We start from the raw sequence: 288358 nt of genomic DNA, 5'->3' as shown, positions 1-288358 counted from the left end.
TATTTTGTCAATTTGGGTGTGCCGAATTCAAATCTGCGATATGCCGAGCTCTATCTGACCTCTGTTGACCTCTAGAGGTCATTGAACTTTGGGCCTGTAAACGTCTCAGCTGAACCCAGTTTCTCAGCTTTCTAAGGAATGAAATGTACTAAAATGATTAATGAAGTTAGCAAATGGCCTTGTTTGTTAAATGTTTGGGTGCTGAATTCATTTTCATTTGTAAAACGACATATGACCTCTGATAACCTCAAGGTCATTAAACTTGGCCTATAGGCCTATGCATTTAACGGCATTTTTAAACTGACTTTACTCCCCCAAAAAGAATATGAACAGACAAAAAACAAATAGAAAGGAACAAATACAACATTAAATGCCAGTCCATGTACATGTGACTTACTTTTCACAATGAGAATGCCTAGGCGATCACCTTACATAACATTGCATTACATTTAGCGGTTATTGTTTATACAAAGCTACTGAAAAAAGGACAGATTCAGCAGCATACAAAATGTGGGGGCATACAGGGTATACAGGTTAATCAGGGTTAGTATATATGAGAGTTTTTTTCTTTGTTGTTTGTTTTTTGTTTTGTTTTGTTTTAAACGGAGTAAAGCCTTTACAAAAAACAAACAACAAAGAAAAAAACTCTCATATATACTAACCCTGATTAACCTGTATACCCTGTATGCCCCCACATTTCTTACGAACGTAAGATAAAATCGTTAATTCTACAGTTGCTCACAATTAATATAAATTCTTCTCAGTTAACTGTGTGATTATCATCATTTCTGTGAGGAACTGAAACAGTTAGTGACATATTTCAAAAAAATGATTCTCATTCACTCTTTATGGTTGCAAGTTCACTCTCGTAATAAGGAAGCACGATCTCAGACAGCTGACCACTTTGTTACGAACGTGAGATAAAATCATAAATTCCATTATTTCTCACAAATCACATCAACTTTTCTCAGCTCTGTCCGTTATTATTATCGCTTCTGAAAGGAAATGAAACAGTCGGCCACCTTATTGTAATAAAATAATTCTTGTTCCCATTTTATGGTTTCAAAGCTCACTATCATAATAAACGATTACATGTGGCCGTTTCCGTATTATGAAAGTGTGAAAAATTTTAAATTCTCTAATTCCTCATAAATAATATCAATTCTTCACAGCTAGGCCCGATGGTCATCAAATATTAATGTCAAATAAAGTTATTCAATATGAAATGCCTAGAACTAAGCTGATAACGTGGCCCATTATGAACAAATGTTCAAATCCATCATCGTGGCAAACTGACTGGCCGTAGATTCTATCAAAAGTTCGATCTAAATTGACCATGGTTGCAAAATATTGGCCAAAAATACGCAAACACTACGAAATATGAAAGTAAGATGACAAAGAAACATTCTATTGCCTTATACTGCAAGACTAAAACAAAATAAAACTGTCAAAACTCACCTTTTCAGCGATAACGTCCGAACAGATCACCCACGTAACAGAAAGACCGCAAATGGAAGCACGATCAACTTCTAACTGCTGAAGGGGAAAATTCCATTCTACATATGTAGATTGTTAATGTGTGTCCTTCCCCGCACACAAATAACACGCTACGGTAAAAAATAATCCACAACTCATTTTATAGCTCAGAAATTCATACAAGACCAGCTACCATCGTAACATATTCTGTAAGAAACATATTCTATACCTAACTTTCAGCTTTCGTTTTAAAAAACAAAATCGCAGATTTATAACTAAATTTTTATATGGCGTAGAGATTTTAAGTTACTACTTTTGGTGAGGTCGTGACCTCGACCCTGAGGCTTTCCGTTTAGATCAAAACACACGATCGTATTGGTTTTGGGTTTGCGGAAAATGGAGTTACAACAGTGATCAAATTTTGCGTGATGTTTTATTACGGTTATGATTATTCTGTGAGCGCACCAATCCTTAGGTGTATAAAGTTACAACTTAAAATACAATTAGTGATAACTGTAGACTTTTCAGTGGACTACAACCTTTTTAAGGGAATGTGATGTAGTCCACCATTTATCATGTCCCAGATCAAGCCGCCATTTTTCCACAAATTTACAGAATTTTTGCCAAATTCTGAACAGAGTATTCACATCAAAGATTTAGTTTTATCTGTATTATTTCTTTCATCATTTTATTTAAAATTAAAACCAACATCACTGTAGCAGTTCGTAGGAGGGGGAGGAGCACAGAAAGACGGCAGGCCAGAATAAAGTTCAATAACTGTTTTATTTTGCTCTTTTCAGATGCAAAATTACTCTCTTCCATGCACACACACACACACACACACACAAGTTGTCTGGTTCAGGAGAGAGATCTCTTCCTCTGCTCTCTCTCTCCTTATATAGGGCGCGGTCACTGGGAAGACACACAAACACAGGTTAATTGACCTCAGGTGTAGTGACTCCGCCCTCCGGTCACAGACCGGCGCTTGACCACGCCCCTGCTACCGCAATCACCATTCAAAACCATATAGTTTATTGACTGGGAGTATATTTAGTGAGGGACCCCCACAGTACCCAGTTTCTGAGACAGACCCTTATCTCTATTCTGGATTGTGATTGGTCAGAAGTTATTTATTAAATTTTCTATAACAGCTCTGATCACAGGTTTATATTAATGCACTCATCTAATGCGTTATCTTTTCACACAACATCACTCAGTGTTTGACTGTAACACACACACACACACACACACACACAGTCTTTAATTCTACCTCATGTAATTAGAAGCTTTTTTACTTCACTAACTAGTGATTTTCTAATTAAAGAGTGTCTGTTCAGGACTATGGCTCTTTCCTTTGATGAGAATGATGAATTTGATGGAAATGTTTGAAATAACATCATAGTTCATAACCAGAGTGTTCATAATTCTATATGTAATATCACTAAATTAAGATTATTCTGGAAAAACTACAATATTTCAGAATGTTAACCAAAATTATTGAGTGCAATTTTTACTTGAAAGTTAAATTTTTCTTTTGTTGTATTTAAGCTGTAAGAAAACTTTGTTTCTTCTTTGTCATTTCCTGATATACTTTAGAAAGTGACCTTAAATTTAAGACATTATTATTATTATTATTATTATTATAATACGGGTGGCATGGTGATGTAAGTCAAGTCAAGTCGTTTGTTTGTATAGCGCTTTTAACAATAAGCATTGTCGCAAAGCAGCTTTACAGAAATTGAATTACTTAAAACATGAGCTAGTTTTATCCCTAATCTATCCCCAATGAGCAAGCCTGTAACATTAACAGTTTTAACAAGAAGTCAGTTTCGTTGATGTTATAAACTCTTCATTAATGGAAACTTGAGTGCAAAACTGTTCATGATAACTGCAGTCCTAAAGTTAGCAAGTCAACTGTAGTCCTCAAAAGCATCACTGTAAGTGTCCAGAGCGTCCTCCAGGTGTGACTTTCAGCTGTCCACATGGGTCCATCCTCCACAGGAGGATGTAAGTGGTTAGCACTGTCGCCTCACAGCAAGAAGGTTCTGGGTTCGAACCCAGCAGCCGGTGAGGGCCTTTCTGTGTGGAGTTTGCATGTTCTCCCCGTGTCTGCGTGGGTTTCCTCCGGCTGCTCCAGTTTCCCCCAAAGACATGCAGTTGGATTAATATGGGACGGCCTTGGGCTGAGATGCCCTTGAGTGAGGCACCGAACTCCCAACTTCTCCCCGGGCACTGTTAGCGTGGCTGCCCACTGCTCTGGGTGTGTGTGTGCTCATTGCTCACGTGTGTGTGCATGTGTGTGTTCACTGCTTCAGATGGGTTAAATGCAGAGAGGAAATTTCACAAGTGTGTGATGAATAAAGTTGTGCTTTCTTTCTTTCTTTCTTTCTTTCTTTCTTTCTTTCTTTATATTATTATTATTATTATTATTATTATTATGAGCTTACTTTGGAAAGATGCCATCTTCAGAGACGGAGTGAAAACAGTGACTGGAAAAATACAGAAAGAAAAAGAAAGGCAGAATGAGTTCATGCTAAATATAAGGAATGTGAATATGATTTTTTTTAAAGTATAATGATTACACGATAATTACATTTGCATGTTGTTTCATGACATGCTTACAGTGTTGTCATTTTTATCAATAACCTGAAAAATTTCAATCTTTTTTTTTTTTATTTAGGATTTTTTTCTTTTGTTTGTATTGTTGATAAACATTAAAACACCATGATAAGAGTATTTTTCAAACTGAATAACAGAGAGAGAGAGAGAGAGAGAGAGAGAGAGTTACTAAAAGCACAATGGGTGAAATTGCAAATTGCAGTTGATGAATAAAGAATTCTGTCTGAAAACCTAATGACATTTAAAACATTTTGTTGTTTGTTTGTTTGTTTGTTGTTTTTTCCTTACCTGTCTGGGTATTCCTTCCTTACCACTTTTTTCCTGACCTGTGCATTTACCTGTTTAAGTTCAAATGCACCGTCTCGTACATGGCTTCAATTTATATCTTCTTTATAGCTGCATTATTTTCAGTTTCACATTGATTCTCTGTTTTTTGGCAGAGCTTTCTAACTTATAAATATAAAGATTAAAAATTAAACCCCATAATCATAGCAGCTAAAAGGGGGCGGGGCAGAGAGAGCTGCTTATGGGCGGAGTTGTGCCCATTTATGGCGTGTTGTTTGTGCACGTGTGTGTCATAGTCAGCTGGAAAGCATGTTTTTGTTTTGTTTCTTGTTGTAAATGAGCCCTGAAGGAGAATCTGAACCCGCCTGCCTGCCCGTTCAGCGTCCACCCGAGTCAGGGATCTGTTACAAAGATATTTAAATATCTGATCATTTCAAATCTATTTTATTCTGATTATTAGTGCGACATAAAAGTCGAAATGTGTCAATCCTCAGCTGTTTTCTTTCCTGTGGCTGCTTCAACTCATTGTTAGTGTGGCTGAGGGTCATGAGGAGGGGCCTCCGGTTTTTGTTGTGCTTTGTTTTTTTGTTTTTTTAATATCGACTAAACTTTTACTTTCACTTCATGCTATCCACATGATTTCAGGGAAACTGGGAAGCATTTTCACATCCTCACCCCTGGAAACACACAGTGCACTGAACACATCTCAGTCCATAAACGGCGCTGGAGCTTTACACCATTTCTTGTGATATTAATCAAATTTACTAAACACTCTCCATCTGCTGTAGAAGTGTGGAACAGACTTTATCATAAGGGTTCCAATTTTCTCAATGTAGTAAATATGTGATAAATGTGAGGCTCAGACAAAAATACAACATACACACCTTCTGGGAAGAGTGTGTGTATATAAAAAGTAGGTATGTATGACACGGTTTAAATTTTCATTAATAAACAAAGTCCTCTCGCTGTTAATATTTTATTCAAGAGAGATTCAGATAGACTTCCTTTTCAGTACAGTCCACGCAGCAGAGGAGTTGCTGAGATTATAAGGTACACTTTGCCCACAGATAAATATCTCGGTGAGGTATTTTGTGGACTGACTCAACAACTCATCACCAACGTTATGAACATCACACAGCTGGAATGAAATTACTGTTGTGAATGCAGTAAACATGCTACAGTCTGTTAGTCTGGTTCTCAGGTTGATTATTCCTCGCTCGGTTCTCAAAACAGGGACCATGAATCAGAGCCACCGGTCTATAAACTTTAATAATTCTAATTCAAAGAAACACTGGACAAAGTGCCATTTTCAGTGATGAATATTTCATGTGCTCATTACAAGAATATATTCTTCACATAATCCTAAAGAAAAGAAATAACCTCAGCTCAGAGGAAGCTACTTTTACAACCAACAGCTCAATTATTATTGTATTTGGTTCATATCACCTAAAAATTAAAATGGAAACGGCCCATATTTCACCTATCCATATCTAATTTTACTTATTTATTCATTTTACCTGAGAACATTAGACGCATTGTCATGGTGCAGGCACTTATGGATGTATGTGCAGAAGAGGAATGAGGAGCAAACAGTGTCAGAGCCAAAATGTGCATGTTCTCCCACCATTATTTGTTCCTAATCATCTGATAAATGCGTTAGCTGCCCGGGTGTCCCGTGGCGGGCGATACATAAGCCCACGTGATGAGTCAACCTCAAGTCAAGATGCTTAGGCACATACCGTATAGTAGACCAGATGGGAGATTGTCAGGAAGTTGAGGTTGAGAGTTCCTGATTTCTTTATCCAGGTCCCAAGTGATGGACTGTAGAAAGCACTGAGATGGGAGGATGGGATGAGTAATGGAATCTTGGTGAGTAGGGGCAAAGATTCGCAATAGGGCCTCAGCCTTAGTATTCTTGGAGCCAGGGTGGAATGAAATGGTGAAATTAAACCGTGTAAAGAAAATCTCATCTGGCCTGGTGAGGGTTTAACTGCTTGGTGTTCCTGAGATATTCGAGGTTTTTGTGGTCTGTGAAGATGACAAATGGGTGAATGGCTCCTTCAAGCCACTGTCGCCATTCTTCAAGGGCCAGAATTATGGCGAGTAGCTCCTGGTTTCCCACGTCATAATTTCTTTCAATGGATGAGAGTATTTTAGAAAAGAAGGCTACTGGATGGAGTTTCTATTTCTCCCTGAAATGTGATGGAACTGCCCCTACTCCCATGTCAGATGCAGTGACCTCCAGAGTGAAAGGCTTGGAAGGATCCAGATGCTGTAAGATGGGAGCAGAGGTGAAGGCTTGTTTGAGATGACAAAATGCTTCTTCTGCCATGGGGTTCCACTGAAGGCACTTTGGTCCCTTCTAGAGTAGTGCTGTCAAAGGAGTGGCAATCAAGCTGAACCCTCAAATAAAATGGTGGTAGCAGTTTGCAAAACCTAGGAACCATTGAAGGTCCTTAATGGACATGGACATGGGCCAAGATGTGACCGCAGAGACCTTGGATGAGTCCATACTAACTCCCTCAGCACTGATGTATCCTAGAAAGGAGATACGATTCTGATGAAACTCACATTTCTCTGCTTTGACAGAGATGATTCTGAAGCAGGTGTTTGAGGACCATTCTTACATGCTTTTGGTGACTTTCTGCATCAGGAGAGTATATCAGGATGTCATCGAAATATGCGATGACATATCTGCCTAGCATGTCCCATAACACATCATTGATGAGACATTGGAACATGTTAGGCACCGAAGAAAGGCCATACGGCATCACCCGGTACTCAAAATGGCCGGCGGTAGTGCTGAATGCAGTCTTCCACTCATCGCCCCTTTTAATCCTGATAAGATTGTATGCACTGCATAAGTTAAGCTTTGAAAAGATTGTAGTTGATCTGAGTTGTTCCAAGGCCACGAGAACAAGAGGAAGTGGATAACGGTATTTAACTGATATGGTACTGCCGGGCATATCACCACCACACGGGCGTATTTACCCTCTTTCTCAGAAGGAGCAAGCAGCTATGGAGGAGTACACTCAGGAATCCCTCAAGCAGGGCTACATTCATCCTTCTAAATCCCCAGCTTCAGTGGGCTTCTTCTTTGTGGATAAACGAGGTGGTGGTCTTCACCCATGCTTTGACTACAGGGGATTGAATCCGGTACCGTAGGTCAAACGCACAGTCGTATGGTCTGTGAGGTGGCAACCCACAGGCCTTCCCCTTACTAAAAACCTTCTTGAGGTCCAGATAACATTTGGGAATGTTGTCCATCAAGTCAGGCTGAGGGCTGCCCACCGAGGCAGAGGAGAGAGTGATTTTAGGATGAGAGCTGTAGCCTTGAAACATGTGGATGACCATTGTAGAATCTCCTTATTCTGCCAAGAGATCAAGGGCTCATGAAGCTGGAGCCAGGGATAATATCATGATATTCTGTGTTAGTTATATAGAGGGAGATGAGCTCAGAATGGAGGGCACCCACTTGGATGCGAATAGGAGCTGTATGCAAGGTGACTAAACCATCTCCTATTGGTCCTCTATCAATTGTCTGAATGCTGAGTGCAGCGGTCTCAAAAGTAGCCATTCACCAGTGGGAAATCGCCGTCTGTGGCTTGTTATACCGCCGGCTATTGTCAGTCGAGTCACAAAATTTAATATTAAATATTTCTGATGGCAAAAAAAGTTGTGAACGTAAATTACATCCACTATGTCATGTATGTCTGTTGCCGCGTCAACTTTGTTTACATCCTCAACATGAGTGCAGCCATTACTGCCCCTTGTGTCATATGTAAGCCGTACTCTGATTGGCGTGTTCCATGGACTGTGAATGGTTCATACCATCATGTGACTCACAAATGGTGACAAAGAGAGTTGCAAGCGGCTCCATGCTGGATGCGTGGCTAAAAAGGTCTAGAGGGAAAGGTAAGTATGTTTTGAACACAAATTTATTCTGTCATTGTGTTGATATAGAAAAATAAATACGTCTTAGTCCACCGTTTCTCAGCCTTGCTTAAGACATTATAATCGCAGATTGTAAAGTTGGCTCTGCATTTGACAGCTGCTCGAAAAAACAAACTGCGTGCGTAACAATGCTAATCAAGCTTAAGCTAAATGACCCGCCTCAAATACCCGTCCCAGGTAAATGTTATCCCAATTTTAGATGACCTGTTCCAAACCATCCTGCCCCATGAAAAATTCGTACTTGCATCTCTCTCTCATATATATATATATATATATATATATATATATATATATATATATTTGCACCCTGCTGTAAATTATTTGTACCCTGCTATTCTCCCAAACTTTGAAGCCCCTGTGAGTGCACTTTGAAGAGGAGTTGTCGGCAAATTGAACTTCTGAGCGACTGCGCTGCTGACAAAGTTTCCCTCTGACCCTGAGTCAATGAAAGCAGAGAGGATGGGGGTAGAAGAAGTCAGCTTTAACAATCCTGGAACCTTGAACAACTTGGAATTGAACCTTCCTATGGGACTTACATTGTGTGGAGGACCCTCTGTAGAAGACGAACAGGAAGGAGGGATTGGGCAGTGATTGAGCTGATGTTCAGAGATCCTGCAGTAGAAGCAAAGCCCCTCCCTTCTCTTCCTAGCATGTTTGGAGCGAGTTAACTGGGTCCGTGAGACGTCCATGGCAGAACTGTCTTCAGAGGTTGGAGCTGGCTTTCCACTCTCCTGCATGGAGGGTTGATGAGCCAAGAGATTGCCAAGACAAATCGCAAGGTCAATGAGAGAATCCAGCATTAGTTGTTCATCTAGGCAGGCGAGTTCACGCAATATCTCAGGGTGCAGCCCTTGGTGAAATACAGCCTTCAGAGCAGGATCATTCCATCCACCAGCAGCTGCTACGTTAGGATTGGTGGAGGTGTGGTGGAATTAGGATCCAAAAGCAGAACATAGACAGTAATCCAATAAGTGAGATGATTTAATCCAGAGAAGAAAGGGTGTGGCAAAAAGGTAAACAAACAGGACAATAAACAAATGGCAAAAATAGTCAGGGCAAAAAGAGACAAACAACTTGACAAAAACATGAGACAGGCAAAGACAAAAATGCTAGTGTAAAAAAACATGAACCAGAAAATCCCTTAGTACAAAAACCATGAACCAGAAAAACCGCTAGTGCAAAAACCATGAACAAGATAAGTAACTAGAGAAAAAAAAACATGAGATGCAAGAGCAGCACAGAACTGGCTAGAGTAGCAAACGAAACGTTCTGGCAAAAACAGAGTCTGAGAATGGCCTTTAAATAAGCAGCAGTGAAAACCAGGAAGTAAGTTCAGGGGAGAAGGAATTCCTGTCCCGGATCTGGATCGGCGCTGGCGTGAGAGAGCCGTAATCTCCAGAGTGGATGTCCAGGGCGGAGCATGACATGCTAGTGTTCTGAATTCCAGGGCATTTTCTGCCATGCTTCGGGAGCCCTGTGATATGGCGAGTAAGCTTTCACCTACTTCGATTCCCTCAGGTCCGTGGTCAAAAAACATTTTGAACTGAGTGAGAAACTGCTCATGAACTTTGTCGGCTCACCGCCCTTGTTCCAAATGGCACTGGCCCATCGAATGGCTTTACCTGTAAGAAAGGAAAGGAATTTTAGCAATTTTGTGCTCATCAGACATGCTAGGCATAGCAGCGAAGTACATGGAACATTGGAGAAGGAAACCTTTATAAGTGAGAGGGTCTCTGGTGAATTTCTCCAGAGCAGGAAGTTGCAGCGCTGGGCTTGGAGATGGCTCGGAGCACATTAGGAGGGCCTGCAACATCACAGTTGCTAATTGGGCCATCCTTGTGTTGAGGTTGGCTAGCATCTGCTGATGTTCCCCTATTACCACTCCTGGGGAGGGCAACAATGGTCTTGAATTTCTTCCATTTGTATACAATCTGTCTGACTGTGGATTGATGGTGTCCAAACTCTTTAGAGATGGTTTTGTAACCTTTTCCAGCCTGATGAGCATCGACAACGCTTTTTCTGAGGTCCTCAGAAATCTCCTTTGTTCATGCCAGGTTACACTTCCACAAACATGTGTTGTGAAGCTCAGACTTTGATAGATCCCTGTTCCTTAAATAAAACAGGGTGCCCACTCACACCTGATTGTCATCCCATTGATTGAAAACAACTGACTCTAATTTCACCTTCAAATTAACTGCTAATCCTAGAGGTTCACATACTTTTGCCACTCACAGATATGTAATATTGGATCATTTTCCTCAATAATAAATGACCAAGTATAATATTTTTGTCTCATTTGTTTAACTGGGTTCTCTTTATCTACTTTTAGGACTTGTGTGAAAATCTGATGATGTTTTAGGTCATATTTATGCAGAAATATCGAAAATTCTAAAGGGTTCACAAACTTTCAAGCATTGTCGCAAAGCAGCTTTACAGAAATTGAATGACTTAAAACATGAGCTAGTTTTATCCCTAATCTATCCCCAATGAGCAAGCCTATAACATTAACAGTTTTAACAAGAAGTCAGTTCGTTGATGTTATAAACTCTTCATTGATGGAAACTTGAGTGCAAAACTGTTCAAGACAACTGCAGTCCTAAAGTTAGCAAGTCAACTGTAGTCCTCAGCCATAAAAGCATTACTGTAAGAGTCCAGAGCATCCTCCAGGTGTGACTTTCAACTGTCCTCATGGGGCCATCCTATTAAGCTGGTGTCTCTCATCAGGTTTTGCAGAAACATACAACTGTGTGTCATCAGCATAACAGTGGAAACTAATACAATGTTTACGAATAATATCACCCAGAGGTAACATATTTAAAGAAAAAAGCAGTGGACCCAAGGCAGAACCTTGTGGAACACCAAACTTTAACTCAGTATGTCTAGAAATATCACCATTTATATCAACATACTGATAGCGATCAGTTAAATAAGAGCTGAGCCAGGAGAGGGCCGTTCCCTTAACTCCCACAACATTTTCTAGTCTATCCAGAAGAATGGAATGATCAATGGTATCAAATGCTGCACTAAGGTCAAGCAACACAAGTAGTGAGACACAGCCCTGATCAGACGCCAACAGTAGGTCATTTACTACTTTAACCAGAGCTGTCTCTGTGCTATGATGAGGTCTAAATCCTGACTGATACATTTCATGGATGTTATTCTTCTGTAAATATGAGCATAACTGCTGTGCCACAGCATTTTCAAGGATCTTGGAGATAAAGGGGAGGTTTGATATTGGCCTATAATTGGACAGCTGACAGGGATCAAGGTCAGGTTTTTTAATCAGGGGTTTGATAACTGCTAGTTTAAAGGATTTGGGTACATAGCCAATCGTGAGAGAAAAAATTATTATTCATTATACAGTGTCCCAACTGGCGGCACGGTGGTGTAGTGGTTAGCACTGTCGCCTCACAGCAAGAAGGTCCTGGGTTCGGGGGCCGGCGAGGGCCTTTCTGTGTGGAGTTTGCATGTTCTCCCTGTGTCCGCGTGGGTTTGCTCCGGTTTCCCCCACAGTCCAAAGACATGCAGGTTAGGTTAACTGGTGACTCTAAATTGACTGTGAGTGTGAATGGTTGTCTGTGTCTATGTGTCACCCCTGTGATGACCTGGCGACTTGTCCAGGGTGTACCCTGCCTTTTGCCCGTAGTCAGCTGGGATAGGCTCCAGCTTGCCTGCGACCCTGTAGAACAGGATAAAGCGGCTAGAGATGATGAGATGAGTGTCCCAACTTTTTTGGAACTGGAGTTGTACATCGTGTCACCTACAGCAGGGGTTCTCAAGCTTTTCTACTTTGAGGCCCACCTATTCAGACTTGTAATGAGTCAAGGCCCACTAAAAAAAGATCTCCAATTATTTTGGCTCATCTATTTTATTAGAATCTAATAATCTATTGTAAAGTGTATTAAAGGGATGCAACATGATCCAAAAGTAGAGTCTGATCCATTAATACCGGAGCTTATTGCCATGCTTGTGTTCAGCAAACAAGCACGTTATTAAAACCAAGAATTACTCTCAAAAGAAGTGGCTATAGAAACCACTCAATGGGATCGGATCCTTACACACTAAAAAAAGAGGATTTTTCCTACGTGTTGGAGAATTATCCATCCGTTGAGTTCCCAGACATCTCAAACTACCTGGTGCTGCAGACATCGTTCTACACGGACACACAGATGAAAACCTGGAAGAGCATGGAGGAATACAACTTTTTATATGTGGCTGGGTTAAAGATCTGGGGATCAGGACACTACAAGATAAATCCTGTATTGTTTTTGCCCGGGTAAGTAGGCATTTTTGGGTTTTTTGTGCGTGTCTTTGTGATGGTTGCTAGGATGCTACAAGTTTTAGTCTTGGGTATAAACAAACTACCGCTGCTCAATTCCCAATCCTCCCTGCTCTTCTCTTCCAGCTAAATCATTCACAAAGATCCACAGTAACCCATTTAAAGTCCTGGGGATTACACATATTAAATACGTGTTGGTCTACAATATGGTGAGCATGTTCAAACAGTAAACAAAAACACATCTGAGGACTGAAAAGTCTCCTGAACTTTAAAACACCATGAAATAATGGAAAATGGTGAGAAAACTGATTTGTGAATCCAAACAAAATAAATCAGAGGAATTTACAAACCTTTCCCGAAGGGATCACTGCAAATTTGAGTCTTCTTCAACTCGGCTCCCTTTCATCGCAGCGAAAGGTTCAAGAGCTACCTTTCTCATCATCTTTTGGGAAAATCCTTTGCTATTTCACCCTTTTTTATCACTCCATGGGGAATCCAGAAGAAACTTTTATCAGTTTCATGGTTTGTTTGATTCAAACAGCCTAAAACATAGCAAGTGTAGAGCATTTTAATGACTAGCAAGGTGCCCCAGTGATAGTAATGCTTTGTGAACAGTGAGCTCAGCTGACCACCACTTCATGTCTTGCATATCTAATGAGGTGGATGTGACGTCAGATGCAGCCCAGCAATTTTACCCGGCTAAATTAGCTTCAATTTGAAAAAAATTGCAGCCCACTAGATGGCACTTCACAGCACATTAATGGGCCACAGGCCAGCAGTTGAGAAACACTGACCTACAGTAAGCACATAAAATGTTTATATTCATGACAACACAATCAGAATAACACCAAAAAAGTACAGCTTTCATTCTCTTCAAAAAGAATACAGAAGCACAACTTAGGTTTGGAAAATTGCATTTGAACAAACCACAAAAGTTCTAGAACAATCTCCTTTGGACTGACAAGACCAAGGTGGACGTTATACACATCAGATAACTAATAGAGCAACAAATGTTCATAATCTTTACTGCTAATGCTCGTCAGTCAGCGAACACTAGTGAACTTGACAGGATTTCTGAAAGGATTGTTTAAAAGAGGACATACCATACACTTTTCATTATTTTACATTATTCCCTGAGATACTTTTGTAAAGTTTGCAAGGTTTTTGTGTGTGTTTGTGCGCACCCTGAAAATTTAGAGTAATAATTTCTCTTTCTTGCTGTATACTGAGGGTCATTTTGACTTTTACCACTTTCTGAGGAACTAAAGAGTTTTGCAACAAGAAAAAGAAAGCTGTCGTCGGTGTGCAGAATATGACCTGCTTTTAAAATTTTTCCTGGCATGATGACTCAGAGAATAAAATTAGAGCTGTTTCTGTGTGTGTGTGTGTGTTTGGGTGTGTGTGTGATTCCTTTTGCCATTTTGTGTGTATCTGGAACATCTCATTTCTATCAGTAACAAGTTTTGCCAGGCAAAACAAACCTCACCTGGTAGCACTTATGATGAATATGAAGGAAGATCTCATCTCATTATCTCTAGCCACTTTATCCTGTTCTACAGGGTCGCAGGCAAGCTGGAGCCTATCCCAGCTGACTACAGGCGAAAGGCGGGGTACACCCTGGACAAGTCGCCAGGTCATCACAGGGCTGACACATAGACACAGACAACCATTCACACTATGAATGAAGATATTGCGAAAAATCAATTTTCATATTAAAGTACTTTATCAACAGTTCTCGAGGCTCAATAATAATTTTAAAAAAGGTTTTCACATCATGTTTGTTTGTTGGTTTGTTTATTCAGTGGAAAGTCACTGAAAAGTGTGAAAAAATAAAAGAACTCACCTGTTCTGAAACCTGCTTCCCGTTCCTCTGTTTCCCAAAATCAGAGATCTGTCACACTGGTGCCGAAACCCGAATCTGAGGAACAAACACCACCATAGAATCTGAATCAGTCCAAGAACTCCTCCAAATGCTCACCAACGACCTCCAGTGCTAGCAGTATGCCCTTGTTGTGCTTTCTATCAACCTGGACTGGTGCTTCCAGGATCTGCTTAAAGCCCAGGGAGAAGATCGGCAGGTAATACAGAGCTGGGTCCAGTTTGCGAGTGCTCCAGCTAGGGTTCCTGTGGCCAGCATGCCCATCCAGCTGGTGAAGATGGGGCCACAGGACATCCCTGACACTTTCATTGAGCTGTTTGAGCATGTCGTGGAGATGAGCTCCTGGCCAACCTCACAGTGGGTGACTCAGCTACTGCCGCTCCTGTTGGGGGAGGCCCAGCTTGCTGCTTGACAGTTCCTGGCCTCCAACATCCTGGAGAACCCCCATCTGAAGTGAGCCATCTTACAGCAGGTCGGATGCGGCCCAGAAGAGCAGCGATGGTGCTTCCACACTCTGGCTTACAGCAAAGTGGGCCAGCTGTTCGCGTTCACCCAACAGCTCCGGGATGCCTGCTGACAGTGGCTTCTGGCCAGTGACATCGAAGCCATCATCGAGCAAGTGGCTCTGGAGCAGTTAATTGTTCAGCTGGCGAGCAAGACATCAGCGTGACTCTGGTGTCACCGAATGACGCCGCTGGAGGAGGCGGTCTGACTGGCTGAGGATCATCTGATGGCGTATCCAGAAGCAGGCTCTGTGACAACTCTCTCTCTCAATCACTTTTACTTTCTCCTTCCCCCTCTCCTCACCCTTCCCCTATCCCAGCCCCATGGAAATGGGGGCCAATTCCCCCGAAACCCACTCCCTGCACCTGTGTCTATCCCCAGGTTTCCATTCTCCCCTCTCCTTCTGTGTCTGTGCTGCCATTAACCCCCTCTCTCCACAGATGAACTCATCCATGCCCACCAGAACCATGAGCAAGCCCGGGCAGGTCTGTAAGCATGGAGGGAAGGAGAATCAGTGCTTACACAAGGAGGCAGGGCAACTGATTCATGTTCCCAATGCACCTCAGGCTTCCCCTGATCGAGCGGGAGCATACAGAATAGCTATAAGTGTTCAGGGGGGTACACATCAGGCTTTGGTGGATTCAGATTGTAATCAAACCTCCATACATCAAAGCCTGACTCAGTGTGGGGCACTGGGAAATGCACATTTGGTGAAGGTGAAGTGTGTGCACGGTGATATACACAAATATCCGCTGATGTCCATCACTACCTACTTCCAGGGAAAAAAGCATAGCGTAGAGACCACGGTTAGTCCGAGTCTCAGTCACCCACTGATCCTGGGGACCAATTGGCAGGGGTTTAAGACATTAATGAAACAAATAGTAGTGGGTGAGTCCTACAGTAGCACGTCATGGGGGAATCCCACTGCAATATTGGCTGGGGAGGCGGTCTCAGGCTCGCCTGTGTCAGCCCCACAGCATGATGACACAGAGAGTGGGGAGAGCCCTCATCCCTCTCTGGGGAATCCCTTAGGGGATTTCCCATAGGAGCAGGCATGTGATGAGTCTCTGAGACATGCCTTTGACCAAAAAGGCTGGGCATTTAGGGCAGGATAAAGCACTGAATCATCTCATGGCCCATTTCTATTGGCCAGGGATTTGCACCGATGTCTGCAGGTGGTGTGTGGTATGTCGCGAATGCCAGCTGGTAAGTCCACTGGCCATGCCAAAAGCACCATTGAGCCTATTGCCACTGATGGAGAGCCCCTTCGAAAGAATTGGCATGGATCCCATCAGACCATTAGATCGATCTGCATGCGGGTATCACTTTGTATTAGCCATTGTGGATTATGCAATGCAATACCCGGAAGCAGTGCCTCTCCGCAATATCTCAGCATGTAGTGTTGTGGAGGTGCTCTTCCATGTCATCTCCCAAGTCGGGATTCCAAAAGAAATCCTGACTGATCAAGGCACTATGTTTATGTCACACACACTGCATGAATTATACAAATTATTGGAGATTCAATTGATTTGTACTTGTGTTTATCATCCACAAATGGATGGGCTGGTCGAACGATTTAATCAAACACTTAAGAACATGATTCATAAGTTCATTCATGGGGATGCTAAAAATTGGGACAGGTGGCTTGACCCTCTGTTGTTTACAGTGTGTGAGGTCCCACAAGCCTCCACCGGGTTTTCCCCATTTGAATTGCTGTATGGGTGTAAGCCCAGTGGTTTCTTAGACATCATTAAAGAAAATTGGGAGGAGGGACCTTCTAAAAGTAAAAATCAAATTCAATACATTCTTGACCTGAGAGCAAAACTCCATGCACTGAGTTACATAACCCTGGAGAATTTGCTAGAGGTCCAAGAACGTCAAGCTCACCTGTACAACAGAGGGGTATGGCTAAGGGAATTTGCACTGGGAGATAAAGTTCTTATTTTACTTCCCACCTCAAGCTCAAAATTGCTCACCAAGTGGCAAGGGCCCTTTGAGGTCATATGGTGAATTGGGGAGGTTGACTATGAAGTCAAATGGCCAGATGGGGCGACACATTTCAAATTTACCACCTCAGTCTCCAGAAACCATGGAGACAGGGGGTTCCTGTGGCTCTGGTGATGGTAATTCTGGAGAGGGCAGAGCTGGGACCGGAGGTAAGTCCAAAAAGCGCAGCCCAATTCACCCTGGTCCCGTGTGGAGACCACCTCTTACCATCCCAGAGAGCACAGGTAATTAGGTTTCAGGAGGAATTCTCTGATGTGTTCTCACCCCTCCCTGGTCACACTAACCTCATAGAACACCACATTGAGACTCCCCCAGGGGTGGTTGTGCGCAGACACCCGTATCGGCTCCCCGAACACAAGAAAAATGTGGTTTGGGACGAACTCCAGGCTATGCTTAAGGTGGGAGTAATTGAGGAGTCACACAGTGACTGGAGCAGCCCAGTGGTCTTGGTTCCCAAGACTGGCAGGTCAATCCGGTTCTGTGTGGGCAATAGAAAAGTCAACATGGTGTTGAAATGTGACGCATATCTGATGCCCTGCATTGATGGACTGCTCGATCGGTTAGGCGCGGCTCACTTTTATTGGACACTGGATTTGACAAAGGGATATTGGCAGATCCCCTTGACTCCATTATCCCGCGAGAAAATGGCCTTTTCCACTCCATTTGGCTTACACCAATTTGTCACCCTTCCTTTCGGGTTGTTTGGGCTCCACCAACGTTTCAGCGTCTCATGGACCGAATTCTCCTTCCCCACAATGCATATGTGGCAGCCTACTTAGATGATATAATCATTCATAGTAATGATTGGGAGCGGCACCTACAACATCTGAGGTCAGTTCTGAGGTTGCTGAGGCATTCTGGGCTCACAGCAAACCCAATGAAGTGTGCAATTGGATGGGTTGAAGTACAATATCTGGGCTTCCATTTGGGTCATGGGCAGGTGTGTCCCCAAATTGATAAGACTGCAGCGATTGCGGCCTGCCCGCAACCTAAAACCAAAAAGGGGGTGAGGCAGTTCCTGGGGCTGGGTGGCTATTATTTGCGGCTCATGCCTAACTTTTCAGATGTCACCAGCCTGCTGACTGACCTCACTAAAAAGGGGGCACCAGATCTGGTCCAGTGAACAGAGCAGTGCGAATGGGCTTTTGCTCAGGTAAAGGTGGTTTTGTGTAGGGGCCTGCTGTTGCCTTCTCCTGATTTTTTTCTCTCTTTTGTTCTACAGACCGATGCATCAGGCAGAGGGCTAGGGCCCATTTTGTCCTAGGTGGTGGAGGGGGAGGAGCGTCCAGTGCTGTACCTCAGCCGCAAGCTCTCCACGCAAGAGTCGAAGTACAGCACCATAGAAAAGGAGTGTCTGGCCATCAAATAGCAGTCCTCAATCTCCGCTACAACCTGCTAGTATGCCCATTCACCCTCTGTTACGAACATGCCCCGCTCCAGTGGCTCCACCGTATGAAGGATGCCAATGCGTAGATCACTCGCTGGTATCTGGCCTTTCATCCCTTTAAATTCGAGGTGGTCCACAGGTTGGGGGCACAGATGGTGGTGGCAGATTACCTCTCCCAACAGGGGGTGGGAGTCAGCTGCAGGCCAGACAGCTCCCTGGCCTGAGTCGGGTGGTGGGAGTATGTGGCAGCGGGGGTGTGGTCGAGTGTTGGCTGTGAACAGTGAGGAGGCAGGTTGAACCAGCAGGTAACATGTGATGAGGTGAACCTGTGTCAAATTACTGATTGTCTATTAATGTGTGTCTGTCTATCTTTCAGACAGTCAGGAATGAGAGAGAGAGCTGTGACACCCCGTCGTGTGTGTTTGTTTGTTTATTTGGTGAAAAGTCACTGAAAAATGTACAAAAATAAATGAACTCTCCTGTTCTGAAGCCTGCTTCCCATTCCTCTGTTTCCCAAAATCAGAGATCTGTCACAAAATAAGTTAAATATCCACATTGTAACATCGTAGCAAACACTTGTGATACCCTAGCAACCACCAGCAATGGCCTAACAACCCCCAGGATACCACAGCAATGACCTAGAAACAACCTAGCAACCCCATGTAATACCAAAAGTAACAAACTAGCATGCACTTGTAATAGCAGAGAAATGGCCTCGCAACCACCTACAATTAAATAACATGACTTAGCAACTAGCTGGCAATGCCCTAGCAACCACCTGCAATACCAAAGTAACAAACTAGCAGGCACCTTTGATTCCATAGAAATGACCAAGCAACCACCTGAAATACCAAGTAAATACTCTGCAACCACCTAGCAACATCCTGGCAACCACTTACTATACCATAACATCAACCTATATAATATCTAGCAAAACACTAGCAATGTCGTGGAAGACCACAACAACCACCAAACAACACCCTACTCATTTTTTGTGAAGGTTGGCCAGCGGGAGGCCTGTAAAGGTGGAGTAAGAGAATGAGTAAAGGGGAGATTGATGAAGAGCTGATGGCTCAGGCTCAGCGCACTTCCTGAAACTTAAACAGATCATCATTAGCGTTGTAGAGGCACTCTTCACAATTACAACACACATTACTGTTCTTCCCTCAGTGGGAAGTTCTATAATCACAATAAAATAAATCATAAATAACAACAAGCTGCACCTTCTGATTATTATGTGACACAAGACTTTTTCTGTGGAATCACTGAAGAGTGATGTACTGTGAATTGTACTGAATCACTGAAACATACTGAAGAGTGATGCATGATACTGAAAGTGATGAAGAAAGTAAAAAAGAGTCCATTAAGCTTGAGTTTGAAAATAAATCTTCCCAGAAGGGGGTGCAGATTATATCTCTGTCTGAACCTCACAGCTATTACAGGTAGCATTTACTACACTGAAAAATACGTAAAAGCTTTATTGCACATGGTTTATATACAAAATTAAGATACAGAAGGTTCAGTGATATCACATTGTTAGACATGTCCAGTGTATTTTACAGCCAAATTCAATGACGAGGTTTTGCGTACCATGCACTGTGTTTACAGGTATGTCAAAACCAAAACTTGCTGATAGCTTGGGAGAAGAACTGAAAGTGGACTGTTTGCTGGATATAAAAACTCCTGATGCACCTTTTCAGGACACTCACTCAAAGTCCCACTGAGCTGAAGCCATCACAGGAGAGAAAACAGGTAAGAATCAACAGTTTTTATTCAGCACCAGTAATCCAATTCGAAAGAAATTACAGAATGTGGTGTGAGATCACCCAGGATGGTAATGTATGCCAGGACATCACAGGGCACCATGTGCACTCATTCACACACTCATTCACACCTAGCGACAAGTTACCTGAACCTATCCACCTACTGGCATGTTTTTAGGAAGTGGGATGAAAGCAGAGGAAAACTCACCCAGACATCAGAAAGACATGCAGAAACTCTGCTATGATTCTTTGTGATTAAATTTAAACAATTATTGTTAGTTTTGTGAATTCTCTTGTTGGCCCAATGACACTTGAGTTTCAGTTTTCTGCTTTGTAGGACCATCAACATGGCCAGTAAGGGCAAACAGTGGGTTCTCCTGGCAGCAGGTTCAAACGGTTGGGAAGACTATGATGTTCAGGTGTGAATATTAAATGCAGTGACTTAAATTTAGTGTTAACTTCAGATGTTGTACATAATATGTTCTAGGATACTTTTGAAAAATTGCTTTTATGCTTAAAGCTTGGTTAAATGATTTCTTTTCAAGGACCTTTTCTGTTACAGGCCAACGTGTGTCACGCTTACCAGATCATACACCAGAATGGTGTTCCAGACGAGCAGATTGTGGTGATGATGTATGATGATATCGCTTATGATCAGCAGTGAGTATGGTGCTCTGTAGGAGAAGTGGGCCGTGACAAAGTGAGAAAATAATCTGATTAGACAACATGAGAATTAAAAAATACATTTCACTGTGGAGAAGTAAAATATGTTTATGCTTTCTGCAAAAGAATAATTTACTTGAATGTTCCTCACATCAGCCCAGACCAAACGGGGCCACACCTGATCCACTGGAGCCCCACAACCCTGAGAAATAGGACTCTTGTGCACCCAAATTTAAAAGATATTAATTTCCAAACCAAAAGATCCAGATCCGGAAACATTTACAGGTGCATAGGGTTCGCCAAAATGCATCCAACGAACCCATCCTGGGCCCAATTGGACCATGTTTTGGTACTTTATTTGGCCGAAGTTCATGCATATGCTCCTCCTTCTTGCTGAGTCCTTTCCAACAAGTTCCCACTCGAGCTTCTTGCCCTCTTGTGAGCTGAGGAATAAAAGGACAAAAGGAGCATGTCCTGGTCCACCCTCTGGGGAAGCCTTATCCAACACACCGGACTTTTATTTTTAATCTTTATTATTTTAATCTGTTAAACAACAGGACAGTGGATTAGTGTGTGCATTTTTTAATTATACATCCTGTAATTTAATTCCAGAGTGGCATCACATAAACATCTCACAATGCAACACACATCAGAATCAGAATTACTTTATTAATCCCCAGACGGAAATTCAAAATTGCTACCAAGCTCCTGAATCAGAGAAGTAAACATGTCTAAAAATAGAAGATAAAATCATCTGAAAAAATAAATAAAATAAATTTAAATAAGTTCAATAACTTCACGTAAAAGCAAAATGAAGTGATTCTATATACAATGATTCCTATAGACATATATTACACCTGAGTTAAGGATACAGTATACATGGTAAAGACAGTGTACCACAGTTATACAGTGGCATTGTACAGCTTGACTGCAGCAGGTAGGAATGATTTCCTGTGTCTCTCAGTTGTGCAGCGTGGAAGAATCAGCCGTTTACTGAACACGCTCCTGTGGCTGATCAGCTCCTCATGGAGAGGGTGGGAAGGACAGTCTAAGAGTGTTTTTATTTTGGACAGTGTCCTCTTCTCCAACACCACTGTCAGAGAGTCCAGTTCCTCGCCTACAACATGGCCGGCCTTCCTGATGATCTTATTGAGTCTGTTAGCGTCCTTCACCTTCAGCCCGCTGCCCCAGCAGACGACAGCCTACAGGATGGCACTGGCCACCTCAGACTCATAGAACATCCGCAACATCCTTTGGCAGATGTTGAAGGACCTCAGCCATCTCAGAAAATAGAGACGGCTCTGGCCCTTTTTGGGTCCACGTTTTTGGATCAGTCCAGTTTATTATCCAAGTACACCCCCAGGTACTTATATTCCTCCACCATGTCCATACTGACCCCTTGGATGTTAATAGGGTTCACTGGAGCCCTGATTCTCTTCAGATCAACCACCAGTTCTTTCATCTTCGTCATGTTGAGCTGGAGGTGGTTCTTCCTGCTCCACGTGACAAAGTTGGCCTCCACCATCCTGTACTCACTCTCATCACCACCAGTAATACGTCCAACCACTGCAGAATCATCAGAAAATTTCTGGAGGTGGCAGGTCTCTGTGCAGTAGTTGAAATCAGTGGTGTAGAGAGTGAAAAGGAAAGGAGAAAGGACAGTCCCTTGTGGAGCCCCGGTGTTGCTGATCACTCTGTCTGATACACAGCACTGCAAGCGCACGTACTGTGGTCTGCCAGTCAAATAATCCACAATCCAGGACACCAGTGGGGCATCCACCTGCATCGCTGTCAACTTCTCACCCAGCAGAGCCGGCCGGATGGTGTCAAAAGCACTGGAGAAATAAAAAAACATGATCCGCACAGTGCTGGCTGGCTTGTCCAGGTGGCCATAGACTTTGTTGAGCAGGTATGATTGCGTCCTCTACTCCAAGACAGGGCTGGTCGGCAAACTGAAGGGGGTCAAGAAGTGGTTGGACCATCGGCCAGATATGCTCCAGGATGAGTCTATCTCAGGTCTTCATGACGTGTGACATCAATGCCATGGGCCTGTAGTCTTTGAGGTCACTGGGGCATGGCTTCTTTGGTACAGGGACAAGGCATGAAGTCTTCCACAGCACGGGGACCCTCTGAAGACCTAGGTTCATGTTGAAGACATACTCCACTTAGCTGGAGGGCTCAGGTCTTCAGGGCCCTGGGGCTAACACCATCCAGGCCTGCTGATTTTTCTGCATGGAGTCTCTTCAGCTGTCTTCTCACTTGCTCCTCGCTGATGATCAGTGTGGAGGTGACAGGTGGGGGAGAGATGAAGGTGTTTCTTGGGGGGGGTGCTCAGCCAGGGGGTCTGTTGAGGAGGAGAGAGCGAGGTCCTGAAATAGGGATGAGGTTGGGCAAGAAGAGGTGGGGGAGGGGAGAGAATGTGAAGTGTGTGGTTGTAGCCATCCCGCAGAAGAGTGGTGGTGGTGGGTTGGGGTCACGCCATCGAATCTGTTGAAGTAAAGATTCAGCTCATTCGCCCTTTCCACATTGCCATCCACTCCTTCACTGTTGGTTGGCTTGTAACCACTGATGGTCTTCATTCCACTCCACACCTCTATCATGTTGTTCCGTTGGAGTTTCCACTCCAACTTCCTCCTGTACTTTTCCTTGGCTTCCCTGATCATTGCTCTCAGTTCACGCTGTACTCCTCGCACCTCCTCCTTGTTGCCGGCTCTGAAAGCCCTCTTCTTCTCATTTAAGAGGGCTTTGATGTCCTTCATTACCCATGGGTTGTTGTTGGGGTAACAGCTGACAGTCCTAGCTGGGACAATGGTGTCCACACAGAAGTTGATGTATCCCGTGATGCACTCTGTGAGCCCATTAATGTCATCTCCATGGGGCTCACACAGTGTCTGCCAGTCTGTCACCTCAAAGCATCCCTGCAGTGTCTCGTTGGCCTCGTCTGTCCATCTCCTCACTATCTTTGATGTGGTGGGCAGTCTCTTCACCAGAGGCACATAGCAGGGGGAGAGGTAAATCAGGTTGTGGTCTGACCTGCCCAGTGGGGGGAGGGGGGAAGAGCTGTAAGCCTCTTTAACATTGGCATACAGCAGGTCTATTGTTCTTCCCTCTCTGGTAGGACAGTTCACAAATTGGATGAAAGCGAAAAGTGTTTTGTCCAAATTAACATGATTAAAGTCACCTGAGATAGCAATGAATGCACTCGGGTGTTGAGTCTGTAGCCGGGCTATTGCAGAGTGAATAGTGTCACAAGCAGTGTTCGGGTTTGCAGAGGGGGGAACATAAACAGCCACCATGATAACATTAGAAAACTCCCTGGGCAGATAATATGGACGAAGTCCGACAGCACACAGTTCAACATCCGGGCTACAGATGCGCTCCTTCACGGTGATGTGAGCTGGGTTACACCACCGGTTGTTCAAAAGAGCGGCAAGCCCTCCCCCTTTGTGCTTACTGCTCCTGGTGCGGTCTCTGTCTGCACACACCGTGTGGAAGCCCTTGATTGTAGCATTGTCATCAGGAACACCCTGGTGCAGCTATGTCTCCAGGAAGCACATTAAACTACACTCCTGATACTCCGTCTGACTCTGGGCCAGTGCCGTCAGCTCATCCACTTTATTCCTGAGGGACCTCATGTTCCCCATGATGTTAGAGGGGAGACACAGCTTTTAAGATTTTTCATTAAGCTTCCGTTGTCTCAAAGCCACCCTCTTCCTCCTTAGCTTCTTATTTCCTCTGCATCCTCTGTGTGTTTTCCGCCAAATTACCACAGGGATCTCATCGGGTCTCGTCACTAGAGCGGCCGGCTTCAGTTTGATCAGCTGATCTCTGGTGTAAACAATGCAGGCGGCGTGGAGTTGTTGCGTCGCTGCGCTGAAAAAAAGTTTTGTGACTGCGAGCAAAAAAAACCCAAAACTCTTGCAACCCTCATAGTGGCTTGATGACAGTGTTATGGTAACAGAGAAAAATAGCAAAAAAAAACCCAAGATAAGACAAGTAGGAAAAATAGAGAAAAAGGATCAGGAGCATTCGTCGCAGGCTGCACCCGAGCTGCCGCATGCGCACTAAATTAATACATTACAGTATTATACAAGAATGTTACAGTATTTTACTGATTTTCCAGGGCAGAGGTTTAAATAAATATAACAATCTGAGATGTGCAACAAAATGATTACAATTCATTTATCCTCAGTTCTTTATATTCATAAATACTGTAGCTTATGAATATTATAATTATATGATGAATAAATATTAATGAAAGATACTTATGTTACTTGTCTGTCATATTTTTGTGCAGAAATCCCTTTCCTGGAAACATCATCAATGTACCAAATGGCCCAAATGTTTACCCTGGGGTTCTAAAGGACTACACTGGAACAGTAATATGTTCTGTCACATGGAATAAATAAATATTCTGATTAGTTATTTTTGTTAAGATTAATTAATTGTTTTAAATAACTGTTCATTATCAGGATGTATCGGCTGAAAACTTTCTGGCTGTACTACGTGGAGATTCAGCTGCTGTCAAGAAAACAGGACCAAAAAAAATAATACAAAGGTAGAAACCATCTCTTTTAGCTTTATTCACCAAATTCCACATCTAATTCAGATGATCTTTGACAACATACTTTACTAAACTTCCTTAAAGCACTGCTGAATGAATCCTGGATTCTGGTCAGAAGGTGTTGGTTAATTTCTAGAACAGCAGCTCAGACAGTCCTTGGCAAGTTCAGTCTTGAGAGACCATTTGATTTCTGCAGGTTGAGCTGCACTTTTGCTGTTACTGTTAAGTCCTGCATGAGTATCACATACTCTTCCAGATGCATCACAAGTGTAAGGAGCTGTTGTAGCCTAATTTGTGGGCTGGTGGGTAGGCTGCAGTTGAGTGTGTCACTTTGACTGTTTTTCTTTTGCTGTCCAGGTCTGCACATTCCCAAAGGTAGCAAGATCAGCTTCACTGTTTGCTTCCAGGAGCCCCTCGAAGGGTCTATGTCTTGCTCGTAGAATGCTGATGACAGATGCATTATTGACCTTGATCTTTGTGTGTACAGTTAGCTTCCTCATATTCCAAACTCGCTCCGGTTTCCCCCACAGTCCAAAGACATGCAGGTTAGGTTAACTGGTGACTCTAAATTGACCGTAGGTGTGAATGTGAGTGTGAATGGTTGTCTGTGTCTATGTGTCAGCCCTGTGATGACCTGGCGACTTGTCCAGGGTGTACCCCGCCTTTCGCCCCTAGTCAGCTGGGATAGGCTCCAGCTTGCCTGCGACCCTGTAGAAGGATAAAGCGGCTAGAGATAATGAGATGAGATATTCCAAACTCTTTGCATGAGTCTTGACATTGTGGTCATGGCCTTACTGATGCGTTTGTTCAACTCAGAGTCGAGAGAGAGGGAGTTGGAAATGGTTGAACCCAGGTAAACAAAGTCATTGACTCCTTCTAATGTTTGATCAGAGATCGTTATGATGGATGGGTTCTCAATGTTCTGACCCATTACTTGTGTGTTCTTGAGATTGATGGTGAGACCAAAATCAGCTCAGACAGTAGCGCAGCTGCAAATCACAGGTTTATATTAATGCACTTGTTCTGCTCAAAGCAACCCACCTGGCACTAACAACCATGTCACGGTCAAACCATTCTGATGTTTGATGTTCATACTGTGGGTGGTCAAAGAGAGCAACTGGACTTGCTTGAAGATTCTTGAAGACGTTTCACCTCTCATCCGAAAGGCTTCTTCAGTTCTGTCTGACTAATAGTGAGTATCAGGTATTTATCCTGTCATGGATGAAAAGCAATCCTAAGGTGTCATTGAGTCATCCTGTTGGTGTGGGTCACTGGGGGCTGGGTGTGAACGGCCTAGAGAGTCGTTGGGGTGATCAATGGGTTGTTGGTTCTCTCTGTCCTCCTGTGAGTCACTGAAAACAGCTGGGTTTTGGTGTGCATTCAGTTGTCTGTGAAGTGTGCCAAGGACTGCATTGTAGGTGCCTGATAAATGGTGTCTTAGACCACCACCTCTGTTCAGTGATGGCCGTTCCAGGTTGATAAAAATGGCTTCTTTAACTCCTCGCTCATACCAACGATCCTCTCTGGCTAAAATGCGTACGTTGCAATCTTGAATGTCACTTTCTCAATGTTGTACAATGGCGGACTGCCCCACTTCACTCCATAGAGTTGTTATTGCACCTAGTGGTCAAAATGGGAACTGCAACAAGAGCTAATAGAGGCTCACTGATGCAGGAATCACTCTGCCCCATGCTGATAGGAGAATCAGAGGATAGGAGAGTTATTAACAGATATTTTTGATAACAAATAATCAAAATTAAATCTAAGAAAGTGCAGACAGTGTCGAAATGATGTACAGAACCTTTTCGATGATTAGATATTGTACAGATTGTGAGAGGGAAAGGGGGATTATTGAGTGACTAATATCCATACATCAGAAATAGGTGTGTGTGTGGGTGGGTGTGTACCACGGTGATCATTTCCCCACATACAGACTGAGAAAGGAAGAAAAACATGTCAACTTTTTCTAATGCCTGAAATTTAGGGCTAGTTTAAGATCTTTCATGGGGATTTTCAGATGCAGTTGGGCTGAATAGTTTTGATGAAACCTGGCAACACTTTTAACCTGGTTTACTCAAAGGTTCACTCACGCAAGTCAAGTGTGATATCCTCTCCGTTTTATTTCATTTGAGGCTGTATAGATATTAATATCATTTTGCAACACAAAAACATGAGCACAAGCTGCTGCTGTGCATCTGTTCAATTGGTTCATCTCCAGTTTTTTAATTGGGGGGGTGTGGGGGAGAATATTCTTCTTTTTGTCTGTTTTTGAATGATAAGACACTGCCATGTTCTCTGACATTAAAATGTGGAGCTCGTACACAAAACATGTGAAGGTTGGCAGGTTTGTGATTTTGTTTGCATCATTAGTTGTCATAGGAACAATGTATTTAGGAATCTATAAAATAAGCACCACATTTTGATAACATTTATGACAATATATCTTATTTTAATATTTATTCTCTTTCAGTGGTGAAAATGATACCATCTTCATCTACTTATCAGACCATGGAAATAAAGGAATTTTTCACTTTCCTAACTCCACAGTAAGTTTAGTGAATTTTCCTCCTCCTTCTAGGTCGTATTCAGATCTCTTACATAGTGCTGGTTATGCAAGCAACAGAGGGATGTAAAAGCAGAAAAAGAGTTGATTAAGAGCACACAAGCAAACAAACCCAAATCATGAAGTAGAAACAAAAAGCAGAATCAAAAGCAGGAAATGGTGAGGCGCGGCACAAACAGAAGGTCAAAGGCAGAATCAAAGGACAAAGCCCAAAGATACAAAACAAAGTCAAAACCAGAATCCAACTGTCAATTTAGAGCCAACAATTAACCTAACCTGCATGCCTTTGGACTGTGGGGGAAACCAGAGCACACCCACACAGACACGGGGAGAACATGCAAACTCCACACAGAAAGGCCCCATCGGCCACTGGACTTGAACCCAGAACCTTCTTGCTGTGAGGTTCTCCTACACCACCATGCCGCCCAAAACCAGAATCTCAATATGGAAACTAGCCAGGCTTGGTAAAGTCAAACAGGACACACTGAGCATTACATTGCAAAGACTAGGTGCAGTGAGAGTCCTTAAATAAGTGCAATAGTGATTGAGTCAAGGTGCAATTAGTAAACATGGTGATGTGCAGGAGAGGTGCTGTAGTCCATAGTGGCCATGTTTGAAGGCCGCTGTAAATGCTGGGAAGTGGAGTCTTGAACAGTCATTGGTGCAGATGTGACACATCATTATAGGGTGTTGTACAGTTGAAACATCAGCTTGAGTTGTTTTGATTTCATTGAAACTGAATATTAGTAAGAACTCATTTCCATCAGAGCATCAGATCCATCTACTACTGAGGTCATGAAACATTTAATTTTTCATAATTTCTAGCCACTTTATCCTGTTCTACAGGGTCGCAGGCAAGCTGGAGCCTATCCCAGCTAACTATGGGCAAAAGGCAGGGTACACCCTGGACAAGTCACCAGGTCATCACAGGGCTGACACAGACACAGACAACCATTCACACTCACACCTACGCTCAATTTAGAGTCACCAGTTAACTTAACCTGCATGTCTTTGGACTGTGGGGGAAACCCACGCGGACACAGGGAGAACATGCAAACTCCACACAGAAAGGCCGGCCACGGGGCTCGAACCCGGACCTTCTTGCTGTGAGGCGACAGCACTAACCACTACACCACCGTGCTGCCGTCGTGAAACATAATGATCTTTTTTCTCCTGTTACAGCTTTATGCCCATGACCTCATTCAGACAGTGAAGGCAATGTCACAGAGTCACAAATTTTCAAAGGTAAGTACTTTAACCCTTAACTTACATTTCAGAAAATCTCTGTAACCCAGGGCTCTCAGAGGCAGAGCAAGAATCCATATAGAAAAAGTTTATGAGCAGGGAAATCAAGGTCAAGAGAGTCAAGGTCCTTCACAAAACACTCTAATAGAACAACAATTTTTTTGGGGAAAAAAAAACATGTGGTCAAAAGGCAAACCAAGGTCACAAAATCAGATATCAGCGATCTCATCAAAATTAGAGCGCGAGACAAAGGCAAGGTCACAACACAAAGTCAGGGAGATACAATTGGCCGCTGATTCCAGTGTTGACGTGATAAGGACCTGTTCTGCATGCACTTTTCTGACTCATCACTCTCATTTATAAACCATGAAAAGACCCTAAAATAATAACCCTAAAACATTAAACCATTTATATTTTTGTATGTGTATTTACATTTGTTCTTGTGTGTGTGTGTGTTTACTGATCTTTTGTACAACCTGGTCAATGTTTGTAGATGGTCATTTATTTGGAAGCATGTTGTTCTGGATCAATGCTGGATCATCTGTCTGAGAGCAACGGTTAGTACCATATCTACTGATGGAAAATTCACAGTTCTGATATGTTTAGGTACATTCTGCTCATGTTTCTGAAAGACTGTTAACCTTGAATTTCAGTGTATGCAGTTTCTTCATGCAAGCCTGATGAATATACCTATGCTTGTTTCTTCAACAAGGAAAGAAATACCTTTCTTTCTGATATGTTCACCTTTAACTGGCTACAGCACATGGAGACGGTAAGAGTTTTTGGGTTATTTTGAGGAATTAATTCTTTAATAAAGTATTTTTACACATAAAACTTCTGTTTTATTTCTTGCATAATTGTAATGTAGTGGCCGACGAAGGCCTTTCTGTGCGGAGTTTGCATGTTCTCCCCGTGTCCGTGCGGGTTTCCTCCGGGTGCTCCGGTTTCCCCCACAGTCCAAAGACATGCAGGTTAGGTTAACTGGTGACTCTAAATTGGCCGTAGGTGTGAATGTGAGTGTGAATGGTTGTCTGTGTCTATGTGTCAGCCCTGTGATGACCTGGCGACTTGTCCAGGGTGTACCCCACCTTTGGCCCGTAGTCAGCTGGGATAGGCTCCAGCTTGCCTGCGACCCTGTAGAAGGATAATGAGATAATTGTAATGTATATGAATTGGACATCGTTCATTTTTTCTGTTCTTCTTCACTTCACTCTAAAGGTAAAACTTACCATGACTTCATTTGGAGAGCAGTTTTCCTACCTGGAGAAACATGTGAGTAAGGATGCGAGGAAGGCAGGAGTGACTGAGACACCATGTCACTATGGGGACAAGGTATGTATGTCATGTAATGGAGGTGAATGCAAGTGTAGGTTTAGAGTGTTTATTAAAAGGGCATACAAACAGGTTCAAATTGGGAGGCAGAAACAGGCAAAGGTCAGGTGATCTACAAACAGCTGTCACAACCTGGCTCACAAGGCCATGACAAAGATACACTGTTTTGTAGCATTAAATAAAGTAAATAATTCACATTAGCAGAATCTCACATTAGCGGTTCAGTAACTCTTGGCACCAAACGGGCATCGTATAGCTTGAGCAAGTTCACATGATACAACTGAGTGTCTTTTTGGTAGTCAGGAGTTGCAATGATATAATTTTGCTCAGAGACTTTCTTTAACCCCTTCAATGCACTTGGATGAATCACGTACGTCATGAAATCTTTTACCACTGTGCCTTATGATGTACGCTACTTGTCATCAACACCTCCTTTTATGTACCTTACAGGGCACATTATTTTAAATTCACAGTGGCACATTACTGTGAGTTGGCATAGTGGTTAGTGTGTCTGCCTTTAAATCAGGAGATTGTGAGTTCTATTCATGGTTGGGTCATATGAAAGACTGTTGTAAAAATGGTGCCCAGTTATTTTGAATACATGGACCCTTGGTGTATATTGTGTTTTCAAGTAGTAGTAATTCATGTTTATGGACAGGTTCTCATTGACAAGACCTGTTGTCTTGGGGGTTTTGAAGTTGTTTTTGATTACTAAAGTTATTTTTACTCTACAACAGTGTTTTTTTGTGATTTTTCTATACAAATATTAAAAATATAAAGTTCTGTACAAGTTAGAGAAAGATTATCAAAATATCCCAATTTTGACCTATTTTTGTCCTATATGCCCAGCACATTACAATTAATTATGGGTGGCAGCCAAGGGGTTAAAATAGAGTATGGACCCATGAATTTTGCCTGGAATAGAGAACTCGCAATAGGGAGGAGAGCCAGGACCTGATCCCCAGGGCTAAACTCATGCCTTTCTTCTCTACAATCATAACATTTTTTTCATTTTGGCCTGAGTGGTTGCCAACTTGTCTTGCGCCCACTCACCTGCTGTTTAAAACCATTGACTAAAATCATTTACATAGTCTAAAAGGTTTACAGGTGAGTTAGCTTCCTTCCAATCTGTTTGTAAAACCGCCAGTGGACCCTTCACAGTGTGGCCAAACACAAGATCATTTGGGCTAAACCCCATGCTCTCTTGTACTCCCTTTCTGGCAGACAGCAGAAGCTATGGCAAACCCTCTTCCCAGTCCCAGTCTGACTCCATACAATAAGCACACAAAAAAGATTTTAGAGTCTGATGAAATCTCTCTAATTTTGTGTGTGGTATGCAGACACACAATGATGTTTGATATGTAGTTCTTTTAAAACCTGTAAAACAAGCAAGATGTAAAGTTCAAGCCTTGATCACTCTGTATGATGGAAGGGATGCCAAAAAAAAAATGAGTCGGCGCTCTCACCACTGATTTGGTGGTTACAGTACGGAGTGGACAAGCTGCAGGATACCTTGTGCTCTGAAACATAATGGTTAACAAATACTTGCTGCCAGCCTCAGAGTAAGGTAGAGGACCCACACAATCTATTGGTCAAAGGACTTACTGACTGTCAGAATTGGTACCAGAGGAACAGGCTTATTGGACTGGTTTGGCTTTACTGTAAGTTGACAGGTATAACATGTTCTAATATAGGCAGCAACATCACGCTTTAGCCAAGGCCAAAAGATATACCACAATATGCGGTCATATGTTTTTCACACTCCAAGATGACCATCTCCAGACGCTCCGACCAAGCTCAATGAAAAGAGGGAGATCTCCCTACACTCACCCCAGAAAATAGGGAGAATTTTTTAAACCTTGAATGACGTACACAAAGCTACAGGAAGATGCTAAATTATACACATACCGGTACAAATGATTTAAAATGTACAAACAAACAAGATTTCTGTATCAAAATAACATCTATTTATTCAAATTTTGTTATCTGTCAGCTGGGTGAAGTACAATCATATTAAGGAGGAAGTAATAAAATCTTGAAAAAAATTTAATTATAAATAAAAAATTCCAAAACAAAACCATTTATCTTTTTGAAATTTAGAACTATGATAAAAATAATATCAAGAATCAAATTTATCACAACATTAGGAGATAAATAAAACAATGTGGATGGATCCCTGTAATAGTTTAATTAAGTTTAGTCATTGCAGTTACTGTCCTTTTTTCAATCACAGAGTTTCAGTCTCACAGTCTATTTATTCAGGAACTCTCTTCTCCATAAACACAGTATTATACTGGACTGTTGCCTTCTTAGCCAAAGAGATCAAGGAGGTACTTGGTTTGGTCTCATAGCTTGTGTTATCTGTGTTTATTTTGCAGCACTGTGTTTTTGTTGATCGGAATGTTTTCGAAGATAGTTTTTACCTCCATAGGCTACCGAGAAAGTCTCAAAACAGTAAAAACACTTGGCAAACGTCAGTCCTTTCTTGCTCTTTCTGACCCATGGATACTCCGTTTTCCAACTCCACTGATACTTCGAGAAGTACTTTGTTGACTTCTTAGGCAGTTGAGAGCCATCAGGTTCTGTATTTTGTCGTTTTGGCATCCTTAATGTACTCCTTTTCATTGGTCAATGCAAAAAATGCTGCCGACCGCAGAAAACTGAAAGTACACAGATTTACTTCTGGCGGAAGGTGGGAACTAGACTAGGTGAGGTGACATGGCGAAAATAGTAACCAACAATTGAGTGGTGCTGCAATCACCTTCCACAGAAAAAAACTGCATAAAAATAATTTTTGACTTTAGTCAATAGAATGTCGGGAGGATTTTTTTCACATGTCAGGAGATCGGGAGATTTTTTAGAAAAGTGCCAAATGATGGGAGCTCTCCCAATTTATTGGGAGACTTGGAGCCTCAGCATCTCTATCATGAGACAACTTCAAGACCATATCATGGAATTTGGTTAGAACTACCACATGAACAGTTGAGTCAGCCACAGAACTGTCACCACACAGCACCCATTTGCTCAACAGCAGCTCACCTTGAAGAAACTAACCCTGATCAGCACTTTTCATGTCATCCTTTGATGGACAAGGTTAAACAGCTCCAAGAAGCATGGGTCAGCACATTGCTCATCCACCAACTCACAACAGTAGACAGATAGAGGGAAACCTGACAAAGGGAACCATATCCTTTATGTGTGGTCTTTGAGTTTGTTCTGACACCAATGAAAGCAAATTTGCCTCAGCATACGTAACTCTAGGCATTCATCACAGCACACACTGGAGACACCTTTGGAGACTGAGCTGCACATTCATCCAATCTCAACAAAAGTGGTGGGACAGTGGCTACAGAAGGTGTTAATACCTCCTCAGGCCATACTTTATTACCAGCAAGGTCATTACCTAGGATTAAAGAAGCACACACAACAGGCAGTGTGGGAAGCACATCTATGGCTTCAGGAAACACACCATTTTGTAGCATTAAATCAAGTAATGTATTAAACAACTCAAATTTAACCAAAGAAACAGCATAACAAAAATATACAGTAGGCCACAGCCTTCTAGACAGTAAACAACATCAGAGAGGAAAAAGCACAAAAGCAAGGGGAGAGAGCCACCAATTTTGAGACATGCAGTTTTTATAGCTAGCCAAACAGGTGAAACCAATTCCCAGACTGAAAGTGAGGGATTAAATATGGAATGGATCTAAGGAAAAGCACTCCCTGAGAGAGAGAGAGAGAGAGAGAGAGAGAGAGAGAGAGACTATTAGTAAATAACCAAGGCATAAGATCCCCTGCCCAAAAGCTGGTAGACAAAACAGGCTGGCAGGAAGGGGCAGGGGTTATCATCCCCCCCCCCCATAAAACATCTATGGCAACTTCAGGCTTAGAGTCACTTCTGGGAGCTCAACATCTGACTGGCACTGGCTCAAGAAAGGGATCATAACTGGCTGTACCAGCTCAGTTATTCTCTTCACCCTTGCCATGAAGATGGTGTTCAAAGCAGCTGAAATGGCATGCAGAGGCCCCTGTCCAAGTCCGATATCCAGCAGCCCTCCATCAGAGCCTATGTTGATGACCTGACAGTCACCACTACATCAGTTCCTGGCAGCAGATGCATCCTTCAGACACCCTCACTCAGATGTCCCAGCCAGGGCCCGGCTTGTGTCCCAGCAGCATTGACCCACATTTTGGACCTTTTTATCTAGATCCACCTAGAGGCCCTCTCTGCAGCCTCTATGGTGGATTTGATGGCTCTCATCTTTACAGCTCCCATGATGCCGAGCAAGGTGTAGGTCTTACATAGGGAGTGGGCAGCAAAAACTCTACATCCCACTTCTATGCACTCACAGTGAGCTTTCAAGCCACTCCTCCAGCACTTCTCCACCATCTTGTGGTACTTGAGCTGCTTCTGCTCATTGTCCTCTTCCATGCAGTCCTCCCATATCCCTTTTCCACCAAATCAATTCCAGGGCTGGTTCAGGGCCAGTGCTGGTGCTGGTTCACAACTCGTTCAACTTGCAAGCCAGCTGAGAACCAGTTTGCTTTTCCATAGCTCGGGGTGCTAAGGTGAGCCATGTCATTACATCGCTGTATACATCAGTTACGTCGCTGCGTTTGCATAAACCTTGGCGCGAACATCGTAGCAACAACAACACGGAGAAGAAGCAGCAGCAACAACAACAATAATTGATGACTTCGCATTTGTACAGCTGCTGCTTCTCGTCACTTAAAAATGGCGACCTTTCGCGGTCTTGCTATTGTTGTCGGGCTTAACAACTCGGCCCCCCCGCGGACGTAAGCGGTTCTTTCCTCTGGCCCAGCAAAGAGTTGGTGCTAGCCTGGAACCATTTTTTCTGGCCCCAGAGCCAGTTCTTTGTCAGTGGAAACAGAAAACCCGGTTCCAAACTAAGCACTGGCCCCGAACCAGCCCTGGAACTGCTTTGGTGGAAAAGGGGCACCAGAGGACTGTCCACTCAACTAAGAGGACCTGCTTTGAAGAAGTCGATGTTAACATCATGTCTGGCCTCAAGGAGGTTCGTGTCACATGGTTTGGGAACTTGAGCTGCCTGCCAAGATCAACTCACAGCTCACAGTCTGATGCCAGTGAAAGCAGACTGGTTGATGGTGTATGCTGTGGTCATGGCTTACTCCAGCTCTCACAAAGGAACCTTGCTGTGAGTGCATAGAAGTAGGATATAGAGGCTTTGCTGCCCGCTCCCTATGTAAGACCTACACCCTGCTCAGCATCACAGGAGCTGTAAAGATGAGAGCCATTAAATCCACCATAGAGGCTGCAGAGAGGGCCTCAAGGTGGCTCTAGATAAAAAGGTCCAAAACATGGGTCAATACTGCTGGAACACAAGCTGGGCCCTGGCTGGGCCATCTGAGTGAGGGTGTTTGATGGTGAAAGACCTGAAACACCCAATGATCTCAGAAAACATCACTGATGATGTGTCCCAGAGCATCTATGGATGGATCTATGGTATACACTGGAATGGACCTAAAGAAAAACACTCCCAAAGAGAGAGAGCGAGAGAGAGAGACAGAGAGAGACTATTAGTAAGTAAACAAGGCATAAGGTCAACAAAGCAGGCTTGCAAAAAGGGGCAGGCATTGTCACAAAGCATAAACTAGAACAGGCAAAAAGCAAAACAAGGTTACCAAAAACAAAGTAAAAAAAACCCAGAACAACTAACATGATTAACAAAAGGCTTGGTAATGACTGGTGTGGAACACAGAGCATATACTTAAACAAGAACAAAGAGAAACACAAGGGCATCAATAGAGAGACTAATTGCAGCATAAACAGAAACAATTGGTCACACAGAGAGAGCACATAGTATGGTCTGGGGGTGGGGGGGATACATGACAGAACTTCCCTCCCTCTCCAAAGGTACTACTCCTGGAGAGTCTTCAAATACCCAAAAGGTAGTCCTGGACCTTTTTGTGAAATGTTCATCTGAGTTCATGGATTGTGAAGCAGGCATTATTCAAGGTATCTCCAACGTTCAACATTCTCTGGGAAGCTGGCCTGTAGAACAATGTTCTAAGCAGAGCAGACCTGCAGATCGATGTTCTCAAAAGAGATGAGAGACAGAGCAGCAACTTTCTTGCCAGAGTCTGATGGTAGGGTGATTGCAGTGGTGGTGCACAGGGGTGGGATAACAACATCCTCAGAGTCACTGACAGGCAGGATGACATCTTCAGCAGAGCACAGAGGCAGGATGATGCAAATTTCTGTGGGGCTGGAAGATAGAGTGACATTCTTGGCTGAACTGGCAGGTTGGACAATGTCCTCAGCTGAGAAGTGGGGCAGATTGGCAACTTCCACTGAGCAGAGAGGTGAGGTGATGACATCCTTACCAGAATCTAGTGGCAGAGCAGCAACTTCCTCACCAGAGTCTGGCTGTAGAGTGACAACATCCTTTTTGGAATCTAGTGGCACAGTGACAATGTCCTTGCTGGAGTCAGGTGGCAGAGTTTGAGAGACTAGCCCATCAGCCATTGACATGGGCATGACATTGGAAACTAACCCGTCAGCTCTGAGTATAAACTTGGTGTTGAAAACTGCCCTGTTGGCCTCTAGATTAAGTTTGTCATTGCCATTGGCCTCTGGCATGATCTTTGTATTAGAAGCCGCCTTGTTTGTCTGTGGCATGGCCATGATGCTGGAGCCTGGTCTGTTGGTCTCTGGCATGGACATGGCACTGGATACTGCCCCATCAGTTTCTGGCATGGGCATGGTGCTTGAGACTGCCCCATTAGTCTCTGGCATGGGCCTTAACATGGGGGTTGGCCTGAGCATGGACATGGGCCTGAAGCTGAAGACTACTATGTCAATCTCTGGCATGGGTGTGGACTTGGGTATAGGCATGAGCATGGACATGGGCTCAGGCGGGGGCAGGAGCAGAGACACAACACTGGAGGCTACCTCATTGGTCTCCGGAATGGACATGTGCATGGGCATCATCAAGTCAAGTCAGTTTATATGTATCACACTTTTAACAGTTGATGTTGTCTCAAAGGAGCTTTACAGAAAAAAATAGACTTTGAACATATGAACTAATTATTTCATTTCTAATAAATTTATTTGTCCCTAATAAGCAAGCCTGAGTTGACGGTGGCAAAGAACAACTCCATTAGATGGCATGAGAAAGAAACGTTGAGAAGAAACAAACTCAAAATGGAACCCATATTCATTTGGGTGAAAAGTTTCAAGCTAAAGTTTATGCATAAGAAATCAGTTAAGGCTCTCAGTCAGTGCTGGGATTTAAACTCTCAACCTTCTAATTATTATTGCAGTCTTTACACACACTCCTGTGTAAACATATTCATCTCTCCCAGCTGAAACGCTTAAAGAAATTTACCAGGAGTGGGGTTTGAACCCACGAGGACATGCATCCATTGGGTCTTAAGTCCAACGCCTTAACCACTCGGCCATCCTGGTCCCTGCTGGTGAGCTGTATTAGAGGTTGTCTCATTGACCACCAGGCGAAGCCAGGCACTTGGTTGACCTCCAGGAGGAGCATGGCACCAGAGGTAACCTTGTTGATCTCTGGTGGAAGCTCATCTCATCTCATCATCTCTAGCTGTTTTATCCTGTTCTACAGGGTCGCAGGCAAGCTGGAGTCTATCCCAGCTGACTACGGGCGAAAGGCGGGGTACACCCTGGACAAGTCGCCAGGTCATCACAGGGCTGACACATAGACACACACAACCATATCACACTCACTTTCACACCTACGGTCAATTTAGAGTCACCAGTTAACCTAACCTGCATGTCTTTGGACTGTGGGGGAAACCGGAGCACCCGGAGGAAACCCACGCAGACATGGGGAGAACATGCAAACTCCGCACAGAAAGGCCCTCGCTGGCCACGGGGCTCGAACCCGGACCTTCTTGCTGTGAGGCGACAGCGCTAACCACTACACCACCGTGCCGCCCTCTGGTGGAAGCTCTTGATTGGAAGTGGCCCTGTCTGCCTATAGAGAGAGCTCTTTGGTGGAACTCACCCCATTCGCCTCTGAAAAGGGTGCTTTGCTGGAGGTCAGCCTGTTGACTTCTGAACTGAGCTCTACAGTGGAGGCTGCCATGTTGGCCTCTAGGGGGAGCGTTTCAGTGAAGGTTGCCCAGTCAGCCTCTGGAGGGAGTTCCTCAGTGGCATGCCTACGCAGGCTGCACCAACCCCCCCCCCCCAAAATAAAAGCCCTTGCCAAGAGTTCAGAACAGTCACTTCATCATGTCACTGAACCTTGTGGAGTCTCTGAGCAATGGGTGCTTGATGGTAATGAGATAGTTGGCCCAGCAATGAGCTGACCCAGTGATTCAGTATATCATAATATTCACCCACACACCCTCTCTTGAGGCTTGGGCTCCACCAGGCTCTTGTCAATAAACCAAGTTTGGAATAGGAACCCATTAGGAGGATATTCCATTATAGGGAGCTGGGATATTGTACTATTTTATTGGAGAAACCATGTCGAGTCATATGCCAGCATGGTGCAGTCAGTATGTACTTGGCTGCCCAGGAGAAATACATGACAATGTACAATAAAAATAAATAGAATATCTTAAAGGTTTCTGCACATCATTATTATATGCCAATTTTGGAATAAAGTGAACCATTCTGTGAATAAAAAAAATCCTTAATGATTTTGTTCTCTGGCATTGGCAAGTGTTGTATTATTTATGACAATTAAACGTTAATGACATTGTTTAAATGCTTAGATTGTTTCATGTAATGTCATAATTATTCTTCTTTAACTGACATTATTTAGCGCATGCTGAAGTTAATGTTGAGTGAATTTCTTGGAGAATCCTCCAAGCTTGTCAGCGAAGCCTACACATCCCAATCGCTGAACATTCAAGTATCCGATGTGGTTGACACTGCAGAAGTTCCACTGATAATCCAAGAAAACAGGATTAACAATGAAGAGGATCCAGAAAAAAGACAAGCCCTGGAAAGACAATATGAGGATCTTAAAAGAGTGAGTAAGCCACTTCTACTGCACTGCATTATTTATACTCCTTATTTCTGAACAGCTTCAGTACTCACACTCACTGTATCCATAGCCTGACTCTTATTCATCAACATAACCCTGTATTATAGGAGTAATAAACACTGCATGTAGCTGTTATAGTAAAATACTGAGTGAAGAGGTGGAGTGATGAAGCAGAGTTACTGTTACCACGAAAAAAGTTGATTATTTTCCTCTAACAGCATGTCCCCAAGAGTTTTATTCCTCTTCGACCACAGCAATCTGCAATGACTACATTTTTTTATTTTAAAAATTGACATATACTTTTTTTTTAATCTGTTTGTAGCGCCCCCTTGCTCGCCTGGCAGTAATATGGGGTGCGCTCCCCAGGTTCTTTGACGTTAAGTCTAAAAGATTCACAATTCAACAGAAGTACAAAAATATGAACTATTTACTTATATACAAGAGTTTCAATGCAAATACAAAAGAATACATGTATAAAACAAAATACACACTTGTGAAACAATCACGTTACACTTTTCAGTTCAACGTCCGTTGACATTCAAATACTCATTTCCCCGCTCAAACAAGCTATTGGAAAAAACTGACTTATTAGCTGGCAAGTATAATGTTAACTTAAAATGTACAGTTGCACTGAAAGGTACAGAAAATAATGTACTTACCTTAAAGGAAATGAAATACAATAAATACCCGACCGTATGTTAGAGAGTTCTTAGGTGCAGGCCTGGTCGAATTTTCCCGATGGGAGCAGTGTCCGTGGGTTTGGAAGGTGATGTCTGTGCTGTGGAAGATGAGGATGAGGATGACGACAGCAATGGTGTTTTTTTTCCTCTTAGGCTCCGTTAGCAGTTCGTGCAGCAACGACAGAGCAGTAACCGTGCTGGCTACCATCTAAAGATGCTTCAGCTGGCTGACTGGCCAACAGTGTGCGTTGTAGAGTCTTAGCCAGTCTCCACAAGTCCTCAAAACTAACAATTTCTGCACTAACTCTTAAAAGTCACTTTCTCTATCTTTTAACCTTTGTTGTTACATAACCCGGCGTGCGGCCAAAGTTACACTTTCTCTTTTTAGCCTAAACCTTTTTTCTCTTGCCACTTTCTCTGCCTCGTGTCGTTCTTCTCCCCTCTCTCTCCTTCCTCCTCCCTTGACCTGTCCTTCCTTCTCCAACACCTGATTGGCTCCTCTTTTTAACTTCCGACTGAATGTAAACATTTTTAACTTAGTTTTAGCATATATATTTTAAAATATATCATTAAAACATTTTAACATATGAACAACATACATGAATTGCGTGCACATGAATAAAAATAAACAAACAAAATAAACATATGCACATAGTCAAAACAAATAAATCCCACAGGGCTACATGTTTGTAGTTACATTTCATGTTGACATGCTTTTTAAGTCGAGATTATTTTTGCACAGCAAATTTTGTAAATGAATCTGAACAGCAACCGTCTGCGTCACAGTAGAATGTAACAAACTCAGCGGTGTTTATTATTGGGGGAAACAACGGTCAGGTGTCCCACATCAGCCATTACTCCTCTGGGTCAAGTTTAAACCACACCCATTATATGATAAACCCCACCCCCACATGTGACATGTTTAGTTTTTAATTCTGTAATAAAATTAGCCATGATGTCAAAATTGTTTTCATTTTGTCATGAATTACATATCATGGAACGTGAAAATACCTTTGTATTTTAGAAACAGTTCCTCTCAATGTCTTTCTATTTGAAATGTGTATATTATGGTCTTATTTGTAGAAGAGGAAGACAGTGGATGAAGCCCTGCAGAAGATTACTGAGTGCGTAAACACTTCACAAGCTCTGACTGAAAAACGTGAGGTGACTCGCACATACGAACTCAAAGTCGTGGCTGAGCATTTTAGAAAAACGATCTTCAACTGGGAAGAGGAGCCGGTATGTATCTGTACTGTATGTGTGTGTTTTTTTTTTTGACTAACATGACTTATGATCATTTCAGACAACAGGAACTAGAAAAACCACACTAACATTAACATTCCACTGCACAGTGTTCCCCTAACATCAACATTAATACATCATTAGTAACATTAACAAGCTAATTAACATCTTTATTTTGTGATTTTTCCAAAACAATGAACTGAATAATTAAAAAATAAACTCATCCAGTATCAAACATTTATTTCATCACCAAATCAAAGAAACAGCATGAACTAACGGCTCAATTCATACATTTTGGGTGAAATTAATAAATGAGGCTAGCTCTATTAACATGCTGTAATTTAATTTATGCTAAATGAAATAAAAATATATTAATACATGTGCTTTCACCAGTGCAGTGTTTAATCTGTTTAAATGGCCCCCTGGTGTGTCTCCTGCTCAGGTCTTTAGGCAGGTGGATAATTCTGTCACCTCAATAGGGGTGTTTCTGCGTGTCTCAGATTTTGCTCATTATTTCCTCTGCCAAGTGTGTTGGAAAAGGATATGTTCTTGCCTCTGTTTGTTTGTTTGTTTGTTTGCTTGTTTGTTCCCAACATAACTCAAAAAGTGCTGAACAGATTTTGAGGAAATTTTGAGGAAAGATGAGCCATGGGCCAAGGAACATTAAAAAGCTGATTAGCTTTTAATGCAAATCCGGATTTGTATGTGGCTCAAGGATTTTTTTTTAGTCTGTTCCCAACGTAACGCAAAAAGTAGTGAATGGATTTGGATGAAATTTGGTGGACAGCTTTAGTATTATCCTAGGTTCAAGTGATTTGATTTTGATGTTGATAATATGTGGCTTGATGGAGGTATGCACTCTACTGAGTGACTTTCTAAATGTTTGTTTGTTTCTTGTGACCTCAAACCAAAGTCTTTTTGACTGAATCCTAACATCAAAATATAATATTTTCCCATTAAAAACGTCTTTCTTTATCTGGGAAACCATGGTTAGGATTTCATATCCTAAACATATTCATGGGGCAGCAATGGCCTCAAAGTTAGAGAAGCAGCCTTGGGCCCAAAGGGTTGCTGGTCTGATTCTCTGGACCAGCAAGAAAAATCCATGGTTGAAGTGCCCTTGAGCAAGGCACCTAATGCTCAACTGTTCCCCAAGAGGTGTGTGTGCGCGCACGTGCTCATTGTATGTCACTCTGGATAAGAGCATCTGCTAAATACCTGTAATGTAATATATCCTCAGAAATATTATCACCAGTCACATGAATTTGGTAAACATAAAAAACAAACTTGTTTGCTCTCTGTTTACATCCTCAGAAGGCCAGTTTTTGTTTTCTTACAAGGAACTCAGAATGGCAAAGTGTATAAATGTGAGTGATAATGGGTGGGAAGCCATGAGCTAATGGTTCAAGAAGCAGCTTTGGGGCCAAAAGGTCACTGGTTTGATTCCCTGGACCAGCAGGAATAGCTGAAGTGCTTGAGCTCTTGCATGTCGTTCTGGATAAGAGCATCTGCTCAATACCATTAATGTAACAATATTAGGGCTTACAGACCCCACTTTAATAGACACATATGCTAAAAGTCACAGTTTGTGCTTCAACTATAATATTTCATTGATTTTGAAAAAATAATGGAATTCAAGACATTGACAAAATTACAAGATGTGTTTAAAAATTTGTGCCCAGATGGTCATGAGTCACAAGATGAATCATGGAGAACTGAGTAAAACATGTTGAAAGTATCAACAGGTTCTGTTCCAAGTTGCAATGTCCTTTCATGTTGTCTTGATTTCACACTGAATGAGATCTCAGCCCATGTTTTGCCTTCCGTGGGCGTTGAATTTCCTTATAAACTACCAGTGACCATCATCAAAATTATGACGACACCACATGGCACATATCAGCAGTATTATTTCTAATTAATTTACTAATTTGACATCAGTGCTAATAAGTCAAAAGCCAATACAGACTCGTATGCAATAATGCATGTTTTTTATTTTTATTTTTTTTATTTTTAAATAACTTGTTTCAGAGATTGAACTGTGTTCTTTGTAATTTAAATAAATGAAGGTTGCTGAGATTGAACACATTAATAAGTTTTTTATTTAATTTCTGTGGCACTTTATGAAGGTAAACATTGCCGATGTCCATTTTATGTGAAGAGAAACACAGTCGAATCCGCAGTCAAAAATACACAGCTACAGCCAGCTCTGAATGAGCATAAAACCATGGGAAAGCCATGTCTTAATGGTTCGAGAAACAGCTGTGGGCCCAAATGGTTGCCCGTTCAATTCCCTGGACCAGCAGGAATGGCTGATGTGCCCTTGAGCCTACTGGGTATGTTGTACGTTGCTCTGGATAAGAGCATCTGCTAAATGTATGTAATGTAATGAGCAGCTGGGAGCACAGCAATCACACTTGAGAGAGTATTATCAGTGACAGGAACTGGTTGGCAGTCACTGCTTACACTTTAGGTTATGAATAGTTTATTGTCTGTAATGTTTGCACCTACTGCACTCATGCACTTTATGTTGTTATATGAGACGTTGTTTCAAAGAAGAAGAAACCATTTTTTGTCACACTCAAACCCAGTGAAATTCCTCCATCTGAAGCAGTGAACACACACACAGGTCCCCAGAGCAGTGGGCAGCTATACTACAGCACCCAGGGAGCAGTTGGGGGTTAGGGGCTTTGCTCAAGGGCACTTCAGCCATGATACAGAGGGAGGGGAAAGTGCTGTTCAGACATTAAACTCCCCTCACATTTTTCCTGCTGATTGATTCCGGGAATCAAACCAGCGACGCTTTGGGCCCAAGGCTGCTTCTCTAACCTTCAGGCCATGGCTGTTTCATCTTAACTGTGTACTGTACCAACTGTATATGGTTGAAACAACAATTAAAAAAGTCTTGACCTTGAGAGTCCAAGAGTCAATCCGGTGTCAGTCCACCTCTGAGTGAACGATAGTGAGAAAGTGAATCGACTCAGCTGTATTGTTCTACAGTGTAGAAAATAGTCAAAATACAGAAAAAGCTATGAATGAGTAGGGGTGTACAAACTTTTGACGAGTACTTATTAACTTAATCTCTTTCTCTCTCTCTGTGCAGTTTGTTGTCACTCATTCACACCTGCAGGTTTTAGTGAATCTGTGTGAGTGTGGTTTGGAGGTTGAGAGGTACGTGCTGTGTTCCAGTCAATCTGGAATTAAACTCATCCAGTCATTTCTAATTTCATTTCTAATTTCATTTCTAATTTCTTTGCCTCCATCAGCATCACCGAAGCCATCACTCATGTTAGCCAGGAGATAACATTCTGAAGAACTCACACACGACTTTGCGATTGTTTTCTTTTCCACATTTTCTTACTTTCAGTAATATGAGGATGTTGTTTAGATCATCTTATTAAAACCAATATTATTTTTTTTTAACTTTTCCTGCTTTTTTTCTTAATGGTGAGTCAAAAATGATCATAATGTACTTGTGATGGAAAAACTGATCAACCTATTAATTGTTTTACTCGAACTAAAGACCATAATAAAGAACTTGCTAAGAAAGAAAAGTTTATTTGTTAAATGTGTGTATTTAGACGGCATTGTGCTCCACAGACAATCTGTAGATATGCTATGACTTGATTTTAAAAAGGTTTCAAAAGGCAGCAGCTAGACATTTTAAATGTGTTATTAATTTAAAAAGATGATAGATTTAGTGTCATTAATGTGTGAGTATACTGTAATGATATAATTCTTAACAGCTTGCTCATCAGATTTATAAACTGGGTTAGTAATATCACTTCACATGTAATAATACTGACAGTAAGAGCTCGGTTTTCATTTGACTTCAGCAAACTGTTAAAATTGCACAAGTGTTTCTGCTCCACTGTCCAGTGTGCTGCAGTACCACTCCTGACCACTAGAGGTCACAATCTCCTGATTTTCGAGACAAACTTATCACGTAGACTTTAATTTCCTGTGCCAATATTTACTTCCTGATTAGTGTGGAATGTGAAAAAGCTCAAAAAAAGCAGGTTTTAATGTTTTGGAAATATTTAAAACACTCTTAAAAGTAGTGTTGCCACCTGTCCCGGTTTTTCCTGATTGTCCCGGATTTTCATGGTCTGTCCCGGAAAAAAAAATAAAAATCCGGGACACTGAATGTCCCGGTTTTTTGTACATAATGGGCAAAATGTGTATTTCAACTTGCGAGCCAGCTGAGAACCAGTTTGCTTTTCCGAGCTCGCCGTGCTAAGCGGAGCCACGTCATTACGTCGCTGTATACGTCATTACGTCGCTGTATACGTCAGTTACGTCGCTACGTTTGCATTAACCTTGGCGCGAATATCAAAGCAAAAACAACACGGAAGCAGCAGCAGCAACAACAATAATAATAATAATGGATGACTTCACGTTTGTACAGCTGCTGCTTCTCATCGCTTAAAAATGGCGATCTTTCGTGGTCTTGTTATTGTTGTTGGTCTTAACAACTCCGCCCCCCCGCTGACGTAAGCGGTTCTTTCCTCTGGCCCAGCAGAGAGTTGGTGCTAGCCTGGAACTGGTTTTTCTGGCCCCAGAGCCAGTTCTTTGTCAGTGGAAACAGACAACCCAGTTCCAAACTAAGCACTGGCCCCGAACCAGCCCTGGAACTGATTTGGTGGAAAAGGGGCAATGGAGGATGCTTGGACTGATAAAAGAAACAGACTCTCTGTTGCAATGGTGAAGGCTGAGCTTCAAGTCAGGCTAAACTTTCAGTTGTCCTGTACTGAGTTCAAGACATTCATTGAAAATCAGCCAGGACTCATAGCAGCAGCAAAGAAAAACACCAAATATAAATGGAAGATTAGGTAAGGTTTTGGTGAATTAAATTAAATAGTGTAGTGTAGTACATACTCCTGTATGTGCCCAGTTATATCAGTTACATGTCCTCCTATGTATTTGTTTAGCCAAGAGCAGCAGAGGCACAGGCAAGCACAAGCAAAGCACACACCACACTCTAAGCAATCAGGTAAGCTGTTTGACACTACACCTTACATTGTTACATTCAGGTATTCTTAGATACAATGAAAAATTAATTATTTTTATTCCACATAAGCAAACAAACAGAACTTAATTATTTATTCCCCTTTTACCTGTGCCCACTACTGCCCCCAGGTGTCCACAACCAAAAACTGTTGGAAATAAACCAAAATAATGAAGACCTGCTTTATTATGTAAAGCAATTAACTAAACAAATAACTAGCAAAAGCGTCATTTTTACTAATTAGAGCAATACAATTTCAGCATAGAAGGGCGATTTTTGTCTTGGGTTAGATGTGCGAAGGGCGCCGTTGCTTACAAGCAAAAAGGTCAATTGGATGGTCGAAATGTCCAGGATTTTTGTCAGACACAGGTGGCAACCCTACTTAAAAGTGCAGCTTGAATATCTGCAATGTTGAATTTTTTTGAAATGATAGTGAGATTCAACTCCAGTTTTTGACTGCCAGTGAAGTTGAACATCATTCATCCCATTAAGGATGAATCTGGTGATACCAGATGAGTTGACAAACATAGAGTCGTCTCTATGAGCTGTGAGCATTTATCAGTGTGTGTGTTTTAAGTGGTTTTAAAAATCCCACATTACAGGAAGCCAAACAGAGCTTTAACAGTATTTTAGAACGAGATCGTCAGTGACGGCGTAGCTCACTCCGGTCCCGTCTAGTCCAGAAGGAACAATCTAAAGTGGGCCACCTTGCGCAATAAATGTTGCAAGCTGTATATACTATATACAAGCTATATATAGAAGTGATATCCACCCTAGGAATACCGACCTATTTATCAGAAAGAATCCAGAATGGCGAGGAATTGACCAAGGAGAAGCGTTTTTTGTTGAACTGCTCATTAAGGCTTAATTTGTCCATAACTTCATTAATAATTGTAATTAAGCAAATCTGGGTAGAAGTTATATGCACCTGAGGTACTCCTACATTCCTGCCAGAAAGAATCAAAATCAGGGAAGAATTGAGGGAGAAGAAGCGATTTTCATGAAATATGGATGCCGCCGGATGGACGACGGACAACACATGATGACATAAGTTCATCACCTGTCAGCTGGATGAGCTAATAATTCCAAAATGCTAAAGTCACATGCTACAGAGTAATTTATATCAGAAAACTGTCAAAATGCTGTTTTTATATGTTTCAACAGTTCGAATTTACAAAGAGTAACATTGTAGAAGGGTATAAATTAGTAAAGGCATGTGGTGTGGTAATGGATCTTACAGCAGGTTATGGTCACTGATCTGCTGAATGTCGAGATGGTTCTCAGAAACCAATGTGGGATTTAGAGATAATTGGAGTAGTTTTGAAGGCAAGGCTGGTCTGTAAGGGCAGGACAGAACACATCCCACTCAGGAAGGTGCTGCTTTCATTTCTTGCACCATAACTCACAGCCCAAGAACCACAAATTGGTGACAAATCCAGAGCCATGGCCATGAAGCAGACAAGCAGGCTAAAGCAACTTTTTGCTTGCTGCACAGAGGGAGGTTCCACCATTTTGAGACTGTGTCTGTTCCCTCAGCTAAACAAAATTGCAGAAATATTCAGAAAGTTTGTTTTAGTAACCTAATTAACATAACACCAACATAGCAATGCATTTTTAATGGCAGCTAGAAGTAAGCTTTCTGATTAATTGGTAAAGCCAGTATCTCACTGGGCTGCGACAGCTTGCGACAAATTGCGAATGTCATTCACGAGAGAGTTTCAAAAGTGTCTTGAAACATTCGCAGGGTTTCTCAATTTCCTCACATGAGTCGCAAAGTGTTGCTCCTTCGTCGCTGAAATTTTGAGCATGTTCAAAAAATTCGTGCGCCAAAATTTCTCTCAAAATCGCCACAAATGCGTCGCTGGTGTCGCAAAGCCATTACAAACCCTTCTCAAGTCAGTTTCCGTGAGACAGGAATTGCAAGTGTATCTCACTGGGCTGCGACAGCCTGCGACTCGTTGGAGACACAACAATTGCGATAAAATATTCGAATATCAATTGAAAATTGTCACTAATTCACATATTTTATTGCAATTGTTGTGTCTCCAACTAGTCACAGGCTGTCACAGCCCAGTGAGATACTACCCTAACTCTGGATGGCATTTGTTTCATCATGTGCATCTGTTAGGGTTTTGCTGAGAATTGAACACAGGTCGCTGGTGTGGTAATCCAGCAAACCCCCAATGGGCCACAAGGGGAATGACTCAAGTGCAGAGGAGAGAGACGAAAGTAGAATTCAAAAACAGTTTATTGTCAACACTCAGAAGTTCAAAAATCCAAAGCAAAAAGTAACAAAAGTAAAATCCAAACGCTCTTTGTGGTTCTTGTGGTCCGTCCAAACCAGGAATGGATGTTGCGCTCCCTCCAGCCAGTGCCTCCACTCCTCAAGGGCCAGTTTAACCGCGAGCAGTTCTCGATCCCCCATATCATACCGGGACTCCGCAGGACTCAGACGGTGGGAGAAGTATGCGCAGGGGTGCAACCTTCCATCTGAGTGTTGAGAGAGGACCGCGCCGACGCCACTGTCCGAAGCGTCCACCTCGACGATGAAGGGTTGCGATGTGTCAGGGAGGACCAGAATGGGTGCTGTGCAGAAGTGGTGCTTGAGGTCCTTGAATGCCTTTTCTGCCTGAGGAGACCAGACATAAGATCCACCTGTCTTTTTGGTGAGGTCCGATATGGGCACTGCTACAGAACTGAAGTTCCTGACAAACTTGCGGTAGAAGTTAGCAAATCCTAAGAACCGCTGAACTTCTTTAACAGACTTGGGAGTGGGCCAGTCCCGGACGGCCAGGGTCTTGGCTGGATCCATCTGGAGTTGTCCCGTCCATACAATAAAACCCAGAAAGGAGACCTCGGGGACATGAAACTCACATTTCTGGGCCTTAGCAAACAGATTGTTCTGTAGCAGCCTCTGGAGAACCTGGCGGACATGGTGGCGGTGCTCCTGCAAGGTCTTGGAAAATATCAGAATGTCGTTGAGGTAGACAAAAATGTATTGGTTGATCCAGGTTGATCAACCTCCCTCAAGACGTCGTTGATAAGGGCCTGAAAAACTGCTGGTGCATTGGTGAGTCCGAAGGGCATCACTTGGTACTCATAGTGCCCTGACGGGGTGTTAAAGGCAGTCTTCCACTTGTCTCCCTGTCAGATACGGATGAGGTGGTATGCATTCCATAAATCCAACTTGGTGAAGACAGTAGCGCCTTGGAGCAGGTCGAATGCTGTGGCCATCAGCGGAAGGGGATAGCGGTTGCGCACAGTGATCTTGTTCAGGCCCCTGTAGTCAATACACGGTCGGAGCCCCCCATCCTTCTTGCCAACAAAGAAGAAGCCGGCACCAGCAGGTGAGGTGGAGGGTCGAATGAACCCAGAGGCCAGGGCGTCCTTGATGTATTCCTCCATGGCCTTGCATTCTGGCTGAGAGAGGGAAAACAGGCTGCCCCGAGGAGGGGTAGCCCCAGGGAGCAAGTCGATGGCACAGTTGTAGGCATGGTGCGGAGGAAGAACGGCGGCCCTATTCTTGCTGAAAACCTCCTTCAGATTCCAGTACTCTGTGGGAACTTGATATAACTCTGTGAGATCAGGGAGCTCGGCAGGAGACACAGGAGAGCTAGAGAGCAGTCAAGAGGCATGGCATGCAGGGCCCCATTCCACAACCTGGCTTGTTACCCAGTCTATGCGAGGGTTGTGGTGGGTAAGCCAAGGAAGGCCTAGAATCACTGGGAACTCTGGTGAATGAATCAGGTGCAGGGATATTTCTTCTTTGTGACCTTGAGACTGGAGAAAGACTGGAGAAGTTACTTGGGTGACTCTTCCGTCACCTAAAGCTTGGCCATCCAGGGCAGACACAGACAGCGGGACTTCAAGAGGAGCAGTAGGGACATTGATTCTTCGGGCGAAGTGGACATCCATAAAATTTCCAGCCGCCCCGGAGTCTAACAAGGCCTGGCAAGAGTGGACGGACTCACCCCAGGAGATGGAGACAGGGATGTAGACTCCTTGGCCAAGAAGTTCGGGAGAGAGGGTAGTCCCCATCACAACCCTCCCTCGGCTGGATGGGGCGGTCCTTTTCCCGAGAGCTCGGGACATGATGCTCAGAAATGGCCAGGCTTGCCACAGTAGATGCAGCACTTGTCCCTCCTGCGCTCCCTCTCAGATGTGGAGAGACGAGTACGGCCAACTTGCATGGGCTCCGGACAGTCACTGGAGGAGGTGGACGGACTCCACGTTGAGGCAGTGAGGCAGGGGAAGCTCAGGACTTGGCAACGCTCTCTAATCCTGTTATCAAGACGAATGGCATGTGAGATCAGTGTTTCGAGGTCACTTGGGCATCCGATAGAGGCCAGACCGTCTTTGATGGGGTCAGACAGACCGTGGTGGAAGGCTGAAACCAGGGCAGTCTCATTCCATCCGCTGACTGCTGCGAGCGTCCGGAACGAGATGGCGTAATCTGCAACACTTCCTCCCTGCCAGATGGACATGAGCTTCGTAGCTGCATCTTTACTGATGTCTGCCTGATCGAAGACACGAAGCATCTCCTCCATAAACATCTTGAAATCAGAACACTCGGGTCCCTGTCTCTGCCAGATGGCTGTTGCCCAAGCTCGTGCCTTATCAGCTAACAAAGTTATTACATATGCAATCTTGCGGCGGTCCATAGAATAGGTGATAGGCTGGAGCTCAAAGGTGAGTTGGCACTGGGTAAGGAACCCCCAGCACTCACCGTCATACCTCTGTGGTGCAGGAAGGATGGGTTCGTGAGGTGAAGGAGACACTGGAGTGGGAGCAGATGGTGGAGCAAGAGCAAGATCAGGAGATGGGGGCAGAGGAGTCAGCTGTGCCAGGGCTTTCCCAATTTGCTGAAGCAGTACCTCATGGCGAGCAAGGGCCTCACGTTGGCTTGCAAGTGTTCGTCCATGAGTTTCCATGGTAGCTCCAAAGCGTGTTACAGCAGCCATAATTCCCTGAAGGTTAGCCGGGTAGACAGTTGAAGAAGCCTCTGCTGAGTCAGTCATGACTGAGTCTGTTAGGGTTTTGCTGGGAATCAAACCCAGGTCGCTGGTGTGGTAATCCAGCAAACCCCCCACTGGGCCACAAGGGGAATGACTCAAGTGCAGAGGAGAGAGACGAAAGTAGAATTCAAAAACAGTTTATTGTCAACACTCAGAAGTTCAAAAATCCAAAGCAAAAAGTAACAAAAGTAAAATCCAAATGCTCAGAAGATGCAAGGGAAAAATAGATATCCAAAAGTTCAAAGTGAAAATCCAAAACCAGAAAAGAAGAGGCAAAAATCCATATGCTCAGAAGATCCAAAAAAAGCAAATAAACAGTCCAAAAAGTCCACAAGAAAGCAAAATACCCCAAAACACTAGGACATAGGCAAAGTACACGGAACAGAGGTTACTAGCCATGAACAGCACAAAGACTCGGTGACAAGAGACCCAACTGAGGAAGTATATATAACCAGGGTAATTAAGAAACTAGGCGGGGCAGAAAATGAAGAACAGGTGGGGTAAAAGGCACATGAAAACAAAGGCTGTCAAAACAAACACAAAACACAGAAACAATAGCGGCCTCTAGCTGTCAAAACAAACATAACAAGACAGAGAAATAATAGCGGCCTCTAGAGGCCAAGATAGTCCCAAGTCCTAACAGCATCAGTAAAAGACCTTGGATAATATGATGATAAAATTACAAGGATAGCCTTCTTTTATCTCAGATAAGAAATATGTCACTACATGAAACAGGAAAACTAGATCATGTCTTTGTTACCTCTCTGTTAGAATACTGTAATGCCTTACTGTCTGGATGTTCCAATGGATGTATAAAAAAATCTCCAGTTCATTTAGAATGCAGCAGTGAGAGTCCTTACTAGAACCAGAAGATACAACATCAGCTCTATCTTATCCACACTGCATTGGCTCCCAGTCAAATTTTGCATTGATTATTAAATACTACTCGCACTGCAGTACATGAACAACCTTCTGGTCCTTTACTATCCACCACACTTACTTTGATCAAAAGGTGCAGGCTCTTTGTTGGTACCTTGAATAGTGGAAGCCACACCAGGGGGTAAAGCCTTCTCTTATAAAGCTCAACTGTTATGGAACAGTCTTCCAATTAGTGTTTGGGATTCACAGTCTTACTTCTTAAGCTTAGGATGAAAACGGATTTGTTTAGTGAAGCCTTTTGATTTTTCACAGGTACGGTAAAGATGCAGATCTGGAAGTTTCATAGGCATAGAGTGTTTTGGTAAACTGGTATGTATGGATGCTGTCCCCCCACTCTCACTCGCTCACTTGGGTTTGTTGTTGGTGTAGTGGCTGCTGCTTTCTGTCCCAGGGGTCCCTCATGACTGTGTTACTTTCTGGCTCTCCCTTTTAGTTATGCTGTCGTAGTTAGTCTCTCACGAGTCCCTGCTTAAGAATAAGAATAATTTCAAATTTCTGTAGTGCCTTTCAATATCCCAAGGTTGTTTTACAGGGGGAAAAGACCAAGCAGTAAGAACAAAAGAGAAGTGTTCATGGAAGAGATAAATATTCATCCGAGATTTGAAAGTAGGGGAAAAAAAACAGTTACAGAGAGATTGAGGAAGAGAATTTGGGAGTTTGGGGGCAATGGCACTGAAGGACCTGCCCACCATGGTGGAAAGCCTGGTGCATGGGACACTAAGTAGTTTGTTGCGAGAAGACCTTAGTGAGAAGGGGTGTAGGGGGTCAGTAGTTCCCTCTTGTAGATCAGAGCAAGCTTAAGCAGAACTTTGAAAGAGACAAGCAAGATTTTAAATTTGATATGGGACAGAACTGGTTGGAGTAAATGCACACGATATGCACATGATATGACTGTAGAGTATAGCTAACAATCCATGTTCCTCTCTCCCTGTTAAAGGGCTGATGACACGAACATGACTCTATGCAATTTCTTAAATAAACTATACAACATGGCAAACATGTTAGATTTCTGTTATAATTACGTGAAAAGAAGCTGTTGTTACGCGAATATCCAACTTTTAATTGCACAGCGCAAGAAAACTGGGTCCGTGGCTCGCGGCCATGTTGTGACATCAGCAGAAGAACACGCTGTGGTTCACTGGCTGTTCTACTTTGGTTCTACTCAATGAAAATGGCGCATGAAAACACCGGTGAACTCTCTAGTGCTAGCTCTTCCTCTTCTGGGAGTCTAGAATTGTGTTGATCTCTTCCGAATAGAATCTATGATAGCCTACCCTCTTTACCCTTTGCCTCTCGTTGCTAGGCGGCAGTTACATGAAAGCCGCAAGCTTTCACAAGCAAATACATGACTGATATCACGCCGACTTTATGATTATATTTATGATTATCATGTAGAATCTATAGCTCTACGTACCTTTATCTAATGTCGTTTCACAACACATGTTCTGACAGGAGGACTGTCTTTGGATCCGGCATAGCTACTAGTAGACCCCCTCCGGAATATTGGCAGTGTTGCCAGATTGGGAGGTTTCCCGCCCAGTTGGGCGGTTTCAAGTGCATTTTGGTGGGTTTTGAACATATTTTGGGCTGTAAAACTTCAGCAGTATCTGGCAACAGATACTGCTGACGTTTTCCAGCCCAAAATATGTTCAAAATATGTTCAGCAGTATCTGTTGCCAGATACTGCTGACGTTTTCCAGCTCAAAATATGTTCAAAACCCACCAAAATGCACTTGAAACCGCACAACTGGGTGGGAAACCTCCCAATCTGGCAACACTGTGTAGGCACTGCTGATGGTAGTAACACACGTTTGTGCTGAACTGAACACCCAAGAGATTCTTTTAAGCTGGGAAGGGTGTCAAAACAATCCAAATCGAAGTGTTCAGAGCACAGGACGGATGTTGGTGAGGGCTCCCACTTGTCACGAGTGCGCCTGACTTGCTTCACCCACTTCGCATGCAGCTCGGGATCTCTGGGAAACTTGAATAAACTTACCCCATCCTTGTGGGTTTTGGAGCAAAAGCCGGCAACACAACGCGAAGGCATAATAACTAACATATATATATATATATATATATATATATATATATATATATATATATATATATATATAATGTATAATAATGTATAATAATGTATAATAATAATACTAATAATGACAAACTGAACACCTGTCGCATCAACAACAAACTGGTAAGTGAGGAGGAAGGTTCTTTCGCTGACGTCATATAGCTCCTCCTCCTCTTTCGTCTCCTGGGTGCTGCAGCCCCGTCAAATTTGCCCAAATAGCCGCGTTTTTTATCATAACTTGTAAAATAGGTGCCTTCGTGAATTAATATATGGATCATCAGGAATTACTTTTTATGTTATAAAACATCGCCAAAGATGTCAAAAACGTGTCATCAGCACTTTAAGCTACACATGCAACTCCTGAGACACTAGTGATACTGACCTACCTGATGCCCTACTTCTAGTTACATTACTTATCACCTAAAAACCACTCCCTGCAGGAAACCAGTGACAGGAAACCAAACAGGCAAACCCTCAGGAAAAGGCTTAGTCACTGGGTTCACGCAGCATGTCAGCTCAAGACTAAGCAAATAACTCTTATTCTTCTTGGTGTTTTATGGCAGTTGGTAGACAATGTTTTGGTGCATTACCACCACCAACTGGTATGGAGTGTGGATCAGGATATCTAACTATATCTTGTCTTAAATAAGTACTGTAAATAAAATTTAAAAAAATTCTCTCCATCAGTTTCACTCTTCTGAGACTTTGAAACAAAAATAAATAACATTTCTCTCCAGAGCTTTTTTTTTTTTTAAAGATCCCATGTCTCCTTGTGTTTCTCATCACACCTACTTTTCTTTGAATTCCATAAAATTATCTCCCTGTTCTCTCTTCTTCCCACTGTTCTTGCCACCTTTCTTTCAACTTTTGCTTAATTCCAGTCTTCATTTCTGTTTTACTGAAGGTTACTCTGATGCCAGTATGATTTGTTCTTATGGCTTCCTTTCACATTTTTATGCTATTTCATTTCCTTCGAGTCCTATATGTGCTGGTGTCCAAACTGGTGCCACATTCAGTCCCATCATTTGAATCCTGTGTAGTGTTTGTTGTATCTCTATTAGAACATCTGGCCTGCTGTCTGAACGACTGTGCTTCAAGCTGGTTAATGAAGCGCTGGAATCGGAGCATATTAACAGTCTCACGTCTTCCATCCACTGTAGCGCTAACAAAATTGCCAGCATTAGGTAGCTATATAAAAGGGTTATACAAATAAATTGACTTGGCTTGTGTGTTTGTTAGAAAAAAAGAAAAAAAACAGGTTTGAGGTAATGTGTCTAATAATGCTTCTCAAGCAATTATAAATTATCAGTTGGTAGGATTAATTAATACTGTATTAATACTATTGATTTACATTTTACATGTATGACATTTGGCAGACTCCTTTGTTCCAGAATGACTTTTACAGAAGTGCTTCAAAGTCTGTCAGTAAATACATCCTGATACTGGTTCACTGACTAAGAATACCGTCAGTCTAAAACTCTACTGGGGAGGTTAGTCATTGTCCCTCATCTGTTTCCTCCCTCATGAATGACAGTTGGAGATCATGGATTTAGTCATATCTCTCCACTGTTTCCTGTTGTATGCCATCCTGCCACATTTCGCCAGCGAGATCCCGCTCCAGTCCTTGATGTTGTCTGACCATCTTCTTTTCTGTCGGCCTCTTTTGCCTCTGACCTTCCATTTTTCCCTGTAGGATAACAGAAGAAAGTTTGCCGGCTCTAGTAATGTACTTGAGCTTCCTCTCCATGATGTGTTGTAGCAACTGACGTGTGGTTTGAAGTTCTTCCAGTATGAACTGGTTAATTCTCATTTCAGTCCAGCTGATTCTGAGTAATCTCGGATAGTCATAGAGCTCGAAAGCCTCTATTTTGTTTTTATCATCTTTTTTAGAGTCTAAGCTTTCTCACCCGTAGGTTGCAATAGACCACACTAGCGTTCTGAGTAATTTCAGCTTGGTGTGTATGCAGAGAGCTCTATCTTTCCATAACATCAAGAGCTCTTTTACTGTTTTATGTGCCATTCCAATTTGGGCATGAATTTCCTTACTACAGTTTATGTCATGATGGATGTTCAATCCAAGATACTTAAAATAGGCGACCTGTTCTAGTTGAGCTCCATTGCAATAGATGTCTATTGGTGCTGCATCACAGGATACCTTCATTACTTTGCTTTTAGTGGTGTTGATCTCTAATGAATGTTGGGGAGGTTAGTCGAGTATAAAAACACACAGACAACGCAAAATTATTTTTAAGAACAAAGTGCTAATTTAATTATTCCAAGTGCAAGATCTTGGTTTATTGGTGCAAAATTGTCATTAAAACATTCAAAATCGAGCATCAAAAGGCACTGAGCAAGCACAATCCAAGCTATAATTCAGAACACATGGTCAAGGCAAGGTCACTAATCCAGACAATCATATGCAATAACACATCCAGAGGGCCAGACAAAGCCAACAGTGAGGCATCTCGATACTGAAGCTCTTTGGAAATTGATCCAAACTGTGGCACATTTTGAAGGCTGTTCAAGAAAATACTGGTTTGAGTTTGTTACAGTGATTAATGACACATGGATACAATGCAGTTATGAAACCAGCAAAAAAACTAGGGTTTTCTGAAGTTCAGGAAAATGTTTAACTCATATCAACAAGTATGTTTATCTGGTTATAACAAAATTGTATTACACCATGAAAGAAAACATATAACAGGATTGCCTTTTACTTATTAACCCTTTGATGCAAAACATATGCACACCCCCTTCTAATGCACAACATGGGTCAAAAATGACCCGCATTCATTTTCCAGGTTATTTCATGCTGACTGAGTTTTTCTTTGCGCTATCTTTTGAAATCAATTTATTTTATGATTGCATATTCCAAGTATTCTTTAAATATCTTGTTTTTAATTACCACAAATCATTAATTTAATTTTTTCTTTCCTACTTTATGAACAAAAATACTTTTTATATTACTACACATGGGTCATCCAAGTGTGATTTAAAATTAAATGTCTTAATACTATAATAATAATTTGTTTCAAGTCATTACTTTAGCAGTGAATGGGGCCAGTTATTTATTTATTAACCGTATGTAGTTAGCTAAGCCAACTACAATAAAATTACCTAACTAAAGTAGAATATGTCAGCAGCTCGGTAGCTAATAGTAATTACTTGTAACTTTCTGACAAGTAATCTACTCACTCTCAAGGTAACCTAAACATCATCAATTTTTTTCTAAGGTGATGTTAGAACAATTGAAAAACATTACTTGCATGTATGAGATGGGCAAAGGGCGCCGTGCTGAGCTGTGAAATGTCTGACACAAGCACAATTCACAGTTCCCACCAAACGCTGGAGTAAATGCATGCGGGTCGGTTCTGACCCATGTGTGTAAACTTGATGTAGAATTACAAAAGCTGTGCTTGTTCATAACTTAAGAAAGGAAAAATAAAAATGATGATTTGTGCAAAACAAGATATTTACTGCATATTTGGAAAAGTAAATGACAAAATGAATTTATTTCAAAAGTATATCATAGAAACACTCAGCCGTACATGAAATAACCTGGAAAATGAATGCAGGTCGTTTTTGACCCATGTTGTGCATTAGAAGGGTAGTGATACAAAAAGGGTTTTTATTCAAAAAGTAAGAAAGGAAAAAATAAAATAAGGATGTATGATGATCAAAAACAAGTTAATTAAAGAATACCTTCAATACTGAATGATGGAATTAATTTATTGTAAAGATATAGAAGATAAAAACTCAGCCGGGTCACTTTTGACCCATGTTTTGCATCAAAGGGTTAATGAATACACAACAATACTCCTTTTTTCAGTTGCTACTAAAAAGTAAAAACATTTTCAAAGTATTGGAGTGCACAAATATGCTAGCTGGAACCCAAAACCCCACTGCAGCATCCACTAGGAACTGGTGGGGGGGGACCCCACCTTCACATAATGAACATTAATTTTTATATACATTTGGCAGGAAAGCTTTATTGTTTCAGAAAGCTACATACATCTTTCCAACACTAAGGGGTGTGGTCCTATCCAGATAATCTGTAATCAAACTGTGAGGCTTCACAGTGAAACTAAGGTCAAAGTAATTTTTTATATATACACACAAACAAACAGGAAGCTACCAAGACAAACTAAGATGATGTTTATTCAAGGGAAATTGCCTCGGCTGAATGTTACACTCTGATCTGCATCATCAAAATTTTTAAATCAGACTTCATCAAAACTGGCAAATTACTATCTGAGCAAAGAGCTGTGTGTAAAATAATCTGGCAGTGAACTGTGTAACTGAAAAGATACAAGTGCAGAACAGTTTCATAGAGAACTTCAGAGCCAAAATTCAACACAAGTCATGAAAAGTTGGTCAGTGTATGAATATAAGAATTCAAGGAAAATCAATTAACAATAAAAACTTCCTTTTACTGTTTAAATACTTTTACCATAGCTTAAATTTTAATTCATTTCCAAAGAGAGAAATTCCAGTTGTTCCGCCCAAAGACAAGCCACAGCCCAGAACTTTTACTTCTCCTCCATCTGCGCTGATGCGAGCACCCGTTTCAACCCCAAGACCAACCTTCACTCCAACTGGACCTGCTGAAACTGAGGCACTTGCAAGCTCAGCTCCAACCATGGCTCCTACTTCTCTGTCATTAGCCACAAACCTGGCTGAAGTATTTGGGCCATTAGCTTCAGCTGAAAGGTTCTCCTCCTTTACTGTGAATCGTCCAGCACTAATCTTAACGCTGCCTTCAGCTTGTCCTGCTTTTTCTTCAAAATGCGCCTCAGCAGATGGTCCATCAGCTGAGCCATTTGCAATCATGTCTCCAACCACGTCTGCTGATTCCACACTGTGAGGTATAACCTTGCCTACTTCTTTGATGGCATTCGCCACAACCAAGGCTCCTGCTATGGGGTTATCCATAGCCATGGTTACTGCTTGTACGGAATTAGCCAAAATCATGGCAGAAGCATTTGAAACATTGCTCCGCCTTGCTCTGGCTCGTCCTTTCCTGACCTTAGCTCTGCCACCAGCTCTACGTGCACACTTCTGTGGTTCAGACACACCAAGATCTGAGTTGAAAAGATAAAGTATGAAATTCCCTAAATTATTATGCCTGCTTGTAGTGTTATTTGCTTCACACAACACAGAACATTCCACAAAGTCTAAAAAGATCAACGTCATCAACAATGAGGTAAAGATTCTGTTGCATGAAGTAAAACCAAAATAGTGTTTTTTTGGCACTTTTATAAACATTTAAAAACTTGCAGTTGAATATGAATTCCTCATATTAACTCTTTTCTGCTGCTGGTTTAGGAAATGTAATGAATTGCAGTGTGAGTAATATTATTTAACACATAGTTGTTTGTGAAATGCCAGTAACGTCTCCAATTTCTCTTTGAAATGAACCCAAGAATAGAGATCAACTAAATCTACACTGGATAAATGAATTTAAGGAAATGAAACAACATGTTGTTTATCTTCACAATACAATTCAATTAGCATCTTCACTATACTGTCCATCACAGAGCACATGCACACACACAGTTTATATCATTTTATTTGCATGTTATAATATGTTACAGCTGAGAATTCATGATGTTTATTTGCTTGGCTTCAGTTTTGCAGCCATCCTGACCTTATTCATGGCTAATCAATGAAAAAAAAAAAAGCTAGCAATTGTAGCTACAGTCAACTTGTATCCAGCTTCCAGTATTATTTTTGGTGTAATGATGCTGTCAGGATGCAGGCACTTATGGATGTATGTATGTGCAGGGGAGAGTGGGGAATACAGACTGGCAAACAAATCCAAAACGCTAGATGAAATCGAAGTCGAGGGACAGGCAGGGGTCGATCGATCAGCAGACAGAGTAATAAGGGCTAGTTTAAATTCAAATGCACCGTCTCGTACATGGCTTCAATTTATATCTTCTTTATAGCTGCATTATTTTCAGTTTCACATTCTCTGTTTTTTGGCAGAGCTTTCTAACTTATAAAGATTAAAAATTAAACCCCATAATCATAGCAGATAAAAGGGGGCGGGGCCGAGAGAGAGCTGCTTATGGGCGGAGTTGTGCCCATTTATGGCGTGTTGTTTGTGCATGTGTGTGTCATAGTCAGCTGGAAAGCATGTTTTTGTTTTGTTTCTTGTTGTAAATGAGCCCTGAAGGAGAATCTGAACCCGCCTGCCTGCCCGTTCAGCGTCCACCCGAGTCAGGGATCTGTTACAAAGATATTTAAATATCTGATCATTTCAAATCTATTTTATTCTGATTATTAGTGTAACATAAAAGTCGAAATGTGTCAATCCTCAGCTGTTTTCTTTCCTGTGGCTGCTTCAACTCATTGTTAGTGTGGCTGAGGGTCATGAGGAGGGGCCTCCGGTTTTTATTTTGCTTTGTTTTTTTTTATTATTATTATCGACTAAACGTTTACTTTCACTTCATGCTATCCACATGATTTCAGGGAAACTGGGAAGCATTTTCACATCCTCACCCCTGGAAACACACAGTGCACTGAACACATCTCAGTCCATAAACGGCTCTGGAGCTTTACACCATTTCTTGTGATATTAATCAAATTTACTAAACACTCTCCATCTGCTGTAGAAGTGTGGAACAGACTTTATCATAAGGGTTCTAATTTTCTCAATGTAGTAAATATGTGATAAATGTGAGGCTCAGACAAAAATACAACATACAGTACACACCTTCTGGGAAGAGTGTGTGTATGTAAAATGTAGGTATGTATGAGACGGTTTAAATTTTCATTAATAAACAAAGTCCTCTCGCTGTTAATATTTTATTCAAGAGAGATTCAGATAGACTTCCTTTTCAGTACAGTCCACACAGCAGAGGAGTTGCTGAGATTATAAGGTACACTTTGCCCACAGATAAATATCTCGGTGAGGTATTTTGTGGACTGACGCAACAACTCATCACCAACGTTATGAACATCACACAGCTGGAATGAAATTACTGTTGTGAATGCAGTAAACATGCTACAGTCTGTTAGTCTGGTTCTCGGGCTGATTATTCCTCGCTCGGTTCTCAAAACAGGGACCATGAATCAGAGCCACCGGTCTATAAACTTTAATAATTCTAATTCAAAGAAACACTGGACAAAGTGCCATTTTCAGTGATGAATATTTCATGTGCTCATTACAAGAATATATTCTTCACACAATCCGAAAGAAAAGAAATAATCTCAGCTCAGAGGAAGCTACTTTTACAACCAATAGCTCAATTATTATTGGATTTGGTTCATATCACCTAAAAATTACAATGGAAACGGCCCACATTTCACTTATCCATATCTAATTTTACTTATTTATTCATTTTACCTGAGAACATTGGACGCATAATGTAATGATTTGTCTTTGAAGGTTTTTAAATCTGTCCTTTACACACATCATTCATGCAATTTATACAAAGAAAAGAAAAAAAATCCTCGAAAAATATTGATCTTTTAATAGTTTAAAGTATGTCTTTGATTTTTAAAAAGCAATAAAAAGACCAAATTAACACCCATTTTTTTGTTTCTCTAGAAACACTGAGCACACTGTTTAATGTGCAGATCAGATTTTTGAGGTCATTTATGTCCAAACTGACAACAATTCCATTGACGTTAATAAGTGCTGGTTATGATAATGACTGAGACTGAGGTTATTTCTGCTTCACTGATTGGTTTCTTCACTAGAACTCCCCGCTGAAAGTGTATGAGCGCTTTTCTTTGACACTGAGATGGAAACAAGAAAAAAAACACATATGGAGGATAAACACACTGATACTGAGTGGATCATTTATGAACAGAATATCATAACACTAATAAATGCATGGCACCTACACGCATTTCTTCACTCCATCTGGGGTAAGAACATGAATCACTTTCTTGCGCTCGACGGTCAATTCCTCCTGCAGAAAGAAGAACGGAGAAGAGTCAGGTTTGCACAGATAACAGAAATAATCCATCACTGCAGCACTGAAAATAAAACAATATCCTCAATTTGAAATGACTGAAAATGTCTAGAAACAGGTTTAATAATCTTATATTTGGTAAGCACTAATTTAATCAAATATATTGAAGATATTTTCTCATCCTAAGATGTTTTTTGCACTGAATCAGGATTTTTGGTTTGATACTGAACAAAAATACACTTTTGTAACCTGTGTAATAGATCAGGTTAAAAATAAACCCACCTCTTCAGCAGGCATGCTCATAGCCTGGGCATGATTATATGGTAACCACTCGGCGAGTTGACTTTCTTGTCCGAATGGCACCAGTTGTTGGTTTGAATTGTTTTGAGAACAACCGCAATTTCTGCAGGAACCGCGATTCATTGTGTCTTCTTCTGGAAAAGTCATTATAACACTTTTAGTTATAATATATCTAACAATACAGAAATACACTGCAGCTGATTAATTTCTCTAACAGCAGCTACATTTCACAGGTTTATATATTAACAAACACAGCAAATATCTTTTGAATTATTTCAACAAATGTTCAAAAAAATTCTGCTGCCGAATTTAGTCATCATCACAACACTGGTCATTATTACTTCAGATATTTTCGCCTCGTTATTGACTGATGGACACTCTGTCGTATCGATGTAGGACGGCTAATGCAGTGTATCACAGCAACTTTTATTAATTTTAATTATAAATACAGTTCTACGTTCCAGTTTATTGTTTACAAGTTTTAGTTTGATGGATTCTGAGGCCTCTAATGTTCTTACGAATTTTACCACAAATATCACAGGTGGAATTTGACGCAGGTGCTACTGCAGTTCTAGAAGAGTGACTACGTAGGTGTGCTTTCAGACCAGCGAGGGAGAGACAACGACTTTCATACAAGCTACACATGTGTTGACCATCAGTTCTGATCAATAACGGAACTGCTTTCTTTTTGTCTTCTTCATCTTCCAACCATTTGATTTAATCTTTAGTTTTTAGAATAGCCCACAAGCATAACTACATCATCACTTGTTTACCGCAATGCATTGTGGGGATAGCCGGGGTCGGTGGTTGAGTGATATGACGGATGCTGTGCTTTGTCGTGGAAGACAATGAAATTGGCGAGTTAAAGAGGTGGATAACGTGTCGAGGGTTTACAGCAGGAAAATCAGAATCCAAATCAAGCTTGGTGAGAAGGTAAGAGTCTAGCCCGAGTCTACCACACTGTACAACAACATCAAATCTCAGAATGTCTTATTTCTGAGGACGTATAGTGCACCAGCTAAACTTTATCGAGAAAACAAATCTATCTGAATATCGGAAATTGTATGTAGCCTCTCTGAAATTGGCTGTAATGTCTATAGAGTTCATGGCGACGTTACATTCATTTTCAGCCGACTGCCAGGTCCTGTGGCCAGGTATAGCAAAACTTTATAGGCCTAATCAACAAAAATGTGCGAACAACATAAATAATTTGTATGCTAAATAATTTAATTCCTAATTTTGAAATATTTTCCTACACTGAGTCAAATCTTAAGAAATAAACTTGTTTTGAAGTCTAATCTGGATTTATTTGTTGAACACGGACTGAACTTTTTGGTGTGTTTTACAGGGTGAAGGACTTTATAATAAACAGTGGATTAAGTCGATACGTATGTGACCCAGATGGAGATGCATTAATAAATGCTGCTAGTGAGTTCCACTGAACATTATCCAGACCTGAAAGAGAACCCTTGGTGATTTGGGAGTTTTATCAGTCCGACAGGCTCGTTCAGATGCCGAGTGCTTTGGTACGTTGAGAAGCAAAGGCCGAAGAATGCTTGTGTTTTACAGGCTTTGGAATATCACGAGTTTCAGACAATGAACAGTATCGATTGTTATAATCTTCTATAACCGAAGCCCATTCCATGGACCATGGAAATATTGCTGGGTCACAGTTTAAAGGAGAACTGAAGGCAAATTTTTTATGATCAAAATTCTATTTATCTCATTTTATTAAATATAGGAATGCATTTTTGATCGCTATTTTGTCGCTGCTATAGCAAGTTCTGAGTGTTTGAAATATGCTCTGTAATATATCAGTCCGTATGTCAAAGCAATGGCTGTAAACGAGATTCATTGAGACCTGTGTGAGACATCGTAGGACGGAAGTAAAACGTACAGCGGAAATCAAAGTGGCCAACATCTGCCAACGTTGTCAAAAGATGCGCTCCCTCTTTCGAATGCTGGCGTGATCAAGCTGGAAGTTTTGTTTGTTTTGAGAGCAATCAGGAAAGTTTGAAAAAAGTAGGCAGTAATCGTCATTTAAACTCGGTTTTGTGCAATATTTTGTTTGGAAAACAGTTTTCAAAATGGCGGCACTGACACCTGGCTGATACTTCACGTTTCAAAGTCTCGCAAAAGTCTCGTGAAGATCGCGCAGATAAGCGACGCCTGCCGTGGACCAAACGAACTAAATTCAACACGGCTAAAAACGGAATAGGCTGATAAGTATCATATTTAATTGCAGTTAGTTGCCAATACGAGTCACGATATAAGGTTACTAAAACCCAAAACGTAATTGAAAAACACGTTAATTAAGAAATAAAGCAAGTTTAAAAATGACTTAATTTTTAAGTATGTCTTTTTCCCACCAGAGAAATGTAAGCTACAAACACTTGCCCATTTTGATTCAGTTCGAAGGTTTTCACTGCGGATCAAATTTAACAATTTCTTTCTTCTCTTCTGCTCAACTGGCAGCTGATAAAAGCTCAAATGAGGTGTTGTCTTTGTTGTAGAGACACAGTAAAGCACACAGCAGTTCACTTTAGGCGGCACGATTAAAACCGGTTACACAGAACAATGCAGTTTAACAAAGGCGAAAATAAACAGTACAGCAGAGTTGACCCTGGGTATCACCCATAATACATTGCGGTAAACAAGCGATGATGTAGTTATGGGTTAGGGTCATTTTGAATAGGTATATATTTCACTGTTGATCTCGATTGAGCGGAAGATGCTCCCAAGTTGAATGGTCCAATTTCAGAAGGTTAAGGATATCTTTCAGCTTATAGTTATAAGGAGAATCAGTCATCCGACTCTTCTAGGAGCATTGGGGAGCTGGCTGTACAACACAATTTTTGGAATTCTATCATTTTCCATCCTTATTATGTTTTATCATTTACCCATCCATCTTATTTGGCGCTTCATCAGATGTGCTACGAGATACTAGAAATGTTACAACTTGTAAGGACTTCATGATTAGATTCTGAGTAAACAGTATCAATAACTGGCACATTTATTTTATTCAAGATTAAAGTATTATCTGCACACACATTTTGCCAGCAATAGTGAGTAATGAGAAAACACGATAGTGATCACAAAGTGATCTGTTGCTTTTCTTGAAAAATATGACAATTGAAGCATCTTTGAATTCTTGAGACCCCTGTCTCCCAACATTGCACCAAGATTTCTGTGAGTTTCTTTATAAGAAACCGTCCACCACAGGTCCACCTTGTTACAAATATTAATTATATTAGTAGATTTTATAATTTTAACAGTATGGCACAAACTACTTGACAACAATTTCAGGAAAATTGTGACTCAGTTATACACATTTACTGTAAAATAAAATGTAATGATATTTTTATCATTATATTCATTATCGAAGGAATACTTTGAGGATCTCCTCAATCCCACCATCATGTCTTCCATTGAGGAGACTGAGCATGATGACTCAGAGGTGGACTCGTCCATTACCCAAGCCAAAGTCACTGAGGTGGTTTGCAAGCTCCTCGCTCGGTGGCAAGGCACCGGGGGTGGATGAGATCCGCCCTGAGTATCTCAAGTCTCTGGATGTTGTGGGGCTGTCTTGGTTGACACGCCTCTGCAACATCGCGTGGCAGTCGGGGACAGTGCCTCTGGAGTGGCAGACTGGGGTGGTGGTCCCTCTTTTTATGAAAGGGGACTGGAGAGTGTGCTCCAATTATAGGGGAATCACACTTCTCAGCCTCCCAGGGAAGGTTTACTCCAGGGTACTGGAGAGGAGAATTTGACCGATAGTCAAACCTCGGATCCAGGAGGAACAATGCAGTTTTCGTCCTGGTCGCAGAACACTGGACCAGCTCTATACCCTTCATAGGGTGCTCGAGGGTTCATGGGAGTTTGCCCAACCAGTCCACATGTGCTTTGTGGATCTGGAGAAGGCATTCGACCATGTCCCTCATGGTATTCTGTGGGGGGTGCTTCGGGAGTATGGGGTTCGGGGCTCTTTGCTAAGGGCTGTCCGGTCCCTGTACAAATGGAGCAGGAGTCTGGTTTGCATTGCCAGCAGTAAGTCAGACCTGTTCCCAGTGCATGTTGGACTCCAGCAGGGCTGCCCTTTGTCACCGGTTCTGTTCATAATTTTTATGGACAGAATTTCTAGGTGCAGCCAGGGGCCGGAAGGAATCCTGTTTGGGAACCACAGGATTTCATCTCTGCTTTTTGCGGATGATGTTGTCCTGTTGGCTTCTTCAAACCAGGACCTTCAGCATGCACTGGGGTGGTTTGCAGTCGAGTGTGAAGCGGCTGGGATGAGAATCAGCACCTCCAAGTCCAAGGCCATGGTTCTCAACCGGAAAAGGATGGCTTGCCCTCTCCAGGTTGGTGGAGAAGTCCTGCCTCAAGTGGAGGAGTTTACGTATCTCGGGATCTTGTTCATGAGTGAGGGAAGGATGGAGTGTGAGATCGACAGGCGGATCGGTGCAGCCTCCACAGTGATGCGGTCAAGTCAAGTCAAGTGCTTTTATTTGTCACATACATTTTACATGTAGTGAAATGTTAAAGGGGTCATCAGCTCAGCATATAAATAAATAAATAAATAAATAAATAAATAAGAATAAAAACAACATATGCAAATAAGTAACCGCACTAGAAAAGTAAAAGGTGACTCCTGAAGCATGACATGTAAAAAATAAGTCTAAAATACTAATGAGTAAGTTAAAATAGCCTGGGGATAACAACAAGATAAAAATGAAATGTGCACAGTTAAAAAGAGGAAAATGAGTCCTCTAACACTGATATAAAAACTGTAGTAAAAGGGATTATTTTAGGGTCGCTTTACCGGTCCGTCGTGGTGAAGAAGGAGCTGAGCCAAAAGGCGAAGCTCTTAATTTACCGGTCGGTCATGAGCTTTGGGTAATGACGGAAAGAACAAGATTGTGGATACAAGCGGCCGAAATGAGTTTCCTTCGCAGGGTGGCTGGGCGCTCCCTTAGAGATAGGGTGAGAAGCACAGTCACTCGGGAGGAGCTCGGAGTAGAGCCGCTGCTCCTCCACATCGAGAGGAATCAGCTGAGGTGGCTCGGGCATCTTTTTCGGATGCCTCCTGGACGCCTCTCTGGGGAGGTGTTCCAGGCATGTCCCCCCAGGCGGAGGCCCCGGGGAAGACCCAGGACACGCTGGAGGGACTATGTCTCTCGGCTGGCCTGGGAACACCTTGGTGTTCTTCCCGAGGAGCTGGCCGAGGTGTCTGGGGTGAGGGACATTTGGGCTTCCATGCTCAGATTGCTGCCTCCGCGACCCGGCCCCGGATAAGCGGAAGAAGACGAGATGAGACAATATTTTTATTTTTGTTTTTCTTGCTTTTCTTTTTGCTCTTCTTTTTTTTGCCAATTAAAACAAATATTATGACAGGCTACAAACACAGATAGATTCTTACCTGACAATACCTGATGATTAGTGTTGCCACCTGTCCCGGTTTTTCCTGATTGTCCCGGATTTTCATGGTCTGTCCCGGAAAAAAAAAAAAAATCCGGGACACTGAATGTCCCGGTTTTTTGTACATAATGGGCAAAATGTGTATTTCAACTTGCGAGCCAGCTGAGAACCAGTTTGCTTTTCCGAGCTCGCCGTGCTAAGCGGAGCCACGTCATTACGTCGCTGTATACGTCACTTACGTCGCTGTATACGTCAGTTACGGCGCTACGTTTGCATAAACCTTGGCGCGAATATCAAAGCAAAAACACGGAAGAAGCAGCAGCAACAACAACAATAATGATGATGGCTGACTTCGCGTTTGTACAGCTGCTGCTTCTCGTCGCTTAAAAATGGTGATCTTTCGCGGTCTTGTTATTGTTGTTGGTCTTAACAACTCCGCCCCCCGCTGACGCAAGCGGTTCTTTCCTCTGGCCCAGCAGAGAGTTGGTGCTAGCCTGGAACCGGTTTTTCTGGCCCCAGAGCCAGTTCTTTGTCAGTGGAAACAGAAAACCCGGTTCCAAACTAAGCACTGGCCCCGAACCAGCCCTGGAACTGCTTTGGTGGAAAGGGGGCAATGGAGGATGCTTGGACTGATAAAAGAAACAGACTCTCTGTTGCAATGGTGAAGGCTGAGCTTCAAGTCAGGCTAAACTTTCAGTTGTCCTGTACTGAGTTCAAGACATTCATTGAAAATCAGCCAGGACTCATAGCAGCAGCAAAGAAAAACACCAAATATAAATGGAAGATTAGGTAAGGTTTTGGTGAATTAAATGAAATCCAAATAGTCTTATCTGCCTACTCCTGTATGTACTGTATGTGCCCAGTTATATGTCCTCCTATGTATTTGTTTAGCCAAGAGCAGCAGAGGCACAGACAAGCACTAGCAAAGCACACACCACACTCTAAGCAATCAGGTAAGCTGTTTGACACTACACCTTACATTGTTACATTCAGGTATTCTTAGATACAATGAAAAATTAGATTATTTATTTTTATTCCACATAAGCAAACAAGGCGGCACGGTGGTGTAGTGGTTAGCGCTGTCGCCTCACAGCAAGAAGGTCCTGGGTTCGAGCCCCGGGGCCGGCGAGGGCCTTTCTGTGTGGAGTTTGCATGTTCTCCCCGTGTCCGCGTGGGTTTCCTCCGGGTGCTCCGGTTTCCCCCACAGTCCAAAGACATGCAGGTTAGGTTAACTGGTGACTCTAAATTGAGCGTAGGTGTGAATGTGAGTGTGAATGGTTGTCTGTGTCTATGTGTCAGCCCTGTGATGACCTGGCGACTTGTCCAGGGTGAACCCCGCCTTTCGCCCGTAGTCAGCTGGGATAGGCTCCAGCTTGCCTGCGACCCTGTAGAAGGATAAAGCAGCTAGAGATAATGAGATGAGAATGAGATAAGCAAACAAACAGAACTTAATTATGTATTCCCCTTTTACCTGTGCCCACTACTGCCCCCAGGTGTCCACAACCAAAAACTGTTGGAAATAAACCAAAATAATGAAGACCTGCTATATTATGTAAAGCAATTAACTAAACAAATAACTAGCAAAAGCGTCATTTTTACTAATTAGAGCAATACAATTTCAGCGTAGAAGGGCAATTTTTGTCTTGGGTTAGATGTGTGAAGGGCGCCGTTGCTTACAAGCAAAAAGGTCGATTGGATGGTCGAAATGTCCAGGATTTTTGTCAGACACAGGTGGCAACCCTACTGATGATACTTGACGATATCTCTCCCTCAGACTGACAGACGATTTCCTACACAGGCTTTATACCACCAGCTGAGCATAACTTTTGCTTTTGGTTTTTTTGTTTTTTAGACACATTCCTGTGCAGATGATGGTAAATCTTTGTTACTCCAGCTGAACAGGTTCCTTGATGCATTCATCTCCGGTCTCAAAAACACATCAGCTCCAAAACACTAAAAATATTCGGAACTCAGATATACCAGGAAGTGTCAGTTAAACTACAGTAAGGCAATGCCACACTTCAGATACGTTTTAACAAATAGGTGACATTTATTTTATCTTATGTTCAAATGAAATAAAGTGTTAGAATGTCTGTCTTTTTTTATACATTTCAGCAGGAAACATCCATCATGTCCAAATAAAAGAAACCAGCGCATTGTGGTAATTACAGTCATTTTCCATAAACACAGTGTAATTAATTTAAATAAAATTATTAACATAGTAAAGGCCAAATCATTGCTATTTTAAAAGGGCCTTACAGTATCATTATGTGATATGTTAGAAATTTAATTTTTAAAAGGATGTTTTTAGAGTCTAGCATGCTGAGATTTTTAATACAGTCTTTCTCTACACCATTATTCATGAATTAATAATATCATCATGGTAACCTGTTAAAACCAGTTTAAAAATGATTAAAAATTAGTTTTATACATCAGGGGTGGATTTCCAAAAAGACTCTTAAGGTTGAGAGTGTCTTTGACCGCCTCTTAAGATCCATTGTTAAGTTAACATGGTTTTCCCAAACAATGTCGTAGCCAAAGTAGTGCTTTAGTTCAGTGTTTCTCAACAACTGGGCCATGGCCCATTGGGCCATGAAACGCCATCTAGTGGGCTGCGAATTTTTATCAAGTTTGAAGCCAAACATTAAATAGTTCGGGATGTTGTAGTGTCCTAAATCCAGTAGCTGGTTTGCTGAACATTTTTCAAGTGGAATAAATACATTTGTGGGTGAATTAAGGAGAACAAGCCTTTATTTTTGTCACATTCCTCCTTTACATTTAACCCGTGTGTGTATACACATACAGAGAGAGAGAGAGAGTGCAGTGGGCAGAATAAATAAATACGTTTGTGGGTAAATTATATGGATCTGTGATGCCTGCTGGAAGAGAAGATCAGGAGGATTGAGAATCGAGTGGCTGTGGTTTGTTTTCATCCGATACTGAAACTTGTAGCGTTCAAGCAACCATCGCAAAGATGTGGACAAAAAGCCCAGAAACTCCTCCTTACCCAGGCAAAAACAATACAAGATTTATCTTGTAGTGTCCTGATCCCCAGATCTTTAACCCAGCCACATATAAAAAGTTGTTCTCCTCCATGCTCTTCCAGGTTTTCATCTGTGTGTCCATGTAGAACGACACCTGCAGCACCAGATAGTTTGAGATGGCGGGGAACTCAATGGATGGATAATTTTCCAATTCATAATGAATGAATGAATGAATGACATTATTTAAACACGATAAATTGATCAGCAGAGCTGGTGGGGTCATGTACAGATACAAATAACTACAAATATAAAAGACTAAAAATAAACACAATCTTAAAAAGAACTTAAAATCTGTTGATTACCTGTTAATTATCTTCACATTAAGTTAATTAATAGTATGCATAACTATTGTCTTTGTATTAATAACAGCTAAAATAGGATCAAAATTTATTCTCCTAACGTTTCATTTCGCAAGTAAACTTTTCTTTCATAAGAAAAATCCTTCTTTGTTAGCGTGTAAGGATGTAATCCCATTGAGTGGTTTCTATATCCACTTCTTTTGAGTGAACTTCTTGGTTTTAATAACTTGCTAGTTTGCTGAACACAAACATGGCAATAAGTTCTTGTGTTAATGGACCAGACTTTGCTTTTGGATCATTAATCCTTTCTGACTGAGAATGACCTGCATGTAGGTTTTGGCTTCTGGCACATCCATACAGTTTTAAATATAATACCTACAATTACAAACATCTTGTTTTATTGCATTTATTTAATTCCTGGGCTCCCATCTGTGACAGGGAGTGATGTCGCATCCCATTAATACACTTTACAATAGATTATTAGATTCTAATAGAATAGATGAGCCAAAATAATTGGGGATCTTTTTTAATGGGCCTTGACTCATGACAAGTATGAATAGGTGGGCCTCGAAGCAGAAAAAGTTGAGAACCCCTGATTTAGTTCACTCTTCACTTATGATGGACCTGGATCACTCTTTCACAACAAAGAGCGTCTCTTCATAGCCGAATACACAGAATGCACGCACGCCTCCGAGGGACTCTCACAGTCAGTGGGCGGAGACTGGTGTTCAATCTGCTGCTGGTGTTAAATTACTTCTCTTGTACATTGGAAGTGCATCGAGGTACATCGAGTTAATTATTAAATAAATATACACAAAACATTTTTACTACATTTCAAGATGATATGGAATTACGCATAGATTTTGTAATGTCACATTGATATCACCACATTGTAACTCCAGGAGGCGAGTGATTATCTCATTTAGTGTCAGAAATGAGACACAGTGCTGCACCTCTAACATTGTGTGCATATATATCTATATATCTCATCTCATTATCTCTAACCGCTTTATCCTGTTCTGCAGGGTCGCAGGCGAGCTGGAGCCTATCCCAGCTGACTACGGGCGAAAGGCGGGGTTCACCCTGGACAAGTCGCCAGGTCATCACAGGGCTGACACATAGACACAGACAACCATTCACACTCACATTCACACCTACGGTCAATTTAGAGTCACCAGTTAACCTAACCTGCATGTCTTTGGACTGTGGGGGAAACCGGAGCACCCGGAGGAAACCCACGCGGACACGGGGAGAACATGCAAACTCCACACAGAAAGGCCCTCGCCGGCCCCGGGGCTCGAACCCGGACCTTCTTGCTGTGAGGCGACAGCGCTAACCACTACACCACCGTGCCGCCATATATATATATATATATATATATATATATATATATATATATATATATATATGTGTGAAGTTTGTAAGATATGAAGTTTATCTTCAAGTGGTGACTATATATTACGAGTGAGTGAAGTGAACAATGAACCGAGAGTAATAACTTCATATCGTCACAACACTGTGTAATGTTCTTTATATGATATGGACACATCCACAAAAAAATACACAAATTAATCTAAATAATTTTAATTTTGAACCGGTTTGCCATTTAGTCAGCGGGAAAACACTGGGAGTGACATTATTGGAGTGAAATATCGGGAAATATGTCACTAAGATCTTTGATGTATTTCGTCTGAAAAATGTGAGTTTTTCAACACGAGAAGATAAACTTCATATCCTCAAGCCAACGTGTGATTTTCTTTTTATTATATCGACACATTCACAAACAAAAAGTCCCCAAATTTATCAAAACAATTCATCAATTTTCTCATGAGTGACTTATGGAGATTTATGTCACGGTTTTGGTTCTCCATGTTCCGGATGGAGCTCAGATGAAAAATACCAGTGGTGTATTTCCCAGTATCACACTCATTTCTGTGTAATATATATATATATATATATATATATATATATATATATATATATAATCTCATCTCATTATCTCTAGCCGCTTTATCCTGTTCTACAGGGTCGCAGGCAAGCTGGAGCCTATCCCAGCTGACTACGGGCGAAAGGCGGGGTACACCCTGGACAAGTCATATATATATATATATATATATATATATATATATATATATATATATATATATATATATATATATATATAAAAGCAGTATCTTGTAAAATTATTCATCCCCCTTGGTGTTTGTTCTGTCACATTACAAGCTGGAATGAAAATGGATTTTGGGGGGGTTAGCACCATTTGATTTACACAACATGCCGACCACTTTAAAGCTGAACATTGTTGTCTCCTGTGATTTCCTCATCACAGGAGACTGTGATGTGTGTTAGTGTGTAACTGTGAGCTAGAGCAGCTCAGATAACATCATTAAAAAATTGAAAAAGAAAACATCGTCATCTCAGTATCCATTCTGATAGAAGGAAAAAAGATAAAAATTTGAATCATTAAAATGCATTTACTTTCTATTTGTTTATATTTATTGTCAGTTTTATTAATAAATAAAATGTACAACAACACCAGGAAAAAAGACAGAAAAACACAGCTGAGGATGTTGAAGGCTGAGATCTTATGGATGTGATCTGAGGAGGTGCTGAGGATGGAGTCAGACAATGAGTCAATGGGAATTTGATCCAGAGCTGATAGCAGCACTGACTTTTACTTTCTGTCTCAAAGCATTTACTGAAATTTACACCGTCATCATTAGTTGGCTGCTGTAGATACATCCATCCATGACACACTTATCTCCCAACTGCCAGCTACTGGTATCACTGACCCAGCCCTCCACTGGTCTCGGTCCTTCCTCACCAACAGACGACAGTTGTCAAACTGGGTCCACACAAACCCTCCATGTCCCCTGTTACTTGTGGTGTCCCCCAGGGTTCTGTTCTTGGGCCCCTCCTCTTCCTTCAATACAAAAAGTCAGGATGGAGGAAATTTAGGGCGAGTAATGAGGTAAAACAGTTAAATGATGATGTGATATGAAACAGATGGCTGTAATCATGTTTTGGTACAAAATCAGTATCCAGGAAAGGCTGAGTCTTTGAGGAGTAAAGATGGGCCAAGGATCTCCAGTTTGTCACCAAATGCATGAGAAAATGACTGAAATGTTTAAAAACAATGTTCCTCAAAGAAAGATAGGAAGGGATTATTGTGAAGTGTAGTCACTTTGACAAGCCACTTTGCTTCAAGAAAACCCAAACTGTCACCCTCAGCTAAAAGGAAATTGGTTTGGATGGTCAGGAACAACCTGGGAACCACCATGGCACAGCCCTGCCATGAACTGGAAGCTGATGGATCACTGTCTACAATTCAGATCACCATGGGCTAAGAGGCTGCTATCCAAGACATAACCTCCTGCTCCAAAATCGACACCTTCAAGCTTAACTAAAGTTTGAAGCTGACCACACGAACAAAGAAAAAGCTTTCTGGAGGAAAGCTGTATGATCAGATAAGACAAAAATTGAGTTGTTTGGCCACAATGACCACCGTGTACAGAGGAACACTGTACCAGCTGGTGGTGGTGGTAGGATCATCATGCTCTGGGGCTGTTTTGCTGCCAGTGGAACTGGTTCATTGCACAAAGTGGATGGAATAATGAAGAAGGAGGACTACCTCAGAATTCTTCAGCATAAACCATCAGAAACTTGAACACAACTTGGGACTTGGGAGTTACAACAGGACAATGAACCCAAACACGCATCAGAGCTGGTTGTGGAGGATAAAGCAGGCTAACATTAAGCTTAAAACAAGTCCTGACTTCAGCCCGATTGAAAATATATGGACCGTGCTTGTAAGTCGAGTCTATACCAAGGAAAAAAAAAATTAATTGAACTCTACCAATTCTACCATGAAGAGTCATGAAATATCCAACCATAATTGTGCCAGAAGCTTGTTCATGGTAAACAAAAATGTTTGGTCAAGGTGAATCTTGAGAAGAGACATTTTACCCAAATATTAGGTGTGCTGTATGTATATTTTTGACCCTGTATGCATAATTTTGACCCTGTGTTGATTTCAGAAAAGCCAAAGAAAATTAAAACTTGTGCACCAATTTCTAGTTTTTTTTTTTATTAAAGCTGTATGCTGTACAATCATTCTGCCACAGAAAAAGAACAGTTCAAACAAATTACTGAAAGCCCAAATATCAGACATGTGGACTCAAGTCAGACTCGAGTCACCATTTTGATGACTTGAGACTTGAAATCCCTAGATGAGGAATGACTTGCAACTTGACTCGGACTTGCACGCTGTTGACTCGAGACTTGACTTGGACTTGACAGTTTTAGCTTGCAATGACTTGGCGTATCAGGTATAAATATTCTTCCCCCCCCCCCCTCGATTTTGAATCCAAGTACACTCGTTATTATTTGAATGCGGTGTAGCTCCTTGTCCTAGGCTACGACAGCTCAATCCACTAGCACTAGGTGTCACTCAAGCACTTCAACTGGTTCAAATGAAAAACCAAACGGTGATGGGCAACGAGGACGCTGAACATTGATGACGCTGAATGATGAACGGACGGATAAAAACATGATTCCCCGCGTAACGTCTCCAATTTCTCTTTGAAATGAACCCAAGAACAGAGATCAACTAAATCTACACTGGATAAATGAATTTAAGGAAATGAAACAACATGTTGTTTATCTTCACAATACAATTCAATTAGCATCTTCACTATACTGTTCATCACAGAGCACATGCACACACACAGTTTATATCATTTTATTTGCATGTTATAATATGTTACAGCTGAGAATTCATGATGTTTATTTGCTTGGCTTCAGTTTTGCAGCCATCCTGACCTTATTCATGGCTAATCAATGAAAAAAAAAAAGCTAGCAATTGTAGCTACAGTCAACTTGTATCCAGCTTCCAGTATTATTTTTGGTGTAATGATGCTGTCAGGATGCAGGCACTTATGGATGTTTGTGCAGGGGAGAGCGGGGAATGCAGACTGGCAAACAAATCCAAAACGCTAGATGAAATCGAAGTCGAGGGACAGGCAGGGGTCGATTGATCAGCAGACAGAGTAATAAGGGCTAGTTTAAATTCAAATGCACCGTCTCGTACATGGCTTCAATTTATATCTTCTTTATAGCTGCATTATTTTCAGTTTCACATTCTCTGTTTTTTGGCAGAGCTTTCTAACTTATAAAGATTAAAAATTAAACCCCATAATCATAGCAGATAAAAGGGGGTGGGGCCGAGAGAGAGCTGCTTATGGGCGGAGTTGTGCCCATTTATGGCGTGTTGTTTGTGCATGTGTGTGTCATAGTCAGCTGGAAAGCATGTTTTTGTTTTGTTTCTTGTTGTAAATGAACCCTGAAGGAGAATCTGAACCCGCCTGCCTGCCCGTTCAGCGTCCACCCGAGTCAGGGATCTGTTACAAAGATATTTAAATATCTGATCATTTCAAATCTATTTTATTCTGATTATTAGTGCGACATAAAAGTCGAAATGTGTCAATCCTCAGCTGTTTTCTTTCCTGTGGCTGCTTCAACTCATTGTTAGTGTGGCTGAGGGTCATGAGGAGGGGCCTCCGGTTTTTGTTGTGCTTTGTTGTTTTGTTTTTTTAATATCGACTAAACTTTTACTTTCACTTCATGCTATCCACATGATTTCAGGGAAACTGGGAAGCATTTTCACATCCTCACCCCTGGAAACACACAGTGCACTGAACATGTCTCAGTCCATAAACGGCTCTGGAGCTTTACACCATTTCTTGTGATATTAATCAAATTTACTAAACACTCTCCATCTGCTGTAGAAGTGTGGAACAGACTTTATCATAAGGGTTCCAATTTTCTCAATGTAGTAAATATGTGATAAATGTGAGGCTCAGACAAAAATACAACATACACACCTTCTGGGAAGAGTGTGTGTATATAAAATGTAGGTATGTATGAGACGGTTTAAATTTTCATTAATAAACAAAGTCCTCTCGCTGTTAATATTTTATTCAAGAGAGATTCAGATAGACTTCCTTTTCAGTACAGTCCACGCAGCAGAGGAGTTGCTGAGATTATAAGGTACACTTTGCCCACAGATAAATATCTCGGTGAGGTATTTTGTGGACTGACTCAACAACTCATCACCAACGTTATGAACATCACACAGCTGGAATGAAATTACTGTTGTGAATGCAGTAAACATGCTACAGTCTGTTAGTCTGGTTCTCGAGCTGATTATTCCTCGCTCGGTTCTCAAAACAGGGACCATGAATCAGAGCCACCGGTCTATAAACTTTAATAATTCTAATTCAAAGAAACACTGGACAAAGTGCCATTTTCAGTGATGAATATTTCATGTGCTCATTACAAGAATATATTCTTCACACAATCCTAAAGAAAAGAAATAATCTCAGCTCAGAGGAAGCTACTTTTACAACCAACAGCTCAATTATTATTGGATTTGGTTCATATCACCTAAAAATTAAAATGGAAACGGCCCACATTTCACCTATCCATATCTAATTTTACTTATTTATTCATTTTACCTGAGAACACTGGACGCATAATGTAATGATTTGTCTTTGAAGGTTTTTAAATCTGTCCTTTACACACATCATTCATGCAATTTATACAAAGAAAAGAAAAAAAATCCTCGAAAAATATTGATCTTTTAATAGTTTAAAGTATGTCTTTGATTTTTAAAAAGCAATAAAAAGACCAAATTAACACCCATTTTTTGTTTCTCTAGAAACACTGAGCACACTGTTTAATGTGCAGATCAGATTATTGAGGTCATTTATGTCCAAACTGACAACAATTCCATTGACGTTAATAAGTGCTGGTTATGATAATGACTGAGACTGAGGTTATTTCTGCTTCACTGATTGGTTTCTTCACTAGAACTCCCCGCTGAAAGTGTATGAGCGCTTTTCTTTGACACTGAGATGGAAACAAGAAAAAAAACACATATGGAGGATAAACACACTGATACTGAGTGGATCATTTATGAACAGAATATCATAACACTAATAAATGCATGGCACCTACACGCATTTCTTCACTCCATCTGGGGTAAGAACATGAATCACTTTCTTGCGCTCGACGGTCAATTCCTCCTGCAGAAAGAAGAACGGAGAAGAGTCAGGTTTGCACAGATAACAGAAATAATCCATCACTGCAGCACTGAAAATAAAACAATATCCTCAATTTGAAATGACTGAAAATGTCTAGAAACAGGTTTAATAATCTTATATTTGGTAAGCACTAATTTAATCAAATATATTGAAGATATTTTCTCATCCTAAGATGTTTTTTGCACTGAATCAGGATTTTTGGTTTGATACTGAACAAAAATACACTTTTGTAACCTGTGTTATAGATCAGGTTAAAAATAAACCCACCTCTTCAGCAGGCATGCTCATAGCCTGGGCATGATTATATGGTAACCACTCGGCGAGTTGACTTTCTTGTCCGAATGGCACCAGTTGTTGGTTTGAATTGTTTTGAGAACAACCGCAATTTCTGCAGGAACCGCGATTCATTGTGTCTTCTTCTGGAAAAGTCATTATAACACTTTTAGTTATAATATATCTAACAATACAGAAATACACTGCAGCTGATTAATTTCTCTAACAGCAGCTACATTTCACAGGTTTATATATTAACATAAACACAGCAAATATCTTTTGAATTATTTCCACAAATGTTCAAAAAAATTCTGCTGCCGAATTTAAAGTCATCATCACAACACTGGTCATTATTACTTCAGATATTTTCGCCTCGTTATTGACTGATGAACACTCTGTCGTATCGATGTAGGACGGCTAATGCAGTGTATCACAGCAACTTTTATTAATTTTAATTATAAATACAGTTCTACGTTCCAGTTTATTGTTTATAAATTTTAGTTTGATGGATTCTGAGGCCTCTAATGTTCTTACGAATTTTACCACAAATATCACAGGTGGAATTTGACGCAGGTGCTACTGCAGTTCTAGAAGAGTGACTACGTAGGTGTGCTTTCAGACCAGCGAGGGAGAGACAACGACTTTCATACAAGCTACATATGTGTTGACCATCAGTTCTGATCAATAACGGAACTGCTTTCTTTTTGTCTTCTTCATCTTCCAACCATTTGATTTAATCTTTAGTTTTTATAGTCCTGAATAGCCCACAAGCATAACTACATCATCACTTGTTTACCGCAATGCATTGTGGGGATAGCCGGGGTCGGTGGTTGAGTGATATGACGGATGCTGTGCTTTGTCGTGGAAGACAATGAAATTGGTGAGTTAAAGAGGTGGATAACGTGTCGAGGGTTTACAGCAGGAAAATCAGAATCCAAATCAAGCTTGCTGAGAAGGTAAGAGTCTAGCCCGAGTCTACCACACTGTACAACATCAAATCTCAGAATGTCTTATTTCTGAGGACGTATAATGCACCAGCTAAACTTTATCGAGAAAACAAATCTATCTGAATATCGGAAATTGTATGTAGCCTCTCTGAAATTGGCTGTAATGTCTATAGAGTTCATGGCGACGTTACATTCATTTTCAGCCGACTGCCAGGTCCTGTGGCCAGGTATAGCAAAACTTTATAGGCCTAATCAACAAAAATGTGCGAACAACATAAATAATTTGTATGCTAAATAATTTAATTCCTAATTTTGAAATATTTTCCTCCATTGAGTCAAATCTTAAGAAATAAACTTGTTTTGAATTCTAATCTGGATTTATTTGTTGAACACGGATTGAACTTAATTTTTGGTGTGTTTTACAGGGTGAAGGACTTTATAATAAACAGTGGATTAAGTCGATACGTATGTGACCCAGATGGAGATGCATTAATAAATGCTGCTAGTGAGTTCCACTGAACATTATCCAGACCTGAAAGAGAACCCTTGGTGATTTGGGAGTTTTATCAGTCCGACAGGCTCGTTCAGATGCCGAGTGCTTTGGTACGTTGAGAAGCAAAGGCCGAAGAATGCTTGTGTTTTACAGGCTTTGGAATATCACTAGTTTCAGACAATGAACAGTATCGATTGTTATAATCTTCTATAACCGAAGCCAATTCCACAATTCCGCTGGGTCACAGTTTAAAGGAGAACTGAAGGCAAATTTTTTATTATCAAAATTCTATTTATCTCATTTTATTAAATATAGGAATGCATTTTTGATTGCTGTTTTGTCGCTGCTATAGCAAGTTATGAGTTTTTGAAATATGCTCTGTAATATATCAGTCCGTATGTCAAAGCGATGGCCGTAAATGAGATTCGTTGAGACCTGTGCGAGACACCGTAGAACGGAAGTAAAACGTACAGCGGAAATCAAAGTGACCAACATCTGCCAACGTTGTCAAAAGACGCGCGCCCTCTTTCGAATGCTGATGTGATCAAGCCGGAAGTTTTGTTTGTTTTGAGAGCAATCAGGAAAGTTTGAAAAAATTAGGCAGTAATCGTCATTTAAACTCGGTTTTGTGCAATATTTTGTTTGGAAAACAGTTTTCAAAATGGCGGCACTGACACCTGGCTGATACTTCATGTTTCAAAGTCTCGCACAAGTCTCATGAAGATCGCGCGGATAAGCGACGCCTGCCATGGACCAAACGAACTAAATTCAACACGGCTAAAAACTGAATAGGCCGATAAGTATCATATTTAATTGCAGTTAGTTGCCAATACGAGTCACGATATAAGGTTACTAAAACCCAAAATGTAATTGAAAAACACGTTAATTAAGAAATAAAGCAAGTTTAAAAATGACTTAATTTTTAAGTATGTCTTTTTCCCACCAGAGAAATGTAAGCTACAAACACTTGTCCATTTCGATTCAGTTCGAAGGTTTTCACTGCGGATCAAATTTAACAATTTCTTTCTTCTCTTCTGCTCAACTGGCAGCTGATAAAAGCTCAAATGAGGTGTTGTCTTTGTTGTAGAGACACAGTAAAGCACACAGCAGTTCACTTTAGGCGGCACGATTAAAACCGGTTACACAGAACAATGCAGTTTAACAAAGGCGAAAATAAACAATACAGCAGAGCTGACCCTGGGTATCACCCATAATACATTGCGGTAAACAAGCGATGATGTAGTTATGGGTTAGGGTCATTTTGAATAGGTATATATTTCACCATTGATCTCGATTGAGCAGAAGATGCTCCCAAGTTGAATGGTCCAATTTCAGAAGGTTAAGGATATCTTTCAGCTTATAGTTATAAGGGCTACGTTCACACTGCAGGCTGAAGTGACTCAAATCCGATCTTTTCGCCCATATGTGACCTGTATCCGATCTTTTATTGACAGTATGAACGACACAGATCCGATTTTTTCAAATCCGACCCAGGCCGTTTGGATATGTGGTCCTAATTCCGATTCCTATCCGATCTTTTCATATGCGACTTCAGTCTGAACCACCAGGTCGCATTCATCCGACTTACACGTCATCAACAAGCCACAAACGTCACTATTCTGCGCTGAAGTAGGCGGCGGGTCTCTCAAAAAAAGTTACAACAACATGGCGCATAATCACGGGCGCAGATAGACGGTGGGACTCGTCCCACCCAGATTTAAATTCACCTCGCTCGGTCCCCCCCACTTATAGGGAGGAAAAAATGTCTATGCTGTCTTTCTTTGCATAAGGCAAACCTCACAGAAAAATCAAAAGACTAATTACCATTTGGTTTATTGAGGTGCACAGCAGTGTATACATAGTTGCAACAACTCACATAAAACAAAACAAAGACTGATATTCGGTTGGTTGAGCTGCGCAGACTGCACAGGTTGCGAGCTCGAGCTTGGTTGCTATGGTAACCCACAACAAGTTTGACAGGCATATCGGGGTTGATTTGCTGGCAGCTTTGTCCCCCCCAGTTCAAAAAACGTATCTGTGCCCCTGCGCATGACATCAATGCGAGGGACGCTTCGGGCTGTGAAGGTTCTGAATCTTCTCAATGGAAGGACGCAGAGGTTAGGGAGCTGATTTCCATTTGGGGGGATGCAGCTATTCAAGCTAGATTGGATGGGTCATACCGCAACCGGGCGGTTTTACTTCCGTAAACACTGGCCATGCTCACTGCGTGTGACGTCGTCGTATCCTGCAATGCGCATGCGGAACACTTTTAGGTCGCTTTTCGTTCATACTGAGGATCACATACAAGTCGCATATATTTGTTAATGTGAACGACCTCACAAAACAATCGGATTTCACAAAAAAATCGGAATTGAGCATTAAGCCTTGCAGTGTGAACGTAGCGAAGGAGAATCAGTCATCCGACTCTTCTAGGAGCATTGGGGAGCTGGCTGTACAACACAATTTTTGGAATTCTATCATTTTCCATCCTTATTATGCAGAGGTGGAAAGAGTACTAAAATATTATACTCAAGTACAAGTACTGTTACTCTGATGAAATTTTACTTAAGTACAAGTAAAGTTACCAGACAAAAAAATCTACTCAAGTAAAAGTAAAAAGTAGATCATTTAAAATGTACTTTGAGTAAAAGTAAAACGTTACTTTTAACAATGGGTGTTTTCTGCCTCCATTGTGTTGTGCAAAAATGAAAAAGAAGAGGAAACAAGGATATATGTACATCTCAACCCAGATGTTTTATTTAAAGGAAGTGTATCAAATTGAATGCTTAGGATAATGCTGCATTAAAACTGAGACAAACAAAAAAGGTCAATACACACAGTCATGTCGTTTACATCGCCCTGACCACACACAAAGCATTGTACACGAAATATGAAAGTGAAATGTTGCACCGAAATCTCGTAGCTTGCCTGTGTGCACTGTGTGTTATTGAACAATTCAATTCAAACATTATTTGTTTTGCTTAGTATTCCTTTCTGGCCTGTTGGATGTAGAATGGTAGGAGGACTGATCACGTCAGGTTGGCGAGCTAACTTGCTTGCATGATTAGCCAACCGAATAACAGACTAGTTACCGTTATGTTACAGTACCAACAGGTTGCTACTTCAACATTAGCAATGCCATCCACTATTTTTGGAATATAACCAGCCTATTGTCGGTTTTACTATGGAAAGGAAACATTATGATCGGGGCGCAGATACGTTTTTTGAAATGGGGGGGACAAAAAACTGGGGGGGACAAAGCTGCCAGCAAACCAACCCCAACCCCGATATGCCTGTCAAACTTGTTGTGGGTAACCATAGCAACCAAGCTCGAGCTCGAAACCTGTGCAGTCTGCGCAGCTCAACCAACCGAATATCAGTCTTTGTTTTGTTTTATGTGAGTTGTTGCAACTATGTATACACTGCTGTGCACCTCAATAAACCGAATGGTAATTAGTCTTTTGATTTTTCTGTGAGGTTTGCCTTATGCAAAGAAAGATAGCATAGATGTTTTTTCCTCCCTATAAGTGGGGGGGACCGAACGAGGTGAATTTAAATCTGGGTGGGACGAATCCCACCCGTCCCACCCTCTATCTGCGCCCGTGATTATGATGCCAATGACAATACTTACCTCAACATGCTTGCGCAGATTAGACGTCGAATTTTTGTATGCCGCAATGGTTGTCTTCTTGGGCACACAATCTGCATTGCATAATGAAACTGTCACCCCTTTTCTCTACGAAGCTGAAGTGATCACGTATGTAGGGCCAGGGGTGCACTTCATTACTGGAAGAAATTGCGTTTTCTGCAGGGTCGTCCACCACAGGTTCCTCGGTCTCCTGCATGTCCGCAGGGGCGCTTTATCAACACCCGTGGCCCAGGGGCTAGGCCCCTCATAGGCTACCTGTCAACCCTACCCTTACCGTTGGCCAGGAAAACACTCTTATTTTATTTGCAATACGTGTCAAGCATTTACAGTGTAAGCGCGTAATTAGCCTAGAAGCCTACGATAGGTTACGTTTGGCTCAGCGTAGCTGCGCAAGGCCCACGCTCACATCGCTCAACACATCCGACCACAGAGGGAGAGAAGAACGCGCGCATTATCATTACAGAGCCGGTTCTGATTATTACCACGGACAGGACAGTGATACTGCGTAACTTTCACGCAGGGGCATGGCCAGAGATAACCACACAAGTGCGCGTGCGATAATGTAGACCTATCTGTTGTAAACATAAAACACACACACCTACAGACAAGTCCTTTTAAAAAATAAAATACATAAAAATAGCTCGGCGGCATGAAAACAAACATTCACTGCAAGACAAGGTACCCTAGAATCGCCATCAGTTTTTAAATATCTATATGGACTTTGTTGTCAGGATTGCACAGCATGAGATATCAAAACTGTACCCAGATACAGGCTTCAAGTTCAGATATTGCATTCCAAATGAGGTATCCACAAGAGAAATGCGTACGAAAGCACGAGCATCAGGAGAGGGTTGCATAACAGAGATTCTATACGCAGATGATCAGGCCATACTCGCTGGATCCATCGAGGAGCTTCAGAATATTCTTCAGTTGTATGATAAGACCTACACCCGCTTTGGTTTACAAATATCATATGTCAAAACAGAAACAATGGCTTTTAATGTCAATGAGGATATCAAATGTAAACCAAGTATCATTTCCCTTGGCGGCACTAATATTAAAAATGTCCGCACCTTTAAATATCTTGGTTATAATGTCAGCAACTGTGATGAATCCTCACACTTCCTGCATGCTAGGATAAGTGCTGCATTCATGAAATGGAATGAACTGAAACACGTTCTAACCAACCACCGAATACTACTAAAAACCCGTATAAAGTTCCTAGTGGCATGCGTTCGATCTCGTCTCCTGTACAGCACACAGGCATGGCAACTATCATCCAGTGAAATTCACAAAACTGAGGTAGTGTGGCATGGCTTCCTAAGGAAAATGATTAAAGGTGGATATAAACGAAAGAATGCCCCTGACCAAAAGAACACTACAAATGAAGATATAGACTGGAGCTACAAGATGTCCAATGCTGACCTCCGGAAACTGACAGGAACCCAGGATATAAAACTATCCTGCTACATACAACAACTAAAATATATTGCTCACATTTGCCGGATGGGCAATAACCAAGTGCAAAAGCAGCTCCTGTTTGACAAAAATGGTTACAAATGGACGAAATGGGAAAATCTGCTGGGCATAGACACCCAACAGATAAGACGTATGATGATGGACAAATCAAACTTTGAGCAACTGCTGCAACTGCTACAGCAGAAGCACCCCTAGAGAGTTTAACTTCTGACAGGGGAACATGATGATGAAGGTACTTGGCTCGGCGGCCACATGAAACGTAAACACCATGGACAACGGCCAAACTCATAACTCTACAGACCGAAATACACGAAACCAAGTCCTACTAGGGTCTATTTTACCAATCTATGTTCAAGCATCATGCAAGTCTTCCTTCTCCTTGAATAAGACCGTGCATTCAACTGCCTTTTTGACATGACTGCATCGAAATACCACTTGCAACAATATTTCACGCACTCCATCAAGAAAAAAGTTAAACATGATGAACACGGGCATACTGTTTTAAGCATACGATTTTTTAAAAAGAAACTAGCTACATCAAAGTCCTTCAATAAACCCATCCTTTAGCGCAAATGAGCTTAACCTAGTTCAAAGCATGACGCTAGCAGTAGCTGCATAAGGCAAAATCGTGTGGGCCTTTCGTCAACAACAAGCCACGGCGGGCAAACATTAATAATCAAGCGTCCTTACCTTAAAACGCGGTCTTGACCACAGAACTTCTCAAGTATTTCACTTAAATCCACACAGGTTAACAACACACCCAACACAGCTAGCGAGAAATGTGGATCTGCGCTAGCTTTGTATTGCTATTCCCCTCAGTATGCTTACTCTGTCTGCTGCCCGAACTGTGAAAATTATAGGCTACAATCTTTTCATCAATTTCTTCAGTAGATGCCATTTTAGACATTTTATTATCCCCATCGAAATATGCTATTATACTAACAGGATTATAACTCAAATCACACGACACGTATTCAAATCACAACTGATTTATTTTACTGTTGGACAGATCATAGCATATCTAGCCTAGCTGCACATAGCCTAGCTGCTGGTAGGCTGATAACTGATAAGTAGCTGATATTCTGAACAGATTGGTGATCCTTACCTTAAAAAAGTCTGTGACTTTAGGCAACGATTCTATCATTACCTGCATCTCTCTCTTTTTTTCCTTTAATGCGCCCCGCTAACATGTGAACGCTTCATCTTTCAAAGTCTCTAAATTTGTGTCTCAGTAGTCTGCAGTCTTTGGCACGCTTTCGTGCGTGACGTTACATTTTGTTACATTTTATTCTGGTCCAGTTGTGGGTGTTCGTTTCGCGAACCACATCCACCATGTCTCTTACAGCAGGCTACTGTGCGCTCATTTATTTCTAACCTTATTTCTATCCGTACATTAATGTAGGCCCACAATTCCGACAGTTTATTATTTTATTAATATTACAAGGCCCCTGATTGGCTGTGGCCCAGGGGTTTGAGCCCCCCGAAGCCCCCCCCCCCTTAAAGCGCCGGTGCATGTCCGCCATCGTCTGTGTGAGACTCTCGTGCGCGCCAACTGTCCTTCCCGTGATTCATTTCCAGAATGCATTTCCCCAGGGGCGTCAGAAGCATTTTTAATGTGGGGGGGACACACTGGCGGGGGGTCCGCCGCCAGAAAAATTTTAATTAATTTTCAACAATAAGTCCTCATTCAACTAGTCCATATATTCATCAGCCTGTTTTTAAACACACCGCTACGCCTAAGATAATGAGATGAATGTGACACAATTTATCACCAACAATGACTTTATGGGTGCATTTTACTTTTTATTTTGTGTTTTCTATTTAGTTTTAGATGTAACACAACATGCCACTGGGCCAAGCAATAGTGACACTCAACTGTATGTTTAAAAATAAGAATATTCATAATCTCACACAATGAACAGGCATGACATGGCATCATGCAAACTTCATAACACACAATCACACTGTGTCAAGCAACGGTGACACATAAAAAATAACTTCACACAATGAACAGGTGCAATTTTGTTCACCACCAACAGTGACTTTAGTGGGTGCATTTTACTTTTTTCCGATTTAGCGATACTCATAACAAAAATGGCATGGCATCATGCAGTCTTCATAACACAAAATTACACTGGGTCAAGCAACGACACATAAAAGAGAACTTCACACAATGAACAAGTGCAGTTTTGTCAACCTACATGCAATGGTGGTACTAGGGTTGCCACCTGTGTCTGACAAAAATCCTGGACATTTCGACCATCCAATCGACCTTTTTGCTTGGAAGCAACGGCGTCCTTCGCACATCTAACCCAAGACAAAAATCGCCCTTCTACGCCGAAATTGTATTGCTCTAATTAGTAAAAGTTACGCTTTTGCTAGTTATTTGTTTAATTAATTGCTTTACATAATATAGCAGGTCTTCATTATTTTGGTTTATTTCCAACAGTTTTTGGTTGGGGTGGCACGGTGGTGTAGTGGTTAGCGCTGTCGCCTCACAGCAAGAAGGTCCGGGTTCAAGCCCCGTGGCCGGCGAGGGCCTTTCTGTGCGGAGTTTGCATGTTCTCCCCGTGTCCGTGTGGGTTTCCTCCGGGTGCTCCGGTTTCCCCCACAGTCCAAAGACATGCAGGTTAGGTTAACTGGTGACTCTAAATTGAGCGTAGGTGTGAGTGTGAATGGTTGTCTGTGTCTATGTGTCAGCCCTGTGATGACCTGGCGACTTGTCCAGGGTGAACCCCGCCTTTCGCCCGTAGTCAGCTGGGATAGGCTCCAGCTCGCCTGTGACCCTGTAGAAGGATAAAGCGGCTAGAGATAATGAGATGAGATGAGTTTTTGGTTATGGACAGCTGGGGGCAGTAGTGGGCACAGGTAAACGGGGAATACATAATTAAGTTCTGTTTGTTTGCTTATATGGAATAAAAATAATCTAATTTTTCATTGTATCTAAGAATACCTGAATGTAACAATGTAAGGTGTAGTGTCAAACAGCTTACCTGATTGCTTAGAGTGTGGTGTGTGCTTTGCTTGTGTTTGCCTGTGCCTCTGCTGCTCTTGGCTAAACAAATACATAGGAGGACATGTAACTGATATAACTGGACACATACAGAACATACAGGAGTAGACAGATAAGACTATTTGGATTTCATTTAATTCACCAAAACCTTACCTAATCTTCCATTTATATTTGGTGTTTTTCTTTGCTGCTGCTATGAGTCCTGGCTGATTTTCAATGAATGTCTTGAACTCAGTACAGGACAACTGAAAGTTTAGCCTGACTTGAAGCTCAGCCTTCACCATCGCAACAGAGAGTCTGTTTCTTTTATCAGTCCAAGCATCCTCCATTGCCTTTTCCACCAAAGCAGTTCCAGGGCTGGTTCGGGGCCAGCGCTTAGTTTGGAACCGGGTTTTCTGTTTCCACTGACAAAGAACTGGTTCTGGGGCCAGAAAAACCGGTTCCAGGCTAGCACCAACTCTCTGCTGGGCCAGAGGAAAGAACCACTTACGTCAGCGGGGGGGCGGAGTTGTTAAGACCAACAACAATAACAAGACCGCGAAAGATCGCCATTTTTAAGCGACGAGAAGCAGCAGCTGTACAAACGTGAAGTCATCCATTATTATTGTTGTTGTTGTTGCTGCTGCTGCTTCTTCCGTGTTGTTTTTGCTTCGATATTCGCGCCAAGGTTTATGTAAACGTAGCGCCGTAACTGACGTCTACAGCGACGTAAGTGACGTATACAATGACGTAATGACGTATACAGCGACGTAATGACGTGGCTCCGCTTAGCACGGCGAGTTATGGAAAAGCAAACTGGTTCTCAGCTGGCTCGCAAGTTGACATACACATTTTGCCCATCATGTACAAAAAACCGGGACATTCAGTGTCCCGGATTTTTTTTTTTTTTTTCCGGGACAGACCATGAAAATCCGGGGCAATCAGGAAAAACCGGGACAGGTGGCAACACTAGTGGTACTACTACAGTAGCATTTACAGATTAGTATAACAAATAGATTTATAGATAGAACTCCTTCTTATATTGGTGCCACCACAATTTCTACCACTTCATAACTTTTATCCCCCTTTCCTTCACAATCCACCTGGAATAACATCCATCTCTCTCCATTGCTTTCTTTTCTACTATTCCTTCCCCAGACACTGATTTCCCATCTTACTTTCCAGAAAACTGCCAAAGACCAGACAAAACAAGGAATCAATAAATATCATCAGAGCAGACTTGACCTCATTCTTGGCATTACAGTAAGGTCGGCCTACTGGGTTTGAATGAAATGATAGCTAACGTTAAGCTAGCTGATACATCTCCTAACATTGACTAGCCAGCTAACTGCACTAACATTTCCATTGGGACAAAAAAACCCTGTCCTGTGGGGAAATTCTGACTGACTTTCTGCTGCTTTGTAAAGAATGTCCTTATGTCTATTGTGTCTGGAAGCAAATACTGCAAACAATTCATCATCAACCAAGAATACCCCATTAGGCTAAGCTTATTTCACTGTTTAGTTGGACATTAATTTAACATGGCCAAGGGTTAATTTTGAGGGCAGATAACAAAAGAATAAGGTTTTAGCAAAAGCTAGACATTGTGAGGTGGCAATGGGGATGACGTCACCTCCTCCACTTTCCAGCAGCTGCACCAACATTTCTGTGCTCGCGCTGAGAGTCACTTCACTCGCGTGCTGTGAGTTGTTGTAGGTAACGCCCGGAAACCCGGAGTGGATTTTCAGTGCTCTGTGTTTTCTCTTATCGATCAAGTGGAATGGATTCTTTCACGAAGCAATAGAAACGGCGCTGGGTGAACTCATATTTTATGTTAAATGTGGGGGGTCCAAACGAAGAATTATGAAATGTGAGGGGGACATGTCCCCTTCACAGTCAATGGTGGCGACGCCCATGCATTTCCCCTTCTCCGTTTTAGCCTTTTTTTATTTTTTATTTTTTTTTACTCAGTAACGGTTGTGATGTAAAATGTACCGAAGTACACTACTTAAAAGAAAACATACTTAAGTAAAAGTAAAAATACACTCTTTAAAAATTACTTGAAAAAGTATAAGTACACAAAAAAGCTACTCAAGTACAGTAACGCGAGTAATGTAATTCGTTACTTTCCACCTCTGGAAATAAACCCATTTTTCTGACTTCCTTGTGTAGAGAGATGTTTTTTTTTTTTTTTTAAACCAATCAGATCTTTCTGATGTGTGTAACCAGGAGCCACCTGAAGGTGATATTTTAAATGCTCCTTTTATAGCATCTGGACTCTGATTGGTCAGAAGGTGTTGATTAATTTTCTGTAACAGCAGCTCTGACAATAGTGCAGGTTTAGATACGTTATGGTTTCTATAGTAACAGCTCATTCACGGGGACGTGTACAGCAGACGCTTCACTGAGAACAAAAAGAGGAGAAATGTGTTGATGTAACGTGTCTGGAAGGAGTCTCCAGTGTCAGCGCTGTGTAACAGTCAGAGGTGAAGCTGGAGCTTGAAGTTTTCTGACATCTTCAGGACAGAGGAGGAGTTTACAACTGTTTTACCTCCTGTAATATAAGTGAGAACAGGAAGTTGCTTGATTTGACATATTCAGCTGAGTGACTGATGTTGCCAGAGAAGCTGTAAAAACTTCTTCCGTCGAGCTACAACAGGTAGAGTACAGATTATAAGTGAGAGTGATGCCCTTCCCTTACCCGAAGTCCTGTACAGTGGGATCTTGAGGCTTGATGAATAGAATCGCTTCAGAAGCAGGATTTTTTTGCCTTTTATTGAATCACATCTCACACCCCGACCTGTTGGTGCCAGCATGAGAAAGCTCTTCTGTCAGTCACTCTGTTTTTGACTGCAGAATTTTTCAGTATTCGGTATTTGTTTTCCAATTTTCATTTAAATGCTCGGTAGTTGAAAAAAATAATTGATAGATAAGATGAGACATCAGGCCCGATATATTGACACCGGGAAATACCGCGGATGGCAGGCTAATGTGGCCCACCGGCACGCTGTCAAGTAATCATTACCTACAGTGGTGCTTGAAAGTTTGTGAACCCTTTAGACCTTTCTATATTTCTGCATAAATATGACCTAAAACATCATCAGATTTTCACACAAGTCCTAAAAGTAGATAAAGAGAACCCAGTTAAACAAATGAGACAAAAATATTATCCTTGGCCATTTATTTATTGAGGAAAATGATCCAATATTACATATCTGTGAGTGGCAAAAGTATGTGAATCTCTAGGATTAGCAGTTAATTTGAAGGTGAAATTAGAGTCAGGTGTTTTCAATCAATGGGATGACAATCAGGTGCGAGCATCCTGTTTTATTTAAAGAACAGGGATCTATCAAAGTCTGATCTTCACAACACATGTTTGTGGAAGTGTATCATGGCACGAACAAGGGAGATTTCTGAGGACCTCAGAAAAAGCGTTGTTGATGCTCATCAGGCTGGAAAAGGTTACAAAACCATCTCTAGAGTTTGGACTCCACCAATTCACAGTCAGACAGATTGTGTACAAATGGAGGAAATTCAAGACCATTGTTACCCTCCCTAGGAGTGGTTGACAAACAAAGATCACTCCAAGAGCAAGGTGTGTAATAGTCGGTGAGGTCACAAAGGACCGCAGGGTAACTTCTAAGCAACTGAAGGCCTCTCTCACATTGGCTAATGTTAATGTTCATGAGTCCACCATCAGGAGAACACTGAACAACAATGGTGTGCATGGCAGGGTTGCAAGGAGAAAGCCACTGCTCTCCAAAAAGAACATTGCTGCTTGTCTGCAGTTTGCTAAAGATCACATGGACAAGCCAGAAGGCTATTGGAAAAATGTTTTGTGGACGGATAAGACCAAAATAGAACTTTTTGGTTTAAATGAGAAGCGTTATGTTCGGAGAAAGGAAAACACTGCATTCCAGCATAAGAACCTTATCCCATCTGTGAAACATGGTGGTGGTAGTATCATGGTTTGGGCCTGTTTTGCTGCATCTGGGCCAGGACGGCTTGCCATCATTGATGGAACAATGAATTCTGAATTATACCAGCGAATTCTAAAGGAAAATGTTAGGACATCTGTCCATGAATTGAATCTCAAGAGAAGGTGGGTCATGCAGCAAGACAATGACCCTAAGCACACAAGTCGTTCTACCAAAGAATGGTTAAAGAAGAATAAAGTTAATGGTTTGGAATGGCCAAGTCAAAGTCCTGACCTTAATCCAATGGAAATGTTGTGGAAGGACCTGAAGCGAGCAGTTCATGTGAGGAAACCCACCAACATCCCAGAGTTGAAGCTGTTCTGTACGGAGGAATGGGCTAAAATTCCTCCAAGCTGGTGTGCAGGACTGATCAACAGTTACCACAAACGTTTAGTTGCAGTTATTGCTGCACAAGGGGGTCACACCAGATACTGAAAGCAAAGCTTCACATACTTTTGCCACTCACAGATATGTAATATTGGATCATTTTCCTCAATAATTAAATGTCCAAGTATAATATTTTTGTCTCATTTGTTTAACTGGGCTCTCTTTATCTACTTTTAGGACTTGTGTGAAAATCTGATGATGTTTTAGGTCATATTTATGCAGAAATATAGAAAGGTCTAAAGGGTTCACCAACTTTCAAGCACCACTGTATATCCACTAGGGAGGGCAGTTTAATTATTCTTCAGAAGGGCTCTTATTTAGTATTATGATGAAAGTAAGAATTTATCATAATTACTAGGATAAATCATTTGGGCGTGAGTCTTGTTGAGGTCCGGGGTCACCGCGATCAGAGTCGGCCGAGTCGCTGTCCGATTCTGAGGCCGCACAGTCAAACCAGTGAGCCACATTCACCGATTGCTTCACAACGGCCAAAGGTTCATACATACATGGTTTCACCTCTCGATATTCAATTTGGAGAGTTCCTTCTTCAAAATCGCTATCGCTTTCAGACATTTTACACAACCTCTCACAACTAAAGTCCGTACACTTGTGCTCGGTTCACAAGTAAACACAGAGCTGTTCCAGGTCTGTTTGGCTTAAATGACGTCACGACGACAGCCCCCTGGCGGTGAAAGTGCGTGTAAGTGAGATGCAAACAAATCTTCAGAACTTGCGCAAAACAGTATATTTTAACCTTTTTATTCAATTTTAAGGTGCAAATTAGACACCAGGAAGATTTAATTCACTTTTTGGGTCATTCTTCAAGACAATAAGGTTGATATTCTACGTTTGACCTCTGACCGTTGCCTATGACCTAACCTCCTAAGACCCAAGCTGTTTTTTTTACATGCATTTTTTTATTTCTTTTTGCTATTTGGGCTTATTAGAACCTGATTAGAATAAAAACTAAGCATCATCTTTGATAAGATGTACTTTTTGAGAAAAAGTATGTCCACATATGTGGATTCTTGTTCTGAATTTCTAAAAAGTGCTGTCCACGTATGTGACCGCTAGGCCCTAGGAGGTTTTAAGCTCATCACCTTACTCTCCATCAGATTGATATTTCCTGTAAATGAGAAATAAACAGTGGACAATGAATATCCTTACATCGAGGAATATTTCAAACGTCACAAAAAACAGGATGTTGACTTCAAGTGAAACTGGTTTCCTAAGATGAAGCGAAAAACAGCTCTAATTATAGACATAATGACATGTAGAAGTGATGCGTATTAAATCGCTGAGCCGAGCTGAATGTACAGAATTGGTTTGAGATAAAAGTTGAGGTTAACCAGTGAAGAAAACCTGCAGTAACTTCTCAACTCTCTTTGAGGTCTTAAGAAGCTTTGATAAAAATTGTCTTCTTCTTTCTTCTTCATCTACAGTGGTGCTTGAAAGTTTGTGAACTCTTTAGAATTTTCTATATTTCTGCATAAATATGACCTAAAACATCATCAGATTTTCACACAAGCCCTAAAAGTAGATAAAGAGAACCCAGTTAAACAAATGAGACAAAAATATCATACTTGGTCATTTATTTATTGAGGAAAATGATCCAATATTAGGCAAGGCAAGTTTATTTATATAGCACATTTCATACACAGTGGCAGTTCAATGTGCTTTACAAAGTAAAAGCAAAACAGTAAACAATAGAAAATAAAATTACATAAAATAAATGGGGAAGAAAAATAATAAGAATTAAACAATAGTAGAAATAAAATAAAATGAAGTAAAAATTCAGTTAAAAAAACAGCAGAATAAAATAGAATAAAAGTTAAAGTTTAAAACATGCAGAGACTGTAAAAGTTAAGAAAGTTTAAAACGTAAAGATGATGATATTAATCAGTTAGCAGAAAGCATCTGAGAACAGCTTGGTCTTTAGTCTAGATTTGAAGCTGCCAACAGCAGGAGCATTTTTGATGTCCTCTGGGAGTTGGTTCCATAGCTGTACTGCATAGTAGCTAAAAGCTGCTTCACCACACTTTGTTTTAACAACAGGTTTTACCAGTAAATTTTGCTGCTGCGATCTGGTAGATCTGATTGGGTTAGGCTGCCGCAACATATCAGAGAGGTAATTGGGCCCTGTACCATTTAGAGATTTGTACACCAGCAGCAATGCTTTAAAGTCAATTCTGTAGCTTACTGGAAGCCAGTGAAGGGACCTTAGAATTGGAGTAATGTGCTCTGTTCTTTTTGTTCGTGTGAGAACGCTAGCTGCTGCATTTTGAACCAGCTGAAGTCGTTTGATGGTCTTTTTTGGCAGGCCTGTGAAAAGGCCATTGCAGTAATCAACCCTACTAGAGATGAAGGCATGGATAAGTTTTCCAGATCATTTTTTGACACAAGTCCTCTTAGTCTGGAAATGTTTTTTAGATGATAAAATGCCATTTTAGTGATTGCTTTCATGTGACTGTCAAAGTTTAGCTCGCTGTCCATGAAAACACCAAGATTTTTAACCATATCTTTTGTTTTAATCCCCTTTGTGTCAAGAATAGTGGTAATCCTGAGTCTTTCATCTTTTTTCCCAAATAGAATTACTTCTGTTTTATCTGTGTTCAGCTGAAGAAAATTTTGTGACATCCAGTTGTTGCTTTGGTCAATACACTGGTAGAGACATTCAAGGGGGGCATAATCATTAGGTGATAGAGCAAAATAAATTTGGGTGTCATCTGCATAGCAGTGATACAAAATTGAGTTGTTCTTGATAATTTGTCCAAGTGGGAGCATATAAAGGTTGAATAGTAATGGTCCAGGGGCGGCACGGTGGTGTAGTGGTTAGTGCTGTCGCCTCACAGCAAGAAGGTCCTGGGTTCAAGCCCCGTGGCCGGCGAGGGCCTTTCTGTGTGGAGTTTGCATGTTCTGCCCGTGTCCGCGTGGGTTTCCTCCGGGTGCTCCAGTTTCCCCCACAGTCCAAAGACATGCAGGTTAGGTTAACTGGTGACTCTAAATTGACCGTAGGTGTGAATGATTGTCTGTGTCTATGTGTCAGCCCTGTGATGACCTGGCGACTTGTCCAGGGTGTACCCTGGCTTTTGCCCGTAGTCAGCTGGGATAGGCTCCAGCTTGCCTGCGACCCTGTAGAAGGATAAAGCGGCTAGAGATAATGAGATGAGATGAGTAATGGTCCAAGAATCGACCCCTGGGGAACACCACAGGTCAAGGACATTGATGTTGAGGTACAATTTCCCATGGTAACAAAGAAGCTTCTATCTTTTAAGTATGATTTTAACCAATCAATAACTTTACCAGTCAACCCAACCCAGTGTTCAAGTCGATATAGCAGTATGTTGTGATCAACAGTATCAAAAGCTGCACTGAGGTCCAGTAACACCAGGACCGATGTTTTGCCTGCATCAGTATTAAGACGTATGTCATTTATAACTTTAATCAGCGCTGTTTCAGTGCTATGATTGGCACGAAATCCTGACTGAAAGTTATCAAAACAGCTGTTTGATATCAAGAAGGCAGTTAATTGATTGAAGACAATTTTTTCAAGGATTTTCCCGATGAATGGTAGATTTGATATTGGCTTGTAGTTGTTTAATACTGAAGCATCCAGATTATTCTTTTTAAGTAGGGGCTTTACAACGGCTTTTTTCAGGGACACAGGAACAATGCCAGTCTCTAGGGATGTATTTATGATCTGAAGCACATCTGTAATTTTGAAGAACAACTTAAAAAAGTTGGTGGGCAGAATGTCCAATTCAGATGTTGGATATCTGGGAGTGGCAAAAGTATGTGAACCTCTAGGATTAGCAGTTCATTTGAAGGTGAAATTAGAGTCAGGTGTTTTCAATCAATGGGATGACAATCAGGTGTGAGTAGGCACCCTGTTTTATTTAAAGAACAGGGATCTATCAAAGTCTGATCTTCACAACACATGTTTGTGGAAGTGTATCATGGCATGAACAAAGGAGATTTCTGAGGACCTCAGAAAAAGCATTGTTGATGCTCATCAGGCTGGAAAAGGTTACAAAACCATCTCTAAAGAGTTTGGACTCCACCAATCCACAGTCAAACAGATTGTGTACAAATGGAGGAATTTCAAGACCATTGTTACCCTCCCCAGGAGTGGTCCACCAACAAAGATCACTCCAAGAGCAAGGTGTGTAATAGTCGGCGAGGTCACAAAGGACCCCAGGGTAATTTCTAAGCAACTGAAGGCCTCTCTCACATTGGCTAATGTTAATGTTCATGAGTCCACCATCAGCTTTTGCAAAGCTTTTGCATCTTACGGTTCATCTTTGGGATGAAAGCAGCATTTGTAACAGAGTTGACACCTGAACCAGCTGAAAAGCAGAAATGATAAATACGTAACTTAAAAAAAGATGCCCTATGCTAAATCATTTAGCTGATGAACATAACAGTAAAATGTAACAGTAAAAGGTTATAGAAACATGATAATCAACATTTCTGACAAATTATTTTCTCCACACGTCTCCATGACGTTTGTGATACGGTTTATAGCTATGCATTTGATCTTTAAGCCATTGTCCTTGTTTCTGAACAAATCTCCATAATAAAATAAAAAAAACTTCCTAAAAAAGTCTAAGTTCTGTGTGAAAAAAATATTCTATAGTCATAAGAAAATCCTATCTTCGATCAAACTGATCGATTTGTCCATCAGCATCTCTTCGCTTTCTGCGAATGTGTACCCGAACAAATTCATGGTGGGACCACAAATTTTCTGAACCATCTGTGCGAGCTTAAATGGCATACTAAACCTCCATTTCTCCACCTGCTGGGATGAGTTTCTCTTGGTCGAGTAGATGCCGCTAGCCTTATCGGATGCTTGCGTGTTCCTCAAGATCCACTCCTTCACCTGGGCAGTGAACGGGATGCCAGTAAACTGGTACAGCTCAACTGCTTTAAGCATCGGAAACATGGCGATGTCCTCGTAGCGCACTAGCATGTATCGCCCATGCAACCATGGGGGCTGTTTGAGACCCACTTCGGCAGACATGCGGATATTCTCGCAGGTCTCTCTGAGCTTTCTCACTTCGTTGTCATCCTCGGGAATGTCTCCACTCATGGTCCACCTCTTCCAGTATTTATACTCTTTTGCGAAGGCCACCATGCGGGATGCTAACATGGCTCGAGGATCCCGGACCAGCTGAATAACCTTCAAATCCAGTCGTGGATCTTCTGCTAACAATTGTAGCGTCTCCAGTTGCCATACTCGTACAGACTTGATGGCATGGTGCTCCTTCCCCAGGCAGGACTGGGATGCTAATGTGAGGTTTAGTGGACCGCAGCGCTGGTTACGGCATTGGGAAGGCACATAGCCCTTCTTCACAAATGGTGTGCAGACGGGATTGTTGCATAACGACTGGCTGGACTCACGACGAAATAGTCCTGTTGTGATATGGTCCTTTGGTGGTGGCTTGATGAAGCTCTCCAGCAGGGTGAAGTCACACAAGAAGAGCTGATGGAGAACGTCACGATAAGCCTTTGTCAAAGCCGTACCATTGGTCTCTCCACCCTCCACAGGTAGCATGTGTGCCACATGCCAAAGAGGCTCAAACAAGTAGAACATGTTGGCGCCATGCTGGTTAAAAAACTCGCCCACAAACGAGGAACCTGTACGCATTGTGGCCAAGAGGAGTATGTGTTTCCCGCCTTTGCTGGGCTTGGTGATGTTCTTCAGATGCCATTTTACTTCCAGATAGGATGAGAAGTCAAGCTCAGACAGGACCAGAGCATTGGTACCATTTTGTCGGAGAGGTGACCAAGACGATCCGCTGGTCTGGAGTGGAGTCTGAGCTGTCTGCTTCAGAGAGAGCTTATCCAAGACCCTTGCAAGAAAAAAAAATCACAAGGTGGTACATCAGAGAAACTATTTTTGTCATCAACAACCTCAGCCAATTTTTAAAGAAGAGAAAACATTATTGCTTGCTTGGCCTCATTTATGATTCATTCGTAAAGTTGTGTGTAAATGTTTTCATAGGCTAACCTTAAATAGAACAGATAAAAGTTTCAGTGATTTTCTTTGTACTCAATGTGTGTATGTATGTTGATAAATGTCATAAAAATCTTCTAGTGTATTGTAGTGCTCAATCTTCCAGTAACGCAGCTCAGCCACTGCAGCAAGTCGGCTAACACAGACGCACACTAACCCTTCCTCCGTTTATAGGGTGCTTTTACTTTTGTGTGATCTTTATATAAAATCATGTAACTCATCACCATTTATACGAATTAAAGCTGACTGGTCGAAGTTCACGTTAATGAGTCTCAATATACTTACTGTAAATGTACACACATTCAGCAGTGTGGGATTTGTGTGTATCGTGCAAATGCTCCTGTGAACAATGTACAAATAAATATGTTTGTATCTGGTTTAATAAATGAGGAATATTCTCATTAGAATTTCTACAATTTTTTAGAAAAAGATCCAGAAAGCTAGGAATGGGAATAGAACTTATGAACCTGTAGCTAGATCACCAAATTAATCACAGCTTCGTTTACGACTGCATCATAGCGTAAAGTCATTTCAGCATTGTTACAGGCTTTATATGACATTTTATATTTATATTCACACTTTTGTTTTCACTGAGTGTTTTCTGTTGATGTCTGATTGTGATTGGATGCAGCCGGCAAAACATTACAATCTGCAACAGCATTTATATCATGTAAAGCAGCTTAAAACAAAATTTTATATTTAAGAGCTCCATACAGTACTTAAGTGTGACCTGATTTTTGATGGCTTGACTCTACGAAGTATCGTATGTACATCTGTCTGTGTACTACCACAGGGAACCCACTCATAAGTGCAAGGCAGTGTACCTCATAAACACCTGACCACCAGACAATGAAATTTGTCTCTATTTCCATAAGATAGATGGGTTTTTATCCAGTGCTTATTTTTAATTTGCTTTAAAAAAAAAAAGGGATTATTTACGAACACATTTTACAGAAAATATTTATGGCAGTTTCATATAAAACGAGTTAAAACAGTTTCATTAGTCCACTCACTTGTTGGACAGGTGACAGGTTGTGTTGTGTAAGGATGATAGACGGATGTAATCGCAGGAAGAGTTTTATTGAAAACACGCGAGCAAACAGATGCAAAACGAGTGGAAAACCAGGCAATGGTGGAGTGAAACACAGACAGGATATCAGAGGGATACAATACTTACAGTCCAAACACACAAACAGGGTCAAAACCAGAAAAGTGACACAAAATACAAGGCTTTCACAAAGTCTGTGTGTTACTCAGAGTCCTTATATAAATGTCTGTGCTGTGATTGAGCTCTAATCAGGAACAGGTGCATGGGGATTAGTCCTAATGATACTATGCACATGTTGCGGTCTGCGGCTGTGTGAAAAACATGACATGACACAATTAATTGGTTCATTCATGGTGCCGTAATATTCTATTCAGGGTGATTTTGTGCCCTTGGAAATATTTTGCTCATAAACTCATCAGGAGCTCCGCTTTCAGGCAGTGAATAAATAAATATCTATATTACAGCACTAGCTTCATTAATTGCTCTCTACATGTACTTTATACAGGATTTACATCTTGACCTCTTGCTGCTTGGGACAGTTTTTTTTTTCTCAAAATTTAATGAAAATTTTGTTTCCCAAAATGTAAACAAACTAGCAGCTTAAACGTAAACCACTGTGACCCTGACCAGGCACTTACTCAAGGACGGATCCAGCCCAAGAATCTGACAGATGCACGTTTGCTGTAATATTTTCATTAATTTTAACAGCTTGCCATTGATTTTCAGAGGGAAGTAGAGCACACTGAGCTTTCCGAAGAGGGCAGCTACGGCCTGCTATGAACATGACTTGGCCCGCTGTTCAACCCCAAAGCCCGGCTCACCAAAACTTTAATATGAGCCCTGGCTCCAGCCACGTGTGCATGCAGGGATTTAAAAATTCATAACTTGGCCACCAAAAGTCCAAACCCTGCAAAACTTTACAGGCACTTCCCTCTCTCTGAGACCTTTCAAAACAACCCAGGCACTGCCCACCACAACTGCAGTTCAGCCAGTTATTCGCGGTGAATTTTGACCTCTTTCTGGAGCATTTTATTGGTTTGACTTAGATCCTTTGTCTCAGGTCAGGCTATACACAGCATTGTGAGAATACAGGTAAATTAGATCAGGTAAGCATTACCGCTTACCACAGGTGGTCGGATCCTGTATCATTGGTCTGTTGATTGATCGTGGTTATAGCCCATGTAGCCAGCTAGTGGTAAAGTAAACAAACACCCCGTGACCGATGCTAAGTGGTGCACATATATTTCTGACTGATGCATGTGCAGTGGTTGCATTGCTCTGGATCCGTCCCTGACTCACTAAGAATGAAATGATGAATGTTTGAAATTCATCACACAGCTCCTCATATTCATATTATGAATTTAATCTTTGTTTGTTCTCTGAGCTGTATATCTGACTGATCTGACCATTCACTCTTCCTCATGAAAATGGAATCATCACTTATTTTTCTTTTGGGTCCCATTGTCAGAAATGGCAAGCTGAAGTGAAGTGAGGACCCAAGAGCAGACTCAAGACAGGGAGTGTACAAAAAGAAACTTCTTTAATGAAGTACAATAGGCCACAGACAAAAATCAATGGTCAAAGAACGGGCCAAGGAGGTCAAAAACACAGAAGAGCAGGCAGGCATGGTCAGGGACAAAAACAGGACAGAAAAATCTTCACAAAAACTGAAGGAAACAGGGACAAGGGAAACCCAGGCAAAGGAAGCAAAAACACAATCCAAAGGAACAGGCAGGGGCAAAAACTGGACAGAAAACTAGACAACTTCCCCCCCCAAACGATACAGGCAGGGGGAATTGAGAAGTCACAATACCAAAGGGCTGTAGCGAGGCAAGGAAAGTCTGCAAGAGACAGTCTAGCAACTGGAGTAGCTCCAAACAGCTCTTAAGAAGGCCCTGGCTGATGGGAGAGGAGTGGTAGCAGGTGTGGGAGTGCCGCTTCCGGGAAAATGGCCGACAGCAGGGCAGGACTGAATTCTTGTCCTGGATCTGGCCTGGAGCCGGTGTGGAAGTCCCACAAACTCAGGCATGGATGGACTGATCCGGACTGTGACAGTAGCCCCCCCTTCAATGGGCGCCTCCAAGTGCCTTAGGAAGTGCCTCAGGGTGTTGTTGGTGGAAGTCCGTGATGAGGATGGGATCCATAATGAACCTGGCAGGAACCCAGCTCCTCTCCTCAGGACCATACCCCTCACAATCAACCAAGTACTGGAGTCCTCTGCCTCGGCGTCGTACCTTCAGCAACCTCCTGACCGCGAAGACCTCACCACCATCTATAAACCTGGGAGGAGGAGGGGGTTTGGAGGGTGGTTATAGGGAACTGGAGACAAAGGGTTTGACTTGGGAGACATAGAAAGTTGGGTGAATACGGCATATGGTTGGGGGCAGAGACAGTCTTACAGAGCAGGGATTAATTACCTTGGAGATGGGGAAGGGCCCCTGCAGGAGAAAAGGAAGGACGAATAATTCCAGGTGCTAAGGACTCGGTGATGTACTTGTCCATGGCTTGCCTTTCAGAGGGAGAGAGAGAGTAAAGTCGCCCCTTGGGTGGTGCAGTGCCAGGGAGAAGGTCAATTCCACAGTCATAAGGCCTATGGGAAGGAAGGGAAACAGCTTGAGACTTGCTGAACACAGGTTTTAGGTCATTATACTTGGGAGGCACATTAGAGAGGTCAGGATATTCACCAATGGTGGGCTAGAGCAGCTCAGCATGAGGGAGGGCAGATCTCAGGCATGACGATAAACAGAATTGACTCCATCCTAAAATGGTGTTGTTAGTCCAGTTGACATGGGGGTTATGTAGAGTTCGCAAGGGCAGACCAAGAAATATGTTCACATGGGAATTGCTCATGACAAAAAACCGGATGGATTCAGAGTGGTTGCCCAAAATTCTTAAGGTGACCGGGGATGTTTTATGGGTGATGGTGGTCATACCAGTACCATTAAGGGTCAGGACAGTGAGGGACAGGTTAAAGAACCAGTAGTGGAATCCCCAGGCGCTAGGCGGTGGTCGAGCAGATGAGGTTTCTGACAGCCCCTGAATCAATGAGTGCCTGGAGGTCATGGGGCTGATTGCCATGGATGACCACTGGGAGTAGCAGTTGATCGGTAGGCGGCCGATTCTGGACATTGCCCACCAGGGTCCCTAAACTCACTGGTGGGCTCTTCCTTTTAAAGGGTGGGACTGGCAGAAATGCCCCAGCTGTCCACAATAAAAACATGTCCTCATATCCCGACAGCGCTGTCATTCCTCAGGTGAGATGTGGACTTGGTCTACCTGCATTGGCTCAGCGGGAGGGATGGGAGGCTGAGGGGGTGCAAGACTAGTCCGAGTTCTTTCTTTCACCCGCTGTCCGATCCGGGAGTCAATGCAGCTGGGGAGGTCCATGAGACCGGGGAGATCAGGTGGCAGTTCTCGTGAGACCAGTTCATCCTTGATGGAGTCTGACAGCCCGTTCAAAAATGAGTCAAACAAGACACTCATTCCAGCCACACAATGCCACCAAAGCATGAAACTCAATCGCATAATCAAACATGGACTGGGCACCCTGCCACAGTCCCATGATTTCTCTTGCTGCCTCACTGCCAGACAGACAGCGATCAAAGGTTCACCTCATTTCCTCTGTGAAATTCTTGAAGCTGGTGCAGCATAGTGCATTGGCGTCCCACATAGCTGTTCCCCACTCCCTAGCTTTGCCAGTGAGGAGAGTGATGGTGTAGGCCACTCAGGAACACTCTGTGGAGAAGGCCAATGGTTGGAGCTCAAGGGTTAGCGAGCATTGAGATAAGAACGATCGGCAAGTACCTGGTTCTCCGTCGTATGGCTGTGGGACGGGAAGTCTCGGCTCCCTGAAGAGGGCTGGAGCAGGAGCTGGAGGAGAGGTAGGCAGAGGGGGTTGTGTGGGAGCAGACGTTACTTGAAGCTGTTGTAGCTGAGTGGCAAGAAGATAAAGAGTGTTAGAGATGGCGACAAGGTTTTGGTTCACCTGTTGGATGTCCCATTGGTGGGTCCCAAGGAGAGCTCCCTGCTTTTGCACCACTGCTCTTAGGTGGGCAAAATCTGCTGGGTCCATGCTGGCCAGACTGTGCTGTCAGAAATGGCAAGCTGAGGTGAAGTGAGGACCCAAGAGCAAAAAGAAACTTCTTTGTACAAAAAGAAACTTCTTTAATGAAGTACAGAGCAGAGGTACAATAGGGCTCAGGAAAAATCAATGGTCAAAGAACAGGCCAAGAGGTCAAAACACAGAAGTGCAGGCAGGCATGGTCAGGGACAAAAACAGGACAGAAAAATCTTCACAAAAACTGAAGAAAACAGGGACAAGGGAAACCCAGGCAGAGGAAGCAAAAAACACAATCCAGAGGAACAGGCAGGTACAACAGGGGCAAAAACTGGACAGAAAACTAGACAAAAAAAACACGTAACGATACAGGCAGGGGGAATCGAGAAGTAACAATACCAAAGGGCTGTAGTGAGGCAAGGAAAGTCTGCAAGAGACAGTCTGGCAACTGGAGTAGCTCCAAACAGCTCTTAAGAAGGCCCTGGCTGATGGGAGAGGAGTGGTAGCAGGTGTGGGAGTGCCGCTTCTGGGAAAATGGCCGACAGCAGGGCAGGACTGAATTCCTGTCCTGGATCCAGCCTGGAACTGGCATGGAAGTTCATGGAAGTCCCACAAACTCAGGCATGGATAGACTGGACCGGACTGTGACACCCATATAATCCCATTCCTGATGAAGGCCTCTAGTCTCAACCACATGCCCTCGGAACCTTTCTGACAAACTCATCTCATCTCATCTCATTATCTCTAGCTGCTTTATCCTGTTCTACAGGGTCGCAGGCAAGCTGGAGCCTATCCCAGCTGACTACGGGCGAAAGGCGGGGTACACCCTGGACAAGTCGCCAGGTCATCACAGGGCTGACACATAGACACAGACAACCATTCACACTCACATTCACACCTACGGTCAATTTAGAGTCACCGGTTAACCTAACCTGCATGTCTTTGGACTGTGGGGGAAACCGGAGCACCTGGAGGAAACCCACACGGACACGGGGAGAACATGCAAACTCCGCATAGAAAGGCCCTCGTCGGCCATGGGGCTCGAACCCAGACCTTCTTGCTGTGAGGTGATAGCGCTAACCACTACACTACCATGCCGCCCCATTTTCTGACAAACTGTCTAAACAAACAAACAAAAAAAAACCAAAAAACCTTGTTAGGTTTATATAAGTATTATTCTTGACCAAGAAGGCAGTAATTTATTAAAATGGTGACAAAATTAAGGATTAACTTAAGGTTCAGTTAAAAATGACCTTCTGTCTTGGCTGGACATTGTTTGGGAACATTTTGTTTATTTTTTGATATGAATGTGTATTCATTCAGAGAGGTGTCTGAAAGATTCACCAAGGTCTGTTTTGGTGTCAGATCGACCCACACACACTCTGAAATGGTAGAATTAAGGTTCATGTTTATGTTAATTCATGTTTAGTTGAAACTTAGGTTTATAGCTTCTTAAAAGCTTGAAATATACTATGGTAGTGATTTGGATCCCGTAATTAATGAATGCATTCCGTGATTAATGTTAGTTTTATAGTTTTAGATTAGTTTCATAATGACATTATAATTATAGTAAAGATCTTATGATTCTAAGGGTTTTTAGTTTAAAAGCATTAACCTAATTTAGTTATGACTTTAATCCTGTTAGTTGTTTAATTGTTCTCTCTCTTTCAGACATATTCTCATTGTTCTTATGTTTAAGTTGTTCTTATTTTTATGTTTATTTTCTTATAACATTCTTTGTTTTAGCATTATTAAAGACATATTGTTATTTGTTATTTTGCTTATGTTGATGAAATCAAGATGTAATTTACTGACTTAACACACATTCATGTGGTAAGAAATTATGTTAATTATTAAGATCCTTTCTGTGCAAACTAATGTCTTTGACCTTCTCTGAATAGACTCCGTAGACTAGACATTCTGTGTTTAGACATTCCATGCTCTATGTAATGAATATTAACCATAATATTGACCATAAGCCGAGACTCTGATATCTATCTGTACCTTACTATGATCAGAAATATGTTATTATATTATGATTGATTCAAGTTCATTACACACTTCTACATAGACGCACACCCATTACACGCACACACAAATGAAGACAAAACATAAACACAGAGATACTATAAGATGTTTCCAAGAATGTTTTCATTTCGACGAAGTGACTGTGTGAATAAACTGGCATGTGAACTCTCTGGTGTTCCCCTGTCTGTTTCTATCGACCTGTTTCATTCGTCCTCGGCTCCGAGGGGGGCCCACAAAGGAATCGGGGTCTCTGACTGGGTTGAACCCCAACAACACCAGTGCACCTCCTGTTCCAATTTCTATTCTTATCTGATTAATATATTCCTATGACCTCAGATATGAGCTCTGATCTTCTCAACAAGTCAGCGCTAACATTTATTCACTAATATCTAGCATACATTAAATTTTTATTCATTTATTTTGTTTAGTTCATTTAGATACCTGGAGAAAACATGCATTTAGAGATTTTGAGATTTAGAGATGTTGGCTTACTTGGAGATGATGTTGCTCTCCTTCTCGATGATGACCACAGCCACGATGAAGACCAAGGAGATGGTGTATTTAATCTTCATTCTTGTGCGTGATTATGTCCTGATTGTGAGTTTGACCTCCAGGCTCTGGTCCTCTCAGCTCTCTCATACACACTGCTTAATTCTGAAATATAGCACACACACACACATGCACACACATGACTTTATATCAGGATTTCAGATCTGCTTTCACTCAGAATATTGGTGTGCGTGTGTCCGGGTTGGGCAAAGGATTGGTTGGGCAGAAATAAAAGGTGCATCGACTTGTTAGAAAAGTGAGAAAGACACAAACCACCTGTTCTTCCTGTTGTGATAACAGACAGCTCCTTTCATCCTGCTTACTGATCATGTGGGTGTGGGTGTACTAGTGTGATCTTGCCTAAAATATGGCTCAACCAGTTTTCTCTCGTCTCGTCTTCTTCCGCTTTATCCGGGGCCGGGTCATGGAGGCAGTAGTCTGAGCATGGAAGCCCAAACTTCCTTTTCCCCAGACACCTCGGCCAGCTCCTCGGGAAGAACACCGAGGCGTTCCCAGGCCAGCCGAGAGACATAGTCCCTCCAGCGTGTCCTGGGTCTTCCCCGGGGCCTCCTCCTGGGGGGACATGCCTGGAACACCTCCCCAAGGAGGCGTCCAGGAGGCATCTGAAAAAGATGCCCGAGCCACCTCAGCTAATTCCTCTCGATGTGGAGGAGCAGCAGCTCTACTCCGAGCTCCTCCCGAGTGACTGTGCTTCTCACCCTATCTCTAAGGGAGTGCCCAGCCACCCTGCGAAGGAAACTCATTTCGGCCGCTTGTATCCGCGATCTTGTTCTTTCGGTCATTACCCAAAGCTCATGACCATAGGTGAGAATCGGAACATAGATCGACTGGTACATTGAGAGCTTTGCCTTTTGGCTCAGCTCCTTCTTCACCGTGATGGACCAGTAAAGCGACCGCATCACTGCGGAGGCTGCACCGATCCGCCTGTCGATCTCATGCTCCATCCTCCCCTCACTCATGAACAAGATCCCGAGATACTTAAACTCCTCCACTTGAGGCAAGACTTCTCCACCAACCTGGAGAGGGCAAGCCACCCTTTTCCGGTCAAGAACCATGGCCTCGGACTTGGAGGTGCTGATTCTCATCCCAGCCGCTTCACACTTGACTGCAAACCGCCCCAGTGCATGCTGAAGGTCCTGGTTTGAAGAAGCCAACAGGACAACATCATCCGCAAAAAGCAGAGATGAAATCCTGTGGTTCCCAAACAGGATTCCTTCCGGCCCCTAGCTGCGCCTAGAAATTCTGTCCATAAAAATTATGAACAGAACCGGTGACAAAGGGCAGCCCTGCAGGAGTCCAACATGCACTGGGAACAGGTCTGACTTACTGCCGGCAATGCAAACCAGACTCCTGCTCCATTTGTACAGGGACCTGACAGCCCTTAGCAAAGAGCCCCGAACCCCATTCTCCCGAAGCACCCCCCACAGAATACCATGAGGGACACGGTCGAATGCCTTCTCCAGATCCACAAAGCACATGTGGACTGGTTGGGCAAACTCCCATGAACCCTCGAGCACCCTATGAAGGGTATAGAGCTGGTCCAGTGTTTCGCAACCAGGACAAAAACCGCATTGTTCCTCCTGGATCTGAGGTTCAACCATTGGTCAAATTCACCTCTCCAGTACCCTGGAGTAAACCTTCCCTTGGAGGCTGAGAAGTGTCATTCCCCTATAATTGGAGCACACTCTCCGGTCCCCTTTCTTAAAAAGAGGGACCACCACCCCAGTCTGCCACTCCAGAGGCACTGTCCCCGACCGCCACGTGATGTTGCAGAGGCGTGCCAACCAAGACAGCCCCACAACATCCAGAGACTTGAGATACTCAGGGCGGATCTCATCCACCCCCAGTGCCTTGCCCCTGAGGAGCTTGCAAACCACCTCAGTGACTTTGGCTTGTGTAATGGACGAGTCCACCTCTGAGTCATCAGCCTCAGTCTCCTCAATGGAAGACATGATGGTGGGATTGAGAAGATCCTCAAAGTATTCCTTTCACCACCCGACGATGTCCCCAGTCGAGGTCAACAGCTCCCCACCCGCACTGTAAACAGTGTTGGCAGAGTACTGCTTCCCCCTCCTGAGGCGCCAGACGATGTGCCAGAATTTCTTCGAGGCTGACCGATAGTCCTCCTCCATGGCCTCCCCGAACTCCTCCCAGTTCCGAGTTTTTGCCTCCGCAACTACCCGAGCTGCAGCACGCCTGGCCTGCTGATACCCGTCAGCTGCCTCAGGAGTCCCAGAGGTCAACATGGCCTGATAGGACTCCTTCTTCAGCTTGACAGCATCACTTACTTCTGGTGTCCACCACCGGGTTCGGGGATTGCCGCCACAACAGGCACCAGAGACCTTGTGGCCACAGCTCCAAACAGCTGCGTCCACAATGGAGGTAGAGAACATGGTCCACTCAGACTCAATGTCCCCCGCCTCCCTTGGAAGCTGGGAAAAGCTCTCCCGGAGGTGGGAGTTAAAGACCCCCCCAACAGAGTGCTCAGCCAGACGTTCCCAGCAGACCCTCACCATATGTTTGGGCCTGCCAGGTCTGTCCGGCTTCCTCCTCCGCCAGCAGATCCAACTCACCACCAGGTGGTGATCAGTTGACAGCTCAGCCCCTCTCTTCACCCGAGTGTCCAAGACATAGGGCCGGAGATCAGATGAAACGACAACAAAGTCTATCATCGACCTCCAACCTAAGGTGTCCTGGTGCCATGTGCACTTATGGACACCCCTATGCTCGAACATGGTGTTCATTATGGACAAACTGTGACTAGCACAGAAGTCCAATAACAAAACACCACTTGGATTCAGATCGGGGAGGCCGTTCCTCCCAACCACGCCCCTCCAGGTGTCACTGTCGTCGCCCACGTGAGCATTGAAGTCCCCCAATAGCACAATGGAGTCCCCAGTCTGAGCACCCCTCAGTACCTCTCCCAGGGACTCCAAGAAGGACGGATACTCTATACTGATATTCAGCCCATAGGCACAAACAACAGCAAGAGCCCTCTCCCCAATCCGAAGGCGCAGAGAGGTGACCCTCTCATTCACTGGGGTAAACTCCAACACATGGCGGCTGAGCTGGGGAGCTATAAGCAAGCCCACACCAGCCTGCCGCCGCTCACCATGGGCGAATCCAGAGAAGTGGAGAGTCCAGCCCCTCTCGAGGAGCTGGGTTCCAGAGCCCAAGCTGTGCGTGGAGGTGAGCCCAACTATCTCTAGCCAGTACCTCTCAACCTCCCGCACAAGCTCAGCCTCTTTCCTCCCAGCGAAGTGACATTCCATGTCCCAACAGCTAGCTGCTGTGTCCGGGGATCAGGTCGTCGAGGCCCCTGCCTTCAACTGCCGCCCAATCCACACTGCACTGGCCCCCTACTGCTACCTCTGTGGGTGGTGAACCCACAGGCGGTTCAACCAGTTTAAATAATGCAAATTATCTCATGCACACTCACATACACTACTGTCAGAGCTGCTGTTATAGAACATTAATCAACACCTTCTGACCAGTCGTTTTATCCGTCATCTTGAGTTCCTTTTTGAAATAAACACATCACATTATTGAGGCTGAGAGCGTCAGACTTCACCTCTGCCACATTAAACCAAGCTGTTAAAACCATGAGACTTCACACAGGAAGCGACCACAAATAGCACTAACTCAAGTCACTGCATGCACCGAGGATAAACGAGCACAATGAAATCCTCATTATATAACGATGCGCATTAGGAAACACAACCCAACAAGTAATAACATCATCACACAGCATCGGCAGGGAGGCGTGGCCTATTCATAATCCCTGGAACTGGTTATCAGGGTTGTGATGTTGAGGTGAGATGGATGAAGACAAATACAGGACCATACTACAAGATGTCAGACTGTGGGCGGGGCTTAAACTTCCAAAAGGACAATGGCGCTAATCATACTGCATACTTCATTCCTAATTAGGAAACATTTTGCTACATCTCGTCAAATCTTAAGAAATAAACTTGTTTTGAAGTCTAATCTGGATTTATTTGTTGAACACGGATTGAACTTAATTTTTGGTGTGTTTTACAGGGTGAAGGACTTAATAAACAGCAGATTAATATGTATGTGACCCAGATGGAGATGCATTAATAAATGCTGCTAGTGAGGTCCACTGAACATTTCCATACCTGAAAGAGAACCCTTGGTGGTTTGGGAATTTTATCGGTCCGACAGGCTCGTTCGGCTGCTGAGTGCTTTGGTACATTAAGAAGCAAAGGCCGAAGAATGCTTCTGTGTTTTACAGGCTTTGGAATATCACTAGTTTCAGACGATGAACAGTGTCGATTGTTATAATCATCTATAACCAAAGGCCATTCCGCAGACCATGGAAATATTGCTGGGTCACAGTTTAAAGGGAAACTGAAGGCATAATTTTTTATTATCAAAATTTATTTATCTCATTTTATTAAATATAGGAATGTATTTTGATAGCTCTTTTGTCACTGCTATAGCAAGTTATGAGTGTTTGAAATATGCTCTGTAATATATCAGTCCATATGTCAAAGCAATGGCCATAAACGAGATTCATTAAGACCTGTGCAAGACATTGTAGGACAGAAGTAAAACGTACTGTACAGCAGAAATCAAAGTGACCAACATCTGCCAACATTGTCAAAAGAAGCACGCACTCTTTCAAATGCTGATGTAACCAAGACGGAAGTTTTGTTTGTTTTGATAGCAATCGGGAAAGTTTGAAAAGAGTAGGCAGTAATCGTCATTTAAACTCGTTTTTGTACAATATTTTGTTTGGAAAACAGTTTTCAAAATGGTGGCACTGACACCTAGCTGACACTTCACATTTCAAAGTCTCGCACAAGTCTCTTGAAGATTGCACGGATAAGTCATGCCTGCCGTGGACCAAACAAACTAAATTCAACATGGCTAAAAACTGAATAGACCTATAAGTATAATATTTAATTGCAATTAGTTGCCAATATGAGTCACGATATTAGGGTTACTAAAACCGAAAAAGTAACTGAATAACATGTTAAGTAAGAAATATGTCAGTAAACCTGCTGAAGATCAGCAAACTACAAACATGGATCCTCCAACCTACAATTCCCAGAACACACAGTGCCCTCTGTCTCCCGCCTACTGAATCACAGCTGGCTTCCATTTCATCAATCTCCTGTCCCTCCATATACAGTGGTGCTTGAAAGTTTGTGAACCCTTTATAATTTTCTTTATTTCTGCATAAATATGATCTAAAACATCATCAGATTTTCACACAAGTGTTAACAGTAGATAAAGAGAACCCAGTTAAACAAATGAGACAAAAATATTATACTTGGTCATTTATTTATTGAGGAAAATGATCCAATATTACATATCTGTGAGTGGCAAAAGTATGTGAACCTCTAGGATTAGCAGTTCATTTGAAGGTGAAATTAGAGTCAGGTGTTTTCAATCAATGGGATGACAATCAGGTGTGAGTGGGCACCCTGTTTTATTTAAAGAACAGGGATATATCAAAGTCTGATCTTCACAACACACATTTGTGGAAGTGTATCATGGCACGAACAAAGGAGATTTCTGAGGACCTCAGAAAAAGCACTGTTGATGCTCATCAGGCTGGAAAAGGTTACAAAACCATCTCTAAAGAGTTTGGACTCCACCAATCCACAGTCAGACAGATTGTGTCCAAATGGAGGAAATTCAAGACCATTGTTACCCTCCCCAGGAGTGGGCGACCAACAAAGATCACTCCAAGAGCAAGGCATGTAATAGTCGGCGAGGTCACAAAGGACCCCAGGGTAATTTCTAAGCAACTGAAGGCCTCTCTCACATTGGTTAATGCTGATGTTCATGAGTCCACCATCAGGAGAACACTGAACAACAATGGTGTGCATTGCAGGGTTGCAAGGAGAAAGCCACTGCTCTCCAAAAAGAACATTGCTGCTCGTCTTCAGTTTGCTAAAGATCACGTGGACAAGCCAGAAGTCTATTGGAAAAAATGTTTTGTGGATGGATGAGACCAAAATAGAACATTTTGGTATCAATGAGAAGCATTATTGTGGCAGTTTGTAGGAGTGGGAGGAGCACAGAAGATGGCAGGCCAGAACTGAGTTTCATAACTCATGTTTATTTTGACACTTTTCAGTGGTCTTTTTACACTCTCTAGTGTACACACACACACACACACACACACACACACACACATCAGGCGTCTGGTTGGGGAAAGAGCTCTCCCTCTGCTCTTGCTCTCTCCTTAAATAGGGCACAGTCACTGGAGAAGACACACAAACAGACGTTAATCAACCTCAGGTGCAGTGATTCTGCCACTTACCTTCCCTGACTCCGCCCTCTGGTCACAGACCGACGCTTGACCATGCCCCCGCTGCCACATACCCCCACCGCCCGACTCAGGCCGGGCAGCTGTCAGGCCTGCAGCCGACTCCCCCTCCCCCCTTGATGGGAGAGGAAGTCTGCCACAACCATCTGCGCCCCCGGCCTGTGGATCACCTTGAAGTTAAAGGGTTGGCGTGCCAGATACCAACGGGTGATCCACGCGTTGGCATCCTTCATGCGGTGGAGCCACTGAAGGGGTGTGTGGTCTGAACAGAGGGCGAAAGGGCATCCCAGAAGGTAGTACTGGAGGGCGAGGACCGCCCACTTGATCACCAGGCACTCTTTTTCAATGGTGCTGTAGCGCCCCTCATGCACTGACAGCTTCCTACTGATGTACAGCACTGGGCGGTCCTCCCCCTCCACCTCCTGGGACAAAACAGCCCCCAGCCCTCTGTCCGATGCATCCATCTGTAACATAAAAGGGAGAGAAAAGTCAGGGGAGTGTAACAGTGGCCCCCCACACAGTGCAGCCTTCATCTCAGAGAAAGCCCGCTGGCATTGCTCCATCCACTGGACCAGATCTGGTGTCCCCTTTTTAGTGAGATCAGTCAGCGGGCTGGTGACATCCGAATAATTAGGTATAAACCTACAATAGTAGCCAGCCAGCCCCAGGAACCGTCTCACCCCCTTTTTGGTCTTGGGCTTTGGTCAGGCCGCAATTGCTGCTGTCTTGTTAATTTGGGGACGCACCTGCCCGTTGCCCAAGTGGAAGCCCAGATACCGTACTTCCACCTGTCCAATCGCACACTTCTTCAGGTTGGCTGTGAGACCCGCTCCCCTCAGTGACCTAAGGATGGCCCTCAGATGTTGTACGTGCCGCGGCCAGTCATTACTATAGATAATGATGTCATCTAAGTATGCGGCCGCGTAGGTGGCGTGGGGGCGGAGGACCCTATCCAGTCACTTTGGGACTCCTCGACGATGCCCATTTCGAGCATGGCCTCGAGTTCTTCCTGAACCACTTTTTTCTTGTGTTCGGGTAGCCTGTAAGGGTGGCTGTGCATTACCACCCCCGCGGGCATCTCAATGTGGTGCTCTATGAGGTCAGTGTGGCTGGGCAGGGGCGAGAACACGTCTGAAAACTCGGTCTGCAACTGGGCAACCTCCGCAAGTTGGGTCGGGGAGAGGTGGTCTCCACAGGGGACCGGAGAGGTACGTGATGCCAGTGTTCCCTTTTGAACATCCAGCCCCAGCTCCGCCTTCTCCGGAACCACCGACACCAACGCCATGGGGACCTCCTTGTTCCAGAGTTTGAGTAGATTGAGGTGGTAAATCTGTAGCACCCCACCCCTGTCCGTTCGCCTCACCTCATAGTCGACGTCCCCGACTCGCCATGTGACCTCAAAGGGTCCTTGCCACTTGGCGATTAATTTGGAGCTCGATGTGGGCAACAGTACGAGTACTTTATCTCCCGGTGCGAACTCTCTAAGGCACGTACCCTTGTCGTACAGGCGGGTTTGCCGTTCTTGAGCATGCCGCAAATTCTCCTGGGTTAGGTGGGTGAGTGTGTCGAGTTTTGCGCGCAGGTCAATAATGTATTGAATCTCATTTTTACTTGGCGAAGGTCCCTCCTCCCAGTTTTGTTGCAGCACGTCTAAAATGCCACGCGCCTTACGCCCATATAATAATTTGAATGGAGAGAACCCCGTGGAGGCTGGTGGGACCTCTCGCACTGCAAATAACAAGGGTTCGAGCCATTTATCCCAATTATGTGCATCCTCGCTTACGAATTTCTTAATTATATTTTTGAGGGTGTGATTGAATCGTTCGACTAAACCGTCCTTTTGTGGGTGATAAACGCTGGTGCAGGTCGGCTTAATTCCTAATAACCCATACAGTTCGTTCAGTTTTCGTGACATAAACGAGGTGCTTTGATCAGTCAGAATCTCTTTGGGGATTCCAACTTGTGAGATGACGCGGAAGAGCGCTTCCGCAATACTGCGTGCTGAGATATTGCGAAGAGGCACTGCTTCCGGGTATTGCATTGCATAGTCCAATAGAACTAATATAAAGCGATACCCTCGTGTTGACCGATCTAATGGCCCGACGAGATCCATCCCAATCCTTTCGAACGTAGTCTCGATTAATGGGAGAGGGCGCAAAGGTGCTTTTGGAATTGCCACTGGATTTACTAACTGGCATTCGCGGCATGCTGTACACCACTTACGGACATCACCGTGAATCCCTGGCCAATAGAACCGGGCCATTATTCGGGCTGGTGTTTTATCCTGCCCTAAGTGTCCGGCCATGGGATTAAAGTGAGCCGCCTGGAATACCAATTTCCGGTGGCTTTTTGGAATCAAAAGCTGTGTGATTTGTTCTTGAGTCTGAGTGTCCTGCATCACTTGGTATAATCTGTCCCCACATTGCCTCATTTTTCACCAGGCTTTGGTGGATTGAGGTCTGATTACAGCCAGAGTCCACCAACGCCTGATATGTATCCCCTTGGACACTCACCGGTATGCGATATGCTCCGGCACGATCGAGGGTGGCTCCTGGCGTGTTGGGGACCTGAACCACCATGCCCACCTCCATTGCCGAGCTCTGCTGTTGGAGGTGGCCCGGCTCCCCGCAGCGCCAGCAAATCAGCCCGGGCTTCATCTCTGCACTGGCGGTCTGGGGCTCACTCACCTGAGGGGGGGAAGAGACAGACATAGAAGGGACAGACAGGAGGGCACCGTGGGTGCGGCGGGCCGGCTGGGGTGACGCCGGCCCCCGCCTCCGCGGTGGGGGAACGGGGCGAGGACGAGACACAGGAGGGGGGAGAGAGAGAGGAGAGGGAAGAAGAGGTTGTCTGCTGTCCTGCCACTGGGACAGCCACCAAATGGTCCTCCCCCAGCTCGATGGCCTGATCCAGCGATGCCGAGCAGTGGCACTGGACCCACTTTGCGGTTCCTGCCGGTAGGCAAGCGATGAACTGCTCCAGCACCACCTGATCGATGATTCCCTCGGCATTGCGGTTGTCGGCCCTCAACCACTGCCAGCAGGCATCCCGGAGTTGCTGGCCAAACATGAACGGCCAGCCGACTTCCTCCAAGCGCAGAGCACAGAAGCGCTGTCGCTGCTGTTCAGGGGTGCGCCCCACACGCTGGAGGACAGCCCGGCGGAGGTCCGCATAGACCAGCCAGCGGTCGGCAGGGAGCTGTAGTGCGGCCAGCTGTGGCTCACCTGTTAGCAGGGGGAGGAAGCGTGCCACACGCTGTTCCACCGGCCAGCCCGAGGCCTCTGCTACCTGCTCGAAGAGCATGAGGAAGGCCTCGGGGTCGTCATTCGGGCCCATCTTCATTAGGGTGAGGGGGGAAGGGCCCGCAGCAGTGGAGGTGGTGGACCCCGCCGATGCGAGGAGGTGCCAGAACACCTGTCAATCTTCCTGCTCTGCCAACACCAGGGCCTCGAACCGTTGCTCTTGCTCCTTCTGGATGGCAACTAGTGCCTGGTGCTGGCTCTGCTGGGCCGTGGCGAGGGCGTGCACCAGGTCAGCGAAAAAGGAGGACTCCATGGGGCTGCTCTTCTTCTGCGCTCCAGTCCCGGGTATCGGCACCACTGTGGCAGTTTCTAGGAGTGGGAGGAGCACAGAAGACAGCAGGCCAGAACTGAGTTTCGTAAGTCGTGTTTATTTTGACACTTCAGTGGTCTTTTTACACTCTCTCATGTACACACACACACACACACACACACACACACGCACACACACATCAGGTGTCTGGTTGGGGAGACAGCGCTCCCTCTGCTCTCGTTCTCTCCTTAAATAGGGCGCGGTCACTGGGGAAGACACACAAACACACGTTAATCAACCTCAGGTGCAGTGATTCTGCCACTTACCTTCCCTGACTCCGCCCTCCGGTCACAGACCGACGCTTGACCATGCCCCCGCTGCCACAGTTATGTTTGGAAAAAGGAAAACACTGCATTCCAGCATAAGAACCTTATCCCATCTGTGAAACATGGTGGTGGTCTTATCATGGTTTGAGCCTGTTTTGCTGCATCTGGGCCAGGACGGCTTGCCATCATATGGAATCAATTTTGTGCCAAAAGATTCCATAGAAACCCACCAACATCCCAGAGTTGAAGCTGTTCTGTATGGAGGAATGGGCTAAAATTCCTTCAAGTTGGTGTGCAGGACTGATCAACAGTTACCGCAAACATTTAGTTGCAGTTATTGCTGCACAAGGGGGTCACACCAGATACTGAAAGTAAAGGTTCACATACTTTTGCCACACAGCGATATGTAATATTGGATCATTTTCCTCAATGCATAAATGACTGAGTATAATATTTTTCTCTCATTTGTTTAACTGGGTTCTCTTTATCTACTTTTAGGACTTGTGTGAAAATCTGATGATGTTTTAGGTCATATTTATGCAGAAATATAGAAAATTCTAAAGGGTTCACAAACTTTCAAGCACCACTGTAAGCTCCCCTCACAAACACACCTTTGCAAAGTATCATTCTGCTACCAGTTCATGCCAAGCCTTGTGTCTTTCTGACTAACTACTTCATTTCTGACCCTTGCTACTTTCTTCTCGTTTCTTGCTTTGTCTTTCCTACATTACATTGTTTGCTGATCGCCCGACCCTCGCTAGTTTACTGACACGGACTCAGTCTCTCGATTTGGCTTTGTTGACTTTCTACAATATGTCTTTCTCCACGCATACCATACATCTGTAAGTGCCTGCATTCTCACAGGATACTTCACCAACATGGATGTAGCGGAGGATTCCAAACAGACTGCTTTAAATGCACAGGGGCGTTCGCTAGGAGAACATCAGCAGATGCTTGCCGATCTCAACACCCGGATGTCACAGCTCACAACCGTGATGTCGCAGGCCCTCCAAGCATGCTCCAAGTCTCCTCCAAGTCCAGTGTTGCAACTCCAAACTCCAGAGAAGTTCTCTGGAGATGTCATTGCATGTAAAGGTTTCCTATTACAATGTTCTATGTATTTCGCCATCATCCCAAACCTATCAGATGAGCATAAGATTGCTAAATTTCTGTCTTTTCTCACTGGCAAAGCACTCCACTGGGTTACTGCAATCTGGAACAAGGGTGGTGAGCAAACCAAGTCCTACGAATGGACCATGTGCCAAGGTCCTTTTGCCATGGTCTCCATCCTAAGATCATTAATGAACTGGCTTGTAGAGATGAGAACCTTTCTCTTGACTCCCTTATAGATTTATCTATCTGTCTCAAACAATTGTTAAAGCACCGACCCTCCATTCATGATTGTGCCAGGACTGCTCCCCCGTCAGAGGACAGCGCACCCATGGAGGTCTCTCGCACTAGGTTAACACATGCTGAGCATGCTAGACGACACAAGGAGGGGTTGTGTTTCTACTGTGGGAGCGCTGAACATTACATCCGGAACTGTCCGATCGGACCAGCCCGTGAGAACCCAGCCGAGAAACCCATACAATCTACAAGTCCAGTAAGAAAGCTCTCCTCAAAGTCTTTCCAGTTACCAGTGCTACTAAAAGTTACATCCTCCATTCACACCTGATCTGCTTTCATCGATTCAGGGGCAGAGGGGAACTTTTAACAATAAAGCCATCGTGCAGAAGTTCAACCTGCCCATCACCCCACTGCACAGAACACTCAGCATTCGGACCATCAATGGAGGACCCATAGGTGACGGGCTGGTCACCTCCCACACCCAACCTGTGCAGATCCAGGTCAAGGCATTACATAAGGAGCTCATATCCCTCTACGTTACAAGAACCGTTAACCATGATATTATCCTTGGATATGCCTGGCTGCAACTCCATGACCCTCTCATTTCTTGGCAAAACAAGGAAATTCTCCAGTGGTCACCCATGTGTTTCCAAAGCTGTCTTTCTCATCCTCAGGTCCAGGTATCCTCCACCTCTGTAGAGAGTCCTCAACCTGACTCCATGGACAACGTTCCTGACTGCTATCAGGACCGCTCTGAAGTCTTCAGCAAGGGGAAGGCCTGCGGGCTACCTCTGCACAGGCCTTATGATTGCACCATAGACTAACTACCTGGTACTGTATGTCTCCACCCCATGGTCACATTTATCCCTTGTCCCAAAAGGAACATGCTGCCATGGAGGATTACATTTAGGAGGCCCTCAAACAGGGATACATTCATCCATCCAAATCTCCCGCATCAGCTGGTTTCTTTTTTGTGGAGAAATGTGGAGGCGGACTGAGGCCCTGCCTAGATTACAGAGGTCTAAACCAGGTCAGTGTCAAGTATCCTTATCCTCTTCCCTTCATTCCAGCATCTCTGGAACAACTACGGACCGCTTAAATATTCTCCAAACTAGACCTGCACAGTGCACACAATCTGATCCGGATCAAGAAGGGTGACGAGTGGAAGACTGCTTGTAGCACCACTGCTGGACACTTCGAATACTAGGTCATCCCTTATGGCCTTTCTTCAGATCCCAGCATGTTCCAATGTTTCGTCAATGACATGCTACAGGACATGCTGGGCAAATATGTCATCGCGTACATTAATGATATCCTGATATACTCCTCAAATATCCATCTTCACCAGGTACACGTCAGGGCAGTCCTCAGGCAACTACTGGAAAACAACCTCTACGTGAAGGCTGAGAAATGTGAGTTCCATCAAAGCAGGATCTCCTTCCTGGGCTACATCATCAGCGCCAGTGGAGTAAGCATGGACTCATCCAAGGACTCAGCCGTAACATCCTGGCCAACACCCAGATCGATCAAAGATCTTCAATGCTTCCTAGGCTTTGCAAACTTCTACCGCCAGTTCATCCCAAACTTCAGCACTCTGGCAGGCCTTCTAACCATGCTGCTGAAGAAAGGTCCCAAGAGCCTATGCTGGAACCCAGCTGTAGAAGAAGCCTTCAGCTGACTAAAGCAAGCCTTCGCGTCAGCTCCAATACTCCAGCATCCTGACCCTGCAAAACCATTCATCATAGAGGTTGATGTGTCTGACACTGGAGTAGGGGCCATCTTGTCCCAACATTTCAGGGAGAAACAGAAACTACACCCCGTAGCCTTCTTTTCAAATAAACTAACTTCAGCAGAGAAAAATTATGACATAGGAAATGGAGAACTGCTTGCTATTAAACTAGCTCTTGAAGAGTGGTGGCACTGGTTAGAGGTAGCCACTCACCCCTTCATCATCATCAGTGATCATAAAAATCTTGAGTACCTCAGAAAGGCCCAGAGATTGAACCCACGTCAGGCCAGGTGGGCACTATTTTTCACTTGCTTTGACTTCACTATCTCATTCTGTCCTGGTTCCAAAAATGTCAAGGCAGATGCTTTATCCAGGGCATCCGGCCCATCCCACCATGAAACCAATTTACATCCCATTGTCCCACCACAATGTTTCATAAAATCCATCACCTGCGAACTGGACAAGGAAATCAATGAATCACAGCCTCAAACTCTGCTGGTTCACCTCCCAACTGGCCTTCTCTTGGGTGGCATGGTGGTGTAAGTGGTTAGCCTGGTTGCCTCACAGCAAGAAGGTTCTGGGTTCGAACCCAGCGGCCGGCGAGGGCCTTTCTGTGTGGAGTTTGCATGTTCTGTCTGTGTGGGTTTCCTCTGGGTGCTCCAGTTTCCCCCACAGTTCAAAGACAGGCGGTTAGGTTAATATGGGATGGCCTTGGGCTGAGGTGCCCTTGAGCAAGGCACCTAACTCCCAACTGCTCCCCAGGCACTGTTAGCATGGCTGCCCACTGCTCTGGGTATGTGTGTGTGCTCATTGCTCACGTGTGTGTTCACTGCTTCAGATGGTTTAAATGCAGAGAGGAAATTTCACAAGTGTGTGATGAATAAAGTTGTGCTTTCTTTCTTTCTTTCTTTCGTTTTCTATGTGCCAAAGCATTTTCGCAGTAAACTCATCACCTGGGCACATGCATCTCCCACCACAGGACATCTGCACAGCCAGCATATGCACCAGCTGCTAAAGAACAGGTACTGGTGGGAGAACATGTCAGAAATTTACCAATTCATCGCCTCCTGCTCCGAATGCGCTCAAGAAAAGGTCCTGAGAGCCCCCCCCCCCCAGCCGCTGGCAAACTATGCCCACTACCCATTCCCCAAAGGCCATGGTCTCACCTGGCTATCAACTTTATCATGGATCTTCCTCCCTCTCAAGACAACACCACGATAATGGTAACCATAGACAGATTTTTGAAAGCCTTGAAACTCATCCCACTGCCTGGTATCCCCACAGCCTCTCAAACCACAGTGTTCTTGTTCCAGCATGTCTTCCGGTACTATGGCATCCCAGAAAACATAGTTAGCGTCCGGGGACCCCAATTCATTTCAAAGTTTTGGACAAGTTTCATGGAGAGGTTGGAGGTATCCATGAGCCTCACTTCCAGCTATCACCCTCCATCCAATGGTCAGGTAGAGAGAGCTAACCAGGAAATTGGCTGCTTTCTCAGGGTTTATTGCATGCACAACCAGGGGGACTGGGCACGTTTCCTGCCCTGGGCTGAATATGCACAAAACTCACTGAAACACTCTGCCACCCAACTGACACTGTTTCAGTGCATACTCTGCTACCAACCACCCTTGTTCCCCTGGGATGACATGATGACAAGCCATTGATGACTGACTGGTTCAAGCGCAGTCAGTCCATCTGGGAGGAGGTTCACCAACGTCTGGAATCAGTCTGTGCCAAGTACAAGATATATGCAGATAAGCATAGAGGAGAGACTCCCAACTTCCTCCCTGGTGACAGAGTATGGGTGGCCATGAAAAACCTAAGGGAGACCAACATCTGCAGGAAGCTCCAACCTCGCTACATCAGGCCATTGAAAGTCCTGTGTTGCATCAACAAAGTGTCATAGCATTTTGAACTCCCTCCCCACAGCCAAATATCACCCACTTTCCATGTCTCACACCTTAAACCTGCCATCCTGGGACCCCTTGCTGGCAACACACCAACCCAAGAACACCCCTCACTCAACCTTGAAGGAGATCCCATCTACCAGGTCAACAAGATCCTTGATTCAAGACGTAGAGGAAGCCAAGTTGAGTCCATGGTAGACTGGGAGGGGTACGGGCCAGAGGAACAAAGCTGGGTCAAATCCAAAGGCATCCTTGACCCCCTTCTGAAGCAGGAGTTCCATGCCCAACATCCTAGCAAACCAGCACCCAGAGGTAGGGGTCATCCCAGAAAGGTTGTAGCTCCCAGAGGTAGCTCCTTGGGGGGGGGGGGGAAATCTGTCAGTAAACCTGCTGAAGATCAGCAAACTACAAACATGGATCCTCCAAACTCCAATTCCCAGAACACACAGCGCCCTCTGTCTCCTGCCTACTGAATCACAGCTGGCTTCCATTTCCTCATTCTCCTGTCCCTCCATATAAGCTCCCCTCACAAACACACCTTTGTGAAGTATCGTTCTGCTACTAGTTCATACCAAGCCTTGTATCTTTCTGACTGACCACTTCATTTCTGACCCTTGCTACTTTCTTCTCGTTTCTTGCTCGTTGTCTTTCCTACGTTATATTGTTCGCTGATCGCTCGACCCTTGCTAGTTTACTGACACTGACTCAGTCTCTCGATTTGGCTTTGTTGACTTTCTGCAATCTGTTTTCCTCCGCTCATACATCTGTAAGTGCCTGCATTCTCACAAAATAAAGCAAGTTTAAAAAGGACTTCACTTCCCCTTTAAGTATGTCTTTTTCCCACCAGAGAAATGTAAGCTACAAACACTTGTCCATTTCGATTCAGTTCGAAGGTTTTCACTGTGGATCAAATTTAGCAATTTCTTTCTTCTCTTCTGCTCAACTGGGAGTTGATAAAAGCTCAAATGAAGTGTTCTCTTTGTTGTGGAGACACAGTAAAGCACACAGCAGTTCACTTTAGGCGGCACAATAAAAACTGGTTACACAGAACAATGCAGTTTAACAAAGGCGAAAATAAACAATACAGTAGAGCTGACCCCGGGTATTGCCCATAATACATTGCGGTAAACAAGCGATGATGTAGTTATGGGTTAGGGTCATTTTGAATAGGTATATATTTGACCATTGATCTTGATTGAGTGGAAGTAAACAGTATCAATAACTGACACATTTATTTTATTCAAGATTAAAGTATTATCCGCACACACATTTTACCAGCAATAGCGAGTAATGAGAAAACACGATAGTTATCACAAAGTGATCTGTTGCTTTTCTTGAAAAATATGACAATTGAAGCATCTTTGAATTCTTGAGGCCCCTGTCTCCCAACATTGCACCAAGATTTCTGTGAGTTTCTTTATAAGAAACCGTCCACCACAGGTCCACCTTGTTACAAATATTGTTTATATTAGTAGAGTTTATCATCTTAACACTATGGGACAAACTATTTGACAACGATTTCAGGAAAATTGCGACTCAGTTATACACATTTACTGTAAAATAAAATGTCATTATATTTTTATCATTATATTCATTATCAAAGGAATACTTCGAGGATCTCCTCAATCCCACCATCATGTCTTCCATTGAGGAGACTGAGCATGATGACTCAGAGGTGGACTCATCCATTACCCAAGCCGAAGTCATTGAGGTGGTTTGCAAGGTGTGTAACTCAAAATTATGACTCACTTACACACATTTACTGTAAAATAAAATGTAATGATATTTTTACTTTTGTTTTTCTTGCTTTTCTTTTTGCTCTTCTTTTTTTGCCAATTAAAACAAATATTATGACAGGCTACAAACACAGAGAGATTCTTACCTGATGATACTTGATGATATCTCTCCCTCGGACTGACAGTTGATTTCTTACACAGGCTTTATACCACCAGCTGAGCATAACTTTTGCTTTTGTTTGGGTTTTTTGCTTGGTTGTTTTGTTTTTTAGACATATTCCTCTGCAGATGATGGTAAATCTTTGTTACTCCAGCTGAACAGGTTCCTCAATACATTCCTCTCAAGTCTCAAAAACACATCAGCTCCAAAACAATAAAAATATTCAGAACTCAGATACGCAAGGCTACTGATACAATCTAATCTCAGATTTATTCTGGTCATCTCATTGTAGAGCTCTCTGAGGTGTGGGTGGAGCACAGAGGATGGCAGGACAAAGTTTCAGGTACGAATCGGCTTTTATTGCCAGACTTTCCAGTATAACAACACCGTTTTATTCTGGTAAATACACACATACACGCTGTGTTCTTGTCCCGGGAAGAGCTCTCCTCTGCTCTCCCTCTGCCTCCTTAAATAGGGCGCGGTTACTGGGAAGACACACAAACACAGGTTAATTACCGTCAGGTGTAGTGATTCTGCCATGCACCTTCCCTGGCTCCGCCCTCCTGTCACAGACCGGCGCTTGACCATGCCCCCGCTGCCACACTCATCTCATCTCATTATCTCTAGCTGCTTTATCCTGTTCTACAGGGTCGCAGACAAGCTGGAGCCTATCCCAGCTGACTACGGGTGAAAGGCGGGGTACACCCTGGACAAGTCGCCAGGTCATCACAGGGCTGACACATAGACACAGACAACCATTCACACTCACATTCACACCTACGCTCAATTTAGAGTCACCAGTTAACCTAACCTGCATGTCTTTGGACTGTGGGGGAAACCGGAGCACCCGGAGGAAACCCACGCGGTCACGGGGAGAACATGCAAACTCCACACAGAAAGGCCCTCGCCGGCCACGGGGCTCGAACCCGGACCTTCTTGCTGTGAGGCGACAGCGCTAACCACTACACCACCGTGCCGCCCTATTCTGGTCATTAAGGTCTTTTTTATTTGATTAATTGATGATATTTTATTATATTGTAACACCTTTTTCCCTAGTGTTTTAATCTACACTGAGGTCACACTCATTTCAAACAAACAGGATCCTGGGTTTCCAGCTGCTGATGAGGAATTAATGGATTTCCTGTCTACTATTAAAGTTAGCAGATTTAGTATCAACATTAGAATAGGTGAGTACTGTATGAATTTAGTAAGTAACTGGTGCAGTGCCTCCACTGAAGAAATACTTTCCCAGTGGTCCCTGGCAGAAACCATGTAAATCTTCAGAATTTATGTACAATAAAAACAGGAAATGTAACACGGGCGATTGCTCCAAGACAATGAGGGAGGCTCAGCCTCCTCTAAAAATGACGAACATCATGTAGGATGAATTGCGCTAGGCTTGTGTTATAGCCGACCTTATAACATTGCTATTTCAGATCCAGAATCATAGAAATATATGTGCTCAACCCAACTACAGTGCGAAATCATTCCCTTATAACTTTAACGTGTGCGTGAGTTTTCCCCCCCGTGACAGCGCGATGCAGCGCAGCCTCAGTGTACTTCAATGACATTTGGGAGCTATGCGCTTTTCAATCTCAAAATGCAAGACGATTATTGGACAAATACTGCGAAAACGCCCACCCACGGAGTCTCACGGACTCCCAGCCTCAGTGGACTTCAATGGCATTTGGGAGCTATGCGCTTTTCAATCTCAAAATGCAAGACGGTTATTGGACAAATACTGCGAAAATGCCCGCCTACAGACTCCCAGCCTCACATGGGAGGGACATGGCAGTTTCCGCGAGGAGACTGGTGATTGGTGAAAGCGGCCGGCTATTTTTTTTGATTGACAGCTCATTTCAACTATAGACAGGTAGCGGTGAATTTCAGTTCAGTCCCATGCGGATTCACAAGTGCTGTGGTGTATTGTAAGAGATCAGCTTACATTTCGATTTCATTCATTACATACGGTTTCTACCAGCTTTTTTAGTTTGTATATATTTTCATTGTAAATAAAGTGTAAATATAGTGTTGTCAAGTTTGCTATCTTAGTTCCAGAAATTTCATTTATTTGAGTGACTGAACTTGAACTTGAGGGGGCTAGTCAGCTAGCAAGAAAGCTGCGCACGGATGCCAAGCATTGCTGATTTAATTTTGGCGAAGCCATTTGCCAGTCTTCCTTTCGAGGAAAAAATTAAAATTAAAGAGCAGGGTAGACCAACGCCTCAAATTGACTTGGTGAAAAAGGTAGGGAATAATACTCGTTCCTTTCAGCTCTCCTGGTACGAGAAAGTGAATTGGCTAACAGCAAGTGACCCACATCAACAACAGTAAATAGGATACTTTAGTAATATGTCATGGATGGACCAAAAATATAGAATCTATTTAAAATGTTTATGCTGAGTATATTATATTGGAATATATATTTTTCTGGATATGAATTAAACACAGCTACAATTTGGAAAACATTTTTAAACAAAAACACAGCCGAGAACATTTCACACTACAGACCTGGATTAAAAGTGAAGGGTTATCAAAATTGTCAATAAAACATTTCTCAGTCAAAATAAGTAAAATATAGGGAAAGTGTGTTTGAATGAAATGTGTGGCACCCAGCTCTATGTTTGGCTCCCCAAGGTCAGTGCTTGTGCCTATTCCAGAACACTCTGCTGTTACTGCTGAGGTTCCTGACAAAGAGCTGCTTTCAATAATGATCAATTTTTAAACAACATGCCACAATTTTAAAATATAAAATGTTAAAATATACCCCCCCCCAACACCACCATCATGTATATTGGACAGTAGGCTAATGGGCCAAAAGAACCTGTTATTTCACAGTTTGTGATGCTGCCAACAATCAGCCAGATCAGAGGCAAGAGTATGGGCAAAATTGATGTTTTTTTCGTTTAAAATCTAGAAATATTGTAACCGACCAGCCTCCCCTGTTTGAAAGACTACCAGCCGCCACTGAAATGTAAAGAGTAGTTCTTATTACCAGGAAGTGTCAGTTAAACTACAGTAAGGCAATGCCACACTTCAAATACATTTTAACAAATAGGTGACATTTATTTTATCTTATGTTCAAATGAAATAAAGTGTAAGAATGTCTGTCTTTTTTTTATACATTTCAGCAGGAAACATCCATCATGTCCAAATAAAAGAAACCAGCACATTGTGGTAATTACAGTCATTTTCCATAAACATCTCATCTCTCATCTCATTATCTCTAGCCGCTTTATCCTGTTCTACAGGGTCACAGGCAAGCTGGAGCCTATCCCAGTTGACTATGGGTGAAAGGGGGGGTACACCCTGGACAAGTCGCCAGGTCATCACAGGGCTGACACATAGACACAGACAACCATTCACACTCACATTCACACCTACGCTCAATTTAGAGTCACCAGTTAACCTAACCTGCATGTCTTTGGACTGTGGGGGAAACCGGAGCACTGGGAGGAAACCCACGCGGACACGGGGAGAACATGCAAACTCCGCACAGAAAGGCCCTCGCCGGCCACGGGGCTTGAACCCGGACCTTCTTGCTGTGAGGCGACAGCGCTAACCACTACACCACCGTGCCGCCCTTCCATAAACATTAGTGTAATCTAGTTAAATAAAATTATTAACATAGTAAAGGCCAAATCATTGCTATTTTAAAAGGGCCTTACAATATCATTACGTGATATGTTAGAAATTAAATAATTTTTAAAAGGATGTTTTTAGAGTCTAGCACGCTGAGACTTTTAATACAGTCTTTCTCTACACCATTATTCATGAATTAATAATATCATCATGTTAACCTGTTAAAACCAGTTTAAAAATTATTAAAAATTTGTTTTATACATCAGGGGTGGGTTTCCAAAAAGACTCTTAAGGTTAAGAGTGTCTTTAACTGCCTCTTAAGATCCATTGTTAAGTTAACATGGTTTTCCCAAACAATGTCGTAGCCAAAGTAGTGCTTTAGTTAAGTGTTTCTCAACCACTGGGCCACGGCCCATTACTGGGCCATGAAACGCCATCTAGTGGGCTGCGAATTTTTATCAAGTTTGAAGCCAAACATTAAATAGTTCGGGATGTTGTAGTGTCCTAAATCCAGTAGCTGGTTTGCTGAACACTTTTCAAGTGGAATAAATACATTTGTGGGTGAATTAAGGAGAACAAGCCTTTATTTTTGTCACATTCCTCATTTACATTTAAGCCGTGTGCATATACACATACACAGAGAGAAAGAGAGAGAGAGAGAGAGAGAGAGAGAGAGAGTGCAGTGGGCAGAATAAATAAATATGTTTGTGGGTAAATTATATGGATCTGTGATGCCTGCTGGAAGAGAAGATCAGGAGGATTGAGGATCGAGTGGCTGTGGTTTGTTTTCATCCGATACTGAAACTTGTAGCGTTCAAACAACCATCGCAAAGACGTGGACAAAAAGCCCAGAAACTCCTCCTTACCCAGGCAAAAACAATACAAGATTTATCTTGTAGTGTCCTTATCCCCAGATCTTTAACCCAGCCACATATAAAAAGTTGTTCTCCTCCATGCTCTTCCAGGTTTTCATCTGTGTGTCCATGTAGAACGACACCTGCAGCACCAGATAGTTTGAGATGTCGGGGAACTCAATGGATGGATAATTTTCCAACTCATAATGAATGAATGAATGAATGAATGAATGACATTATTTAAACACGATAAGTTGATCAGCAGAGCTGGTGGGGTCATGTACAGATACAAATAACTATAACCCCGATTCCAAAAAAGTTGGGACAAAGTACAAATTGTAAATAAAAATGGAATGCAATAATTTACAAATCTCAAAAACTGATATTGTATTCACAATAGAACATAGACAACATATCAAATGTCGAAAGTGAGACATTTTGAAATTTCATGCCAAATATTGGCTCATTTGAAATTTCATGACAGCAACACATCTCAAAAAAGTTGGGACAGGGGCAATAAGAGGCTGGAAAAGTTAAAGGTACAAAAAAGGAACAGCTGGAGGACCAAATTGCAACTCATTAGGTCAATTGGCAATAGGTCATTAACATGACTGGGTATAAAAAGAGCATCTTGGAGTGGCAGCGGCTCTCAGAAGTAAAGATGGGAAGAGGATCACCAATCCCCCTAATTCTGCGCCGACAAATAGTGGAGCAATATCAGAAAGGAGTTCGACAGTGTAAAATTGCAAAGAGTTTGAACACATCATCATCTACAGTGCATAATATCATCAAAAGATTCAGAGAATCTGGAAGAATCTCTGTGCGTAAGGGTCAAGGCCGGAAAACCATACTGGGTGCCTGTGATCTTCGGGCCCTTAGACGGCACTGCATCACATACAGGCATGCTTCTGTATTGGAAATCACAAAATGGGCTCAGGAATATTTCCAGAGAACATTATCTGTGAACACAATTCACCGTGCCATCCGCCGTTGGCAGCTAAAACTCTATAGTTCAAAGAAGAAGCCGTATCTAAACATGATCCAGAAGCGCAGACGTCTTCTCTGGGCCAAGGCTCATTTAAAATGGACTGTAGCAAAGTGGAAAACTGTTCTGTGGTCAGACGAATCAAAATTTGAAGTTCTTTACGGAAATCAGGGACGCCGTGTCATTCGGACTAAAGAGGAGAAGGACGACCCAAGTTGTTATCAACGCTCAGTTCAGAAGCCTGCATCTCTGATGGTATGGGGTTGCATTAGTGTGTGTGGCATGGGCAGCTTACACATCTGGAAAGACACCATCAATGCTGAAAGGTATATCCAGGTTCTAGAGCAACATATGCTCCCATCCAGACGACGTCTCTTTGAGGGAAGACCTTGCATTTTCCAACATGACAATGCCAAACCACATACTGCATCAATTACAGCACCATGGCTGCGTAGAAGAAGGGTCCGGGTACTGAACTGGCCAGCCTGCAGTCCAGATCTTTCACCCATAGAAAACATTTGGCGCATCATAAAACGGAAGATACGAGAAAAAAGACCTAAGACAGTTGAGCAACTAGAATCCTACATTAGACAAGAATGGGTTAACATTCCTATCCCTAAACTTGAGCAACTTGTCTCCTCAGTCCCCAGACGTTTACAGACTGTTGTAAAGAGAAAAGGGGATGTCTCACAGTGGTAAACATGGCCTTGTCCCAACTTTTTTGAGATGTGTTGTTGTCATGAAATTTAAAATCACCTAATTTTTCTCTTTAAATGATACATTTTCTCAGTTTAAACATTTGATATGTCATCTATGTTCTATTCTGAATAAAATATGGAATTTTGAAACTTCCACATCATTGCATTCTGTTTTTATTTATAATTTGTACTTTGCCCCAACTTTTTTGGAATCGGGGTTGTACAAATACAAAAGACTAAAAATAAACACAATCTTAAAAAGAACTTAAAATCTGTTGATTACCAGTTAATTATCTTCACATTAAGTTAATTAATAGTATGCATAACTATTGTCTTTGTATTTAGTTCCAGCTACAATAGGATCAAAATTACTCTACTAATGTCACATTTAGCAAGTAAACTTTTCTTTCATAAGAAAAATCCTTCTTTGTTAGCGTGTAAGGATCTGAGCCCATTGAGTGGTTTCTGTATCCACTTCTTTTGAGTGAACTTCTTGGTTTTAATAACTTGCTAGTTTGCTGAACAAAAAACATGGCAATAAGTTCTTGTGTTAATGGACCAGACTTCACTTTTGGATCATTAATCCTTTCTGACTGAGAATGACCTGCATGTAGGTTTTGGCTTCTGGCACATCCATACAGTTTTAAATATAATACCTACAATTACAAACAGCTTGTTTTATTACATTTATTTAATTCCTGGGCTCCCATCTGTGACAGGGAGTGATGTCGCATCCCATTAATACACTTTACAATAGATTATTAGATTCTAATACAATAGATGAGCCAAAATAATTGGGGATCTTTTTTAATGGGCCTTGACTCATGACAAGTATGAATAGGTGGGCCTCGAAGCAGAAAAAGCTGAGAACCCCTGATTTAGTTCACTCTTCACTTATGATGGACCTGGATCACTCTTTCACAACAAAGAGCGTCTCTTCATAGCCGAATACACAGAATGCACGCGCGCCTCCGAGGGACTCTCACAGTCAGTGGGCGGAGACTGGTGTTCAATCTGCTGCTGGTGTTAAATTACTTCTCTTGTACATTGGAAGTGCATCGAGGTACATCAAGTTAATTACCTCCGCCAAGGAGGTTATGTTTTCGGTAGCGTTGGTTTGTTTGTCTGTTAGCAACATTACGGAAAAAGTTATGAACGGATTGCTCTGAAATTTTTTCCAGAGGTGTGACTGGGCACAAGTAACAATCCATTAAATTTTGGCAGTGATCCGGTTCACCTTCTGGATCCAGGATTTTTTTAAAGGATTCTTTATCATTGCGAGATGAGCTGCTTGGCAGAGGTCTGCGCTCTCTGAGTGCTTTTCTAGTTATTAAATAAATCTACACAAAACATTTTAAATATATTTCAAGATGATATGGAATTACGTATAGATTTCGTAATGTCACATTGATATCATCACATTCAGAGGTGGGTAGTAACGCGCTACATTTACTCCGTTACATTTACTTGAGTAACTTTTTGGATGAATTGTACTTGTAAGAGTAGTTTTAATGCAGCATACTTTTTACTTTTACTTGAGTATATTTGTGAAGAAGAAGCGGTACTTTTACTCCGTTACATTGGGCTGTATTCTGCTTGTTACTCACTACTTTATTTTTATTGATCCGTGCGATGCGTGGTCTGTTTGTTTATGTTTTGTCGAGACTTCCAGCAGAGGCTCTGTCACATGACAGCATCTCACCGATCAAATGTAGCAGCCTGAGCCATAGTGGGAGGCATACCTGTCAACTTTGAGGTTTGAAAAAAAGGGATATTTCCCAGATTTTTAACTCAAAATAAGGGAAAATTTCGGAAAGTCATACCCTTCACCAAAAGTGGGTGTGTAGTTGAATGGGAGGCAATTTTCTATCTAGTATTTGTGATTTCCTGTTCTCTGGTGCATGTTGGTGATAGCCAAGACCCAAACTCAATATGCTTATGGTTTATAGAGTGCATTTGTGAATAAACTATACATTTATTTTTATTTGCTTTCAGTGGTACCAGTTATTTCCCAAATTAAGCGCTAAAATACGTATCTTATGTTAAAATAAGAAAGGTCATTATATAACCAGTCAATAAATTCAATTCCATTGCAATTTATTATGGTTTTACCATAGTCATGGCCTCGGAATAATAGATAGATAGATAGATAGATAGATAGATAGATAGATAGATAGATAGATAGATAGATAGATAGATAGATAGATAGATAGATGTAATAAAGAGAAACTAGATGTAATAAAGAGAGAGTAATATAAGATATTAAACCAAGAGTGATTTAAAATGGGTAAGTTTCAGATAGAAAATAAAATAGACAGTGAGTGGATAAAACAGTTAATACACCAATTAGTTTACACTAGGCTATTTATGAGGTCTTAGCCAGGACATACTTAATGTAAACATGTGTAGCTTACCTTTGATTATTTGGAAGGCTTTCGTTTTCCCCATGGAAAATTTCTTTGCGATGGAAGAGTCTGGGAACATTCCAGCCATGCACTTGTTGAAATCATCAAAGAAAGAGAGGCTAATGTTTTTCTTAGCTATTAGCATCGCCATCTTCACCTCAGACCTAATCAGTGTTGCCAGATACTGCTGACGTTTTCCAAGGCAAGGCAAGTTTATTTATATAGCACATTTCATACACAATGGCAGTTCAATGTGCTTTACAGAAGCAAAAACAAAAACAGTAAACAATAGAGAAATAAAATTACATAAAATAATTTTATTTTTAATCTAAAACAATTAATTAAAAGAATTAAAAGAATTAAAAGAAAATAATAAGAATTAAACAATAGCAGAAATAAAATAATAAAATGCCAAAAAGAAAAAAGGAGAAAAAGAAAAAGAAACCAGCGGAATAAAATAGAATGAAATTAAAGTAAATTTAAAACATACAGAGAAAGTAAAGATTATAAAAAATGTAAAAAAATATTAATTATTTAACAGAAAGCATCTGAGAACAGCTTGGTCTTTAACCTAGATTTGAAGTTGCCAACAGCAGGAGAATTTTTAATGTCCTCTGGCAGTTGGTTCCATAGCTGTACTGCATAGTAGCTAAAAGCTGCTTCACCACACTTTGTTTTAACAACTGGTTTTAATAGTCAATTTTTCTGTTGCGATCTGGTAGATCTGATTGGGTTAGGCCGCTGCAACATATCAGAGAGGTAATTGGGCCCTGTACCATTTAGAGATTTATACACCAGCAGCAATACTTTAAAGTCAATTCTGTAGCTTACTGGAAGCCAGTGAAGGAACCTTAGAATTGGGGTAATGTGCTCTGTTCTTTTTGTTCATGTGAGAACCCTCGCCGCTGCATTTTGAACCAGCTGAAGTCATTTGATGGTCTTTTTTGGCAAGCCTGTGAAAAGGCCATTGCAGTAATCAACCCTACTAGAGATGAAGGCATGTATTAGTTTTTCCAGATCATTTTTTGACATAAGTCCTCTTAGTTTGGAAATGTTTTTTAGGTGATAAAATGCCGTTTTAGTGATTGCTTTCATGTGACTGTCAAAGTTTAGCTCGCTGTCAATGAAAACACCAAGATTTTTAACCATTTCTTTAGTTTTAATCCCTTTTGTGTCAAGAATAGTGGTAATCCTGAGTCTTTCATCTTTTTTTCCAAATAGAATTATTTCTGTTTTATCTGTGTTCAACTGGAGAAAATTTTGTGACATCCAGCTATTGATTTGATCGATGCACTGGTAGAGACATTCAAGGGGGGCATAGTCATTTGGTGATAGAGCAAAATAAATTTGGGTATCATCTGCATAGCAGTGATACAAAATTGAATTTTTATTGATAATTTGCCCAAGTGGGAGCATATAAAGGTTGAAAAGTAATGGTCCAAGAATCGACCCCTGGGGGACACCACAGGTCAAGGGCATTGACATTGAGGAACAATTTCCCAGGGTAACAAAGAAGCTTCTATCTTTTAAGTATGATTTTAACCAATTGATAACTTTACCAGTCAATCCAACCCAGTGTTCAAGTCGATATAGCAGTATGTTGTGATCAACAGTATCAAAAGCTGCACTGAGGTCCAGTAATACCAGGACCGATGTTCTGCCTGCATCAGTATTAAGACGTATGTCATTTATAACTTTAATCAGCGCTGTTTCAGTGCTATGATTGGCACGAAATCCTGACTGAAAATTATCAAAACGGCTGTTTGATATCAAGAAGGCAGTTAATTGATTGAAGACAATTTTTTCCAGGATTTTCCCGATGAATGGTAGATTTGATATTGGCCTGTAGTTATTTAACACTGAAGGATCCAGATTATTTTTTTTAAGAAGGGGCTTTACAACAGCTTTTTTTAGGGACACAGGAACAACGCCAGTCTCCAAGGATGTATTTATAATTTGAAGCACATCTGTAATTATAAGATGAAGAACAGACTTAAAAAAGTTGGTGGGCAGAATGTCCAGTTCAGATGTTGAAGAACTGAGATTTTGTACAGTTTTTTCAAGAGTCTCATAATCAATTAAACAAAATTCTGACATTGTGTTAAAGTTATCTATCTGTGTCATTGGTGATTGCAGTTTTTCAATTTTTTGCAACTGAGATATATTATGAGAAATATTCTGCCTTATTTTATCAATTTTACCTTTGAAAAAAGATGCAAACTCATTGCATTTATTAACTGATAGAAGTTCAGGTGCTAATTGTGGTGGGGCATTAGTTAGCTTCTCTACTGTTGAAAATAGCACACGGGCATTGTTCATATTCCTGCTGATGATGTTAGAGAAAAAAGACTGTCTTGCTTTACGAATTTCATAATTATAATTACAAAGCATCTCTTTATGGATTTGATAATGGATGTGAAGTTTAGATTTGCGCCATTTTCTTTCAGTCTTTCTACATTCTCTCTTTAGCAGTTTAACAGCTGGGTACTGCTTCCATGGTGCTTTCTGCTTATCATTGACTCTTTTTATTTTGAATGGAGCAATATTATCCATAATTTGGGTCATATTTAAATTAAAAAATTCCAGTAAATCATCTACAGAGTCTGACATTTTGGTTGAGTTCTGTGAGAGAGCTTGCTCAAAAAGAACACGTGTTGTCGTTTATGACTCTCCTACCTATAGTCGTTGAGCTATTCTGAATGTGAGGAGACATAGAAACTTCAAAGAAAACACAGAAATGATCGGATAAGGCCAGGTCAACAACAGTATAAGAAACAGTAAGACCCTTTGTGATGACGAGGTCAAGAGTATGACCACGAGAGTGGGTCGGTCCCTGTACATGTTGTACCAGGTTAAAGTTATCAATAATTGCAAATAGTTCTTTGGCATAAATGTTATCAGTATTATCTACATGCAAGTTAAAATCCCCAGATATAATAAGACAATCAAACTCTAAGCAAATGACTGATAACAGTTCACCAAACTCTTCAAGAAAGACTTTGGCTGAATGTCTCGGAGGCCTATAAATAGTTTATAATAATATGTTAGGAGGGGGCGGCACGGTGGTGTAGTGGTTAGCGCTGTCGCCTCACAGCAAGAAGGTCCTGGTTCGAGCCCCGGGGCCGGCGAGGGCCCTTCTGTGTGGAGTTTGCATGTTCTCCCCGTGTCTGCGTGGGTTTCCTCCGGGTGCTCCGGTTTCCCCCACAGTCCAAAGACATGCAGGTTAGGTTAACTGGTGACTCTAAATTGAGCGTAGGTGTGAATGTGAGTGTGAATGGTTGTCTTTGTCTATGTGTCAGCCCTGTGATGACCTGGCGACTTGTCCAGGGTGTACCCCGCCTTTCGCCCGTAGCCAGCTGGGATAGGCTCCAGCTTGCCTGCGACCCTGTAGAAGGATAAAGCGGCTAGAGATAATGAGATGAGATGAGATGAGATGTTAGGAGAGCATGTAACAAGTGCACATAAGTGTTCAAAGGACGTAAAATCACCAAGTGAGGATTGTTTACATTGAAAAGAGACTTTGAATATATTTGCGATCCCTCCACCTTTCCCTTGTCGGGTAACATCCAAAAAATTAAAATTTGGGGGAGCTGCTTCGATAAGGCTGGTAGTACTATTTGCTTGATCCAGCCAGGTTTCAGTTAGAAGCAAAAAATCAAGATTGTGTTACAAATAAGATCATTAATTAAAAATGACTTGTTTAAAAGTGATCTAATGTTCAGAAGTGCTAGCTTTACAGAAATTCTAGAAGCAATATTTGGTTGTGCACTCTGATGCTGTTTTAAAACAGGAAGGAGAATAGATTGGTTCACCCCCAGGGTTAAATGTGCTCTATGTTTTCTGTTTGTTATCAACACAGGAATAGTGTCAACATCGGGTCCCAACTTTTTTTCAACACTACATCCATTTGCAGGGACCCAGACTACATCAAACAAGACTTTCTAAATGTTCCATTTGGTTTGAGGGTGAAAGTACTGGAGATGACATGTATCTTTTGGATGGTGAAAAAGATTTGTAGCCAGCTGAAAGTCCTGGACGAACACAATTTTGATGTACTGGATACACTGCTTGTCGTGACAGATTTGGGCTGGAAAAGGAAAGTGTAGCCATTGGGAACAGTTTTTTCATGCTATTTGGGAAATCCATCCGAGGAGAAGTGGAGTCGTCTGTCCTTGAATGTTGGGAGGCCTGCAAGTCAGATGTTTGTGTGTCCTTGATGACGACTTGCAAAGATGATTGTTTAGGCTTTGTAACTATGTCAGTCTGCGACATCTTATCAACTGTTTTCCTCGGCGCTGGCTGAGAAAAGATTGCAAGTTTGTAGTGGTCTGCTAAGACTTTGGCTCCAATCCAGCTGAGTTCAGTGCTATTTGGCTTGTAAAATTCTTTGCGATTCCAAAAAAGATTAAAATTGTCTATGAAATTCATACCAAATGAAGAACAAGTTTTTCCAAGCCAGGTGTTAAGACTGAAGAGTCGAGAAAAAGCAAAACTTCCTCTCGCTGGGAGTGGGCCACTGATAAAAGATTGAATTCCAGTCTTATAGAGCTCAGAAAAAAGTTTTCTGAAATCATCTTGGACAAACAGCTGTTCTCTGAAAACGTCATTCGCTCCCACATGTACAACGATACGTTTTATAGTTTTATGCTCGGACATGAGTTTCAAAATGCTGTCTTTGGTGTCAGAGATGGATGCATTTGGAAGACAACAAATAATCATCTCATAACCTTTTAATTGTCTTACAGTGGAATCACCAAGAACAAGGGTTGTGGGATCAGGTGGTGTTACGAGCTGCTTTTTGCCTCTTCTCACAGCTCTTCGATCTTGGTGTGATCTCTTTTTACTATGTGTTTGTCCGCTTGACAAATCCTCTTCCACATCCCTGAGGCATTCAAATTTGTTCTGAAGCCTTATAGGCTGTGGATTTTCCATAGGATTTTAGATCCTATTGTAATTTGTAGAACGAGCTGGTGTTGAAGTAATTACTCTTCTGTTTTTGTTTTTTGGCTTAGCACCCATCATTTGCCAGTTTTCAGTACTTACAGGTTGAGTTATGAATTCTTCCACTTGGTCTGCAATGTCCTCAGTCTGTCGGAGCGTAATCTCTGCATTCTCAGCCACTGTTTCAGTACTCCTTTCCTGAGATATCGCTTTTAATTCGTCCGTCTTTGGCAGAGCATAAATCTTTGATTCCAGAATAGAAATCCTCTGTTCTAATTCCATGCATTTTCTGCAGGATTTTTTGCTTCCTGGCATTTAAAAAAAAAAAAAAGGTGGAAATTAAATTAAAATTAAATTAAAAGCTTATAAAGATAAAAAATAAAAAAAGAGAATAAAATAGTGGAAAGTCAATGAGAAAGTAAAGTATAGAAATAAAGATTAAGAAAGCAGGAGCAAAGCAAAGAAGCGTCCTACTCGCTTGAGTAGGAGGAGCAGTTCCAGCCCAAAATATGTTCAAAACCCGCCAAAATGCACTTGAAACCGCCCAACTTGGGCAGGAAGCCGCCCAATCTGGCAACACTGGACCTAATCACTTGTTCAGCCTCGCCTCCAGACGTAGTTATGTAATGACTGATGCCTGAGAGGGCGGGGACGTGAATTCATGGCCCGACTTCCTGCTGTAAACTCCTGTCAGAGGCGCGTCATGAATTCTGGACCTACCGACTTTTTTATATTGTGAAAATACGGGACTTTTATATAATGTGAAAATACGGGATATTTTCGGGAAAATAAAAAAATGGGAAGACAGCGGGAAATAAGTCAAAATAAGGGATTTCCCGGGAAAAACGGGAGGGTTGACAGGTATGGTGGGAGGAGCTATGGTTTAACTCCGTTTCGCCAATCAAACAGAGCCAAGCCACCGCGCGCGCTCGCACACAAAATTCCCACGGCAAGACCAGTCCAGGTGGAAAAGAGCACGGAAGCAGAAGAAAAATGGCAGAGACAGCGGCCAGCGTTTCTCATCAAGCCGAAGAGGCACACCCCTGGCCACACATACAAACCATGTTCACTCTCCAAACAACAAAAAATAATAGTTATGTTATGCGGTGTCACATATGTCTCCCCAAACCAGTGGACGTTTCAGCTTATAAAAACTCAACATCGAATTTGAGGAAACACATTGCGGTAAGTAGGCTATGTGCTTTTGGCTGTCTTCGTAGGTAGGGTTGCCACCATTCAGAAATGAAAATAAGGGACGCCCACCATGTCTCCTTGGGGCCATGACCGCCACGGGCACGACTCCCATGGGGTGGGGTGCCCGCAGCAGTGGTATGTTTTATTTTGTAGGTGTTTTTAGTAAAGGGGTGATCAAGAAAGCAATTATTCATACTTAAAGCTTGAAATGCTTTATTGCCAATGCTGTAAAAATGTATAATGTACAAGTGGGCAACAATGGACTTTTAAAATATAATCTAAATATATTGAGAACTTAATATCACTGTAAATGTAAGTGCATAACTGTTCTTGGTGTGGGGACTCTCTTTGTGAACCTTGGGGACATTTTTACTTCGAGAGGAAAAAAGAGAACAAAAAACAACAAAAATACAACAAACAGTTAAAGTAAACCACACTGATAAAATAAAATTTTAATCTAGGAAATGTATGTATGTATGTATTTATTTGTTACTATTATAATGTGAATGCTGTGTGCTAATAATAATAATAATAATAATAATAATAATAATAATAATAAAATAATAATGGGGCGGCATGGTGGTGTAGTGGTTAGCGCTGTCGCCTCACAGCAAGAAGGTCCGGGTTCGAGCCCCGGGGCCAGCGAGGGCCTTTCTGTGCGGAGTTTGCATGTTCTCCCCGTGTCCGCGTGGGTTTCCTCCGGGTGCTCCGGTTTCCCCCACAGTCCAAAGACATGCAGGTTAGGTTAACTGGTGACTCTAAATTGAGCGTAGGTGTGAATGTGAGTGTGAATGGTTGTCTGTGTCTATGTGTCAGCCCTGTGATGACCTGGCGACTTGTCCAGGGTGTACCCTGCCTTTCGCCCGTAGTCAGCTGGGATAGGCTCCAGCTTGCCTGCGACCCTGTAGAACAGGATAAAGCGGTTAGAGATAATGAGATGAGATGAGAATAATAATAATAATGTTGTGTGTTTTCTGATTGTCAGTGAATGTGTATATTACGGGCAAGTACGTGGTTGGATGAGAAAGCGAGGGGGCGGGGTGAGTGTGGAAGACAGGGATCTTGTGTGTGTGTGAGTGAGTGAGGTGCTGAGATTTAGTGAGAGCTTGATTTGTGGATCAACTCTGTCATCCTTTTTAACACGTCCAGTCGGACGGATGAATGATCATTAATTCAAACAAACAATCAATCAAACAAACGACAATCATAACATAATGTCCCATACCGTATCACTCTCAGGAGATGATTGGGGTATAAAGAACTGTGACACTGACGCTTGTGTCTTCTGTGTTCTTACACTACCGTTCAAAAGTTTGGGGTCACTTTGAAATGTCCTTATTTTTGAAAGAAAAGCACTGTTCTTTTCAATGAAGATCACTTTAAACTAATCAGAAATCCACTCTATACATTGCTAATGTGGTAAATGACTATTCTAGCTGCAAATGTGTGGTTTTTGGTGCAATATCTCCATAGGTGTATAGAGGCCCATTTCCAGCAACTCTCACTCCAGTGTTCTAATGGTACAATGTGTTTGCTCATTGCCTCAGAAGGCTAATGGATGATTAGAAAACCCTTGTACAATCATGTTAGCACAGCTGAAAACAGTTGAGCTCTTTAGAGAAGGTATAAAACTGACCTTCCTTTGAGCAGATTGAGTTTCTGGAGCATCACATTTGTGGGGTCGATTAAATGCTCAAAATGGCCAGAAAATTGTCTTGACTATATTTTCTATTCATTTTACAACTTATGGTGGGAAATAAAAGTGTGACTTTTCATGGAAAACACAAAATTGTCTGGGTGACCCCAAACTTTTGAATGGTAGTGTACATATCTGCAGTGTTGCTCTCCTGACGAATGCTGTGTAATGTCAGACAGCCCACCGTACACCACTGAACACACTCGCCGACAGACTTTACAGTTTGCTCTGTAGTTGTCTCCACTCATGCTCACGCTGTCCAGCCAAGGATGTGCCTCTTCCCACTCACGTCTGTATTTTTGTAAGCGTTTACGCTTTTGAGGACGTGGTGGAGTCCCGGGTGCAGCAGACATTTTTAAAAGGCCCGGGTTTTTTGAGCAGTGCCGGTGTGTGTTGTCTGTCTCTAGGCAACCGTGACAGTGCCACACGCAGTGACGCAGGCAGCCGGGCACAGACGCACAGAGCGGGACGCAGAGTGGAGGGGTTTGTGTCCTGGGTAGATCCTGCAACGGAGTATTTCCTGTTTTATTTTGTTCATTATTGTTAGATTTAGTGTTGATATGTGTGAGACAGACATGTGTATTGGACATTTATGAAAATACGGAACAAATCGCATCCCGTATCGGTTCAATACGGGACACAAGATTTAATTGCCAAATAAAGGACGATTCCGTATTTTACGGGACGGGTGGCAACCCTATTTGTAGGCAGATGGTAGCCCTGTTGTAACATCATAAATAACTGTAAAATACATTGTTTTGTGGAAATGTATTGACGCACTGCGGCCTCAGACGGCAAGATAACACACACACACACACACCAGAGAACCAAGAAATAAAACTACAAAAAATCTTCCTAACAATCACTTTTTATTGATGTGAAACCAAAAAATGCTCATGAAAATAAGGTTGCTTGCCTAACGTCAGCTCCTCAATAGCATTACAGTTGTACACGGCTCTGGTCAAAAACTGGGAATGGAAGACTGGTGAAAACTTACTAAATAACAGAACACGTAACATATCGTTTATGAAATCTCCATTTTTCAAGCTACTGTATTTGCTGTGGATTAGAGGGATTTGTGAAGACTTTAGGTGTTTTTTTCTGTGAGATTTGTTTTATTATTTGTCTGCAAGTGCTTGTTCACAAAAGGAAGGGCATTAGCTTGTTAGCTTGACCACTTGCTAGCAATCCCCACCACCACCCGGCCAAGCTGGGCACCGGCAGCTAGTTAGCAACCTTTTTGCTGGTTACTTCCACTTGCTAACTCCTCTGCGAGATGGAGCCAGTAAACAACTTTTTGGGAGATGAAAGGATTATTTCCAGTCTTTTTCATACGAGGAGATATTATGTGTGATGTTCAGCTGCTCTTAAAGCTGAACAGTCACTTCACGGAGTGAACATGCACGCACGCACGCACGCACACACACACACGTGTTATGGTTTATGTGCAGACTGCCTTGAGCTTCTTGTTATTGTTAATACACAGAACTACACACACACAGTTTATGTGTGAAATATATATGAAAGCTCTGCTGTTATGCCATTCTGATCAATAAACAAAGAAGTTACTCAGCAGTTACTCAGTACTTGAGTAGTTTTTTCACTTAGTACTTTTTACTCTTACTCAAGTAATTAATTGGACGACTATTTTTTACTTTTACTTGAGTAATATTATTCTAAAGTAACAACACTCTTACTTGAGTACAATTTTTGGCTACTCTACCCACCTCTGATCACATTTTAACTCCATGAGGCGAGTGATTATCTCATTTAGTGTCAGAAATGAGACACACTGCTGCACCTTTAACATTGTGTGTGTGTGTAAGTTGATAAGATATGAAGTTTATCTTCAAGTGGTGACTGTATACATCACGAGTGACTGAAGTCTCATCTCATCTCATTATCTCTAGCCGCTTTATCCTTCTACAGGGTCGCAGGCGAGCTGGATCCTATCCCAGCTGACTACGGGTGAAAGGCGGGGTACACCCTGAACAAGTCGCCAGGTCATCACAGGGCTGACACATAGACACAGACAACCATTCACACTCACACCTACAGACAATTTAGAGTCACCAGTTAACCTAACCTGCATGTCTTTGGACTGTGGGGGAAACCGGAGCACCCGGAGGAAACCCACAGGGAGAACATGCAAACTCCACACAGAAAGGCCTTCGCCGGCCCCGGGGCTCGAACCCAGGACCTTCTTGCTGTGAGGCGACAGCGCTAACCACTACACCACCGTGCCACCCATAGTGCAACAAACAAAGAAATGTGATTGGAGCAGTTATCATGGCAGCCTCTTCATTCCTTCGTTTTCTTACAACCTGAACATTGTTTGTGAATCTACTGTGTTAAACCTCATCGGATTAGACTATGTTAGAATGGTGATCAAATGTAGTCCAAAGATAAAGCTGTTCTGCTGGTCATGGTATGTGTGTGTGTGTGTATATATATATATATATATATATATATATATATATATAAGCAGTATCTTGTAAAAGTATTCATCCCCCTTGGTGTTTGTTCTGTTTTGTCACATTACAAGCTGGAATAAAAATGGATTTTGGGGGGGTTAGCACCATTTGATTTACACAACATGCCGACCACTTTAAAGCTGAACATTGTTGTCTCCTGTGATTTCCTCATCACAGGAGACTGTGATGTGTGTTAGTGTGTAACTGTGAGCTAGAGCAGCTCAGATAACATCATCTCATCTTGTTAGAGCCATTATGTAAATTAGTGAATAATAGTTTAATTTTTGTCATGTATAATGTTAATTTGAATATTTGAAAGAACTGACTGTTGCTTTTTAGTAATGTTAATTGGTAAGTTTAATATTGCTTAATTATTTTAGCGTACGTATGACATCACTCTACTGAAGCATTAAGCAGTGACAGTGACGCAGAAGGTCAGAGCGCAGCAGTCTTTGACCATGACTACACGGAAATCAGCCATCTCCTGTATTATTAGATACTTTAGCAATTTTATGCTTGTAATTTGAACCTTTTGATTTAGTAAACAGTTTAAACTTTTAAGAAGTCTCGCATCATTGACTTAAAGCTCAAGGAACTGGTCATAAAATGAAAACTGAAGAAACTCCACCTACATTAGTCAAAGAGTGGGCTCATGGACGCCTCATGGTGGAACAGAAGCTTCTGGAGGAAAAACCAAAATGGAGCCTTCATCTATCCTGCTGCATTCTAAAGGGAGGTAAACTGAACTGCATTGAAGTAGATCGTTTACTTTGGAATGTTGAAGACGACGATAAACTCGGAAAAATGCCTTTGATGTCTGAACGCTAAGATGAACATGCTACTGTGAGCTTGCTAATTCCTGCTGCTAGTGGAAAAGCACTGCTGAAAATCGTTTTAATAAGAAGCCAGCTTTATTTGAATGCTTGTTGCACTCTATGTGTGTCTTTTCACAAGAGGATTTGTGAACATTAAGAAGACAGTGAAATTGTCGAAGTTCCAGTTAATTGAGACAGTTAATGTGCACTAGCATAAAGGAGCTAAAATGGCTGATGACTCAGCAAGTGAAAACATGGATTCTACTAGCCACAAGAGGGCACCAAAGCCTACAGAAACAGCCAGAGAAGGCAAATTGAATAGACTGCGTAACAAGAAACAAGGAAAATTGTCAATGCTCACTCGCAAGATGCATCATCTCATCTCATCATCTGTAGCCGCTTTATCCTGTTCTACAGGGTCGCAGGCAAGCTGGAGCCTATCCCAGCTGACTACGGGCGAAAGGCGGGGTACACCCTGGACAAGTCGCCAGGTCATCACAGGGCTGACACATAGACACAGACAACCATTCACACTCACATTCACACCTATGGTTAATTTAGAGTCACCAGTTAACCTAACCTGCATGTCTTTGGACTGTGGGGGAAACCGGAGCACCCGGAGGAAACCCACGCAGACACAGGGAGAACATGCAAACTCTGCACAGAAAGGCCCTCGCCGGCCCCGGGGCTCGAACCCGGACCTTCTTGCTGTGAGGCGACAGCGCTAACCACTACACCACCGTGCCTCCCAAGATGCATGATATTCAGGAAATGAAAAAAGTTGAAGACAATGTTGAAATAATTGAAACTGAATTGTCACATGGCTTTCATCGCATATTTTGTGAGTTTAAAGATGCCAATGAAGAAGTGATTCAGAATTTATCTGAAACTGAAAGAGAAGATCACCAATCAAATTGGTATGATCCTAAGTTTGCTATATTTGGGAATTTTAGATTTGAAACTCAAAAATGGATCTCAGAAACATGAAAAGGGCAAATTCCTGACTCCTCACCGCCTAGTGGCCCTGAGAAGGAACTTCATAGGATAATGCAACGTCAGAATGAAGTAACAGAGCTGCTAGTCATGCAGCAAAGTCTATCCCAGCTTCCCCAAAGAGAGGTTCCAGTATTCTCTGGAGATCCACTTGCCTACAGATCATTTACGAGGGCATTTGAAAGTGCAATAGAGAAGAAGACGAACAGTGATCAGGATAGGTTGTTCTACTTAGAACAGTACACAAGTGGCGAACCAAGAGACCTTGTCCGCAGCTGTGAACACATGCGGCCAGATAAAGGGCTTAAAGAAGCCAAGAGACTGCTTCAGTACCATTATGGCAATGAACTGAAGATAGCCACAGCTTATCTTGATAAAGCACTTAAATGGCCACAGATCAAAGCTGAGGATGCCAAAGGGTTGAAGACGTATGCACTGTTTCTCATTGGATGTAGAAATACCATGACTGATATTGATTTTATGGAAGAGATGGACAATCCAAGCAACATGCGGACAGTGATTTTCAAAACTTCCATACAAAGTCAGAGAACGGTGGAGGAACACTGCATTTGACTTTCAAACATGTCACAGACGGTGAGCCAGATTTGAAGACCTGGTCGACTTCATTGATTGGTATGCACAAGTTGTGAATGATCCACTCTTCGGTGACATTCAGGATGTGACCTCTGATGCAAAGGCCAAGCCCAAGCCAGTTGCAAAAAGTGCTAAGAAGAATATGAAAGGTGCTAACTTTGCTACAGGTGTTTCCCCTATTGTGAAGGACAGCACACAGCCTGTTAAGGAAAAGGTACAGCATAATATGAACAAGACCACTGACACCACAGAAAAGACTTGTTTGTATTGTGGGAAGGCACACACACTCAGCTCATGTGAAAAGATTAAGGAACAGGAGCATTCCGAAAGAATACAGTTCCTGAAAAGCAAAGAAATTTGCTATGGATGTCTGAACAAAGGACACCTAAGTAAACATTGTAAGAAAAGACTGACGTGTGCAGAATGTGCTTTCAAACATCTGACAATACTGCATAAGACAATGGAAAATGGTAGTGCTAATGGGAATTATAATGCAAGCAGTCCTACAGAATCGAATGCTCTTCTGTCACTGGAACAAGAAACTTGTGGCTCTACTGGGACTGGTGACAGCGAGTGCATATTGTCAGTCGTACCTGTCAAGGTGAAGTCAAAGAAAAGTGACAAGACTGTGGCGACATATGCATTTTTAGACCCTGGTAGCACCACTACTTTCTGTACAGAGGATCTGATGCACAAACTTGATGTCAGAGGCAAGAAGACAGACTTCTTACTGTGTACCATGGGACAGCAAAAGAAGACACAAGGACATGTCTTAACAGATTTAGAAGTGTGTGCACTAGAAGGAACCACATACATTGATCTGCCAAGGGTGCTGACAGAGCAACATATTCCTGTGAAGGAAGGTAACATTCCTAAGCAACAAGATCTAAGTAAGTGGCCTTATCTGTCCGAAGTACATCTACCACAACTTGAAGCAGATGTTGGACTGTTGATAGGTGTGAATGCCTATAAAGCAATGGAACCATGGAAAGTGCTGAACAGCAGAGATGATGGACCATATGTGGTGCCGACAGTGCTAGGCTGGATCGTGAATGGCCCAAAACAATACAGCACAAGTTTGAATCCCGACACTCTGCAAAGCTGCATAGTGAATCGCATATCAGTGGAGACCATTGAGGACTTGCTAGTTTAGCAGTTCAATACCGACTTTCCAGAAAAAAGATATGAGGATAAGACAGAAATGTCTCAGGAAGATCACCAATTCATGTGATCAGTGACTAAGTCCTTACAGTTCAGAGATGGTCATTACCACATAGGATTGCCACTGAAAGATGAGAAGATTCAGGTGCCAGACAACAGATGCATAGCAATGCAGAGGCTGTTAGGCTTGAAAAGGAAACTCACAAGAAATCCTCAGTTTCACAGTGATTACACACAATTCATGGACAGCATGCTTGACAAGGGATATGCTGAAAGAGTACCAGAGGATGAGTTGCAGCCAGACAGAAGGGTGCGGTATATCCCTCACCACGGGGTTTACCACCCCAAGAAGAATAAGATAAGAGTGGTGTTCAACTGCAATGCATCCTACCAAGGATTTTCCCTGAATGGTCAGTTACTACAAGGGCCCAACCTCACTAACACTCTTCTTGGAGTGCTGAACAGGTTTCACAGACAGCCAGTTGCCATCATGGCTGACATTGAATCAATGTTTTATTAGGTCTGAGTTTAAGAGAAGGATACAGACCTCTTACGATTTTTGTGGTGGCCTGAAGGCAGTCTGGAAGACAAGGCAGTTGATTACCAGATGTGTGTCCACATATTTGGTGCTACCTCTTCGCCAAGCTGCTCATGCTTTGCTCTTCGAAGAATAGTGCAGGATCAACAAGATGAGAAAACAGAGAAGGCAGCTCAGACACTCCTGAATAGTTTTTATGTGGATGATTGCCTGACTTCAGTGGAAACAGAGGAAGAAGCGATCACATTGGCCAGGGATCTGAAATCTCTCTGTAACAAGGGGGAATTTAACTTGACAAAGTGGATGAGTAACTCAAGAGCCTTTCTGTCATCTGTTCCTGAGCAAGAGCGAGCCACAGAAGCCAAGACTCTGGATTTGGACAGTGAGTTACCTGTAGAATGAGCCTGAGGAGTGACTTGGTGCACTGAGACTGACACATTCTCCTTCAATGTCAATGTGCAGAACAAACCCCCTACAAGAAGAGAAATCTTGTCAGTAGTTGGCTCTGTATATGATCCCCTTGGATTCTTGGCACCGTTTGTATTGCCAGCAAAACTGCTCCTGAGAGACCTCTGTAAAGACAGGACAGGATGGGATGAGGAGATCACAGAAAACCACCTGAAACGATGGACAAGATGGACAGTTGATCTTCAGAAGCTTTCCAGCTTTAGAGTCGAGAGATGTTTCAAGCCTGCTAACTTTGGACCTGTCAAGACAGCACAGTTGCATAATTTTTCGGACACCAGTGAGGATGGTTATGGGACAGTGACCTGCCTTGTGTTGACCAATGAGCATGATCAGAAGTCCTGTTCATTTGTAATGGCCAAGTCCAGAGTGGCATCACTCAAACAAGTAACCGTACCCAGAATGGAACTTACAGCTGCAACTGTGGCAGTTAAGATGGACTGTATGCTGAAGCAGGAACTGGACATGCAGCTGGATGAGTCGTTGTTCTGGACAGACAGTACGACGGTCTTGAAATACATCGAAAATGATGCTCCTCAACACAAGACGTTCGTAGCAAACCGAGTGTCACTGATAAGAGAGGCCTCCAAGCCGTCACAGTGGAGGTTCGTGAATTCATCAGAGAATCCCGTGGACCATGTCTCAAAAGGTCTGACAGCAGTAAGCCTTATGAGATGTGAGAACTGGATTGAAGGACCTTCGTTCCTGCTGAGACCATGCGAGGAATGGCCTGTCAGGACAGACCGATCAAGTTCTTTGCCAGAAGATGATCCAGAGATCAAAGGAAATGCTGTATCTTGTGTCGTCAGAATTGAAGAAGATGAATATGCTTTGAACAAGCTCATTGCTTACTATTCTGATTGGCACCGCTTAAAGAAGGCAGTAGCTTGGCTTACCCATCTCAAAAGGATCCTGCTGGACTTGAGCCACAAAAGAGCAGAACTGCAAAAGACCAGCAGTGCATCAGATAACAAACAGAATGGGCAGCATAGCGCTATAGCTCAAGAAATGAAGAAATACAAGGAGAGCCTGAAAAACTTCATAATCAGTGTGGTGGATTTGACAAATGCTTAACATGATTTGATTCGCTACAGTCAACAGCTGAAATATGGAGAAGAGATCAGGACTCTGCTACAAGGAAAGAACCAAGTTAAAAAGAGCAGCCACATATACAAGCTGGATCTGTACCTTGATGAAGGAGTGTTGAGAGTTGGAGGAAGGTTGTGTAGGGCAGCAATGCCAGAGGAGGCTAAGCATCCGGCTATCCTGCACAAAGACCTCAAGATTTCCACACTTATTCTCAAACATACTCACCATCAGGTTGGACACTGTGGACGGAGTCATGTGTTGGCAAGGCTCAGGCAGAAGTATTGGATCCCGCATGCAAATTCTGCCATAAGAAAGATGCTATCAGATTGCCACACCTGTCGCAAGCTCTATGCAAGGACTGGCGAGCAAAAGATGGCAGATTTGCCAGTGGAAAGACTGACATCAGACAACCCACCTTTTACGTTCACTGGTGTTGACTACTTTGGGCCGTTTCAAGTAAAAAGAGGCCGAGCCATGGTGAAGAGATATGGTGTTTTGTTTACTTGTTTGACCATGAGAGCTGTTCATATAGAGGTTGCGCACTCTCTGGATGCTGATGCGTGCATCAATGCATTGCACCGCTTCATCAGTAGAAGAGGGCAGGTGTCTTATCAGATCGGGCAATGGAACAAATTTCATTGGAGCAGAAAGAGAGTTGCATGAAGCTATACAGAACATCAATGACTCAAAGGTCAAAGAAGAAATGTTAAAAGGAGGAATTGAGTGGAACTTTAATTGGCCTGGTGCCTCACACCAAGGAGGTATCTGGGAATGCCAGATTAGGACAGTAAGGAAGGTGCTAGCAGCTCTGCTGAAGCAACAAGTTTTGGATGATGATGGCTTGCATACACTGTTGTGTGAAGTAGAGTCCATAATCAACAGCAGACTGTTAACAAAGTTGTCAGAAGATCCAAATGACCTCGAACCACTCAATCCAAATCATCTACTGCTGATGAAAGCAAAGCCTGCAATACCCCCAGGGATCTTTGAGAAGAGTGATGTGTATGGGAGGAGACGCTGGAGACAAATTCAGTACCTGTCTGACCTGTTCTGGCGCAGATGGACCACAGAGTACTTACCCCTGCTGCAAGAACATCAGCGCTGGTTCAAGATGAAAACAAACTTTGCAGTGAACAACATTGTTCTGATTGTGGATCCTTCAGGTCCACAAAGCTCATGGATGATAGGCCGCATCATCAAGACAATGCCAGATTCCAGAGGCAATGTTCGGAGTGTTCAAGTGCAGACGAAGAGCAGTGTCCTGGAAAGGCCTGTAACCAAGTTATGTTTGTTGCAGGAAGCAGTTTAAATGGACATTAAGGACTGTTAGAATAATTGATGAATCACAGTTAATGTTGAGAGTTGAAAACTTAGAATATGTTTAGTATTTGACTAAGAATTTGAATGGCTCTATTTGATTGAGTAATTGATGTAGCCACCCCATGCCTACACAATTAGGGGCTGGGCGTGTTAGAGCCATTATGTAAATTAGTGAATAATAGTTTAATTTTTGTCATGTATAATGTTAATTTGAATATTTGAAAGAACTGACTGTTGCTTTTTAGTAATGATAATTGGTAAGTTTAATATTCCTTAATTATTTTAGCGTATGTATGACATCACTCTACTGAAGCATTAAGCAGTGAGAGTGACGCAGAAGGTCAGAGCGCAGCAGTCTTTGACCGTGACTACATGGAAATCAGCCATCTCCTGTATAGTTAGATACTTTAGCAATTTTATGCTTGTAATTTAAACCTTTTGATTTAGTAAACAGTTTAAACTTTTAAGAAGTTTCGCGTCATTGACTTAAAGCTCAAGGAACTGGTCATAAAACAAAAACTGAAGAAACTGCACCCACCTGTTTCCTCCGGTTGCTCCGGTTTCCCCCACAGTCCAAAGACATGCAGGTTAGGTTAACTGGTGACTCTAAATTGACCGTAGGTGTGAATGTGAGTGTGAATGGTTGTCTGTGTCTATGTGTCAGCCCTGTGATGACCTGGCGACTTGTCCAGGGTGTACCCCGCCTTTCACCCGTAGTCAGCTGGGACCCTGTAGAACAGGATAAAGCAGTTAGAGATAATGAGATGAGATGAGACAAACAATAGTTAAGATGAAAATACGGAAATCTGGAGTGTGCATAGGTATTCACCCCAAAGTCAATACTTTATAGAGCCACCTTTTGCAACAATTACAGCTGCAAGTCTCTTGGGGTATGTCTCTATTAGCTTAGTACATCTCGCCACTGGGATTTTTGCCCATTCCTCAAGGCAAAACTGCTCCAACTCCTTCAAGTGAGACAGGTTATATTGGTGTGCAGCAGTCTTCAATTTATGCCACAGATTCTTAATTAGATTGAGGTCTGGGCTTTGATTAGGCCATTCCAAGACATTTAAATGCTTCTCTTTAAACCACTCCAGTGTAGCTTTAGCAGTATGTTTAGAGTCATTGTCCTGCTGGAACGTGAACCTTCGTCCCAGTCTCAAACCTCTGGCTGACTCAAACAGGTTTTCCTCCAGAATTGCCCTGTATTTAGTGCCATCCATCTTTCCTTCAGTCCTGACCAGCTTTCCTGTCCCTGCAGATGAAAAACATCCCCACAGCATGATGCTGCCACCACCATGCTTCACTGTAGGAATGGTGTTCTCAGGGTGTTGGGTTTGTGCCACACATGTCATTTCCCATGATGGCCAAAAAGTTCAGTTTTAGTCTCATTTGACCAGAGAATCTTCTTCCATGTGTTTGGGGAGTCTGCCACATGCTGTTGGGCAAACTCCAAACGTGATTTCATAAGCAATTACTTTTTTCTGGCCACTCTTCCATAAAGCCCCACCCACTCTGTGGAGTGTACGGCTTAAAGTGGTCCTATGGACAGATACTCCCATCTTCACTGTGGATCTTTGCAGCTCCTTCAGTGTTATCTTTGGTGTCTTTGTTGCATCTCTGATTAATGCCCTCCTTTCCTGGTCTGTGAGTTTTGGTGGGCAGGGCCTTCTCTTGTCAGGTTTGTCGTGGTGTAATATTCTTTCCATTTTGCTATAATGGATTTAATGGTGCTCTGTGGGATATTCAAATTTTGGGATATTTTTTATGACCCAACCCTGATCTATACAGTACTTTTTCACAACTTTGTCTCTGACCTGTTTGAAGGCTCCTTGGTTTTCATGTTGCTTGCTTTGTAGTGTTGCAGAGTCAGGGTCCTTCCAGAACAGGTTGATTTATACAGACATCATGTGACAGATCATGTGACACTTTGATTGCACACAGGTGGATCTTAATCAATTACTTATGTGACTTACCGGTATGAAGTGAATTGGTTGGGCCAGCTCTTTTCTAGGGTGTAGAAGTCAGAGCGGGTGGGTGGAGCACAGAAGTACGGCAGGCAAGAACTGAGTTCCAAAACCTCTTTTTATTTGCACTTTACAGTCGCAAACGTACACTCTCCCAGCCACATGCATATACACACACATCAGTCATCTGGTTTGGGAGAGAGCTCACTTCCTCTGCTCTCTCTCACCTTATATAGGGCGTGGTTGCTGGGAAGACACACAAACACAGGTTAATTCACATCAGGTGTAGTGATTCTGCCACTTACCTTCCCTGATTCCGCCCTCCGGTCACAGATTGACGCTTGACCACGCCCCCTGTGGGACTCCTCGATGATGCCCATTTCGAGCATGGCCTCGAGTTCTTCCCGAACCACTTTTTTCTTGTGTTCGGGTAGCCTGTAAGGGCGGCTACGCACTACCACCCCCGGGGGCGTCTCAGTGTGGTGCTCTATGAGGTCGGTGCGGCCGGGCAGGGGCGAGAACACATGCAAAAATTCGGTCTGCAATTGGGCAACCTCCGTGAGTTGGGTCGGGGAGAGGTAGTCTCCACAGGGGACCGGAGAGGTACGTGATGCCAATGCTCCCTTTTGAACCTCCGGCCCCAGCTCTGCCTTCTCCGGAACCACTGACACCAACGCCACAGGGACCTCCTCATTGCAGAGTTTGAGCAGATTGAGGTGGTAAATCTGTAGCACCCCACCCCTGTCCATTCGCCTCACCTCGTATTCGACGTCCCCGACTCGCCGTGTGACCTCAATGGGTCCTTGCCACTTGGCTACCAATCTGGAGCTCGATGTGGGCAACAGTACGAGTACTTTATCTCCTGGTGCGAACTCCCTAAGGCACGTACCCTTGTCATACAGGCGGGTTTGCCGTTCTTGGGCCTGCCGCAAATTCTCCAGGGTTAGGTGTGTGTGTGGAGTTTTGTGTGCAGGTCAATAATGCATTGAATTTCACTTTTACTTGGTGAAGGTCCTTCCTCTCAATTTTCTCGCAGCACATCCAAAATGCCGCGCGACTTACTCCCATATAACAATTCGAACGGGAAGAACCCCGTGGAGGCTTGTGGGACCTCTCACACTGCAAACAACAAGGGTTCAAGCCATTTATCCCAATTACGTGCATCCTCGCTTACGAATTTCCTAATTATATTTTTGAGGGTGCGATTGAATCGTTCGACTAAACTGTCCATTTGTGGGTGATAAACGCTGGTGCTGCTCGGCTTAATACCTAATAACCCATAAAGTTCGTTCAGTGTTCGTGACATAAACAAGGTGCTTTGATCAGTCAGAATCTCTTTGGGGATTCCAACTTGGGAGATAACGCGGAAGAGCGCTTCTGCAATACTGCGCGCTGAGATATTGCGAAGAGGTACTGCTTCTGGGTATCGCGTTGCATAGTCCACTAGAACTAATATAAAGCGGTACCCTTGTGTTGACCGATCTAATGGCCTGACGAGATCCATCCCAATCCTTTCAAACTGGGTCTCGATTAATGGGAGAGGGCGCAAAGGCGCTTTTGGAATGGCCGCTGGATTTACTAACTGGCATTTGTGGCACGCCATACACCACCTACGGACATTGCCGCGAATCCCTGGCCAATAGAACCGGGCCATTATTCGGGCTAGTGTTTTATCCTGCCCTAGGTGTCCAGCCATGGGATTAAAGTGAGCCACCTGGAATACCAATTCCCGGCAGCTTTTTGGAATCAAGAGTTGCATGATTTGTTCTTTAGTCTGAGTGTCCTGCGTCACTCAGTATAATCTATCCTTCATAACAGAAAAATAGGGGAAGGACGGGGTGGCGTTTGGCTGGAGCATTTGACCATCGATTACTCTCACTTGGTCAAACGCATGCCGCAGAGTCTCGTCTCACGACTGCTCTAACGGAAAATCCATGAGGGATTCCCCGAGAGAGGGAGGAGGAGCCAGCGGCTCCTCACTCTGACCCGGAGATGACGTAGACAGCTCCGTGACAGCTGCTCCCGCCAATGCGACACCAGGACCTCCCCCTGCTGAACTACGGCAGGACCCACTCTTTACTAAATGACTCATTAACTCCCCAAATCCTGGCCAATCAGTCCCCAAAATTATTGAGTGTGTGAGGCGAGGATCAAGTCAAGTCAAGTCAAGTAGCTTTTATTTGTCCCAGCTTGGGCAATTGTTTTGCAGTAATAGTACACATGTACGCACAACACTCACGCTTCCACAAGACAATGTAAAGAAACACACAAAAGGTTAAAAATAATAAATAAGATTCAATGGAGGAGTGGGTGCATAGTGTAAAAATTAAAATAATAAAATAGATGCAGTGGGGAAATGAAAAGCCCGCTGTTAAGATACCTAAAAATGAGTACACAACCTGGCATATGGCTATCTGTGTTTCCTAGTAGAGTTTAGCAGCTGAACAGCAGAAGGTATAAAAGAGTGCTTGTACCTGTTGGTCCGGGCTAATGGATATTTAAAACGGGAGCCAGAAGGCAAAAGCTGAAATTCACTGTGCAGAGGATGGGAGTAATTATCCAAAATAGATTCAGCTTTCCTGATTACCTGCTCTTCATACAATGCAGTCATACTTTTCTGTTGAACACCAGTTACATTACTGCATACCTTAATGATCTTAGAAATGGCATTTTTGTTTTTCACATTGAGAAATGCATACCAACAGATAGCAGAGAAAGTAAGTATGGATTCAATGAAAGATCTATAAAACATGGTCATTAAAGACTTGTCAACATGAAACCTTGCCAGCTTCCTGAAACAGTATAATTAACCATCGCCTTTACTCTAAATTTTTCCCCTCTGAAAAAAATGTGGACCGACACTAAAGGGTAGCTGTGAACATCCCCATGCACACACAACACCTTCACCCCCTGTGCTCCCCCTAATGCCTCATCTTGCACCAGGCTTTGGTGAATTGAGGTCTGATTACAGCCAGAGTCCACCAAAGCCTGATATGTATCCCCTTGGATACTCACCAGTATGCAATACGCTCTGGCCCGATTGAGGGTGGCTCCTGGTGCGTCGGGGATCCGGACCAACGCGCCCACCTCCTTTGCTGAGCATTGATGCTGGAGGTGCCCCGGCTCCCCGCAGAACCAGCAAACCGGCCCGGGCTTTCTCTCTGCACCGGTATTCTGGGGCTCACTCACCTGGGGGGGGGGAGACAGACACGGAAGCGGGAAACGGGAGGACACCGCGAGTGCGGCGGACCGGCTCTGAGGGAGCTGGCCCCCGCCTCTGCGGTGGGGGAACGGGGCGAGGGCAAGACACAGAAGGGGAGGGGGAGAGAGAGAGGAGAGAAGCGAAGAGGGGATCTGTGATCCTGCCGTGGGAACAGCCGCCAAATGATCCTCCACCAACTCGATGGCCTGATCCAGCGACGCCGGGCGATGGCACTGGACCCACTCTGCCATTTCTTTGGGAAGTTGCATGATGAACTGCGCCAGTGCCACCAGGTCGACGACTCCCTCGGCATCACAGTTGTCAGCCCTCAGCCACCGCCTGCAGGCGTCCCAGAGTTGCTGGCCAAACTCGAACGGGTGGCCGACCTCCTCTAGGCGCAGAGCGCGGAAGCGCTGATGATGTTGTTCGGGGGTGCGCCCCACACGCTGGAGGACGGCCCGGCGCAGGTCCGTGTAGACCACCCGGCTGTTGGTGGGGAGCTGTAGCGCGGCCAGCTGTGCCTCGCCTATTAGCAGGGGGAGGAGGCGCGCCATGCGCTGTTCTACCGGCCACCCTGAGGCCTCTGCTGCTTGTTCAAATAGTGTGAGGAAGGCCTCGGGGTCATCGTGCGGGCCCATCTTCGTTAGGGTGAGGTGGAGTGGGCCCACAGTGGTGGAGATGGTGGACCCCGCCGACGCAAGGAGGTGCCAGAATGCCTGATGATCTTCCTGTTGCGCCAGCACCAGGGCCTCAAACCGTTGTTCTTGCTCCTTTCGGAGGGCGAGCAGCGCCTGGTGCTGGCTCTGTTAGGCCGTGGTGAGGGCGTGGATCAGGTCTGCGAAGGGGGAGGACTCCATGGGGCTGTTCTCCTCTGTGCTCGGCCCCCGGGTTTCGGCACCACTGTAGAAGTCAGAGCGGGTGGGTGGAGCACAGAAGTACGGCAGGCCAGAACTGAGTTCCAAAAACTCTTTTTATTTGCACTTTGCAGTTGCAAGTGTAGACTCTCCCAGCCGCACGCATATACACACACCTCAGTCATCTGGTTCAGGAGAGAGCTCCCTCTGCTCTCTCTCTCTCCTTATATAGGGCGTGGTTGCTGGGAAGACACACAAACACAGGTTAATTCACATCAGGTGTAGTGATTCTGCCACTTACCTTCCCTGACTCCGCCCTCCGGTCACAGACTGACGCTTGACCACGCCCCCACTGCCACATAGGGGTTTCATACGAAAGGGAATGAATACTTATGCACACTCCAGATTTCTGTTTTTTCATCTTAATGTGTTTTTCCGGTTTCTGGTTGAGAGTACGTCGTGCGCATTCTGGCTGCCGCTTTTCACCGGAGCTTTTTTATTTTATTTTCTCTCCTTTTTTTATTTTAATTTTTTTTCTTTTTTCTGTGTTTGATGTTTGTTTGAGTGTTTTAGTCCGCCGGTTGTGGTGTAGCTCCGGACCCAGTTTTGGGCGTCGGTTCCCTCCAGGCCTTGGTTCGCTGTGGGTGATGCCTGTGCTCCCAGCTATGGACTGCAGTGAGCTCGTTGCTCATTTTAACATTGTGGTTGTCCAGTGCTCTGTGCTTTAATGCTTGGTGTGATGTTCCGAGCGATGTTGCTCAGTGGCATCGCGGTGGCTGTACAGGCAGTTTGGGACATACCAGCACTCTGCATGGCGGTGCTTCTGTGCTCGCTTTGTGGATCCATGGCATGGTGCTCGAGCGATGTTGCTGGTGGCATCACGGCGGCTGTGCTGGAGATGTGGGACTTGTTTTCGTGAGTCTTTTGGTAGGACTGTGGCTGCTACACCACTGGAATGATATCCTGACCTCAGTTTGGTGGACTATTTTTTTCTTCTGCCTATTATTGTAAAGCGACCTTGGGTTTTGAGATAGGTGCTATATAAATTGAACATATTTATTATTTATTTAATTATTTAATTATTGTTTGTGTCACAATAAAACACCAATTTTCACCTTTAAAGTGGTAGGCACATTGTGTAAATCAAACAGTGCTAATCCCCCCAAAATCCATTTTAATTCCAGTTTATAATGCAACAAAATACTTTTACAATGTACCTTTTGTAAAACATTACTGTAGAATCAGACCAGGTGGGTGGAGCACAGTAGCATGGCAGGCCAGAACTGAGTTCTCAAAAACCTCTTTTATTGTAGCTTTTCAGCTTTTACATTCACTCTCCCGGGCGCACACACACACACACAAGTGTTCTGGTTGGGGAGAGCTCCCTTTCCCTGCTCTCTCCTTTTAAAGGGCGCGGTCACTGGGGAAGACACAGAAACACAGGTTAATTCCCATCGGGTGCAATGATTCCACCACTTACCTTCCCTGACTCTGACCTCCAGTCACAGACCAACGCTTGGCCACGCCCCTGCTGCCACATACCCCCACCACCCGACTCAGGCTGAGGAGCCATCCGGCCTGCAGCTGACTCCCCCCCCCTTGACAGGAGAGGAAATCCACCACGACCATCTGCGCCCCTGGCCTGTGGACCACCTCGAACTTAAACGGCTGGAGTGCCAGATACCAACGGGTGATCCGTGCGTTGGCATCCTTCATGCGGTGGAGCCACTGCAGGGGCGCATGGTCCGAACAGAGGGTGAAAGGGCGCCCCAGCAGGTAGTAGCGGAGGGTGAGGACTGCCCACTTGATGGCAAGGCACTCCTTTTCAATTGTGCTGTACCTGCCCTCTTGCACCGACAGCTTTCGGCTGAAGTACAGCACTGGACGGTCCTCCCCCTCCACCTCCTAGGACAGAACAGCCCCCAGCCCTCTGTCCGATGCGTCCGTCTGCAAAATAAAGGGGAGAGAAAAGTCAGGGGAGTGGAACAGTGGCCCCCCACACAGTGCAGCCTTTACCTCAGAGAAAGCCTGCTGGCATTGCTCTGTCCACTGGACTGGATCTGGTGCTCCCTTTTTAGTGAGATCAGCCAGTGGGCTGGTGACGTCCGAATAATTAGGTATAAACCTACGACAGTAGCCAGCCAGTCCCAGGAACTGTCTCAACCCCTTTTTGGTCTTGGGCCTCGGGAAGGCTGCAATCGCTGCTGTCTTATTAATTTGGGGACATACCTGCCCATTGCCCAAGTGGAAACCCAGATACCGTACTTCCACCCGCCCAATCACACACTTCTTCAGGTTGGCTGTGAGACCCGCTCGACTCAGTGACCTAAGGACGGCCATCAGGTGTTCCAAGTGCCGCGGCCAGTCATAACTGTAAATAATAATGTAGTCCAAGTAGGCGGCCGCGTAGGTGGTGTGGGGGCGGAGGACCCTATCCACGAGGTGCTGGAAAGTAGCGGGCGCCCCAAACAGCCCAAAAGGAAGTGTGACAAACTGGTGTAAGCCAAACGGTGTGGAAAAGGCCATTTTCTCTCAGGATAGCGGAGTCAAGGGGATCTGCCAATATTCCTTTGTCAAATCCAGTGTCGAATAAAACCGAGCTGTGCCTAGTCGATCGAGCAACTCATCAATACAAGGCATAGGGTACGCATCAAATTTAGACACCGCATTGACTTTTCTATAGTCCACACAGAACCAGACCGACCCATCGGCCTTGGGAACCAAGACCACCGGGCTGCTCCAGTCGCTGTGGGACTCCTCGATGATGCCCATTTCGAGCATGACCTCGAGTTCTTCCCAAACCACCTTTTTTTTGTGTTCCGGCAGACTGTAAGGGTGGCTGCGCACTACTACCCCCAGGGGAGTCTTAATGTGGTGTTCTATGAGGTGGGTGCAGCCAGGCAGCGGCGAGAACACATCAGAAAATTCTGTTTACAACTGGGCGACCTCCGTGAGCTGGTTCGGGGAGAGGTGGTCTCCACAGGGGACCGGAGTGGTGGGCAATGTTAATTTTCTTTTTTGAACCTCTGACCCCAGCTCCACCCAGCTCTGACACCAAGTTGTGTTCAAGTTTCTGATGGTTTATGCTGAAGAATTCTGAGGTAGTCCTCCTTCTTCATTATTCCATCCACTTTGTGCAATGAACCAGTTCCACTGGCAGCAAAACAGCCCCAGAGCATGATGATCCTACCACCACCACCAGCTGGTACAGTGTTCCTCTGTACATGGTGGTCATTGTGGCCAAACAACTCAATTTTTGTCTTATCTGACCATACAGCTTTTCTCCAGAAGGCTTTTTCTTTGTTCGTGTGGTCAGCTTCAAACTTTAGTTAAGCTTGAAGGTGTCGATTTTGGAGCAGGAGGTTATTTCTGGGATAGCAGCCTCTTAGCCCATGGTGATCTGAATTGTAGACAGTGATCCATCAGCTTCCAGTTCATGGCAGGGCTGTGCCATGGTGGTTCCCAGGTTGTTCCTGACCATCCAAACCAATTTCCTTTTAGCTGAGGGTGACAGTTTGGGTTTTCTTGAAGCAAAGTGGCTTGTCAAAGTGACTACACTTCACAATAATCCCTTCCTATCTTTCTTTGAGGAACATTGTTTTTAAAAATTTCAGTCATTTTCTCATGCATTTGGTGACAAACTGGAGATCCTCGGCCCATCTTTACTCCTCAAAGACTCAGCCTTTCCTGGATACTGATTTTGTACCAAATCATGATTACAGCCATCTGTTTCATATCACATCATCATTTAACTGTTTTACCTCATTACTCGCCCTAAATTTCCTCCATCCCAACTTTTTGTATTGAAGGAAGAGGAGGGGCACAAGAACAGAACCCTGGGGGACACCACAAGTAGCAGGGGACATGGAGGCTTGTGTGGACCCAGTTTGACAACTGTCGTCTGTTGGTGAGGAAGGACCGAGACCAGTGGAGGGCTGGGTCAGTGATACCAGTAGCTGGCAGTTGGGAGATAAGTGTGTCATGGATGGATGTATCTGCAGCAGCCAACTAATGATGACAGTGTAAATTTCAGTAAATGCTTTGAGACAGAAAGTAAAAGTCAGTGCTGCTATCAGCTCTGGATCAAATTCCCATTGACTCGTTGTCTGACTCCACCCTCAGCACCTCCTCAGATCACATCCATAAGATCTCAGTCTTCGACATCCTCAGCTGTGTTTTTCTGTCTTTTTTCCTGATGTTGTTGTACATTTTATTTATTAATAAAACTGACAATAAATACAAACAAATAGAAAGTAAATGCATTTTAATGATTCATATTTTTATCTTTTTTCCTTCTATCAGAATGGATACTGAGATGACGATGTTTTCTTTTTCAATTTTTTAATGATGTTATCTGAGCTGCTCTAGCTCACAGTTACACACTAACACACATCGCAGTCTCCTGTGATGAGGAAATCACAGGAGACAACAATGTTCAGCTTTAAAGTGGTCGGCATGTTGTGTAAATCAAATGGTGCTAACCCCCCCAAAATCCATTTTCATTCCAGCTTGTAATGTGACAAAACAGAACAAACACCAAGGGGGATGAATACTTTTACAAGATACTGTTTATATATATATATATATATATATATAGTGGTTAGCACTGTTGCCTCACAGCAAGAAGGTCCAGGTTCGAGCCCCGTGGCCGGCAAGGGCCTTTCTGTGTGGAGTTTGCATGTTCTCCCCGCGTCCACGTGGGTTTCCTCCGGGTGCTCCGGTTTTCCCCACAGTCCAAAGACATGCAGGTTAGGTTAACTGGTGACTCTAAATTGACCGTAGGTGTGAATGTGAGTGTGAATGGTTGTCTGTGTCTATGTGTCAGCCCTGTGATGACCTGGCGACTTGTCCAGGGTGTACCCCGCCTCTCGCCCGTAGTCAGCTGGGATAGGCTCCAGCTTGCCTGCGACCCTGTAGAACAGGATAAAGCAGCTAGACATAATGAGATGAGATGAAATTATATATATATATATATATATATATATATATATATATATATATATATATATATATACACATATATATATATATATATATATACATACAGTGGTGCTTGAAAGTTTGTGAACCCTTTAGAATTTTCTATATTTCTGCATAAATATGACCAAAAACATCATCAGATTTCCACACAAGTCCTAAAAGTAGATAAAGAGAACCCAGTTAAACAAATGAGACAAAAATATTATACTTGGTCATTTATTTATTGAGGAAAATGATCCAATATTACATATCTGTGAGCGGCAAAAGTATGTGAACCTCTAGGATTAGCAGTTCATTTGAAGGTGAAATTCGAGTCAGGTGTTTTCAATCAATGGGATGACAATCAGGTGTGAGTGGGCACCCTGTTTTATTTAAAGAACAGGGATATATCAAAGTCTGATCTTCACAACACATGTTTGTGGAAGTGTATCATGGCACGAACAAAGGAGATTTCTGAGGACCTCAGAAAAAGCGTTGTTGATGCTCATCAGGCTGGAAAAGGTTACAAAACCATCTCTAAAGAGTTTGGACTCCACCAATCCACAGTCAGGCAGATTGTGTACAAATGGAGGAAATTCAGGACCATTGTTATCCTCCCCAAGAGTGGTCGACCAACAAAGATCACTCCAAGAGCAAGGCGTGTAATAGTCGGCAAGTTCACAAAGGACCCCAGGGTAACTTCTAAGCAACTGAAGGCCTCTCTCACATTGGCTAATGTTAATGTTCATGAGTCCATCATCAGGAGAACACTGAACAACAATGGTTTGCATGGCAGGGTTGCAAGGAGAAAGCCACTGCTCTTCAAAAGAACATTGCTGCTCATCTGCAGTTTGCTAAAGATCATGTGGACAAGCCAGAAGGCTATTGGAAAAATGTCTTGTGGATGGATGAGACCAAAATAGAACTTTTTTGTTTAAATGAGAAGTGTTATGTTTGGAGAAAGGAAGACACTGCATTCCAGCATAAGAACCCTATCCCATCTGTGAAACATGGTGGTGGTAGTATCATGGTTTGGGCCTGTTTTGCTGCATCTGGGCCAGGACGGCTTGCCATCATTGATGGAACAATGAATTCTGAATTATACCAGCGAATTCTAAAGGAAAATGTCACAACATCTGTCCATGAACTGAATCTCAAGAGAAGGTGGGTCATGCAGCAAGACAACGACCCTAAGCACACAAGTTGTTCTACCAAAGAATGGTTAAAGAAGAATAAAGTTAATGTTTTGGAATGGCCAAGTCAAAGTCCTGACCTTAATCCAATCAAAATGTTGTGGAAGGACCTGAAGCGAGCAGTTCATGTGAGGAAACCCACCAACATCCCAGAGTTGAAGCTGTTCTGTACGGAGGAACGGGCTAAAATTCCTCCAAGCCGGTGTGCAGGACTGATCAACAGTTCCTGGAAATGTTTAGTTGCAGTTATTGCTGCACAAGGGGGTCACACCAGATACTGAAAGCAAAGGTTCACATACTTTTGCCACTTACAGATATGTAATATTAGATCATTTTCATTAATAAATAAATGACCAAGTATAATATGTTTGTCTCATTTGTTTAACTTGGTTCTCTTTATCGACTTTTAGGACTTGTGTGAAAATCTGATGATGTTTTAGGTCATATTTATGCCGAAATATAGAAAATTCTAAAGGGTTCACAAAGTTTCAAGCACCACTGTATATACCATGACCATATATACGTCACACACACACATACACACACACCATATGTGTGTGTGACAGGAAGAACGACACGCTGACATGACCAACAGAACAGCTTTTTCTTTGGACTACATTTGATCACCATTTCACATGTAATTGTCATCAGTCACAGATTGTGCTTTTTGTACAGAACACATGAACTTTCAACACACTGCATGAAGATGAGATGCTAATCTGATGAGGTTTAACACAATAGATTCACAAACTATGTTCAGGTTGTAAGAAGACAAAGGAATGAAGAGGCTGCCGTGATAACTGCTTCAATCACATTTCTTTGTTTCTTGCACGCACACACACACACACACACACACACACACACACACACACACACACACATACATATATATATATATATATATATATATTACACAGAAATGAGTGTGATACTGGGAAATACACCACTGGTATTTTTCATCTGAGCTCCATCCGGGACATGGAGAACCAAAACCGTGACATAAATCTCTATAAGTCACTCATGAGAAAATTGATGAATTGTTTTGATAAATTTGGGGACTTTTTGTTTGTGAATGTGTCGATATAATAAAAAGAAAATCACACGTTGGCTTGAGGATGTGAAGTTTATCTTCTCATGTTGAAAAACTCACATTTTTCCGACGAAATACATCAAAGATCTTAGTGACATATTTCCTGATATTTCACTCCAATAATGTCACTCCCAGTGTTTTCCCGCTGACTAAATGGCAAACCGGTTCAAAATTAAAATTATTTAGATTAATTTGTGTATTTTTTTGTGGATGTGTCCATATCATATAAAGAACATTACACAGTGTTGTGACGATATGAAGTTATTACTCTCGGTTCATTGTTCACTTCACTCACTCGTAATATATAGTCACCACTTGAAGATAAACTTCATATCTTACAAACTTCACATATATATATATGGCGGCACGGTGGTGTAGTGGTTAGCGCTGTCGCCTCACAGCAAGAAGGTCCGGGTTCGAGCCCCGTGGCCGGCGAGGGCCTTTCTGTGTGGAGTTTGCATGTTCTCCCCGTGTCCGCGTGGGTTTCCTCCGGGTGCTCCGGTTTCCCCCAAAGACATGCAGGTTAGGTTAACTGGTGACTCTAAATTGAGTGTAGGTGTGAATGTGAGTGTGAATGGTTGTCTGTGTCTATGTGTCAGCCCTGTGATGACCTGGTGACTTGTCCAGGGTGTACCCCGCCTTTCGCCCGTAGTCAGCTGGGATAGGCTCCAGCTTGCCTGCAACCCTGTAGAACAGGATAAAGTGGTTAGAGATAATGAGATGAGATATATAGATATATATGCACACAATGTTAGAGGTGCAGCACTGTGTCTCATTTCTGACACTAAATGAGATAATCACTCGCCTCCTGGAGTTAAAATGTGGTGATATCAATGTGACATTACAAAATCTATGCGTAATTTCATATCATCTTGAAATGTAGTCAAAATGTTTTGTGTATATTTATTTAATAATTAACTCGATGTACCTCGATGCACTTCCAATGTACAAGAGAAGTAATTTAACACCAGCAGCAGATTCAACACCAGTCTCCGCCCACTGACTGTGAGAGTCCCTCGGAGGCGCGTCTGCCTTCTGTGTATTCGGCTATGAAGAGACGCTCTTTGTTGTGAAAGAGTGATCCAGGTCCATCATAAGTGAAGAGTGAACTAAATCAGGGGTTCTCAACTTTTTCTGCTTCGAGGCCCACCTATTCATACTTGTCATGAGTCAAGGCCCATTAAAAAAGATCCCCAATTATTTTAGCTCATCTATTGTATTAGAATCTAATAATCTATTGTAAAGTGTATTAATGGGATGCGACATCACTCCCTGTCACAGATGGGAGCCCAGGAATTAATTAAATGCAATAAAACAAGATGTTTGTAATTGTAGGTATTATATTTAAAACTGTATGGATGTGCCAGAAGCCAAAACCTACATGCAGGTCATTCTCAATCAGAAAGGATTAATGATCCAAAAGCGAAGTCTCGTCCATTAACACAAGAACTTATTGCCATGTTTTTTGATCAGCAAACTAGCAAGTTATTAAAACCAAGAAGTTCACTCAAAAGAAGTGGATGTAGAAACCACTCAATGGGCTCAGATCCTTACACGCTAACAAAGAAGGATTTTTCTTATGAAAGAAAAGTTTACTTGCGAAATGTGACATTAAAAGGGCCATACGATTTTGAGTAGTCATTAGACGCAGGGAGGTTAATTCTGTTCTAATACCATCGACAGCTTTAATGGTTTCATTAACAAAGCTGGCCAAGCGATAATGTGTTAATTCTACATTCTTCCATAGATCAGCTACACCAAAATGAGGAAACATTGATGTCCAAAACCTGTGCCACCGAGTAGTAAGATGATGTTCCAGGGGTGGAAAATTATGAATAACATCTCGTTTTGGGCGATGAGCAGAGAGAGGATGGATAGCAGTGATAGCGTTTTTGAGTTGTATGGGAGCGCAAATGCCTGACCACTTAGTGGGAAACGAAACAAGGAGATTACTATTACCGCAGTACCAGTACCAGTTTAATGCCAATTTAACACCAGGATAATTATTAGGGTGTGGTGGAACGCAATTAGGATGAGCTCTACATGTATTTTTGATATATCCGATACTGTTGAGTGTACAATCAGTTAGCGGAGGTTTACATCGGCATGAATTTGGGATCCAGCGAGGACATGGAGAGGTGACGGAATTCTGATCATATATCTGCTTACATTGAGACTTAGGAATGTGTCCTAAATAAATATTACTTTTTTGAGAGTAATTCATTCTAAAACAATGAGGGAAAGTGAAATTAGAAGGCATATCTACTTTCAGAGTAGTGAGAATAGAATCTTGTAATATAATGTCGGGGGTATTTGTGCCATGTACTGAAGAAGTCTGGTTTAACTTTGCTACCACAGAAGGGTGAGGAGAGTAATTACAGAAAGGGCCCCAAAATTTAGAAGGTTGGCCTTTTGGCCCCCAAGCATAATATAAAGCTTCAGAGCATAACGGCAAAGGTGGGCGTGTAATAATAGTGGAGGATGGCATCAAATGACATACATAACAACTTTCATTTGTGTGAGCCCGTGCAGTCCAGTTAGCAAATTGCCAGAAGATGTTGTCCCGAGGTCCAGCTCCAGCGGGTAACCCTGCTCCGAGCAATAGGAAAATGATCACGAAGGCTCGGGCGGGTAACCCTGCCCCGAGCAGAGATGCAGCAGCCACGAAGGCTCGGGCGGGTAACCCTGCCCCGAGCAGAGATGAAGCGGACACGAATGCTCGGGCGGGTAACCCTGCCCCGAGCAAGGGAGTGATCCTGAAGGCTCGGGCGGGTAGCCCTGCCCCGAGTAGTGATGTCATGAGACCCGCGATGTGGACCATCATGGATTGTAGTGAGGTGGTTCGGTTCCACGGTTCCAAATCTGGACTGGGCGCAAGATCTCTTCCCCCCTTTGTTCACAACGTCTCACGGGCAGTAACGGATTCTCAGTCAGCCGGGCTGCACAACTCAGTCAGCGTTTGCACACAGGTCAATTCTATAGCACAGAGAAAGGGAGAGAGAAAGAGAGAGAGAGAGAAAGAGACTAGATAGGGACACAAAAAGCGTTAATAGCAACTGATTGTAACACAACTTTATTACGGAGCCTTCTTCAGTCGGGTGGCATGAATCCACTGTGGAAAAAGGTCAGTTAAAACAGCAGTACGAGTAATGGCGACTATTTCTGCAGGCTCACTATATCGAGGTTTTCCCAATTGTCCAAATCGTTTAAAAAATTGCACCAGCACCTTATCTCCCACTTGGAAGGGGTGTGTGTTTGCCGATGGTGGAAGTGATATTGTACTATTGACCTTATTACAAATTTCATGCAATTTATCGATAAGGGCTGCAGAATACTCATCCATATGTGTCTTCAAATCAGAGGTACCCAGAGCCGGAGTCCCTTTTCTCCAGGGGACAGGGAACGGTCGCCCAAAAATGATCTCGTAGGGGGAATAGCCGCCGAGACTAGGCTTCGATGTCATGCGAATTTCGGCCAGTGTGGCTGGCAATAGGTCTACCCAATTTCTGGAACCCGTGGTCTGCATAGCCTTAGTTAGTTTGTCTTTCAATGTTCGATTAGTACGCTCTACGATACCAGAAGATTGAGGATGGTATGGAATGTGAAAGCGCCAGTTTAGTGAAAGATACTTACACAGATCTTGTGTGACCTTTGAGGCGAAAGGGGTACCTTTGTCTGAGTCTATGGCATCTGGAACCCCATAACGAGGTATTATTTCTTTTGCCAACGTACGAGTCACTACCTTTGCATTCTCTCTAGAACACGGAAAGGCTTCTACCCATTTAGAAAATTTGTCCACAATCACCAAGAGATATTTAAACGGCCCACAGGGAGGCATGTGTGTGAAGTCAATTTGCCATTCTGAGAATGGAGATGTCGGTATGGGTAAACACTCGTGTTTCGCGACTGCTTTGGAGTGATTGTTCTGTGCGCAGATGAGGCATCTCTCGAGAATTGAATCCACCAAACTGTTTAGATTAGCTATACAGAAAAGTTTGTTCATGTCCCCCTTTACCCCCCTTCGTGCACGGTGTGTTACGCCATGAAATTCACGCACAAGGAAAGGAAGGCAATGTGATGGAAGGCAAAGACGGCCATCTTGGCTGTACCATAGGCCATCAGAGGCGACATAAGCATCTTGTAGCTGCCAAAAGGCAGAATCATTTGGAGAAGCTGAAGCCTGTAAAGAGATAAGGTCTAAATCTGGGATCAAACTACTAGCAAGACAAGATGTATTACATGATGAAGAGTCTAGACCAGGAGACATGACACCAGAAGCAGCAGCAAATTTCGCCATACGATCAGCAAGAGAGTTACCCATTCGTTCAGGGGTGTTTCCCGAGGCATGCGCTTTAGTCTTGACTATAGCGAGTGACCTAGGGAGATGACAAGAATCAATAAGATTTTGTACTAAGGTTGAGTGTGAAATGGGCTTCCCATCTGCTGCGTGGAAGCCCCGTGACTGCCAAATCTTCCCAAAATCATGAGCCACCCCAAAGGCATAACGAGAGTCTGTGTAGATAGTGACGTCCTTGCCCTGAAACAAAATACAGGCACGCATTAGTGCATACAATTCGGCTGCCTGAGCGGAAGAGAACGGGAGAGCATAGGCCTCGTGTACAATGTCAGGCAGGGAACACACAGAATAGCCACAGAGGAAAACATTATCTGAAGGTTTAGAACAAGAGCCATCAACAAAGATTACTTCCCCAGTCTCCAGAGGGCTGGAGGAAAGATCAGGCCTGATACTGGTAGTATGCAAGATTTCAGATAGACAGTCATGATCAGTGTCCTCTAAGGTGTCGTCCTGAGAGTTAAGAAGGCGTGCGAGAGCGTGACCTACAGTATTAGAGGATGCGGTTCGAATTTCGAGATTATCAGTAGAAAGGAGAATGGTTTCATATCCGGAGCGTCGCTGTGCAGTCATATGTTGAGTCTGCAAATTTTGCAATACCTGTTTAACTTGATGTGACGAGTGCAAGATCAGTGGGTGAGACAAAACCAATTTCTCTGCATCTGAAACCATCATAGCACAGGCGGCGACAGCTCTTAGACACGCAGGCAAGCCTTGAGCAACAGTGTCTAATGTTTTAGATAAGAACGCACACGGACGAATCCCCCCTCCATGCTCCTGAGCCAAAACACCAGACGCCGTACCTTGTTGTTCACAGGAGTAGAGATGAAAGGGCTTGGAGTAGTCAGGTAAACCCAGAGCTGGGGCGGAGCAGAGAGCGCTTTTGAGGGAGTGATAAGCGTTAATCATAGTGTCAGTCCAGGTCAAAGGATGTCGCTGTGGGTCTTGAGGAGAGATTGCAGCACGGAGAATCTTGTCATAGGAGGAGCAGTCAGGGATCCATTGTCTGCAGTAATTGATAAGACCCAGAAAAGACATGAGGGCATGCTTAGTGGCAGGACGTTTCGTGTCTAGAATCGCCTGCACCCGATCAGCTGACAGCTTACGACAACCTTGTGAAAGTTCAAAGCCCAGATACTTAACAGTGTCTTTGCAGAACTGGAGCTTGGTTCTGGAAACCTTGAAACCCTTTTTTGCCAGATGTTGGAGCAGGTGCAATGATGCGGCTTGGCAGATTTCTGGGGACTCAGCGGATATCAGAAGATCATCGGCGTAGGTCAGGATCACAGAGCCCTGGGGGAGGGAGAGGTCACAAAGTGCGTTACGAATTACAGCTGAAAACACAGCTGGAGAGTCAATAAAACCTTGTGGTAGGCGTGTCCAAGTATACTGCTTCCGTCTGTGCGTGAACGCAAACAAAGGCTGTGTGTTTTCTCCAACCGGAACGCTGAAAAAAGCAGAGCAGAGATCAATGACGGAGAAACAGCAATGATCAGCAGGAACTTGTGATATTACAGAGGAAACGTCAGGTACAATAGGTGCTACAGGAACAATTAGTTCATTGATCTTACGCAAGTCCTGCGTAAAACGCCAGGTACCGTCTGGCTTGGGCACGGGGTTGACAGGTGTATTATACGGGCTGATACACTCTCTCACCACGCCTTGTTCAAGGAGAGACCGTAGGATGACATCGATCCCTTTGACTTTATCCTCAGAGAGAGGATACTGGTTAACATAAACAGGGAGCAGATGTTTCAGCTTAGCTTCATAAGGAACACAATTAACCAGGCCTACCTCATCCTTCTGTTCAGCCCAAAGAGAGGAGGGAATTTCAGCCAAAGCCGTAGAAGGGTCAGCAGAGGGAATAACAGAGTTTACAGAAGTCATGCAAACAGCAGAGATATTTGGCACAGTCACATGTGAAGAAAGATAAGATAAAGCAGGAGGCAGCGAGTCAGGAGTGCAAATTGTCATCTTGGATCCCTGAAACGAAATGGATAAATGTAACAGGCTCATTAGATCCCGTCCCATTAAGTTAAAAGGACACTGTGACATCAACACAAAAGAGTGATGTTTACGAAGTGCTGGGTCAGCGGGACAGGTTACCAGTAACGGAGGAGTGCAAGGGGAAGGAAAAGGGACCCCATCAATTCCCACAGAGCGAACGGTTTTGTTAGACATCGGACCCTCATATGACTTTCCCACCGAGGACATTGTAGCACCAGTGTCAATTAAGAAAGGGAGCACCTTTCCATCCACAACTAATTCTACAACAGGCAAATCACTAGCTAGATAAGAGTCGAAAGAACAATGTAACATCATGGGGTCACAGCTCTGTAGGCAGCTCTATGCTCGATATGGGCCTACGTTTGCAGTAGGCAAAGCAGGAGAAGGAGGGGGAGGAGAAGGAAAAGACACACCACGCTGAAGATTAGAAGAAGAAGCAGAAGCAGCTCTTTGACGTGCCCTATCCTCATCTATCCGTTTCTTTCTACACTCGCGCTTCCAATGTCCTTCTTTACCGCAATAATAGCACAATCTATCACTGGGGAATCCCTTATTCCCCGCCCGTCCTTGTGGATCACCCCAATTCTGTTGTGAGTAACCACTAGCAACGGAAAGACAAGCCACCTGCTTAGTATCCAAAAGATCATCTCCCTCCAAAATTCTAATCTTCTCCCCTAGAGCTCTCACTATCATATTACTCCGGTCACTCAAATGATGTTTCAACACCTTCTGCACATCAGGACGACAATTATTCAGAAATGTCGAGATAAAGAGAGGATTGCTTTGCTGCTGGTTCAGTGGCATATTTCCCAAACAAGTCCATGTCTCGCTAAAGCGTGTCAAAAACTTGGAAGTGAGTTCAGCCTTCTCCTGTTTACAATTAGTAACCTGTGAAAGATCACGGCTAGCCTGTCTTCGTGAGAGCAGATAACGCGTCAATTGTTCCCTTAATTCTCTCATAGCTCTATCAATATCTTTCCAGTAAAACCTCATTACCTGTTTGGTCGTAGTCTGACCATCTTCTTCTTCCTTAACCTCCGTAACAGCATAGTCGTCATTCTCCGGTTTCAGACAAGGGACGGCTGCTAACAATGCATCTTCATCATATTTATCACCGAGAACAGCATGCATGAGAAGGCGATAATCTGCACCAACCATTTGTTTGTGCCTGCACATTCTTACGAGCATGTCTACGAAATTGACTGGGTTGTTTATCGAAGGCAATAGCTTGATAATGTCTTTTAATTCTGATGCTGAAGGCGGATAGATCTTAAATCCCTTTCCTCTTCGCGCCCACACACAAGCTGTGTTTATTTCATCGTCAGAATCCGTATGAGATTCGTTTGTCTCGTTTCTTCTGCTCATTACAGTTTTCCTTCTAGCGCCTGTGTTATGAGATACGCTAGGAACGTTATCAGCGGGACATGAAGCGTTCGCCGGTGTATCTACAGGAATGTTTGGAATGTTTCTTGTTTCCTCGATCAGCGGAGGAGCAGAGGCTAGGGATCTAAATAAAGCAGGTTGCACCTCTGCATTGCGCTTGGGATGTGGTATTGAATTCTTTTGTTCTTTCGTCTCTTTAATTTTCTGAAAATGATCCCAAATTGGCTTCATTCTAATCCACTCTAAATAACCTTTGGTCATGTAATCATAATCCCATTCTGGGTTGCCAAATCCTTCATATATCTGTTTGTGTGCCGAAATTAGATACTCTGGTCTAAAAGTCCCTGCACGAGGATAAATTAACCGAGACTGAAATTGTTTCGTAGACCAATCGGCTAGAAGGTCCAGCCAAGGAGCAGTATAGAATCCCAAATCACATCGATTCATCCAATCCCGTGGAGTGTCTTCAGAATCGGGTCTGAGTACCTCTTTACTACCACAACTACCCCCCATGGCCGCACGAAGGAATCAAAGATTAAAAGCGCGCTCTTCTCGTGACAGTTCTCCCCCTTGAAGTGTCTTCACGAGGCTTACCGTCCCGTAAACAAATATTACGAGGTTTACCAGCCCAATCCCGTGGCTCTACTAGCCCCGTCTCGTCCCGTAAACAAGAGTCTAAAATAAATAAAGGTCTAATCTAATCTTCAGTCTACGAGGGTCCTTACGTCCCGTGCCTCCACACGAGGTTTACCTGAATTTACTGGGTCTCTATTTTTGAAATTACTACCAACCAGGCGGTCAACCAATCAATAACCAATCAAATTATAAATTAAAATTAAATTTACTCACCTGGTTGGCAGTATCCCACTTCTGACACCAAATTGTTGGGTTCACCCAGAAAGAGACCCTGGATTCCTTCGTGAATGCCTTCCCTTCGGGCCCGAAGGAGACAAGGAGACAAGGAGACGAATCGCTCAGAAACAGACAGGAGAACACGTGTGGGTTGTTCACATGCCAGTTTATTCGCTCGCTTCGTCTAAATGAAAACATTTGTGGGAATGTCTTATAGTGTTGCTGTGTTTATGTTTTGTCTTCGTGTGTGTGTGTGTGTCTATGTGTGTGTGTCTATGTAGAAGTGTGTAATGATCTTGAATCAATCATAATAATATAATAACATATTTTTTGCTGACAATAAGGTACAGATAGATGTTATGTCTGATTCTTCGTGGAATAGTTTGGAATGTATAAACATAGATAATGTTTAATGTTTGCCTACGAAGAAGGTCAAAAAACACTAGTTTGCACAGAAAGGATCGTACTAATTCTTAATGATTAACATGAATAATTCTTAATACATGAATGTGTGGTCAGTCAGTAAATTACATCTTGATTATCTTGATTCCATCAACATAAGTAATTAACAAATAACAATCAGCTCTTAATAATGAATGTTATAAGAGAATAAACATAAAAAAAAAGAACAACTTAACCACAAGTACAATGAGAATATGTCTGAAAGAGAGAGAACAATTAAACCACTAACAGGATTAAACTTATAACTAAATTAGGTTAATTCTCTTAAACTAAAAATCCTTAGAATCATGAGATCTTAATTATAATTATAATATCATTATAAAACTAATCTAGAACTATGAAACTAACATTAATCACGGAATGTATTCATTAATTACGGGATCTATAAAACTAATATTAATCATTACCATAGTATATTTCAATATATTTCAGTGTATTTCATAGCCTTTATGAAGCCATGACCTAAGATTCAACTGAATGAATAAGCATAATCATGAACTTTAATTCTACTATTTCTGAGTGTGGTATGAGTCGATCTGACACTAAAACAGACCTTCAGACACGTCTCTGTTCAAAAATACACATTCATAAACAAAATGTTCCCAAACAATGTCCAGCCGGACCTAAGGTCATTTCAAACTAAATCTTAACACAGAATAAGCTAAGAATCACTATTTCACTAAACTTACATATACACCTACATATATCCTGATTTAACCTACTGATTCTGATTCATATTCTGATCATAATCTACATATAATAAATTTTTGACCCAACAGTAGAATAAATTTTGATCCTATTTTAGCTGTTATTAATACAAAGACAATAGTTATGCATACTATTAATTAACTTAATGTGAAGATAATTAACAGATAATCAACAGATTTTAAGTTCTTTTTAAGATTGTGTTTATTTTTAGTCTTTTATATTTGTAGTTATTTGTATCTGTACATGACCCCACCAGCTTTGCTGATCAATTTATCGTGTTTAAATAATGTCATTCATTCATTCATTCATTCATTCATTCATTATGAATTGGAAAATTATCCATCCATTGAGTTCCCCGCCATCTCAAACTATCTGGTGCTGCAGGTGTCGTTCTACATGGACACACAGATGAAAACCTGGAAGAGCATGGAGGAGAACAACTTTTTATATGTGGCTGGGTTAAAGATCTGGGGATCAGGACACTACAAGATAAATCTTGTATTGTTTTTGCCTGGGTAAGGAGGAGTTTCTGGGCTTTTTGTCCACATCTTTGCGATGGTTGCTTGAACGCTACAAGTTTCAGTATCGGATGAAAACAAACCACAGCCACTCGATTCTCAATCCTCCTGATCTTCTCTTCCAGCAGGCATCACAGATCCATATAATTTACCCACAAACGTATTTATTTATTCTGCCCACTGCACTCTCTCTCTCTCTCTCTCTGTATGTGTATACACACACGGGTTAAATGTAAAGGAGGAATGTGACAAAAATAAAGGCTTGTTCTCCTTAATTCACCCACAAATGTATTTATTCCACTTGAAAAGTGTTCGGCAAACCAGCTACTGGATTTAGGACACTACAACATCCCGAACTATTTAATGTTTGGCTTCAAACTTGATAAAAATTCGCAGCCCACTAGATGGCGTTCCATGGCCCATTGGGCCATGGCCCAGTTGTTGAGAAACACTGAACGAAAGCACTACTTTGGCTACGACATTGTTTGGGAAAACCATGTTAACTTAACAATGGATCTTAAGAGGCGGTCAAAGACACTCTCAACCTTAAGAGTCTTTTTGGAAATCCACCCCTGATGTATAAAACTAATTTTTAATAATTTTTAAACTGGTTTTAACAGGTTACCATGATGATATTATTAATTCATGAATAATGGTGTAGAGAAAGACTGTATTAAAAGTCTCAGCATGCTAGACTCTAAAAACATCCTTTTAAAAATTATTAAATTTCTCACATATCACATAATGATACTGTAAGGCCCTTTTAAAATAGCAATGATTTGGCCTTTACTATGTTAATAATTTTATTTAAATTAATTACACTGTGTTTATGGAAAATGACTGTAATTACTACAATGTGCTGGTTTCTTTTATTTGGACATGATGGATGTTTCCTGCTGAAATGTATAAAAAAAAGACAGACATTCTTACACATTATTTCATTTGAACATAAGATAAAATAAATGTCACCTATTTGTTAAAATGTATCTGAAGTGTGGCATTGCCTTACTGTAGTTTAACTGACACTTCCTGGTATATCTGAGTTCCGAATATTTTAAGTGTTTTGGAGCTGATGTGTTTTTGAGACCCGAGATGAATGCATCAAGGAACCTGTTCAGCTGGGGTAACAAAGATTTACCATCATCTGCACAGGAATGTGTCTAAAAAACAAAAAAACAAAAAAAAAACAAAAGCAAAAGTTATGCTCAGCTGGTGGTATAAAGCCTGTGTAAGAAATGGTCTGTCAGTCTGAGGGAGAGATATCATCAAGTATCATCAGGTATTGTCAGGTAAGAATCTATCTGTGTTTGTAGCCTGTCATATTTGTTTTAATTGGCAAAAAAAAGAAGAGCAAAAAGAAAAGCAAGAAAAACAAAAATAAAAATATTGTCTCGTCTCGTCTTCTTCCGCTTATCCGGGGCCGGGTCGCAGAGGCAGCAGTCTGAGCATGGAAGCCCAAATGTCCCTCACCCCAGACACCTCGGCCAGCTCCTCAGGAAGAACACCAAGGCGTTCCCAGGCCAGCCGAGAGACATAGTCCCTCCAGCGTGTCCTGGGTCTTCCCCGGGGCCTCCTCCTGGGGGGACATGCCTGGAACACCTCCCCAGAGAGGCGTCCATGAGGCATCCGAAAAAGATGCCCGAGCCACCTCAGCTGATTCCTCTCGATGTGGAGGAGCAGCGGCTCTACTCTGAGCTCCTCCCAAGTGACTGTGCTTCTCACCCTATCTCTAAGGGAGCGCCCAGCCACCCTGCGAAGGAAACTCATTTCGGCCGCTTGTATCCACAATCTTGTTCTTTCCGTCATTACCCAAAGCTCATGACCGACCGGTAAATTGAGAGCTTCGCCTTTTGGCTCAGCTCCTTCTTCACCACGACGGACCGGTAAAGTGACCCTAAAATAATCCCTTTTACTACAGTTTTTATATCAGTGTTAGAGGACTCATTTTCCTGTGCACATTTTAACTGTGCACATTTCATTTTTATCTTGTTGTTATCCCCAGGATATTTTAACTTACTCATTAGTATTTTAGACTTATTTTTTACATGTCATGCTTCAAGAGTCATCTTTTACTTTTCTAGTGCAGTTACTTATTTGCATATGTTGTTTTTATTCTTATTTATTTATTTATTTATTTATTTATATGCTGAGCTGATGACCCCTTTAACATTTCACTACATGTAAAATGTATGTGACAAATAAAAGCACTTGACTTGACTTGACCGCATCACTGTGGAGGCTGCACCGATCTGCCTGTCGATCTCACACTCCATCCTTCCCTCACTCATGAACAAGATCCCGAGATACTTAAACTCCTCCACTTGAGGCAGGACGTCTCCACCAACCTGGAGAGGGCAAGCCATCCTTTTCCGGTTGAGAACCATGTCCTTGGACTTGGAGGTGCTGATTCTCATCCCAGCCGCTTCACACTCAACTGCAAACCACCCCAGTGCATGCTGAAGGTCCTGGTTTGAAGAAGCCAACAGGACAACATCATCCGCAAAAAGCAGAGACGAAATCCTGTGGTTCCCAAACAGGATTCCTTCCGGCCCCTGGCTGCGCCTAGAAATTCTGTCCCTAAAAATTATGAACAGAACCAGTGACAAAGGGCAGCCCTGCCAGAGTCCAACATGCACTGGGAACAGGTCTGACTTACTGCCGGCAATGCGAACCAGACTCCTGCTCCGTTTGTACAGGGACCGGACAGCCCTTAGCAAAGAGCCCCGAACCCCATACTCCCGAAGCACCCCCCACAGAATACCATGAGGGACATGGTCGAATGCCTTCTCCAGATCCACAAAGCACATGTGGACTGGTTGGGCAAACTCCCTCGAGCACCCTATGAAGGGTATAGAGCTGGTCCAGTGTTCTGCGACCAGGACAAAAACCGCATTGTTCCTCCTGAATCCGAGGTTTGACTATCGGTCAAATTCTCCTCTCCAGTACCCTGGAGTAAACCTTCCCTGGGAGGCTGAGAAGTGTGATTCCCCTATAATTGGAGCACACTCTCCGGTCCCCTTTCATAAAAAGAGGGACCACCACCCCAGTCTGCCACTCCAGAGGCACTGTCCCCGACCGCCACGCGATGTTGCAGAGGCGTGTCAACCAAGACAGCCCCACAACATCCAGAGACTTGAGATACTCAGGGCGGATCTCATCCACCCCCGGTGCCTTGCCACCGAGTGAGGAGCTTGCAAACCACCTCAGTGACTTTGGCTTGTGTAATGGACGAGTCCACCTCTGAGTCATCATGCTCAGTCTCCTCAGTGGAAGACATGATGGTGGGATTGAGGAGATCCTCGAAGTATTCCTTCGATAATGAATATAATGATAAAAATATCATTACATTTTATTTTACAGTAAATGTGTATAACTGAGTCACAATTTTCCTGAAATTGTTGTCAAGTAGTTTGTGCCATACTGTTAAAATGATAAAATCTACTAATATAATTAATATTTGTAACAAGGTGGACCTGTAGTGGACGGTTTCTTATAAAGAAACTCACAGAAATCTTGGTGCAATGTTGGGAAACAGGGGTCTCAAGAATTCGAAGATGCTTCAATTGTCATATTTTTCAAGAAAAGCAACAGATCACTTTGTGATCACTATCGTGTTTTCTCATTACTCGCTATTGCTGGCAAAATATGTGCGCAGATAATACTTTAATCTTGAATAAAATAAATGTGCCAGTTATTGATACTGTTTACTCAGAATCTAATCATGAAGTCCTTACAAGTTGTAAGATTTCTAGTATCTCGTAGCACATCTGGTGAAGCGCCAAATAAGATGGATGGGTAAATGATAAAACATAATAAGGATGGAAAATGATAGAATTCCAAAAATTGTGTTGTACAGCCAGCTCCCCAATGCTCCTAGAAGAGTCGGATGACTGATTCTCCTTATAACTATAAGCTGAAAGATATCCTTAACCTTCTGAAATTGGACCATTCAACTTGGGAGCATCTTCTGCTCAATCGAGATCAACGGTGAAATATATACCTATTCAAAATGACCCTAACCCATAACTACATCATCGCTTGTTTACCGCAAAGTATTATGGGTGATACCCAGGGTCAGCTCTGCTGTATTGTTTATTTTCGCCTTTGTTAAACTGCATTGTTCTGTGTAACCGGTTTTAATCGTGCCGCCTAAAGTAAACTGCTGTGTGCTTTACTGTGTCTCTACAACAAAGAGAACACCTCATTTGAGCTTTTATCAGCTGCCAGTTGAGCAGAAGAGAAGAAAGAAATTGTTAAATTTGATCCGCAGTGAAAACCTTCGAACTGAATCAAAATGGACAAGTGTTTATAGCTTCCATTTCTCTGGTGGGAAAAAGACATACTTAAAAATTAAGTCATTTTTAAACTTGCTTTATTTCTTAATTAACGTGTTTTTCAATTACGTTTTGGGTTTTAGTAACCTTATATCGTGACTCGTATTGGCAACTAACTGCAATTAAATATGATACTTATCGGCCTATTCAGTTTTTAGCCGTGTTGAATTTAGTTCGTTTGGTCCATGGCAGGCGTCGCTTATCCGCGCGATCTTCATGAGACTTTTGCGAGACTTCAAAGCATGAAGTATCAGCCAGGTGTCAGTGCCGCCATTTTGAAAACTGTTTTCCAAACAAAATATTGCACAAAACCGAGTTTAAATGACGATTACTGCCTACTTTTTTCAAACTTTCCTGATTGCTCTCAAAACAAACAAAACTTCCAGCTTGATCACGCCAGCATTCGAAAGAGGGAGCGCATCTTTTGACAACGTTGGAAGATATTGGTCACTTTGATTTCCGCTGTACGTTTTACTTCCGTCCTTCGATGTCTCACACAGGTCTCAACGAATCTCGTTTACAGCCATTGCTTTGACATACGGACTGATATATTACAGAGCATATTTCAAACACTCATAACTTGCTATAGCAGCAACAAAACAGCGATCAAAAATGCATTCCTATATTTAATAAAATGAGATAAATAGAATTTTGATAATAAAAAATTTGCCTTCAGTTCTCCTTTAAACTGTGACCCAGCAATATTTCCATGGTCCACGGAATGGGCTTCGGTTATAGAAGATTATAACAATCGATACTGTTCATTGTCTGAAACTCGTGATATTCCAAAGCCTGTAAAACACAAGCATTCTTCGGCCTTTGCTTCTCAACGTACCAAAGCACTCGGCATCTGAACGAGCCTGTCGGACTGATAAAACGCCCAAACCACCAAGGGTTCTCTTTCAGGTCTGGATAATGTTCAGTGGAACTCACTAGCAGCATTTATTAATGCATCACCATCTGGGTCACATACGTATCGACTTAATCCACTGTTTATTATAAAGTCCTTCACCCTGTAAAACACACCAAAAATTAAGTTCAATCCGTGTTCAACAAATAAATCCAGATTAGACTTCAAAACAAGTTTATTTCTTAAGATTTGACTCAATGGAGGAAAATATTTCAAAATTAGGAATTAAATTATTTAGCATACAAATTATTTATGTTGTTCGCACATTTTTGTTGATTAGGCCTATAAAGTTTTGCTATACCTGGCCACAGGACCTGGCAGTCGGCTGAAAATGAATGTAACGTCGCCATGAACTCTATAGACATTACAGCCAATTTCAGAGAGGCTACATACAATTTCCGATATTCAGATAGATTTGTTTTCTTGATAAAGTTTAGCTGGTGCATTATACGTCCTCAGAAATAAGACATTCTGAGATTTGATGTTGTTGTTGTACAGTGTACTCGGGCTAGACTCTTACCTTCTCACCAAGCTTGATTTGGATTCTGATTTTCCTGCTGTTAACCCTCGACACGTTATCCACCTCTTTAACTCACCAATTTCATTGTCTTCCACGACAAAGCACAGCATCCGTCATATAACTCAACCACCGACCCCGGCTATCCCCACAATGCATTGCGGTAAACAAGTGATGATGTAGTTATGCTTGTGGGCTATTCAGGACTATAAAAACTAAAGATTAAATCAAATGGTTGGAAGATGAAGAAGACAAAAAGAAAGCAGTTCCGTTATTGATCAGAACTGATGGTCAACACATATGTAGCTTGTATGAAAGTCGTTGTCTCTCCCTCGCTGGTCTGAAAGCACACCTACGTAGTCACTCTTCTAGAACTGCAGTAGCACCTGCGTCAAATTCCACCTGTGATATTTGTGGTAAAATTCGTAAGAACATTAGAGGCCTCAGAATCCATCAAACTAAAACTTGTAAACAATAAACTGGAACGTAGAACTGTATTTATAATTAAAATTAATAAAAGTTGCTGTGATACACTGCATTAGCCGTCCTACATCGATACGACAGAGTGTCCATCAGTCAATAACGAGGCGAAAATATCTGAAGTAATAATGACCAGTGTTGTGATGATGACTTTAAATTCGGCAGCAGAATTTTTTTTGAACATTTGTGGAAATAATTCAAAAGATATTTGCTGTGTTTATGTTAATATATAAACCTGTGAAATGTAGCTGCTGTTAGAGAAATTAATCAGCTGCAGTGTATTTCTGTCTTGTTAGATATATTATAACTAAAAGTGTTATAATGACTTTTCCAGAAGAAGACACAATGAATCGCGGTTCCTGCAGAAATTGCGGTTGTTCTCAAAACAATTCAAACCAACAACTGGTGCCATTCGGACAAGAAAGTCAACTCGCCGAGTGGTTACCATATAATCATGCCCAGGCTATGAGCATGCCTGCTGAAGAGGTGGGTTTATTTTTAACCTGATCTATTACACAGGTTACAAAAGTGTATTTTTGTTCAGTATCAAACCAAAAATCCTGATTCAGTGCAAAAAACATCTTAGGATGAGAAAATATCTTCAATATATTTTATTAAATTAGTGCTTACCAAATATAAGATTATTAAACCTGTTTCTAGACATTTTCAGTCATTTCAAATTGAGGATATTGTTTTATTTTCAGTGCTGCAGTGATGGATTATTTCTGTTGTCTGTGCAAACCTGACTCTTCTCTGTTCTTCCTTCTGCAGGAGGAATTGACAGTCAAGCGCAAGAAAGTGATTTATGTTCTTACTCCAGATGGAGTGAAGAAATGCGTGTAGGTGCCATGCATTTATTAGTGTTATGATATTCTGTTCATAAATGATCCACTCAGTATCAGTGTGTTTATCCTCCATATGTGTTTTTTTTCTTGTTTCCATCTCAGTGTCAAAGAAAAGCGCTCATACACTTTCAGCGGGGAGTTCCAGTGAAGAAACCAATCAGTGAAGCAGAAATAACCTCAGTCTCAGTCATTATCATAACCAGCACTTATTAACGTCAATGGAATTGTTGTCAGTTTGGACATAAATGACCTCAATAATCTGATCTGCACATTAAACAGTGTGCTCAGTGTTTCTAGAGAAACAAAAAATGGGTGTTAATTTGGTCTTTTTATTGCTTTTTAAAAATCAAAGACATACTTTAAACTATTAAAAGATCAATATTTTTCGAGGATTTTTTTCTTTTCTTTGTATAAATTGCATGAATGATGTGTGTAAAGGACAGATTTAAAAACCTTCAAAAACAAATCATTACATTATGCGTCCAATGTTCTCAGGTAAAATGAATAAGTAAAATTAGATATGGATAGGTGAAATATGGGCCGTTTCCATTGTAATTTTTAGGTGATATGAACCAAATCCAATAATAATTGAGCTGTTGGTTGTAAAAGTAGTTTCCTCTGAGCTGAGCTTATTTCTTTTCTTTAGGATTGTGTGAAGAATATATTCTTGTAATGAGCACATGAAATATTCATCACTGAAAATGGCACTTTGTCCAGTGTTTCTTTGAATTAGAATTATTAAAGTTTATAGACCGCTGGCTCTGATTCATGGTCCCTGTTTTGAGAACCGAGCGAGGAATAATCAGCCCGAGAACCAGACTAACAGACTGTAGCATGTTTACTGCATTCACAACAGTAATTTCATTCCAGCTGTGTGATGTTCATAACGTTGGTGATGAGTTGTTGCGTCAGTCCACAAAATACCTCACCGAGATATTTATCTGTGGGCAAAGTGTACCTTATAATCTCAGCAACTCCTCTGCTGCGTGGACTGTACTGAAAAGGAAGTCTATCTGAATCTCTCTTGAATAAAATATTAACAGCGAGAGGACTTTGTTTATTAATGAAAATTTAAACTGTCTCATACATACCTACATTTTATATACACACACTCTTCCCAGAAGGTGTCTATGTTGTATTTTTGTCTGAGCCTCACATTTATCACATATTTACTACATTGAGAAAATTGGAACCCTTATGATAAAGTCTGTTCCACACTTCTACAGCAGATGGAGAGTGTTTAGTAAATTTGATTAATATCACAAGAAATGGTGTAAAGCTCCAGAGCCGTTTATGGACTGAGACATGTTCAGTGCACTGTGTGTTTCCAGGGGTGAGGATGTGAAAATGCTTCCCAGTTTCCCTGAAATCATGTGGATAGCATGAAGTGAAAGTAAACGTTTAGTCGATAATAATAATAAAAAAAAACAAAGCAAAATAAAAACCGGAGGCCCCTCCTCATGACCCTCAGCCACACTAACAATGAGTTGAAGCAGCCACAGGAAAGAAAACAGCTGAGGATTGACACATTTCGACTTTTATGTCGCACTAATAATCAGAATAAAATAGATTTGAAATGATCAGATATTTAAATATCTTTGTAACAGATCCCTGACTCGGGTGGACGCTGAACGGGCAGGCAGGCGGGTTCAGATTCTCCTTCAGGGCTCATTTACAACAAGAAACAAAACAAAAACATGCTTTCCAGCTGACTGACACACACATGCACAAACAACACGCCATAAATGGGCACAACTCCGCCCATAAGCAGCTCTCTCTCGGCCCCGCCCCCTTTTATCTGCTATGATTATGGGGTTTAATTTTTAATCTTTATAAGTTAGAAAGCTCTGCCAAAAAACAGAGAATGTGAAACTGAAAATAATGCAGCTATAAAGAAGATATAAATTGAAGCCATGTACGAGACGGTGCATTTGAATTTAAACTAGCCCTTATTACTCTGTCTGCTGATCGATCGACCCCTGCCTGTCCCTCGACTTCGATTTCATCTAGCGTTTTGGATTTGTTTGCCAGTCTGCATTCCCCGCTCTCCCCTGCACATCCATCCATAAGTGCCTGCATCCTGACAGCATCATTACACCAAAAATAATACTGGAAGCTGGATACAAGTTGACTGTAGCTACAATTGCTAGCTTTTTTTTTTTTCATTGATTAGCCATGAATAAGGTCAGGATGGCTGCAAAACTGAAGCCAAGCAAATAAACATCATGAATTCTCAGCTGTAACATATTATAACATGCAAATAAAATGATATAAACTGTGTGTGTGCATGTGCTCTGTGGTGAACAGTATAGTGAAGATGCTAATTGAATTGTATTGTGAAGATAAACAACATGTTGTTTCATTTCCTTAAATTCATTTGTCCAGTGTAGATTTAGTTGATCTCTATTCTTGGGTTCATTTCAAAGAGAAATTGGAGACGTTACTGGCATTTCACAAACAACTATGTGTTAAATAATATTACTCACACTGCAATTCATTACATTTCCTAAACCAGCAGCAGAAAAGAGTTAAAATGAGGAATTCATATTCAACTGCAAGTTTTTAAATGTTTATAAAAGTGCCAAAAAAAACTATTTTGGTTTTACTTCATGCAACAGAATCTTTACCTCATTGTTGATGACGTTGATCTTTTTAGACTTTGTGGCATGTTCTGTGTTGTGTGAAGCAAATAACACTACAAGCAGGCATAATAATTTAGGGAATTTCATACTTTATCTTTTCAACTCGGGCGGCACGGTGGTGTAGTGGTTAGCGCTGTCGCCTCACAGCAAGAAGGTCCTGGGTTCGAGCCCCGGGGCCGGTGAGGGCCTTTCTGTGCGGCGTTTGCATGTTCTCCCCGTGTCCGCGTGGGTTTCCTCCGGGTGCTCCGGTTTCCCCCACAGTCCAAAGACATGCAGGTTAGGTTAACTGGTGACTCTAAATTGAGCGTAGGTGTGAATGTGAGTGTGAATGGTTGTCTGTGTCTATGTGTCAGCCCTGTGATGACCTGGCGACTTGTCCAGGGTGAACCCCGCCTTTCGTCCATAGTCAGCTGGGATAGGCTCCAGCTTGCCTGCGACCCTGTAGAAGGATAAAGCGGCTAGAGATAATGAGATGAGATGAGATCTTTTCAACTCAGATCTTGGTGTGTGTGAACCACAGAAGTGTGCATGTAGAGCTGGTGGCAGAGCTAAGGTCAGGAAAGGACGAGCCAGAGCAAGGCGGAGCAATGTTTCAAATGCTTCTGCCATGATTTTGGCTAATTCTGTACAAGCAGTAACCATGGCTATGGATAAGCCCATAGCAGGAGCCTTGGTTGTGGCGAATGCCATCAAAGAAGTAGGCAAGGTTATACCTCACATTGTGGAATCAGCAGACGTGGTTGGACACATGATTGCAAATGGCTCGGCTGAGGGACCATCTGCTGAGGCGCATTTTGAAGAAAAAGCAGGACAAGCTGAAGGCAGCGTTAAGATTAGTGCTGGACGATTCACAGTAAAGGAGGAGAACCTTTCAGCTGAAGCTAATGGCCCAAATACTTCAGCCAGGTTTGTGGCTAACGACAGAGAAGTAGGAGCCATGGTTGGAGCTGAGCTTGCAAGTGCCTCAGTTTCAGCAGGTCCAGTTGGAGTGAAGGTTGGTCTTGGGGTTGAAACGGGTGCTCGCATCAGCGCAGATGGAGGAGAAGTAAAAGTTCTGGGCTGTGGCTTGTCTTTGGGCAGAACAACTGGAATTTCTCTCTTTGGAAATGAATTAAAATTTAAGCTATGGTAAAAGTATTTAAACAGTAAAAGGAAGTTTTTATTGTTAATTGATTTTCCTTGAATTCTTATATTCATACACTGACCAGCTTTTCATGACTTGTGTTGAATTTTGGCTCTGAAGTTCTCTATGAAACTGTTCTGCACTTGTATCTTTTCAGTTACACAGTTCACTGCCAGATTATTTTACACACAGCTCTTTGCTCAGATAGTAATTTGCCAGTTTTGATGAAGTCTGATTTAAAAATTTTGATGATACAGATCAGAGTGTAACATTCAGCCGAGGCAATTTCCCTTGAATAAACATCATCTTAGTTTGTCTTGGTAGCTTCCTGTTTGTTTGTATGTATATATAAAAAATTACTTTGACCTTAGTTTCACTGTGAAGCCTCACAGTTTGATTACAGATTATCTGGATAGGACCACACCCCTTAGTGTTGGAAAGATGTATGTAGCTTTCTGAAACAATAAAGCTTTCCTGCCAAATGTATATAAAAATTAATGTTCATTATGTGAAGGTGGGGTCCCCCCCCACCAGTTCCTAGTGGATGCTGCAGTGGGGTTTTGGGTTCCAGCTAGCATATTTGTGCACTCCAATACTTTGAAAATTTTTTTACTTTTTAGTAGCAACTGAAAAAAGGAGTATTGTTGTGTATTCATTAACCCTTTGATGCAAAACATGGGTCAAAAGTGACCCGGCTGAGTTTTTATCTTCTATATCTCATCTCATCTCATTATCTCTAGCCGCTTCATCCTTCTACAGGGTCGCAGGCAAGCTGGAGCCTATCCCAGCTGACTATGGGCGAAAGGTGGGGTACACCCTGGACAAGTCGCCAGGTCATCACAGGGCTGACACATAGACACAGACAACCATTCACACTCACATTCACACCTACGGTCAATTTAGAGTCACCAGTTAACCTAACCTGCATGTCTTTGGACTGTGGGGGAAACCGGAGCACCCGGAGGAAACCCACGCAGACACGGGGAGAACATGCAAACTCCGCACAGAAAGGCCCTCACCGGCCCCGGGGCTCGAACCCAGGACCTTCTTGCTGTGAGGTGACAGCGCTAACCACTACACCACCGTGCCGCCATCTTCTATATCTTTGCAATAAATTAATTCCATCATTCAGTATTGAAGGTATTCTTCAATTAACTTGTTTTTGATCATCATACATCCTTATTTTATTTTTTCCTTTCTTACTTTTTGAATAAAAACCCTTTTTGCATCACTACCCTTCTAATGCACAACATGGGTCAAAAACGACCTGCATTCATTTTCCAGGTTATTTCATGTACGGCTGAGTGTTTCTATGATATACTTTTGAAATAAATTCATTTTGTCATTTACTTTTCCAAATATGCAGTAAATATCTTGTTTTGCACAAATCATCATTTTTATTTTTCCTTTCTTAAGTTATGAACAAGCACAGCTTTTGTAATTCTACATCAAGTTTACACACATGGGTCAGAACCGACCCGCATGCATTTACTACAGCGTTTGGTGGGAACTGTGAATTGTGCTTGTGTCAGACATTTCACAGCTCAGCACAGCGCCCTTTGCCCATCTCATACATGCAAGTAATGTTTTTCAATTGTTCTAACATCACCTTAGAAAAAAATTGATGATGTTTAGGTTACCTTGAGAGTGAGTAGATTACGTGTCAGAAAGTTACAGTAATTCCTATTAGCTACCGAGCTGCTGACATATTCTACTTTAGTTATGTAATTTTATTGCAGTTGGCTTAGCTAACTACATACGGTTAATAAATAAATAACTGGCCCCATTCACTGCTAAAGTAATTACTTGAAACAAATTATGATTATAGTATTAAGACATTTAATTTTAAATCACACTTGGATGACCCATGTGTAGTAATATAAAAAGTATTTTTGTTCATAAAGTAGGAAAGAAAAAATTAAATTAATGATTTGTGGTAATTAAAAACAAGATATTTAAAGAATACTTGGAATATTCAATTATAAAATAAATTGATTTCAAAAGATAGCACAAAGAAAAACTCAGTTAGCATGAAATAACCTGGAAAATGAATGCGGGTCATTTTTGATCCATGTTGTGCATTAGAAGGGGTGTGCATATGTTTTGCATCAAAGGGTTAATAAGTAAAAGGCAATCCTGTTATATGTTTTCTTTCATGGTGTAATACAATTTTGTTATAACCAGATAAACATACTTGTTGATATGAGTTAAACATTTTCCTGAACTTCAGAAAACCCTAATTTTTTTGCTGGTTTCATAACTGCATTGTATCCATGTGTCATTAATCACTGTAACAAACTCAAACCAGTATTTTCTTGAACAGCCTTCAAAAATGTGCCACAGTTTGGATCAATTTCCAAAGAGCTTCAGTATCGAGATGCCTCACTGTTGGCTTTGTCTGGCCCTCTGGATGTGTTATTGCATATGATTGTCTGGATTAGTGACCTTGCCTTGACCATGTGTTCTGAATTATAGCTTGGATTGTGCTTGCTCAGTGCCTTTTGATGCTCGATTTTGAATGTTTTAATGACAATTTTGCACCAATAAACCAAGATCTTGCACTTGGAATAATTAAATTAGCACTTTGTTCTTAAAAATAATTTTGCGTTGTCTGTGTGTTTTTATACTCGACTAACGTCCCCAACATTCATTAGAGATCAACACCACTAAAAGCAAAGTAATGAAGGTATCCTGTGATGCAGCACCAATAGACATCTATTGCAATGGAGCTCAACTAGAACAGGTCGCCTATTTTAAGTATCTTGGATTGAACATCCATCATGACATAAACTGTAGTAAAGAAATTCACGCCCAAATTGGAATGGCGCATAAAACAGTAAAAGGGCTCTTGATGTTATGGAAAGATAGAGCTCTCTGCATACACACCAAGCTGAAATTACTCAGAACGCTAGTGTGGTCTATTGCAACCTACGGGTGAGAAAGCTTAGACTCTAAAAAAGATGATAAAAACAAAATAGAGGCTTTCGAGCTCTATGACTATCCGAGATTACTCAGAATCAGCTGGACTGAAATGAGAATGAACCAGTTCGTACTGGAAGAACTTCAAACCACACGTCAGTTGCTACAACATATCATGGAGAGGAAGCTCAAGTACATTACTAGAGCCGGCAAACTTTCTTCTGTTATCCTACAGGAAAAAATGGAAGGTCAGAGGCAAAAGAGGCCGACAGAAAAGAAGATGGTCAGACAACATCAAGGACTGGAGCGGGATCTCGCTGGCGAAATGTGGCAGGATGGCATAAAACAGGAAACAGTGGAGAGATATGACTAAATCCATGATCTCCAACTGTCATTCATGAGGGACGAAACAGATGATGAGACAATGACTAACCTCCCCAGTAGAGTTTTAGACTGACGGTATTCTTAGTCAGTGAACCAGTATCAGGATGTATTTACTGACAGACTTTGAAGCACTTCTGTAAAAGTCATTCTGGAACAAAGGAGTCTGCCAAATGCCAAACATGTAAAATGTAAATGAATAGTATTAATACAGTATTGATTAATCCTACCAACTGATAATTTATAATTGCTTGAGAAGCGTGATTAGACACATTACCTCAAACCTGGTTTTTTTTCTTTTTTTCTAACAAACACACAAGCCAAGTCAATTTATTTGTATAACCCTTTTATATAGCTGCCTAATGCTGGCAATTTTGTTAGCGCTACAGTGGATGGAAGACGTGAGACTGTTAATATGCTCCGATTCCAGCGCTTCATTAACCAGCTTGAAGCACAGTCGTTCAGACAGCAGGCCAGATGTTCTAATAGAGATACAACAAACACTACACAGGATTGAAATGATGGGACTGAATGTGGCACCAGTTTGGACACCAGCACATATAGGACTCAAAGGAAATGAAATAGCATAAAAATGTGAAAGGAAGCCATAAGAACAAATCATACTGGCATCAGAGTAACCTTCAGTAAAACAGAAATGAAGACTGGAATTAAGCAAAAGTTGAAAGAAAGGTGGCAAGAACAGTGGGAAGAAGAGAGAACAGGGAGATGATTTTATGGAATTCAAAGAAAAGTAGGTATGATGAGAAACACAAGGAGAACACGGAGAGAAGAAACGGTCATATCTAGGCTGTGTTTTGGTCATACAGGCTTAAATAGCACTTAATTTCTCATCTCATCTCATCTCATTATCTCTAGCCGCTTTATCCTGTTCTACAGGGTCGCAGGCAAGCTGGAGCCTATCCCAGCTGACTACGGGCGAAAGGCGGGGTACACCCTGGACAAGTCGCCAGGTCATCACAGGGCTGACACATAGACACAGACAACCATTCACACTCACATTCACACCTACGCTCAATTTAGAGTCACCAGTTAACCTAACCTGCATGTCTTTGGACTGTGGGGGAAACCGGAGCACCCGGAGGAAACCCACGCGGACACGGGGAGAACATGCAAACTCCACACAGAAAGGCCCTCGCCGGCCACGGGGCTCGAACCCGGACCTTCTTGCTGTGAGGCGACAGCGCTAACCACTACACCACCGTGCCGCCCGCACTTAATTTCAATAAGGAAATAATACAGGAAGCTGTGAATTTTGTGGTCAAGAAGAAACAATAGAACATGTTATGATTTCCTGTCCAAAATATGAAACAGTGAGAAGGGAACTGAAACTGAACCCTGAAGAACTTAAATTAAATTTGGATTTGTGGGATCTTTAAAAATAAAAAAGCTCTGGAGAGAAATGTTATTTATTTTTGTTTCAGTGTCTCAGAAGAGTGAAATTGATGGAGATAATTTTTTTTAAATTGTATTTATTTATTTACGACAAGATATAGTTAGATATCCTGATCCACACTCCATACCAGTTGGTGGTGGTAATGCACCAAAACATTGTCTACCAACTGCCATAAAACACCAAGAAGAAGAAGAGTTCTTTGCTTAGTCTTGAGCTGACATGCTGCGTGAACCCAGTGACTAAGCCTTTTCCTGAGGGTTTGCCTGTTTGGTTTCCTGTCACTGATCCTTGCCTCCCCATCATGGACTTTGTTTTTGCCCGCCACTTTGGATTGTATGCTGATTCTGACTGACACTGGCTATTGACCCTTTGCCTGGACTGTATTGAAAAAACAAACTGAATTATTGTCGATTTGGTGTTTGGATATCCCTATCCTTCTTATCAAGTAAAAACCCTTCATCTGAATAACCTTGTCTTTGTCTCTGCATCGGGGTCTTATGACACCACCTTGTGGCATATGGCTAGCGCTCATGCCTGTTACACTAGAAAGCCATGTTCAATCCCAGGTGATCCTGACATCTGCAGGGAGTGGTTTTTAGCTGATAAGTAATGTAACTAGAAGTAGGGCATCAGGTAGGTCAGTATCACTCAGGAGTTGCATGTGTAGCTTAAAGTGCTGATGACACGTTTTTGACATCTTTGGCGATGTTTTATAACATAAAAAGTAATTCCCGATGATCCATATATTAATTCACGAAGGCGCCTATTTTACAAGTTATGATAAAAAACGCAGCTATCTGGGCAAATTTGACGGGGCTGCAGCACCCAGGAGATGAAAGAGGAGGAGGAGCTATATGACGTCAGCGAAAGAACCTTCCTCCTCACTTACCAGTTTGTTGTTGATGCGACAGGTGTTCAGTTTGTCATTATTAGTATTATTATTATACATTATTATACATTATATATATATATATATATATATATATATATATTAGTTATTATGCCTTCGCGTTGTGTTGCCGGCTTTTGCTCCAAAACCCACAAGGATGAGGTAAGTTTATTCAAGTTTCCCAGAGATCCCGAGCTGCATGCGAAGTGGGTGAAGCAAGTCAGGCGCACTCGTGACAAGTGGGAGCCCTCACCAACATCCGTCCTGTGCTCTGAACACTTCGATTTGGATTGTTTTGACACCCTTCCCAGCTTAAAAGAATCTCTTGGGTGTTCAGTTCAGCACAAACGTGTGTTACTACCATCAGCAGTGCCTACACAGTGTTGCCAGATTGGGAGGTTTCCCGCCCAGTTGGGCAGTTTCAAGTGCATTTTGGTGGGTTTTGAACATATTTTGGGCTGGAAAACATCAGCAGTATCTGTTGCCAGATGCTGCTGAACATATTTTGAACATATTTTGGGCTGGAAAACGTCAGCAGTATCTGTTGCCAGATACTGCTGAAGTTTTACAGCCCAAAATATGTTCAAAACCCACCAAAATGCACTTGAAACCGCCCAACTGGGCGGGAAACCTCCCAATCTGGCAACACTGCCAGTATTCCGGAGGGGGTCTACTAGTAGCTATGCCGGATCCAAAGACAGTCCTCCTGTCAGAACATGTGTTGTGAAACGACATAAGATAAAGGTACGTAGAGCTGTAGATTCTACATGATAATCATAAATGTAATCATAAAGTCGGCGTGATATCAGTCATGTATTTGCTTGTGAAAGCTTGCGGCTTTCATGTAACTGCCGCCTAGCAACGAGAGGCAAAGGGTAAAGAGGGTAGGCTATCATAGATTTTATTTGGAAGAGATCAACACAATTCTAGACTCCCAGAAGAGGAAGAGCTAGCACTAGAGAGTTCACCGGCGTTTTCATGCGCCATTTCCATTGAGTAGAACCAGAGTAGAACAGCCAGTGAACCGCAGCGTGTTCTTCCGCTGACGTCACAACATGGCCGCGAGCCACGGACCCAGTTTTCTTGTGCTGTGCAATTAAAAGTTGGATATTCGTGTAACAACAGCTTCTTTTCACGTAATTATAACAGAAATCTAACATGTTTGCCATGTTGTATATTTTATTTAAGAAATTGCATAGAGTCATGTTCGTGTCATCAGCCCTTTAACAGGGAGAGAGGAACATGGATTGTTAGCTATACTCTACAGTCATATCATGTGCATATTGTGTGCATTTACTTCAACCAGTTCTGTCCCATATCAAATTTAAAATCTTGCTTGTCTCTTTCAAAGTTCTGCTTAATCTTGCTCTGATCTACATGAGGGAACTACTGACCCCTACACCCCTTCTCACTAAGGTCTTCTCGCAACAAACTACTTAGTGTCCCACGCACCAGGCTTTCCACCTTTCTTTGTTGTTTGTTTTTTGTAAAGGCTTTACCCCGTTTAAAACAAAACAAAAAACAAACAACAAAGAAAAAAACTTCATCTATACTAACCCTGATTAACCTGTATACCCTGTATGCCCCCACATTTTGTATGCTGCTGAATCTGTCCTTTTTTCAGTAGCTTTGTATAAACAATAACCGCTAAATGGAATGCAATGTTATGTAAGGTGATCGCCTAGGCATTCTCATTGTGAAAAGTAAGTCACATGTACATGGACTGGCATTTAATGTTGTATTTGTTCCTTTCTATTTGTTTTTTGTCTGTTCATATTCTTTTTGGGGGAGTAAAGTCAGTTTAAAAATGCCGTTAAATGCATAGGCCTATAGGCCAAGTTTAATGACCTTGAGGTTATCAGAGGTCATATGTCGTTTTACAAATGAAAAATGAATTCAGCACCCAAACATTTAACAAACAAGGCTATTTGCTAACTTCATTAATCATTTTAGTACATTTCATTCCTTAGAAAGCTGAGAAACTGGGTTCAGCTGAGACGTTTACAGGCCCAAAGTTCAATGACCTCTAGAGGTCAACAGAGGTCAGATAGAGCTCGGCATATTGCAGATTTGAATTCGGCACACCCAAATTGACAAAATAAGACTGTTTGCCGACTTTGTCTCAAAAATGCCTTTGGGTGTCACAATTCTGGATTTTGGTACCAGTCTATTTTGTACTAAATTATCAATTTGCATAATAGTAATACACAGACAAAAGTTTGAAACCGTCACACAATATCCCATTGATTTTTTCCAATTATTTGCTTTTTTCATCACTAACGTAACATGAAAACACATTTTTTTTTGTTTACTAGTTTCTTTTTACAGTGAAGATATCATTACTTATATCACATCTGAACAAGTTGCAGATTTACACACTGCATTAAAATGTAATAATTCTCACAACTTAAAGTTAAATTATATTTTGATTACAATTCAAATGTTTTTGTAAAATTGATTTACATATAAACTACATCATGAAGAATTAAAGCCCCTCCTTCACAGATGAGTGAAAATATTGAATAAATTTCCTCTTAGCCCTGTGATGACCTGGCGACTTGTCCAGGGTGAACCCCGCCTTTCGCCCGTAGTCAGCTGGGATAGGCTCCAGCTTGCCTGTGACCCTGTAGGACAGGATAAAGCGGCTAGAGATAATGAGATGAGATGAGATGAGATGAGATGAGATGAGATGAGATGAGGGTTAAAAATGCCAAGTTATGATGACTGAATTGATTATTCACTTAAATATGAATAATATGATACATTTTGGGTATTTGATATGGCGAAATAGGACTGTTTGCAAAATGACAGTGAAATATAAGCAGTATCAGTGATACTGTTAAAAATGACCCTTTCAATAATGCATACCGTCAAAACGATCCATTTTCTCATCCTGATCAATTACATACAAAGAACTACTGAGATATAGAATAAATATATGTGATTTTTCCTTGATATGAAATTTCAATCAATTTCGCTTATAATCTGTGCAAGAGGGGCTTTAAATACAAGGAGGCACAGACAGCCGACCACTTCCGTGTTACGAACGTAAGATAAAATCATTAATTCCACAGTTGCTCGCAATTAATATAAATTCTTCTCAGTTAACTGTGTGATTATCATCATTTCTGTGAGGAACTGAAACAGTTAGTGACATATTTCAAAAAAATGATTCTCATTCACTCTTTATGGTTGCAAGTTCACTCTCGTAATAAGGAAGCACGATCTCAGACAGCTGACCACTTTGTTACGAACATGAGATAAAATCATAAATTCCATTATTTCTCACAAATCACATCAACTTTTCTCAGCTCTGTCCGTTATTATTATCGCTTCTGAAAGGAAATGAAACAGTCGGCCACCTTATTGTAATAAAATAATTCTTGTTCCCATTTTATGGTTTCAAAGCTCACTATCATAATAAACGATTACATGTGGCCGTTTCCGTATTACGAAAGTGTGAAAAATTTAAAATTTTCTAATTCCTCATAAATAATATCAATTCTTCACAGCTAGGCCCGATGGTCATCAAATATTAATGTCAAATAAAGTTATTCAATATGAAATGCCTAGAACTAAGCTGATAACGTGGCCCATTGTGGGTGCAATCAGTTAATTATTGAAATTAAGTGATCAATCTCGTTAAATCAGTCTCATTAAATTTTGAAGGTTAATAATTAAAATGAATCAATCCCATTGAATCATTTACTTTGACTCACTTGAAGTGAATCATACCATAGAATCAGTCTCATTCAGTGAATCATTTAGTGAATCGTTCAATGAATCGTTTAGTGAATCATTTGGTGAATCGTTCAATGAATCATTTAGTGACTCATACCATTAATCCTGGTGCTTAATAATAAATTACCAAACAGCTAAATTATGGTATATTTCCAAATTATTACAATCACTTACCACATTACATAACTTTTATATGCACCCTTTTTGAATTCTTTGAGAAGATTGGGGACTTCATATCGTTCACACAAATAAACACAGTTTGTTTAATAAATGAATTTATTAAAACAAAGATAAAAAGAATAAATCAATATATACAAGCAGTGAGGTGTGTATATACATGTGTGGTGTGTGTGTATGGCCTAGCTTGTTGCTAGCTAAAACAAAAGAATGTTATCTAGATAGAACAAAGGATTAGCTCTGCAGCTAATGTGTGCTTGTGTGTGGGACTTGACCATGTGTTTAGCCTCGTGTAGCTAACTACACGTGGTGGAGGCCTAGATTAGCCTTGTGTTGCTAGTGTGTGTGTGTTTGTGAAAGGCCCTATGGCCTAGCTAAAGTGTGTTTGTCTGGTGAGGCCTACTGAGCACGTGTTGCTAAAGACAAAGGGAAGCTATCTAAAGTGTATCAGGCCTGTTGAGCACGTGTTTTCTCAGTAACAAAAGATTCCACACTCATAACGTTACCAAACTCACTGAAACCTTGATAAGGTCAAAATGTATGATAAGGAAATTAATGTTAGTCAGAGAGGAGCATGCACAACCTATTAAACAATTGAGAGAACATAGAACAAAATTAATCAACACGCTGCGTGTCTAACAGTGTAACAGATAAACCTGGGTTTAAATTCACACTATCAAATAAAAGCAAATTCCTAAGACTATCCTAATTATGCCCAAATGCCAAAATCTTACTTAATCCTGCCTTTAGCAAGATATGAAGAACTATTCGCCGGTGTAGTCTCGGGCCTCGCCGTGGGAGCCCGTGAGCCGCTCGTGATGGAGGCGTAGAAAACTTTCTGGTCCAGCGGAGCACTTGGGTGGTTCCCGTGGAAAGCAGAGGATTCTTGGTCCGAACCTCAGCGTTCGTGAGGAAAAGTCTCTGATCAGAATAAGATGCACAGCGCTTTGAGTTAAAAAGGATTCAATCGCTTCTTAACTTTTAACTGCCTGGGCTGCAGTCGTGACGTCACTTCTAATGCAAGTAAACCGGTTGTAACTCAGGTTGAGTTTAAAGATCACGCGACTGTAGAGTTTACCTTTGCCAAGGGTAAGAAAGAAAATCGCGCTGAGTGATGGATCTTGCAAGAAAGAAGCCGTCTTTCTGGGTGGAGAGCGCCTCTTTATACGTCCAGATTCATCGGAAGCCAGACGTGAGAGACAAAGATGGTGGAGCTTCCGCTTGGATTTATGCGTGCATGGCAGACTGACGTAGGTGATCCCGCCCACGCGTGACGTAGGTCACACGGAAGTAGCCTGGGAATTGTAGTTCTGACACAAGATGGCGGCATGATACCTACACCCATTATGAACAAATGTTCAAATCCATCATCATGGCAAAATGACTGGCCGTAGATTCTATCAAAAGTTCGATCTAAATTGACCATGGTTGCAAAATATTGGCCAAAAATACGCAAACACTACGAAATATGAAAGTAAGATGACAAAGAAACATTCTATTGCCTTATACTGCAAGACTAAAACAAAATAAAACTGTCAAAACTCATCTTTTCAGTGATAACGTCCGAACAGATCACCCGCGTAACAGAAAGACCGCAAATGGAAGCACGATCAACTTCTAACTGCTGAAGGGGAAAATTCCATTCTACATATGTAGATTGTTAATGTGTGTCCTTCCCCGCACACAAATAACACGCTACGGTAAAAAATAGACCACAACTCATTTTATAGCTCAGAAATTCATACAAGACCAGCTACCATCGTAACATATTCTGTAAGAAACATATTCTATACCGAACTTTCAGCTTTCGTTTTAAAAAACAAAATCGCAGATTTGTAACTAAATTTTTATACGGCGTAGTGATTTTAAGTTACTACTTTTGGTGAGGTCGTGACCTCGACCCTGAGGCTTTCCGTTTAGATCAAAACACACGATCGTATTGGTTTTGCGGAAAATGGAGTTACAACAGTGATCAAATATTTTGCATGATGTTTTATTATGGTTATGATTATTCTGTGAGCGCACCAATCCTTAGGTGTATAAAGTTACAACTTAAAATACAATTAGTGATAACTGTAGACTTTTCAGTGGACTACAACCTTTTTAAGGGAATGCGATGTAGTCCACCATTTATCATGTCCCAGATCAAGCCGCCATTTTTCCACAAATTTACAGAATTTTTGCCAAATTCTGAACAGAGTATTCACATCAAAGATTTAGTTTTATCTGTATTATTTCTTTCATCATTTTATTTAAAATTAAAACCAACAGGGCGGCACGGTGGTGTAGTGGTTAGCGCTGTCGCCTCACAGCAAGAAGGTCCTGGGTTCGAGCCCCGGGGCCGGCGAGGGCCTTTCTGTGTGGAGTTTGCATGTTCTCCCCGTGTCCGCGTGGGTTTCCTCCGGGTGCTCCGGTTTCCCCCACAGTCCAAAGACATGCAGGTTAGGTTAACTGGTGACTCTAAATTGACCGTAGGTGTGAATGTGAATGGTTGTCTGTGTCTATGTGTCAGCCCTGTGATGACCTGGCGACTTGTCCAGGGTGAACCCCGCCTTTCGCCCGTAGTCAGCTGGGATAGGCTCCAGCTTGCCTGCGACCCTGTAGAACAGGATAAAGCGGCTAGAGATAATGTGATGTGTGTGTGATGTGATTAAAACCAACATCACTGTAGCAGTTCGTAGGAGGGGGAGGAGCACAGAAAGACGGCAGGCCAGAATAAAGTTCAATAACTGTTTTATTTTGCTCTTTTCAGATGCAAAATTACTCTCTTCCATGCACGCGCACGCACACACACACACACACAAGTCGTCTGGTTCAGGAGAGAGATCTCTTCCTCTGCTCTCTCTCCTTATGTAGGGCGTGGTCACTGGGAAGACACACAAACACAGGTTAATTGACCTCAGGTGTAGTGACTCCGCCCTCCGGTCACAGACCGGCGCTTGACCACGCCCCCGCTGCCACATACCCCCGCCGCCCAACTCAGGCCGGGCAGCTGTCCGGCCTGCAGCTGACCCCCCCCCCCTTGACGGGAGAGGAAGTCCGCCACAACCATCTGCACCCCCAGCCTGTGGATCACCTTGAAGTTAAATGCTTGGAGTGCCAGATACCAACGGGTGAGCCGCGTGCTGGCATCCTTCATGCGGTGGAGCCACTGGAGGGGCGCATGGTCCAAACAGAGGGTGAAAGGGCGTCCCAGCAGGTAGTAGCGGAGGGCGAGGACCGCCCACTTGATCGCGAGGCACTCTTTTTCGATGGTGCTGTAGCGCCCCTCACGTACCAACAGCTTTCTGCTGATGTACAGCACTGGACGGTCCTCCCCTCCACCTCCTGAGACAAAACAGCCCCCAGCCCCCTGTCCGACGCATCTGTCTGTAACATAAAAGGGAGAGAAAAGTCAGGGGAGTGTAACAGTGGCCCCCCGCACAGTGCAGCCTTCACCTCCGAGAAAGCCCGCTGGCATTGCTCCGTCCACTGGACCGGATCTGGTGCCCCCTTTTTAGTGAGATCAGTCAGCGGGCTGGTAACGTCTGAATAATTAGGTATAAACCTACGATGGCGGCACGGTGGTGTAGTGGTTAGCGCTGTCGCCTCACAGCAAGAAGGTCCTGGGTTCGAGCCCCGGGGCCGGCGAGGGCCTTTCTGTGTGGAGTTTGCATGTTCTCCCCGTGTCCGCGTGGGTTTCCTCCGGGTGCTCCGGTTTCCCCCACAGTCCAAAGACATGCAGGTTAGGTTAACTGGTGACTCTAAATTGACCGTAGGTGTGAATGTGAGTGTGAATGGTTGTCTGTGTCTATGTGTCAGCCCTGTGATGACCTGGCGACTTGTCCAGGGTGTACCCCGCCTTTCGCCCATAGTCAGCTGGGATAGGCTCCAGCTTGCCTGCGACCCTGTAGAAGGATAAAGCGGCTAGAGATAATGAGATGAGATGAGATAAACCTACGATAGTAGCCAGCCAGCCCCAGGAACTGTCTCACCCCTTTTTTGGTCTTGGTCCTCACCAGGCCGCAATCGCTGCAGTCTTGTTAATTTGGGGACGCACTTGCCCGTTGCCCAAGTGGAAGCCCAGATACCGTACTTCCACCCGCCCAATCGCACACTTCTTTGGGTTGGCCGTGAGACCTGCTCGCCTCAGCGACCTAAGGACGGCCCAGCAGAGCCAGCACCAGGCACTAGTCACCCTCCGGAAGGAGCAAGAGCACCGGTTCGAGGCCCTGGTGCTGGCGCAGCAGGCCGTGGCGAGGGCGTGGACCAGGTCTGCGAAGGGGGAGCACTCCATGGGTCTGTTCTTTTCCTGTGCTTGGTTCCCGGGTTTCAGCACCACTGTAGCAGTTCGTAGGAGGGGGAGGAGCACAGAAAGATGGCAGGCCAGAATAAAGTTCAATAACTGTTTTATTTTGCTCTTTTCAGATGCAAAATTACTCTCTTCCATGCACGCGCGCACACACACACACACACACACACACACAAGTCGTCTGGTTCAGGAGAGAGATCTCTTCCTCTGCTCTCTCTCTCTCCTTATATAGGGCGCGGTCACTGGGAAGACACACAAACACAGGTTAATTGACCTCAGGTGTAGTGACTCCGCCCTCCGGTCACAGACCGGCGCTTGACCACGCCCCTGCTGCCGCAATCACCATTCAAAACCGTATAGTTTATTGACTGGGAGTATATTTAGTGGGGACCCCCACAGTACCCAGTTTCTGAGACAGACCCTTATCTCTATTCTGGATTGTGATTGGTCAGAAGTTATTTATTAAATTTTCTATAACAGCTCTGATCACAGGTTTATATTAATGCACTCATCTAATGCGTTATCTTTTCACACAACATCACTCAGTGTTTGACTGTAGCACACACACACACACACACACACACACACACACACACACACAGTGTTTAATTCTACCTCATGTAATTAGAAGCTTTTTTACTTCACTAACTAGTGATTTTCTAATTAAAGAGCGTCTGTTCAGGACTATGGCTCTTTCCTTTGATGAGAATGATGAATTTAATGGAAATGTTTGAAATAACATCATAGTTCATAACCAGAGTGTTCATAATTCTATATGTAATATCACTAAATTAAGATTATTCTGGAAAAACTACAATATTTCAGAATGTTAACCAAAATTATTGAGTGCAATTTTTACTTGAAAGTTAAATTTTTCTTTTGTTGTATTTAAGCTGTAAGAAAACTTTGTTTCTTCTTTGTCGTTTCCTGATATACTTTAGAAAGTGACCTTAAATTTAAGACATTATTATTATTATTATTATTATTATTATACAGGTGGCATGGTGATGTAAGTCAAGTCAAGTCGTTTGTTTGTATAGCGCTTTTAACAATAAGCATTGTCGCAAAGCAGCTTTACAGAAATTGAATGACTTAAAACATGAGCTAGTTTTATCCCTAATCTATCCCCAATGAGCAAGCCTGTAACATTAACAGTTTTAACAAGAAGTCAGTTTCGTTGATGTTATAAACTCTTCATTAATGGAAACTTGAGTGCAAAACTGTTCATGATAACTGCAGTCCTAAAGTTAGCAAGTCAACTGTAGTCCTCAAAAGCATCACTGTAAGTGTCCAGAGCGTCCTCCAGGTGTGACTTTCAGCTGTCCATATGGGTCCGTCCTCCACAGGAGGATGTAAGTGGTTAGCACTGTCGCCTCACAGCAAGAAGGTTCTGGGTTCGAACCCAGCAGCCGGTGAGGGCCTTTCTGTGTGGAGTTTGCATGTTCTCCCCGTGTCTGCGTGGGTTTCCTCCGGCTGCTCCAGTTTCCCCCAAAGACATGCGGTTGGATTAATATGGGACGGCCTTGGGCTGAGATGCCCTTGAGTGAGGCACCGAACTCCCAACTTCTCCCCGGGCACTGTTAGCGTGGCTGCCCACTGCTCTGGGTGTGTGTGTGCTCATTGCTCACGTGTGTGTGTGTGTGTGTGTGTTCACTGCTTCAGATGGGTTAAATGCAGAGAGGAAATTTCACAAGTGTGTGATGAATAAAGTTGTTCTTTCTTTCTTTCTTTCTTTCTTTATATTATTATTATTATTATTATTATGAGCTTACTTTGGAAAGATGCCATCTTCAGAGACGGAGTGAAAACAGTGACTGGAAAAATACAGAAAGAAAAAGAAAGGCAGAATGAGTTCATGCTAAATATAAGGAATGTGAATATGATTTTTTTAAAGTATAATGATTACACGATAATTACATTTGCATGTTGTTTCATGACATACTTACAGTGTTGTCATTTTTATCAATAACCTGAAAAATTTCAATCTTTTTTTTTTTTATTTAGGATTTTTTTCTTTTGTTTGTATTGTTGATAAACATTAAAACACCATGATAAGAGTATTTTTCAAACTGAATAACAGAGAGAGAGAGAGAGAGAGAGAGAGAGTTACTAAAAGCACAATGGGTGAAATTGCAAATTGCAGTTGATGAATAAAGAATTCTGTCTGAAAACCTAATGACATTTAAAAAATTTTGTTGTTTGTTTGTTTGTTTGTTTGTTGTTTTTTCCTTATCTGTCTGGGTATTCCTTATGGGTATTCCTTCCTTACCACTTTTTTCCTGACCTGTGCATTTACCTGTTTAAGTTCAAATGCACCGTCTCGTACATGGCTTCAATTTATATCTTCTTTATAGCTGCATTATTTTCAGTTTCACACTGATTCTCTGTTTTTTGGCAGAGCTTTCTAACTTATAAATATAAAGATTAAAAATTAAACCCCATAATCATAGCAGCTAAAAGGGGGCGGGGCAGAGAGAGCTGCTTATGGGCGGAGTTGTGCCCATTTATGGCGTGTTGTTTGTGCATGTGTGTGTCATAGTCAGCTGGAAAGCATGTTTTTGTTTTGTTTCTTGTTGTAAATGAGCCCTGAAGGAGAATCTGAACCCGCCTGCCTGCCCGTTCAGCGTCCACCCGAGTCAGGGATCTGTTACAAAGATATTTAAATATCTGATCATTTCACATCTATTTTATTCTGATTTTTAGTGCGACATAAAAGTCGAAATGTGTCAATCCTCAGCTGTTTTCTTTCCTGTGGCTGCTTCAACTCATTGTTAGTGTGGCTGAGGGTCATGAGGAGGGGCCTCCGGTTTTTGTTGTGCTTTGTTTTTTTGTTTTTTTAATATCGACTAAACTTTTACTTTCACTTCATGCTATCCACATGATTTCAGGGAAACTGGGAAGCATTTTCACATCCTCACCCCTGGAAACACACAGTGCACTGAACACATCTCAGTCCATAAACGGCGCTGGAGCTTTACACCATTTCTTGTGATATTAATCAAATTTACTAAACACTCTCCATCTGCTGTAGAAGTGTGGAACAGACTTTATCATAAGGGTTCCAATTTTCTCAATGTAGTAAATATGTGATAAATGTGAGGCTCAGACAAAAATACAACATACACACCTTCTGGGAAGAGTGTGTGTATATAAAATGTAGGTATGTATGAGACGGTTTAAATTTTCATTAATAAACAAAGTCCTCTCGCTGTTAATATTTTATTCAAGAGAGATTCAGATAGACTTCCTTTTCAGTACAGTCCACGCAGCAGAGGAGTTGCTGAGATTATAAGGTACACTTTGCCCACAGATAAATATCTCGGTGAGGTATTTTGTGGACTGACTCAACAACTCATCACCAACGTTATGAACATCACACAGCTGGAATGAAATTACTGTTGTGTGCTTAATGCAGCAAACATGCTACAGTCTGTTAGTCTGGTTCTCGGGCTGATTATTCCTCACTCGGTTCTCAAAACAGGGACCATGAATCAGAGCCACCGGTCTATAAACTTTAATAATTCTAATTCAAAGAAACACTGGACAAAGTGCCATTTTCAGTGATGAATATTTCATGTGCTCATTACAAGAATATATTCTTCACACAATCCTAAAGAAAAGAAATAACCTCAGCTCAGAGGAAGCTACTTTTACAACCATTAGCTCAATTATTATTGTATTTGGTTCATATCACCTAAAAATTAAAATGGAAACGGCCCATATTTCACCTATCCATATCTAATTTTACTTATTTATTCATTTTACCTGAGAACATTAGACGCATTGTCATGGTGCAGGCACTTACGGATGTATGTGCAGAAGAGGAATGAGGAGCAAACAGTGTCAGAGCCAAAATGTGCATGTTCTCCCACCATTATTTGTTCCTAATCATCTGATAAATGCGTTAGCTGCCCGGGTGTCCCGTGGCGGGCGATACATAAGCCCACGTGATGAGTCAACCTCAAGTCAAGATGCTTAGGCACATACCGTATAGTAGACCAGATGGGAGATTGTCAGGAAGTTGAGGTTGAGAGTTCCTGATTTCTTTATCCAGGTCCCAAGTGATGGACTGTAGAAAGCACTGAGATGGGAGGATGGGATGAGTAATGGAATCTGGGTGAGTAGGGGCAAAGATTCGCGATAGGGCCTCAGCCTTAGTATTCTTGGAGCCAGGGTGGAATGAAATGGTGAAATTAAACCGTGTAAAGAAAATCTCATCTGGCCTGGTGAGGGTTTAACTGCTTGGTGTTCCTGAGATATTCGAGGTTTTTGTGGTCTGTGAAGATGACAAATGGGTGAATGGCTCCTTCAAGCCACTGTCGCCATTCTTCAAGGGCCAGAATTATGGCGAGTAGCTCCTGGTTTCCCACGTCATAATTTCTTTCAATGGATGAGAGTATTTTAGAAAAGAAGGCTACTGGATGGAGTTTCTATTTCTCCCTGAAATGTGATGGAACTGCCCCTACTCCCATGTCAGATGCAGCGACCTCCAGAGTGAAAGGCTTGGAAGGATCCAGATGCTGTAAGATGGGAGCAGAGGTGAAGGCTTGTTTGAGATGACAAAATGCTTCTTCTGCCATGGGGTTCCACTGAAGGCACTTTGGTCCCTTCTAGAGTAGTGCTGTCAAAGGAGTGGCAATCAAGCTGAACCCTCAAATAAAATGGTGGTAGCAGTTTGCAAAACCTAGGAACCATTGAAGGTCCTTAATGGACATGGGCCAAGATGTGACCGCAGAGACCTTGGATGAGTCCATACTAACTCCCTCAGCACTGATGTATCCTAGAAAGGAGATACGATTCTGATGAAACTCACATTTCTCTGCTTTGACAGAGATGATTCTGAAGCAGGCATTTGAGGACCATTCTTACATGCTTTTGGTGACTTTCTGCATCAGGAGAGTATATCAGGATGTCATCGAAATATGCAATGACATATCTGCCTAGCATGTCCCATAACACATCATTGATGAGACATTGGAACATGTTAGGCACCGAAGAAAGGCCATACGGCATCACCCGGTACTCAAAATGGCCGGCGGTAGTGCTGAATGCAGTCTTCCACTCATCGCCCCTTTTAATCCTGATAAGATTGTATGCACTGCATAAGTTAAGCTTTAAAAAGATTGTAGTTGATCTGAGTTGTTCCAAGGCCACGAGAACAAGAGGAAGTGGATAACGGTATTTAACTGATACGGTACTGCCGGGCATGTCACCACCACACGGGCGTATTTACCCTCTTTCTCAGAAGGAGCAAGCAGCTATGGAGGAGTACATTCAGGAATCCCTCAAGCAGGGCTACATTCATCCTTCTAAATCCCCAGCTTCAGTGGGCTTCTTCTTTGTGGATAAACGAGGTGGTGGTCTTCACCCATGCTTTGACTACAGGGGATTGAATCAGGTACCATAGGTCAAACGCACAGTCGTATGGTCTGTGAGGTGGCAACCCACAGGCCTTCCCCTTACTAAAAACCTTCTTGAGGTCCAGATAACATTTGGGAATGTTGTCCATCAAGTCAGGCTGAGGGCTGCCCACCGAGGCAGAGGAGAGAGCGATTTTAGGATGAGAGCTGTAGCCTTGAAACATGTGGGTGACCATTGTAGAATCTCCTTATTCTGCCAAGAGATCAAGGGCTCATGAAGCTGGAGCCAAGGATAATATCATGATATTCTGTGGTAGTTATATAGAGTGAGATGAGCTCAGAATGGAGGGCACCCACTTGGATGCGAATAGGAGCTGTATGCAAGGTGACTAAACCATTTCCTATTGGTCCTCTATCAATTGTCTGAATGCTGAGTGCAGCGGTCTCAAAAGTAGCCAGTCACCGGCGGCAAATCGCCGTCTGTGGCTTGTTATGCCGCCGGCTATTGTCAGTCGAGTCACAAAATTTAATATTAAATATTTCTGACAGCAAAAAAAGTTGTGAACGTAAATTACATCCACTATGTCATGTATGTCCGTTACCACGTCAACTTTGTTTACATCCTCAACATGAGTGCAGCCATTACTGCCCCTTGTGTCATATGTAAGCTGTACTCTGATTGGCGTGTTCCATGGACTGTGAATGGTTCATACCATCATGTGACTCACAAATGGTGACAAAGAGAGTTGCAAGCGGCTCCATGCTGGATGCGTGGCTAAAAAGGTCTAGAGGGAAAGGTAAGTACGTTTTGAACGCAAATTTATTCTGTCATTGTGTTGATATAGAAAAATAAATACATCTTAGTCCACCGTTTCTCAGCCTTGCTTAAGACATTATAATCGCAGATCGTAAAGTTGGCTCTGCATTTGACAGCTTCTCGAATAAACAAACTGCGTGCGTAACAATGCTAATCAAGCTTAAACTAGATGACCCGCCTCAAATACCCGTCCCGGGTAAATGTTATCCCAATTTTAGATGACCTGTTCCAAACCATCCCGCCCCATGAAAAATTCGTACTTGCATCTCTCTCTCTTATATATATATATATATATATATATATATATATATATATATATATATATTTGCACCCTGCTGTAAATTATTTGTACCCTGCTATTCTCCCAAACTTTGAAGCCCCTGTGAGTGCACTTTGAAGAGGGGTTGTTGGCAAGTTGAACTTCTGAGCGACTGCGCTGCTGACAAAGTTTCCCTCTGACCCTGAGTCAATGAAAGCAGAGAGGATGGGGGTAGAAGAAGTCAGCTTTAACAATCCTGGAACCTTGAACGACTTGGAATTGAACCTTCTTATGGGACTTACATTGTATGGAGGACCCTCTGTAGAAGACGAACAGGAAGGAGGGATTTGGCAGTGATTGAGCTGATGTTCAGAGATCCTGCAGTAGAAGCAAAGCCCCTCCCTTATCTTCCTAGCATGTTTGGAGCGAGTTAACTGGGTCCGTGAGACGTCCATGGCAGAACTGTCTTCAGAGGTTGGAGCTGGCTTTCCACTCTCCTGCATGGAGGGTTGATGAGCCAAGAGATTGCCAAGACAAATTGCAAGGTCAATGAGAGAATCCAGCATTAGTTGTTCATCTAGGCAGGCGAGTTCACGCAATATCTCAGGGTGCAGCCCTTGGTGAAATACAGCCTTCAGAGCAGGATCATTCCATCCACCAGCAGCTGCTACGTTAGGATTGGTGGAGGTGTGGTGGAATTAGGATCCAAAAGCAGAACACAGACAGTAATCCAATAAGTGAGATGATTTAATCCAGAGAAGAAAGGGTGTGGCAAAAAGGTAAACAAACAGGACAATAAACAAATGGCAAAAATAGTCAGGGCAAAAAGAGACAAACAACTTGACAAAAACATGAGACAGGCAAAGACAAAAATGCTAGTGTAAAAAAACATGAACCAGAAAATCCCTTAGTACAAAAACCATGAACCAGAAAAACCGCTAGTGCAAAAACCATGAACAAGATAAGTAACTAGAGAAAAAAAACCATGAGATGCAAGAGCAGCACAGAACCGGCTAGAGTAGCAAACGAAACGTTCTGGCAAAAACAGAGTCTGAGAATGGCCTTTAAATAAGCAGCAGTGAAAACCAGGAAGTAAGTTCAGGGGAGAAGGAATTCCTGTCCCGGATCCGGATCGGCGCTGGCGTGAGAGAGCCGTAATCTCCAGAGTGGATGTCCAGGGCGGAGCATGACATGCTAGTGTTCTGAATTCCAGGGCATTTTCTGCCATGCTTCGGGAGCCCTGTGATATGGCGAGTAAGCTTTCACCTACTTCGATTCCCTCAGGTCCGTGGTCAAAAAACATTTTGAACTGAGTGAGAAACTGCTCATGAACTTTGTCGGCTCACCACCCTTGTTCCAAATGGCACTGGCCCATCGAATGGCTTTACCTGTAAGAAAGGAAAGGAATTTTAGCAATTTTGTGCTCATCAGACATGCTAGGCATAGCAGCGAAGTACATGGAACATTGGAGAAGGAAACCTTTACAAGTGAGAGGGTCTCTGGCGAATTTCTCCAGAGCAGGAAGTTGCAGCGCTGGGCTTGGAGATGGCTCGGAGCACATTAGGAGGGCCTGCAACATCACAGTTGCTAGTTGGGCCATCCTTGTGTTGAGGTTGGCTAGCATCTGCTGATGTTCCCCTATTACCACTCCTGGGGAGGGCAACAATGGTCTTGAATTTATTCCATTTGTATACAATCTGTCTGACTGTGGATTGGTGGCGTCCAAACTCTTTAGAGATGGTTTTGTAACCTTTTCCAGCCTGATGAGCATTGACAACGCTTTTTCTGAGGTCCTCAGAAATCTCCTTTGTTCATGCCAGGTTACACTTCCACAAACATGTGTTGTGAAGCTCAGACTTTGATAGATCCCTGTTCCTTAAATAAAACAGGGTGCCCACTCACACCTGATTGTCATCCCATTGATTGAAAACACCTGACTCTAATTTCACCTTCAAATTAACTGCTAATCCTAGAGGTTCACATACTTTTGCCACTCACAGATATGTAATATTGGATCATTTTCCTCAATAAATAAATGACCAAGTATAATATTTTTGTCTCATTTGTTTAACTGGGTTCTCTTTATCTACTTTTAGGACTTGTGTGAAAATCTGATGATGTTTTAGGTCATATTTATGCAGAAATATCGAAAATTCTAAAGGGTTCACAAACTTTCAAGCATTGTCGCAAAGCAGCTTTACAGAAATTGAATGACTTAAAACACGAGCTAGTTTTATCCCTAATCTATCCCCAATGAGCAAGCCTATAACATTAACAGTTTTAACAAGAAGTCAGTTTGTTGATGTTATAAACTCTTCATTAATGGAAACTTGAGTGCAAAACTGTTCATGACAACTGCAGTCCTAAAGTTAGCAAGTCAACTGTAGTCCTCAGCCATAAAAGCATTACTGTAAGAGTCCAGAGCATCCTCCAGGTGTGACTTTCAACTGTCCTCATGGGGCCATCCTATTAAGCTGGTGTCTCTCATCAGGTTTTGCAGAAACATACAACTGTGTGTCATCAGCATAACAGTGGAAACTAATACAATGTTTACGAATAATATCACCCAGAGGTAACATATATAAAGAAAAAAGCAGTGGACCCAAGATAGAACCTTGTGGAACACCAAACTTTACCTCAGTATGTCTAGAAATATCACCATTTATATCAACATACTGATAGCGATCAGTTAAATAAGAGCTGAGCCAGGAGAGGGCCGTTCCCTTAACTCCCACAACATTTTCTAGTCTATCCAGAAGAATGGAATGATCAATGGTATCAAATGCTGCACTAAGGTCAAGCAACACAAGTAGTGAGACACAGCCCTGATCAGACGCCAACAGTAGGTCATTTACTACTTTAACCAGAGCTGTCTCTGTGCTATGATGAGGTCTAAATCCTGACTGATACATTTCATGGATGTTATTCTTCTGTAAATATGAGCATAACTGCTGTGCCACAGCTTTTTCAAGGATCTTGGAGATAAAGGGGAGGTTTGATATTGGCCTATAATTGGACAGCTGACAGGGATCAAGGTCAGGTTTTTTAATCAGGGGTTTGATAACTGCTAGTTTAAAGGATTTGGGTACATAGCCAACCGTGAGAGAAAAAATTATTATTCATTATACAGTGGCCCAACTGGCGGCACGGTGGTGTAGTGGTTAGCGCTGTCGCCTCACAGCAAGAAGGTCCTGGGTTCGAGCCCTGGGGCCGGCGAGGGCCTTTCTGTGTGGAGTTTGTATGTTCTCCCTGTGTCCGCATGGGTTTCCTCCGGGTGCTCCGGTTTCCCCCAAAGACATGCAGGTTAGGTTAACTGGTGACTCTAAATTGACTGTGAGTGTGAATGGTTGTCTGTGTCTATGTGTCACCCCTGTGATGACCTGGCGACTTGTCCAGGGTGTACCCCGCCTTTTGCCCGTAGTCAGCTGGGATAGGCTCCAGCTTGCCTGCGACCCTGTAGAACAGGATAAAGCGGCTAGAGATGATGAGATGAGTGTCCCAACTTTTTTGGAACTGGAGTTGTACATCGTGTCACCTACAGCAGGGGTTCTCAAGTTTTTCTACTTTGAGGCCCACCTATTCAGACTTGTAATGAGTCAAGGCCCACTAAAAAAAAGATCTCCAATTATTTTGGCTCATCTATTTTATTAGAATCTAATAATCTATTGTAAAGTGTATTAAAGGGATGTAACATGATCCAAAAGTAGAGTCTGATCCATTAACACCAGAGCTTATTGCCATGCTTGTGTTCAGCAAACAAGCACGTTATTAAAACCAAGAATTACTCTCAAAAGAAGTGGCTATAGAAACCACTCAATGGGATCGGATCCTTACACACTAAAAAAAGAGGATTTTTCCTACGTGTTGGAGAATTATCCATCCGTTGAGTTCCCAGACATCTCAAACTACCTGGTGCTGCAGACATCGTTCTACACGGACACACAGATGAAAACCTGGAAGAGCATGGAGGAATACAACTTTTTATATGTGGCTGGGTTAAAGATCTGGGGATCAGGACACTACAAGATAAATCCTGTATTGTTTTTGCCCGGGTAAGTAGGCATTTTTGGGTTTTTTGTGCGTGTCTTTGTGATGGTTGCTAGGATGCTACAAGTTTTAGTCTTGGGTATAAACAAACTACCGCTGCTCAATTCCCAATCCTCCCTGCTCTTCTCTTCCAGCTAAATCATTCACAAAGATCCACAGTAACCCATTTAAAGTCCTGGGGATTACACATATTAAATACGTGTTGGTCTACAATATGGTGAGCATGTTCAAACAGTAAACAAAAACACATCTGAGGACTGAAAAGTCTCCTGAACTTTAAAACACCATGAAATAATGGAAAATGGTGAGAAAACTGATTTGTGAATCCAAACAAAATAAATCAGAGGAATTTACAAACCTTTCCCGAAGTGATCACTGCAAATTTGAGTCTTCTTCAACTCGGCTCCCTTTCATTGCAGCGAAAGGTTCAAGAGCTACCTTTCTCATCATCTTTTGGGAAAATCCTTTGCTATTTCACCCTTTTTTATCACTCCATGGGGAATCCAGAAGAAACTTTTATCAGTTTCATGGTTTGTTTGATTCAAACAGCCTAAAACATAGCAAGTGTAGAGCATTTTAATGACTAGCAAGGTGCCCCAGTGATAGTAATGCTTTGTGAACAGTGAGCTCAGCTGACCACCACTTCATGTCTTGCATATCTAATGAGGTGGATGTGACGTCAGATGCAGCCCAGCAATTTTACCCGGCTAAATTAGCTTCAATTTGAAAAAATTTGCAGCCCACTAGATGGCACTTCACAGCACATTAATGGGCCTCAGCCCAGCAGTTGAGAAACACTGACCTACAGTAAGCACATAAAATGTTTATATTCATGACAACACAATCAGAATAACACCAAAAAAGTACAGCTTTCATTCTCTTCAAAAAGAATACAGAAGCACAACTTAGGTTTGGAAAATTGCATTTGAACAAACCACAAAAGTTCTAGAACAATCTCCTTTGGACTGACAAGACCAAGGTGGACGTTATACACATCAGCTAACTAATAGAGCAACAAATGTTCATAATCTTTACTGCTAATGCTCATCAGTCAGTGAACACTAGTGAACTTGACAGGATTTCTGAAAGGATTGTTTAAAAGAGGACATACCATACACTTTTCATTATTTTACATTATTCCCTGAGATACTTTTGTAAAGTTTGCAAGGTTTTTGTGTGTGTTTGTGCGCACCCTGAAAATTTAGAGTAATAATTTCTCTTTCTTGCTGTATACTGAGGGTCATTTTGACTTTTGCCACTTTCTGAGGAACTAAAGAGTTTTGCAACAAGAAAAAGAAAGCTGTCGTCGATGTGCAGAATATGACCTACTTTTAAAATTTTTCCTGGCATGATGACTCAGAGAATAAAATTAGAGCTGTTTCTGTGTGTGTGTGTGTGTGTTTGGGTGTGTGTGTGATTCCTTTTGCCATTTTGTGTGTATCTGGAACATCTCATATCTATCAGTAACAAGTTTTGCCAGGCAAAACAAACCTCACCTGGTAGCACTTATGATGAATATGAAGGAAGATCTCATCTCATTATCTCTAGCCACTTTATCCTGTTCTACAGGGTCGCAGGCAAGCTGGAGCCTATCCCAGCTGACTACAGGCGAAAGGCGGGGTACACCCTGGACAAGTCGCCAGGTCATCACAGGGCTGACACATAGACACAGACAACCATTCACACTATGAATGAAGATATTGCAAAAAATCAATTTTCATATTAAAGTACTTTATAAACAGTTCTCGAGGCTCAATAATAATTTAAAAAAAGGTTTTCACATCATGTTTGTTTGTTGGTTTGTTTGTTCAGTGGAAAGTCACTGAAAAGTGTGAAAAAATAAAAGAACTCACCTGTTCTGAAACCTGCTTCCCGTTCCTCTGTTTCCCAAAATCAGAGATCTGTCACACTGGTGCCGAAACCCGAATCTGAGGAACAAACACCACCATAGAATCTGAATCAGTCCAAGAACTCCTCCAAATGCTCACCAACGACCTCCAGTGCTAGCAGTATGCCCTTGTTGTGCTTTCTATCAACCTGGACTGGTGCTTCCAGGATCTGCTTAAAGCCCAGGGAGAAGATCGGCAGGTAATACAGAGCTGGGTCCAGTTTGCGAGTGCTCCAGCTAGGATTCCTGTGGCCAGCGTGCCCATCCAGCTGGTGAAGATGGGGCCACAGGACATCCCTGACACTTTCATTGAGCTGTTTGAGCATGTCGTGGAGATGAGCTCCTGGCCAACCTCACAGTGGGTGACTCAGCTACTGCCGCTCCTGTTGGGGGAGGCCCAGCTTGCTGCTTGACAGTTCCTGGCCTCCAACATCCTGGAGAACCCCCATCTGAAGTGAGCCATCTTACAGCAGGTCGGATGCGGCCCAGAAGAGCAGCGATGGTGCTTCCACACTCTGGCTTACAGCAAAGTGGGCCAGCTGTTCGCGTTCACCCAACAGCTCCGGGATGCCTGCTGACAGTGGCTTCTGGCCAGTGACATCGAAGCCATCATCGAGCAAGTGGCTCTGGAGCAGTTAATTGTTCAGCTGGCGAGCAAGACATCAGCGTGACTCTGGTGTCACCGAATGACGCCGCTGGAGGAGGCGGTCTGACTGGCTGAGGATCATCTGATGGCGTATCCAGAAGCAGGCTCTGTGACAACTCTCTCTCTCAATCACTTTTACTTTCTCCTTCCCCCTCTCCTCACCCTTCCCCTATCCCAGCCCCATGGAAATGGGGGCCAATTCCCCCGAAACCCACTCCCTGCACCTGTGTCTATCCCCAGGTTTCCATTCTCCCCTCTCCTTCTGTGTCTGTGCTGCCATTAACCCCCTCTCTCCACAGATGAACTCATCCATGCCCACCAGAACCATGAGCAAGCCTGGGCAGGTCTGTAAGCATGGAGGGAAGGAGAATCAGTGCTTACACAAGGAGGCAGGGCAACTGATTCATGTTCCCAATGCACCTCAGGCTTCCCCTGATCGAGCGGGAGCGTACAGAATAGCTATAAGTGTTCAGGGGGGTACACATCAGGCTTTGGTGGATTCAGATTGTAATCAAACCTCCATACATCAAAGCCTGACTCAGTGTAGGGCACTGGGAAATGCACGTTTGGTGAAGGTGAAGTGTGTGCATGGTGATATACACAAATATCCGCTGATGTCCATCACTACCTACTTCCAGGGAAAAAAGCATAGCGTAGAGACCGCGGTTAGTCCGAGTCTCAGTCACCCACTGATCCTGGGGACCAATTGGCAGGGGTTTAAGACATTAATGAAACAAATAGTAGTGGGTGAGTCCTACAGTAGCACGTCATGGGGGAATCCCACTGCAATATTGGCTGGGGAGGCGGTCTCAGGCTCGCCTGTGTCAGCCCCACAGCATGATGACACAGAGAGTGGGGAGAGCCCTCATCCCTCTCTGGGGAATCCCTTAGGGGATTTCCCATAGGAGCAGGCATGTGATGAGTCTCTGAGACATGCCTTTGACCAAAAAGGCTGGGCATTTAGGGCAGGATAAAGCACTGAATCATCTCATGGCCCATTTCTATTGGCCAGGGATTTGCACCGATGTCTGCAGGTGGTGTGTGGTATGTCGCGAATGCCAGCTGGTAAGTCCACTGGCCATGCCAAAAGCACCATTGAGCCTATTGCCACTGATGGAGAGCCCCTTCGAAAGAATTGGCATGGATCCCATCAGACCATTAGATCGATCTGCATGCGGGTATCACTTTGTATTAGCCATTGTGGATTATGCAATGCAATACCCGGAAGCAGTGCCTCTCCGCAATATCTCAGCATGTAGTGTTGTGGAGGTGCTCTTCCATGTCATCTCCCAAGTCGGGATTCCAAAAGAAATCCTGACTGATCAAGGCACTATGTTTATGTCACACACACTGCATGAATTATACAAATTATTGGAGATTCAATTGATTTGTACTTGTGTTTATCATCCACAAATGGATGGGCTGGTCGAACAATTTAATCAAACACTTAAGAACATGATTCATAAGTTCATTCATGGGGATGCTAAAAATTGGGACAGGTGGCTTGACCCTCTGTTGTTTACAGTGTGTGAGGTCCCACAAGCCTCCACCGGGTTTTCCCCATTTGAATTGCTGTATGGGTGTAAGCCCAGTGGTTTCTTAGACATCATTAAAGAAAATTGGGAGGAGGGACCTTCTAAAAGTAAAAATCAAATTCAATACATTCTTGACCTGAGAGCAAAACTCCATGCACTGAGTTACATAACCCTGGAGAATTTGCTAGAGGTCCAAGAACGTCAAGCTCACCTGTACAACAGAGGGGTATGGCTAAGGGAATTTGCACTGGGAGATAAAGTTCTTATTTTACTTCCCACCTCAAGCTCAAAATTGCTCACCAAGTGGCAAGGGCCCTTTGAGGTCATATGGTGAATTGGGGAGGTTGACTATGAAGTCAAATGGCCAGATGGGGCGACACATTTCAAATTTACCACCTCAGTCTCCTGAAACCATGGAGACAGGGGGTTCCTGTGGCTCTGGTGATGGTAATTCTGGAGAGGGCAGAGCTGGGACCGGAGGTAAGTCCAAAAAGCGCAGCCCAATTCACCCTGGTCCCTTGTGGAGACCACCTCTTACCATCCCAGAGAGCACAGGTAATTAGGTTTCAGGAGGAATTCTCTGATGTGTTCTCACCCCTCCCTGGTCACACTAACCTCATAGAACACCACATTGAGACTCCCCCAGGGGTGGTTGTGCGCAGACACCCGTATCGGCTCCCCGAACACAAGAAAAATGTGGTTTGGGACGAACTCCAGGCTATGCTTAAGGTGGGAGTAATTGAGGAGTCACACAGTGACTGGAGCAGCCCAGTGGTCTTGGTTCCCAAGACTGGCAGGTCAATCCGGTTCTGTGTGGGCAATAGAAAAGTCAACATGGTGTTGAAATGTGACGCATATCTGATGCCCTGCATTGATGGACTGCTCGATCGGTTAGGCGCGGCTCACTTTTATTGGACACTGAATTTGACAAAGGGATATTGGCAGATCCCCTTGACTCCATTATCCCGCGAGAAAATGGCCTTTTCCACTCCATTTGGCTTACACCAATTTGTCACCCTTCCTTTCGGGTTGTTTGGGCTCCACCAACGTTTCAGCGTCTCATGGACCGAATTCTCCTTCCCCACAATGCATATGTGGCAGCCTACTTAGATGATATAATCATTCATAGTAATGATTGGGAGCGGCACCTACAACATCTGAGGTCAGTTCTGAGGTTGCTGAGGCATTCTGGGCTCACAGCAAACCCAATGAAGTGTGCAATTGGATGGGTTGAAGTACAATATCTGGGCTTCCATTTGGGTCATGGGCAGGTGTGTCCCCAAATTGATAAGACTGCAGCGATTGCGGCCTGCCCGCAACCTAAAACCAAAAAGGGGGTGAGGCAGTTCCTGGGGCTGGGTGGCTATTATTTGCGGCTCATGCCTAACTTTTCAGATGTCACCAGCCTGCTGACTGACCTCACTAAAAAGGGGGCACCAGATCTGGTCCAGTGAACAGAGCAGTGCGAATGGGCTTTTGCTCAGGTAAAGGTGGTTTTGTGTAGGGGCCTGCTGTTGCCTTCTCCTGATTTTTTTCTCTCTTTTGTTCTACAGACCGATGCATCAGGCAGAGGGCTAGGGCCCATTTTGTCCTAGGTGGTGGAGGGGGAGGAGCGTCCAGTGCTGTACCTCAGCCGCAAGCTCTCCACGCAAGAGTCGAAGTACAGCACCATAGAAAAGGAGTGTCTGGCCATCAAATAGCAGTCCTCAATCTCCGCTACAACCTGCTAGTATGCCCATTCACCCTCTGTTACGAACATGCCCCGCTCCAGTGGCTCCACCGTATGAAGGATGCCAATGCGTAGATCACTCGCTGGTATCTGGCCTTTCATCCCTTTAAATTCGAGGTGGTCCACAGGTTGGGGGCACAGATGGTGGTGGCAGATTACCTCTCCCAACAGGGGGTGGGAGTCAGCTGCAGGCCAGACAGCTCCCTGGCCTGAGTCGGGTGGTGGGAGTATGTGGCAGCGGGGGTGTGGTTGAGTGTTGGCTGTGAACAGTGAGGAGGCAGGTTGAACCAGCAGGTAACATGTGATGAGGTGAACCTGTGTCAAATTACTGATTGTCTATTAATGTGTGTCTGTCTATCTTTCAGACAGTCAGGAATGAGAGAGAGAGCTGTGACACCCCGTCGTGTGTGTTTGTTTGTTTATTTGGTGAAAAGTCACTGAAAAATGTACAAAATTAAATGAACTCTCCTGTTCTGAAGCCTGCTTCCCGTTCCTCTGTTTCCCAAAATCAGAGATCTGTCACAAAATAAGTTAAATATCCACATTGTAACATTGTAGCAAACACTTGTGATACCCTAGCAACCACCAGCAATGGCCTAACAACCCCCAGGATACCACAGCAATGACCTAGAAACACCCTAGCAACCCCATGTAATACCAAAAGTAACAAACTAGCATGCACTTGTAATAGCAGAGAAATGGCCTCGCAACCACCTACAATTAAATAACATGACTTAGCAACTAGCTGGCAATGCCCTAGCAACCACCTGCAATACCAAAGTAACAAACTAGCAGGCACCTTTGATTCCATAGAAATGACCAAGCAACCACCTGAAATACCAAGTAAATACTCTGCAACCACCTAGCAACATCCTGGCAACCACTTACTATACCATAACATCAACCTATATAATATCTAGCAAAACACTAGCAATGTCGTGGAAGACCACAACAACCACCAAACAACACCCTACTAATTTTTTGTGAAGGTTGGCCAGCAGGAGGCCTGTAAAGGTGGAGTAAGAGAACGATTAAAGGGGAGATTGATGAAGAGCTGATGGCTCAGGCTCAGCGCACTTCCTGAAACTTAAACAGATCATCATTAGCGTTGTAGAGGCACTCTTCACAATTACAACACACATTACTGTTCTTCCCTCAGTGGGAAGTTCTATAATCACAATAAAATAAATCATAAATAACAACAAGCTGCACCTTCTGATTATTATGTGACACAAGACTTTTTCTGTGGAATCACTGAAGAGTGATGTACTGTGAATTGTACTGAATCACTGAAACATACTGAAGAGTGATGCATGATACTGAAAGTGATGAAGAAAGTAAAAAAGAGTCCATTAAGCTTGAGTTTGAAAATAAATCTTCCCAGAAGGGGGTGCAGATTATATCTCTGTCTGAACCTCACAGCTATTACAGGTAGCATTTACTACACTGAAAAATACATAAAAGCTTTATTGCACATGGTTTATATACAAACTGAAGATACAGAAGGTTCAGTGATATCACATTGTTAGACATGTCCAGTGTATTTTACAGCCAAATTCAATGACGAGGTTTTGCGTACCATGCACTGTGTTTCCAGGTATGCCAAAACCAAAACTTGCTGATAGCTTGGGAGAAGAACTGAAAGTGGACTGTTTGCTCGATATAAAAACTCCTGATGCACCTTTTCAGGACACTCACTCAAAGTCCCACTGAGCTGAAGCCACCATAGGAGAGAAAACAGGTAAGAATCAACAGTTTTTATTCAGCACCAGTAATCCAATTCAAAAGAAATTACAGAATGTGGTGTGAGATCACCCGGGATGGTAATGTATGCCAGGACATCACAGGGCACCATGTGCACTCATTCACACACTCATTCACATACCGACAAGTTACCTGAACCTATCCACCTACTGGCATGTTTTTAGGAAGTGGGATGAAAGCAGAGGAAAACTCACCCAGACATCAGAAAGACATGCAGAAACTCTGCTATGATTCTTTGTGATTAAATTTAAATAATTATTGTTAGTTTTGTGAATTCTCTTGTTGGCCCAATGACACTTGAGTTTCAGTTTTCTGCTTTGTAGGACCATCAACATGACCAGTAAGGGCAAACAGTGGGTTCTCCTGGCAGCAGGTTCAAACGGTTGGGAAGACTATGATGTTCAGGTGTGAATATTAAATGCAGTGACTTAAATTTAGTGTTAACTTCAGATGTTGTACATAATATGTTCTAGGATACTTTTGAAAAATTGCTTTTATGCTTAAAGCTCGGTTAAATGATTTCTTTTCAAGGACCTTTTCTGTTACAGGCCAACGTGTGTCACGCTTACCAGATCATACACCAGAATGGTGTTCCAGACGAGCAGATTGTGGTGATGATGTATGATGATATCGCTTATGATCAGCAGTGAGTATGGTGCTCTGTAGGAGAAGTGGGCCGTGACAAAGTGAGAAAATAATCTGATTAGACAACATGAGAATTAAAAAATACATTTCACTGTGGAGAAGTAAAATATGTTTATGCTTTCTGCAAAAGAATAATTTACTTGAATGTTCCTCACATCAGCCCAGACCAAACGGGGCCACACCTGATCCACTGGAGCCCCACAACCCTGAGAAATAGGACTCTTGTGCACCCAAATTTAAAAGATATTAATTTCCAAACCAAAAGATCCAGATCCGGAAACATTTACAGGTGCATAGGGCTCGCCAAAATGCATCCAACGAACCCATCCTGGGTCCAATTGGACCATGTTTTGGTACTTTATTTGGCCAAAGTTCATGCATGTGCTCCTCCTTCTTGCTGAGTCCTTTCCAACAAGTTCCCACTCGAGCTTCTTGCCCTCTTGTGAACTGAGGAATAAAAGGACAAAAGGAGCATGTCCTGGTCCACCCTCTGGGGAAGCCTTATCCAACACACCGGACTTTTATTTTTAATCTTTATTATTTTAATCTGTTAAGCAACAGGACAGTGGATTAATGTGTGCATTTTTTTTAAATTATACATCCTGTAATTTAATTCCAGAGTGACATCACATAAACATCTCACAATGCAATGCACATCAGAATCAGAATTACTTTATTAATCCCCAGAGGGAAATTCAAATTTGCTACCAAGCTCCTGAATCAGAGAAGTAAACGTCTAAAAATAGAAGATAAAATTGTCTGAAAAATAAATAAAATAAAATAAATTTAAATAAGTTCAATAACTTCACGTAAAAGCAAAATGAAGTGATTCTATATACCGTACAATGATTCCTATATACATATATTGCACCTGAGTTAAGGATACAGTATACATGGTAAGACAGTGTCCCAAAGTTATACAGTGGCATTGTACAGCTTGACTGCAGCAGGTACAGTAGGAATGATTTCCTGTGTCTCTCAGTTGTGCAGCGTGGAAGAATCAGCCGTTTACTGAACACGCTCCTGTAGCTGATCAGCTCTTCATGGAGAGGGTGGGAAGGACAGTCTAAGGGTGTTTTTATTTTGGACAGTGCCCTCTTCTCCAACACCACCTTCAGAGAGTCCAGTTCCTCTCCTACAACATGGCCGGCCTTCCTGATGATCTTATTGAGTCTGTTAGTGTCCTTCACCCTTAGCCCACTGCCCCAGCAGACGACAGCCTACAGGATGGTACTGGCCACCTCAGACTCATAGAAGATCCGCAACACCGTTCGGCAGATGTTGAAGGACCTCAGCCGTCTCAGAAAATAAAGACAGCTCTGGCCCTTTTTGTATACCGTGTCCACGTTTTTGGATCAGTCCAGTTTATTATCCAAGTACACCCCCAGGTACTTATATTCCTCCACCATGTCCACACTGACCCCTTGGATGTTAATAGGGTTCACTGGAGCCCTGATTCTCTTCAGATCAACCACCCGTTCTTTCATCTTTGTCATGTTGAGCTGTAGGTGGTTCTTCCTGCTCCATGTGACACAGTTGGCCTCCACCATCCTGTACTCACTTTCATCACCACCAGTAATATGTCCAGCCATCATCAGAAAATTTCTGGAGGTGGCAGGTCTCTGTGCAGTAGTTGAAATCAGTGGTACTCCTATCGGTCGTACAGCACCCTCCCCTTTATCCAGAGGGATGAGTCGACTTGCCACTAAGGGCTCTATTGTCACAGGATCGATATATTTAGTGCATAGAGTCTTAATCATTGTAGCGATCGCCTCACATAACTTCGTCGATGATTGTTTGAACGATTTGCAAGTGAGCATTCGTCTGAATCCATTTGCATCCACACCACAAGGACCCCCTGAACCCTTTGTTCTTAGCGCTGCTTGTCTGACCATTTCGCCGTTAATTCCTGAGTACAATGATTCAGGAAGCTCATCATCAATCGGCCCAAACAGGAGTGAGCCCAATTTAGCTGGTTGAGGACTAGGGTGTTTTGTCTGTAATTGTGCCATTACTTCATCAGTCAGCGGTAGTACACCACCACTGCTACTTCCGCTCAAGAAGTGCAGTGCTGAGTTGATTTGACCCTTGAGCACGAGTTTGGCGAACACTTTAGATTTATCAGGAGGATCTGAGGATTTTAGCTTTCCTATTCGACCTTGAATAATTCGACCTTCTCGCACCAATTTGTTAATTTCACCGTCCTTCCACTGCATGAGACGCTTTGACAACAGATCTTGATGTTCTTTGGCTTTCGATTTAGGGCTAGGCTTTTGAAGGCCTACAGAAAGGAGTACAAATGCAGCTTTTAACGAGATATGCTGACAATCAGAACCATTATTCCAGTCATTAATATGCGACGTAATTTGATCTATAAAGTCTCTCCTTATTCTACCGTAGGGGACAAGAAACACATTTTTCCTCCAGGTCGCAATTTCATTATAAGCATCAGATATGACTGAGGTTTGTAAAACAATCTCGCTTCCATTACTCCGTTTCCCCCATCTGATTGTTGTTGGTTTATAGGTGCCAATGAATTCAGGAATGCAGCCATATGCTGGACAATTATCCTCGCTTTGCTGTATTGTCTGACTCGTTGTATCGTCTGTTCGGGACTATCTCCTGGGATTTGCTGCACAGCAACGATCGTGTGCAAATCTTGAATACTTGTAATTGATGAATTAGCATGACGCGATTCCATCAACTCAAAATCAGTATTTGAACTTTGATTTTCAAGCTCGGATTCTTGCGTTTCCGAGAATAAATTCTGTTCCCGCGACTCCCTGTCATCTGTTCTTCCCATGCTATTATTAATTGTGACTGTAGCATCTTCCAGTGTCTCTTCCAAATGAGTGGCTTGATCTCTAAGGTTTTGAGCCGTGAGATCTAGATCCGCGTAATCGGTTTCATCAAACAACTCCTTCATGATTCATGGTCTATTGTTCTTCCCTCTCTGGTAGGACAGTTCACAAATTGGATGAAAGTGGAAAGTGTTTTGTCCAAATTAACATGATTAAAGTTACCTGAGATAGCAATGAATGCACTCGGATGTTGAGTCTGTAGCCGGGCTATTGCAGAGTGAACAGTGTCACAAGCAGTGTTCGGGTTTGCAGAGGGGGGAACATAGGCAAGGCAAGGCAAGTTTATTTATATAGCACATTTCATACACAGTGGCAGTTCAATGTGCTTTACAGAAGTAAAAGCAGACCAGTAAACAATAGAAAATAAAATTACATAAAATAATTGGGGAAGAAAAATAATAAGAATTAAACAATAGTAGAAATAAAATAATAAAATGAAATAAAGTTCAAAAAAGGAATCAGCCTCGAGATTAATTATTATGGGTTTAACTCATAAAGCGCGCTCTTCCCGTGGCTCTTCCACGAGGATCACCAAAAATCGTCCCGCAGACAAAATCTACGAGGATCACCAAATAAAATCGTCCCGCAGACAAAATCTACGAGGATCACATAAAGCGCGCTCTTCCCGTGGCTCTTCCACAAGGATCACCAAAAATCGTCCCGCAGACACAATCTACGAGGATCACAGTAACAAAGAATTACAGTAAAAGTAAAATCATTAAAATCCAAGATTAAAAAGAAATTAAAATAAAGAAAGTAAAATCATTAAAATCAAAATTAAAAGAAATTATGTTAAAGGAAATTAATTACTTAGGTAAAAATTAATCAAGTGAAAGCATCTGAAAACAGCTTTGTCTTGAGCCTGGATTTAAAACTAACAACAGTAGGAGCATTTTTGATCTCATCTGGAAGTTGGTTCCAAAGCTTAGCAGCATAGCAACTAAAGGCTGCTTCACCACACTTCGTTTTGACAGCTGGTATTACTAGCAAGTTTTTCTCTTGTGATCTTAGAGACCTAGTTGGTGCATATAATTGAAACATATCCAGTAGGTAGCTGGGTCCCATCCCATTTAATGTTTTAAATAGAAGAAGTAGTGCTTTAAAGTCAATTCTGTAGCTCACTGGGAGCCAGTGCAGAGACCTTAGGATTGGAGTGATACGGACGACCCTTTTTGTTCTTATAAGAACCCTTGCTGCTGCATTTTGGATTAGTTGAAGCTCTTTGATGGTCTTTTTTGGAAGACCTGTGAAAAGGCTATTGCAGTAATCAACCCTACTGGAGATGAAAGCATGAATAAGTTTTCTAGATCATGTTTTGACATGAGACCCCTGAGTTTAGAAATGTTTTTTAGGTGATAGAATGCAGACTTTTTTACCACTTTCATATGACTGTTGAAGTTAAGTTCGGTGTCAATAAGGACACCAAGGTTTTTGACAGTATCCTTTGCTTTAAGCCCCTTAGTTTCAAGAACAGTGGCAATCCTAAGCCTTTCCTCCTTTTTGCCAAATATAATTGCTTCAGTTTTATCTGCGTTCAGCTGAAGAAAATTGTGAGACATCCATTTGTTAATTTGGTCAATGCATCTATGAAGAGACTCAAGAGGGGCATAGTCATTAGGTGACATAGCTAAGTAAAGCTGAGTGTCATCTGCATAGCTATGGAAGTTTATTGAGTTATTCTTAATAATTTGTCCAAGTGGGAGCATATAAAGGTTGAATAGTAATGGTCCCAGGATTGAGCCCTGGGGAACCCCACAGTTCAAGGACACGGGTGATGAACTGTGGCCTCCAACATAAACAGCCACATGATAACATTAGAAAACTCCCTGGGCAGATAATATGGATGAAGTCCGACAGCACACAGTTCAACATCCGGGCTGCAGATGCGCTCCTTCAGGGTGATGTGAGCTGGGTTACACCACCGGTTGTTCAAAAGAGTGGCAAGCCCTCCCCCTTTGTGCTTACTTAGCCTGGACCCGCCCATCCTAAGTGTGACGCAACACGGGGGGCTGTTGCGAACTTAGTCTGGCAAGGCAAGCTATCTCCAGCTCTTCCAAGCTCCCGAAAAATCGGGAGCCAATCAAATTTGAGCATCTCCAACAGCCCTGGGTAGAGGCGTGTTCAAGGCAGTGACGTAGTAGAACTGCGACCGGAAGCCATAGATTGTTTACAGAATCTATGCCGGAAGCACTTCATTCACTAGAAACATTATGAACATGGAGCAGCGGCAAGCCTTTGACACAGCAGTAGATGCTGTATTGAAAGCATTCAACGGGAAGTTCTCATTGAAAACGGAGCAAAGAGCAGAGCTTTGAAGTTGCATTATCCAGACTAGTGTTTACTGCTCCTGGTGCAGTTTCTGTCTGCACACACCGTGTGGAAGCCCTTGATTTTAGCGTTGTCATCAGGAACACCCTGGTGCAGCTATGTCTCCAGGAAGCACATTAAACTACACTCCCGATACTCTGTCTGACTCTGGGCCAGTGCTGTCAGCTCATCCACTTTATTCCCGAGGGACCTCACGTTCCCCATGATGTTAGAGGGGAGACACAGCTTTTAAGATTTTTCAATAAGCTTCCGTTGTCTCAAAGCCATCCTCTTCCTCCTTAGCTTCTTATTTCCTCTGCATCCTCTGTGTAAGACAAGTAGGAAAAATAGAGGAAAAGGATCCTGAGCGTTCGTCGCAGGCTGCACGCGAGCTGCCGCATGCGCACTAAATTAATACATTACAGTATTATACAAGAATGTTACAGTATTTTACTCATTTTCCAGGGTAGAGGTTTAAATAAATATAACAAACTGAGATGTGCAACAAAATTATTACAATTCATTTATCCTCAGTTCTTTATATTCATAAATACTGTAGCTTATGAATATTATAATTATATGATGAATAAATATTAATGAAAGATACTTATGTTACTTGTCTGTCATATTTTTGTTCAGAAATCCCTTTCCTGGAAACATCATCAATGTACCAAATGGTCCAAATGTTTACCCTGGGGTTCTAAAGGACTACACTGGAACAGTAATGTGTTCTGTTACATGGAATAAATAAATATTCTGATTAGTTATTTTTGTTAAGATTAATTAATTGTTTTAAATAACTGTTCATTATCAGGATGTATCAGCTGAAAACTTTCTGGCTGTACTGCGTGGAGATTCAGCTGCTGTCAAGAAAACAGGACCAAAAAAAATAATACAAAGGTAGAAACCATCTCTTTTAGCTTTATTCACCAAATTCCACATCTAATTCAGATGATCTTTGACAACATACGGTACTTTACTAAACTTCCTTAAAGCACTGCTGAATGAATCCTGGATTCTGGTCAGAAGGTGTTGATTAATTTCTAGAACAGCAGCTCAGACAGTCCTTGGCAAGTTCAGTCTCGAGAGACCATTTGATTTCTGCAGGTTGAGCCACACTTTTGCTGTTACTGTTAAGTCCTGCACGAGTATCACATACTCTTCCAGATGCATCACAAGTGTAAGGAGCTGTTGTAGCCTAATTTGTGGGCTGGTGGGTAGGCTGCGGTTGAGTGTGCCACTTTGACTGTTTTTCTTTTGCTGTCCAGGTCTGCACATTCTCAAAGGTAGCAAGATCAGCTTCACTGTTTGCTTCCAGGAGCCCCTCGAAGGGTCTATGTCTTGCTCGTAGAATGCTGATGACAGATGCATTATTGACCTTGATCTTTGTGTGTACAGTTAGCTTCCTCATATTCCAAACTCTTTGCATGAGTCTTGACATTGTGGTCATGGCCTTACTGATGTGTTTGTTCAACTCGGAGTCGAGAGAGAGGGAGTGGGAAATGGTTGAACCCAGGTAAACAAAGTCATTGACTCCTTCTAATGTTTGATCAGAAATCATTATGATGGATGGGTTCTCAATGTTCTGACCCATTACTTGTGTTTTCTTGAGATTGATGGTGAGACCAAAATCAGCTCAGACAGTAGCGCAGCTGCAAATCACAGGTTTATATTAATGCACTTGTTCTGCTCAAAGCAACCCACCTGGCACTAACAACCATGTCACGGTCAAACCATTCTGATGTTTGATGTTCATACTGTGGGTGGTCAAAGAGAGTAACTGGACTTGCTTGAAGATTCTTGAAGACGTTTCACCTCTCATCCGAAAGGCTTCTTCAGTTCTGTCTGACTAATAGTGAGTATCGGGTATTTATCCTCTCATGGATGAAAAGCAATCCTAAGGTGTCATTGAGTCATCCTGTTGGTGTGGGTCACTGGGGGCTGGGTGTGAACGGCCTCGAGAGTCGTTGGGGTGATCAATGGGTTGTTGGTTCTCTCTGTCCTCCTGTGAGTCACTGAAAACAGCTGGGTTTTGGTGTGCATTCAGTTGTCTGTGAAGTGTGCCAAGGACTGCATTGTAGGTGCCTGATAAATGTTGTCTTAGACCACCACCTCTGTTCAGTGATGGCCGTTCCAGGATGATAAAAATGGCTTCTTTAACTCCTCGCTCATACCAACGATCCTCTCTGGCTAAAATGCGTACGTTGCAATCCAGAACGTTGCTTTCTCAATGTTGTACAATGGCGGACTGCCCCACTTCACTCCATAGAGTTGTTATTGCACCTAGTGGTCAAAATGGGAACTGCAACAAGAGCTAATAGAGGCTCACTGATGCAGGAACCACTCTGCCCCATGCTGATAGGAGAATCAGAGGATAGGAGAGTTATTAACAGATATTTTTGATAACAAATAATCAAAATTAAATCTAAGAAAGTGCAGACAGTGTCGAAATGATGTACAGAACCTTTTCGATGATTAGATATTGTACAGATTGTGAGAGGGAAAGGGGGATTATTGAGTGACTAATATCCATACATCAGAAATAGGTGTGTGTGTGTGTGTGTGGGTGGGTGTGTACCACGGTGATCATTTCCCCACATACAGCCTGAAAAAGGAAGAAAAACACGTCACCTTTTTCTAATGCCCGAAATTTAGGGCTAGTTTAAAGGAACAGTCCACCATATTTCCATAATGAAATATGCTCTTATCTGAATTGAGACGAGCTGCTCCGTACCTATCCGAGCTTTGCACGACCTCCCAGTCAGTCAGACGCGCTGTCACTCCTGTTAGCAATGTAGCTAGGCTCAGTATGGCCAATGGTATTTTTTGGGGCTGTAGTTAGATGCGACCAAACTCTTCCATGTTTTTCCTGTTTACATAGGTTTATATGACCAGTGATATGAAACAAGTTCAGTTACACAAATTGAAACGTAGCGATTTTCTATGCTATGGAAAGTCCGCACTATAATGACAGGCGTATTAACACCTTCTGTGTGCTTCGGCAGCGCATTGATATCTGAGCTCCGTATCAATGCGCTGCCGAAGCGCGCAGAAGGTGTTAATACGCCTGTCATTATAGTGCGGACTTTCCATAGCATAGAAAATCGCTACGTTTCAATTTGTGTAACTGAACTTGTTTCATATCACTGGTCATATAAACCTATGTAAACAGGAAAAACATGGAAGAGTTTGGTCGCATCTAACTACAGCCCCAAAAAATACCATTGGCCATACTGAGCCTAGCTACATTGCTAACAGGAGTGACAGCGCATCTGACTGCGTCTGACTGACTGGGAGGTTGCGCAAAGCTCGGATAGGTACGGAGCAGCTCGTCTCAATTCAGATAAGAGCATATTTCATTATGGAAATACGGTGGGCTGTTCCTTTAAGATCTTTCATGGGGATTTTGAGATGCAGTTGGGCTGAATAGTTTTGATGAAACCTGGCAACTCTTTTAACCTGGTTTACTCAAAGGTTCACTCACGCAAGTCAAGTGTGATATCCTCTCCGTTTTATTTCATTTGAGGCTGTATAGATATTAATATCATCTTGCAACACAAAAACATGAGCACAAGCTGCTGCTGTGCATCTGTTCGATTGGTTCATCTCCTGTTTTTTATTGGGGGGGGTGTGGGGGAGAAGATTCTTCTTTTTGTCTATTTTTGAGTGATAAGACACTGCCATGTTCTCTGACATTAAAATGTGGAGCTCGTACACAAAACATGTGAAGGTTGGCAGGTTTGTGATTTTGTTTGCATCATTAGTTGTCATGGGAACAATGCAGTTAGGAATCTATAAAATAAAGACCACATTTTGATAACATTTATGACAACATATTTTAATATTTATTCTTTTTCAGTGGTGAAAATGATACCATCTTCATCTACTTATCAGACCATGGAAATAAAGGAATTTTTCACTTTCCTAACTCCACAGTAAGTTTAGTGAATTTTCCTCCTCCTTCTAGGTCGTATTCAGATCTCTTACATAGTGCTGGTTATGCAAGCAACAGAGGGATGTAAAAGCAGAAAAAGAGTTGATTAAGAGCACACAGGCAAACAAACCCAAATCATGAAGTAGAAACAAAAAGCAGAATCAAAAGCAGGAAATGGTGAGGCGCGGCACAAACAGAAGGTCAAAGGCAGAGTCAAAGGACAAAGCCCAAAGATACAAAACAAAGTCAAAACCAGAATCCAACTGTCAATTTAGAGCCAACAATTAACCTAACCTGCATGCCTTTGGACTGTGGGGGAAACCAGAGCACACCCACACAGACACGGGGAGAACATGCAAACTCCACACAGAAAGGCCCCATCGGCCACTGGACTTGAACCCAGAACCTTCTTGCTGTGAGGTTCTCCTACACCACCATGCCGCCCAAAACCAGAATCTCAATATGGAAACTAGCCAGGCTTGGTAAAGTCAAACAGGACACACTGAGCATTACATTGCAAAGACTAGGTGCAGTGAGAGTCCTTAAATAAGTGCAATAGTGATTGAGTCTAGGTGCAATTAGTAAACATGGTGATGTGCAGGAGAGGTGCTGTAGTCCATAGTGGCCATGTTTGAAGGCCGCTGTAAATGCTGGGAAGTGGAGTCTTGAACAGTCATTGGTGCAGATGTGACACATCATTATAGGGTGTTGTACAGTTGAAACATCAGCTTGAGTTGTTTTGATTTCATTGAAACTGAATATTAGTAAGAACTCATTTCCATCAGAGCATCAGATCCATCTACTACTGAGGTCATGAAACATTTAATTTTTCATCATCTCTAGCCACTTTATCCTGTTCTACAGGGTCGCAGGCAAGCTGGAGCCTATCCCAGCTAACTATGGGCGAAAGGCAGGGTACACCCTGGACAAGTCACCGGGTCATCACAGGGCTGACACATAGACACAGACAACCATTCACACTCACATTCACACCTACGGTCAATTTAGAGTCACCAGTTAACCTAACCTGCATGTCTTTGGACTGTGGGGGAAACCGGAGCACCCGGAGGAAACCCACGCGGACACAGGGAGAACATGCAAACTCCGCACAGAAAGGCCGGCCATGGGGCTCGAACCCGGACCTTCTTGCTGTGAGGCGACAGCACTAACCACTACACCACCGTGCTGCCGTCATGAAACATAATGATCTTTTTTCTCCTGTTACAGCTTTATGCCCATGACCTCATTCAGACAGTGAAGGCAATGTCACAGAGTCACAAATTTTCAAAGGTAAGTACTTTAACCCTTAACTTACATTTCAGAAAATCTCTGTAACCCAGGGCTCTCAGAGGCAGAGCAAGAATCCATATAGAAAAAGTTTATGAGCAGGGAAATCAAGGTCAAGAGAGTCAAGGTCCTTCACAAAACACTCTAATAGAACAACAATTTTTGGGGGGAAAAAAAAACATGTGGTCAAAAGGCAAACCAAGGTCACAAAATCAGATATCAGCGATCTCATCAAAATTAGAGCGCGAGACAAAGGCAAGGTCACAACACAAAGTCAGGGAGATACAATTGGCCACTGATTCCAGTGTTGACGTGATAAGGACCTGTTCTGCATGCACTTTTCTGACTCATCACTCTCATTTATAAACCATGAAAAGACCCTAAAATAATAACCCTAAAACATTAAACCATTTATATTTTTGTATGTGTATTTACATTTGTTCTTGTGTGTGTGTGTGTTTACTGATCTTTTGTACAACCTGGTCAATGTTTGTAGATGATCATTTATTTGGAAGCATGTTGTTCTGGATCAATGCTGGATCATCTGTCTGAGAGCAACGGTTAGTACCATATCTACTGATGGAAAATTCACAGTTCTGATATGTTTAGGTACATTCTGCTCATGTTTCTGAAAGACTGTTAACCTTGAATTTCAGTGTATGCAGTTTCTTCATGCAAGCCTGATGAATATACCTATGCTTGTTTCTTCAACAAGGAAAGAAATACCTTTCTTTCTGATATGTTCACCTTTAACTGGCTACAGCACATGGAGACGGTAAGAGTTTTTGGGTTATTTTGAGGAATTAATTCTTTAATAAAGTATTTTTACACATAAAACTTCTGTTTTATTTCTTGCATAATTGTAATGTAGTGGCCGACGAAGGCCTTTCTGTGCGGAGTTTGCATGTTCTCCCCGTGTCCGTGCGGGTTTCCTCCGGGTGCTCCGGTTTCCCCCACAGTCCAAAGACATGCAGGTTAGGTTAACTGGTGACTCTAAATTGGCCGTAGGTGTGAATGTGAGTGTGAATGGTTGTCTGTGTCTATGTGTCAGCCCTGTGATGACCTGGCGACTTGTCCAGGGTGTACCCCACCTTTGGCCCGTAGTCAGCTGGGATAGGCTCCAGCTTGCCTGCGACCCTGTAGAAGGATAATGAGATAATTGTAATGTATATGAATTGGACATCGTTCATTTTTTCTGTTCTTCTTCACTTCACTCTAAAGGTAAAACTTACCATGACTTCATTTGGAGAGCAGTTTTCCTACCTGGAGAAACATGTGAGTAAGGATGCGAGGAAGGCAGGAGTGACTGAGACACCATGTCACTATGGGGACAAGGTATGTATGTCATGTAATGGAGGTGAATGCAAGTGTAGGTTTAGAGTGTTTATTAAAAGGGCATACAAACAGGTTCAAATTGGGAGGCAGAAACAGGCAAAGGTCAGGTGATCTACAAACAGCTGTCACAACCTGGCTCACAAGGCCATGACAAAGATACACTGTTTTGTAGCATTAAATAAAGTAAATAATTCACATTAGCAGAATCTCACATTAGCGGTTCAGTAACTCTTGGCACCAAACGGGCATCGTATAGCTTGAGCAAGTTCACATGATACAATTGAGTGTCTTTTTGGTAGTCAGGAGTTGCAATGATATAATTTTGCTCAGAGACTTTCTTTAACCCCTTCAATGCACTTGGATGAATCACGTATGTCATGAAATCTTTTACCACTGTGCCTAATGATGTACGCTACTTGTCATCAACACCTCCTTTTATGTACCTTACAGGGAACATTATTTTAAATTCACAGTGGCACATTACTGTGAGTTGGCATAGTGGTTAGTGTGTCTGCCTTTAAATCAGGAGCTTATGAGTTCTATTCATGGTTGGGTCATATGAAAGACTGTTGTAAAAATGTTGCCCAGTTATTTTGAATACATGGACCCTTGGTGTACATTGTGTTTTCAAGTAGTAGTAATTCATGTTTATGGACAGGTTCTCATTGACAAGACCTGTTGTCTTGGGGTTTTTGAAGTTGTTTTTGATTACTAAAGTTATTTTTACTCTACAACAGTGTTTTTTTGTGATTTTTCTATACAAATATTAAAAATATAAAGTTCTGTACAAGTTAGAGAAAGATTATCAAAATATCCCAATTTTGACCTATTTTTGTCCTATATGCCCAGCACATTACAATTAATTATGGGTGGCAGCCAAGGGGTTAAAATAGAGTATGGACCCATGAATTTTGCCTGGAATAGAGAACTCGCAATAGGGAGGAGAGCCAGGACCTGATCCCCAGGGCTAAACTCATGCCTTTCTTCTCTACAATCATAACATTTTTTTCATTTTGGCCTGAGTGGTTGCCAACTTGTCTTGCGCCCACTCACCTGCTGTTTAAAACCATTGACTAAAATCATTTACATAGTCTAAAAGGTTTACAGGTGAGTTAGCTTCCTTCCAATCTGTTTGTAAAACCGCCAGTGGACCCTTCACAGTATGGCCAAACACAAGATCATTTGGGCTAAACCCCATGCTCTCTTGTACTCCCTCTCTGGCAGACAGTAGAACCTATGGCAAACCCTCTTCCCAGTCCCAGTCTGACTCCATACAATAAGCACACAAAAAAGATTTTAGAGTCTGATGAAATCTCTCTAATTTTGTGTGTGGTATGCAGACACACAATGATGTTTGATATGTAGTTCTTTTAAAACCTGTGAAAACAAGCAAGATGTAAAGTTCAAGCCTTGATCACTCTGTATGATGGAAGGGATGCCAAAAAAAAAATGAGTCGGCGCTCTCACCACTGTTTTGGTGGTTACAGTACGGAGTGGACAAGCTGCAGGATACCTTGTGCTCTGAAACATAACGGTTAACAAATACTTGCTGCCAGCCTCAGAGTAAGGTAGAGGACCCACACAATCTATTGGTCAAAGGACTTACTGACTGTCAGAATTGGTACCAGAGGAACAGGCTTATTGGACTGGTTTGGCTTTACTGTAAGTTGACAGGTATAACATGTTCTAATATAGGCAGCAACATCACGCTTTAGCCAAGGCCAAAAGATATACCACAATATGCGGTCATATGTTTTTCACACTCCAAGATGACCATCTCCAGACGCTCCGACCAAGCTCAATGAAAAGAGGGAGCTCTCCCTACACTCACCCCAGAAAATAGGGAGAATTTTTTAAACCTTGAATGACGTACACAAAGCTACAGGAAGATGCTAAATTATACACATACCAGTACAAATGATTTAAAATGTACAAACAAACAAGATTTCTGTATCAAAATCACATCTATTTATTCAAATTTTGTTATCTGTCAGCTGGGTGAAGTACAATCATATTAAGGAGGAAGTAATAAAATCTTGAAAAAAATTTAATTATAAATAAAAAATTCCAAAACAAAACCATTTATCTTTTTGAAATTTAGAACTATGATAAAAATAATATCAAGAATCAAATTTATCACAACATTAGGAGATAAATAAAACAATGTGGATGGATCACTGTAATAGGATAATTAAGTTTAGTCATTGCAATTACTGTCCTTTTTTCAATCGCAGAGTTTCAGTATCACAGTCTATTTATTCAGGAACTCTCTTCTCCATAAACACAGTATTATACTGGACTGTTGCCTTCTTAGCCAAAGAGATCAAGGAGGTACTTGGTTTGGTCTCATAGCATGTGTTATCTGTGTTTATTTTACAGCACTGTCTTTGTGTTTTTGTTGATCGGAATGTTTTCGAAGATACTTTTTACCTCCATAGGCTACCGAGAAAGTCTCAAAACAGTAAACACACTTGGCGAACGTCAGTCCTTTCTTGCTCTTTCTGACCCATGGATACTCCGTTTTCCAACTCCACTGATACTTCGAGAAGTACTTTGTTGACTTCTTAGGCAGTTGAGAGCCATCAGGTTCTGTATTTTGTCGTTTTGGCATCCTTAATGTACTCCTTTTCATTGGTCAATGCAAAAAATGCTGCCGACCGCAGAAAACTGAAAGTACACAGATTTACTTCTGGCGGAAGGTGGGAACTAGACTAGGTGAGGTGACATGGCGAAAATAGTAACCAACAATTGAGTGGTGCTGCAATCACCTTCCACAGAAAAAAACTGCATAAAAATAATTTTTGACTTTAGTCAATAGAATGTCGGGAGGATTTTTTTCACATGTCAGGAGATCGGGAGATTTTTTAGAAAAGTGCCAAATGATGGGAGATCTCCCAATTTATTGGGAGACTTGGAGCCTCAGCATCTCTATCATGAGACAACTTCAAGACCATATCATGGAATTTGGTTAGAACTACCACATGAACAGTTGAGTCAGCCACAGAACTGTCACCACACAGCACCCATTTGCTCAACAGCAGCTCACCTTGAAGAAACTAACCCTGATCAGCACTTTTCATGTCATCCTTTGATGGACAAGGTTAAACAGCTCCAAGAAGCATGGGTCAGCACATTGCTCATCCACCAACTCACAACAGTAGACAGATAGAGGGAAACCTGACAAAGGGAACCATATCCTTTATGTGTGGTCTTTGAGTTTGTTCTGACACCAATGAAAGCAAATTTGCCTCAGCATACGTAACTCTAGGCATTCATCACAGCACACACTGGAGACACCTTTGGAGATTGAGCTGCACATTCATCCAATCTCAACAAAAGTGGTGGGACAGTGGCTACAGAAGGTGTTAATACCTCCTCAGGCCATACTTTATTACCAGCAAGGTCATTACCTAGGATTAAAGAAGCACACACAACAGGCAGTGTGGGAAGCACATCTATGGCTTCAGGAAACACACCATTTTGTAGCATTAAATCAAGTAATGTATTAAACAACTCAAATTTAACCAAAGAAACAGCATAACAAAAATATACAGTAGGCCACAGCCTTCTAGACAGTAAACAACATCAGAGAGGAAAAAGCACAAAAGCAAGGGGAGAGAGCCACCAATTTTGAGACATGCAGTTTTTATAGCTAGCCAAACAGGTGAAACCAATTCCCAGACTGAAAGTGAGGGATTAAATATGGAATGGATCTAAGGAAAAACACTCCCTGAGAGAGAGAGAGAGAGAGAGAGAGAGAGAGAGACTATTAGTAAATAACCAAGGCATAAGATCCCCTGCCCAAAAGCTGGTAGACAAAACAGGCTGGCAGGAAGGGGCAGGGGTTATCATCCCCCCCCCCATAAAACATCTATGGCAACTTCAGGCTTAGAGTCACTTCTGGGAGCTCAACATCTGACTGGCACTGGCTCAAGAAAGGAATCATAACTGGCTGTACCAGCTCAGTTATTCTCTTCACCCTTGCCATGAAGATGGTGTTCAAAGCAGCTGAAATGGCATGCAGAGGCCCCTGTCCAAGTCCGATATCCAGCAGCCCTCCATCAGAGCCTATGTTGATGACCTGACAGTCACCACTACATCAGTTCCTGGCAGCAGATGCATCCTTCAGACACCCTCACTCAGATGTCCCAGCCAGGGCCCGGCTTGTGTCCCAGCAGCATTGACCCACATTTTGGACCTTTTTATCTAGATCCACCTAGAGGCCCTCTCTGCAGCCTCTATGGTGGATTTGATGGCTCTCATCTTTACAGCTCCCATGATGCCGAGCAAGGTGTAGGTCTTACATAGGGAGCGGGCAGCAAAAACTCTACATCCCACTTCTATGCACTCACAGTGAGCTTTCAAGCCACTCCTCCAGCACTTCTCCACCATCTTGTGGTACTTGAGCTGCTTCTGCTCATTGTCCTCTTCCATGCAGTCCTCCCATATCCCTTTTCCACCAAATCAATTCCAGGGCTGGTTCAGGGCCAGTGCTGGTGCTGGTTCACAACTCGTTCAACTTGCGAGCCAGCTGAGAACCAGTTTGCTTTTCCATAGCTCGGGGTGCTAAGGTGAGCCATGTCATTACATCGCTGTATACATCAGTTACGTCGCTGCGTTTGCATAAACCTTGGCGCGAACATCGTAGCAACAACAACACGGAGAAGAAGCAGCAGCAACAACAACAATAATTGATGACTTCACATTTGTACAGCTGCTGCTTCTCGTCACTTAAAAATGGCGACCTTTCGCGGTCTTGCTATTGTTGTCGGGCTTAACAACTCGGCCCCCCCGCGGACATAAGCGGTTCTTTCCTCTGGCCCAGCAAAGAGTTGGTGCTAGCCTGGAACCATTTTTTCTGGCCCCAGAGCCAGTTCTTTGTCAGTGGAAACAGAAAACCCGGTTCCAAACTAAGCACTGGCCCCGAACCAGCCCTGGAACTGCTTTGGTGGAAAAGGGGCACCAGAGGACTGTCCACTCAACTAAGAGGACCTGCTTTGAAGAAGTCGATGTTAACATCATGTCTGGTCTCAAGGAGGTTTGTGTCACATGGTTTGGGAACTTGAGCTGCCTGCCAAGATCAACTCACAGCTCACAGTCTGATGCCAGTGAAAGCAGACTGGTTGATGGTGTATGCTGTGATCATGGCTTATCTCCAGCTCTCACAAAGGAACCTTGCTGTGAGTGCATAGAAGTAGGATATAGAGGCTTTGCTGCCCGCTCCCTATGTAAGACCTACACCCTGCTCAGCATCACAGGAGCTGTAAAGATGAGAGCCATTAAATCCACCATAGAGGCTGCAGAGAGGGCCTCAAGGTGGCTCTAGATAAAAAGGTCCAAAACATGGGTCAATACTGCTGGAACACAAGCTGGGCCCTGGCTGGGCCATCTGAGTGAGGGTGTTTGATGGTGAAAGACCTGAAACACCCAATGATCTCAGAAAACATCACTGATGATGTGTCCCAGAGCATCTATGGATGGATCTATGGTATACACTGGAATGGACCTAAAGAAAAACACTCCCAAAGAGAGAGAGTGAGAGAGAGAGACAGAGAGAGACTATTAGTAAGTAAACAAGGCATAAGGTCAACAAAGCAGGCTTGCAAAAAGGGGCAGGCATTGTCACAAAGCATAAACTAGAACAGGCAAAAAGCAAAACAAGGTTACCAAAAACAAAGTAAAAAAAACCCAGAACAACTAACATGATTAACAAAAGGCTTGGTAATGACTGGTGTGGAACACAGAGCATATACTTAAACAAGAACAAAGAGAAACACAAGGGCATCAATAGAGAGACTAATTGCAGCATAAACAGAAACAATTGGTCACACAGAGAGAGCACATAGTGTGGTCTGGGGGTGGGGGGGATACATGACAGAACTTCCCTCCCTCTCCAAAGGTACTACTCCTGGAGAGTCTTCAAATACCCAAAAGGTAGTCCTGGACCTTTTTGTAAAATGTTCATCTGAGTTCATGGATTGTGAAGCAGGCATTATTCAAGGTATCTCCAACGTTCAACATTCTCTGGGAAGCTGGCCTGTAGAACAATGTTCTAAGCAGAGCAGACCTGCAGATCGATGTTCTCAAAAGAGATGAGAGACAGAGCAGCAACTTTCTTGCCAGAGTCTGATGGTAGGATGATTGCAGTGGTGGTGCACAGGGGTGGGATAACAACATCCTCAGAGTCACTGACAGGCAGGATGACATCTTCAGCAGAGCAAAGAGGCAGGATGATGCAAATTTCTGTGGGGCTGGAAGATAGAGTGACATTCTTGGCTGAACTGGCAGGTTGGACAATGTCCTCAGCTGAGAAGTGGGGCAGATTGGCAACTTCCACTGAGCAGAGAGGTGAGGTGATGACATCCTTACCAGAATCTAGTGGCAGAGCAGCAACTTCCTCACCAGAGTCTGGCTGTAGAGTGACAACGTCCTTTTCGGAATCTAGTGGCACAGTGACAATGTCCTTGCTGGAGTCAGGTGGCAGAGTTTGAGAGACTAGCCCATCAGCCATTGACATGGGCATGACATTGGAAACTAACCCGTCAGCTCTGAGTATAAACTTGGTGTTGAAAACTGCCCTGTTGGCCTCTAGATTAAGTTTGTCATTGCCATTGGCCTCTGGCATGATCTTTGTATTAGAAGCTGCCTTGTTTGTCTGTGGCATGGCCATGATGCTGGAGCCTGGTCTGTTGGTCTCTGGCATGGACATGGCACTGGATACTGCCCCATCAGTTTCTGGCATGGGCATGGTGCTTGAGACTGCCCCATTAGTCTCTGGCATGGGCCTTAACATGGGGGTTGGCCTGAGCATGGACATGGGCCTGAAGCTGAAGACTACTATGTCAATCTCTGGCATGGGTGTGGACTTGGGTATAGGCATGAGCATGGACATGGGCTCAGGCGGGGGCAGGAGCAGAGACACAACACTGGAGGCTACCTCATTGGTCTCCGGAATGGACATGTGCATGGGCATCATCAAGTCAAGTCAGTTTATATGTATCACACTTTTAACAGTTGATGTTGTCTCAAAGGAGCTTTACAGAAAAAAATAAAGACTTTGAACATATGAACTAATTATTTCATTTCTAATAAATTTATTTGTCCCTAATAAGCAAGCCTGAGTTGACGGTGGCAAAGAACAACTCCATTAGATGGCATGAGAAAGAAACGTTGAGAAGAAACAAACTCAAAATGGAACCCATATTCATTTGGGTGAAAAGTTTTAAGCTAAAGTTTATGCATCAGAAATCAGTTAAGGCTCTCAGTCAGTGCTGGGATTTAAACTCTCAAACTTCTAATTATTATTGCAGTCTTTACACACACTCCTGTGTAAACATATTCATCTCTCCCAGCTGAAATGCTTAAAGAAATTTACCAGGAGTGGGGTTTGAACCCACGAGGACATGCATCCATTGGGTCTTAAGTCCAACACCTTAACCACTCGGCCATCCTGGTCCCTGCTGGTGAGCTGTATTAGAGGTTGTCTCATTGACCACCAGGCGAAGCTAGGCACTTGGTTGACCTCCAGGAGGAGCATGGCACCAGAGGTAACCTTGTTGATCTCTGGTGGAAGCTCATCTCATCTCATCTCATCATCTCTAGCCGTTTTATCCTGTTCTACAGGGTCGCAGGCAAGCTGGAGTCTATCCCAGCTGACTACGGGCGAAAGGCAGGGTACACCCTGGACAAGTCACCAGGTCATCACAGGGCTGACACATAGACACAGACAACCATATCACACTCACTTTCACACCTACGGTCAATTTAGAGTCACCAGTTAACCTAACCTGCATGTCTTTGGACTGTGGGGGAAACCGGAGCACCCGGAGGAAACCCACGCGGACATGGGGAGAACATGCAAACTCCGCACAGAAAGGCCCTTGCTGTGAGGTGACAGCGCTAACCACTACACCACCGTGCCGCCCTCTGGTGGAAGCTCTTGATTGGAAGTGGCCCTGTCTGCCTATAGAGAGAGCTCTTTGGTGGAAGTCACCCCATTCGCCTCTGAAAAGGGTGCTTTGCTGGAGGTCAGCCTGTTGACTTCTGAACTGAGCTCTACAGTGGAGGCTGCCATGTTGGCCTCTAGAGGGAGCGCCTCAGTGAAGGTTGACCAGTCAGCCTCTGGAGGGAGTTCCTCAGTGGCATGCCTATGCAGGCTGCACCCCCCCCCCCCCCCAAAAAAAAAAGCCCTTGCCAAGAGTTCAGAACAGTCACTTCATCATGTCACTGAACCTTGTGGAGTCTCTGAGCAATGGGTGCTTGATGGTAATAAGATAGTTGGCCCAGCAATGAGCTGACCCAGTGATTCAGTATATCATAATATTCACCCACACACCCTCTCTTGAGGCTTGGGCTCCACCAGGCTCTTGTCAATAAACCAAGTTTGGAATAGGAACCCATGAGGAGGATATTCCATCATAGGGAGCTGGGATATTGTACTATTTTATTGGAGAAACCATGTCGAGTCATATGCCAGCATGGTGCAGTCAGTATGCACTTGGCTGCCCAGGAGAAATACATGACAATGTACAATAAAAATAAATGGAATATCTTAAAGGTTTCTGCACATCATTATTATATGCCAATTTTGGAATAAAGTGAACCATTCTGTGAATAAAAAAAATCCTTAATGATTTTGTTCTCTGGCATTGGCAAGTGTTGTATTATTTATGACAATTAAACGTTAATGACATTGTTTAAATGCTTAGATTGTTTCATGTAATGTCATAATTATTCTTCTTTAACTGACATTATTTAGCGCATGCTGAAGTTAATGTTGAGTGAATTTCTTGGAGAATCCTCCAAGCTTGTCAGCGAAGCCTACACATCCCAATCGCTGAACATTCAAGTATCCGATGTGGTCGACACTGCAGAAGTTCCACTGATAATCCAAGAAAACAGGATTAACAATGAAGAGGATCCAGAAAAAAGACAAGCCCTGGAAAGACAATATGAGGATCTTAAAAAAGTGAGTAAGCCACTTCTACTGCACCACATTATTTATACTCCTTATTTCCGAACAGATTCAGTACTCACACTCACTGTATCCATAGCCTGACTCTTATTCATCAACATAACCCTGTATTATAGGAGTAATAAACACTGCATGTAGCTGTTATAGTAAAATACTGAGTGAAGAGGTGGTGTGATGAAGCAGAGTTACTGTTACCACGAAAAAAGTTGATTATTTTCCTCTAACAGCATGTCCCCAAGAGTTTTATTCCTCTTCGACCACAGCAATCTGCAATGACTACATTTTTTTATTTTAAAAATTGACATAACATACTTTTTTTTAATCTGTTTGTAGCGCCCCCTTGCTCGCCTGGCAGTAATATGGGGTGCGCTCCCCAGGTTCTTTGACGTTAAGTCTAAAAGATTCACAATTCAACAGAAGTACAAAAATATGAACTATTTACTTATATACAAGAGTTTCAATGCAAATACAAAAGAATACATGTATAAAACAAAATACACACTTGTGAAACAATCGCTTTACACTTTTCAGTTCAACGTCCGTTGACATTCAAATACTCATTTCCCCGCTCAAACAAGCTATTGGAAAAAACTGACTTATTAGCTGGCAAGTATAATGTTAACTTAAAATGTACAGTTGCACTGAAAGGTACAGAAAATAATGTACTTACATTAAAGGAAATGAAATACAATAAATACTCGACCGTATGTTAGAGAGTTCTTAGGTGCAGGCCTGGTCGAATTGTCCCGATGGAAGCAGTGTCCGTGGGTTTGGAAGGTGATGTCTGTGCTGTGGAAGACGAGGATGAGGATGACGACGGCAATGGTGTTTTTTTTCCTCTTAGGCTCCGTTAGCAGTTCGTGCAGCAACGACAGAGCAGTAACCGTGCTGGCTACCATCTAAAGATGCTTCAGCTGGCTGACTGGCCAACAGTGTGCGTTGTAGAGTCTTAGCCAGTCTCCACAAGTCCTCAAAACTAACAATTTCTGCACTAACTCTTAAAAGTCACTTTCTCTATCTCTTAACCTTTTTTGTTACATAACCCGGCGTGCGGCCAAAGTTACACTTTCTCTTTCTCTTTTTAGCATAAACCTTTTTTCTCTTGCCACTTTCTCTGCCTCGTGTCGTTCTTCTCCCCTCTCTCTCCTTCCTCCTCCCTTGACCTGTCCTTCCTTCTCCAACACCTGATTGGCTCCTCTTTTTAACTTCCGATTGAATGTAAACATTTTTAACTTAGTTTTAGCATATATATTTTAAAATATATCATTAAAACATTTTAACATATGAACAACATGAATAAAAATAAACAAACAAAATAAACATATGCACATAGTCAAAACAAATAAATCCCACAGGGCTACATGTTTGTAGTTACATTTCATGTTGACATGCTTTTTAAGTCGAGATTATTTTTGCACAGCAAATTTTGTAAATGAATCTGAACAGCAACCGTCTTCGTCACAGTAGAATGTAACAAACTCAGCGGTGTTTATTATTGGGGGAAACAACGGTCAGGTGTCCCACATCAGCCATTACTCCTCTGGGTCAAGTTTAAACCACACCCATTATATGATAAACCCCACCCCCACATGTGACATGTTTAGTTTTTAATTCTGTAATAAAATTAGCCATGATGTCAAAATTGTTTTCATTTTGTCATGAATTACATATTATCATAGAACGTGAAAAGACCTTTGTATTTTAGAAACAGTTCCTCTCGATGTCTTTCTGTTTGAAATGTGTATATTATGGTCTTATTTGTAGAAGAGGAAGACAGTGGATGAAGCCCTGCAGAAGATTACTGAGTGCGTAAACACTTCACAAGCTCTGACTGAAAAACGTGAGGTGACTCGCACGTACGAACTCAAAGTCGTGGCTGAGCATTTTAGAAAAACGATCTTCAACTGGGAAGAGGAGCCGGTATGGATCTGTACTGTATGTGTGTGTTTGTTTTTTTTGACTAACATGACTTATGATCATTTCAGACAACAGGAACTAGAAAAACCACACTAACATTAACATTCCACTGCACAGTGTTCCCCTAACATCAACATTAATACATCATTAGTAACATTAACAAGCTAATTAACATCTTTATTTTGTGATTTTTCCAAAACAATGAACTGAATAATTAAAAAATAAACTCATCCAGTCTCGAACATTTATTTCATCACCAAATCAAAGAAACAGCATGAACTAACGGCTCAATTCATACGTTTTGGGTAAAATTAATAAATGAGGCTAGCTTTATTAACATGCTGTAATTTAATTTATGCTAAATGAAATAAAAATATATTAATACATGTGCTTTCACCAGTGCAGTGTTTAATCTGTTTAAATGGCCCCCTGGTGTGTCTCCTGCTCAGGTCTTTAGGCAGGTGGATAATTCTGTCACCTCAATAGGGGTGTTTCTGCATGTCTCAGATTTTGCTCATTATTTCCTCTGCCAAGTGTGTTGGAAAAGGATATGTTTTTGCCTCTGTTTGTTTGTTTGTTTGTTTGTTTGTTCCCAACATAACTCAAAAAGTGCTGAACAGATTTTGAGGAAATTTTGAGGAAAGATGAGCCATGGGCCAAGGAACATTAAAAAGCTGATTAGCTTTTAATGCAAATCCGGATTTGTATGTGGCTCAAGGATTTTTTTAGTCTGTTCCCAACGTAACGCAAAAAGTAGTGAACAGATTTTGAGGAAATTTTGAGGAAAGATGAGCCATGGGCCAAGGAACATTAAAAAGCTGATTAGCTTTTAATGCAAATCCGGATTTGTATGTGGCTCAAGGATTTTTTTAGTCTGTTCCCAACGTAACGCAAAAAGTAGTGAATGGATTTGGATGAAATTTGGTGGACAGCTTTAGTATTATCCTAGGTTCAAGTGATTTGATTTTGATGTTGATAATATGTGGCTTGATGGAGGTATGCACTCTACTGAGTGACCTTCTAAATGTTTGTTTGTTTTTTGTGACCTCAAACCAAAGTCTTTTTGACTGAATCCAACATCAAAATATAATATTTTTCCATTAAAAACATCTTTCTTTATCTGGGAAACCATGGTTAGGATTTCATATCCTAAACATATTCATGGGGCAGCAATGGCCTCAAAGTTAGAGAAGCAGCCTTGGGCCCAAAGGGTTGCTGGTCTGATTCTCTGGACCAGCAAGAAAAATCCATGGTTGAAGTGCCCTTGAGCAAGGCACCTAATGCTCAACTGTTCCCCAAGAGCTGTGTGTGTGTGTGCACGCGCACGCGCTCATTGTATGTCACTCTGGATAAGAGCATCTGCTAAATACCTGTAATGTAATATATCCTCAGAAATATTATCACCAGTCACATGAATTTGGTAAACATAAAAAACAAACTTGTTTGCTCTCTGTTTACATCCTCAGAAGGCCAGTTTTTGTTTTCTTACAAGGAACTCAGAATGGCAAAGTGTATAAATGTGAGTGATATTGTGTGGGAAGCCATGAGCTAATGGTTAGAGAAGCAGCTTTGGGGCCAAAAGGTCACTGGTTTGATTCCCTGGACCAGCAGGAATAGCTGAAGTGCTTGAGCTCTTGCATGTCGTTCTGGATAAGAGCATCTGCTAAATACCATTAATGTAACAATATTAGGGCTTACAGACCCCACTTTAATAGACACATATGCTAAAAGTCACAGTTTGTGCTTCAACTATAATATTTCATTGATTTTGAAAAAATAATGGAATTCAAGACATTGACAAAATTACAAGATGTGTTTAAAAATTTGTGCCCAGATGGTCATGAGTCACAAGATGAATCATGGAGAACTGAGTAAAACATGTTGAAAGTATCAACAGGTTCTGTTCCAAGTTGCAATGTCCTTTCATGTTGTCTTGATTTCACACTGAATGAGATCTCAGCCCATGTTTTGCCTTCCGTGGGCGTTGAATTTCCTTATAAACTACCAGTGACCATCATCAAACTTATGACGACACCACATGGCACATATCAGCAGTATTATTTCTAATTAATTTACTAATTTGACATCAGTGCTAATAAGTCAAAAGCCAATACAGACTCTTATGCAATAATGCGTTTTTTATTTTTATTTTTTTTATTTTTAAATAACTTGTTTCAGAGATTGAACTGTGTTCTTTGTAATTTAAATAAATGAAGGTTGCTGAGATTGAACACATTAATAAGTTTTTTATTTAATTTCTGTGGCACTTTATGAAGGTAAACATTGCCGATGTCCATTTTATGTGAAGAGAAACACAGTCGAATCCGCAGTCAAAAATACACAGCTACAGTCAGCTCTGAATGAGCATAAAACCATGGGAAAGCCATGTCTTAATGGTTCGAGAAACAGCTGTGGGCCCAAATGGTTGCCCGTTCAATTCCCTGGACCAGCAGGAATGGCTGATGTGCCCTTGAGCCTACTGGGTATGTTGTACGTTGCTCTGGATAAGAGCATCTGCTAAATGTATGTAATGTAATGAGCAGCTGGGAGCACAGCAATCATGCTTGAGAGAGTATTATCAGTGACAGGAACTGGTTGGCAGTCACTGCTTACACTTTAGGTTATGAATAGTTTATTGTCTGTAATGTTTGCACCTGCTGCACTCATGCACTTTATGTTGTTATATGAGACGTTGTTTCAAAGAAGAAGAAGAAGAAACCATTTTTTTGTCACACTCAAACCCAGTGAAATTCCTCCATCTGAAGCAGTGAACACACACACAGGTCCCCAGAGCAGTGGGCAGCTATACTACAGCACCCAGGGAGCAGTTGGGGGTTAGGGGCTTTGCTCAAGGGCACTTCAGCCATGATACAGAGGGAGGGGAAAGTGCTGTTCAGACATTAAACTCCCCTCACATTTTTCCTGCTGATTGATTCCGGGAATCAAACCAGCGACGCTTTGGGCCCAATGCTGCTTCTCTAACCTTCAGGCCATGGCTGTTTCATCTTAACTGTGTACTGTACCAACTGTATATGGTTGAAACAACAATTAAAAAAGTCTTGACCTTGAGAGTCCAAGAGTCAATCCGGTGTCAGTCCACCTCTGAGTGAACGATAGTGAGAAAGTGAATTGACTCAGCTGTATTGTTCTACAGTGTAGAAAATAGTCAAAATACAGAAAAAGCTATGAATGCGTAGGGGTGTACAAACTTTTGATGAGTACTTATTAACTTAATCTCTTTCTCTCTCTCTCTCTCTCTCTCTCTCTGTGCAGTTTGTTGTCACTCATTCACACCTGCAGGTTTTAGTGAATCTGTGTGAGTGTGGTTTGGAGGTTGAGAGGTACGTGCTGTGTTCCAGTCAATCTGGAATTAAACACATCCAGTCATTTCTAATTTCATTTCTAATTTCATTTCTAATTTCATTTCTAATTTCTTTGCCTCCATCAGCATCACCGAAGCCATCACTCATGTTAGCCAGGAGATAACATTCTGAAGAACTCACACACAACTTTGTGATTGCTTTCTTTTCCACATTTTCTTACTTTCAGTAATATGAGGATGTTGTTTAGATCATCTTATTAAAACCAATATTATTTTTTTTTTACTTTTCCTGCTTTTTTTCTTAATGGTGAGTCAAAAATGATCATAATGTACTTGTGATGGAAAAACTGATCAACCTATTAATTGTTTTACTCGAACTAAAGACCATAATAAAGAACTTGCAAAGAAAGAAAAGTGTATTTGTTAAATGTGTGTATTTAGACGGCATTGTGCTCCACAGACAATCTGTAGATATGCTATGACTTGAGTTTAAAAAGGTTTCAAAAGGCAGCAGCTAGACATCATTTTAAATGTGTTATTAATTTAAAAAGATGACAGATTTAGTGTCATTAATGTGTGAGTATACTGTAATGATATAATTCTTAACAGCTTGCTCAGCAGATTTATAAACTGGGTTAGTAATATCACTTCACATGTAATAATACTGACAGTAAGAGCTCGGTTTTCATTTGACTTCAGCAAACTGTTAAAATTGCACAAGTGTTTCTGCTCCACTGTCCAGTGTGCTGCAGTACCACTCCTGACCACTAGAGGTCACAATCTCCTGATTTTCGAGACAAACTTATCACGTAGACTTTAATTTCCTGTGCCAATATTTACTTCCTGATTAGTGTGGAATGTGAAAAAGCTAAAAAAAAAAAAAGCAGGTTTTAATGTTTTGGAAATATTTAAAACACTGTTAAAAGTGCAGCTTGAATATCTGCAATGTTGAATTTTTTTTGAAATGATAGTGAGATTCAACTCCAGTTTTTGACTGCCAGTGAAGTTGAACATCATTCATCCCATTAAGGATGAATCTGGTGATACCAGATGAGTTGACAAACATAGAGTCGTCTCTATGAGGTGTGAGCATTTATCAGTGTGTGTGTTTTAAGTGGTTTTAAAAATCCCACATTACAGGAAGCCAAACAGAGCTTTAACAGTATTTTAGAACGAGATCGTCAGTGACGGCGTAGCTCACTCCGGTCCCGTCTAGTCCAGAAGGAACAATCTAAAGTGGGCCACCTTGCGCAATAAATGTTGCAAGCTGTATATACTATAAACAAGCTATATATAGAAGTGATATCCACCCTAGGAATACCGACCTATTTATCAGAAAGAATCCAGAATGGCGAGGAATTGACCAAGGAGAAGCGGTTTTTGTTGAACTGCTCATTAAGGCTTAATTTGTCCATAACTTCATTAATAATTGTAATTAAGCAAATCTGGGTAGAAGTTATATGTACCCGAGGTACTCCTACATTCCTGCCAGAAAGAATCAAAATCAGGGAAGAATTGAGGGAGAAGAAGCGATTTTCGTGAAATATGGATGCCGCCGGATGGACAACGGACAACACATGATGACATAAGTTCATCACCTGTCAGCTGGATGAGCTAATAATTCCAAAATGCTAAAGTCACATGCTACAGAGTAATTTATATCAGAAAACTGTCAAAATGCTGTTTTTATATGTTTCAACAGTTCGAATTTACAAAGAGTAACATTGTAGAAGGGTATAAATTAGTAAAGGCATGTGGTGTGGTAATGGAGCTTACAGCAGGTTATGGTCACTGATCTGCTGAATGTCGAGATGGTTCTTAGAAACCAATGTGGGATTTAGAGATAATTGGAGTAGTTTTGAAGGCAAGGCTGGTCTGTAAGGGCAGGACAGAACACATCCCACTCAGGAAGGTGCTGCTCTCATTTCTTGCACCATAACTCACAGCCCAAGAACCACAAATTGGTGACAAATCCAGAGCCATGGCCATGAAGCAGACAAGCAGGCTAAAGCAACTTTTTGCTTGCTGCACAGAGGGAGGTTCCACCATTTTGAGACTGTGTCTGTTCCCTCGGCTAAACAAAATTGCAGAAATATTCAGAAAGTTTGTTTTAGTAACCTAATTAACATAACACCAACATAGCAATGCATTTTTAATGGCAGCTAGAAGTAAGCTTTCTGATTAATTGGTAAAGCCAGTATCTCACTGGGCTGCGACAGCTTGCGACAAATTGCGAATGTCATTCACGAGAGAGTTTCAAAAGTGTCTTGAAACAGTCGCAGGGTTTCTCAATTTCCTCACGAGTCGCAAAGTGTTGCTCCTTCGTCGTTGAAATTTTGAGCATGTTCAAAAAATTCGTGTGCCAAAATTTCTCTCAAAATCGCCACAAATGCATCGCTGGTGTCACAAAGCCATTACAAACCCTTCTCAAGTCAGTTTCCATGAGACAGGAATTGCAAGTGTATCTCACTGGGCTGCGACAGCCTGCGACTTGTTGGAGACACAACAATTGCGATAAAATATTCAAATATCAACTGAAAATCATCACTAATTCACATATTTTATTGCAATTGTTGTGTCTCCAACTAGTCACAGGCTGTCACAGCCCAGTGAGATACTACCCTAACTCTGGATGGCATTTGTTTCATCATGTGCATCTGTTAGGGTTTTGCTGGGAATCGAACCCAGATCACTGGTGTGGTAATCCAGCAAACCCCCACTGGGCCACAAGGGGAATAACTCAAGTGCAGAGGAGAGAGACAAAAGTAGAATTCAAAAACAGTTTATTGTCAACACTCAGAAGTTCAAAAATCCAAAGCAAAAAGTAACAAAAGTAAAATCCAAATGCTCAGAAGATGCAAGGGAAAAATAGATATCCAAAAGTTCAAAGTGAAAATCCAAAACCAGAAAAGAAGAGGCAAAAATCCATACGCTCAGAAGATCCAAAAATAGCAAATAAACAGTCCAAAAAGTCCACAAGAAAGCAAAATACCAAAAAAAAAACACTAGGACATAGGCAAAGTACATGGAACAGAGGTTACTAGCCATGAACAGCACAAAGACTCAGTGACAAGAGACCCAACTGAGGAAGTATATATAACCAGGGTAATTAAGAAACTAGGCGGGGCAGAAAATGAAGAACAGGTGGGGTAAAAGGCACATGAAAACAAAGGCTGTCAAAACAAACACAAAACACAGAAACAATAGTGGCCTCTAGCTGTCAAAACAAACATAACAAGACAGAGAAATAATAGCGGCCTCTAGAGGCCAAGATAGTCCCAAGTCCTAACAGCATCAGTAAAAGACCTTGGATAATATGATGATAAAATTACAAGGATAGCCTTCTTTTATCTCAGATAAGAAATATGTCACTACATGAAACAGGAAAACTAGATCATGTCTTTGTTACCTCTCTGTTGGAATACTGTAATGCCTTACTGTCTGGATGTTCCAGTGGGTGTATAAAAAAATCTCCAGTTCATTTAGAATGCAGCAGTGAGAGTCCTTACTAGAACCAGAAGATACGACATCAGCTCTATCTTATCCACACTGCATTGGCTCCCAGTCAAATTTTGCATTGATTATTAAATACTACTCACACTGCAGTACATGAACAACCTTCTGGTCCTTTACTATCCACCACACTTACTTTGATCAAAAGGTGCAGGCTCTTTGTTGGTGCCTTGAATAGTGGAAGCCACACCAGGGGGTAAAGCCTTCTCTTACAAAGCTCAACCGTTATGGAACAGTCTTCCAATTAGTGTTTGGGATTCACAGTCTTACTTCTTAAGCTTAGGATGAAAACGGATTTGTTTAGTGAAGCCTTTTGATTTTTCACAGGTACGGTAAAGATGCAGATCTGGAAGTTTCATAGGCATAGAGTGTTTTGGTAAACTGGTACCGGTATGTATGGATGCTGTCCCCCCACTCTCACTCGCTCACTTGGGTTTGTCGTTGGTGTAGTGGCTGCTGCTTTCTGTCCTGGGGTCCCTCATGACTGTGTTACTTTCTGGCTCTCCCTTTTAGTTATGCTGTCATAGTTAGTCTCTCACGAGTCCCTGCTTAAGAATAAGAATAATTTCAAATTTCTGTAGTGCCTTTCAATATCCCAAGGTTGTTTTACAGGGGGAAAAGACCAAGCAGTAAGAACAGAAGAGAAATGTTCATGGAAGAGATAAATATTCAACCGAGATTTGAAAGTAGGGAAAAAAAAACAGTTACAGAGAGATTGAGGAAGAGAATTTGGGAGTTTGGGGGCAATGACACTGATTAGACCCCGAAGCCGCCGCCAGGCGCCGCTAAAACCGCCATTTAGAATTTGAGCCGCCGCCAGCCAATAATTTTGTAAGCCAATTTGAGCCGCTATCTAATAAAATTTGGCTGAGCCACTAAGAATTGTGTACATCAAATAATGGGTTTATCCACATCATGAGCTACAAGAAAAGTGACACAAACATGATCAACTGTACACACTAGTAGTAACACAATAGAGACGTATAGGCATACACTGTAGAGATTTAGAACTGATATCACAGCACAGAGAGCCACCACAAGCTTGCCGTTGTGACTACCTGTCTGGCTTCCCGCCCCTCACACCGTTACCACGATACACTGGGGAACCCGGGAACCCACCCAGAGCATCAATCGACTCCGATATCGACGAGATGGCTGCATTCTTTGCCGCTGCTGAGGGAAAGTGTAAAGGTATTTTTTTTTTTTTTGTTTGTTTGTTTCACATACTTCGAGATTGATAAAAAAAAAAAAGTACTCCACCACTCTACTTTCATCATAGTAAGATAGCTTCCAGTCCTTCACTGGTCATTGCTAGTGAGAGTAGATAGCTAGATGCCTTCCTCGAACAATCCAGATTAGCTTATTATTAGCATTGAACTACAATCTTGCTAGATTTATATTTACAATGAAGTAAGAGACCAGGGGGCCTGTGGTAATTCGCTATTTATTCCCCCCATTTGTTTGATCCGTTCGCCCGGATATACAGTAAATCCTCTAATACTGGCCTGTATTCCATTACTGGCCGGGACTCTAATATTGGCTGGTCTCGCTGTCGGAGGAGGTAAATAATGGCCGGACTCTAATACAGGCCGGGGCTATAACCAACGATGTTTCTGAGATCATAGTGGCCTTACACAATCGTTCCGATCTGAAAGACAATTGTGATCAGTGGCACCGCCAGGCGTATGGCCGTACGCACTAGGCGTACCTTGGGGAGAGAGATTTTTTTTTTTTAATTATAATTGTTACCTGAATGCTTTGGCAATGCAACATAATTTGAGAGAGAGAGAGAGAGAGAGAGAGAGAGACGTGTGTGTGCCGGCGCATTTGTGTGCTTCAGGAGTGGGCGGGGTGTGCGTGACCAAGAAAGCTCATTGGTCAATGCAGATATACTTTTCTTGCACCACTGAGATTCTCTCCAGTTTTGAGAAACGGAGACAGACAATCGTCAGTAGTCAGAGCTTGTGCGAGAATTTATTGAGAAGCGAGTCAAAAATGAGTAAACGAACCCTGAAACAAACGAGCTTGTTTCAGACTTTTACGAAAAAGTCCAAAAGCAGTGATCCAGGGGTGTCATCTGCTTGCCGGTCCTCTCCAGTATCAGCTAGTAACACGGCACCGGCAGCTTCCACTCCTCCGCAACCGAGCAGCAGTACACTGCAGCTGGATGCTAGCTCAGTGCCTTTGAGGGAATTGCCTTCATCTACCTCTGAGTTTGAAACTAGCCATACATCCAGTGAATTTCATATAAGAACACCTATATCTCCCCATGTCCCTTACGATCAGAAGTAGATGGTTGCTCCGCCTTGCTGACAAATGAGCCATCAGATAGCTTTACTAATGAGCCACGAGTCAGCCCGCTATCACTGACATCAGATTTATCAGACATAGGTCAACTTCAACCAGATGCCTTAAAATGTGCACCGGACTCTGTAAAGCTCAATGTCCTACAGAACCGCTTCAAACCAGACAGAGGGTGGGTGGCTCCTTCTACTCTGATTTTCGGTAAACTCAGAAAAATACCCGAGGAGTTTTTCAGCGAGTCTCTGTACCCCACGTTGCGCTACAGTGTGTGTCAGAGTCGTGCGTGCGGTAGTGCTGAGCAAGTTCACTAGATTCTAATCGAGGCTATAAAGAGTTTATTGTTTATTGTCGTGTGTAGTTCACATATGTTGTTCAAATATCAGCCTGTGTTCATGGAAGGCTATTGTTCAATTTCAAGTTAAAGTTCTATCGTTGTTTTGTGTATAAGCCTATAGATCGACTCTTCATAGAAACTGCAGCACGCAAGCGTTTTTTTTTTTGGGGGGGGGGGGGGATTACACCGCTAGTGCGTACCTTATAGTTCAACCCTGCAGGCGCCCCTGATTGTGATTACCGGTAGGTCTGGTAGTAACCAGGCAACCAAGCATCAACTTGACTCGAACGTGAGACTTCAGTTTTCAGTCACCAGCATCTTTTTATTCATTCCACTGGTAGTCTGTTTTGCTCAAATAGAAATAGAGGCCTGCCTCTAATTCTGGCCTCCTTCCAATAATGGCCTGGACCAAGATGCACTTGAGTGAAATAAAGGCCCCGGCCTATCTTAGAGGATTTACGGTATGCCACACAGTGACGTCCAGTATCAGCCATTTGTAGCCATAAACATTTTGGTGGCTGCAGCAGCCATTAAGGTTTTGGCTGAGTCAGCTAGCCAGCCAATAATTTCATCAGCCAGCCATTATCCTGAAAACAAACGGCTTCGGGGTCTAGCACTGATGGACCTGCCCACCATGGTGGAAAGCCTGGTGCGTGGGACACTAAGTAGTTTGTTGCGAGAAGACCTTAGTGAGAAGGGGTGTAGGGGGTCAGTAGTTCCCTCATGTAGATCAGAGCAAGATTAAGCAGAACTTTGAAAGAAACAAGCAAGATTTTAAGTTTGATATGGGACAGAACTGGTTGAAGTAAATGCACACGATATGCACATGATATGACTGTAGAGTATAGCTAACAATCCATGTTCCTCTCTCCCTGTTAAAGGGCTGATGACACGAACATGACTCTATGCAATTTCTTAAATAAACTATACAGCATGGCAAACATGTTAGATTTCTGTTATAATTACGTGAAAAGAAGCTGTTGTTACGCGAATATCCAACTTTAAATTGCACAGCGCAAGAAAACTGGGTCCGTGGCTCGCGGCCATGTTGTGACGTCAGCGGAAGAACACACTGCGGTTCACTGGCTGTTCTACTCTGGTTCTACTCAATGGAAATGGCGCATGAAAATGCCGGTGAACTCTCTAGTGCTAGCTCGTCCTCTTCTGGGAGTCTAGAATTGTGTTGATCTCTTCCGAATAGAATCTATGATAGCCTACCCTCTTTACCCTTTGCCTCTCGTTGCTAGGCGGCAGTTACATGAAAGCCGCAAGCTTTCACAAGCAAATACATGACTGATATCATGCCGACTTTATGATTACATTTATGATTATCATGTAGAATCTATAGCTCTACGTACCTTTATCTTATGTCGTTTCACAACACATGTTCTGACAGGAGGACTGTCTTTGGATCCGGCGTAGCTACTAGTAGACCCCCTCCGGAATACTGGCAGTGTTACCAGATTGGGAGGTTTCCCGCCCAGTTGGGCGGTTTCAAGTGCATTTTGGTGGGTTTTGAACATATTTTGGGCTGTAAAACTTCAGCAGTATCTAGCAACAGATACTGCTGACGTTTTCCAGCCCAAAATATGTTCAAAATATGTTCAGCAGTATCTGGCAACAGATACTGCTGATGTTTTCCAGCCCAAAATATGTTCAAAACCCACCAAAATGCACTTGAAACTGCCCAACTGGGCGGGAAACCTCCCAATCTGGCAACACTGTGTAGGCACTGCTGATGGGAGTAACAGACGTTTGTGCTGAACTGAACACCCAAGAGATTCTTTTAAGCTGGAAAGGGTGTCAAAACAATCCAAATCGAAGTGTTCAGAGCACAGGACGGATGTTGGTGAGGGCTCCCACTTGACACGAGTGCGCCTGACTTGCTTCACCCACTTCGCATGCAGCTCGGGATCTCTGGGAAACTTGAATAAACTTACCCCATCCTTGTGGGTTTTGGAGCAAAAGCCGGCAACACAACGCGAAGGCATAATAACTAATATATATATATATATATATATATATATATATATATATATATATATATATATATATATATATATAAAAAATAATGTATAATAATGTATAATAATAATAATACTAATAATGACAAACTGAACACCTGTCGCATCAACAACAAACTGGTAAGTGAGGAGGAAGGTTCTTTCGCTGACGTCATGTCTATTGGTGCTGCATCACAGGATACCTTCATTACTTTGCTTTTAGTGGTGTTGATCTCTAACGAATGTTGGGGAGGTTAGTCGAGTATAAAAACACACAGACAATGCAAAATTATTTTTAAGAACAAAGTGCTAATTTAATTATTCCAAGTGCAAGATCTTGGTTTATTGGTGCAAAATTGTCATTAAAACATTCAAAATCAAGCATCAAAAGGCACTGAGCAAGCACAATCCAAGCTATAATTCAGAACACATGGTCAAGGCAAGGTCACTAATCCAGACAATCATATGCAATAACACATCCAGAGGGCCAGACAAAGCCAACAGTGAGGCATCTCGATACTGAAGCTCTTTGGAAATTGATCCAAACTGTGGTACATTTTGAAGGATGTTCAAGAAAATACTGGTTTGAGTTTGTTACAGTGATTAATGACACATGGATACAATGCAGTTATGAAACCAGCAAAAAAATTAGGGTTTTCTGAAGTTCGGGAAAATGTTTAACTCATATCAACAAGTATGTTTATCTGGTTATAACAAAATTGTATTACACCATGAAAGAAAACATATAACAGGATTGCCTTTTACTTATTAATGAATACACAACAATACTCCTTTTTTCAGTTGCTACTAAAAAGTAAAAACATTTTCAAAGTATTGGAGTGCACAAATATGCTAGCTGGAACCCAAAACCCCACTGCAGCATCCACTAGGAACTGGTGGGGGGGGACCCCACCTTCACATAATGAACATTAATTTTTATATACATTTGGCAGGAAAGCTTTATTGTTTCAGAAAGCTACATACATCTTTCCAACACTAAGCGGTGTGGTCCTATCCAGATAATCTGTAATCAAACTGTGAGGCTTCACAGTGAAACTAAGGTCAAAGTAATTTTTTTTATATATACATACAAACAAACAGGAAGCTACCAAGACAAACTAAGATGACGTTTATTCAAGGGAAATTGCCTCGGCTGAATGTTACACTCTGATCTGTATCATCAAAACTTTTAAATCAGACTTCATCAAAACTGGCAAATTACTATCTGAGCAAAGAGCTGTGTGTAAAATAATCTGGCAGTGAACTGTGTAACTGAAAAGATACAAGTGCAGAACAGTTTCATAGAGAACTTCAGAGCCAAAATTCAACACAAGTCATGAAAAGTTGGTCAGTGTATGAATATAAGAATTCAAGGAAAATCAATTAACAATAAAAACTTCCTTTTACTGTTTAAATACTTTTACCATAGCTTAAATTTTAATTCATTTCCAAAGAGAGAAATTCCAGTTGTTCTGCCCAAAGACAAGCCACAGCCCAGAACTTTTACTTCTCCTCCATCTGCGCTGATGCGAGCACCCGTTTCAACCCCAAGACCAACCTTCACTCCAACTGGACCTGCTGAAACTGAGGCACTTGCAAGCTCAGCTCCAACCATGGCTCCTACTTCTCTGTCGTTAGCCACAAACCTGGCTGAAGTATTTGGGCCATTAGCTTCAGCTGAAAGGTTCTCCTCCTTTACTGTGAATCGTCCAGCACTAATCTTAACACTGCCTTCAGCTTGTCCTGCTTTTTCTTCAAAATGCGCCTCAGCAGATGGTCCCTCAGCCGAGCCATTTGCAATCATGTCTCCAACCACGTCTGCTGATTCGACCACACTAGCGGGGAATGCAGACTGGCAAACAAATCCAAAACGCTAGATGAAATTGAAGTCGAGGGACAGGCAGGGGTCGATCGATCAGCAGACAGAGTAATAAGGGCTAGACTAAAGAATAACGAGAACGAGCCAACGAGGGTCGAGAACATGATAAGGCAGGCAGAATAACAAGGCTTGGTATGACAGATAAGACACTGAATAATACTTTGCATGAAGTGAGTGTGGGAGAGGTGTTTACAGTATATAGCGTGGGTTGATTAACCAGGAAATGAGTGACAGGTATAATTAATAGACAGGCGATAGAAGACTCTGTGGTTCTTGGGTATTGTAGTTCAGATCGGCCATGTTTGTAGTCTGACTGGAAGTGGCGCTTTCTATCGTGTTACTGACAGATGTAATATGTACATAACACATTATATATATATATATATATATATATATATATATATATATATATACTGGGGGCGGCACGGTGGTGTAGTGGTTAGCGCTGTCGCCTCACAGCATATTGATCTTTTAATAGTTTAAAGCAGGGGTTTTCAAAGTGTGGGAGAGTCCGCCCCCCCTCGGAGAGCAAATAAACAACAGCGCCCCCCCCCCCCCCCCCTTACAATTTTTGTTGTTGCTATACTTAATGTTCCATTGGTATTTTAAAAAAAAATGGTTGTTGTACACATTTTTTTCTTTTTCACATTTTAAACATCTGTGCTTTTTAAAACATCTTGTTTTACACATTTTAAACATCCCATAGCATCGTTAGCTAGCACCTCTTGGCAGACAACACACTGTGGCAGTGGAGCATCTTCAGATCCAGTCCATGAAAATCCAAACTTTAAATAATCGTGGTCATACTTCCTTCTTTTTCCAGTCCCCCAGGATTCCGTGGGCCTTTTTTGTGATTGTTGCGGCTAAAATGTCTGATGTTGCGGGGGTTTCCAAAAAAATTGCGATGAAAGTTGCGGTGTTTTTTAGGTTTTTGTTGCGATTACATTGCGGGAGGAAGTGAAAGTTGAGAGAAATTGTTGCAATTTTCTCTTTTTGTGATTAAAATTGAGTGATATGTTAAATATTAAGTTATTACTGAAAAACTATTGATTAAAAAAACAAAGAGAAATGGTCCTATAAACAACTTTACCAATATAAAAGATTACCAGGACTACAAAAATGCAGAAAAATAGGCTTTACTTATCCAAATGCTCCTGTTGGTTCAAAAGTTAAAGTGCAGAGAACCTCACAGCACAACATGAAGTTACCTTCAAATATAATATAAATGCCTCAGCTGTGTGCAGGCAGTCTCTCCTGAAGACTAAATTAAACAATAATTATAAACTAATAAAATAAATGGCTCAGGCTTCATAGAAGAAAAAAGCAATTTGAACAGAATCTCACAGTATGATGCTGAAGCTGCCTAAACAATGGAAAATAAAATACCATTTTGGCAAAAATGTTGGCATCCATTAACTTGTATTAAGTAAAAAAAAATAAAGTGCACACAGTCCTTCACTGTAAACATAACACACTTTCAGTGTTGCCAGATACTGCTGACGTTTTCCAGTCCAAAATATGTTCAAAACCCGCCAAAATGCACTTGAAATCGTCCAATCTGGCAACACGACGCGCATGCTGCTTCTCTTGAACACACGGAAGTAAGGCGGAAGGTAGTTTGTCTACGTCACCTCAAGACGACGCCAACGATTGGTCAAATTTGCGGGAAAGTTGCGGTGATTGGATATAATTGATACACCGCCCTGAATTCGCGGGGATTGGTTGAATTTGTGCTGAAGTTGCAAATCGCAACATCCTGGAGGCTCTGTTTTTTTGCTTGGTCCAGACTTTGTCTCCTCACTCACTGTAGCTTTAGGTACTAAAAACCGATCCATTTTGTCTCTCACGTTGCGCCCCCCCTGAAGAACTCTGGCGCCCCCCAGGGGGGGCGCGCCCCACACTTTGAAAAGCCCTGGTTTAAAGTATGTCTTTGATTTTTAAAAAGCAATAAAAAGACCAAATTAACACCCATTTTTTGTTTTTCTAGAAACACTGAGCACACTGTTTAATGTGCAGATCAGATTTTTGAGGTCATTTATGTCCAAACTGACAACAATTCCATTGACGTTAATAAGTGCTGGTTATGATAATGACTGAGACTGAGATTATTTCTGCTTCACTGATTGGTTTCTTCACTGGAACTCCTCGCTGAAAGTGTATGAGCGCTTTTCTTTGACACTGAGATGGAAACAAGAAAAAAAAAACACACATATGGAGGATAAACACACTGATACTGAGTGGATCATTTATGAACAGAATATCATAACACTAATAAATGCATGGCACCTACCAGGCCCGGCGCCAGGAACAGTTTACTAAGGGGGCAATTAGAAATCGCAAGGGGGCAAATATTTTTCATATAGTGTGTAGTAGTGATGGCGGTCTGACAACGTGTTTCAAACAATTAACTGCGCCAACCACAAAACCATGGCCCCGAAGGTTGCTTTAGTCCGGGAAAATCATGTGGCATATTACCAGGGCAGTTGCGCTTTATCAGCACCCGTGCCCACCTGTTAACCCTCCCCTCCAATTTTCTCACAGACACGCGGTACAACCCGAAAGATGCCAAACATAAAACAACACACACAAACCTACAGGCAAGTCCTTTACATTTAAAATACATACAAATAGCTCCGCGGCATGAAAACAAAACGTCAATGCAAGTCTAAGGTACTTGGCTCGGCGGCCAAAATCATAATTAAAAAAAAATCAACAGACCCCGCAGCTGCACCAGTAATAGCCTTCCTGACTCGCACCGAGTCAACGCTAACCACTTAATCTGCGATCCCAGTTTAGGTGTGTAGGGGACTAAACACTCTGAAGTGATGAATTTTCACCCCCGCTGCATGGGGGGTGACGTCAACGACACATATTCTTACGCTATTTGCGCACAAAGCGGACCATATATGAACACATACACCAGCATAAACAGAGATAAACTTAGCCTATAGAAAGAAAATGGATTCACAATATTGTGATTGAATTCGTTTAATTCGGAGGGGGAAAGACTACTCCCGTAAACTGACTGCATATTACAGGATTGTGCACTTGTAAGTGTGCATGTAAAACCCCCGCCCGCACGACCCCGCCCCTTGTCCTTATCACAGGTCTGTGTGTGCGCGGCTGTGTCAGCATTTCACACATACACCCACAATAACTAGTCCCCAGTAGTTAGGATTGATACATATGTCTAAAACAGGGTTAATATTAAATTCAGGCTTTTTGAAATAATCCTACCTTAATACAGTTGAATTCTACGATTGCAACGTAAGAATCATAACAACCAATCAGATTTGTTCTACCGTGCCAGTTTTAGTAGTGATTTATGTGAAATGTATTTTGTGCAATGCGCAACCACTTAATATTTCGTATTTGAAAATGCAAATTATTAATACGTCTATAATACATTATATTTTCATAAGAAAATAATTAAGTGATCTGAGTCTCCGTTGAGGGGGTGGGGCTGTAGCAACGAGGGGGCGACGCCCCCTTTCGCCCCCCCATGGCGCCGGGCCTGGCACCTACACGCATGGCTTCACTCCATCTGGAGTAAGAACATAAATCACTTTCTTGCGCTCGATGGTCAATTCCTCCTGCAGAAAGAAGAACGGAGAAGAGTCAGGTTTGCACAGATAACAGAAATAATCCATCACTGCAGCACTGAAAATAAAACAATATCCTCAATTTGAAATGACTGAAAATGTCTAGAAACAGGTTTAATAATCTTATATTTGGTAAGCACTAATTTAATCAAATATATTGAAGATATTTTCTCATCCTAAGATGTTTTTTGCACTGAATCAGGATTTTTGGTTTGATACTGAACAAAAATACACTTTTGTAACCTGTGTTATAGATCAGGTTAAAAATAAACCCACCTCTTCAGCAGGCATGCTCATAGCCTGGGCATGATTATATGGTAACCACTCGGCGAGTTGACTTTCTTGTCCGAATGGCACCAGTTGTTGGTTTGAATTGTTTTGAGAACAACCGCAATTTCTGCAGGAACCGCGATTCATTGTGTCTTCTTCTGGAAAAGTCATTATAACACTTTTAGTTATAATATATCTAACAATACAGAAACACACTGCAGCTGATTAATTTCTCTAACAGCAGCTACATTTCACAGGTTTATATATTAACATAAACACAGCAAATATCTTTTGAATTATTTCCACAAATGTTCAAAAAAATTCTGCTGCCGAATTTAAAGTCATCATCACAACACTGGTCATTATTACTTCAGATATTTTCGCCTCGTTATTGACTGATGGACACTCTGTCGTATCGATGTAGGACGGCTAATGCAGTGTATCACAGCAACTTTTATTAATTTTAATTATAAATACAGTTCTACGTTCCAGTTTATTGTTTACAAATTTTAGTTTGATGGATTCTGAGGCCTCTAATGTTCTTACCAATTTTACCATTTTTTTACAATTTTACGAATTGTATGCTAAATAATTTAATTCCTAATTTTGAAATATTTTCCTACATTGAGTCAAATCTTAAGAAATAAACTTGTTTTGAAGTCTAATCTGGATTTATTTGTTGAACACGGACTGAACTTTTTGGTGTGTTTTACAGGGTGAAGGACTTAATAAACAGTGGATTAAGTCGATACGTATGTGACCCAGATGGTGATGCATTAATAAATGCTGCTAGTGAGTTCCACTGAACATTATCCAGACCTGAAAGAGAACCCTTGGTGGTTTGGGAGTTTTATCGGTCCGACAGGCTCGTTCAGATGCCGAGTGCTTTGGTACGTTGAGAAGCAAAGGCCGAAGAATACTTCTGTGTTTTACAGGCTTTGGAATATCACGAGTTTCAGACAATGAACAGTATCGATTGTTATAATCTTCTATAACCGAAGCCCATTCCGTGGACCATGGAAATATTGCTGGGTCACAGTTTAAAGGAGAACTGAAGGCAAATTTTTTATTATCAAAATTCTATTTATCTCATTTTATTAAATATAGGAATGCATTTTTGATCGCTGTTTTGTCGCTGCTATAGCAAGTTATGAGTTTTTGAAATATGCTCTGTAATATATCAGTCCGTATGTCAAAGCAATGGCTGTAAACGAGATTCGTTGAGACCTGTGTGATACATCGTAGGACGGAAGTAAAACGTACAGCGGAAATCAAAGTGACCAACATCTGCCAACGTTGTCAAAAGATGCGCTCCCTCTTTCGAATGCTGGCGTGATCAAGCTGGAAGTTTTGTTTGTTTTGAGAGCAATCAGGAAAGTTTGAAAAAAGTAGGCAGTAATCGTCATTTAAACTCGGTTTTGTGCAATATTTTGTTTGGAAAACAGTTTTCAAAATGGCGGCACTGACACCTGGCTGATACTTCACATTTCGAAGTCTCGCAAAAGTCTCGTGAAGATTGCGCGGATAAGCGACGCCTGCCGTGGACCAAACGAACTAAATTCAACACGGCTAAAAACTGAATAGGCCGATAAGTATCATATTTAATTGCAGTTAGTTGCCAATACGAGTCACGATATAAGGTTACTAAAACCCAAAACGTAATTGAAAAACACGTTAATTAAGAAATAAAGCAAGTTTAAAAATGACTTAATTTTTAAGTATGTCTTTTTCCCACCAGAGAAATGTAAGCTATAAACACTTGTCCATTTTGATTCAGTTCGAAGGTTTTCACTGCGGATCAAATTTAACAATTTCTTTCTTCTCTTCTGCTCAACTGGCAGCTGATAAAAGCTCAAATGAGGTGTTGTCTTTGTTGTAGAGACACAGTAAAGCACACAGCAGTTCACTTTAGGCGGCACGATTAAAACCGGTTACACAGAACAATGCAGTTTAACAAAGGCGAAAATAAACAATACAGCAGAGCTGACCCCGGGTATCACCCATAATACATTGCGGTAAACAAGCGATGATGTAGTTATGGGTTAGGGTCATTTTGAATAGGTATATATTTCACCGTTGATCTCGATTGAGCGGAAGATGCTCCCAAGTTGAATGGTCCAATTTCAGAAGGTTAAGGATATCTTTCAGCTTATAGTTATAAGGAGAATCAGTCATCCGACTCTTCTAGGAGCATTGGGGAGCTGGCTGTACAACACAATTTTTGGAATTCTATCATTTTCCATCCTTATTATGTTTTATCATTTACCCATCCATCTTATTTGGCGCTTCATCAGATGTGCTACGAGATACTAGAAATGTTACAACTTGTGAGGACTTCATGATTAGATTCTGAGTAAACAGTATCAATAACTGGCACATTTATTTTATTCAAGATTAAAGTATTATCTGCGCACATATTTTGGCAGCAATCGCGAGTAATGAGAAAACACGATATTGATCACAAAGTGATCTGTTGCTTTTCTTGAAAAATATGACAATTGAAGCATCTTCGAATTCTTGAGGCCCCTGTCTCCCAACATTGCACCAAGATTTCTGTGAGTTTCTTTATAAGAAACCGTCCACCACAGGTCCACCTTGTTACAAATATTAATTATATTAGTAGATTTTATCATTTTAACAGTATGGCACAAACTACTTGACAACAATTTCAGGAAAATTGTGACTCAGTTATACACATTTACTGTAAAATAAAATGTAATGATATTTTTATCATTATATTCATTATCGAAGGAATACTTCGAGGATCTCCTCAATCCCACCATCATGTCTTCTATTGAGGAGACTGAGCATGATGACTCAGAGGTGGACTCGTCCATTACCCAAGCCAAAGTCACTGAGGTGGTTTGCAAGCTCCTCGCTCGGTGGCAAGGCACCGAGGGTGGATGAGATCCGCCCTGAGTATCTCAAGTCTCTGGATGTTGTGGGGCTGTCTTGGTTGACACGCCTCTCCAACATCGCGTGGCGGTCGGGGACAGTGCCTCTGGAGTGGCAGACTGGGGTGGTGGTCCCTCTTTTTATGAAAGGGGACCGGAGAGTGTGCTCCAATTATAGGGGAATCACACTTCTCAGCCTCCAAGGGAAGGTTTACTCCAGGGTACTGGAGAGGAGAATTTGACCGATAGTCGAACCTCAGATCCAGGAGGAATAATGCGGTTTTCGTCCTGGTCGCAAAACACTGGACCAGCTCTATACCCTTCATAGGGTGCTCGAGGGTTCATGGGAGTTTGCCCAACCAGTCCACATGTGCTTTGTGGATCTGGAGAAGGCATTCGACCATGTCCCTCATGGTATTCTGTGGGGGGTGCTTCGGGAGTATGGGGTTCAGGGCTCTTTGCTAAGGGCTGTCCGGTCCCTGTACAAACGGAGCAGGAGTCTGGTTCGCATTGCCGGCAGTAAGTCAAACCTGTTCCCAGTGCATGTTGGGCTCCGGCAGGGCTGCCCTTTGTCACCGGTTCTGTTCAAAATTTTTATGGACAGAATTTCTAGGCGCAGCCAGGGGCCGGAAGGAATCCTGTTTGGGAACCACAGGATTTCATCTCTGCTTTTTGCGGATGATGTTGTCCTGTTGGCTTCTTCAAACCAGGACCTTCAGCATGCACTGGGGTGGTTTGCAGTCGAGTGTGAAGCGGCTGGGATGAGAATCAGCACCTCCAAGTCCAAGGCCATGGTTCTCAACCGGAAAAGGATGGCTTGCCCTCTCCAGATTGGTGGAGACGTCCTGCCTCAAGTGGAGGAGTTTAAGTATCTCGGGATCTTGTTCATGAGTGAGGGAAGGATGGAGTGTGAGATCGACAGGCAGATCGGTGCAGCCTCCACAGTGATGCGGTCAAGTCAAGTGCTTTTATTTGTCACATACATTTTACATGTAGTGAAATGTTAAAGGGGTCATCAGCTCAGCATATAAATAAATAAATAAATAAGAATAAAAACAACATATGCAAATAAGTAACCGCACTAGAAAAGTAAAAGATGACTCCTGAAGCATGACATGTAAAAAATAAGTCTAAAATACTAATGTATAAGTTAAAATAGCCTGGGGATAACAACAAAATAAAAATGAAATGTGCACAGTTAAAAAGAGGAAAATGAGTCCTCTAACACTGATATAAAAACTGTAGTAAAGGGATTATTTTAGGGTCGCTTTACCGGTCCGTCCTGGTGAAGAAGGAGCTGAGCCAAAAGGCAAAGCTCTCAATTTACCGGTCGGTCATGAGCTTTGGGTAATGACGGAAAGAACAAGATTGTGGATACAAGCGGCCGAAATGAGTTTCCTTCGCAGGGTGGCTGGGCGCTCCCTTCGAGATAGGGTGAGAAGCACAGTCACTCGGGAGGAGCTCGGAGTAGAGCCACTGCTCCTCCACATCGAGAGGAATCAGCTGAGGTGGCTTGGGCATCTTTTTTGGATGCCTCCTGGACGCCTCTCTGGGGAGGTGTTCCAGGCATGTCCCCCCAGGAGGAGGCCCCGGGGAAGACCCAGGACACGCTGGAGGGACTATATCTCTCGGCTGGCCTGGGAACACCTTGGTGTTCTTCCCGAGGAGCTGGCCGAGGTGTCTGGGGTGAGGGACATTTGGGCTTCCATGCTCAGACTGCTGCCTCCGCGACCCGGCCCCGGATAAGCGGAAGAAGACGAGACGAGACAATATTTTTATTTTTGTTTTTCTTGCTTTTCTTTTTGCTCTTCTTTTTTTTGCCAATTAAAACAAATATGACAGGCTACAAACACAGATAGATTCTTACCTGACAATACCTGATGATACTTGACGATATCTCTTCCTCAGACTGACAGACGATTTCCTACACAGGCTTTATACCACCAGCTGAGCATAACTTTTGCTTTTGTTTTTTTTTTTTGTTTTTTAGACACATTCCTGTGCAGATGATGGTAAATCTTTGTTACTCCAGCTGAACAGGTTCCTTGATGCATTCATCTCGGGTCTCAAAAACACATCAGCTCCAAAACACTAAAAATATTCGGAACTCAGATATACCAGGAAGTGTCAGTTAAACTACAGTAAGGCAATGCCACACTTCAGATACATTTTAACAAATAGGTGACATTTATTTTATCTTATGTTCAAATGAAATAAAGTGTAAGAATGTCTGTCTTTTTTTTATACATTTCAGCAGGAAACATCCATCATGTCCAAATAAAAGAAACCAGCGCATTGTAGTAATTACAGTCATTTTCCATAAACACAGTGTAATTAATTTAAATAAAATTATTAACATAGTAAAGGCCAAATCATTGCTATTTTAAAAGGGCCTTACAGTATCATAATGTGATATGTGAGAAATTTAATAATTTTTAAAAGGATGTTTTTAGAGTCTAGCACGCTGAGACTTTTAATACAGTCTTTCTCTACACCATTATTCATGAATTAATAATATCATCATGGTAACCTGTTAAAACCAGTTTAAAAATTATTAAAAATTAGTTTTATACATCAGGGGTGGATTTCCAAAAAGACTCTTAAGGTTGAGAGTGTCTTTGACCGCCTCTTAAGATCCATTGTTAAGTTAACATGGTTTTCCCAAACAATGTCGTAGCCAAAGTAGTGCTTTAGTTCAGTGTTTCTCAACAACTGGGCCATGGCCCATTGGGCCATGAAACGCCATCTAGTGGGCTGCGAATTTTTATCAAGTTTGAAGCCAAACATTAAATAGTTCGGGATGTTGTAGTGTCCTAAATCCAGTAGCTGGTTTGCCGAACACTTTTCAAGTGGAATAAATACATTTGTGGGTGAATTAAGGAGAACAAGCCTTTATTTTTGTCACATTCCTCCTTTACATTTAATCCGTGTGTGTATACACATACAGAGAGAGAGAAAGAGTGCAGTGGGCAGAATAAATAAATACGTTTGTGGGTAAATTATATGGATCTGTGATGCCTGCTGGAAGAGAAGATCAGGAGGATTGAGAATCGAGTGGCTGTGGTTTGTTTTCATCCGATACTGAAACTTGTAGCGTTCTAGCAACCATCGCAAAGATGTGGACAAAAAGCCCAGAAACTCCTCCTTACCCAGGCAAAAACAATACAAGATTTATCTTGTAGTGTCCTGATCCCCAGATCTTTAACCCAGCCACATATAAAAAGTTGTTCTCCTCCATGCTCTTCCAGGTTTTCATCTGTGTGTCCATGTAGAACGACACCTGCAGCACCAGATAGTTTGAGATGTCGGGGAACTCAATGGATGGATAATTTTCCAATTCATAATGAATGAATGAATGAATGAATGAATGACATTATTTAAACACGATAAGTTGATCAGCAGAGCTGGTGGGGTCATGTACAGATACAAATAACTACAAATATAAAAGACTAAAAATAAACACAATCTTAAAAAGAACTTAAAATCTGTTGATTATCTGTTAATTATCTTCACATTAAGTTAATTAATAGTATGCATAACTATTGTCTTTGTATTAATAACAGCTAAAATAGGATCAAAATTTATTCTACTAACGTTTCATTTCGCAAGTAAACTTTTCTTTCATAAGAAAAATCCTTCTTTGTTAGCGTGTAAGGATGTAATCCCATTGAGTGGTTTCTATATCCACTTCTTTTGAGTGAACTTCTTGGTTTTAATAACTTGCTAGTTTGCTGATCAAAAAACATGGCAATAAGTTCTTGTGTTAATGGACCAGACTTTGCTTTTGGATCATTAATCCTTTCTGACTGAGAATGACCTGCATGTAGGTTTTGGCTTCTGGCACATCCATACAGTTTTAAATATAATACCTACAATTACAAACATCTTGTTTTATTGCATTTAATTAATTCCTGGGCTCCCATCTGTGACAGAGAGTGATGTCGCATCCCATTAATACACTTTACAATAGATTATTAGATTATAATAGAATAGATGAGCCAAAATAATTGGGGATCTTTTTTAATGGGCCTTGACTCATGACAAGTATGAATAGGTGGGCCTCGAAGCAGAAAAAGTTGAGAACCCCTGATTTAGTTCACTCTTCACTTATGATGGACCTGGATCACTCTTTCACAACAAAGAGCGTCTCTTCATAGCCGAATACACAGAATGCACGCACGCCTCCGAGGGACTCTCACAGTCAGTGGGCGGAGACTGGTGTTGAATCTGCTGCTGGTGTTAAATTACTTCTCTTGTACATTGGAAGTGCATCGAGGTACATTGAGTAAATTATTAAATAAATATACACAAAACATTTTGACTACATTTCAAGATGATATGAAATTACGTATAGATTTTGTAATGTCACATTGATATCACCACATTTTAACTCCAGGAGGTGAGTGATTATCTCATTTAGTGTCAGAAATGAGACACAGTGCTGCACCTTTAACATTGTGTGCATATATATCTATATATCTCATCTCATTATCTCTAACCGCTTTATCCTGTTCTACAGGGTTGCAAGCAAGCTGGAGCCTATCCCAGCTGACTACGGGCGAGAGGCGGGGTACACCCTGGACAAGTCACCAGGTCATCACAGGGCTGACACATAGACACAGACAACCATTCACACTCGCATTCACACCTACGCTCAATTTAGAGTCACCAGTTAACCTAACCTGCATGTCTTTGGGGGAAACCGGAGCACCCGGAGGAAACCCACACAGACACGGGGAGAACATGCAAACTCCACACAGAAAGGCCCTCGCCGGCCACGGGGCTCGAACCCGGACCTTCTTGCTGTGAGGCGACAGCGCTAACCACTACACCACCGTGCCGCCATATATATATATATATGTGAAGTTTGTAAGATATGAAGTTTATCTTCAAGTGGTGACTATATATTACGAGTGAGTGAAGTGAACAATGAACCGAGAGTAATAACTTCATATCGTCACAACACTGTGTAATGTTCTTTATATGATATGGACACATCCACAAAAAAATACACAAATTAATCTAAATAATTTTAATTTTGAACCGGTTTGCCATTTAGTCAGCGGGAAAACACTGGGAGTGACATTATTGGAGTGAAATATCAGGAAATATGTCACTAAGATCTTTGATGTATTTCGTCGGAAAAATGTGAGTTTTTCAACATGAGAAGATAAACTTCATATCCTCAAGCCAACGTGTGATTTTCTTTTTATTATATCGACACATTCACAAACAAAAAGTCCCCAAATTTATCAAAACAATTCATCAATTTTCTCATGAGTGACTTATAGAGATTTATGTCACGGTTTTGGTTCTCCATGTCCCGGATGGAGCTCAGATGAAAAATACCAGTGGTGTATATTTCCCAGTATCACACTCATTTCTGTGTAATATATATATATATATATATATATATATATATATATATATGTGTATGTGTGTGTGTGTGTGTGTGTGTGTGTGTGTGTGTGCGTGCAAGAAACAAAGAAATGTGATTGAAGCAGTTATCACGGCAGCCTCTTCATTCCTTTGTCTTCTTACAACCTGAACATAGTTTGTGAATCTATTGTGTTAAACCTCATCAGATTAGCATCTCATCTTCATGCAGTGTGTTGAAAGTTCATGTGTTCTGTACAAAAAGCACATTCTGTGACTGATGACAATTACATGTGAAATGGTGATCAAATGTAGTCCAAAGAAAAAGCTGTTCTGTTGGTCATGTCAGCGTGTCGTTCTTCCTGTCACACACACATATGGTGTGTGTGTATGTGACGTATATATGGTCATGGTATATACAGTGGTGCTTGAAAGTTTGTGAACCCTTTAGAATTTTCTATATTTCGGCATAAATATGACCTAAAACATCATCAGATTTTCACACAAGTCCTAAAAGTCGATAAAGAGAACCAAGTTAAACAAATGAGACAAACATATTATACTTGGTCATTTATTTATTAATGAAAATGATCCAATATTACATATCTGTAAGTGGCAAAAGTATGTGAACCTTTGCTTTCAGTATCTGGTGTGACCCCCTTGTGCAGCAATAACTGCAACTAAACATTTCCGGTAACTGTTGATCAGTCCTGCACACCGGCTTGGAGGAATTTTAGCCCGTTCCTCCGTACAGAACAGCTTCAACTCTGGGATGTTGGTGGGTTTCCTCACATGAACTGCTCGCTTCAGGTCCTTCCACAACATTTTGATTGGATTAAGGTCAGGACTTTGACTTGGCCATTCCAAAACATTAACTTTATTCTTCTTTAACCATTCTTTGGTAGAACAACTTGTGTGCTTAGGGTCGTTGTCTTGCTGCATGACCCACCTTCTCTTGAGATTCAGTTCATGGACAGATGTTGTGACATTTTCCTTTAGAATTCGCTGGTATAATTCAGAATTCATTGTTCCATCAATGATGGCAAGCCGTCCTGGCCCAGATGCAGCAAAACAGGCCCAAATCATGATACTAACACCACCATGTTTCACAGATGGGATAGGGTTCTTATGCTGGAATGCAGTGTCTTCTTTTCTCCAAACATAACACTTCTCATTTAAACCAAAAGTTCTATTTTGGTCTCATCCATCCACAAGACATTTTTCCAATAGCCTTCTGGCTTGTCCACGTGATCTTTAGCAAACTGCAGATGAGCAGCAATGTTCTTTTGAAGAGCAGTGGCTTTCTCCTTGCAACCCTGCCATGCAAACCATTGTTGTTCAGTGTTCTCCTGATGATGGACTCATGAACATTAACATTAGCCAATGTGAGAGAGGCCTTCAGTTGCTTAGAAGTTACCCTGGGGTCCTTTGTGAACTTGCCGACTATTACACGCCTTGCTCTTGGAGTGATCTTTGTTGGTCGACCACTCCTGGGGAGGATAACAATGGTCCTGAATTTCCTCCATTTGTACACAATCTGCCTGACTGTGGATTGGTGGAGTCCAAACTCTTTAGAGATGGTTTTGTAACCTTTTCCAGCCTGATGAGCATCAACAACGCTTTTTCTGAGGTCCTCAGAAATCTCCTTTGTTCGTGCCATGATACACTTCCACAAACATGTGTTGTGAAGATCAGACTTTGATATATCCCTGTTCTTTAAATAAAACAGGGTGCCCACTCACACCTGATTGTCATCCCATTGATTGAAAACACCTGACTCGAATTTCACCTTCAAATGAACTGCTAATCCTAGAGGTTCACATACTTTTGCCGCTCACAGATATGTAATATTGGATCATTTTCCTCAATAAATAAATGACCAAGTATAATATTTTTGTCTCATTTGTTTAACTGGGTTCTCTTTATCTACTTTTAGGACTTGTGTGGAAATCTGATGATGTTTTTGGTCATATTTATGCAGAAATATAGAAAATTCTAAAGGGTTCACAAACTTTCAAGCACCACTGTGTATATATATATATATATATATATATATATAATTTCATCTCATCTCATTATCTCTAGCTGCTTTATCCTGTTCTACAGGGTCGCAGGCAAGCTGGAGCCTATCCCAGCTGACTACGGGCGAGAGGCGGGGTACACCCTGGACAAGTCGCCAGGTCATCACAGGGCTGACACATAGACACAGACAACCATTCACACTCACATTCACACCTACGCTCAATTTAGAGTCACCAGTTAACCTAACCTGCATGTCTTTGGACTGTGGGGAAAACCGGAGCACCCGGAGGAAACCCACGTGGACGCGGGGAGAACATGCAAACTCCACACAGAAAGGCCCTTGCCGGCCACGGGGCTCGAACCTGGACCTTCTTGCTGTGAGGCAACAGTGCTAACCACTATATATCTATATATCTATATCTATCTATCTATATATATATAAACAGTATCTTGTAAAAGTATTCATCCCCTTTAGTGTTTGTTCTGTTTTGTCACATTACAAGCTGGAATTAAAATGGATTTTTGGGGGGGTTAGCACCATTTGATTTACACAACATGCCGACCACTTTAAAGCTGAACATTGTTGTCTCCTGTGATTTCCTCATCACAGGAGACTGTGATGTGTGTTAGTGTGTAACTGTGAGCTAGAGCAGCTCAGATAACATCATTAAAAAATTGAAAAAGAAAACATCGTCATCTCAGTATCCATTCTGATAGAAGGAAAAAATATGAATCATTAAAATGCATTTACTTTCTATTTGTTTGTATTTATTGTCAGTTTTATTAATAAATAAAATGTACAACAACATCAGGAAAAAAGACAGAAAAACACAGCTGAGGATGTCGAAGGCTGAGATCTTATGGATGTGATCTGAGGAGGTGCTGAGGGTGGAGTCAGACAACGAGTCAATGGGAATTTGATCCAGAGCTGATAGCAGCACTGACTTTTACTTTCTGTCTCAAAGCATTTACTGAAATTTACACTGTCATCATTAGTTGGCTGCTGCAGATACATCCATCCATGACACACTTATCTCCCAACTGCCAGCTACTGGTATCACTGACCCAGCCCTCCACTGGTCTCGGTCCTTCCTCACCAACAGACGACAGTTGTCAAACTGGGTCCACACAAGCCTCCATGTCCCCTGCTACTTGTGGTGTCCCCCAGGGTTCTGTTCTTGGGCCCCTCCTCTTCCTTCAATACAAAAAGTTGGGATGGAGGAAATTTAGGGCGAGTAATGAGGTAAAACAGTTAAATGATGATGTGATATGAAACAGATGGCTGTAATCATGATTTGGTACAAAATCAGTATCCAGGAAAGGCTGAGTCTTTGAGGAGTAAAGATGGGCCGAGGATCTCCAGTTTGTCACCAAATGCATGAGAAAATGACTGAAATTTTTAAAAACAATGTTCCTCAAAGAAAGATAGGAAGGGATTATTGTGAAGTGTAGTCACTTTGACAAGCCACTTTGCTTCAAGAAAACCCAAACTGTCACCCTCAGCTAAAAGGAAATTGGTTTGGATGGTCAGGAACAACCTGGGAACCACCATGGCACAGCCCTGCCATGAACTGGAAGCTGATGGATCACTATCTACAATTCAGATCACCATGGGCTAAGAGGCTGCTATCCAAGAAATAACCTCCTGCTCCAAAATCGACACCTTCAAGCTTAACTAAAGTTTGAAGCTGACCACACGAACAATGAAAAAGCCTTCTGGAGAAAAGCTGTATGGTCAGATAAGACAAAATTGAGTTGTTTGGCCACAATGACCACCATGTACAGAGGAACACTGTACCAGCTGGTGGTGGTGGTAGGATCATCATGCTCTGGGGCTGTTTTGCTGCCAGTGGAACTGGTTCATTGCACAAAGTGGATGGAATAATGAAGAAGGAGGACTACCTCAGAATTCTTCAGCATAAACCATCAGAAACTTGAACACAACTTGGTGTCAGAGCTGGGTGGAGCTGGGGTCAGAGGTTCAAAAAAGAAAATTAACATTGCCCACCACTCCGGTCCCCTGTGGAGACCACCTCTCCCCGAACCAGCTCACGGAGGTCGCCCAGTTGTAAACAGAATTTTCTGATGTGTTCTCGCCGCTGCCTGGCTGCACCCACCTCATAGAACACCACATTAAGACTCCCCTGGGGGTAGTAGTGCGCAGCCACCCTTACAGTCTGCCGGAACACAAAAAAAAGGTGGTTTGGGAAGAACTCGAGGTCATGCTCGAAATGGGCATCATCGAGGAGTCCCACAGCGACTGGAGCAGCCCGGTGGTCTTGGTTCCCAAGGCCGATGGGTCGGTCTGGTTCTGTGTGGACTATAGAAAAGTCAATGCGGTGTCTAAATTTGATGCATACCCTATGCCTTGTATTGATGAGTTGCTCGATCGACTAGGCACAGCTCGGTTTTATTCGACACTGGATTTGACAAAGGAATATTGGCAGATCCCCTTGACTCCGCTATCCTGAGAGAAAATGGCCTTTTCCACACCGTTTGGCTTACACCAGTTTGTCACACTTCCTTTTGGGCTGTTTGGGGCGCCCGCTACTTTCCAGCGCCTCGTGGATAGGGTCCTCCGCCCCCACACCACCTACGCGGCCGCCTACTTGGACTACATTATTATTTACAGTAATGACTGGCCGCGGCACTTGGAACACCTGATGGCCGTCCTTAGGTCAATGAGTCGAGCGGGTCTCACAGCCAACCCGAAGAAGTGTGTGATTGGGCGGGTGGAAGTACGGTATCTGGGTTTCCACTTGGGCAATGGGCAGGTACGTCCCCAAATTAATAAGACAGCAGCGATTGCGGCCTTCCCGAGGCCCAAGACCAAAAAGGGGTTGAGACAGTTCCTGGGACTGGCTGGCTACTGTCGTAGGTTTATACCTAATTATTCGGACGTCACCAGCCCACTGGCTGATCTCACTAAAAAGGGAGCACCAGATCCAGTCCAGTGGACAGAGCAATGCCAGCAGGCTTTCTCTGAGGTAAAGGCTGCACTGTGTGGGGGGCCACTGTTCCACTCCCCTGACTTTTCTCTCCCCTTTATTTTGCAGACGGACGCATCGGACAGAGGGCTGGGGGCTGTTCTGTCCTAGGAGGTGGAGGGGGAGGACCGTCCAGTGCTGTACTTCAGCCGAAAGCTGTCGGTGCAAGAGGGCAGGTACAGCACAATTGAAAAGGAGTGCCTTGCCATCAAGTGGGCAGTCCTCACCCTCCGCTACTACCTGCTGGGGTGCCCTTTCACCCTCTGTTCGGACCATGCGCCCCTGCAGTGGCTCCACCGCATGAAGGATGCCAATGCACGGATCACCCGTTGGTATCTGGCACTCCAGCCGTTTAAGTTCGAGGTGGTCCACAGGCCAGGGGCGCAGATGGTCGTGGTGGATTTCCTCTCCTGTCAAGTGGGGGGGAGTCAGCTGCAGGCCGGATGGCTCCTCAGCCTGAGTCGGGTGGTGGGGGTATGTGGCAGCAGGGGCGTGGCCAAGCGTTGGTCTGTGACTGGAGGTCAGAGTCAGGGAAGGTAAGTGGTGGAATCATTGCACCCGATGGGAATTAACCTGTGTTTCTGTGTCTTCCCCAGTGACCGCGCCCTTTAAAAGGAGAGAGCAGGGAAAGGGAGCTCTCCCCAACCAGAACACTTGTGTGTGTGTGTGTGTGTGTGTGTGTGTGTGTGTGTGTGTGTGTGTGTGTGCGTGCGCGCGCCTGGGAGAGTGAATGTAAAAGCTGAAAAGCTACAATAAAAGAGGTTTTTGAGAACTCAGTTCTGGCCTGCCGTGCTACTGTGCTCCACCCACCTGGTCTGATTCTACAGTAATGTTTTACAAAAGGTACACTGTAAAAGTATTTTGTTGCATTATAAACTGGAATTAAAATGGATTTTGGGGGGATTAGCACTGTTTGATTTACACAATGTGCCTACCACTTTAAAGGTGAAAATTGGTGTTTTATTGTGACACAAACAATAATTAAATAATTAAATAAATAATAAATATGTTCAATTTATATAGCACCTATCTCAAAACCCAAGGTCGCTTTACAATAATTGGCAGAAGAAAAAAATAGTCCACCAAATTGAGGTCAGGATATCATTCCAGTGGTGTAGCAGCCACAGTCCTACCAAAAGACTCATGAAAACAAGTCCCACATCTCCAGCACAGCCGCCGTGATGCCACCAGCAACATCGCTCGAGCACCATGCCATGGATCCACAAAGCGAGCACAGAAGCACCGCCATGCAGAGTGCTGGTATGTCCCAAACTGCCTGTACAGCCACCGCGATGCCATTGAGCAACATCGCTCGGAACATCACACCAAGCATTAAAGCACAGAGCACTGGACAACCACAATGTTAAAATGAGCAACGAGCTCACTGCAGTCCATAGCTGGGAGCACAGGCATCACCCACAACGAACCAAGGCCTGGAGGGAACCGACGCCCAAAACTGGGTCCGGAGCTACACCACAACCGGCGGACTAAAACACTCAAACAAACATCAAACACAGAAAAAAGAAAAAAAAATTAAAATAAAAAAAGGAGAGAAAATAAAAAAGCTCCGGTGAAAAGCGGCAGCCAGAATGCGCACGACGTACTCTCAACCAGAAACCGGAAAAACACATTCAGATGAAAAAACAGAAATCTGGAGTGTGCATAAGTATTCACTCCCTTTCGTATGAAACCCCTATGTGGCAATGGGGGCGTGGTCAAGCATCAGTCTGTGACCGGAGGGCGGAGTCAGGGAAGGTAAGTGGCAGAATCACTACACCTGATGTGAATTAACCTGTGTTTGTGTGTCTTCCCCGCAACCACGCCCTATATAAGGAGAGAGAGAGCAGAGGGAGCTCTCTCCTGAACCAGATGACTGAGGTGTGTGTATATGCGTGTGGCTGGGAGAGTCTACACTTGCAACTGCAAAGTGCAAATAAAAAGAGTTTTTGGAACTCAGTTCTGGCCTGCCGTACTTCTGTGCTCCACCCACCCGCTCTGACTTCTACAGTGGTGCCGAAACCCGGGGGCCGAGCACAGAGGAGAACAGCCCCATGGAGTCCTCCCCCTTCGCAGACCTGATCCACGCCCTCACCACGGCCTAACAGAGCCAGCACCAGGCGCTGCTCGCCCTCCGAAAGGAGCAAGAACAACGGTTTGAGGCCCTGGTGCTGGCGCAACAGGAAGATCGTCAGGCGTTCTGGCACCTCCTCGCGTCGGCGGGGTCCACCATCTCCACCACTGTGGGCCCACTCCACCTCACCCTAACGAAGATGGGCCCGCACGATGACCCCGAGGCCTTCCTCACGCTATTTGAACAAGCAGCAGAGGCCTCAGGGTGGCCGGTAGAACAGCGCATGGCGCGCCTCCTCCCCCTGCTAATAGGCGAGGCACAGCTGGCCGCGCTACAGCTCCCCACCAACAGCCGGGTGGTCTACACGGACCTGCGCCGGGCCGTCCTCCAGCGTGTGGGGCGCACCCCCGAACAACATCATCAGCGCTTCCGCGCTCTGCGCCTAGAGGAGGTCGGCCACCCGTTCGAGTTTGGCCAGCAACTCTGGGACGCCTGCAGGCGGTGGCTGAGGGCTGACAACTGTGATGCCGAGGGAGTCGTCGACCTGGTGGCACTGGCGCAGTTCATCATGCAACTTCCCAAAGAAATGGCAGAGTGGGTCCAGTGCCATCGCCCGGCGTCGCTGGATCAGGCCATCGAGTTGGTGGAGGATCATTTGGCGGCTGTTCCCACAGCAGGATCACAGATCCCCTCTTCGCTTCTCTCCTCTCTCTCTCCCCCTCCCCTTCTGTGTCTTGCCCTCGCCCCGTTCCCCCACCGCGGAGGCGGGGGCCAGCTCCCTCAGAGCCGGTCCGCCGCACTCGCGGTGTCCTCCCGTTTCCCGCTTCCGTGTCTGTCTCTCCCCCCCCAGGTGAGTGAGCCCCAGAATACCGGTGCAGAGAGAAAGCCCAGGCCGGTTTGCTGGTTCTGCGGGGAGCCGGGGCACCTCCAGCATCAATGCTCAGCAAAGGAGGTGGGCGCGGTGGTCCGGATACCCGATGCACCAGGAGCCACCCTCAATCGGGCCAGAGCGTATCGCATACTGGTGAGTATCCAAGGGGATACATATCAGGCTTTGGTGGACTCTGGCTGTAATCAGACCTCAATTCACCAAAGCCTGGTGCAAGATGAGGCATTAGGGGGAGCACAGGGGGTGAAGGTGTTGTGTGTGCATGGGGATGTTCACAGCTACCCTTTAGTGTCGGTCCACATTTTTTTCAGAGGGGAAAAATTTAGAGTAAAGGCGATGGTTAATTATACTGTCTCAGGAAGCTGGCAAGGTTTCATGTTGACAAGTCTTTAATGACCATGTTTTATAGATCTTTCATTGAATCCATACTTACTTTCTCTGCTATCTGTTGGTATGCATTTCTCAATGTGAAAAACAAAAATGCCATTTCTAAGATCATTAAGGTATGCAGTAATGTAACTGGTGTTCAACAGAAAAGTATGACTGCATTGTATGAAGAGCAGGTAATCAGGAAAGCTGAATCTATTTTGGATAATTACACCCATCCTCTGCACAGTGAATTTCAGCTTTTGCCTTCTGGCTCCCGTTTTAAATATCCATTAGCCCGGACCAACAGGTACAAGCACTCTTTTATACCTTCTGCTGTTCAGCTGCTAAACTCTACTAGGAAACACAGATAGCCATATGCCAGGTTGTGTACTCATGTTTAGGTATCTTAACAGCGGGCTTTTCATTTCCCCACTGCATCTATTTTATTATTTTAATTTTTACACTATGCACCCACTCCTCCATTGAATCTTATTTATTATTTTTAACCTTTTGTGTGTTTCTTTACATTGTCTTGTGGAAGCGTGAGTGTTGTGCGTACATGTGTACTATTACTGCAAAACAATTGCCCAAGCTGGGACAAATAAAAGCTACTTGACTTGACTTGACTTGATCCTCGCCTCACATACTCAATAATTTTGGGGACTGATTGGCCAGGATTTGGGGAGTTAATGAGTCATTTAGTAAAGAGTGGGTCCTGTCGTAGTTCAGCAGGGGGAGGTCCTGGTGTCGCACTGGCGGGAGCAGCTGTCACGGAGCTGTCTACGTCATCTCCGGGTCAGAGTGAGGAGCCGCTGGCTCCTCCTCCCTCTCTCGGGGAATCCCTCATGGATTTTCAGTTAGAGCAGTCGTGAGACGAGACTCTGCGGCATGCGTTTGACCAAGTGAGAGTAATCGATGGTCAAATGCTCCAGCCAAACGCCACCCCGTCCTTCCCCTATTTTTCTATTATGAAGGATAGATTATACTGAGTGATGCAGGACACTCAGACTAAAGAACAAATCATGCAACTCTTGATTCCAAAAAGCTGCCGGGAATTGGTATTCCAGGTGGCTCACTTTAATCCCATGGCTGGACACCTAGGGCAGGATAAAACACTAGCCCGAATAATGGCCCGGTTCTATTGGCCAGGGATTCGCGGCAATGTCCGTAGGTGGTGTACGGCGTGCCGCAAATGCCAGTTAGTAAATCCAGCGGCCATTCCAAAAGCGCCTTTGCGCCCTCTCCCATTAATCGAGACCCAGTTTGAAAGGATTGGGATGGATCTTGTCAGGCCATTAGATCGGTCAACACGAGGGTACCGCTTTATATTAGTTCTAGTGGACTATGCAACGCGATACCCAGAAGCAGTACCTCTTCGCAATATCTCAGCGCGCAGTACTGCAGAAGCGCTCTTCCGCGTTATCTCCCGAGTTGGAATCCCCAAAGAGATTCTGACTGATCAAAGCACCTTGTTTATGTCACGAACACTGAACGAACTTTATGGGTTATTAGGTATTAAGCCGAGCAGCACCAGCGTTTATCACCCACAAATGGACAGTTTAGTCGAACGATTCAATCGCACCCTCAAAAATATAATTAGGAAATTCGTAAGCGAGGATGCACGTAATTGGGATAAATGGCTTGAACCCTTGTTGTTTGCAGTGTGAGAGGTCCCACAAGCCTCCACGGGGTTCTCCCCGTTCGAATTGTTATATGGGAGTAAGTCGCGCGGCATTTTGGATGTGCTGCGAGAAAATTGAGAGGAAGGACCTTCACCAAGTTAAAGTGAAATTCAATGCGTTATTGACCTGCACGCAAAACTCCACACACACACCTAACCCTGGAGAATTTGCGGCAGGCCCAAGAACGGCAAACCCGCCTGTATGACAAGGGTACGTGCCTTAGGGAGTTCGCACCAGGAGATAAAGTACTCGTACTGTTGCCCACATCGAGCTCCAGATTGGTAGCCAAGTGGCAAGGACCCATTGAGGTCACACGGCGAGTCGGGGACGTCGAATACGAGGTGAGGCGAATGGACAGGGGTGGGGTGCTACAGATTTACCACCTCAATCTGCTCAAACTCTGCAATGAGGAGGTCCCTGTGGCGTTGGTGTCAGTGGTTCCGGAGAAGGCAGAGCTGGGGCCGGAGGTTCAAAAGGGAGCATTGGCATCACGTACCTCTCCGGTCCCCTGTGGAGACTACCTCTCCCCGACCCAACTCACAGAGGTTGCCCAATTGCAGACCGAATTTTTGGATGTGTTCTCGCCCCTGCCCGGCCGCACCGACCTCATAGAGCACCACACTGAGACGCCCCCGGGGGTGGTAGTGCGTAGCCGCCCTTACAGGCTACCCGAACACAAGAAAAAAGTGGTTCGGGAAGAACTCGAGGCCATGCTCGAAATGGGCATCATCGAGGAGTCCCACAGGGGGCGTGGTCAAGCGTCAATCTGTGACCGGAGGGCGGAGTCAGGGAAGGTAAGTGGCAGAATCACTACACCTGATGTGAATTAACCTGTGTTTGTGTGTCTTCCCAGCAACCGCGCCCTATATAAGGTGAGAGAGAGCAGAGGAAGTGAGCTCTCTCCCAAACCAGATGACTGATGTGTGTGTATATGCATGTGGCTGGGAGAGTGTACGTTTGCGACTGTAAAGTGCAAATAAAAAGAGGTTTTGGAACTCAGTTCTTGCCTGCCGTACTTCTGTGCTCCACCCACCCGCTCTGACTTCTACACCCTAGAAAAGAGCTGGCCCAACCAATTCACTTCATACCGGTAAGTCACATAAGTAATTGATTAAGATCCACCTGTGTGCAATCAAAGTGTCACATGATCTGTCACATGATGTCTGTATAAATCAACCTGTTCTGGAAGGACCCTGACTCTGCAACACTACAAAGCAAGCAACATGAAAACCAAGGAGCCTCCAAACAGGTCAGAGACAAAGTTGTGAAGAAGTACTGTATAGATCAGGGTTGGGTCATAAAAAATATCCCAAAATTTGAATATCCCACAGAGCACCATTAAATCCATTATAGCAAAATGGAAAGAATATTACACCACGACAAACCTGACAAGAGAAGGCCCTGCCCCCCAAAACTCACAGACAAGGAAAGGAGGGCATTAATCAGAGATGCAACAAAGACACCAAAGATAACACTGAAGGAGCTGCAAAGATCCACAGTGAAGATGGGAGTATCTGTCCATAGGACCACTTTAAGCCGTACACTACACAGAGTGGGTGGGGCTTTATGGAAGAGTGGCCAGAAAAAAGTAATTGCTTATGAAATCACATTTGGAGTTTGCCCAACAGCATGTGGCAGACTCCCCAAACACATGGAAGAAGATTCTCTGGTCAAATGAGACTAAAACTGAACTTTTTGGCCATCATGGGAAATGACGTGTGGCACAAACCCAACACCTTGAGAATACCATCCCTACAGTGAAGCATGGTGGTGGCAGCATCATGCTGTGGGGATGTTTTTCATCTGCAGGGACAGGAAAGCTGGTCAGGACTGAAGGAAAGATGGATGGCACTAAATACAGGGCAATTCTGGAGGAAAACCTGTTTGAGTCAGCCAGAGGTTTGAGACTGGGACGAAGGTTCACGTTCCAGCAGGACAATGACTCTAAACATACTGCTAAAGCTACACTGGAGTGGTTTAAAGAGAAGCATTTAAATGTCTTGGAATGGCCTAATCAAAGCCCAGACCTCAATCTAATTAAGAATCTGTGGCATAAATTGAAGACTGCTGCACACCAATATAACCTGTCTCACTTGAAGGAGTTGGAGCAGTTTTGCCTTGAGGAATGGGCAAAAATCCCAGTGGCGAGATGTACTAAGCTAATAGAGACATACCCCAAGAGACTTGCAGCTGTAATTGTAGCAAAAGGTGGCTCTATAAAGTATTGACTTTGGGGTGAATACCTATGCACACTCCAGATTTTCGTATTTTCATCTTAACTATTGTTTGTCTCATCTCATCTCATTATCTCTAACTGCTTTATCCTGTTCTACAGGGTCACAGGCAAGCTGGAGCCTATCCCAGCTGACTACGGGTGAAAGGCGGGGTACACCCTGGACAAGTCGCCAGGTCATCACAGGGCTGACACATAGACACAGACAACCATTCACACTCACATTCACACCTACGCTCAATTTAGAGTCACCAGTTAACCTAACCTGCATGTCTTTGGACTGTGGGGGAAACCGGAGCAACCGGAGGAAACAGGTGGGTGCAGTTTCTTCAGTTTTCGTTTTATGACCAGTTCCTTGAGCTTTAAGTCAATGACGCGAAACTTCTTAAAAGTTTAAACTGTTTACTAAATCAAAAGGAAATCAGCCATCTCCTGTATTATTAGATACTTTAGCAATTTTATGCTTGTAATTTGAGCCTTTTGATTTAGTAAACAGTTTAAACTTTTAAGAAGTCTCGCATCATTGACTTAAAGCTCAAGGAACTGGTCATAAAATGAAAAGTGAAGAAACTGCACCTACATTAGTCAAAGACTGGGCTCATGGACGCCTCATGGTGGAACAGAAGCTTCTGGAGGAAAAACCAAAACAGAGCCTTCATCTATCCTGCTGCATTCTAAAGGGAGGTAAACTGAACTGCATTGAAGTAGATCGTTTACTTTGGAATGTTGAAGACGATGATAAACTCGGAAAAATGCCTTTGATGTCTGAACGCTAAGATGAACATGCTACTGTGAGCTTGCTAATTCCTGCTGCTAGTGGAAAAGCACTGCTGAAAATCGTTTTAATAAGAAGCCAGCTTTATTTGAATGCTTGTTGCACTCTATGTGTGTCTTTTCACAAGAGGATTTGTGAACATTAAGAAGACAGTGAAATTGTCGAAGTTCCAGTTAATTGAGACAGTTAATGTGCACTAGCATAAAGGAGCTAAAATGGCTGATGACTCAGCAAGTGAAAACGTGGATTCTGCTAGCCACAAGAGGGCACCAAAGCCTACAGAAACAGCCAGAGAAGGCAAATTGAATAGACTGCGTAACAAGAAACAAGGAAAATTGTCAATGCTCACTCGCAAGATGCATCATCTCATCTCATCATCCGTAGCCGCTTTATCCTGTTCTACAAGGTCGCAGGCAAGCTGGAGCCTATCCCAGCTGACTACGGGTGAAAGGCGGGGTACACCCTGGACAAGTCGCCAGGTCATCACAGGGCTGACACATAGACACAGACAACCATTCACACTCACATTCACACCTACGGTCAATTTAGAGTCACCAGTTAACCTAACCTGCATGTCTTTGGACTGTGGGGGAAACCGGAGCAACCGGAGGAAACAGGTGGGTGCAGTTTCTTCAGTTTTCGTTTTATGACCAGTTCCTTGAGCTTTAAGTCAATGACGCGAAACTTCTTAAAAGTTTAAACTGTTTACTAAATCAAAAGATTTAAATTACAAGCATAAAATTGCTAAAGTATCTAACTATACAGGAGATGGCTGATTTCCATGTAGTCACGGTCAAAGACTGCTGCGCTCTGACCTTCTGCGTCACTCTCACTGCTTAATGCTTCAGTAGAGTGATGTCATACATACGCTAAAATAATTAAGGAATATTAAACTTACCAATTAACATTACTAAAAAGCAACAGTCAGTTCTTTCAAATATTCAAATTAACATTATACATGACAAAAATTAAACTATTATTCATTAATTTACATAATGGCTCTAACACGCCCAGCCCCTAATTGTGTAGGCATGGGGTGGCTACATCAATTACTCAATCAAATAGAGCCATTCAAATTCTTAGTCAAATACTAAACATATTCTAAGTTTTAAACTCTCAACATTAACTGTGATTCATCAATTATTCTAACAGTCCTTAATGTCCATTTAAACTGCTTCCTGCAACAAACATAACTTGGTTACAGGCCTTTCCAGGACACTGCTCTTCGTCTGCACTTGAACACTCTGAAGATTGCCTCTGGAATCTGGCATTGTCTTGATGATGCGGCCTATCATCCATGAGCTTTGTGGACCTGAAGGATCCACAATCAGAACAATGTTGTTCACTGCAAAGTTTGTTTTCATCTTGGACCAGCGCTGACATTCTTGCAGCAGGGGTAAGTACTCTGTGGTCCATCTGCACCAGAACAGGTCAGACAGGTACTGAATTTGTCTCCAGCGTCTCCTCCCATACACATCACTCTTCTCAAAGATCCCTGGGGGTATTGCAGGCTTTGCTTTCATCAGCAGTAGATGATTTGGAGTGAGTGGTTCGAGGTCATTTGGATCTTCTGACAACTTTGTTAACAGTCTGCTGTTGATTATGGACTCTACTTCACACAACAGTGTATGCAAGCCATCATCATCCAAAACTTGTTGCTTCAGCAGAGCTGCTAGCACCTTCCTTACTGTCCTAATCTGGCATTCCCAGATACCTCCTTGGTGTGAGGCACCAGGCCAATTAAAGTTCCACTCAATTCCTCCTTTTAACATTTCTTCTTTGACCTTTGAGTCATTGAAGTTCTGTATAGCTTCACGCAACTCTCTTTCTGCTCCAATGAAATTTGTTCCATTGTCTGATCTGATAAGACACCTGCCCTCTTCTACTGATGAAGCGGTGCAATGCATTGATGCACGCATCAGTATCCAGAGAGTGCGCAACCTCTATATGAACAGCTCTCATGGTCAAACAAGTAAACAAAACACCATATCTCTTCACCATGGCTCGGCCTCTTTTTACTTGAAACGGCCCAAAGTAGTCAACACCAGTGAACGTAAAAGGTGGGTTGTCTGGTGTCAGTCTTTCCACTGGCAAATCTGCCATCTTTTGCTCGCCAGTCCTTGCATAGAGCTTGCGACAGGTGTGGCAATCTGATAGCATCTTTCTTATGGCAGAATTTGCATGCGGGATCCAATACTTCTGCCTGAGCCTTGCCAACACATGACTCCGTCCACAGTGTCCAACCTGATGGTGAGTATGTTTGAGAATAAGTGTGGAAATCTTGAGGTCTTTGTGCAGGATAGCCGGATGCTTATGCCGCTTTTCCACTACAAACGCGGCTGAGCCGTGCCGTGCTGAGTCGAGCTGAGCGGGGCTGTTGGAGTTGCATTTCGACTACAACCGCGCTGAACCGTGCTGGCTGGAAGTGGGTGGACACATTGGGTGGAGTTAGCGAAAGTGGGTGGACGTCACGTGATGTCGTTAAGCAGCGCAAACAGTGACATCAGTGACAGTGGCGGAACAAGTCAGAGCCGGGCCGGGGCAAATGACCGGGCCCTTTATTAAAGCTTATCATAACATCATTTTAGGCTACAAAATGTCCGCAACTGCGGTGTTTACCAATTTCAACACTACCGGGTGCAACTATGTTATTTAGTACATCAAGTCCTTCAAACGAACATGTAACTCAGAAACAAAAAACATTAGGATACTGTACATGGCTCATAATAAAACATCAATAGCCTATACTGCGCACATTATTTGAAGGGCATACGAATGAGCGCTCAGAGGTTGCAACGGTGACAGGAGGAGTCAGAAATAAAAGGAGGGCGGTGCAAACCTCACTGAATGCACTGTGTTTACCAATTTCAACACTACGGGGTGCAACTATGTTATTTTGTACATTAAGTCCTTCAAACGAACATGTAACTCAGAAACAAAAAAACATTAGGTGACATACTGTACATGGGTCATAATCAGTGATGGGAATAACGGCGTTAGAATAAACGGCGTTACTAACGGCGTTACTTTTTTTAGTAACGAGTAATCTAACTAATTACTTTTTACATCGTTATAACGCCGTTCCCGTTACTTACAATAAAATACTATGCGTTACTTTATTAAAGCTGTTCTCATCTGGCACGCTGCTCGTTCAGCCTCTCTTTACTCTGCTTTAGTGTGGGGCGGGGAGACACGAGACAACGGCACAGTAAGCCAATCAGAGTAGATTTGGACAACATATGTAGGTAGGCCACGCCTACTGCACTACTGCGCACTCTTTCAATCAGAAGACACAGCGATGGCGAGCGGTCAGCCCAGCACTGCGCTTTCACACTGGAAATACAGCCATTACTTTTCATTACTTGAAATAAAAGGCAAGAGTGTCTACGTGCAATGCACATTATGTCGAGGAACAAAGCGTTTGTCCTCGTCAGTGGCCAGTAATTAGTAACATAATTTTAATAACTGCAAAAATATATTACATTTGATAGATGTCATTGTCCCACAAAAATATTAATATAGTGTAGATAACGTTACTAACTGGTTCTGTTAAGTGCCCATTTCAGTCATTAAACACATTTAACATTCACTTTTATTATGATTACACTAATTGAATTTGATTTTTTTTTGGGGGGGGGGAACAAAATGTAACGGAATAATTACTTTCCCTGGTAATTAGTTACTTTTATGACAAAGTAACTCCGTTACTAACTCAGTTACTTTTTGGGAAAAGTAAATAGTAACTATAACTAATTACTTTTTGAAAGTAACGTGCCCAACACTGGTCATAATAAAACATCAATAGCCTACTGCGCGCATTATTTGAAGGGCATACGACGAGCCTTGCGCTCCGCGAACTCGTCCACGATGCTCTGTATGTCACTGATTCAGTGAGCTTTTAAGCGGTAGTCTCACGACCCGGATAGTAAACAATAAACATGGAGGACATGGAGTCGTTAATGTTGCTGGTCTTGGTGCTGTGGCTTGTTGTCACCGACAACGCCAACAGATACTGACTGGCAAGAGCGTATAGATGAGGCGAGGCGCATAAGGCTTCAGAAATTCTCGTAATTCGTAATTCTTCTTCTTCCGGGTTTGCGGTGTTTACAGATCCCAGCGCGCTCGCGGGGCGTGTGTGGGCATGTGAGGACACTCCTCCTCACCAATCAGTGCACAGGGGAGTGTCTGCTCACGCCCCCAACCTCACTCGGCACGGCTTGGCTCGCTTCAGCCCCACTCCAAAACCGTGCGAGTTTTAGGGACTAAGCAGGGCTGAAGCGAGCCGAGTCGTGCTGGTTTTTGGTAGTCGAAACGCGAGCCGTGTCGGGCTGAAGTGAGCTGAAGTGAGCTGAAAAAGGGTAGTGGAAAAGGGCCATTAGCCTCCTCTGGCATCGCTGCCCTACACAACCTTCCTCCAACTCTCAACACTCCTTCATCAAGGTACAGATCCAGCTTGTATATGTGGCTGCTCTTTTTAACTTGGTTCTTTCCTTGTAGCAGAGTCCTGATCTCTTCTCCATATTTCAGCTGTTGACTGTAGCGAATCAAATCATGTTAAGCATTTGTCAAATCCACCACACTGATTATGAAGTTTTTCAGGCTCTCCTTGTATTTCTTCATTTCTTGAGCTATAGCGCTATGCTGCCCATTCTGTTTGTTATCTGATGCACTGCTGGTCTTTTGCAGTTCTGCTCTTTTGTGGCTCAAGTCCAGCAGGATCCTTTTGAGATGGGTAAGCCAAGCTACTGCCTTCTTTAAGCGGTGCCAATCAGAATAGTAAGCAATGAGCTTGTTCAAAGCATATTCATCTTCTTCAATTCTGACGACACAAGATACAGCATTTCCTTTGATCTCTGGATCATCTTCTGGCAAAGAACTTGATCGGTCTGTCCTGACAGGCCATTCCTCGCATGGTCTCAGCAGGAACGAAGGTCCTTCAATCCAGTTCTCACATCTCATAAGGCTTACTGCTGTCAGACCTTTTGAGACATGGTCCACGGGATTCTCTGATGAATTCACGAACCTCCACTGTGACGGCTTGGAGGCCTCTCTTATCAGTGACACTCGGTTTGCTACGAACGTCTTGTGTTGAGGAGCATCATTTTCGATGTATTTCAAGACCGTCGTACTGTCCGTCCAGAACAACGACTCATCCAGCTGCATGTCCAGTTCCTGCTTCAGCATACGGTCCATCTTAACTGCCACAGTTGCAGCTGTAAGTTCCATTCTGGGTACGGTTACTTGTTTGAGTGATGCCACTCTGGACTTGGCCATTACAAATGAACAGGACTTCTGATCATGCTCATTGGTCAACACAAGGCAGGTCACTGTCCCATAACCGTCCTCACTGGTGTCCGAAAAATTATGCAACTGTGCTGTCTTGACAGGTCCAAAGTTAGCAGGCTTGAAACATCTCTCGACTCTAAAGCTGGAAAGCTTCTGAAGATCAACTGTCCATCTTGTCCATCATTTCAGGTGGTTTTCTGTGATCTCCTCATCCCATCCTGTCCTGTCTTTACAGAGGTCTCTCAGGAGCAGTTTTGCTGGCAATACAAACGGTGCCAAGAATCCAAGGGGATCATATACAGAGCCAACTACTGACAAGATTCCTCTTCTTGTAGGGGGTTTGTTCTGCACATTGACATTGAAGGAGAATGTGTCAGTCTCAGTGCACCAAGTCACTCCTCAGGCTCATTCTACAGGTAACTCACTGTCCAAATCCAGAGTCTTGGCTTCTGTGGCTCGCTCTTGCTCAGGAACAGATGACAGAAAGGCTCTTGAGTTACTCATCCACTTTGTCAAGTTAAATTCCCCCTTGTTACAGAGAGATTTCAGATCCCTGGCCAATGTGATCGCTTCTTCCTCTGTTTCCACTGAAGTCAGGCAATCATCCACATAAAAACTATTCAGGAGTGTCTGAGCTGCCTTCTCTGTTTTCTCATCTTGTTGATCCTGCACTATTCTTCGAAGAGCAAAGCATGAGCAGCTTGGCGAAGAGGTAGCACCAAATATGTGGACACACATCTGGTAATCAACTGCCTTGTCTTCCAGACTGCCTTCAGGCCACCACAAAAATCGTAAGAGGTCTGTATCCTTCTCTTAAACTCAGACCTAATAAAACATTGATTCAATGTCAGCCATGATGGCAACTGGCTGTCTGTGAAACCTGTTCAGCACTCCAAGAAGAGTGTTAGTGAGGTTGGGCCCTTGTAGTAACTGACCATTCAGTGAAAATCCTTGGTAGGACGCATTGCAGTTGAACACCACTCTTATCTTATTCTTCTTGGGGTGGTAAACCCCGTGGTGAGGGATATACCGCACCCTTCTGTCTGGCTGCAACTCATCCTCTGGTACTCTTTCAGCATATCCCTTGTCAAGCATGCTGTCCATGAATTGTGTGTAATCACTGTGAAACTGAGGATTTCTTGTGAGTTTCCTTTTCAAGCCTAACAGCCTCTGCATTGCTATGCATCTGTTGTCTGGCACCTGAATCTTCTCATCTTTCAGTGGCAATCCTATGTGGTAATGACCATCTCTGAACTGTAAGGACTTAGTCACTGATCGCATGAATTGGTGATCTTCCTGAGACATTTCTGTCTTATCCTCATATCTTTTTTCTGGAAAGTCGGTATTGAACTGCTGAACTAGCAAGTCCTCAATGGTCTCCACTGATATGCGATTCGCTATGCAGCTTTGCAGAGTGTCGGGATTCAAACTTGTGCTGTATTGTTTTGGGCCATTCACGATCCAGCCTAGCACTGTCGGCACCACATATGGTCCATCATCTCTGCTGTTCAGCACTTTCCATGGTTCCATTGCTTTATAGGCATTCACACCTATCAACAGTCCAACATCTGCTTCAAGTTGTGGGAGATGTACTTCGGACAGATAAGGCCACTTACTTAGATCTTGTTGCTTAGGAATGTTACCTTCCTTCACAGGAATATGTTGCTCTGTCAGCACCCTTGGCAGATCAATGTATGTGGTTCCTTCTAGTGCACACACTTCTGAATCTGTTAAGACATGTCCATGTGTCTTCTTTTGCTGTCCCATGGTACACAGTAAGAAGTCTGTCTTCTTGCCTCTGACATCAAGTTTGTGCATCAGATCCTCTGTACAGAAAGTAGTGGTGCTGCCAGGGTCTAAAAATGCATATGTCGCCACAGTCTTGTCACTTTTCTTTGACTTCACCTTGACAGGTACGACTGACAATATGCACTCGCTGTCACCAGTCCCAGTAGAGCCACAAGTTTCTTGTTCCAGTGACAGAAGAGCATTCGATTCTGTAGGACTGCTTGCATTATAATTCCCATTAGCACTACCATTTTCCATTGTCTTATGCAGTATTGTCGGATGTTTGAAAGCACATTCTGCACACGTCAGTCTTTTCTTACAATGTTTACTTAGGTGTCCTTTGTTCAGACATCCATAGCAAATTTCTTTGCTTTTCAGGAACTGTATTCTTTCGGAATGCTCCTGTTCCTTAATCTTTTCACATGAGCTGAGTGTGTGTGCCTTCCCACAATACAAACAAGTCTTTTCTGTGGTGTCAGTGGTCTTGTTCATATTATGCTGTACCTTTTCCTTAACAGGCTGTGTGCTGTCCTTCACAATAGGGGAAACACCTGTAGCAAAGTTAGCACCTTTCATATTCTTCTTAGCACTTTTTGCAACTGGCTTGGGCTTGGCCTTTGCATCAGAGGTCACATCCTGAATGTCACCGAAGAGTGGATCATTCACAACTTGTGCATACCAATCAATGAAGTCGACCAGGTCTTCAAATCTGGCTCACCGTCTGTGACATGTTTGAAAGTCAAATGCAGTGTTCCTCCACCGTTCTCTGACTTTGTATGGAAGTTTTGAAAATCACTGTCCGCATGTTGCTTGGATTGTCCATCTCTTCCATAAAATCAATATCAGTCATGGTATTTCTACATCCAATGAGAAACAGTGCATACGTCTTCAACCCTTTGGCATCCTCAGCTTTGATCTGTGGCCATTTAAGTGCTTTATCAAGATAAGCTGTGGCTATCTTCAGTTCATTGCCATAATGGTACTGAAGCAGTCTCTTGGCTTCTTTAAGCCCTTTATCTGGCCGCATGTGTTCACAGCTGCGGACAAGGTCTCTTGGTTCGTCACTTGTGTACTGTTCTAAGTAGAACAACCTATCCTGATCACTGTTCGTCTTCTTCTCTATTGCACTTTCAAATGCCCTCGTAAATGATCTGTAGGCAAGTGGATCTCCAGAGAATACTGGAACCTCTCTTTGGGGAAGCTGGGATAGACTTTGCTGCATGACTAGCAGCTCTGTTACTTCATTCTGACGTTGCATTATCCTATGAAGTTCCTTCTCAGGGCCACTAGGCTGTGAGGAGTCAGGAATTTGCCCTTTTCGTGTTTCTGAGATCCATTTTTGAGTTTCAAATCTAAAATTCCCAAATATAGCAAACTTAGGATCATACCAATTTGATTGGTGATCTTCTCTTTCGGTTTCAGATAAATTCTGAATCACTTCTTCATTGGCATCTTTAAACTCACAAAATATGCAATGAAAGCCATGTGACAATTCAGTTTCAATTATTTCAAAATTGTCTTCAACTTTTTTCATTTCCTGAATATCATGCATCTTGGGAGGCACGGTGGTGTAGTGGTTAGCGCTGTCGCCTCACAGCAAGAAGGTCCGGGTTCGAGCCCCGTGGCCGGCGAGGGCCTTTCTGTGCAGAGTTTGGATGTTCTCCCTGTGTCTGTGTGGGTTTCCTCTGGGTGCTCCGGTTTCCCCCACAGTCCAAAGACATGCAGGTTAGGTTAACTGGTGACTCTAAATTGACCATAGGTGTGAATGTGAGTGTGAATGGTTGTCTGTGTCTATGTGTCAGCCCTGTGATGACCTGGCGACTTGTCCAGGGTGTACCCCGCCTTTCGCCCGTAGTCAGCTGGGATAGGCTCCAGCTTGCCTGCGACCCTGTAGAACAGGATAAAGCGGCTACGGATGATGAGATGAGATGATGCATCTTGCGAGTGAGCATTGACAATTTTCCTTGTTTCTTGTTACGCAGTCTATTCAATTTGCCTTCTCTGGCTGTTTCTGTAGGCTTTGGTGCCCTCTTGTGGCTAGCAGAATCCACGTTTTCACTTGCTGAGTCATCAGCCATTTTAGCTCCTTTATGCTAGTGCACATTAACTGTCTCAATTAACTGGAACTTCGACAATTTCACTGTCTTCTTAATGTTCACAAATCCTCTTGTGAAAAGACACACATAGAGTGCAACAAGCATTCAAATAAAGCTGGCTTCTTATTAAAACGATTTTCAGCAGTGCTTTTCCACTAGCAGCAGGAATTAGCAAGCTCACAGTAGCATGTTCATCTTAGCGTTCAGACATCAAAGGCATTTTTCCGAGTTTATCATCGTCTTCAACATTCCAAAGTAAACGATCTACTTCAATGCAGTTCAGTTTACCTCCCTTTAGAATGCAGCAGGATAGATGAAGGCTCTGTTTTGGTTTTTCCTCCAGAAGCTTCTGTTCCACCATGAGGCGTCCATGAGCCCAGTCTTTGACTAATGTAGGTGCAGTTTCTTCACTTTTCATTTTATGACCAGTTCCTTGAGCTTTAAGTCAATGATGCGAGACTTCTTAAAAGTTTAAACTGTTTACTAAATCAAAAGGCTCAAATTACAAGCATAAAATTGCTAAAGTATCTAATAATACAGGAGATGGCTGATTTCCGTGTAGTCATGGTCAAAGACTGCTGCGCTCTGACCTTCTGCGTCACTCTCACTGCTTAATGCTTCAGTAGAGTGATGTCATACGTACGCTAAAATAATTAAGCAATATTAAACTTACCAATTAACATTACTAAAAAGCAACAGTCAGTTCTTTCAAATATTCAAATTAACATTATACATGACAAAAATTAAACTATTATTCACTAATTTACATAATGGCTCTAACAAGATGAGATGATGTTATCTGAGCTGCTCTAGCTCACAGTTACACACTAACACACATCACAGTCTCCTGTAATGAGGAAATCACAGGAGACAACAATGTTCAGCTTTAAAGTGGTCGGCATGTTGTGTAAATCAAATGGTGCTAACCCCCCCAAAATCCATTTTCATTCCAGCTTGTAATGTGACAAAACAGAACAAACACCAAGGGGGATGAATACTTTTACAAGATACTGCTTATATATATATATATATATATATATATATATATATATATATATATATATATATACCATGACCAGCAGAACAGCTTTATCTTTGGACTACATTTGATCACCATTCTAACATAGTCTAATCCGATGAGGTTTAACACAGTAGATTCACAAACAATGTTCAGGTTGTAAGAAAACGAAGGAATGAAGAGGCTGCCATGATAACTGCTCCAATCACATTTCTTTGTTTGTTGCACTATGGGCGGCATGGTGGTGTAGTGGTTAGCGCTGTCGCCTCACAGCAAGAAGGTCCTGGGTTCGAGCCCCGGGGCCTGCGAAGGCCTTTCTGTGTGGAGTTTGCATGTTCTCCCTGTGGGTTTCCTCCGGGTGCTCCGGTTTCCCCCACAGTCCAAAGACATGCAGGTTAGGTTAACCGGTGACTCTAAATTGACCGTAGGTGTGAATGGTTGTCTGTGTCTATGTGTCAGCCCTGTGATGACCTGGCGACTTGTCCAGGGTGTACCCTGCCTTTCACCCGTAGTCAGCTGGGATAGGCTCCAGCTTGCCTGCGACCCTGTAGAAGGATAAAGCGGCTAGAGATAATGAGATGAGATATATATATATATTTATTACACAGAAATGAGTGTGATACTGGGAAATACACCACTGGTATTTTTCATCTGAGCTCCATCCGGGACATGGAGAACCAAAACCGTGACATAAATCTCTATAAGTCACTCATGAGAAAATCGATGAATTGTTTTGATAAATTTGGGGACTTTTTGTTTGTGAATGTGTCGATATAATAAAAAG

The 288358-nt window shown here is 42.7% G+C and overlaps 4 protein-coding genes and 2 non-coding genes across 9 annotated transcripts; 2 read left to right on the top strand and 4 right to left on the bottom strand.

The window, feature by feature from the left end:
* The first annotated feature begins 20500 nt into the window (after positions 1–20500).
* LOC132897438 (legumain-like) lies at positions 20501–44756 on the top strand. The gene is made up of 13 exons (XM_060938711.1): positions 20501–20572; positions 20716–20813; positions 25114–25195; positions 25289–25374; positions 27851–27926; positions 29126–29188; positions 29682–29745; positions 29842–29960; positions 30407–30520; positions 39301–39510; positions 41289–41444; positions 44548–44615; positions 44711–44756. Exons 1-13 carry the CDS (start codon positions 20501–20503, stop codon positions 44754–44756), a joined length of 1254 nt encoding a protein of 417 aa, XP_060794694.1.
* trnal-uaa (transfer RNA leucine (anticodon UAA)) lies at positions 37888–37970 on the bottom strand. The gene has a single exon. It is a non-coding gene; the product is annotated as a tRNA-Leu (tRNA).
* A 49743-nt stretch (positions 44757–94499) lies between the features above and the next one.
* On the bottom strand, positions 94500–260883 carry LOC132897904 (carbohydrate sulfotransferase 3-like). 4 transcript variants are annotated; one of them, XM_060939168.1, is made up of 3 exons: positions 260860–260883; positions 106402–106563; positions 94500–98612 (listed from the first exon to the last, which is right to left on the bottom strand). In XM_060939168.1, exons 2-3 carry the CDS (start codon positions 106479–106481, stop codon positions 97397–97399), a joined length of 1296 nt encoding a protein of 431 aa, XP_060795151.1. In that variant the 5' UTR covers positions 106482–106563; positions 260860–260883; the 3' UTR covers positions 94500–97396. The 4 variants fall into 4 exon arrangements, with proteins under 4 accessions (XP_060795151.1, XP_060795150.1, XP_060795153.1 ...); XM_060939167.1 differs by lacking the exon at positions 260860–260883 and adding an exon at positions 123527–123704; XM_060939170.1 differs by lacking the exon at positions 260860–260883 and adding an exon at positions 119620–119685.
* Positions 165406–171378, bottom strand: LOC132897902 (protein NYNRIN-like). The gene is made up of 3 exons (XM_060939166.1): positions 171203–171378; positions 168328–168410; positions 165406–168256 (listed from the first exon to the last, which is right to left on the bottom strand). Exon 3 carries the CDS (start codon positions 167999–168001, stop codon positions 165686–165688), a length of 2316 nt encoding a protein of 771 aa, XP_060795149.1. The 5' UTR covers positions 168002–168256; positions 168328–168410; positions 171203–171378; the 3' UTR covers positions 165406–165685.
* On the top strand, positions 215935–242355 carry LOC132897436 (legumain-like). Its single transcript, XM_060938710.1, has 13 exons — positions 215935–216006; positions 216150–216247; positions 222054–222135; positions 222229–222314; positions 225274–225349; positions 226576–226638; positions 227132–227195; positions 227292–227410; positions 227857–227970; positions 236729–236938; positions 238709–238864; positions 242135–242202; positions 242310–242355. The coding sequence occupies exons 1-13, from the start codon at positions 215935–215937 to the stop codon at positions 242353–242355; spliced, it is 1254 nt and encodes a 417-aa protein (XP_060794693.1).
* Positions 235343–235425, bottom strand: trnal-uaa (transfer RNA leucine (anticodon UAA)). Its single transcript has one exon. It is a non-coding gene; the product is annotated as a tRNA-Leu (tRNA).
* Positions 260884–288358: the final 27475 nt, after the last annotated feature.

Source organism: Neoarius graeffei, chromosome 14 (genome assembly GCF_027579695.1).
Source record: "Neoarius graeffei isolate fNeoGra1 chromosome 14, fNeoGra1.pri, whole genome shotgun sequence".
NCBI classification, from domain to species: Eukaryota; Metazoa; Chordata; class Actinopteri; order Siluriformes; family Ariidae; genus Neoarius; species Neoarius graeffei.
This window is presented reverse-complemented; position numbering and strand designations above follow the sequence as displayed.

Coding starts and splice junctions, on each gene's coding strand:
- LOC132897438 (XM_060938711.1), top strand. CDS start 20,501: ATGGCCAGTAAGGGCAAACAGTGGGTTCTCCTGGCAGCAGGTTCAAAC. Junction 25,196..25,288: donor TAAAGGACTACACTGGAACA/GTAATATGTTCT, acceptor GTTCATTATCAG/GATGTATCGGCTGAAAACTT. Junction 44,616..44,710: donor TGTGGTTTGGAGGTTGAGAG/GTACGTGCTGTG, acceptor TGCCTCCATCAG/CATCACCGAAGCCATCACTC.
- LOC132897904 (XM_060939168.1), bottom strand. CDS start 106,481: ATGAAGATTAAATACACCATCTCCTTGGTCTTCATCGTGGCTGTGGTC. Junction 98,613..106,401: donor GAGAGCAACATCATCTCCAA/GTAAGCCAACAT, acceptor TTTTCTTGCAAG/GGTCTTGGATAAGCTCTCTC.
- LOC132897902 (XM_060939166.1), bottom strand. CDS start 168,001: ATGTCTTTTCTGGGTCTTATCAATTACTGCAGACAATGGATCCCTGAC.
- LOC132897436 (XM_060938710.1), top strand. CDS start 215,935: ATGACCAGTAAGGGCAAACAGTGGGTTCTCCTGGCAGCAGGTTCAAAC. Junction 236,939..238,708: donor AATATGAGGATCTTAAAAAA/GTGAGTAAGCCA, acceptor TCTTATTTGTAG/AAGAGGAAGACAGTGGATGA. Junction 242,203..242,309: donor TGTGGTTTGGAGGTTGAGAG/GTACGTGCTGTG, acceptor TGCCTCCATCAG/CATCACCGAAGCCATCACTC.